Genomic DNA, 288,358 nt, shown 5'->3' with positions numbered 1-288,358 from the left:
TGTATAGTATATATATTGGAACTTCCATATGTGATGTGTGCTTTTGTGTCATATAATATACCGAAAGGAAATTCCATAGGGGTAAGTCATCACTCCCTTATGCTATTCTGTGCAGTGGCAGTTTCACTGTGTACATACTACACAATTGGTAAACCAATTTGAGGGAAACATTTCCACAAAATTGCTGTTTTAATTTATGAATGGAAAAGGACATTTTATAACTTCACATTTTAATAGGGAATAACTTGTTTTGAGTTTATGTAACGCACTATATAGGGTAAAGTGGTACAAGTTGGACAGTGGTACAAGTTGGACAATGGTATAATTTGGACAGGGCTTTTCGTCTTGATAAATTTACTACTTCATTTTTATTTGTATATTTTTAATGCTTTAGTTTTATAATTTGGTTTCTTGTGCTTAGAAACAAATTTTGTACTGTATTTATCAAGAAAAAAGCCATGTCCAACTTGTACCGGCGAATTGTCCAACTTATATCACTAATTCCAAATTATACATTTTACCCTAGTGGATTTCATATTTATCTATTACTATAGTTGTCTTTTGAACTTGAGAGAAAATTTTTAACATCAACTGATTTTTCGGATCACTGACTCCTTGATTGGTGATATAGTGCTCCAGAGATCAAAAGCATTTATTAAAAATTGAAAGAATATTTCACATTGAGACGAATGAATGGGAAAAGCATACCGAGAATATTTTAGTACATTGAGAAACTGGCTATATCTTGAGAATGAATTTTGAATGTTCTCCAGAGATACTTTTTGTTCTTTTCCTTTTGTTTCATATGTGTGATTGGAAAATTTGAGATGAAGTTGAGTGGGCACATTGATATTTTCAAGTGTTCATCTTCACATTTTCCCTCCTATATTTTCGCCCTAAATTCACTGCCCTTCTATATATATTTTCCCATTAGGGGAAGAAAGCAATTTGCTTCGGAGATATCCATGCACGAATATTGAATTGATATTGCATTTTTATATATCATCAAACATTAATGGCGTTGGGAGTATAGTTATAAAAAAAAAGTAGAATAACTGGAGATGAAAAAATGTTTGAGGAGATTTTTCAATCAAGATTAAAAATAAATGACTATGTCATCCAATGTCAATAAAAATATTATTAATAACAGCATGTATTTGAAAGGATATTTTTTCATAGTATAAAAATCAATTTCAACAAATTGATGAATAATATCATAAAAAATCTATAAAAACTTTTTATTTAAACCACAAAAGAATTTTTTAGAATATATTGTGATTAATATAGAAATTTTATCAATAACGTAATATGCAAGCACATGAGATACATAATTTCTGCATTGAGTTGTGTACTAACACAAACTAGCAATAAAGCAACAAAGAGTTTGATAAGTAAATTTATCCACAAGTTTCCCTCTCAAATATTGTATAGTATTAATTTCTTGTTTCAAGTTTTGAGAGTACTTAGTAAGAAAATGAATGGATTGCAAATGTCTATCTCCATGACGATCTAATTCATACAGATCTCTATTCCCCTCTGTTTGTTGGTACGAATAGAAATAGCTAGATATCATCCCTAGTGCCCTTGCTTTATCACCTTACACTCTCTTGGATAGCAAAGTAAATGTTGATAGAGGCACCACAATAATACACAATTCATATATCTTTTGAGAGCCTCCAGATGATAGACACAACATAAAATTCGCACACGTTCATCATCCATATAAATCCACCCTATGTTTCGGATTGCAATTGTATTTGCCAAAAAAATTACGAAAAAGGTAATATTGTTATAAAATATTGTTGATAGAGATATATAGGGGTACTTCTGGAATAAAGAGTGAACCGAAAATTTTCATATTCGATATCTTCCAGGATTATAGAGATTGCAATTTGAAATTTTTACCATAGATAGAATAGAACAAATTAGAATAGAATTTATTAATTCAGTATATATTAATTTTAGTTAAAATTGAATTCATAAATCGTAAATTACTAGTAATAAATAAACATTTTAGGCAAGGGGAAAATAAAGAAATTATGAACTATCTTATTCATTCATTCATTTTCAACCGCTTATCCCTATTGGGGTCGCGAGCCCATGACATCCAATCTAGCAGCCCACGCCTGTCGGTCCTCCGCCACTTCAGGAAGATGTTCGGGTTCGATCCCGAGGCGTTCCAAGGCAAGATTCTGAACTATCTTAGAGCTTTCTAATTAATTTGAATAAATTAATGATAAAATTAATTTTATTGATCAAAAACTGACTTACTTCAAGTATATTGACTGATCAATTGACTGTTTGAGTTTTTTCTTGATCAATTTCTTAATTTACAGATCATTTTTATTTTTGCTGATAGTTTATCAATTTATAGTAAATATAATTTATGTTTCTTATTAAATGTTTAAAGTTTTAAAGATATTCGAACAAGGAATATTTCAAATATGTATTATTTTTTTTATTCACTGCATATCACTCTACAAATTTCAGAGAAGATATGTCTTTTTTTTTTAATCCCAACTATTCTCTAATGATAATGCAGGTCTAGAGATCCCCTTGTGGGAAGGCCTTGTTCCTTCATGGAATATTGTGCCAGCATTATTATTACACTAAAGAAAAACCTAAAAAGTTAAAACATCTCTATGGCAGAGTTGAATTAACTCTACGAATATCGATGTAATTGTTACTCCTTTTCGTTGTAAATTTTAGTAAATAGAGTTGCAACAACTCTTCGTGCGAGTTGAATTAATTTGTCGGATATCGATGTAATTATTACTCTTTTTCGATGTAAAATTTCATCTCGACTGAAGTATATGCTTAAGTGTTTTCGTTTTAAAAATATACTTCAGTCAAGAAGATTTTCATGTGACAAAGTTTATATGGAACATCAAATAGAAATATGTCTAACAGACAGTGTTTCATGAAGAAATGTGCGGGCATCATACGTGATATTTCGCTCGGAATATAGGGAACTTGAGATCAAGACAATATTTTTAAAAAAATGATAAAATAAAAAAACATAACATTGCGAAACATAAAACTAGTTCTTTTCAGTCTTAAAAAGAGTTAGGGGAAAGTACTCACCCTTCGAACGTTCATGCCTTCGAATAATGTAAATTTCTTTTGGTTTTCGTAAAAGATTTACACTAAATTATCACGGAGTCATCAACAATTGATGATAAGCCAACTAATATTTAATAGAAATGTGTAAGTTTCTTAAGGAAAACTAAAAGAAAATTCACATTATTCGAAGGCATGAACGTTCGAAGGGAGAGTACTTTCCCCTACACTCTTTTGTCATGTAAATTTTAGGAAAAAAAAGTTTAAACAACTCTTCCGAATATTACACCTAAATAGAAGTAAAATCAACTCTAAAATATAGTTATTCGAAAATCATAACGAAAAAGAGTCAATTCAACATCGATTTGAGTAAGTTTTACTCGATTATTTTTCTGAGTGTATTATTATTATTCTCTAAGGAAAACGGATCAAATTTTTGTCTAATTTTCTTTTATTCCTTTTTGCTTTAACTGTGCTCTCTATCTCTTTGAAATAAAGAATGGCAGTGACAAATTTTAAAGGTGTCCCACAAAGAGTACACAGTGTCTAAAAGTTAGTTTTCTGTAATTTCCAAAAAGGCGTTATAAACTTTCAATGTCAGTAAATCCTCCGTTGTATAAATAATGCGATTTCTCTTCCCAGAGTACTTTTTGGATTGAAGTTCATGTCCCAAGTAGTCTTCGTTTCCGAAAATAACTTTAAATAAACATTCTAGGCCTAGGCCCAATTAACAAACTCTCACCAATCTCATTTAGGAAGATTGAGAATTTGGAAAGATGATAAAAAACAATTGGTTTACGAAAATGAAATATTCTTCCACACTTGAGAGAAGAATTGAATATTCATTTATCTTCCCCTGGCTAAAGAAGTCAAAACGTCTCCCTCGGATATACTTTGAGGATAATTTTCCACGGAATATTGACGTTTTTCTACCCTCGCAAAATTGAAATGGGATTTGGTGAAGGTTTTTGCATGAGAGTGGTGTGTACTATTTTAGTTTATTTACATACAAATTCTGTACCACATCATTTTTTATCGTCAAAATAAAATTTTCCCTGTAGCATATGTCTGACATTTACTGAAGTGAACATTCAATTAAGTATACCAGGAGCAAATCAATCCCATTCAAATTTGAACTGCAAAATAAAATTTTGTGGGATATTTAAAATAAATTAATGATTTTTTTCCCTCTGATCACACATTTATAATGATATATACTAACTGTTATGTGTATAAATACGTTCCTGATTAAAATTCGTGTCTATTTACATTGGATGTATTACATGTATTTACACGAAAAAAAAACAGAAATGAGTGATATGGTGAGTTTTATTATTGTATACATGCTAAGGGTATCACATTTTTTTTTTGCAAAATTTGGGAATGTTTTATTAAAAATCTGTGTTTTTGGCAAACATTCATTTTTCCTACAGCCATAGGCGTACACGTAAAAACATGCATCAAAGTAAAGTAAACATAGTACATTGTAACACTGAGAAAAATAGGATTGTATTCATTCTCCTTTAAATTTCCAATAATGAGTTTTAGATCATCATGTCAGAAATGTAATAAAATACATATTATACTTACTCGAAATGTGACTTGTAAAACTATAAGGGAAAATGCCCATGCTTTACACGGTCCCAAGCTTTACAATGACTAAATTTTTGGTATGTTTTTCAATAAATGTAACTCATCTCATCTATATCCTGATTTAGAGTATTCAAAAAATTGATTTTTTTGGTTTATTGGTAATAATCTCTTTAACCCCTTTAACCCTTTAAGGACAATTGCCCCTACCCCACCCTTTCCCCTCCAGGACCATGTTTTTAATGGATTGCTCGAAAACGCATCATGCGTTTTTTTTTCATTTTTGGATTATGTTTCAGTGATTATCCAGGCAGATATTTCGTCCATATACGAAAATACAGTTGTATAATTCTTAATAACTGTTTTTCAAGTTCAAAGGTTAAAAAGGCCCTAATGAGCGTATTTCTCAACTGAATGGTATTACAGTACAGCCTCGCTATAGGCCATATTTGTTTCCAGATTTGACACTTGGGTCGCACTATAGTCCTTGTCATTTTTTAAAATTATCAACGACTTTTAGTATTGAAATTGCTCGACGGCTTCGACTTTCTTTGCGATTGTGGTACTTGTTCTCGCTCTCTTCATTATGGATCACAATTATCACAACTACTCAATTAAGTTTGCCAAAAATATTAAAATAATTATGACAACATTGCATGTCGGCGTACTAAAAAAAAACATAACCTAACTTAAAATCAGTGTTTTGAAATCAACGGTCGATAAATTGTGGATTATAGAGCGATGGCCTATAGCGGGGTTCTACTGTACACCGAGAAAAATTTGGCTGGTATTTTCTACAAATCGTGTCTTTAAATTCTACTATCTCAAAAGATAGTAGAAAATACCATCCTCCATAGAAACTTTCCTTTAGAATCTACCATCTTGACATTTTAAAATTTACTATCCTATGGAAAGTAAATTCTAACAGCCCGATGGTAAAATCTACTATCCTCATTTAGATTTTACCTTGACCTCTCTTAGATTCTAATATCCGGGAAGTAAATTTTACTGGCCGCATATTAGATGTTAAAATTTAACTGGAAGACAGTAAATTTTAACGGAGGATAGTAATTTCGATTGAAATTACTATCCAAGCCAGTAAAATTTGCCATTCTGCTGTTAGAATGTCATTTTGGAATATCGTGGGTGCCGATGCAACGGTTCCCGATATGCTTTGAATACATTATAGGAGTTCGTGGCGCAGCTGGAAGATGCTGGACTGTCATCACAAAGGTCGCGTGTTCAAATCTCGGCGCAGTCGTCAATTTTCACGCACCAAAATGGCTTGAAATACAGAGAATATCATCCAAGAAAAGGGCCCCAAGCCCTCAAACAATGGCCAAAAAGCAATGAAAATAAGAAAAAATAAATTTTTCCGACATTTTTCATTCTAATATCCGGCTAGTAAAATTTACTATCCTGCCAGTAAAATTTACCATCCGGCTAGTAAAATCTAACATCCGGGGATATTAGAATTTACCATCCGGCTATTAGAATTTACTATCCATGCAATAGATTCTACAATTTTTGACAGTCCAATTTAATATCGCGTTTGCTGGGTGACTTTTTTACTATCCGGCCATTAGAATTTTGTATGGAGGATGGTAAATTTTACCATCCACATTTTTCTCGGTGTATGTCTGGGCTCGATGGGAAAGGTTTTGGAATTTCGGACAAGTCAAACTGCACCGAAAACTATTTACATTTTTACTTTAGGTATAAGAAAAAATCATTGAAAACATGTTTTTTTAGCTTTTATAACAAGGCTCAGGAATTTGATTTTTCTAAAGCACTTTCATGTCCTTTAATAGGTATCAATATTTCGTTTTTCGTGATACGCGAATGTTTTTTTCAGTGGACTGGAAATAAACAGAGAACCTTTGTTGTGACACACGAGAATCGTACAATTGCGCTAAGAAATTATATAACGCATAGATCTAATTGGAAAGACCCAAGATTTAAGGGCTATTCAAACAGGGGTTTAATCCAGTTCCCGAAGGTATCAAAAGCCCAAATAATAGGCAGTATTTTTATTCTTTTTACATTTCTATTGATCATTTTCCCTAGATATCTAAAAAAAAATTCCAGAGAATCTTGACTAGTAAAAATTTAGAGAAGTTTAACCATATGGTTTAGCTTTGAATTTCGTATTCCGGAAGGAAAATTTTAAAAACCGGTTTTATAATCAAGTTATTTGTAATGTTAAATTCACACGATTTTTATTTGAAAATTATATTTTGATCCAATAAAATTGTAAAACACTCGAATTGAAAAAAAAAACATCCATATTTTTCTCAGTCAAACATTTCATGTTGTGTAGTGTATTTATTGTGTGTAGTAAGAACAAGAAAATTTGCCAAAAGGTATAAACTTCCTTCTTTTCGAGACTGAGCCTGATAAATACTTTAAGAAGTCGTAAGATCATGTTGAGCCATGGATTTAAGACAAAAAAAAAATGTTAGAGAAAAAATGTATATATAGATTTTTATTACCATGTGTTTCTTCATGCGATCAAATATCTTGAACACTGTTTACTTTATTTTCGCAATTTAACATGGTTTAATGCCCTATACAATGGTAAACACATATTATGCTAAATCTTATATAGTGCTATTTGCTGGTTAGCCCAGAATTGTAAGTAAAATTACCACAATTTCACACCCATTTGCATAAATTTCCTGTAATGTGCAACTTGACATCCAATTGGTAATTCCATATTAAAGTTTATATTACGGACTGTTAATGGTATTAAGCGGTACTATTTAGCATAATTAATAAAGGAGCAGGAGCATGTTTTTGATGAACAATAAGAACGTGTGTAGTGCAATTACTTAAACAAAGTAACTACTTTAACAATAATAATCTTGCAAACTTCTAATGAAAATGCATTTTCTGCGGCATTATTCTGCAGCTGTATATTTTGTATGAATTTAACTGCAATTTTATTTTCACACAATTGAATTTTGTATAAGATTTTCTTTGTATAATTTTATGTTTTTATTTTACTGTTATGCAAATTCATGGATTTGTTAAAGTGTGTTCCTAAATCGACAACAAAATGATGTGTGGTATTATTGGGAATTATGTGAAGTTTGAAAAGCTTCATTCTCTATAATGGTCTTGTTCTTCGTTATATTGTGTAGTAACCCTTTAGCCTAGAGGTTGAAGGTGAAATGAAAGAAAAATCCAAAATGTAAATTGAGGCTTTTACTATTGATTTTGCCCACATCGAGAAATACTGTATTGAAGTTCAATGGAGTGTGATTGTGAGATCGTTGAGACTTGGAGACTATGCTGATGGTTCATTGTATATAGTAGAGAACACATATATATATAAGAAGATTTGTTGAATGGGAAAATTACTGTCATTGAGTGAGATAAAGTTTGAAAATCTGGATCGTGACTAGGTGTGAGGAAATTTTGCAAAATCATTTTATTATTTAATAGTAAGAAGAGAAGGGCTTAAAGAAAATGAGATGAAGTGGAAAATTTCCTATACACAATGGTTTATATATTTTGACACTTGATTCATTTATTATTGAGGATTTGAAAAGTTCAATATACAAATTTGCTATGGTGTTCCATGATGTTAAAATTCTGTTAAGTCTCAAGTCATTTGGGAGTGTGACAGAGAAATATTGAGTATATAGTGTATCAGCATAGGATAAACTCTTTAGTAATAATTAATTTAAATTTGAGATAATCTCTTGTGATTCTACAATCACGCTTCAATGGATTTATCAACATTTCTAGAGTGGTCTATCACTAATTGAGAAAGTTAGCAATGTTGCACCATTTTCTACAAATCCACTCCATCCATATAACCTTTATTAATTGTTTGGAATCACGTTCCACACAAAACTTTGTTATAATCTCTTATATAGATTCCAATTCTCTCTCTATGCACCATACCAATTGGGATTTTTGGAAGAGAAAATGTATACAAAAGGCACTTCCAAAACAGATGGATTATACTCAAATAACCCTTTAATTCAAAACCAATCAATCTCATTTTGTAAAATTAGTTGAGAACTCATGCGTTTATTGTGAGTTGTTCATATATAGCTTTTCCATAGAAATTGATTTATTAAATGGAAATTTTGTTATATCCTAATATAATAATACTATGGCTTTGTTCAATTCTCTCTCACTAATCTTCTCCATTGAGTGATGAAGATTTGCATTGCTTATTGAGTACAATTTTGTGAACAACAATTCAATTAGAATTCAATATTGTATCGATTGTTATTCACTTAAATTAAGGGGTTACATGGGTCTTGCAATTAAACATAATCAATAAAAAAAAATATTTTGGATTGAATTTGGTTTTTTTGGAAAAATCTTGATATTTCAAATCCGCCTGTATACACACTTCTCAGCTAATTTTCTAGTTCATAATTGTTTTTCGATTAATGAATGAATCAAATCTTTAATAAACCGATATACATCCAAAAAATATCCAAAAAGATTATTCAGGAATATATCTAATTCGTAATTTCTAGCATTCCGAAATAAGGCTCTCCCAAAAATCCTAATAAATATTTTTTTTCTTCTAAAATCTTCGTCTAAATACGGGCGTTACTCCCTACGAAAAGAGAAAAATTGATTTCTTTTTATTTTAAGACGAATCTATATATTAGTAGGGGAGGAGAGCTCATAATTTTGAACAGTTTCTAAATTTGGACACTTTGATGGTAAAATTGGACACTAAAAATAAAATGATTAAAATTAAGGATTTTTATTCGAATATTTAATGAATAATGAACTATATCTAAATATTTGTAATTTTTGGAAGATTCTAACACTAAATTCGTCAAATTTTGAATATGATTTGAGTTAAAATTGCTTTGTTGAAATTTCAGTGTGAGCAATTGCTTACGAGAAATATGACAGAACTTCGTGTTTACTTCAGTCTTATTTAGCTTTGGTGAAGTACTAACAATCGTTACTCGATATATTGAAGTGATATTATTAAATATTCATTGAATATTGTGTTGATTCACGTTAATGATAATTTGCACATTTGACCTGAAGTGAGATTTGCTCTGTGAAATACGTTTTTTGTGTGAAAAATGGGCAATTTTCTCAGAGATTCATCAGATGATATTTTGTTAGTTTGAACAGGTGTTTTTTTTGGAAATTTTATAAAGTTTTAACTTTTGTGATGACTTGGTTGTATAAATGACTGGAGAAACACAGGAGCATCATCTCTATGAACGAGATGTAGTGAGAAAAGCCTTGAAAGGCTCGCGGAAAGGTCAGGTAATGTGCGAATCCGCGCGTACTTGGAGTTCTGAAGTCCAATTTAGTGAATGATATGGAAAGTTTCCAGACTTCATGTGATATTCTACGGTTCCCTTACATAAACAGGAGGAGAACTTGGTAAGATTGGCTCTTGAAATGAAGAACAATGGGCATCCTGTTGCGGCGGATTAGCTGTCCAAAATTACAACCACAGTGTCTAAATTTACAAACAAGGTGTCCAAAATTAAAGTCAAATTAACTTCTACATATCAATTCATTTTTAAACGTATGAAGAAGACTAAATTGAGAAAAAATAAAGACGATATATATAGCTTTCCAAGTTTCTAAACAACCCTTCTGAAAAGAGTGTAGTAAAAAATCAAGTAGTACTGAAAGTATCGCACTTCAAACTTATAACACTTAAACACAAACTTATAAGCACTCTGTCCAAAATTTTGAGCCATTCCCCTAATTGTTTCCATCCCAAGGATAGTTTTTTCAAAAGGTTTTTTGAATGTCAGGTACTAACGGCTTAATTTTTAATATTTTTTCAGAAAATGTTTTTCAATTGTTATATTTTTACATGCTTAAGCGTATGCATTAAAAAAATTATATTGTGTTAAAAAAAATAGAAAATATATTTTCTTTTTAGTATCCGTAATCCACATACCCCCTTAATACATTTATCTATCTTTTGTCGTCTTAACAATTGTTAATATTCTACAACTGTCGAACGTGATGAAGAAACTTTCGGCGATATTGTGAAAAGTATTTTCACACCACGTACATATACCAGAACTTTTCATTATGCATGCAAACACTTTGTGTTTTGTAACATGTCAGAAAACACCTGATGATAACTATTGGAAATCAACCCTCCACTTGAAATGCTGAAATCCTCTTGAAGTGTACTCTGTGCAGTCAATTAAACAAAATTTGCATAAATAACACAACGGAAGACCTAAACACAATTCACCCTTCGCAATTTACACACTCGATTGGAGGCTTTCGTCCTCGTTGTCATTACTCGTGTTTCTGTCTTTCAATACCAAGGGGTGAGTGTCGGTAAAGGTGATGTAATAGGGTGAAGTTATGGAAATGAAGAGGGATGAGAATATAAAATGTATAAGGGTAAAATGCAATAAAAACGAGGGAAGTCTCTATTATGTCGTGAATTACAAATTGTCTATATATTTTTCAATGTCAAATACTTTCATTTAATCTCTTGAGGAATTTCATTTATTATTACAATTAAACGGGGGATTTAGAAAGTTTATTGGGGAGGCGTGTTTCTTTTAGAGAATTTTGTTATATGGTAAGGGGGAAGGCATTTGCATTTATTTATGTATATAACATAGGTTTTGGTATTAGGTTTTCAAATGTGTGTGTTATGATAATGTTTTTGGAAAGTTAGTTTGACTTGAGGGTAAGTTTTCTTCTCAATTTGGAATTGGAATTAGGAAAATCCAGTTAAGAATACATTTACATAGTTTATGCCTTCGAGCTAATAGTTCGATATACCTATTCATATTCTAAATTTGCTTTACACATCAAACAGATTCTAATTTCCTTTCGGTGCTTGAACTCTCTGAAACAATGATCATGACATAAAACAAACTGCATAAATAATATTACAGAAAGAAAGGAAAAGAAACAATTATGCAAAGAGCTGACAGGCGTAATCACTTTGAATTGCATTTGTAGTCCTCTAGTTCCTAAGATTTCTAAAATGACAAAAAATCTGTCTAAATCTTTAGCTGAGGATAGAAAGAATTTAACTGACATTTTAATCTTCTGGAATTGAAACGTCTTTGATATCCTCTTTAAATGCATACTGAGGAAATAACAAGAATAATCTGAAAAAATCCGTTGAGATGAAGAGTTTCTGCCGAGATGAAAAATAACATTTGTAAATATACTAAGGAATGTGGTGATGAAGGTTTTGGTTGTTTGCGATCTGAGGAAAGAGTATAAAACAGACAGAAAAAAATGTTTTATTTATTTATACCATTTCCACATACCTATATAAATTTTTCTCTGGAATATCACCAAAAAAAAAAGATGTTTTGGCAATATTCTATCATTTTTATTGCAAAATTGGTATTTGACATATACTTGTTATTGCACAATGTATAGAGCTATATGCCTGAAATATTGCAGCAAATGGATAAAGTTCTAGTCAAGCTCATAAATTCTTTTTTTTTCTGCAAACAAGTTATCGCTTCTAAATACGTATAAATTGGTGGAGCGTTATATTTACAACTAATGTATATTTTACCCAGCTAAAAGGAATGGTTACAACTCGCATTTAATATACGATATCCACATAGTAAGAGAATCTTTTGTACATTTTACTGCTCGAATACAATGGAGACAGCAATACAATAATCTCTTTATTTTGGGATATCGCAATATCTCATATACTCACCTTTCTACAGACCTTATTTTTGCCTATTTTTCATAGCTCAAAATTTCAAATAAAATCCTTTTTATACAAGTCAATTCAGTTCAATAAAGGTGTTATGGATTGCCTTTTGTCTCTTAGAACATTAATGCCCAAATAACATGAAATATTGGCTTGAGGTCTTACAATATGTGCTATTTTTAGTCAGCAATATCATAAGCAATAATCACGACGCCCATAATTTTGAAAAATAAATATATGCATATTATTTTATTCCTTTTATTCATTCATTCAATCATTTTCAATCGCTTATCCCTATTGGGGTTGCGGGCCCATGACATCCAAATTAGCAGCCCACGCTTGTCGATCCTCCGCCACTTCAGGAAGATGTTCGGGTTCGATCACAAGGCGTTCCAAGGCAAGATTCTGAATTTGATTCAGCCACCTTGTCCTAGGTCTGCATCGAGGACGACGCCTTCTCACAATGGCTTGCAAGGCTTTTCTGGGGAATCTATTTTATTTACTATTTTATTTATTTTTTATTTTTTTTTTAATTTCTTTATAATTTGTTCATTTATTTTTCTACTTATTTTATTAATTTATGCATTTGATTAGATGGTCTGATACTTCGTTGTGGAAACGCAATCGAAAAGCACTTGTACCTATGGGGAATTGAATACATATTCTATATGAATTTTTCAGACTAAAAACATCTTCACTGAAGTATATCCTTAAATCGAAAACATTTAAGCATATACTTTAGCCGAGATTAAATTTTTCATTGAGATCGATAAATAGTGAAGTGTTGCACGGGGACTTGCTTCCGTGAAGTGTTCAGGGATCGACTCCTTAGTCGTTGGCCGTTTCGAATCGTTGATGTTTATGGAATGCTCGAGGAACACTTATTTGAAAGTTGGCGTTAGTCTTATCATCCAATGTACCATTCAATGTACCAATGTTCATATCGATTTGTTAGAATATAAGTCGATTTTTTTGTAAAATTCGTTTTTTTTTCACTTTTCGGTTACTTCTTCACTATAATCACTGAGTGAGAGAAATCCGAAAAAGTCAAAATAACATGCCGAAAATGTTAATTTTACCCTGCAGTATTGATCCGAAATCGGTGTAAATATTACCCTTTTTAGGTATATTATTGGTTAAAGTTACCCTTATTTCATGTTAATTTTACCCTCAAAAGGTGTAAAATTAACATTAAAAAATGTTGATATATTTTTACACCTAAAAAGTGTTAAAGTTATGACGAGAAAAGGTTAATCGTAGCCTCTTTTTTTCTCAGTGTTGATACCTTCTACCTTCCCTGTGAATATTACACCGGAAAGTCAATTATTCTCAAAGTTATAGCGGTTTTAAATCTTAAAAATCCTACTAAGCATGTAAAATTTCAGCATGAAATCGCTCTCCTGTAAAGCTAACTATTCGCGAGTTATTCATTTTATATTCTGAGCTGTCGATATACATCCAACACGATGGAAGTTTAGTCAAGCCTTAGTATGACTTGTCACAACATTTATTTAAAAAAAATGAACTTTGATTCAACGCTAAATATAGGAATTGAGTGTATTATCAAGTCTCATTCTGAGCGGAGTTGTTTCAACACTCATTTCCGTACTCATTTTTTAAGGACCTGGTCTCAGTGTAGATTTAGATTTCTTTCACTCTTAGTGAAATATCAAAAATTTGTTTATAAAACAAAAAATATTGTGCGTTATGTCTTTTAAGCCCAGCGCACAATAACTTTTGTTTGTAAAATATTTTCAAATTTTCCTATATGAGTGAAAGAAATGTAGACCTAGTCATCTCGCTCATTCTCATTGGAAATTTTAAAAACATGTTTACAAACAAAACTTATAGTGCGTTGGGTATTATGCCCAACGCACAATAACTTTTGTTTTTAAATATGTTTTCAAAATTTCTAATGACAGTGAGCGAGATGACCAGATCTAGGTCTCATTCACTCTCATTGAAAATTGAAAAACATATTTACAAAGCAAAAGTTATTGTGCGTTGGGCATTAAATTCGATGATCCATCTTTTTGTTTATGTCAAATCATAAATGCATCATCGTTGAATTATTTTCGGCTATACATTTTTTTAAGTATAAAATTCAGGTTACGAATTCGCGCATATAGCAGAATCTCTCACTTTGCAACCCCTTTTCAATACATGACTTACACATTTAATACCCTTTAATGGGGAAATGTGATATATACTTTTAGTAAATTTACTTTCAGTCCGTAGTATTACGCTGTGGAGGGCCTCGAGTGGGTCAGTGGATAGAGTAGTAGCTCTATGACTGCGAGGTCTGGGGTTCAAAGCTGAGCAGCAGCAGAAAAAGATTTCTCATGCCATATCGGCTTTGAATTCGTCCAGTGAATGAATGAATAGTAATGTCAATGGTGCATATTGGCAAAAAAAGTGAACCGCCTAAACAATAGAGGCTGGTACGAAAACGAGTTTCGACATGAAAGCGGTACTTCAGTCGATACAAATATTCGCTGTCACTGATCCCAAACACACACCGAGAAGGGATGCTGTGACATAGTAACGGCACTGACTGCTCACAGAGCTGTGATATTGAGCGGCTACCCGTATCGGGGGATAAGATAGAATAGGAGTGGGGAAGCATAAGGGGCCCAATTGGTGGCCTGGATGCATCGGAATATCCGAAATGGAGAACTGACCCCTGGCAAAATCTTATCTTATTACGCTGTGGAAGTTAAAAAAAACTTTTGGAGAGAAGTGGATGGAAACTGAGATGAGTGGCAGTTTTAAATTTTGAAAAAAAAAAAACGAAAAGTTTGTTATACTGTCAGGAGCAGTATATAAACCACGGAAATTAAATATTGGTTACGCATATTTTTCACTTGATTGACATTACAATTTTCCACTTGTTTAAAGTTTCACTACCCCATGAAATGTCGAAGAATAACAACATGAAAAGTTTCTCTATGTCAATGGGAAGATGTGCATACTCACTGTTTATGTAAGCGTAAGCACTGAAGATCATGATTATTATTATAAGTCGATTGTACATAATTATTATTTATTATATAAGAAGCAAGTGTACTTTGACCTATTTTAATAATTGTATTACTCATTCACCTGCTATATTAGTTGATTGTAAATTTTATTATAATGAGGAGAGTCCTTATCAAAGATTTACATTTTCTCTATAATTTGTTGAATTTTGACGAAATTTATTCAAATAAACTTTATGCTAAGATATGTAAATAAATTTAATTAGTTTGAGGTGGTAAATTCATTTAGCATGTCTTCCTAAACAACATACACTTAAATATGGAGAGTTGAAAGGAATAATATTGCATGATGATTCTTGACTTGTATTACATATATATTTTCAGGAGTACAATACGAGTTTGTTATAAATGAAGATATTTTCAACTCTTAGATGACAACATTTGACAAATACTTTGTGACACGCAAAGTGGCAGAGAAACAGAAGGAATATTATCTTTGCTCGTTATAATAATAATATAAATTTCATGCAAAATACTCTTCGTCTAATGTTGTTTATGTCTCACCATTCCAATAACTTTTTGAGAAATTTTTTAAGCTTCATGTCCTTTTTTTGTTAAACATTTCTTCTCTCGAAAAATATATGTATTGAAAGTATGTATATTTGAGAGCTTTTATCATATTAAAATTTAACCCGCTTATTGAGGTTCTTTGTGTTGTTTTTTTTCATGTGGCTTTGATAGAATTTTTCACTGCGAGAAGAGTAAGACTAAAATAGTAGGTATGTACCTATGTGAAGCTTTTTTTGACAACCTATCACATCCGCTAAAATCACATATACTTTTTGGGAAAAGTGTTGAAAATTTATCGCTTGGCTAGAGAGATTTGGGGGTGTAAAAAAGTGCTCTCTACGTGGTCTATTTTTTTTTCGAGGAGCTATAGATTGATTTTAGTCGAAATGTAAAAAAAAAATAAAACCAACTATTACACAAGGATATGATGGTTTTTTTTCACTAAAAATAAATGGGAATGTCCAGGATTGTTGGATACGGAATCATCTATCATATGGTGTGCATTTGATATATTTCGTGCAGATAGACGACGTACTATGCAGATCCATTGTTGTGATTTTCAATAAATGTGTTTGGAGATAATAACAATGGGCATTGCCTAACATTCCATGCAAGCAGCATTTTCGTGATTATTTTGATTAATTACATCGAATGCCACTTATGCGTTGTTAAAGAAATTATGGAATAGGTTAGAATCATCAATAGCTAACAAATAATTATGATATAAATGCCATGAATTCATTATGATAATACGAAACAAACGGCCAGTGGGGCTAGATTTGGTTTAAGTATCTCTTTAAGGGCATACTCGAGCCGTTAACTCTGGAAAGATTATACTGGGTTGCAAAACATAGGGGAATATAAGTTCGGTTCGCACACAGTGAACATTCACATGATTCGAATTTTCTCTTTATTTGCAAAGAGCTAGTTCGTCATTTATTAGCTATAATGTAGATAATTATTATCCTCATGAAACGAGATGAGAAATGGTAAACCAACTCTTTGCAAACAAAGAGAAAATTCGCATCGTTTGAAGACTCACACTGTAAAAACCATGTCTACATTCCCCTACAAACTGTAAAGGGATTTTCAATCATTTTATCAAGGAGGTTGGTTTCTACGCTAAGACGGCGATGGTTATATGGATTATGACAACTAAAACACATTGAAACATTGTGCAATGAAAACTTAACTGAAAGCTTCTTAACTTAACCCTTTAACGACGACACAGCTTTCACGGACCGAAAATCAGCAATAAAAATGAAACCAATGAACAAAAGCAGTAAAAGGTCTTATATCTTTGCTTCGAAAAGCCAACAGAATCAGTTTTGATGTATTTCTTGCCTCTACGAACGACAGGGGCAAAAATAGCCTAAAAATTTAAGTAATTTTTCTGAAAATACTAATGAATGATAATTTTTAATCTAATGAAAAATATTATGTTTGAGCATTGTAGTTTCTTTTCCCAAAACGATTTTGCTTAAAAAAATTAGAAGTATAAAAAATATTTAAAATTAATTTTCATTATGAGAATTTAAAAATTCGTAATTTTTGAGCTTAAAAATTTACTATATAGCAAATAGCTGGAGACTTTCAAAAAATATTTTTGATTCCTTCAACTTTCTACTTTGCAATTATGTACAAACATAAGGAAAAAATAACTTTAGGTGGTCAGGAAAAATTATTTTCTTTATGGGACACCGGTGTTCCAATCGTCCTTAAAGGGTTAACTACAAAGCTTGCCTGCTTACTCATGACCAGGTGAAAAGCGGTAAAACTTAAAATTTGCTGCTCGAACTTCACAGAGAGAGCACTATATATCATCCTTTCATTTTGACTTATATAATACTCCTATATTTTACCGATAACTTTTTTTTAAAAGAAAGTTTTTGAGTAATTTATAAATCGGTTGAAATCGGTTATGAACCAGTAATAATAATAATGGTGGCACAACGTTCCATAGAGGAACTAGGCCTTCTCACAAAGGGATTTCTAGACATCCATTATTATTATTTTTTTATACAGGGATGGGGTTGTCAGTCCTATTCCCTGTGGTATCAAGTGCAGTGAAGTTCATTGGATGCAATTCGAACCCCTTTAACTCGAGAAAAATTCCTGGGATTCCTGGTGACCTAAAGGGGATTCTAAGCCGGGACACTTGCATCATAGAGCGAGTGTTCTACCACTTGACCCACTGAGTGCCCCAAGACCACTAAGCATTGACTTATTGAACCAGTAAGGAACCGGTTATAAACCAGTATAAATCAATTCTATTACTCTATTAACTATTTTGTGGGATCTTTTCTTTTGCATGATTTATGTATCGGTTCAAATCGATTGAGAACCGGTAAAAGGTAAATGATGCGAGAGTACTTTAGAGGTACAACTTCTAAGTCGCGAGTTCTAGCGCTTTGCGAAGCCTGGAAGGCTTTGCTTATTCTTTTCTACCCAGAAGTCTTAAATTGTACTCAGAACCTTAAATGCTAAATTTTGACACTAAATATTTTACTTTAATCTTTGATCTTTCCTTAATCTCAGAATTGAGGTTTATATATTATTTTATCGATATACAAATTCCATGAAAGAACTTTTCTACCGTTTTGCTTTGGAGGTTGTTCACTAGCACCAATAAAGCGGCAGACGCTGATATAATACTTCTTATTTAATAACTCTAATGTGCGTGCTTTCGAGAAAAGTCTGAGTCTAAATTAGTTACGAAATGTTAATACTTTCTTGAAGAGTCGGACGGTAGTCGTGGGCTGCTCACCTAAATATCCTAAATCCGCAACCCCAAATAGGGGTAAGCAGTTGAAAATGATGATGATGATAATATTAAACAATTTGTGCTTGTTCAACAGTCAACTTATATGCACTTTGATGTAGAAAAAATTAAAATTCAATTCTACAATCTAAAACTGAATAATGAAGTTTACCAAATTGAAATTCTCTTAATCTAAAAAGTTTACCAATAGCATAAAAAAATTGTTTTCTGCTGTGCACATAAAAAAATAAATATTAAAAAGTTTAATCGAAATTCAAATATAATTTTATTAGTTCAAGCAAAACGCTTTTTGTTCGACATGATATTTAATCTCATATCTCGCATTTCCCATAAAGTTTGGCTTTAGAAAAAAAATGTTCATTAGTAATATCTATTGAATCTGGTCGTATAGTGCTTCTATACTGTTTCATTTTCCGCCCTCACAGTATGATTTAAGTATGCACATAATTTTGTTGTAATTTATTGTGCTTGCGGTATAATTTGTGTTTATCATAAATGTTCAGTGTGTTGGTTTGCAATGTGGAAAATTTTGCTTTCATAAATTTGTATATTATTTGTAAATATGCAATATGCAAATTATCTAAAAAGTTAAAATGTATAGAATTCTCAACTTTGTCTCTTTTTATCCATTATTTGCAGGCTATAAGTGCTCTCTTTAATTTTTTTTAAGGTTTGTTTTATTAGTTTTCCTGTTTTCAAATTCGGATTTATGTATTTGTATATATTTATTATTTCAAAAATGTTTTGTGTTATTTAATTTTTGATTCTTATGTGAAGAAGTATTATCGGTTCAAGAAGGCTGGAGTGGTATATACATTGAGAACAAATTAAAATTATTTCACATATCTAAAGAGTAAAGCAAATATTCTTGATATAAAATGAATTTCTCGGAAAACTACCAGTTTAAATTGTTTAATGGCTAGATAATTGAATGCTTATCAATATTTAAATCAATATTAAAGTAGATATTATATTGACCTAATGTCTCTGTAGGAATGATTTTACTACACAGAAAAAAATCATAAAACTGTTCGTATATGTTTGTGAATTCCTACTGGGGACTTACGAAATGCTCGTGAATCTTATAACCCACTAAAAAGTTCGTAAAAGTTTGTACTTTTTCGTAAACCTTGTTCGTAATATGATTACTTGACAACAATTTTTTGTTCTTTTACAAACATTTGTCCATATAGGGTAAGTGCTCATAATTTTGGACAGTTTCTAAATTTGGACACTTTGAGGGTAAAATTGGACACTAAAAATAAATTGATTAAAATGATGGATTTTTATTCCAATATTTGATGAAAAATGAATTCTATCTAAATATTTGTTCTTTTTGGAAGATTTTGACACTAAATACGTTAAATTTTGAATATGATTTGAGTTGAAATTGCTTTGTTGAAAATTCAGTGTGAGCAATTGCTTACGAGAAATATGACAGAACTTCGTGGCTTACTTCAGTCTTATTTAGTTTTGGTGAAGTACTAACAAAGTTTGTTCGCTGTTTTTGAGTGATATTATTGAATATTCATTGAATATTGTGTTGATTCACGTTACTGATGATTTGTACATTTGACCTGAAGTGAGATTTGCCTTGTGAATTATATTTTTCGTGTGAAAAATGGGAAATTTTTTAAGACATTCACCAGTGAGGTGATGATTCTTATTTTGGACAGGTGTTTTTCTCACGAAATTTCGTGAAGTTTTAGCTTTTGTGATGACTAGGTTGGACAAATGCCTGGAGAAACAAAGGAGCATCATCTCTACGAAAGAGATGTAGCGAGAAATGCCTTGAAAGGCTCCCGGAAAGGTCAGGGAATGAGCGAATCTGCACGTACTTGGAGTATCGAAGTCAACTCACTTTAATGAATGATATGGAAAGTTTCTGGACTTCTGTGACATTCTACGTTTCCCTTACATGAACAGGAAGAGGACTTGGTAAGATTGGTTCATCAAATGAAGAACAATGGGCATCCTGTTGAGGCGGATTAGCTGTCCAAATTTACAGACAAGTTGTAAAAATTAATAACCAAGTTGTCCAAAATAAGAGTCAAATTCACCTCTACATATCAATTCATTTTTAAACGTATTAAAACTAATTTTAATAAAAATAAGACGATAAATAGCTTGCTAAGTTTCTAAACAACCCTTCTGAAAAGAGAGTAACAAGAAATGTCAATTAGTATAGAAAATATCGCACTTAAAACTTGGAACTTCGATGCTTATAAGCAGACTGTCCAAAATTATAAGCACTTCCCCTATGTGTGGCAAATCTTTACAAACATGTAACAAAATATTACAAACATTTTTCTCTGTGTTTTCGAACATTTGCGAACAAGTGTTAGTATAAAAGAAAAAAGAAAAGAACAGTTTGTGAATATAGTACAAACTGTTACGAACTTTTTAATGGGTTATATGATTTACGAACATTTCACTTAACGATTTTTTCCTGTGTAGGTTTTTTTTAGGTTTCATTATAAAATGTGTTGAATTTCAAATAAAATAATTTTGGCTTATAAGATCAAAGAGATGGTAAAGCGTCCTAGCTTTGCGGAATGTTCGAACTCACGAGATAGACTATGGGGACACTTCCGGTAATCGCCAGTGGAAATTTATATCACCTCAAGAAGAAAAACAAATTTTCTGTCTTGCCCAGAGCTTTCGGTCCAGATGTGGACCTTCTTCAGTGGTCGACTAGACTATGTTTTTTGATTTCCTGAAGTTCGTTATTTTTGGAAAAATAGAGGATCATCACCAGCAGTAATCACTTGGGAAGGTTTTTACTAATAGATAATTAGTTTTCTTGCTACTTTTCTAAATTTTCTTTTTGCAATTGTAGCTTTGATGTGATTTGATTAGGCGCTTTTTCTGACTCCATTATCATTATCCAATCACGAGATAGAGCTCACCGTGAATTAGTTTTCCGTACGATCTTTTGGTCCTTACAGGTTTTCTAGAGATCAAATTGATAAATAAATCACAAAAGCATTTGCAAATCAAAAAAATCGGTACTTAACCGATTCATTACCGATGAACACCGATGCCGTCGAGTTCGAAATTACATTACTTTTTGAAAGAAAAACAAATTTAACCAAATCGGTTGAAAAATGGGCCTTCCAAAGTGGTTGACTTTTGTCCTCCAATAATTCAAAATGGCGAATTTTCCGGTCATAGGTATGTTTGGACGAAATGTTCGCCTGTACTACCTCTAAAACATATCCGAAAATCATTGAAGAAGCTTGGGCCAATTTTGCGAAAAACCAAAAAAACATGGTTTTTGTTGGGGTTAGAGCGGGGGGGGGTGTGGGGATGGAAAACGTCTTGAAATATTGTTTTTTTATTAGGGGTCATCGAAGACTAGAAGTCGATATCTTTTACCGTTTAAGCTCTAAAACAATGACAAATTGAAAAGAAATATAACTGCTCTCGATTTGAGTTCGAGCAGTAAAATGATGTTTTAGAGAGAATTTACTTTATCACGATAGAAAAATTAGTACCATTGATGAAAATAAGAACAATAACTTCATATTAGATTAAATTTTCTTTCAAGTACATTTGCATACCAATTTCAATAAAGAACAAATGCAAACAAAATATAATGAAGCATTTTCGTTTGCATTTGAAAAGGAGATTTTGTTTAAATTGATTTTTTTTTCTCTTGTGGAAATGAGAGTTTTTCTCATTTCTTAGTTTTCTATTTTGTGTGTTAGCCACTGTAGAATAATTCTGATCTCTGGCAAAATGAATTTATGCAAATTAAGTCGTGATTGTTATTAGAGAAGCATGGTATCTTGGTGTCTCTGACTTTTCATCTCTTGTACATTCACACTCGAAACTATGTACACGAAAAGATGCTGATATAAAAAAAAAGATGGTAAAATTAGCATAAATAAAGGGCATGGAAATGGGTTTCTGTGTTTCATGCCAGTAGTACTCAATTACTATTTGTTTATTTAGCACAAATTCAGAGAAAGGTTAATGAAATCTCTCCAATTCTTTTTTTTCTCATATATATTCCTCTCTTTCAAAAGTTCCTAACTTGTTATTTAATTACGACAATTTTCTCTTAATGAATTAAAATGATAAAGGTCCACGGATGCTTGTCCAGTGGAAGAATATGTAAATTTCTGTTGAATTTTAAAATGTGGAAAAAGGTATCCTCGAGTTAACAAGTTTACCGACAGGTTGTCTTGAAAAAGAGAAAAACCACTTTTAATTTTGAGGTGATGAAGGGCGTGAAATTTGAAATTGTCTGTTTTCTCTGCACCTTTTTTGTTGTGTACTGTAGATGGAGAAGGGTGAATGAATAAAAAAAATCAATTTGGTACCGTGTTAAAGTTTACGAAGGAGAAAATGTTTGAAAACACGATGAGCTGTAGCACTCCTCATCACTAGGGTGACGTTGTCGTCAGGGAAAAAAAGTGGATAAGAATAGAGAAGTTGAATAAGTGCTGAAATAAACCAGACTAAACTATCAAAGAAAAACTTTTTCTACAATTTATATACAACAATTGCATCACAAACGCGAAGAATCATCTCATAAAATATTCCTTGATGAGCTCCATGAAACATGGAATTTCTTCTATTTTTTTTTCATACAATTCTCTTAACTTTTTTTTTTATTTATTTTCAAAATCTACGCGAACAAATTCACAAAATATTCATATGAGATGAATATTTTATTTTTCCTCTGCTATGGTATTCCATCGAAAGGGGGATGTATAATTTTTGTATGGAAAGAAATAAAGGGGAGGAAGGAATCAGTGAAGAAAAACTTTGTGTGTAATAAACATTATCATAAGTAAATGCAGCCACAAAATTCTTTATGATACCCCAAAAGCGCGTATATAAATAAGCTCTATTTGTCTTTGTTCTTTCATCTGTAAGTCAAAATTTTGTGGGCAAGGGTTGAGATTTTTATGAAAATATCAAACAAGGAAAAAAAGGGGAGTTGAAATGTGGTTCAAGGGTTGTGTAACTCGCAAAAATTTGCAAAGAGCTCACTTTTCTTGTGTACAAAAAAGTAATAACACGAAATATATAATTAATGACTGGTTCTTTTCTTGTATATTTTCAGATATTTAATGACCACTATCACTTTCACCACAACACGATACAAAAACGGTCAATAAGTCCGTCGTATCATCATCAGGGTCGTCTCGACGGTGACCACAGGGTCCGATGGGCTGTGCAGCAACGAGCGAAATCACGACAAAAACGGGATCTAATTAGGATACGACCGAGCAGGACTTTTAGTGTTCAACTTAATGATCCAAAGTGGCCTCATATGTGGTATTTGGTAAGTTGATTAATGCTCGAAATGGCAGCATTCAGCTAATTTGCATATCATACATCATAGTCTGATGCCGTCTTTATTTCTTTCATAAAGCTCAACTCCCTACTAATAAATTACACATTTTAGTTTATTTAGATTAATTTTCGTCGGCGTTTTATGCTAACATATCATTTATGCTTGAAAATGAAAATTTCCGTGGTTGCGCCACATCATAAAATTTAGGGGCTATTAAACAGTCTTCAAGTATGCCAAAATTTCAATAGCAAATTTCCGAAGATGAGATCTAAAAACTCATTACCGCTGTAGTGAGATAATATACTCTATTTTCATCTCAATTTTGTTTTACGACACTTTTATGTTACATTAAAAATACTTCTTTTCGAAGGTAGTGGACGTTGGAGTTTAACTAAATTAGAAAAGTAAAATAGGATCTTTTAATTTGTTATTTTAAACGTTATGTGCAATTTCTTCATGTTTTACTGGGTAATTACAAAAAAGCAATTTGGTGTTAGAATATTTTGGTCATCACTGAGAGAAATCCGAAAAAGTTAAAACAACATTCCGGAAATGTTTATTTTACCCTGCAGTATTGATCTGAAATCGGTGTAAATATTATGATTTTTAGGTGTATTAGGGGTTAAAGTTACCCTTTGTCATGTTAATTTTACTCTTAAAAAGGTGTAAAATTAAAATGTGTTAAATTTATGAGGAAAAAAAGTTAATCGCACCGCCGTGTTTTTCTCTGTGATGTTAAAGCATAGAAAATCTGTCTTATGCAATTTTTTAGAAGATTTTCATGGTCTCTGAATTTTCAAGTTAGCGCAACCGTGAATTCTTAGACAAGAAATAAATCTGAGCATATAATTTAATTTGTTAGAGGGCGCCAGGACCGTCGCCACTAGGAACCCTCTAAACGGAGACATGACATTTCCTATGTTTCCTATATGTTTCTAGCGCGCCGAAAAAGCTTTTGGGTTTCTTAGCTGTTTTCTGTCAGCATAGAATGAATTAGCAAATAATAGTAATACAAAATAAAAGCCAATTTAATATAGAATAGGCAACCGAAAACCCCAAATTGGCAACCTACGTAGTTTTGGAGATATTTCGTGAAATGTGTACGAAAACAGGGAAAAAATTACACTAAAATCGGTTGCATTTTTCAGTACCGTGAAGAAGCACCATGCCAGTGGCCGCTATATTCATTCTATCTCACATTTGTCATTATACAGTTGAAGTTCTTCATTAAATAATTCTGTAAAATATAGTATAGTGTTTGGTTTGGATATGGCCACCCCATATACACCCTTCGGCGACAACGTGGGATTAGTAAAATACTAATATTCCTCTTCTCCCGAAGGTACCAAGCCACAACATAATTTTATTAAAATGTTATATTAAAATCAATTTTAAATCTCCGTTCTGAATTATAGTGATTATATTATGTAAATTATTTTACCAATGATACCCTTAACATTTCAAAAGCTTAAAATTTAGAAATTAAAATGCTGTATTTACAAAATTTTCATTAATTTCAATAAAATATTGATGACCAGTAAAATATGAAATTGGGTCAATATATTAATTTACATGTGATTAAATATTTAATTCCATAACACATTTTAGACCAATCATATAATCTGATCGGCTACAGCTTTAAAGTTCTAGCCAATAGGAAAACGCGGTTTTATTGAAATAGATAATATTTTATAATCCAAAAATTAAATGCGATCAGACCAAAAAAAGAAATTAGTTTAGTATTGAAAATGAACAATTTCAATTTTGTTAAATAGAATTTTCAATAATTAATTTGATGTTCCATTCATTTAGATCACTATATAGGCGTAAATTTTATTTAAATGAATTTAGTCTACTTACTAATGATTACAGATTGTTGAATTCGCGTAACTGTTTTACTTATTAGGTCTCTTCTTCACCTAAACCAAGTTTGAGGCGATCATTAACCATGTGAGAAAAATTATGTCAGATCTTTGATGATTTTTTAAAGTTTCTCGCCCAACAGATTCACAAAATAAATTTACCTTTTCTGTTTACAATTTGTTTAAACTTTAAACATTCACCACCTTAATGTTTTCTTGTTGTTTTTTTTTTCGTGTTATGCATGCTAAACGAAAATTCAGAATTCGGGTTGCTATACAATATTTGCGGGTTTTGGCGTTTTCCCGTTAATTGAAATTGTTGCAATCTAACTTTACATACCAATTTTGAATTAGATTTTGTTTTACAGTGACAATTATTAAACCGTCTATAGTCTAAAAATGTTAAAAAAAAAACATATCTGGAATTATAGTCAAACAAATTAAATCAATAGAAATTGTTTGTTTTCAACACTAAAATCAAGTTTGATCAGGAAAAATTTGGAAAAACTTAAATTTGATCTGAAATGCCTCCGGCACACCTTTTAGATCAGGAAAACTTCATGAAAACAAAATTCTCGTCTCTTATACAAACGATTAGCATATGTCTATCCCACTCTTTCGGATTCTTCTTCTTCTTCTGTTTGAACATCACACAAAATTCAATTTAGTTTAATCGAATTTTGAGTATGAAAGAATAAGATGAACATTGGGCATATGCAAAACATTTGTGAAAGAAAAGGATATTAATTTTGATTTCACGAAATTTTCCCGATCCAAAACGTGTGGTGATGGATTTAGATGTTAAATTTGATAAATGAAATAGGGTAAAGTGGTACAAGTTGGACAGTGGTACAAGTTAGACAATGGTGCAATTTGGACAGGGCTTTTTGTCTTGATAAATTTAGTACTTCATTTTTATTTATATATTTTTAATGCTTTAGTTATATAATTTGGTTCCTTGTGCTTAAAAACAAATTTTGTACTGTATTTATCGAGAAAAAAGCCATGTCCAACTTGTACCGGCGAAATGTCCAACTTGTAACACTATGTCCAAATTATATCACTTTACCCTATGTAATTTTGATCAGTAAAATATCTGAGTACTTACAAAGATTGATATACTTTATATAAATTAACATCAAAGACTGTTGCAGTAAAAAAACTCTTTATTTAAATTTAAAGCTCTTCAGTGTTTCAGGTACATTTTTAGATTAGAAAAATTTGGCAAAGTAAATTTGAACTGAAGTATATTAAATTTGTCGTGATGTTCAAAAAAGAAGAGGAGTATGAAAGAGTAGAATAGACATGTGTAGAACGTTTGAAGAAGAAATAAAAGTGAATTTAGATTTATGAAATTTTTTTGATCTAAAGACTGTATATTCATAAAATTCTAAATTGGATAGTGGTCAATTTTGATTTTTTGCTAAACAAATTTAATTTTTTATGGCTCCGGCACATATTTTATATCATAAAAATTTCATAAAATCAAAATTCGTAAAGAAAATTTGAATTGAAGTATATTAAATTTGTTGTGACGTTTAAAAGAAAAAGAAGACTACGAAAGATTATAATAGACGTGCAAATGGTTTAAATAAGGAGTAAAAGTGAATTTTGATTTCATGAAATTATCGCGATCTGAAAAGTGTCCTGTAGTTATAACATTCTAAATTGGGTCGTTGTCAATTTTGTTGTTTTTTTTTGCTGAACAAATTTAATATTTTTTGTGGCTCAGAAAAATAGATCAGAAAAAATTTATAAAACCAACATTCATATCCTGTTTTTCTTAAACGTTTTGTATAGTATACTACATTCTATAGTACTCTTATTCGTCTTTTGAATGTCAGAACAAATTTAATTTTTGAATTTAAATTTGAGTGTGGGCAGGCGATAAGGATTACCTACGCATTTTAATTTTATGAAAGTATCCTGATCTAATTGATGCGCCGGAGACTTTTCTGCTCATTTCTACAGGGTCATAATAAAATTTGATTTGTGATACATTTAAATGCTGGCGGATATTAATATTTTTTACAACTATATATTACCAAAATTTCTTTGCCAAAATTTTCATAATGATTTTGCTTTTTGTGTACTTAATATTCAGTAAAAGCTTTTAAATTTTATGTATAAATTTTATAAACATGAATTTACCTAATCTCAAGTGTATGCCACTATGATAATTAGATGAAATGAAACTATTTAAAGAATTTAACAGAGAAATGAATAGTTTTGGGTTGCGATTTGACAGAGTTATTTGCCTCTACGGCCTCTACAGAGGCGTTCACTACCAGAAGAATGTTACTTCAAGTGTGAGAAATTCAGCAAATTTGTTTTGTTATATTACAGTGTGAGAGAGATTTTGTGTAAAATGTTTTACCATAATCAGGCGGGTATAAAACAATTTGGACTTATATTTAAATTAATCATCACAAAAGATGAATGCAGATGATCTTTAATCATTGTACATTAAAGTAAAATTGACTGGACGTAGCAATTTATAACATCACACAGAAATTTTCATTGGTGAATCTCCAGTGATGATTGATACTGTCAAGGAGTATAATGATTATAAATCTCACATAATAAATTTTCAAAATGTCTCAATGTAGGACATAGCATTGTGATGTGATTTATATGAATATTCTTTGATTAGAATCATCTTAAGTCATGTAATTTTTATTACTCCATATAAAGGAGTATAAATGACTGTTATGGATCACTGGCATGAATTCCATTATGATGGGAAGGTTATTATGGGAATTTTCCTCAAGTTCACCCACACATTATATCAGTAAAATTTTTATAACACTTTTAACTTTTTAATGAGTTCAATTTATGATTATTTCCTGTATTATTATAACTCACATTAAATGGCAAAAGTGTTTAACAAAAAAAAAAAAACAAAATCTAATGGGAAATTTCTTGGTGGTTTTACTGCAGAATCGAGGTAATGGACTGGATATGAATGTGATACCAGCTTGGAAGGAAGGTATTACGGGAAAAGGAGTTGTTGTCACAATTCTCGATGATGGACTGGAATCGGATCATCCTGATTTAGAGCATAATTACGTGAGTTTGTTTAATCACTTTTCATTTATTTACCATATGCAATATTCATGAGGGTATAATAGGTACAACGTGTTAATATCTTTAGCTTGAAATAAACTGTACCACAAAGATGTTGAGAGAAAGGTTTTTCATCCAGAAATGTTTGTATACAGTAAAGTGTGAAAATTCAACAAAACTCTCAAAATATATCACGTGAAAACGATATCGTATATATATGTGCATTTTGAGCCCGAGGAGGAATATATTGTTGAGAAAACTCGCATTGAAAATGAGTGTGAAAAAGAGAGTTTGAAATTCCAATAATAGCCTTTGAAAATAGGATACCATGATTGGTATATAGATAGTTCATATGAAGGTGTTTCTTCTTTGGTACAGTGAGAGAAGAAGAAAGAAAAATCACGAAGAAAAATATGTGCAAAAGAAGACTGATGAAAGCGAAAAAGAGGAAAATTCTCTGGCAAAAAGAAGCATATAGATAATATATGTTTCTTTTGTCCATTTCAACTTCCTTTTCTCGTTTTTCTTAACATTCATCATTGCGGTGTCGAGGTTTATCTGATATTGAGTGTTACGGGGTCAGTCAATCAATATTATGACTTATGAACTTGTGGTTATCCTGGTGGATGAACAAGAAGCAAAAAATCTAATGGTAGAAAAAACTGCCAAAAATGATATATGAGAGTGTTATGCTATTATCTCAAAGAATGGTTTTTACGGAATTTTTATTGATCCCTAATTTGAGAGGAATGAAATTGAAATTTGCATTATTTGTAATTTATTTTGATGGGATATTCATACAACTACTACTAGACATGCATTTTCTTCTTTGGACATGTGTTAACCTCTTCACATCAAGCACATGTTGCCCATGGCAATTTGGCATTTGAAAGCTATAAACACCAAAATTTCACATAACAATTAATTGTTCAGTGTTTGAAGGAAGCAAAAGCCTTCTCTTAATTGGTTCCAAATTACATTTTAATGACTCTGAAGAATTGTATATCAGTATCATTTCACTGTTATGGGATTACTAGAACTTGTGTTCTTTATTTTTTCCCATTCTCATTTTGGTTTTTCCATTGCCTTCACTTTTATTATTTCTCCCCAGAATGTCCATTTATCCATAGTGATTTTCCTTTTTAATGGATGTCTGTTTATACACCAAGTGAAAGAAAATTTATTAGCTACTCCCAGGAAAAATAATCTTTTCCTATTATTTTAGGTTTGAAAATGTATTTACTATCTCTACATTTTCTCTTTTTTTTATTGCTCAAACTATAGGGAGCTTAATTTCTTGGATTTTTCTGTCTCCTAAAACTGCAGGCGTTTTTTTGGGTTTTATTGTACTTAAAAAAAGAACTCAATTAATTTTTAAGAAAATCTAGGCAACTAATTTTTGTTTTATGAGAAATGTTCTTCAAAATCTTATTTTTTGCGTGTGCAGTTACTTAGGAATTAAAGGATATAGAAGTAATTTGCGTTTGCAAATTTTGCAAAATATGGGCACACATTCGGTCTTTTTGTCGGTCTCTTCTGGAGAGTGATAGGGTAAGTCGGTTCTAATTTTACCAAATAACATGATATCAAATAATCTCAATACAAATGCGATTTGGACCTCTGTTTAGAATTACAAGGGCATAATTATGTTCTTTTGCAAAACAACCTATTTAAAAACTTTTAAAATGTAAATCTGCGAAATTTTCAATAAAAAAGGAATTTCGTATTTTTGTGTAATTTTAAATAAAAATTCAGTTTATATGAAAAACGAAAAAGAGTGAAATAATATCAGGAACTTTTAGCTAGCAACACATTTCTTTTTATTTAAAATCTTTTACAGAATGAATCAGAAAAAACTTAGTCTTTTTTTAAATTTTGTTGAGTCATTCTGTAATGTGTCATGTGTTTCCAATTTATTTTATCTATTTTTTAATTTAAATAAATCGAAAAGCTAAACGAAAGGCTAAAATTTGCCGGAAGTATTTGATTACCATCAAGCGAATAGATCTGTGTTCAAAAACGTTGCGTTCAAAAATGTAAGCGTTTCTTAGGCTCGTAATGATTTAAAATGAGTTGAAGTGCACATGGCAATTGGTTGAGATTAGTGCCAAAGACAATAAGAGCCAGTGCCCCCATAGCTCAGTTGGTAGAGCATTCGACTAAACAGCGAAAGGACCCCAGTTCAAGTCTGGGTGGAAGTAGGAATTTTTACCTATCTCTATTTTCTTTGGGATAAATTTGTGGAATTGGGAATCACTAGTTCTGATTGTCTCCTCTCTTAGAGAGTTGGGATTACGTACCAAGCTAACAGAAGTCTGTTCAAAAACTCTCACAGAAAGTATTTGACTTATAAACTTATTATCGAAAAGGTGTGGCACACAGGGGTGGCAAAGCATTCCAGCTTTACGAAATACTCGGACTCGTGACTTTGACGTTATTCCTCAAAAGTATTGTCGCATAATTTACCGTTTACTAGTATTTATTCAACCAATTGAGTCACTCAAAAGATTGCCCAAAATAGCTTAGGAGTACTGCGATTGGTTTTCTGATAAAAATTACTTATCGGTTATGAATCAGTTCTTTATCGGTTCAGAACCGATTGGAAACAGTTCAAGATCAGATTTGACAGAAATTCTATGACTTATCCAAGAAGCCTAAACAAAACTCCTTTCGGTGACTTTTTAACTTTCGATTTTGAAAACCCGTTATTAGAAATGATATAACGATATATCAAAAAACGAAAAAAATGCACAACTCATTTTCGAACAATCGGAAAAAATGGTTTTTGGGGCAAGGGGAGGTGTTGGGGGAAATGAAGGAGATATTAATGGTCCCAGGGTCGATTTATAGGAACAGGGGGGTTCCACGAAGGTTCCACGTCTCTATCTCTAATTATAACCGTGTGGGCTCTAGGCGTGGTAACGACCGCATAGACAGACAAACAGCGTAATGTCAAGAAACTTGAAACTTCAGATTTCCAAAATTCTCCCACTTATGGTCTGAAAGCCGTATTTTTTCAAGTTATGTGCTAGAAAGGGAAAATATTTTTGTTCAGTAAATTAGCGTTTTGATCAATAAAAGTTAACCGGTACAAAATGGTCAGTAAAAATTTTTGAGCAGTAAAAAAAATGTAAATGCAAGGATAGTTTGGATATCAGGGAGCAAAAAGAGTGGCATATCCTGAATTCGTGTGGCCGGTTCCACTTATTACCTTACATTACTTACTGTATTAGGATCATTTTTATATTTTATTTTATTATATACTCAAATTTAATACATTTCAGGGTAATTATTATAAAGAGGACAATACGTCTTATGTTTCTAATTAAGTAGATTGAGTCGAATTGAATTTTCCCTTTGTCAAAAATATTTAAGATATTGATCATTTACAATCTACGATTTTCGTTTAATTTGTATACTAGCCACATTTTGACCATTTTTATTAAAATTTTACCTAATCTTCTACAGCCTTTTAGAAATTATCCAACAGACATCTAACGCTATTGGTCTTATTTCAATGAGTTTACTTAATCGAATACTGCATTTGCCTGGGCTGGGAAGTGTATTTTTCTAATTTGATTTTCAAATTTGTATTCAAATTTGAGGTATTCACATAAAAATTTCTTAAATTCCACCAGGTCTGAACCGATTATGAAACTATAATTAATTTTTCCCTGAAATTCAATTGAACCATTCTAAAGCTATTTTCAGCAATCGATTAGAATCGTTAATTCTATTATTTCGAGAGTATACTGAAATTATTCCATGCATAGTTTGGGCAGATTTATGAGAAGTGTGTTGTGGTGTGCAATGTTGGTTCTAAAATTGAAAATGTCCGCTTAGAAACAACATGATTGTGTATAACTTGATGAGAAAGGAGTGTTGTATTTAATTCATTAATTGCACAACTTTCTGAATGCTTTGAATCTATTAGGGTGAAAAAAAACAAAAGAACTTAATTTGTGTTACGAAAAGTTAATCTTGGGGATTTTATATGTTGCTATAACGCACTATATAATTGGTTTCGGAATGAGGTAGTGAAGATTATCCGACAATTAACCCTGGTCAATAACTAAGTTTCTCATAGAAATCGTCAGAAGAATAGTTTCTTTTTGGAAAAATTAAAGAATAAAGGAAAGGAAAATTCAGGCAGCTCTCAAATTCAAGAGTTTGCTTTGCACACTTCATTAACGAAATTTTTATTGGTTTGTAACAGTGTTAGAATGAATTCTTACGATTGGACTACAAAATTGCTTTTATTTTTGTGAGTTGTTTAAAAACTTTTTCTCAATACAGCCACATTTTTAGATAAACACGACGTAATCTTAATTATATAAACCAAAATGTAAATAAGGTAAAAATAGGTCCCACTCTCATTTGTTTTCATGTTCTATGTTTTGAGAACTGCCTCTTTACCTACTTGCCTTTTATGCTTCTTTTTTAAGTGTTTGAGAATAAATATAATATTTTCTATACATAAATGTTTGTATATACTTCGATCCACCTTTCATGATACAGCTGAAGAAATTTAACATTAGATATCTTCTAATTAAATTTTGCATGTTAACTATCAAAGATTGCGGTTCTACTGACTCTGTTTAGTGGAAAATAAATACGATGGTAGAAGCAGCTGTGCAAATTAGGTGCTACTGACATACGAGTGCTATTAAACCATATGATGACTCTTCTGTATGCTGTGCACAAGTTCCTCTTAGGCTCTTTTCTACTGTGATTCTTTCATATCACAGCTTATGTATTCATTAAATTTAGTAAACTTTCCCTTAATTAAATAAAATTTACAAAATAAATATTTTAGATAGACATTTTAGAGCCTCCCTAATGCCTAAAGTAACACGTGAAACATTATAAATATCCATTTAATTTTATGAAAATAAACCAATTTTACCGTGTTTTGAATTTTATGTGTCATCTCATTTTCTCTTTATCATAACTTTAATACGTTCAATAGAACCACAGAATTGATTAGTTTAGTAGCAAAAAGCTGCGTAAATGTTTTTAATAGATTACACATTACAGATTTAAATGAGAAGGGAAACGAATTGAATTCTTTTGAAATGAAATGACCTTTAAAACTGAGTGTATCTTAACCTTTTAAGGATGATTGGAACACCGGTGTCCCATACAGAAAATAATTTTTCCTAACAACCTAATGTTATTTTTTTCTCATGTTTGTACGTAATTGGAAAGTAGAAGGTTGAAGGAATATAAGATATTTTTGCAAATCTACAGCTATTTGCTATATAGTTCATTTTTAAGATACAAATTTTTAAATTCTCATATTGAAAATTGATTTTAATTATTTTTTATACTTGCAATTTTTTTTTAGGCAAAACCGATTTGGAATAAGAAACTACAATACTCATACATAATATTTTTCATTAAATTGAAAATTATCTGTCATTGGTATTGTTAGAAAAGTTATTTACATTTTTGGGCTATTTTTGTCCCTATCGTTCATAGAGACAACAAATATACCAAATCAGACTCTGTTTGCTCTTCGAAGGTTAGATGTAAGGCGTTTCACAAGTTTTGTTTATCGGTTTCATTTTTATTGCTGATTTTCGGTCAGCGAAGATTGTCTCGTCGATAAAGGTTAAGAGACGAAGTAATAAGTAAGAGTTGAGGTGGTTTGTTGATCTAAATTATATCATAATAAGGTCCAGTTCCATTTAAAAATATGAGAAAAATGCTCAATTTTAAAACAGCCAGCTAGCTATCCAGATAATTATATCTATTGTCTCTATTGTAATCGTTCTTGCTTTAAATTAGAATCATAGCCGAAGACCCAAATCTCATTTATATTTACAAGATAGCGCATAAAATCGGTTTTAATCCATACGTTTTTACATAGAGGCACTGAAGACTATTGGCAAGTTTTTTCCTAAAGAGAATTGACTTATCAGTCTGATATATTTCGAAATTATGTATTAAAAGCTATCTAAAAATACACATTTCATAATCTTTGCCGAAAAAAGTGAAAAATAGCTTCACTTTTTATTAGGTTTGATGGGCCCCTGGTTTTAATCTTCCTTAATGATCTATATATGTATGTATGACTCAAGTAAGTTTCAGATGTATTGTTCATATGCGCGCTACCGTTTTGTAAGATTATCATAATTATTATTGATTGAAGATGTCCAAGTCCATAGTATAAATTATTTAGTACATTACTCTTGGATCTGTATAAATATAAAGAATAACATAAATTTTTCCAATGATTCTGATGTTGTGCGTTTTAGATTTCTTCAGCATGGATCACTTTAAAAGCTTGCAGATTACCTTGAAATTCAAGTGACCAACAGCAAACACTTGATTTTGAAGGAGCAGATGCCCCTCTGTAGTGCTTTTACGATCTTGGAATGAATTTACATTGCCTTTAAAGAGCACGGACACAATCACTGCACGAAAGTCCAATTTTTCTATTTTGAAAAATGCACTCACGTGTCAACTTCAATTGACACAAAAAAATATCAAAAAATTGACAGATAGGAATGAAACTTATCATAGATTCATATTAATAGTGCAATTTATATTTTTATCGGCTATATTTTTATGCCGGTCTTCAAAAGTTTCACCAGACTTCTATATTTAGAATATATATATCTTTTGTATTATGTAGATCAAGTGTTTAACAAATAACATTGATTGGTTAATTAAGATCTACTAAATCCAATTTCTTTCTAAATATTTCGAAAAAAAAAACTGAAATACGCTATTCGCATAAAAAGAATCATACCTCATATAAGCTAAAACACGCTTGTTCCTAGTTTTTTTTTTTATTCTTCATCAGCTAGCCTCCAAAGAGGATTGAGGCACATGAAAAAAAACGTTGAGTGATATTTTATCTCACGGCGATTTTCCATGAGATTGCGACTAAATTAAAATTTACAGAGTATTTTGGGATGGAGGAAAAGCACTACTGAGGGATAATCTGAGTTTTTGCCTTCGGGGGCAATCGTAGTTGATGCTTAAAAGCCAACGGCAAAGTCATCAAGAAACCAATAATTATACACAAATAATTTGATCATTTATTAGATTTTATTACAACTTTGGAAGATTTTAAAATATTGACCTATCTTTTTTGCTTTCTGAGAGTGATTCGTTCTGTCAGAAAATACACTAAAATAATAAATTGATGTTAATTGTGTCATAAATGATGTAACTTTATAATTGGGAAACCAGAAAATTTTCATTAATTTTAAGCCACATTTGTGCAAATAAAATTTCTTAGCAAGGTGATATGTAAAAAAAAAATTATCAGAATTAATTGCTAAATTTTTGCCGTAAAACCTTGTTTATAAATGTTAGTGGGTTAAATATTTCCAGTTTTTAATTGTATACACTTCAAACTAATAGAAAAACAAAAAACCAAAAAGCAACATTTGGAATTTTTGATAAGCAATTAAATAAAAACTTTTTATGTTTTAATTTAGCTTTGGTCTGAATTCCCGTGATATTATAATATTAAGCTATAGAACAATACAATGAAGCAATCTGACCTTTCTCAAAATCGTATATAATTTTAAGTTTTATTCCATATAATTTTGCAATCTCCCAAATTCAATAACAAAAAGGAATCAGTGATTCAGAGTGAATGAGGAATTTGCAGATTTTAATTGAAGTGTTTCCTGGTATGTAGCCACCAAATAAACTTAAATTTCCTTGTGAAATACAGATGGGAGCAATTTCACACAGCTCCATAATAGTTTTCACTTCTATGATGTCGAAAACTTTTGCTTCACTTTTCATTAACCTCTTGAACAACTTGTACTATTTGCTCGCCCAGAAGTGTTTGATAAAAAGTCAAATATTCTGAACCAAGGTATCGAATTTTGTATGTTAAAGACTGTTTCAGGCATTAAGAAAACGGAAAATATGGTCAGTATATTTAAATATTTCTGAAAAGTCTGGAGTTGCAAAAAGTTCAAAAGATTCTTACTTTGAATATTTTATCTCTCTGCTCTCTCTGTACTGATTTATGGGTTATTTAAATATCTCCATTAATCATTTGATATCGGTTTGAGTTTGGAATCGGTTTTACTTTTGTAGACTTTTTATTTTTAGTCGATATTCAATACTTTTTTGTAAATTCTTAAATGCAATTATCTTGTCAATTTAATAAATAATAATAATAGGAGAAGGTTTTTAAGCTTCGCACTCTGGCTTCCAACACTTCATATTTTTCCCATATTCCTTTGTTGAATCTAACCTAATGGCAATATATTTTAATGGTTAGTCTTAAGTCACTTGCTGATAAAAAAATTGGTTAAATTCGTTAAAGAAATATGGTGAATGTTCGAAGCCAGAGTCTGTGCGGAGCCTGAAAGCTTTCCGTTATAACCTAAAGATATATAATCCATTATAACCTATATCAAAATCGTACATGTCAATATCTATTTTCCCTTTAGAAGAGAAAACAGTATGAGATATCGAAATATGGTTTTTAGTTAATTGTTGTCTAAAGGGATAGCCGACGGTGGTGTAACTGAGCTAGGTTTTTCAGGACAATCTGTTCTGATACAACCTGTCCAATAACCACTTAGGAAGACACGATAAGTGTCGAAAGCTCTGGTAAAATTATGTGTTTGATTTATAGCATTTGATCAACAAATTCCGACGCTCACCGGAAAAAAACCTAGAAACCTAAAAACCTAGCTCGGTTTTTAGTTAAGGTCATATATCGTCAGCTTATTGAAGATATGGGTAATTCAGATTTATCACCTACTCTTTCCACGATTTTAAAATACTTTACACCTCTAATAACCTAAACCTAAACATTCAAAAATTAAAAATTTTATTTTTTTTTAATAAAAATTGTTTAAATGTATGGTAATGGAGTATATTCTACATAGAAAAAAAATATCTCGTAAAATTTTTCGTAAATGTTCGTGAATTCTTACTACTCCGGGCTGGGGACTTACGAAACTTTTGCCAGACAAACAAAAAATTACGAACAAATGACAAAATCTTACCAACAGTTTTAGTGTGTTTACAAAATATTTACGAACAAATAACCCTATTCAAAAATACAAGTTATAATTTTTCCATAAGTTTTTCACAAAATCTATCTTTAAGTTGTCGACATAGGGTACTTTACCTTACCGGGTTCTTATTACCATTTTGTACATTGTTAAAGTTTACATTTTTTTTCTTGTACGATATGTATGAGAAATATGTCCCTTCAGACTTCAGATACTTCAATTGTTCCCACCGGGCGTGACTCGAGCTCTCAACTGTCATAGTCGTATCGGCCGGGGGTCACACCGCTCAAGATCCGAACGCTCTTACCAATTGAACCACGGATCCTTCCAAAAAATATTTTTGAAACTTTATTTCACTGTAGATTATTTTAGACACACTGTTTATTTTTGTTCAAGTTTTTGATTAGCAAAATTTCGCACCTTCTTTGATTCCTCCCATTAAGGCTTTTACAAAATCACCACGGTATTTGACCATTTTTATGATTGCACTTTTTATTGAAGTATCGATATTCTGGACAGGTTTTATCTTCTTCTTCGGATCCTTTTTTGATAAAATAGGCCAATATCTCTATGGTGTTTGGTAAGTTCAACTTCTTGGTTACGTAAGGGATATTATTCTCCTTGTACCATCCTTTGGTTGCCTTTGAGTAATAACATGACGCTAAATTTGGCCAGAAGATCGGGGGTATGTTATGGCTTCTGTACAGAGGCAATAGGTGATTTTGGAGGCACTCTGTGATGTAAATGGACAACTTCCTGATGCCCTGCAAGAACGCCTTTCTCTGACGCCCACATGTGCAAATTGCCATCCGAACCATGATTTTTTTTAAACTTGTCATAGTTTTTGAATCTCTACTTTTTGTCACATCCAGTGCGGAACTTTCCAATGTAATATTGCTATCCTGGTAATTGTTTGAAGGGCTTCAAGAATAAGTGTCACGGTGATGATATTGTGAAAGCCGTGATGAAAGGAATCAAACAGAATCTGCGAGATTTTGTTAAGCAAAAACTAAAAAAAAAACTTTAGGAGAAAACGCGCTACCTTCGGATGACTGAACTTTTATACAACTCGTTTTTTTCTATGTTGACCCATAACTCTTTTCTGAAAATTTGTAGTATTATTGGATTAGCTATTAAAATATTATAATATTATAATGAATCAAATTCATTTCAAACATATTGAAAAAAATAAATAAATTGTTCGGTTTGGAAGGTAGCGGTCGGCCATAGATGTGGGTGATTTTGCCCTCCGGGGATGCCTTATGCCGGCTTCAGCCCTAAGGTTTAGCTCTGTTCCCGAGGGTTTCAAAATTCGAAATAGCAACCAATTTTATTGATTTTTCAAAACTTAATGGAACACTTGATCATAATATCCAATTTTAAGAGATAATTTTCCATAAAATCTTGATTGATAAGAAATTAGAAAAGGAAAGCCATGGCTAAGGGCTTCGACAGATCTGAGGATTAGCCGAAAGACGGCTTAGGATAATTATATTTGAAATAACGGTTAAACTTCATTTCCATAATTTTCCATAAAGTCGTCTCTCGGCTTTGGTTGTAAGTGTGTCTAGGGCATAAGCCTTAGGTCTAAAGCCCGTATTAATCACCCTTCTGTTCGTAAGCTTTTCTTTAATTTTAGCATAAGGCTTGTCTTTACCGATCAGACATGGTAGATAGAATCGGCGAAGATCGTCCTTAAGTGTTAGAATTAGAGAAAAGCTAACGAACAGAAGGGTGATTAATACGGGCTTCAGATCCAAGGCTAACCATATGGCTTATCTTTTCTATTCTGAAAAAAAAAAAAAAAATGTTTTGTCAAATTAGCAAGTTAAGTTTGTAAAAAGGATGTTCTTCCATACAGAATATGGAAAAGTTTTATCAAATCGGCGGCCAACTGGATCTTGTTAAAAATGTGTTAAAAGGGTGTTTTTCTATATAAAATGCAAGAAAAAGTTTTGTCAAATTGGTAAATAATATCCTTTTGACAAAATTTTAACAAAATCTATTTGTTCGTTTAACAAGATATTTTTTTTAAGAGTAATTTCTTATCAATCAAGATTTTATGGAAAATTATCACTTAAAATTGGATATTATGATCAAGTGATCCATTAAGTTTTGAAAAATCAATAAAATTGGTTGCTATTTAGAATTTTGAAACCCTTTTTGAAGATGTCGAATACGTTTTATTTTGTTCCTAATTGTAAAATTTTCTTACTAACCCCAAGATAATTTATTATGATTACGGAATCTGTTTTTACTACTCGAATTCTACGGAGAGAGCAGTATATACCCTCGATTTTTTCACCCCCTCAAAATTTCCACCCTCCACCCCCCGGAAACCAATTTTATCAACAAATCTTCACGTTTCAGACGATTTCTGGGAAATGTCACGCTGTTTGTCCGTCTGTCCGTCCGGCTGTCGCCAGCTCTAGACGCCAAACAGTTAGAGATAGAGACTTGGGACCTTCGGGAGACCTCCCCATAAGTTGATCCAAGGATCGTTAACATGTCCCTCATTTCCCCCTTCCCCTCCAAAACTACGTTTTTCTGCGATTGCTCGAAAACGCGTCGTGCGATTTTTTTTTTCGTTTTTGGATGTTTTTAAGAATACCCAGACGGATAATTGACCATGTGTGAAAATATCGTTGAATTATTCCTAATAACGGGTGTTCAAGGTCAAAGGTTAAAAAAGACACTAGAGCAGACCTGTGCTCGTTAAAGTCGTGTAATATCGGAAATTTTGTGTTGATAATTTGAATGGAAATTACAGATAGCCATACTGGTGACATTAATCCCGCTCATTCACGGTGCCATGATAAATATTTTTGCGCCAAAAAGACATAACAGACATAAAAACTCATATAGAAAAATTGTCTTCTTGATATCTTTGTCAGAAGACGGATAGCTGTTTACTACACACCCTTTTACTTGAATCTTACAGAAATACAAAGAAATTAAATACAAATATCACTTCAAATGAAAAGTTCCTAAATCGCGCGTAATTCAACTGTGAGAGAGAGATAGAGACACAAATAACTCACTTGACAAACGCCTGGCAAATCTCTGAAATGCAACAAAATATTTTCTTCTCTATTTTATCCTTATTAGCAGGTCGTGTCGCCTTTTGTAATATGTACTTTTGTATTCCTTATTAACCAAAATAGTGTTGAACAAAAGGGTTTTTCTCAAACCTATCCTGAATTTTGGGACAGCTCAAAAGAATATGAGTCTTCCAGCTCAAAATTTCATCCCAATGTTTTTGTTGTAATATCGACAATTATTCACAATTAACCCAAATAACTGTATTCAAGTGAATTATTAAAAGGATTTTCTTGTAAAAATGACTTAACACTAAGGAATTAAATAATTTTCACATTAAAAAACCTCTCATTTTCTCTACGTGAATTTTCGCGGCATTTCGAAGAATCCCAATTGGCACCACCAAATTCACTTCGGCTTTTATTTTAGCGAAGGCCTGCTCTAGAGAGCGCATTTATCAAGCAATTGGGTTCATGTTTGGGGTCGCTGGAAAGGTCTTGGAATTTCTTATAAAACTGAACCGGTTCCAATCGGTTTTGAATCAGTAATGAACTGATTCATAACCGATAAAAATTTTTATCTGAAAATCAATTCTATTACTTTTAAAATTATTTTGGAGGATCTTTTGAGAGATTTATGAATCAGTTCAAATCGTTTGAGAACCGGTAAACTGTAAATGATGCGAAAGTGCTATTGCGGTATAGTATCTAAGTCACGAGTTCGAGCATTTCGCAAAACCTGGAACGCTTTGCCACTTCTTTTTGTTTATAAATCTTATACAAGGAGTAGTTTATTTATAGCAAATAAGATTATCGTAGAAATGAACTATGTAAAAGAATAATAATGATAAAATATTGAAGATTGAGATTTGTATTCAGCAAATGGTATATAGAAAAGTTCATTCAAGGTTTTGTATGGTGTGAATTGTTGGATGCTTTTTCATCGCAATTGCGTGTAAAGCTGATGAAATGATTGGGGAGTTGAGGGAAACATGAAGGAATGAAGGAAAATGAAATAAGAAAATTGCATTTTTCCAGTTGCGCTTTTCTTTTCACAATCCATACCGAAAAGGAGAAAATGGAATACTCTTTGGAATTCCGTCATTTCAATGCATAACAATTGAGAGTGAGATATTCAAAGGATTCATTTCCCACCTTTTCTGTTTCCCTTTTCAGGATCCCCAGGCATCATATGATGTCAACAGTCACGATGATGATCCTATGCCTCACTATGATATCTCTGATTCAAATAGGCATGGTACAAGGTGTGCCGGTGAAGTGGCTGCCACGGCAAATAATTCACTCTGTGCGGTTGGTATTGCCTTTGGGGCAAGTGTTGGTGGTGTCCGGATGCTGGATGGTGATGTGACAGATGCGGTGGAGGCTCGGTCGCTGAGCCTCAATCCGCAACACATTGACATCTACAGTGCCTCTTGGGGGCCGGATGATGATGGGAAGACTGTAGATGGGCCGGGTGAATTGGCCACGAGGGCCTTCATCGAGGGTGTCAAGTATGGTCGCGGTGGTAAGGGTAGTATATTCATTTGGGCATCGGGTAATGGTGGTCGTGAACACGATAATTGCAACTGCGATGGATACACCAATAGTATCTGGACACTGTCCATCTCCAGTGCTACTGAGGAGGGTGCTGTACCATGGTATTCAGAGATGTGCAGCTCAACACTTGCAACAACGTACAGCAGCGGTGGGCAGGGTGAGAAGCAAATTGTCACGACAGACTTACATCACAGTTGTACGACTTCGCACACGGGCACATCAGCATCAGCACCACTAGCCGCGGGAATTGTGGCTCTGGTTCTGGAAGCAAATAGAAATCTAACGTGGAGAGATTTACAGCATATAGGTAATAAAACATTATATTGAATTCTTACTTTATATCTGGGGTAAATTTGTGCAGCTTCTCTGCACAGCAATCTATCGTGACGTGACCATTGAAAGTAAATTGGAAGGATGTTGTGTAATTGTGGGTGAAAAGTGGCATGGACTTATTGGGAAGTTTGAAAGAAATATTGAAATATCTTGGAATTTTACATAGTGATACTTTAAAAATCTCTAAATTTGTTTTACAGTCATATAAATCTTTGATTTATTGAATTTTATTTTAGATCAACTTTGTTGAAAAAAAGAAATTAACAATCTTTTATATTTAAATTTATATTTTATTTGTATATTTTTGTTTTTTTTTCTACAAAATCTACTTAAAATGAAACATGAATCATCAAAATTTTATATACTTTAGCTAGTCCTGTAATTTGAAGTGAAACGAAATTTTTCGATAGGATCCAATTTTCCTGGGAGCAATTTTCTCAATGAATTTGGTAATGAATAGGGTGAATTGTGGAAATGGAAACACTTAAGAAAAAGTTCAATTTCAAATGCGTTTTTAAGCCAAATAAATATTTATTATTTTCATTTTCTTTCCATCATAAGATTCCTTGTAAAAACTTTTAACAGAATCTTAACAGTTTTTATTAGAATTTTCAATAAATTAATTAAAATATTCAATCAAATTGGAAAACAACACATTTTGAAAAGATGGACAAAATTTTGGAAAGTGAGACAAAAACTTTTGGAAAGTTGGGCATAGTGATATTAATGACAAAATATCAGACGAAATATGTAGAAAATCAAATGTTGAGGGTTTTCTCTGTATACTTGCACATTTAATAGTTATGCTAATCCCTCCTTTATGTCCGGGTAACAGTTGAGGAACGCTAATTACCAAGAACTTTCTGAACGTATGTACAACTAAAAAGAGGTTCTGTAAATTTCACAGACGCCTCGCGCTGTCCAGCAGTTATAGCTTTAACCCTTTAAGGACGATTGGGTCACCGGTGACCCAAAAATGAAATTTTTCCTACTGCCATATAAAGTTGCATTTTGCACTAAAAACTCAGAAAAAGTGATTTTTTCGGACTCCCGATTTTTGACCCTTCCGTCCTTAAAGGGTTAATGCGGATGCAAGTTTTTAGCACACTTCAATACCCAATCCGCCCAGGTTCTTTGCCACTTGCTTTGGAAGTTCTGTAGAGGCTCCTCTTTGTTTTTCTCTGCGAAGCTAGAATGTTTTGCCATTTCTTTTTAAATATAGTGACTTTGTTTATAAACACGATTTACACATTATTCATTTTTCCAAGATTTTTTCAAAGTTAAATTATAATTGATTTGGTTTGGATTAGCTTAAAATGTCTTTAAATTTCTAAGACGTTGCAAACGGTTTTCAAAAACCAATGATCCACTACTGGTTTTTTTTGCAAAAAGAAACGAGCAGTAAAAAAATTAAAAATGGGCAGTAAAATATCTAATTAGGGTCAGTAAAAAACTTAAATCTTTACAAAAATGGGTCTAACGGTGCTATCACACGAGGGTTTTTCACGTTTTAATTTTAAATTCAATTGAGCCAATTGAGCATTAAAATTTCTAGAATTTACTTGAAAATTCTCACAGTCAGGACACATTTTGTAAGAAATTTGCTCAATTTTAAATAGTTCCACGAGATTTTTGTTTGTGAATGACTCCGGAAAATGTGTAATAATACTTAAAATGAAGAAGAAATTAAGATTTCTTAACACAACAATTTCCTTCGAATAGCTTTGGAGGAACTCAATGAATTACTCCCGATGCTCAAGCTTCACTTGATGCAAGTTTATCACTAAAACACTGTACTTATCTTATATTCTGACCACAAATAATATTAATTACGAGTAAATAAATTTAATAAGAACAATTTTCTTTAAAAGACTACTTGTTCAACTGCAATAAAATTGAAATTAATGAGCAATTTTAACATTTTAATTTGCTGAATTAAAATTTATTTGAGCAACCACATTTATGCTATTTTAACATATTTAAACAGGTTTTTCTGGGGCAAGTATTAGTTTTTATTAATAAATAAGTGCAGATCTATCAATTCAATTGGTTTTTAGTGCAAAATAACGCATAGGAACAATTCATCTGAAAATAAAATTGAATTGACAAATTGAAAAAATCCTAGTATTATAGCACGGTAATTTGTATATTTAACATTTAAAATTGTTGCAGATATAATAATTTATTTTCCCTTTGCAAAATTTTGGACAATAATATCACTGTTTCAAATCTTTTTTGTTATTGCACAATTTTAACTTTTTACTGCTCATTACAATGCCGTTTTTTGCGAAAAATTAATTTATAATAATTTTGACTAAAATTGGACTATTTGGGATCATTTCTAATTGAGAATTTTGCAACTTCCTCACTGTTTTGGGTACGCAAAAGTGAAATAAACCATTAAAAAGTACACTTGAATTTAGGACCTACTTCTTCGTAGTCTCCTTTTTGCTCATCTGAAAAATGAGAAAATCTCTAAATTCTGAATTAAAAACTGATTTTAAATTCTCAATTTTATTCTATATGCATTTTATGCTGAGTTCTAGATGATTCATGAACCGGTTAAAGTCAGATTAAAAGGATTACACACTAAAAACAATAACAGAAAAATTTCACGGGGTAGCTCGATTTCACAATGGTTTAAAAATTTAAGCACAGATGCATATTTTTCTTTATCATTTGGTATTACTACACTGACTAACGGAAGGCTCTATATATAGTATTTTCAATTGTGTTCTAAAATTGAAAATATACATTAGCTTTTGCAGTGAACACATTCATGAATATACATATAAGTTCTATAGAATTCCTGAATTTATCCATCAATATTTAGTGTAAACTATAAAATTTGAATATACCTTCCAAAAAGGATATAGAAATACTTTAGAGAGAGAAAATATTTACATGCACATACCACATCAATTCGCTGCAAAAGAGAGCAATTTTGCATCGTATATAGTTGAAATTCATGAAATTTTTCAAGCCACAGAGATTGGATTGTGAATTGATGAATTTCTTTTGTATTTATACTCCTCGTGCAACCTTTGCAACCACCACCACCAATTTGGTAATATAGTGGTGAGAACGGCAAAACCTGGCAATCTCAATGATCCAACATGGGGGCGGAATGGTGTTGGCAGACGAGTGAGTCACTCCTTTGGCTATGGCCTAATGGATGCTGCTGGAATGGTGAAGGTGGCGCGTACTTGGAAGACGGTACCAGAACAACAATTGTGCGAAATCAATGCTCCACCACTCGACAGGTAATGAATATGTCATTAACATAGACTTGCTAGAATGATTATACTTTGATAGTGTTAGAGGGCACCACCGCTGACACCACTGGCACCCCTAAATGAAATATCATGCCAGTGGCCGCCATTCATTCTTCTTTTGTTCATCATTCAGTTAAGACGCTTTCAATATCATTCTCACATTATAGTCATAAAAGTTGAAGTTCCATTCTAATAAAATTTATTAAAATTAAATCAAGTGTTTGGTTTGGACTGGCCACCTCTCATAACCCTTCGGCGACAACGTGGGATAATTAAATATTATATTCCTCTTCTTTCCGAAGGTACCAAGCCACAACATTCTGGCGACAACGTGGGATAATTAAATATTATATTCCTCTTCTTTCCGAAGGTACCAAGCCACAACATTCTGGCCCCGAGGACGTGGAATTCTGATCCCTAGGACAAGGAATTCTAGCCTGAGGACGTGGAGCGAATTTCTGAGGTGATTCTCACGCGCTAGGTCTACAGAATCTCAGCGAAAGCAGAAATTGCAATTTCACGCGATCCGCCATCTTGGCTTTCGAAGCAAATTGCGCACATCTCGAAAAATTTTTTTTTTTCCGGAAAGCTCGCTACCTAACCTCACTTCGCAATGGCAGATGCTACTATCAATAAAGAGCTTCTTCAGGCAATTTTGACGATGACTACTGAACTCAAGGCACTCAAAGTAGAGAGACAAGGGCATCAGGGCTCCAACGAAATCACCATCGATAGCTTGGCAAGGTCAATTACCTCATTTACCCACAATCCGGACAGCGGATTGACTTTCGAGTCATGGTACAATCGCTATCGGGACACATTTCTGGAAGATGGAAAGGGATTGAGCGAGTCAGCTAGAGTCCGTTTGTTGCTCAGGCGTCTCGACGCTTCAGCATATGAGAAATATGCCAGCAATGTCTTGCCCAAAAACCCAGCTGAAATTTCTTTTGACGATACTGTGAAGTATTTGACAAAATTCTTCGGCCGTGGTGAGTCACTCTTTTGCCAGCGAAGGAAATGTCTTCAACTTGTGAAAAATGACCTGGACGATTACACTACACATGCTGGAATTGTCAACCGACACTGTGAGAATTTTCTGTTGAGCTCCTGCTCTCCAGATCATTTCAAAGCCTTAATCTTCGTGCTCAGCCTACAGAGCGAGAAAGATGTTTACATTCGTGAGCAGCTTCTGAGCAAACTCGAGACAGAACCCTCTGAGAAGATCAATCTCGAATTTCTCACTGATGAGGCGCGACGCCTGGCCAATGTGAAGGTAGACTCACGCCAAGGAGTTACACAGGAGGTGAAATTCGTCAAGAAGGAGCCCCCCAAATCCAAAGGAAAGACGTCTGCTAACTCTGGTCAAAAAGGAAAGCCGCCTCGCCCGTGTTTTCTATGTGGAGAAATGCATTATTCACGTGACTGCCCCCACAAAAACACAGTTTGTTCTGAGTGTAATGAAGTCGGACATAAGACCTCTTATTGTCCACCAAAAAGGCCCACAGAGACGTCCAAGAAGAACAATCCGAGCTATAAGACCCAGAAAAAGAAGACTGGAAACGCAAACGCCATCTTCTCTGTCAATTCTGTTTCTGACCAGATCATGAGCAGGAAATTTGTCACCCCTCGTGTCAATGGAATCCCAATTGAGCTTCAGTACGACACTGCTGCTGACGTCACGATCATCACCATTGATACCTGGAAGAAACTGGGCAAGCCACATTTAAAAACACCCGACATTGGTTTGAAAGATGCACAAACTAACCCGATGAGAATCTCAGGCGAGATTTCCTGCAAGGTGTTTTTCCGAGGCGAAGAGAAGCAATGTCGTGCATTTGTTTCTGAAACCGCCCACTCAGATTTATTTGGAATCGAATGGATCAACACATTTGAGTTGTGGAATGTAGCTCCATCAGCATTTTGCAATTCAGTGAAGCAGAAATTCGATCCGGAAGCAGCTGTGAAGGAACTTCAAAGCTCTTTTCCCACTGTCTTCAACGAAGAGCTTGGCATGTGCACCAAGTTTACCGCAAATATTCATCTGAAGGTAGGTGCTACTCCAATTTTTCGCCCGAAACGAGAAGTTGCTTTTCATGCACGTGAGCTTGTCGATGAGGAGCTTCAGAGACTCCAGGCTACCGGTGTCATTTCTCCAGTGGAATTTTCCCCCTGGGCTGCCCCTGTTTTAGCCGCTCGCAAGCCCAATGGTCGAGTACGCATTTGTGGAGACTACTCCACAGGTCTCAATGAGGTAGTTGAACCCCATAATTACCCTATTCCCGGCCCAGATGAACTATTTGCCAAATTTGCCAACACCCGTGTTTTCTCACACATCGATCTGTCAGACGCGTATTTACAAATACCAGTAGATGAGGAGTCAAGCCAAATTCTGACAATCCACACCACTCGCGGTTTGTTCAAATTTCACAGACTCCCCCCAGGTATTCGATGTGCTCCTGGTATTTTCCAAGAGTTGGTAGAAAAGATGTTGGCCGGAATTGATAATGTTATTGTTTACTTCGATGACATTTGTGTGGCGACCAATTCCGAAAAAGAAAACCTTTCAACAGTCAAAAAGGTTCTCCAGAGACTGCAAGAATTCGGATTTCACGTGAGGATGGAAAAATGCAAATTTTTCTCTCCAACCATCAAATTCTTGGGAGTCATCGTTGATGAGACTGGATTACGCCCCGATCCAGAGAAGATCTCCGCTATTCGTGACATGCCTGCACCAAAGAATCTTCCAGAACTTCGAAGCTTTTTGGGAGCTATTCAATTTTGGGGAAAGTTTATCAAGTCGATGAGCGATCTTCGTGCCCCAATGGATGCACTGCAAAAGAAAGGAGTAAGTTTTCAGTGGACTGCTGAATGCCAAAAATCTTTTGACAAATTCAAGGAGATTCTCTCATCACCACTGCTCCTCACTCACTACGATCCGAAGTTACCAATTCTCGTGGCTGCTGACGCATCTCAAAATGCAATTGGTGGTGTGGCTTATCACCAATACCCAGATGGATCGCTGAAAGCTTTTTACCACACCTCGAGAAAACTCACGGACACTGAGAAGCGATATTCTCAAATAGAGAAAGAAGGACTTGCTCTCATTCATGCTGTGAAAAAGTTTCATAGATTTATCTATGGGAGAAAATTCACACTGTACACGGATCACAAGCCCTTGCTGAGTATTTTCGGATCTCAAAAAGGCATTCCCGTGCATACAGCCAACAGACTTCAACGTTGGGCATTAGTTCTTCTCGGGTACCACTTTGACATAAAGTATACCTCAACGCAGAACTTTGGGCATGCTGATGTCTTATCACGCTTGATTGCTGATCACCAGAAACCAGACGATGAGTACATCATTGCTGAAATCAACCTCGATGAACAGTTGGACTCCACAATCATCAATTCAGTCGTTTCTCACTTGCCAGTGAGTCACAAGATGATTCGTTCAGCTACCGAGAAATGCCCAAATCTACAGCAAGTTATCAAGTACATTGTTGGAGGATGGCCCAACTCTCCCAAAGCTATCTCCTCCACTGAAGTGTCACGCTACTATCAGATTCGAGATTCATTGTCCGTGGTTGACAACTGTGTACTTTATCGCGAGAGAATTGTCATTCCTGACCAGTACCGCAAGAAAATCCTCAATCAGCTTCACTCTGCTCATCCAGGAATCAACAAAATGAAATCGCTTGCCAGAAGCTACGTCTATTGGCCTGGATTGGATGCTGACATCCAGCATCTTGTGAGTCATTGTCATGATTGTGCGGCTGCTGCCAAATCTCCCGTGAAGTCTCAGCTGTTCTCATGGCCTCTTGCGACACGCCCATGGCAACGTGTCCATGTAGACTATGCAGGACCTGTCAATGGAAGTTACTATCTTCTGGTTATTGACGCACTGACAAAATGGCCAGAGATATTCCGCACGAAGTCCACAACGTCTCAAGACACAATCAAAATTCTTCAAGAAATTTTCTCAAGATTTGGTTTGCCCGAAGTACTTGTCTCCGACAACGGAACACAGTTCACAAGCACCCAGTTCAGCGAATTTTGCAAATCTGGTGGCATCAACCATATCAGGACGTGTGTGTACTCACCCAGTAGCAACGGCCAAGCTGAGAGATTCGTTGACACTCTCAAGCGTGCGCTGCGGAAAATGGACAATGAAGACTCCGTGGATGTTGCTCTCCAAAAGTTTCTCTCGACATACCGAAACACTCCAAATGACAACGTTCCCCATGGAAAATCTCCTGCCGAAATTATGTTTGGTAGACGACCAAGGACAATTTTCGACCTTCTCGCAGCACCTGAATCTGTTTCTACTAGTCGAAATGTCAAAATGGAGGAGCAGTTTAACCTTAAACACGGTGCAAAGAGACGTGTTTTTGGGAGGAAGGAGGGAGTGTACGTAAAAAAATATTTTCCTGGAGGGAAATTCAAATGGATCACAGGAGAGATCATCGAGCCCAAAGGACATGTAATCTACACTGTCCGTTTGCCAAATGGAAGCATCATCCGTGCTCACATTAATCAAATGAGACCTCGCCATGAGAATTCCCAAAACAGTTCTCACGACCAGTCTCATCCCGACCAGAGTTCTCAGAGCACTCTTCCAGACAGTTCTGAGACCGACGATGAATTGCCATTGTGGACCCTCTATCAGAACTCATCACCAGATCAACCGGAATCAAGTTCTGATGAGCAAACCTGCGACCAGCGCTCGCCTACGGACCGTAGGCGCCGTCGTTCTGGACTTCGAGACCGAGCGAGTATCCGCCCTCCGGTCCGATACTCTCCTTAGGGAGGGGGAGGTGTTAGAGGGCACCACCGCTGACACCACTGGCACCCCTAAATGAAATATCATGCCAGTGGCCGCCATTCATTCTTCTTTTGTTCATCATTCAGTTAAGACGCTTTCAATATCATTCTCACATTATAGTCATAAAAGTTGAAGTTCCATTCTAATAAAATTTATTAAAATTAAATCAAGTGTTTGGTTTGGACTGGCCACCTCTCATAACCCTTCGGCGACAACGTGGGATAATTAAATATTATATTCCTCTTCTTTCCGAAGGTACCAAGCCACAACAGATAGTTTCTAACATGTAATTTTAATGAGGAAGTAAAAGTTAAATCAATTAAGTAAATTCCAATTTACTCCTCTCTTTTGTGGTAAATTTTCTCTTGGTTGAATTGTTAATTGAGAGGTTCTTTAGCAACTTTTGTGGTCCGAAATGAAGCTCGACCTCGTTTGATCACAAACCATCACAAACCCAAATGTTCTATGCAGAAGATATGACATTTATAGATTTTGAATTTGATTTATCCTAAAATCAATTTTCATAGCCATCTAACGTTTTTAAAGACTTCCCGAGAGAGGACAATAAAAGATATCGACATGCGGTTTTTGGCAAAGATATTAAAATTTTCATAAAACATTCATCGTTAGCGTCAAAAGCCCTTGTAATTGATGTCAAAGAGGTTTTTAATGATACAGTAGACTCTCTCAAATTCGGGCATTTGAGACCAAAATGTCACCCGAATTTGAGAGAAATCCTGGTGTCAAAGTGTTTGAAATGCAACGATTTTTTGTTCATCTGCATGCACATAAGGTAAAGTACCCTTTATTCGACCGGTTCCTCTATTCGACCGGTAGATTTATTTATTCAATTTAATTATATTTGCTATAATATTTTGTGTATGATCTAACATTAATAGGTCAATTATTCTTTAAAGAATACGAATCAGTGACAAATTCATAGAAATTGATGAAATTCACCATCAAATATTCAAAAATTGACCCACCGGTCGAATAGAGGAACCCGGTCGAGTAAGGGTACTTTACCTTATTAAGTTTACATACTTATATTTATGGTAAATTTCATGAAAATCCGTTAATAATGCAAATTCACATCGTAATTAAGACAAACCATGGCAAATTTAAGGATATTTGCTTCGTTCAATAAAAATAATTAAACTTGAAGAATATCTACAAACATTTTTCGAATTTAACTGCCGCCCGAATTAAAAAGTAGTCCGATCTTAAAAGAGCCGAATTAGCGAGAGTCTATTGTAATCGCATTGCATCCTTCGACCCTTTTTGACTTATGATATGTACCACCAAAAAATGGTATATTTGAGAATTTACAACTAAAAAAAAGACATATTCAAATTGACTGAATTTTGATCATTAGTAGCTTAAATGAAAGGTCTTAGAAATTATAACAAATTTTCTAAACCTTAAAATTTCACAAGACTATTACTAGGTTGCTAAAATTGAAAAAACAATTCTAGAAAGCCATTAGAATAACTGACGAAGAATAAGTATTACTTAATAGGGAGATGACCTCCTTCCGGGTGCGTCAGGGATGCTGATCCTTTCAGAGACCAAACAACAATGTTTTTTCACCAAAGCTTTCGATGCTACAGTGCGCCTTTTTCAGTGATTAAAAGGTGGGACGTTTTTTTATTAAAGAGACTTCCATACAATTTCTTTGTTATAATTTGACTCACTCAAAATCGTGATTCTTTGTGTCTAAAATTTGTCTTTCTACACTCACCTAAAGACAAATTTTAGAGACAAAGAATCACGGTTTTGAGTGAGTCAAATTATAACAAAGAAATTGTATGGAAGTCTCTTTAAATTAAAAATGTTCCCACCTTTTAACCACTGAAGAAGAAGGCGCACTGTAGCGTCGAAAGCATTGGCGAAAAATCATTATTGTTTGGTCTCTAAAAGGATCAGCATCTCTGACGCACCCGGAAGGAGATCATCCCCCTATTAAGTAATACAGTTCTAGAAATTTCGATATTGAATATTTCGAAATTTGCATTTCCGATCTTGTTGAGGTTCCAAGAGGTATAACTAATTCGAAGGAACTCGACTCGACCCAAAAATTGCATCGCGAAACCCGAGAAACCCAAAAATTGCATCGCGAAACCCGAGAAACCCAAGAATTGCATCGCGAAACCCGAGAAACCCAAGAATTGCATCGTGAAACCCGAGAAACCCAAGAATTGCATCGCGAAACCCGAGAAATCCAAAAATTGCATCGCGAAACCCGAGAAACCCAAAAATTGCATCGCGAAACCCGAGAAACCCAAAAATTGCATCGCGAAACCCGAGAAACCTAAGAATTGCATCGCGAAACCCGAGAAACCCAAGAATTGCATCGCGAAACCCGATAAACCCAAGAATTGCATCGCGAAACCCGAGAAACCCAAAAATTGCATCGCGAAACCCGAGAAACCCAAAAATTGCATCGCGAAACCCGAGAAACCTAAGAATTTCATTGCGAAACCCGAGAAACCCAAGAATTGCATCGCGAAACCTGAGAAACCCAAAAATTTCATTGCAAAACCCGAGAAACCCAAGAATTGCATCGCGAAACCTGAGAAACCCAAAAATTTCATTGCGAAACCCGAGAAACCCAAGAATTGCATCGCGAAACCTGATAAACCCAAAAATTTCATTGCGAAACCCGAGAAACCCAAGAATTGCATCGCGAAACCCGAGAAACCCAATTTCTGCATCGCGAAACCCGAGAAACCAGAAACCCTTGTCAGAAAAAATGGGAAAGGGTGGTTACCCCTTGTTTTCAAGGAACCCGAGGAACTCACATTATTTTCAAAGAATCTGGGGAAAACCTATATATTTTTCAGAGTTTCTGAGCAACCCATATATTTTTCCAGGGAACTCGAGGAACCTATACATGGTTTTCGAGGAACCTTAACATTTTTTTAGGGAACACATGGAATCCATATTTTTTTTTAGGGATCCCGGAGAATCTATATTTTTCAGGGATCCCGGGGAACTCATATTTTTTCAACGAATCCGAAGAACATAAATAATTTTTCAGGGATCCCGTGAAACCCATACATTTTGTCAGGGAACTGGGTAACTGCGAATTCAAACCACTCTAATTGTTTATGAGTTACAATTTGTGAAATTTAAAGGTTCACTTCCGGTTGTCGATCGTATTACGGTCTTCAGACTAGACGTTAAGCCTAGTTCCCGAAGGTTTCAAAATATTAAATAGCGAGCAATTTTATTGGTTTTTGAGAACTTAATAAGTCATTTATCTTTGATAATCCAATCCTAAGTTAATTTTTTCCAAGCAGTTAAGCCATATGGCTAAACCTTAAGTCTGAAGCCCGTATATAGATATTTAAGGCAAGTGAAGGTGAGAGTTCGGTCTATTTGTCTGTTCTTCAATTTATTTTCTTCAGCCAACGGTTCGATCCTGGATGCGATCTTCTTCAGGGTATCAAAAATTTGGGAAAACAATTATCAAACAATTATTGGGAGCATTACTTTTCACCAATTCCTCTTGAGTGTAAATATGAATTGGTGAAAAGTAGTGCGCCCAATAATTGTTTGATAAATGTTCTCCCAGATTTTTGATGCCCTGAAGAAGATCCCATTCAGGATCGAAACGTTGGTTGAAGAAAATTAATTGAAGAACAGAAAAATAGACCGAACTTCCACCTTGACTTCAAGGTGTATCTAAAAGGTTCTATAAAGTCAAGGTCAATAAATCACATTGCACTCTGTGACTCCGTTGATCTGAGATATGAATCCTCAAAAAATTGAATATCTAATGTCCATAACTCTCATCTTAATTTAATTTTCGTTCTTTTTTCTCAATTCTTATAAGTGCAAAAAATTGGGCTTCGTAACATATACACTTTTTCGGGGCCCAAAAATTGCTTAATTTTGAAACAGATTTCGATAATCGATATGGATAAAATTATCTCAATGCAATTCTTTTCCTTCAAAATTTAACTTAGAATCGAATTACAGATTTATAGAATTGCAATAATTTTTAAGTTACTCCTAAAGAATCGCAGCTATTGTATACTTTCTCAGCTTATCACTACTGATTTATTTTTCCATGATGAATTAAGTTGAATATAGCACAAATTTATTTTCACAGTGTTAGAACAAAAGAGTGGAGATGACATAAAGAAAAAACAACCTTTGTGATAATGAAAAAAAAACTATTTGAATTTGAATTTTTCAGAGTTATTCCACCCAAGGGCCAAATAACACTCACCCTCACGGTGGAGCATTGTATGGGTGTTAACTATTTGGAACACGTCCAAGCTAAGATAACATTAACATCCCAGCGGCGGGGAGACATACAAATCTACTTGACATCTCCGGCTGGAACCAGAGTTACCCTTCTAACGTCGAGGTATGCGACAATATTATAATGGTGTCTGGGAATTTCTAAACTATTGTCTTATTCAACTGAACATAATCATAGATTAATTGGCCTCTTAATATTAATAATGTTTGAATATATCTCATATACATGCCATATAGGATTCCGTTCTGATATTTTACGTCTAATCCTATACAATAATCCATAAATACTGCATAGCATGTTGTTTTATTGGAATAGTTTTGGGATGAGGGATTATTAGTTTAAGTTTTATTGCAGCACTACTCGAAAAAGACATTACCGCACGTGAAACCTTCTTTGGGGAAATTACAATTCCCCACCTTGGTGGTTAAGAAATGATAGTAGTGAAAAGTTTATAATGTGTCGGGACCGAGACTTGTTCAGTGGGAAACTTTTAGCATTACTAAGTCAAGTTATTCGTCGTGCTTTTTTTTTTGGTGTGTACAATATACTCTTTAAATTTTGTTAGAAAACTTTTCCATTGCTATTTATTCAATGATACATCTTGAAGCTAAACTTTTCTGACTAAAGATTTTTCCGTTGGTGTGGGTGGTTTGTTGGAAGGGATTAAAGACTGTGTCGGAAATTATTAAACATGTAATATCCGTATAATTGGTAAAAGTCAATCTTTCTAGGAATTTTTTTTGTGGAACAAAGAATAAATCAAATGAAATACTTGTTCATGTAATAAAGCAAATTTTACGATGTTATAACTTTAATTCCGTCAAAATGCATCATTTTGACGAAACTTTTTCACAATTTGCAGATACTTTAAGGTAAGAAAGACGGTTTTTCACGTTAGTAAAATTTATGTTTTTCTCACTGTAATTTTTCGTTTGTTAAATAATGTTTTTCTAACTGTAATATTAACATTCAGAATTATCTTAGTGGATATACGAAGATTTTCATTAATGGCTTATGGCCTCTATACACTAGAAAAATGTATGTTCGTATTTTATTAGCTGAGATTCTTTACAATCTCAGCTAATAAAAGGAGAAGTCCAACCTCGTCAGATCGTACTCAAATCGTACGAATCGATTTTTCGTAACCGTTCCGTCCGTCCGTCATATAAGCACTTCTGGAGAGAGAACGGAGAGATATCGACAAGCGGTTTTCGGCAAAGGTTAAATGTTGATAGGTGACTAGAAATTGATGATGTCAGTTCAATCTCCCTACAGCGCCATTTTGGGACATTACCAAATTTTCTTTTCTCAATAACTCAGCCCCTATGGCATCGATCGATCTCAAGTTTTAGTATGTTACGGCTGGACCTGAAACCTTTCGATTAAAAGAAACCTAAGTACCTCCAACCACCTTGACCCGATCTTTGAAGGGGTCAAAAATTTAATTTTAAAATGGACAAATCTCTGGTTATCAGAATTTGAAGCGTTTTGGTGTTTTGTAAAGCTCTCGTGGAGTACTACAATCCTTGTGACACTCCAACTTAATCCGATTTAATCAAAAGTCCAATTAATCAAAAAATCGATTTTCGAAATTTCGATCTCGAATACTTCGAAGGTTTGTGAATTCCTACTAAGGACTTACCAAATTCTCGTAATTTGTAAATCTCACAAAAAAGTTCGTAAAAGTTTGTATTTCACAAACTTTATTTGTAGCAATAATACTTAACAAGCATTTTTCTATCTTTTACAAACATTTGTTCGTACAAAAATATTTCATAAAATTTTACGGTCCAATAATAAAATTTTAGAAATATTTTTTGTGTGTTTACGAACTTTTACGAACAAAGATTTGTAGAAAAAGAAGAAATGCTCGTTAAATAATCATCTTACGAATAATATCTTTGAAAAAATTACAAACGATTACAAACTTTTTAGTGGATTAAACGATTTACGAGCTTTTTGTAAATAGGGGAGTACGAAGAGGTTTGGGACAGGGGTAGTGCGGGACGAGGTTATTTTTCATTAATTATTGAAATAAATGGGATTTAACCATTACACAATCGTAGGAAACATTAAGTTGTATCTTGACTAATAGAATGGACATCCTCAGTTTTATTGTTTAGATTCTATGAGCAATTTTTCAAAAATTGATTAAAAAATAGTATAGGGGAGACTGGGGCAAAAAGTCACAAAAAGGATATTTTAATTTTTTACAAGCTACTCGAGCGCTTCAAAAATTTATAATTAGCGCAGTTTTATAGGAAATTTACCGCTCTGCAACTTTGTGAAAGTAATTTTCCTCTATTTTGTATGGAAATACGTTTATCGAGCCAATTTCTAAAAGGTAATTTTGTGACTATTCTCAAAAATGCTGGGGCAAATAGTACCAGACATTGCGTATTATCATATTTTGATTCGCTTCATTACGGGCTTCCGTAAATTTGAAAAAATACCTAGAGGACATATTTTCATAGCAAATTTGTTCATCTACACCTTTGTAAAACACCGTTTTCTCTACGAGAAAAGTGAGAAAACGAGAAAAGCGCTTTTCAAGTTATTTTAGAAAAAAAACACACAAAAGACTGCAAATCGTTTGACCAATGCAAACAACAAGCGGTGAAATATGATAATTACGTTTCTTTTCGCCGTGAGACATCAGAAATTGCTTCGCTTTTTTGTTACTTTTTGCTCTATACCCTTTGTTACTTTTTACCCCAAGTGGCCATTTTTAATAAAAAGATTTCTGAAGAAAAGAACTTTTGTGAAATTCTAAAATGCGGATTTGTATTCAAAAAATCCAAATTATTTAGAAAATATTCACCAGTGCATCAATTTTCGAAAATAAGTAGGTAATAATTGTTATTTTCTGCAAGTAAAATATTTCAAAAATAGGGCTAAAAATTTCGATATTTTCTTATTTTCTAAATTCCTTGTTCGAATTCTAAGAAACTTACGACATTGAAGAAGGTCTATGGAGGCTATCTATAGAAAAAATTTGAGCCGCTATCTCTTTTTACCTTGGAAGATATTGAATTTTGAATTTTTCGATTTGTGACTTTTTGCCCCAGTCTCTCCTATTTTTGATGTCTAGATGATATGTTTGGATTAATGGGACATTGATTTTCGACAAGATTGTAGGTGGCGCGCAAATCGTTACAGTCAAAATGGAAAGTACTTCCCAATTTATTTTTTTTTTTTAAATTTTATTGTCATCTCTATTTTCTTCCCCCGCCCCCCATGCGGCCATCGCCGTCTTAGTGTCGATTCCAACCTCCGGGATGAAAACGATGGAAAATCCCTTCATTGGTTATATATTTCAGGACTGTACATATGCACGTTGGTCACTTATATGTAGGTCACTTCCCAATTTCTACTAGAAATCTCCCTCTTGTGCAAACTTTACCAGTTGAGCAGTTGTCTACAGAAAGAATTAAACCATCTATGTCTTGGGAATCATTAATTTTTTCTCCTGTGGATATTCGATTTTTGTCCAATCCCGTTAAAAAACTAATCTTCGAGAAATATCCTCTAAAATAAGGACAAACAGGTACCATGCAGTTGTCATAAAATCAAACAGGAATCTGCCCATAAGTTCAAAACTAAAAGTGTCAAGAGAATCTACTGTCTGGGGAATTTGATGATGATGATCCCATTATTTAGAATTGAAAAGCAACAAAAGCTAAGATAAAAAAAAGAAGAAAATACTTTAATAACTGATTGACAATGAATGACTCTACTGTACAAATAAGATTGATATTAATTTCTAAGTATGAAATATATGATTAAAAATTTTTATTTTTCTGTTAGAATTTTTTTAAATGTGATATTTGAAATTAATTATCATGCTTCAATAATGCAAATTATGCGAGGATAAACGCGTCCCAAACATCGCCTTTTGCGTCCCATACTGCCCCAAATCGGGGAGCTTTGAGACAAAGCGTCGAGTTAAATGTTTTATCTTCTCCAAGAAAATTCAGTTGTTTTCACACTAGAACTGTAGAAACTAAAAATTCATAGAAATTTGGGGAACAAAAGAAATGGACGAAATTACAAGCTGGCCAAAATTTGCTACCTTTTCTATATAACTCTTCTAAAAAAATATAAATTCAACTATAATTGAACTTTGAATTTATCGAATAATAAACAGCATAATCTACCTACAATGTTTCCAAATTTCAGCCAAATCTCAAGAACGGTTTATGTTAATAAAATAAATAGAATAATAATTTATTGAGACTATTTTAGATGATCTGAACAATTAATCACGTAGTGTTATTAATTGTCTTTCCTGTTTTAGTGATTTCCGATACAGTCTCTATCAGTTGTGTATCTAGGGATTGGGGAATATGAATGGCAAGAATGTCTTCTCTCTTGAAGAATTTTCGCTATACAAAATATTTTGTCCATATGTTTTGCATTGGAAGTGAATTTCTAACAATATGCTTTTCTACCTTTTGTCAGAGTTCACGATGTCTCTCGGGCAGGATTTACATTATGGCCATTTATGTCAGTTCATACATGGGGTGAGGCTCCACATGGAAATTGGCAGCTCGAAATACGAAATGAAGGAAGATTTATGGGTAAGTTTTGATGTTGCAAATTCAATGTGATGTTCAATTTATATGTCCTTCTTATACCAAATACGGGAATATTTTTACATCATATCATCAATGTATCAAAAAATACTATCATGAATTATTTCAGATACAAAAATCAAAACATATTAATTTTCTTTTGTAATAAATATGTTAAGAAAAGGGAAATTATGTGAAAATGAAATGTGTTCTAATCTTTTATTTTTTTCTTGGTTACTATTCCTTAATAATAATGTGTGAAAAGCAATAAGAGTTAATTAATTCATATGGTGTGTGTAGATATTGGATTGGAAGCAATTAACCCAATTAATATATTTCTCTGTATATCACATGCTAATCAAAAAAAAAAAACTCAGGTCATGCTGCTCTCAAAGGATGGTCACTAATATTTTACGGCACGAAAACCCCAATAGATAAAAATGACCCAATATCAGTACGACCTTCACAGCAATCCCCAATATCTCTCAATAATTATCCGCCCATTAATGGTGTATCGAGACAAAGTGGTGGCAATAAAAATAACAACCGGAAGCAACCAGGTGGTGGTGGTGGGAACGTGGCCAGCGCGGGTACGCGAAAGAATGGCAAAGGATCAAAAAATGCCGGAAAGGGTGGCGGTGGCAAAAATAATCGTACAACAACGCCACGACCCAATTTTACCGCGCTCTTTGGTCGACGCAAAGAGACAAAGAAGCCAGATTTTGGGGGATATACTCTAAGTGGTCGCCAACAGACAACACAGAGACCCAAATTGCATCAACAAATCCAAATGCAACCGGGCAATGTGTTGGCCAAAAAGGGTGAAAAGATGCATGGTCAATTGTCGACGATTCAAGAGAAAGTGGCTGTTAAGGCACCTAAACAAGTCAAAGAGAATTTGTTTGGCAATTCATCATTGATTGAACTGATACCCACGGTACATCCAAGGATACCCAATGTCTTTCAAAAGTACCAGAAAGTACAGAAAATTTATCCGGAACTCCATCCATATACCGGCCCCAATGTTACACCCAAGTATACTCCATACCAATCTGGCATCTCAAACGGATACAACAGTGGTGGTGGTGGTAGTGGAAAACCATCACGGGAAAATTCGAAAATTATATTTTTCCCAGATCCAGACTTTGTAGCAGCTGGATCACAACAGCGTCAACCACCACAGAGCTCTTCCGGAGGCGCTCCTTCGTCTTCCGCGATGCGACCACATTATATGGATGCATCATCATCCGTGCAACGAAATGGAAAGGGTACACACTAACACATATTGTAATACATCACAGATTTATGAAGAAGCTATAGTGTTCGTTTTGCGTTTTTCCCTATTATTGCATTCCACCCAATGCTACCCCAAATATTTTCTTTTTTTTATTATTTTTTTTATGTTGCACTCCTCACGTCCCCCTTTGAGTTTTACCTCCCAAAATCTTCCACATCTTCTTTTATATTCGACGTCAAGTTTAAGAATATTTTTGTGTGCATTTCCGTTTTTTTTTCTTTTCGCGTAGTTCTTTTCTCAAAATCCATCTCATGAATTGCACACCAGACACTATTCCTGGTGAAAAAAAAGCTTATCCCAGTTTTATTCAAACACCGTGAGAAGGAAAAGATCCCTTATGCAAGAATGCACACCAAAATATTGCTTTTTCAATTTTATTTTCTAATCCTGAATGAAAAATATTCTTATGTTGGTTTGCAGTTTGCACCATGTAAGAATACTAGTTAGATGTCTTTAGAGTGTTATATTAGAAGGAGCATATGGCGCCAAAATGTGACAAAATCTCAGGGACTTGTATCAACAAAGTCTTGAAGATAATTTAACTGTTCTAATAAAATTGTATCAAGGAACTGAGCAGATCTGTCTCTAAAGATTTACTTTGGCTATCGATCAGGAGATTAGAGAATCTAATCGTTGATTAGAGCGAATAATCGACGTTGATCAGCTGAACACAGCGATTGATCGACACCGATTAAAGCGATTGATCGTCGTCAATTAGAGTGACTCATCGGAACCGAGCAGTTGATCAGAGCGACTGTTTGGCATCGATTAGTCGAATATAGCGATTGGTTGACGCTAGTCTGCAAGTAGAGCGATTTCGGCGCTGAGCAGTCAATCAGAGCGATTGATCGCGGCCGAAAAGTCGATTATGGCGATTGATCGGTACGATCGGTACCGATTAGTCAAATAGAGCGATTGGTTGACGCTGGTCAACCGGGTAGAACGATTGATCGACACCGATTAAAGCGATTGATCTTCGACGATTAGAGTGACTCATCGGCGCCGAGCAGTTGATCAGAGCGATTGATCGGCACCGATTAGTCGAATAGAGCGATTGATTGACGCTGGTCTGCGAGTAGAGCGATTGATCGATGCTGAGCAGTCAATCAGATTGATTGCTCAGAGCCGAGCAGTTGATCAGAGCGATTGATCGGCACCGATTAGTCGAATAGAGCGATTATTTGACGCTAGTCTACAAGTAGAGCGATTTCGACGCTGAGCAATCAATCAGAGCGATTGATCGCGGCCGAAAAGTCGAATATGGCGATTAATCGGCACGATCGGTACCGATTAGTCGAATAGAGCGATTGATTAACGCCGATCAGTCGATTAGAGCGATTCATCAACGCCGAACAGTCAATCAGAGCGATTGATCGAGGCCGAACAGTTAATTATGACGATTGATCGGCGCTGATCAGCCGATCTGCCTAACATTTAAGGTTCACTCGCTTACTACTTCACACGCTGATTGAATCTCATCAAATCAAAACAGGTTTTATAAAAGCTGTCTCAAACGCGCTTTTTCCAAAATCCAGTTTTCAGCAATTCTGTCAAAAATTGGAGTTGAGAAGAAATTCGTGAAAATGCCTTTAAGATTGTTTTTACCAAATTTGTTTTAAACGATTTTCCGTTTTTGACACAAAAATTACATTTCGTAATTTGTAGAAACTCCATTGGATTTCCAAGAAGACCATTTAAGTGTCTTCAAGAACAATGTGCTTTTCGAACCATTTTTAAAAGTAATTTTCTGTAGATTGTCAAAAGTTATGATGCTAACATTGACAGGCATAGAGTAATTTGTAACCGTTTAATTTGTTTTCTTTCGGACTTTCGCAAATCAAAGAAATAACCATTGAAGTGAACTTTTCATGCTATTTTCCAAAAAGTTTTCTTTTTGTCGAAAAAAAAACCTGTTCGCTGATTTAGAACAAGTAGAAAAGGCGAACTGGAGACGAATCGGGTAGAAATGTCACTTTTATGGTGCTATTCAAATGGAAAAGGATCATGTTCTTTTTAGCACTTTATTGTTCTCAAGTGTCTATGTAGGATGTTTTCCTGAAGTCTTCGCCGTGTTTTAAAATCATTAAACGGTCATGACGGGAATAAATATAAACACTTGAGAACAGTAAAGTTCTGAAAAAGCATGTTCAGTTTTAGAATAGCACCATTAATTAGTGCAGATTCTTGCCACTTTGTCCTCCATAATGCAGAGATGAATTCAAACTAAGCAAATTCAAATTCTTGTGGAAATACAGAAAACACGTTTTCCACAATTGTTATCTCTTCTAAAAGAAAAGAAAATGAGATTTTATTTAAATTTCTTTCCTTCAAATTTTTCCATATTTCTTGCTCGATTTTCTCAAATCATTTGGACTTTAGGAATATTCATGATGGCTATTTAAGTGGTAAAAAGTTTAAGTCTTGGCCCGTTTTATCACGGAAAATATTGCATTTTTAACTTTTCAACTTGTCACATTTTGACCCAAATTCTCCTACATATTACTTTTAATTTTTTTTTCTCATTTTATTTTCCAGCCATTTTGCAGCCATTTTAATAGTCTCATTTGTTTGACAGTTGTATACATTACGTTTTTTTTTCAGCCAAAAATTTGGTTTTAATTTGATAGGTGATTAAAAATGCATGTAGCTTGGTGAGAGTAACAGTGACACATTCAAATTTGTTTTTCTCTGAATACTGTGCAAATAATCAAAGGTGATAAATGGAAAAAGTTTTTTTTAGCAAATTAAAATTTCAACATTAGTTCAGAAATACATTGATCGTCAGATTGTTATCGCACACTGCGAACGCTTTATTATTTTTCCTCAAAATTATACGGACTTTGAATGTAAGACTCATCCATATGACTTAACTCTTTCGCGTCTTTAGGGTCATATATGACCCGGGGAAAAAAGTTTCTTTTTGGCTATTTACATTAATTGAAATCTAACTGGAGTCTTGAGAAAATGAGCCAAGAATCTTACATCCTTCTATTATGATGTCGTGCACGAACAGATAGATTTCAATTAATGTAAATACACAAAAAAAACTTTTTTCCCCGAGTCATGACATTACCCTAAAGACGCGAAAGAGTTAACTTCTATAAATTTCAACCAAGAATTGGATATTAAGGGTAAATGATCCATTAGATTCTGAAAAAATAGTTGAATTTTTTTTATTTAGGATTTTGAGACCTTCGGAAATTGGGCTAAACCTTTAGTCTGAAGGCTGTTTATGATTCTCGAACAAATTCCCAATAATTATGTTTCTTAATTAAGAAAAAAACCAATAAGAAAATAGAAGTGAACACGTATGAATTGTACAGTTTAGTCGTCACACATTTTTAACCTTTATCAAAATTTTATTGCAACTCTTGAATGATAGTGTCTGAATCTTGAATGACGTCAATGATAGGATTGTAAGCGTTATAGCAACTGTGTGTACTATCACTCTAAAATTGGATTTGTTGGCTCAATAAAAATTTATAGAAAATTAAGTAAAATCTAGAAAACTAAGTAAAAAGCCAAAAGAAATAACAAAAATTTCAGTAATATAATTTTCGAAGTACGATATTTTGAAAACGGTTATACAAATTTTTGAATATAGCACAATTTTAAAGGATATTAAAGTAGCACTAAAAATATCAATTAATTACAATTCGTGAAGTCTATCAAAACTATCAAAATTGCAAGCTACGGCCGACCAATCGGACCCCACTTTAGAGGCTGGTTATATACGGAAGCAGGAATGTTCAAAAAATTATCATATGAATATGATTTGAATCATACACAGAGAAATCCGAAAAAGTTAAAATAACATTCCGGAAATGTTAATTTTACCCTGCATTGTTGATCCGAAATCGGTGTAAATATTATGCTTTTTAGGTGTATTAGGTGATAAAGTTACCCTTTTTCATGTTAATTTTACACTTAAAAAGGTGTAAAATTTACATTAAAAAATTTTGATATATTTTTACACCTAAAAAGTGTTAAAGTTACAAGGAAAAAAAAGTTAATCGCAAAAGTAGCACAAATCTGTTATTATGAAAAAATGCAGCTAAAAAAAAAACGGTTGGAATTTTACGGTGAAAGTGAAAATTTGACAATCAGTGTTTTCTGCCCTGATTACTGTACATATAACTTTGTGACTAACTTTTATGTTAGATATTGTTATTTTTTTATCGTGTTTACTAAAAACCAGTCGTTGAACTAATCCCAAATAGCTGTTGTTGAAGAAATGGAAACGGACTTCAGAAAAAGTATGTCTGTAACTGCGCTCGTAGAACCGGTTTTCAACAATTTTCCGGTTTTAATAGAAAAATTACATTAAGCAAGTTGAAAAAAGCTCTTTTAGCTCTCTATTTCAACTTCAAACCTTTTAAATTTAAAAATTTCGAACAGTTCAAATGATGGTTTTATAAGGAGCTTTGAGGTATTTGATGTCGATTTCTTTCGACGATTTTTTTTTAACTAGAGCTCTCTTCAGACTAAGGGTTTAGCTCAGTTCCCGAAGGTCTGGATTTTCTGAAAAAGAAGCAGTTGAAGTGATTTTACCCAATAAATATACAATAAGTAAAAATTTTGTCAAAAGCTATAAGGCTAACCGCTAGGTTTGAAGTCCGTTTGACATTCATGGAGTCAATTTCACAATTTTTGATATCTTAGTTTTCAAACTCCAGTAAGAGTTATCATACCTTTGGATATCCTTATTATTTTGTAATCATCCATAAAAATCGGATTTTTAACGATTTTAAGTATAGTTAAAAAATGTTTTTCCCAGAATATCTATCATTTTCTTTGGGTACTGTTAGTGTCCTGGGAGATTCAAAAGAGTTAAGCGAGCAAAAAAAAATGTGCCACTGTTGTCTTAAATATGCGGTACGGCAACATGATACTTCTTGCGCTATATAGAATGGGAAATTGAATTAATTGGATATTCTTGTAAATATAATTAATGTTATATACGCACGAATTCTGCGGGAAAATTGTAATTAAAATTCACAATCGACGACCATCTGCCATTGATGAGATTACATTGTGCATGGATATATTTTATAAATACAAAACTAGCATAGAAGGGACTACTGATTGGAGATTCTAAAGCTAATTAACTTTACTGGGGATCAGAAATGAAGTGGGCTTGCGTTTATTTGGACACTTTTGCACCAAACACTGCCTATTCATCCGTTAAAATGCAATAAATAAATTTATTGCATTCTAATTCAATTATATTCGGTTATTGAATCCAATGAAAGGTTAATAAAGCACGTTTGTAGTTTGCGTACACGTGTATTGAATATTACAAAATTATTCTATTGCATCTGCAGTTGAAATGTCAAAGAATAAAAAAATATAATATATGGCATTTACAATTTGACATGGAAATTAACCACGAAAATTGCTTAATTGTTTGTGAAAAGAAAATAGCTGGATTTGCAGAAAATGTTAATGAATGCACGTATGAAAGAAGTATCATGGAAAAAAAACAGGTCCGTACCGAATGAGGCTCAATGTAGACTTTAATGATTTCGTTTTAATGATTTAGAGCCTAATTTTTATAAATCTTATGGTATATAGATGTCTCCCCAAAAAAAAAACCCATCAGTATTGCATATCAATATTGTATTCTCTTCAACATTGCAGCACAAATTACGGATTGGCGTTTATTGTTCTACGGTACAGCAATTCCACCCCAACCAAATGATCCACCCCGTTTTGGGAAGCCCGGACAGATGGGGCCAGATTTAGACCACAATTCACTGGAATTCGAGGGTGAACGCGCCAGTGGACAGTGGAGGGAAACTCATCAGGTAAATTATTTATTTGAACCCCATCCATTAGCACTGTATATTGCAAAATTACAGATTCTTTTCGATTTAGCAAGTGTTAGTGTTTGTTGAAAAATTTAAGTGGAAAAAAGTATTTGAAAACTTTTCACAGCAGAACTTCTTTTCTCTTTTTTTCAATTTATGCCATTTTGAAGTTTGAATGAGACGCTGCAATCAAATTTCAATTGTTCAACCTATTATTATTATTTTATTAGTTAAGAATTTATAATTGCAGGAATTGAATATTTTTAAAGACTTAAAAAACACGTCAATCAATATATTTTAGTTAATCATTCTTTCACATGAATTTTAGAAAGAAAATTTGAAGCAAAAGATTTTTTTGTTTAACTTTAGAAGAAGAAGACTTTGATAAAGCTCAATTAAATTATGCACGAAATTCTTAGATAATATCCTTTTAGTGGAATAACTTTCTAAATGAGTCAATTCATTTTGAAAGTTTTCACTGACTTTATTTTCGTAAGTGATTGTGCTTGAAATATCCTCTTTATCAAACTGTAAAAGCATCACATCACCTCGGATCGACAAAGCTTTTCAAAACTTGTTTAAGCAGAAATAATTGAGAATATCCAAAATAGTAAAATGGATCTTCAAGTTCGGATACGTTTTTAAATATTATCGAAAAAGTTTTGGATTTCTTAAAATAATTTAGGTAAAGTGAAAAACACAGGTTCAAAACATTATTTTGTTCAAAATAATCTCTTAAACCCTGAAATGGTTAACCGTATTAGATTTCCGATTATAGATAAAACAAGTTCAATTACTTTCTGAAAAAAATATGTTGTACTGCTTTTTCGTCTGGTCGTAAATAGAACCAAACGGTTAATAATAATAATAGAGCTAAACGGCCAAAATTCCGAACGCCTAAATCCTGAATGGCCAAAATTCTGACAAGGTCAAAATCCCGAAAGCCAAAATCCCGAATGGGTCACAATGCCGAAAGCTAAAATCACGAGAAGCCAAAATCCCGGATGGACCAAAATCCCGAAAACTCAGTCAAAATCCCAAAAAGCCTAAATACCGAACGCCAAAATCCCGAAAAGCCTAAATACCGAACGCCAAAATCCCGGAAAGGTCAAAATCCCGAACGCCAAAATCCCGGAAAGGTCAAAATCCCGAAAAGGTCATAATCCCGAACACCAAAATCCCGAAAATCCAAATCCCGGAAAGCCAAAATCACGAAAGTCAAAATCTCGAATTCTTAAAAGTGTCATAGTTACTCTCACGATTGCTTTCGTTCTTGCTGGAGGCAAAGGTAAATTTTCTGTGTCTTCTTCTGGAAATTATTCGACACATTATCCTCAATATGATTTAATCCCTTTCAGGATTTTGAACATTGGGGGTTTAGGCTTTCGGGATTTTGTCCATTATGGGATTTTGGCATTTGGTATTTTGGCTTTTGAGATTTTAGCTTTCGGGATTTTGGCTTTTTGAGATTTTGGCTTTCGGGATTTTGGCTTTTCGGAATTTTGGCTTTTCGGGATTTTGACCCATTCGGGATTTTGGCTCTTTCGGGATTTTGGCTTTTCGGGATTTTGGTGTTCGGGATCTTGGCTTGCGATTTTTTGTCGTTCGGAATTTTTTCCGGCGCCGATACGAAACTACCCTAAATCATTTCTAATAACGGTTTTTCAAGGTCTAACACCGTTATTATGACATATATTCGCTGAATGCCTTCGTGTGCTGCTTAAGTTTTATGGTACTATTCCAATTGAAAGTGAAAAGGGGAAATCTTTGTCCTAAACAATTTTTAATTATACGACTGTTCTCATGTGATTTTGTATAGTTGACTTTTCTTTGTGTTGATTTCTGTCAAAACTATTTGGTGGTTTCGGAACATGACGAGGACTTTCCGAAGTCTATATCTCTAACCGTTTAGCCGGTTTGACGTCTAGATGTAACGATCAGACTGATAGGCGGACAAATGGACAAACAGCACGGCGTCATTTCTCATAAATCGTCTGAAACTTAAGGATATATTCAGAAAAGTGGTCCCCAGAGAGTGGAAAGTCGAGAATCTGAAGAAGTGGGAGTGACAAAATCACTGCTCAATAAAAAAATTTTTTGATAACGTATCTAAGGCTTCAAAAAATCGTATAAGTTTGCCTTTAATTGAAGAGCTTCCTAATAAAATATTTTTGGCTACCGAGAGAACACTAGGGGAAAGTAGGCATGGTTCGCACAGAGTGAACCTTCAAACGATGCGAATTTTCTTTTTGTTTGCAAAGAGCTGACCAACCATTTCTTATCTCGTTTCATGAGCTTAATAATGATCTATCTTATGGCTAAGAAATGACGAACTTCGAACTAGATCTTTGCAATAAAGAGAAAATTTGCATTGTTTGAAGGTTCAATCTGTGCGAACCACGCCAACATTCTCCTAATCCGTATAATTTCTCGATTTTAAGCAACTCATTACCCCTTAAAGGAACATACATTTGTACAATTTTGGAAATGTTGATATTTCGAGTTTTTTGACGTCACGTGACACGAGTGTTTGTCTGTCCGAGTGTTTAACTTAGGTTACCTAGCGGACATATCGTTCATATACGATAATACATTGAATTATTTCTAAAAAGAGTTTTTCAAGATTAAAGATTTAAAAGTATCTAGAGCTAGAGAGCTGTTCCTCAGCCGAATGGTATCATGTTTGAGTACATTGAAAAAGTCTTGGAATTTCCGACAATCTTGAACCGATTGCAAAAGGTCATGAATCGGTAATGAACCGTGATTGAACAAGTGATTCATAAATCAGTTCAAACCGCTCATAAACCAGGAATATTAAAAAAAAAGAATCTCAGCTATAACTGTGTTCCCGGTGTTCCCCAAGTCCCCAGGACTTCTAGAAAACTTTACTTATAGGTAAATTATGTGAATCTACTTTTAGGGTATAGCATTTAAATCAAGAGGTCAGCATATCAAAGAGCTAAAAAACGTGCCAACTGCTTTGTTATGAAAACTGTATGTAATTTTTCAGAAGACAAAAAGGTTTTTAAATTATTCTGAATCCCGCAAATTGGAATATTTACAGGTTAATGCAATTATTATGTATGTGCCATACATAATTATTTTTTATCTATTTTTAATGATGGTGTATAGTTGGATTTATTGATTTGTATAGAGAGTATAGAGGATGTAAGGGAGATACAATTTTGCGCTTAAATGTGAAGAGAGGAAGTAAATTATGTGCATTTTATATGGACAGGTTTTGTTGTTTGCCAATAGATTTTAAACCATGAGAATGCATATTATATAGCGGAGGAGCATTAATTTATCTGTCTATCGGTTATTTGTTTGCAGGTCGGTGAAAGTCATGTAGATGTCCAGCGGACTGCATCTGGTGATGTTGTTGATCATGCCTGCCTCAGTTACACGCCAGATAAGAAATGCCTAGGTTTGTGTCTCTTCTTAATCATTTCAAGCTATTTTATCCACATGCTATCGATAGATTCTACGAATAATTGCGCCAAAAGTGATAATACATTTAATACGGAGGTAATACGCGACGTTACAGCACAGACCGAGCGAATAGATAGGAAAATTGTGAGTAGAGCATTATGCTATAATCACAATATTACCAACTGTGAATGTAATATTAAAGATAATACCATTAGTAGACCAAATAGTCAAATATTAAGTGATACAAAATCGAATGCATTTATTCATGCAAATTCGATAAGGCTTTAACTTCTATTGATTGTATTATAATTTATTTTACCTATTGGGCAAATTTTTTCTTCTTGTATATGCGGGTTATTTTTTAATTATGTACATAGTTGGACATAGCAATGTGTATAGAAAAAAAAATGGGGAAGGAGAATTTACATGTTAATAGATTTAAAAAAATATATATAAAATGATAAAAAAAAACGAAAATGAGGTTGAGAACACGTATTGCGCGAATACTTGCGGAAATACTTAAATCAAATGTTTCTTTTGTAAACAGAAACGAGTATGATTGTAAATAGTTTTATTTGGGATGCACATATTTGCGGCGAGAGAGAATTTATTAGGGGTAAAAAAAAATGCATTTCATATTATATTTGTTTCAACAATGGTTCTGGAATTTGAAATAATTTCATTACTCTTTTCTATGAAATAGCATTATACCGAAAAACCGAAAGTTAAAATAACATTATTATAATATATAGGTGAAAAACAAACAATGCAGTCAAAATTTAACCGAATTTAAATTCCAACAGATAGAAAAAGAATCACAGAAAAATTGAATAATACCACTTTCAAAGCTATATTTAATACAAGAGAGTTAGAATAAATTTACATGGTTTTTTGGGTTTCAAATTAAACTGAAACTCGAGATATAGCAACACGGTATTATTCTTTCGTGTTTAGCAGGTTTAACCCTCGTATGACGCAATCGTAAAAAAAACTTTTCCTGCTATTGAGAAATATTACAGATTTTGGATAAATATATAACATTTTTGACGTTTTTTCCCTACACATAAAAAAATCGGAATATTGTCTGTAATTGTTTGTGAATTCCTATTGGGGACTTACGAAATGCTCATAAATCGTATAATCCCCAAAATAGTTCATAAATATTTGTACTTTTTTCACAAACATTGCTCGTAAGATGATCACTCGACGAACATTTTTTGTACTTTTACAAACATTTGTTTGCTAATGTTCGTAAATGCACAAAAAATATTCGTAAATTTTTGACATTTTGTTTGTACACTTTTGTGAGATAAAAATTTACGAACACGTGATTATAAAAGTACAACAAATGTTCGTCAAGTGATCATCTTACGAATAATGTTTGTAAAAAAGCACAGACTTTTACGAATTTTTTAATGGATCATACGCCTTACCAGCATTTCGTAAGTCCCCAGTAAGAATTCACAAACATTTACGAACAGTTTTACGAAATATTTTTTTCTGCGTGAAAAATCAAAATGGTAAACTGTCAAACAATTTTTTTTTATCTTCTGTGAAACAAATAATTAAAGAAATAGATATTTATTAGAGTTTCTTGAGCGGTCTAACAATTAGTTGGTGTTTTTTTTTATTAGACTGCCCATACTTAAATCAGTGAATATTGGTAAAAGTAATATTAAAGCACAACTTTACTTGGAAATAGTACTTTTGTTTTCCTATAGTACATATTCGAATATAACAGTCACGCCTTCAGGTTTATGATCTTTTAATTTACAGTAGAGTCTCATTTATCCATTTACTCTTCGACCGTATGAAATAAAAAAAATCTAGATGTCAGTTAAATTTTTAAAAGTTTCTTGACATTTTTTGTTTGACTCGATATTTTCTCTTTAACGATAGTGTATTTACCCTGGTAAATTAAAACTCACCGAAAAAAATAGTTCCATTTCAAACAGATTGACGTCTGTCCATCCTATAATCCAGTTACATGTTGGTCCCAAATGCACAGATAAGTGAGAGTATACTGTATTACTTTTCGTTCCTTTTTACAGTCAACAGAAAAATATAATTTGCAACTTCTTTATCAACAGTTATTTTTTGTAGGAAGTTTCTTGACACAAGACTATTGAAAAATAAACCACGCCCTTTTAATATTAGGGCCCAAATAGACACAGGCTGATCCTCAGTAATATTTGGCAGTAAAGTGTCATACACTGAGGGATTAGAATCATCCATTAAATGTACTTTAAATAAATTTCCCTTTCCCAACCGTTTACTATTAAATTTTATCGGCTAAATGTTCTTGAGGATCAGTCTGAGCCTATTTAGGCTTTTAGGCCACAAACAGGTCAATCATTTTACTTGTACGAGGTTTCTCTTGACTCTTTCGACAAATTTGTTAGGTAAGTGGATATGTTGTTGAAATTATTTACAAGCAACTGGTGAGGTTTCGTATCTCGAGTTGCTTGCAACTCGGAATATCAAAAATTCGATTGTTAGTTGAATTTTCGTAAGTGGATAATATCGATTCGGTAATCGAAAATGAGAATTTAGAGATATTCGACATTGAAATTTCGAAAATCAATATTTAGATTCCAGCGTCCCTAGCAGAGGTATTATGAAGTTACAATCTTCGAAAGAATTGCAACATTTCACGAAACCTTTCATTTGCGCTTTCGATAATTCAAGGCAATTCGGACAAGTAGTTCGATTTCGAATCTTCCTTATAAGGTTCAAGGTTTTTTTTTTATTTAAAAATTCATAAAGTTCAGCTATAACATGCACTAAAATTGGAATTCAAAGGGGATAAATCCGACAGCACCAGCTTATATATTTCGCCCCTTTCGCCCACAAATTAATCTTTCTTGAAAACCATTTATCCATATCTCTTGCTTTTTTATTACATCTCAGACTTTTTACAATTCTCTCAGTTTTCATACCCCAATACATCGTCCTCCAACTTTTCCAATGCCAGATACGCATTTGCTCTCTTGAATTCGTAATTGGTAAAGGACGCATCGTGAACTTGCTTCATCAGCGTCATCTGCCATCGACTCGCTTATCAGTTTTTTTCTTTATGTCGGTCATGTGCTAATTTCTCTAGTCCTGTAGGAGAATTCTGGAACAGTATGACAATGTCATATGACACATTTAGATTTTCTTTATGTGGTAAAATAGGCAAAACTATTCAAAAATATGCCTCCATATCAATCATTAAAAGGTCCATACAGCTGCTTGTAATGGTCATTTGCTTCCGAATTTAACCATAAAGATTTGTCATATAACATTTTCATATAGTTACAGAATGCCCCTACTGGTACTTGTTTATCAGCCTCAAAACCTTCCTTTGTTCTTTCAAAGTCAGTTATTCTTTCAAAAACAAAGTCGGTTTTCTCCTTCACTGAGAGAAATCCGAAGAAGTTAAAATAATATTCCGGAAATGTTAATTTTACCCTGCAGTATTGATCCAAAATCGGTGTAAATATTACCCTTTTTAGGTGTATTAGGGTTTAAAGCTACCCTTTTTCATGTTCATTTTACCCTCAATAAGGTGTAAAATTAACATTAAAAAATGTTGATTTATTTTTACACCTAAAAAGTGTTAAATTTATGAGGAAAAAATGTTAATCGCACCCTCTTTTCTTTCTCAGTGTTTGAACCACAAACGCAGCAAGAAAAAAATGGTTTCAGGTGGTTAGGTAAATACAATAAAAGAGCGTAACTTTTAGGGGCGGGTCGGGCGTGTCATTACCTTTTCTTTGTCCAGAATTTATGTCTCAAGAAACTTTTATACCTGATTTCTACCTGCTATCTTTAGCCTTATTTTATGTTTATCTAAGGTATTTAACAATCTCACAGGAAAATATTGATTTTTTTTAAATGTTTTTTATGTTTTTTTCATTTTGAGTGCATACGAAGAGGGCGTAACCAATTGCTAGTACGCTGGATATATAAAGACTTATTATTTGATCAATAAATTATCAGTAATCAGAGAAGCATAGTATTTGGTTATGGTAAAAATATTTTTGATCAAGAAATTTTCATTTTAATCAGTAAACAAATAAATTGATCAGAAAATAATTCAAAATGGTCAGTTAAAACAGTACAAAAACTGATCATAAACCCCTTTAAATCAAACTGAAAATTCCAAAATCGTTCATAACTTTTTCATTTTTCCTTTGTCATAAGTAAAACCTTATTTTTGGCTATTAGTTTCCAAGTTTACTGTAGCTGGCTGTAGCCTTAATAAGGTCGAAAAATCCATCTAATTTTCAAATAAAAGCAAAATTAGTATTTCCAAGTAGAGAAGTTCACGATCAATTTAAATCAGCTCATTCATAAAACAATCGTCGAAAAGTGTTTAACTATAGAAAATAACTCTTTTTTAAGTAACTGTCAATATTACCAAAATCGGAAAAATATCAAAAGTCAAAAAAAAAACGAACAATAGAAAAAAGCAATCAAATTTTTATTTTTTCTTCCGTAGAATGTGCCAAAAGAACAAAAAAAAAAAGAAATTCCTCTTTACCGAAATTCCATTCACATTTCTCAAAATGTGAATGTGTGACTTAAACTGATAATTGATAATAAATGTGTGTATATAGGATAAATCGTGGGTAAAAACGGAGAGAAAATTCCTTCAATTGATGATACATTTAGGGAGGTGGGTGAGGATGTAAGGATGAGTAGCGCAAAGGGTATTATATGGTGAAACAGACAGAGATACAACAAATGAAAACAGACGATAAGAAGAATCCAATTAATGAGAGACATAAGCGAGAAAATGGATAAATTATGTGCGAATATATGTGGGGAAGAGGGTAGGGAGAGAAGGATGGATATGAGAAAAGTTGAAATGGACATGTTAGGGAAGGAAAATTGAATTCCCATCAAGTGCAATTACAAGTGTCTGATGTTGCCAAAATTTATGATAAATTTATAAATAAATAACATGTAGAAGGGAAAGAGAGACATTAAGTGGAAAAAAAAATGGAATATTTATAAAAATGAACTTATGGCGGTTGGTGCCTGTATCGCAATTAATATTGAATTTATCTTTTCTCCCTAAATTAACAATCCTTCCTCTTCTCTAAATAATATATATATATATATATATATATATTATACTCAATTTTGCGCACTAATATGATCTGTCTCTCTATTCGTCAAGAGACTCATTTAAGGCATTAACAATACAAATATTAATTACGACAGAGAGATTCGGTGTATAGGCACATTTCAAATTAAAGGGATGTTTTAATAGCCATCTCCTCATCAACAGTATTATTGTATATATATAATTGTGTATATTATGTATTATACAATTTATCTTAAATACAAATAAAATATTTAAGGGAATTCATAGAAAGTTCACGGCTTCACAAGTTGTTTATATGAATTATTTGGGAAGTCAATTTTTAAAGCTATATCAACATGTTACGTTAATTTCTATAAACCACCAACTCCATGAAAAAAAAAGAAAATATCACTTTAACAATTTTTTTTCTATTTCCTATCAATTTGTTTATCTAACATATGCCGTTGATACAAGTGATGCAATAAAAATTGTGCGCAAAGAGAAAGAATTGTAGAGGAACCCGATAAAAAAAATCAATAGACACATATGGGGGATGTTAACTTATAGTGAATGACTTCAGTAATCACAAGGACATTGTTGATTATCTCTTTTTATCTGCTGGTATTTTTGTGGGTGAAAAATATTTTTTTTCTATGTAGTGGGAGTAATAGAGCATTTATTGCTTGCGTTCACTTTCTCTTCCAATATTCTTATATTATATATACTCATATTATGTCCTCCCTTTTGGCCAAGAAAATGATGAAATTGGGATATTTGAGGAGGAAGAGATACAGAGAGAGAGAGAGATATTGGTGAAAATGTAAAAGTTACTTTCAATATTTCCGGTCAACATTTGAACAAATATTTACCATTGCTTAGATGACAAAGTCTTCTCTGAGAACATTTTCATTTTACAAGTTGACAAAGTTAGAGGATGCCTCAAGCAGGAAAATTTCGAATGTTTCCAGTTTTCTGGGGGTTGCAATTTTCTGTACTAGTAAAAGATATATATATATAGCTATATGTAAATCTTTTTGATAGAACTTCAGAATCAACTTTATATATAATTTCATCGTCCAATATAAAAATCCTAGCACAAAGAAATTGTTTTTAAAACGATTTTGTCATTTGAACTATCAATAAAATCGATTATAAAATTATTTTAAAGACTTAAGCGTATTTATGGTCTTTAGGTCTTATTAAAAAAGTTTTTGTTTTCCAATATTTTTTTGAACTCATAAAATAAAAGACATCAGAAATTTAATATACGTCAGTGAAGATACGGTGGAATTGTTGCTTTTCAAATAATTACACAAAGAAAGTTTAGTTTCACCATTTGTCTTCCTTTGAGATTCTTTGAGATTAAGCTGCAATCTGGTGATCTTTGTACAAAAAACGTGCAATCTTGCGATGTTTGACGAAAAAAATACATAGGGAAGACCGAGGCAGGATTAGACATCAAACGAAATTTTGCTTCACAAAAAATTTGATTCAGGCTGATAATTATCATTTTATGGATCGATTCACCAGGAAAGTGAATGGATTCACCAAGTTGGTAAGATTAGTATGATGTATTAAAAAAAACTCTGTACACAGAATAAAATATTTTGTAAAATTGTTCGTAAATGTTTGTGAAAACTATGGCAGATTTACGAAATGCTCGTGAATCGTATAACCCACAAACAAGTTCGTAAAATTTCGTACTTTTTTCACAAACATTGTTCATAAAATGATCATTTGACGAACATTTTTTGTACTTTTACAAACATTTGTTCGTAAACACCCAAAAAATGTTCGTAAAATCTTGTCATTTGTTCGTATTTGTTCGTAAATTTTTGCCAAACAAACAATAATTTACGAACAAATACGAAGAAATGACAAGATTATACGAACATTTTTTGGGTGTTTACGAACATATGTTTGTAAAAGTACAAAAAATGTTCGTCAATTGATCATTTTACGAACAATGTTTGTGGAAAAAGTAGAAAATTTTACGAACTTGTTTGTGGGTTATACGATTCACGAGCATTTCGTAAGTCTGCAATAGGATTTCACAAACATTTACGAACAATTTTACAAAATATTTTATTCTGTGTAAGAATAGATCTGAAAATGTGTTAAAAATCAATATTTTTTATTTGTTTTTAACAAAATATCACAATTAAATAATTCAAAACACAAGTGAACTGATCACATCACTTACAGAATTCCTAGGGTAATTCTGACCCAATTTCCCCAATTCTGAAAAAAAAAGTTTCGTTACCTTAACAGGAAGGATTTGTCAAAAAGATGTTCTACCGTATAAAATTACAGAAAATGTTTTGTCAAATTAAGAAATAACATCTTTTTGAGAAAGTTTTAACAAAATTATTAACTTTTAACGTGATTTTTCATTGTAACTATACATTAATGTGTAATGTCTATACATAATATTTAAATTTTGTGTAATTCAAAATGAATTCATTAAAATATCAAGATGTCACTTCCATGAGCCAGTATAATAATATAATCATTTTGTCAGGTTGTTTTTTTTTATTATTTCAGTGATATGTTTTAAAAGTTTTTAATGCAAAATTTTGGTGATGTTTCTTCTTCCAAGTGACCATAAAACTTCCAAAGCTCAATACTTACCATTTAAAATAATAAAAAAACAAATTCTAAATAAAATTAGGTTATATTTGCCTCGGAGAATAAGATAAAAAGGTTATTTAAAATGAATTTTTACTATCGTTTGCCCGGATTAAACAATAAAAAACCTCATATTCTATATCATTTATACCTTCTGAAAAGTTTGATATGGATTCTCGAAAATATCATGTTTTCTCTATATATCTTTGTTTAAAAAAAGTCAAAGAAAAATTCAATTTTAAATATCCTGTGTTATGAGCATTTGTTACTTATTTAGGTAGTGAAAGATATAAAAAGTTTCAAAGTAATGCATAAAAGTTTTTATATTCTTATTTACGAAACTTGGAAAAGGAATCATAGTAACTCCAGTAACTTTTAACTTTACTCCTTTTAGTTTCAGAAGAAATTTAAAAGTCAATTGAGATTCAAAAAAGTTAATTAAAGTTTTTTTTAATGCTGATATGTTGGAACTTCTGAAATTTCATGAAGTTTTCATAAAGTTTTCATTGAATATTGTATTAATACAGCATTATTGTGTCAAGTATGGGGAGTAAAGATAAGAAGTATGTCGAAATGTATCCATTCGCTATATGATATGTATACAACAACCTATGAAGGATATATTCCATTGTCTTGCTTTGTTCATTACCAAATCTTAAGATGGCGGTGGACGCTACCTTTATGTACTATAAGATTATATCACGCTTAAAAAAAATTCAATATATAAAAGTGATTGAAATAAATGGAAATTTGAAATAGATTACTACACTGAGAGAAATCCGAAAAAGTTAAAATAACATTCCGGAAATGTTAATTTTACCCTGCATTATTGATCCGAAATTGGTGTAAATATTATGCTTTTTAGGTGTATTATGTGTTAAAGTTACCCCTTTTTCATGTTAATTTTACACTTAAAAGGTTGTAGAAATAACATTAAGAAATGTTGATATATTTTTACACCTAAAAAGTGTTAAAGTTACGAGGAAAAAAAAAGTTAATAGAACCCCCTTTTTTCTCAGTGTACCCCTTATACCCTAGACACACTTTCGACTTAAGCCGAGAGACGGCTTTACATAATTATAATCAAAATATTGATTTGTCTCAATTCCTATCAGTATCCCACAAACTAAGCTGTTTCTCGGCTTAAGCCGAGAGACGGATTAGTCAGAAACTTATGGATATGTAATATGATCATTATTTTGATTATAACTACGTTAAGCCGTCTCTCGACTTAAATCGTAAGTGTGTCTAGAAGAGCATTACAAAGCTGAATTCATTTTATAAGAAATTGATCACATTCGAAGAAATCGTTTACTGAGAGAAATCCGAAAAAGTCAAAATAACATTCCGGAAATGTTAATTTACCTGCAGTATTGATCTGAAAACGGTGTAAATGTAAATATTAACCTTTTTAGGTGTAATATGGGTTAAAGTTACCCTTTTTCATGTTAATTTTACCCTCAAAAGGTGTAAAATTAACATTAAAAAATGTTGATGTATTTTTACACCCAAAAAGTGTTAAAGTTATGACGAAAAAAAGTTAATCGCACCCTCTTTTTTTCTCAGTGTAGTGTGATTTATTTCTTTTGAACGTCCTGATCATGCCCGGAATCCTTTAGATTTCTTTTACTCTGTATTTCACCAAGATTGCAGTTTTATGAACTAATTATGTAGAAAAACAATTCTGTGATTTTAAAATATCTTCAGTGCAATTTAGTGCAAAATATTTGTAATTGCCTGTGATATTCTTTTTTTTCAAAGCTCAAAACTTTTAATTACTAGACAAATGAAGAGTATATGAAATTTATAAATTAATCTTTTGTAAGAATTCTCGACTTTTGCAATACATGCCAATTTTAATGGGGTGAGAAAGCAAGTGGAAGATAGATGTTCTTTTGAATGAAATAGAATGGACTTTAGGGATTTCATATGGATGGCTAAATCTATTTGTTTGGATTAATATTGTGGTGGTACTTAATTTCATATCTTGTACCCACTTTTGTGTAAAAAGTTTAACTAAGATGATTGATCCTTAAGACTTTTCTGTTTTTGTGTAAAGAGTTTCTCTAATAACAATTTTGGGATAACTGAAAGTTCTTCTATGTATCACACTGTTGTACTTATTCACTTTTGAGTGGGTGAAGAAATTTAATTTTTAAGGGGGCGGGGGAGACGAAAGGTGACAGATTAAATTTAGTGCAAGTGATGCAGAATACGCCGGTGTAGAATTATATTCCTGTTAGTCTTTGTCACATAAAATTTCAACAGAGAGTAGTCTTTTAGTTGCACTGAGCAAATATATATCTCTGCAATTTATATTGCGTATATATTGCAGTGAAATGGCAAATAAGTTTGGTTTTGATACACCCGACACTCTAACAAGTTATAAAATGAATAACTTTACAAAATGACCAATGAAAATTTTAGTAGAAACTCTATAAAGGCTTCAGTTTAAACAGTTTTACCCGTGTGTATGTGTATCCTTTTTGGCAAAAAAGGATTGGGTGCGCATTGCATAAATTTTGTTGTACCACACGTTGGACGATTTTGAGAGAAAAGTTTACATTTTGAATATATAATTAGTCCCATTCATTTGAGTAAAATTAATTTAGGGTTTTTCCTATTTTACTTCCATTATAACACCTCTGACTTTTCCACATGTCTCTTGCTATTTTGCACCTTTCACTATATATGCACTACAGAAAGTGAATAGTTTTTATTGCTCTAACTCCACAGAGGGAGCAATGTCATATGATTCCTATATTTTTCCATACCTATATTTCATCTTTCTTCCCCTAGGGAGTCATATTTTGCCATTGAAAAGTCCCATCACGATATTTGTCGGTTATGTTCGTCCATGCATTACTCTACCCTACTCTAGGGGACAAATGGAAAGATATACCGATTTGAAGTCTTCTGAGAAACCCTTCTATAAGTTGACTCTTGGATGATAAACATGATTTCTATTTTCCCATACTACTTTCCTTTTTAAAAACTATTTTTTTTAAGATTGGAAAAGCCCCAAGGATTACTTCTATTTACCCGGTATATGTATGCATTTGAAATCAGAAGTTTTGTGTAGGAAATATACGTTTATTAATAGAAAATGATCTGAACAATCCCTACAATATTTTATTACCTTATTTTGTTAGATAACACCTTGGATCCCATATTTTTCATGACGATATTCCTCCTTTTGAATTTTTTAAACACTATTATAAACATATAACGGGCTTCAGACTTGAGATTTATCTACGTAACTTCTATAATTTAAAAACAGGAGAGTTTTATTTAGAATTTTTTAGTTAATTTGAAAAATACAAGTAAACTTTTGGATTATTTAAATTTTTGTTTTTGCTAGCAGTAAGTTTAAACCTGTATAGTCTAAAGACCGTCTTATATTCCGTAGCAATTTTCTTCTAATAATCAAGACTGTCAAAGAATCGTAAACTTTAATTTATAAAATTGAATCTTGTATTGCTGGTAATTGCAAATGCTGACAATTAGGATTTCCAAAATCCCAGTATTTTCTGAATTTCAGGATTCTAAGTTCACACAAATATGATACTTCGGCGTTCCTAAACCTGTTGAAATCCCTTGATTTTGGAATCCGAAAATTTTATATTAGAAACTCCATCGTCAGTGACAAAGTTCATAAAAATGGAGAGAAAATCTCAAAAGTTATAATCTCTTACAGGGTCTGCAAAAAGCCCTAAAATACATAATTTCCAGAACCCCGAAAATCTCGGGACTTCGAATATTGCAGGACCGAGAATATCCCTCGGCTTCTAGGACCTGGTATTCAGAATTGCTATGTCATTAAGTTTCAACTAGTAACGGACTATATTTCTGAATGAACCAGAAGTATTTCGGGCCTTCTGGATCCTGTTTCAGCTCTGAATTATCAGACCATCCCTCAGAATATTCCAGGATTCCGAGAATCCTGGCAGTTATACAGAGATTTCCGGACACCATATCCGAACTTCGGGGACTCCATTTTATTCAATTCTTCCATCCAAGGATTGATTCTGATCTTAAAATAGTCAAAATTCCAGGATTTTGGGATTCCGGGATTTCGGAATATTCTATTCAATAGTATCGTACTGGACTGGACACATTTATGACACAGGCCAGAGACGACAAAGTTCGTTTATACCTAAATTAGTTCCTTACAAACTTTAAACGGAACTTAGCAATCACTGTAACTCATAAAACATATCTTTTTAGGGTCTTTTATGTAGATATTTTTATTGCAATACATCTACGTGTTACTCTATTTAAAATAAAACTATTTTCAGATCATGTGCAATAATTATTGATAATTATAATTATTTGTAAAAGGTGAAAGCCATCTCGCGATTTAAGTCACTTTCCGCGATTCTTGTGAATAACTCGTGTTAATAATAATAATTACACGTAAGAAGTGAGTTGTGGAGTAAATTTACAAGTAGTTTCATTATTATACATGCGCAGTTCAGTGGAAATATCTTCATGAAAACTCTAAAAAATAATGTTTTGTGAGTAACAGTACTAAGTCATGTTTGTATCGTATTTGGTACTGACTTGACTAGGTACAAGCTTAGTCATCCAGCATAAAACTAAAATTACAGGGAAAATTTTGCTTTTGAATGCATTTACCGAGTATAGAGGTTATACCTTTCTACTGTTTTGTCTATAATCGTTTAAAACCGATATCCATTTTGTTTTACGATTTTTCAAGATTCACAATTTAATCGGTTGTGTGGAATATATTTCTTAATCGATTGAGTCAACTTTGAATTTATCTGAAAGGTCTTTGGATCCTGAATATATTCTAAATGTTTCTAAATGATTATAAACCGAACATAGACTATAAAATTGATTTTCAATCCAAAATTTAATTGGAAATTACTTTTACATAGCAAAAGAAGGGTGCCTTACGAATCCGACGACATTTGTAAAGTAAAAAAAGAAATTCCAAACAGGATGAGATTGTACTTGTAATGTGGAAATGATCGAACTTGTGACCACGATTGTCTGGCCAATCATCAGGACATAGCATCGATTTCACGAATTTCTAGCTTTCTGCAAAGTTTTGTTGACTTGTCTACTTATTTTTTTTTTTTGGACAAATTGCTTCATTAAATTTTCATGCAAATGCATTTGAAAAGTGTCAGTCAAATTAAATAAAAATTTCTCCACCTTTTGAAGCATCTAACTTTTGCAATAAAATATGTATCTCAAGTGTGTAGAATTTTACGAGGAAAGTCCTCCATGTGAAGTCATAAAGATTTTTTTTCACCCACTTTTTTATGCATTACAATTATGCTTATGCAGTACTTATATTCACGAAACACCGTAATTTTCCTGCTTGACGATGAACACGACATGGTATTGGCAATGAGAATAATTTCCTGTAATTTATCGATCGTCTAATGAGAATTTCCAGATGATTAAATCTCATTTTAAGCTTTTAATCATATTTTTTCTTCATTGCGATTGTCTCGGGAGTGTGTGGAGATATAAACGATAATTGGTATAATTTTATTTTCATCATTAAACTTATCTATCTCTCTTCTTCAATTTGCTTCTATACAACAAATTGTATTCACTGTATAAGACTGGTATATAGTGTGGTGGGTATCACAGAGAATCAAAGTAGTTGAAACATATTTAGAGATTTTGCTATTGTTAGCAAAAGAGAATACCAAAAGTTATAGATATTCACGTAATGTTGAAAAGAGAATTATAAATTTGTAGATAAAACTCGTGCAAGAATAATAGAAAGCGAAATTTTGGGCCGCCCGTTGTGCGATTTTGCGTTTTTGATCAAACGAAAATTGTACATTTTCCAGTAAGTTACTTAAACTATCAAATATAGAGAATTACCAGATTAGGCACGTCATAATAAAAATGTAAAATGTCCATGAAGAAAACCGAAGCGAAATAACATAATAATATTAGTAGACTTTTATAGATGTGGTGATTTTGGATGTTGTGTGTGTACGCAAAATGTACTTTATGATACTGCAAAAGAGATATCCTAATATGAAATTGTACATAAAATTTAAATAAATGATTCAAGGAATTCAATCTAATATAACGATACAATACTGTGGCATTAAAATTTATGCATTTTCGCATGAAATGTGAGGGAATCATATCGTCATCATTAATACCATTTTCCATTTTTCTTTTTTAATAAATAAATTGTACTTTTATATACGACTTTATTCGTTCAACAATCATTTATTAAAAAGACACAACGTAATAATAATTTTAAATTCCATAGTGATAAATGAGAAACGATCAAAAAATTATGAAATAGTATAAAAACTATAAAAAATGTTATCGTATTTCAATAGTTCCTCAATTTTTTTTTTTGAAAAGTGCAAAAAAATATACACGGATTGTAGCATAACCAAAGCACATAGTTTTAACATTTCCAAATTATGAAAAAAAAATTATGCAGGAAAGCAGTATTAGATCTATGTATATGATCTGTACATAATATGAATAGTGGCAATATTTTCTGAATAGGGGGAAGTGGGGCACCTTTGAAATTGAGATTTTTCTCCTATGTTTAAGTGAAATTGAGCCATATCAAAAAGTAATTTAGCTTCTCAGTTTGATTGTGCAGCTAAATTATATCACGATAGGGCTCAATTTTATTTAAAAATAGGTAAAAAATCCCAATTTCTAAGGTGCCCCACTTTCAAAGGTGCCCCACTTCCCCCTACTTTTTTTTATATTTTAACACATATTTAGTAATTGACCTCTTAGATGAAGCGATCACAGCAAAAGAAGTCTACAGCTAAGGTAAATAGGGAAGCTGTACTAAATTTCGGACAGATTTCAATTCCATACACTTCTTTTGTTCCTCAAGTTTCCAAGTATTTTTAGTTTTTGCATACTCAAGAGAATATACAATGCAAAAAAAGAAAGGCAAAAAATGTCACTTCGACGAACCAGATGATGTGAAAAAGGCTTTAAAATACTTCGGGAAGGGCAGGGAGCTATGACAGTTAAGGTGGCCGAAATATTACTCAAAGCTACGTCTATTTTCTTTGTAATATTTAATAAAAATCATTTTAGAAAAAACAAAGACGATAAACTATCTACAAGGTTCCAAGTAACACTCCTTAAAAAGAAGTAACAAAAAATTCAATTTGTATTAAAAATATCACATCTCAAATTTAAGACGCGCTTGCATTCAACTACGCCGCAATTTGGTACACTAACCCTAATATTGAATAAATTTTTTTTGCTAAAATCTCAATTAGAACTCAATATTTATTGTCAATCACGTTTATTTTAGTAGATATGCTCAACTAAAGTTTATTAAATAAATTCATAACACCCTTCAAGCAAAGTAACGTTACTACTATTGTCTGCCTAGATTTTTGTACAAGAAACAATTGGCCACGCCCTTTATAAAACTTTTTTTAAGTGAAAAGTATGAACGTAAAATTGATTATTTTTCAGCAATGTTTACTTTCGCAAAATAATTTAATTAATCTTTCTGACCTTTGTGAACTATAGAAGGAAAACTGGATTAGGGATTAGGACAATGAATTAGTATAAAGGCGTGGTTTCAAGTGGGCGTGGCATAATTTTTATATGCATTTTCAATGCATTTTTCTCATGATTGTGATTAAAAATCAAGGCTTAAAAACAGCACTATAGATAAGTAGATGTGGTTATTGAGAGAAAATTAAATTACCTAATTTTTCCTACGTTGTGTTTTATTGGACAATTTTCTATTTGCTCAATACTTTTGACAATCGTATTTTAACAATTTGAAATTTTTATAAAAAGCCTTATAGGGGTGGGGCATAGCGCTGTTTAGACCTGAGGATTATCCAAGCAGTGACTTAGCGTAATTATAATCGAAGTAATAATGAAATTACATTTCCACAAATTTTACATTAAGCCGTCTCTCGTTTTATACGGACTTCAGACCTAAGGCTTAGTCATATGGCTTAACTACTCTAATTTCTTATCAATCACGATTTTTTGAAAAAATTTAACTTAGGATTAGATTATTAAAGATAAATGACCTATAAAGTTCTAAAAAACAGTAATATAATTGTTCGCTATTTACGATTTTGACACCTTCGGAAACTGGGCTAAACCTTTAGCCTGAAGACTGTTTTAGGCCGCAGGTCTAAGGGTTACTTTTCATTGGCATTGAATTTCTAGTCTGACTAATTCACAATGACTTGTTTTATATATCCAAATATTTATAAAACATCTAAAAATTTCTGTTTCTTTGAAAATAGTACAGTCTGTGTTTAGTAAATTAACCATTTAGTCAGTAAAAATTTCAAATGGGTCAGTCAAATATTCCATTTTGATCAGTAAAATATCCTGATTTTGCCAAAAAATAAGTCTTAGGGCAGAATCAAATTGACAGTAAAATGCTCGCCGTAGCCTCACCGTATTTAATTTATTTACGTATTTTCATTGCAATTCCTACGCAAATTTTCCATTACCGTATTACCTTATCTCATACTCGGTGGCACTAAGGTGAAAATAATAAAAGAAAATTGAAGAAATAAAACGAAAATGCGATAAACGGTGAACAAAAAAAACTGTACGCTTAATTTCTCTTACAGTTTTCTTTTTTGCTCAGCGTTTACCGCATTTTCGTTTTATTTGTTCAATTTTCTTATATTATTTTCACTTAGTGCCGCCGAGTATGAGATAAGGTAATACGGTAATTGAGAATTTGCGTAAGAATTGCAATTAAAATGCATAAATTAACGAAACACGGTGAGCATTTCACTGTCAATGTGATTCTGCCCTTAATCGTATTTAAGAGGTCAAATACTATTTTCACAAAATAGAATATTAATTAAAATGTTAAAGCAAAAAAGGTCCAAAAAATACGTCAGACCTCTTTTCGTAATTACGCGCAATGAAAACTTGATGCTCTTTTTCATTCTAAAAGATTTGCTGTGAAAATTTTATGACGTGATTCAAGCTTATTGATACATTCTGTATAATTTTAATCGATTATAACGTAAAATTAAACATCTTTTCCAAAGAACTAAAATTGTAGAGGTAATTTTAAGCCACGCCCACGTAGGCGTGGTTTGTCTTAGACTGGATTTCTACAGCAGATCATTATCTACAAAAAATACGACATTTTAATTGATTTATCTAATGCTACCTTCCTGCATATGTATTAAAAGCTGAAAATGCTCAAATCGAAATATTTCTTATAAATTTAAATTGAAAAAAATTAAACAGAAAATACAACGCATTGATTTAAATCGGTGGACAAGACAATTTTACGGGCTGAATTATAACAAATGCATATCGAATGGAATAATTTGTTGAATTTGTTCTCTGAAGATTTTATTTTAAAAGCAAAAGTTGGGTTTGAAAGCAAAGTATAGATGCACAATTTTTTTTTTTGCATATTACATATTAATATTGATGAAATCAAGTACTTTTGCAGCCTGGTAATAAATTTTTAAAGTGCTCACACAATAGATGCTCAATAAAATTATAAATTAATTGAGTTTTCTTTGATCATATTTTATCATATCATCAAGATCATGTAATTAAATTTCTGTGGTAATTGTTGAAGCGCTATACCAAATAGCAACATCATTAAAATTCACGGATTAACGTTTTTCCACTAATTATAATCTGTTTTGGTTTTGAATGTTTTATGTAAAATTAATTTTTATGCTAACATATCGCTCACACATACTCAAAAGTACACTGGATTTATTCATGATCACACTCTCTTTATTTTCACGTACGTTAATAAAGTTTATTTTTTAAAAGAGAAAAAAACAAGAGCAGAAATACGAAAAATATTGTGACTATACTCTACTTAAAGAAATTGTTTCTGCATATGGCAATGTGAATGTTTAAAAATGATGTTCTTGTATTATATAAACGATTACAATAATAAAAAATAGAAAAATAATTTATGAAAACACACCCACGAATTCTGAAAAATTCCATGTTATTTTATTACAGAAAGAAATAGAAATCGATAAAATAATTCGAATTAGAAATTCGTGCATGAATTTGCCACTGAGGAGTGCAAATTGGCAAAGAAAATATATAAATAAAAAACAATAAAATCGTTCGATACCTTATAAAAAGAATGGTGTATATTCTGTAGACGATAAAAACAAAAACTGAATTGATATTAAATTAATAAAAAAAAATTTGTAATTGATATTTATATGAAGAAAAAAAAGTAACTATAATAGAAAAGGTAAAACAAGTACATATTGATATCTTTTAGATAGGAATTTATGATTATGATAAAAGTAAAAATTACTTAGTAGTATAAGTGCATCACATAAAAATATATTTATATGGCTATTTGAGAATGAAAGGAAAATGAAAGTATAAAAAAATGAGCGAAAGAAAAAAGAACTATTAAAAAAAATAAAAATTCGGTAAAATTGAAACAAAAAACAAAACATTTTGCACTTTTACAGCATGTAAAACCAATTGGAGTATTTTCTTGTCAATCTGTTTCATCATTTTGTACGAGAGTTGCACCGACCAACATCTGGGGAAAAAAAAAGTAGTTGCAACAAATCGTTTATGGTTAATTTCATTTGTACCCAAATGGATATGGCAAACATAATTATTTTTCCCTCTGGTCCAAAATTGAAATTCCATGAAGTGCAGAAGAGAGTGCGTTCTATGAGGGAAATTACGCCATTTTTTGTTGTGTTACTCATCCCCAATTTTGTAACAAAAAGCTATTTATCGTGTCATTTTAAAAGCATTCATGCAAAATCAATACAATTGCAATAATATGGACTATTGATACCACACTATGGCCTTAATATTGATCCAATTGCAAATCACGATGCATTTTTGCATTGGGAATAATTGTTAAGCCATTGAGTACAGCTCTTCTTCCCCAGCTAATTAAAACGTCCGTCTCTTTTTTTATCAAATCGGATAGAGGTTAATTTTCACCTCTGGAGAGTACTTAACTCAACTTTTCTTTTTTTTTCTACCTTTACTGCAATACTTCCTCTTTTCCATCTTCTGCTTCTTCTGTGAGTCTGACACTGTAGACTCACAATGATAATATTACTCCATGTGGCTGTAAGTGGTGATAAAGGGTGCTTGATAATAAGAATAATTCCATCCTACGGCCAGCTCAACCACCTAATCCACTAACGGAGGTAAAAGGTGTTTAATTTGTAGAAATTATAAAATTACTCCAATTATCGCTTAAATTTTTATTTTTCCAAATATAAACACTTACCAAGTTGGTGGATACTTGGAAAATTTATGATAACAGTTTCAACACTTTTCCCAGCCAAGTGTGAATAATAATTGAGAAAAAGAGGAAAATCATGCAAATAGCGCTCATCTGCAGTCAATGATAAATTATGCAAATGGCTCTGTGCTAAGTTACTCGGCCGTGGATTGTGTTGTTTAGTCATTAGTTTCGTTGAATATTTAAATATTAAAACTCAAAAATAACTATGGTAAAAGTTTTTTTTTGATAAAAATGGCACTGTGATTTACGTTTTAGTTAATTAGATTTGTGTGCTTTTACATTGCTAAATGGTGCTAAATACTACTATTTATCTAGAAAATTAAGTTTGGAAGATGAATTTACGTTTTGAATCACACCAATAGTGAGAAAAATAGGTTGTTCACGAACGAAACCGGTTAAAATTGGTAATTTTGATTCTAATTTAATCAATACTGCAGTTGTCTGGTTTTGGTCTGAAATCCAATTGACAATTCTAGTTAACTTGTACATTGCAGCATTTCTCGTTTATTCACGACAGAGTCAACACTGTTTTAGATGGGCAAAGAGAAAAAGAAGACCACGAAATAGAAGATAAAAGCAAGGAAAAACAGCTCTTCTTTGTTTTTTTTTGGCATTTAACGGTGCTATCACAATAGGATTTTTCAAAATTTAATTTTAAATTGAACTCAGCAAATTGAGCATTATGCCCAGCGCACAATAACTTTTGTTTTGTAAACATGTTTTTGAGATTTCAATGAGAGCGAGTGAGATCTAGATCTAGTCATCTTGTTCCCTCTCATGAGAAATTTTGAAAACATGTTTACAAACAAAATTTATTGTGCACTGGTCATTAAAATTCCGAGAACCACTTGAAATTTTTCATAGCCAGGACACATTTTTGCGAGAAATTTGCTAAATTCAAAAAAGCCGCGCTGAATGCCAGTTGTTTTATTTTGTCATTTGTGATTTTGTTACATTATTAGAAAAATGATTGAGTCCAGTGTGGGCCAGAAAATGGATCCAAGAGAGATATGCCCACGGATTCATTGAAAAAATGTATGATGATATCGCAACTGGTGATTTTTTTAGACACAACAATTTTCTTCGTATGGCTTACCGAAGAATTTGAGGAACTACTTTACATACTCTGAAAAAAATATTTTGTCATATTAACAAGATAAGTTCGTAAAAAGGATGTTCTTTCATACAGAATATGGAAAAGTTTTGTCTAATCGGCGGCCAACTGGATCTTGATAAAAGTTTGCCAAAAGGGTTTTTTTCCATATAAAATGCAAGAAAAAGTTTCGTCAAATTGGTAAATAACATTCTTTTGACAAAATTTCAACAAAATCCATTTGTTCTTTTAACAATTAAATTTTTTCAGAGTAGTTGGACCTCATTTTCAAAAAGAAACAGCGAAAATGAGGGTGCCTATATCGCCTAAAATTGGAATTGTTGAGCAATTTTAACATTTTAATTTGCTGAATTGAAATTAATTTGAGCAACCACATTTATGCTATTTTAGCATATTTAAACATGTTTTTCTGGGACAAGTATTAGTTTATATCAATAAATAAACGAAGATCTATTATTTCAAATGATTTTTAATGCAAAATAATGCGTAGGAACAATTTATCTGAAAATTAAATTGAATTTACAAATAGAAAAAAATCCTAGTGTGATAGCAGGGTAAAACAGTGAGGAAATATCAAAATTCCATATTACAATAGACTTTCTCTCAATTGGGCATTTGGGGCAAAATGTCATCCGAATCCGAATTATCGAGAGATTTGGGCGTAAAAGTCATTGTAAATCCCATAGAAAGCACTCAATTATAAAGAATCATGATAAAATAAGAAGAACTACAACGAATTTCAGCAAATTTTGGAAGCAAATTTGCGTGAAAATTGTCAACAAATTTTTTTCGCCCAATTGAGAAACAGTCCAATTGAGTGAGAGTCTACTGTAGAAATTATTCCAAATAAAATAACCTCACTTTACCCTTGTTAAAATTTTGTCTAGCCTAATGAGACAGAATTGGTAACCAATTTCTCTTTATTGAAGAAGAATTAGATTAGACTTGAGTAACATTAATTATGTTGTCCAACACACAATTTTCTTTTAATCGGAGAATTATCCGGTGTGTTCACAGCTGGAGTCCGATTGTCCATAAGTGTCTTGACTTGAAAAGTAAATTAGCCGTTTGCACAAAATGTTGCTGATTTTCGAAAAATTGATAATAATTTCGAATTCTTATACCTCCTGTACACCTTTTCGATCGGTAAAATTTCAATAAATCAAATTCACATCTCTTTCTTTCTCAAGAGATTTGCGTAAGTCTATCATATTCTTTCGGACACAAAATTCAGCTGAGCTAACTTTAATTTATGGTGATGTTTGAAAGAAGAAGAAGAGTGATAAAGAGTGGGACAGACACATGAAAAAACGTTTGAGAAAGAAAAGAATGTGAATTTTGACTTTAAGGAATTTTCCTGATCTAAAAGGTGTGCTGGAGCCATTATTCTAAAAATTCGAGTATTTTTTTAAACATGAAATACTGCAATTTGAAGCTATCAAAGGAGTTACTTGGTCACTTTTTTGGCTCTAGCACACTTTAGATCAGGAAAATTTCATGAAGTCGAAATTCGAATCCCTTTCTTTTGCAAAAGATTTGCGTAGGGGGAACTGGGGCAGTAGTAATCTGGGGTAGTTGTAAACACTGTGATTTTTTTCATTAATTTTAAGACTCCAGAGGATAAAACCCATAAGCATTCATAGATACCATGGGGATGTATGCCCACAGATGAATTGGTCAATAAAATCCTAATATACTTTAAAAATAAAAATCATTTTCCTGAAAATGTTGATATTTCGATTATTTTGATCATTTGGATTTCCACCTGGAAATTAAAAATTGTGTAAAATAATCGAAATGTAGCAATACCAGTTCTTTCCTACATCTTTTAGGATTATATTAATGCATTTACTAGAGAAATTGAGATTCTCATTATTTCAAAAGAATTAATAATTGGTCAGAAAACAGCATTTGGGGTAGATGTAATCAGGCAATTTCAATTTCACAAAATGAGTAGGTAAAAGAGCGGGAAATTGACGTTCATGCGAAATATCTATAATTCATAGATTACGAAAAAAATTGGTGACGCTGTGTTCAATAAAAAGTCACATGATGTCAAAATATGGGGAAAATCTATTGAAAAATGTCTTTGATATGTATGCTTTTAGTTTTTTTGCTATTTTAATTATCCTTTGTAAAAAGTGTCGTGATTTTTTGAAAAATATACAGTCTTTGTATATCTCTTAAGTAATTAAAATAATCGAGAGTGGTGCAAAGTTAATTTCAAGGGTGGGAAAAAAGGTGTTTACATCCTCCCCAGAAAGTGGTTACTTCTACCCCAGGTATTTTGTGAAAAGAGAAAAATGCACAGTGACACAAATTTTATTTTTATGGAAAACTCAATTGTTTTCCAGCATCCGCATTACCCTCGACGAATTGCCTATACCCAAGGGTAAAACATGAGCTAAGAAATATTTTCCAAAAAATCACGGTGTCCTTGGAAAATCACCTCAAATTCGCATGTATCGAAAATGGTTACATGTGCCCCAGTCTCCCCTAAGTCTGCCTCATTCCTTCGCACTCTTCTTCTTCTTTTAAACATCGAAGTGTAAGTTAGATTTACTTAAACTTGTGCACAAATTAAAGAAATCTAATTCTACTTCTTTATAATTCATTGAGCTGAGAATTATAAATTCTTAATTCTAAGACTTTGGTGATAAAAGTATTTTTTTGTTTTTTTTTATCTTAATTTTTGTTAAAAGAAAAATAAAACAAATTTATAAAATAGTTCAATTTAAACTATAAATATTTTTGGAATGTTATCTACAAAAAAATATTTTGCAGTAGACCAATGAATGAAATATAAAAATATTGAATTCAGTATTTCTTATGGAATTAGTTTTTTTTTAAATGTTTTCCCTAATTTATTTGCGAAATATTTCAATAAATCATTGGTGTGCATTAACAAAAATAAATAGAGGATAGTTTTCGGACTTTGCTCATACACTCTGGCTTCAAACATTTCATATTTTTCCCATATTCCTTTTATCAATCTGACCTATCTATGATAATATATTTTAAAGCTAGGTTCAAGGCACACATTTCCTTTAACCCTTTAAGGACAAGAGGGCCAAAAATCGAGAGTCAGAAATAAACACTTTTTCTGGCTTGTTAAAGCAAAACGCAACTTGAGAAGACCGTAGGAAAAATTTCATTTTTGGGTCACCGGTGACCCAATCGTCCTTAAAGGGTTAAAAGAAAAATAGGTTAGATTCATTAAAGAAATATGGGAAAACAAAAAGTGTTCGAAGCCAGAGTATGTGCGAAGCCTGAAAGCCATCCCCTATTTACTTTTATTTATTCACATCAATAGATCGAACTCAAGAAGTATTTCACATGGCTAAAGCAGAACACAAATTTGTGTAATTATCAAGGTATTATTTTTATAAATAATGACACAGCGAATATTTTATGGATAGTGCGAACGTTTTGCTAATAATGTGAATACTTCCAAAATACTGCAAATATTTATCTAAAACTGTACAGAAACGAACACTGAAAGAGAAGAACATTTTGCCCTAGTAATATAGGGGAATGTGCCCATGCTTTGTACGACTCCAAGCTTCTTAACAACTAAATTTTTCCTATGTCTCTCAGCAAATGTGAGTCATCTCAGCTATATTTTAAAAACTAGAGAGAAATGCCCAGTTTTTAAAATATATTGCGGAGTCACATTTATTCTATTTAGCATAGGAAAATTTTAGTCATTACGAAGCTTGGGATCATACGAAGCATGAGCACTTTTCCCTGCACTTTCTTGAGTGAAATTCAACGCAATTTTAAATAAAAATACGACTTTAATAGGGAAAAATGAGCTTGAAATATAGCTATTAATTTGCTTAAAATTCCATAAATATTTGCGTTCATTCATTTATAATCTATACACCATATGCACAATAAATTTGTTTGAAAAATTGTGTTGTAAAATTCAGTATAAATTTTAGGGAAACAAAATAAAATGGAAATCATATTCTAAATGTTCAATTGACAAATATTTCATGTACTTGTTAAGTTTTTGCTAAACTATTTACAACCAGATAAAAGTTGCACGTAAAAACGGCGCCAAGTAATTTAGCACTTTAGCCTTCCGTTGCAAAACTCTTCAAGTGAGTTGACCCACAATAAAGAAAAAATAAAAAGAAACGTGACTGAATGAGCGTCCGAAGCATCTCTTCCACTCCAAACCATTTATTGATATATTCTCTTGACATTCGCAGAGAAGCGAGTCAAAACATGGGAAATGATATTTTTAACTAAGCTGAAAAAAAGTATTATTATTCTTTAATTCTCTGTTTAGTGTGATATTAAAATCAGTTTTGTGATTCTGCTCGTCCACCTCATCTAACTACCTATTCTCGGGTGAGTTTGAGTTATCTCTGTCTTCTCAAAATATTATGCTTTTTTGAGTATGGGGTGTATGCTCGCATATTTTTGTTTTTGCTTGTTTCTTGTTTTTTTTTTCATATGGCACTTGTGGAAAAGTTATATAGTGTTTGTGTTTCTTGATCCAATTTACTGCTCACTCCCACTTCCTGTGACTTTCACACTTCTTATTTTTGAGTAATTAAAAGGAGATGGTATATTTCTGGATGATATAGAGGAAATTTTGCTGCATGCTGAAAGAATCACACAGATTGTAGGAAAACTCCTCTAGAGTACTGTTTTTTTTGGGTATTGTGTCTTAATTTTCCATTTGATTTAACATGACTAATTAATTTTAATTAATACACTATGCAACAATTTTTGATATGTACTTGTGTTCAGGTTTATGTGATATTTTTCTTATTTTTCTGGATCTAATCATATGAAAATTTGGTACTGTGTTGCCAAAAAACCGGTTATTTACCCTTAATTTAGGCAAAACTGATTTCGTCACTTTTGGTGTTTAAGTGTTCTTAACTCTGGCTCTACTGATTCGATTTTAATGTTTATGAAGAAAATATTAAAGGTCTCGAAATCATCGATTATTTTTTAGAATTTATATTATTTGCGGAAATACACTAAAGGCGCTTTGATTGCGTCTGGGTCAAACTATGGGAAAGTGCGCTACCTTCAAACGACTTCAAACGATTCATTTTTTCAATGTGTTTTAAATTAATTTGGGCCATCTTAGTAGGGGAAAGTACTCTCCCTTGGAACGTTCATGCCTTCGAATAATGTGAATTTTCTTTTAGTTTTCCTAAGAAACTTACACATTTCTATTAAATATTAGTTGGCTTATCATCCATTGCTTATAAATCCGTGATAATTTAATGTAAATCTATTATATGAAAAACAAAAGAAATTCACATTATTCGAAGGCATGAACGTTCGAAGGGAGAGCACTTTCCCCTATTATATTTTAATAACTGGTTCAATGCTTCAAATTTCCAGAAAATGGGTGAAATCCATTAAAAACATAGAAGAAAATTGAATTGTTCGAAGCTTGAGTCGTCCGAAGTTTCCCCTACATTGTAAATTTGATTTTTTTTACAAAAAAAAAACTTTAACAGATTTAATTAAAGTATCAGAAGAGATTTTAATAATGTTTTTTCAATGTCTAATGGCCTCTCCGGGAAAGTGCCCATACTTCGTACGATCCCAAGGGAAAAAGAAGAAAGTTTCCAGTTTTTAAAATATATTGCGGAGTCCCATTTATTCAGAAACATAGGAAAATTGAGTCATTACGAAACTTGGGATCGTACAAAGCATGGGCATTTTCCCTACATTATAACAATAAATTTTGTTCAAAATAAAACATGTTCAGCCATTTACTTCAAAATGCTCTATTTTGACGGAAAATTATCACGAGAGGCCTTTTTATATAAAATAGTTTTATTTGGATTCTGTTTCTTTTAATATTTAAATTACTGCTATTGTCACACATATTTTGTTATCAAATTAGAAACTTATGCTTTTGTAAATCTTTTAGTTTGGTATGATTTCATGAAATCAAAATTCGCATCCCATTCTGTCTCATAAGATTTGCATAAGTTTATCCCACCCTTTGGGACTCAAAATTGGACTAAACTAAATTTAATTTGTCGTGATGTTTAAATGAAGAAGAAGAATATGAAAGAATAGGACAGACACATGTAAAATTTTTCAGAAAGAAAGGGTTGTGAATTTTGACTTTATGCAATTTTCCTGATCGAAAACGTGTGCCGGAGCCACAGAAAAATGTATTTTTGAGAAATAAATGTGGGAAATAATTAAAAGGGTGCTTGTTCATAAGAAATAATTAATTTAATAACTTAGGCTCCTCGGGCACACCATTTATATCAGAAAAATTTATGAAATCAAAATTCAGATGCTTTTCTTTCTCAAACATGTCGCATATGTCTATCTGACACTTTGGCTCTCAAAATTCGACTAAACTAAATTTGTTGTTACGTTCAAAAGAAGAGGAAGAAGAAAAGTGCGAAAGACAGGGATAAACATTATGCAAAACGCTTGAGAAAGAAAGAGATGTGAATTTTGATTTCATGAAATGTTTCTAAACTAAATGGTGTGCCGGAGCCCTTAAGATAAAGTTGGACATTTTTTAACAATTTTTTTTTTGAATACAAGTAATATAACTGTTTTGAAGTTAATTGTTTGTAGTTAATTAAATTTATCAAGCTTTTTATTAAAATATTAATCAGATAAAATAATTTCCAAAAATTATGTGGCCATATTAAAATATTATTGATTGTCTGCTAAATTCTAAATAATAAAATGAAAATATGGAAAATTAAAAATATTTTCTCTATTTGGGTTATAACGGTTATAACATTACTTTATTTTTAATTTCCATTCCATAAATTAAAAAATAAATAAATTTCTGAAAAAGCTACATTAAATTGAAAAACATGAATAAAATTATTTATAAAGAACAAAAGAGGGCACGTTAAAAAAACAGCTTCAATTTTCTAGACATTTAGCACATTTTCTGTAATTTATTTTCAACATAATAAATTTTTATTATAATTTAAGTTCATAAGCATGTGTAAGTACAACATTTAAATGATATTTTCTAAAATATTCATTTAAATATTTTAAAAATTGAGCCTCTGGGACTTGATTTTTAGAGGCCTTTTTGATAAAAACATATTTTGCGGTGGACAAGATTTGACGAAACTGGTTCATATAAAATCCAAAAACCCGATATTTCATGTTGGCTGATGAGTTATGGTGTTATTCCAATGAAAAAGCGACCATGTTTTTTAGCACATTACTGTTCTCAAGTACTAAAAAAGACCATGTCGGTTCCCATACGTCATTTCAAGGAAAATAACTACAGTGGTGTCTCTCTATATGCACACTCTCTATATGCACAGCTTTTGTGTCGGTTGCATTCAAAATCAATTTGTTTACATTTTGACAAAGTAATAAAGAAAATTATTTTCTTCGTAACTAATTTTTCTTGTTTTTAATTTTCTTAATTTTATTTTTTCTGTTTCATATTATATTTAAAATAACACGGGAAATTCTAGAACAATAAAAAAATGATAATTTATTAAAAGAAAGAAAAAACCGTTGGGAATTTCAAAAAATTTGTGCATATTCAGAGAGAGAACTGTCAAAAAAAAAGTACCCAAACTGTGCATATAGCGAGACAGCACTGTAGTAGAGAATATTAATGCTGCTCGCTGACTTTTCACCACTGAGAACTCACGGGAAAATCATGGAAAACCTGGGAAAATCCGACGTTACTCCCACACTGACTGAATGTCAAGATGGCATTGCGATCGGGTGAAAGATTGTTCGGAGGGAATATTCGAATTCGGATTTTCGTTAAACTTTTCTTATATGTCGGTTCCTGTCATAACTATTTGATGATTTTGAAACTGGGGAAAATATGAAGTTTTTGTGTAGAGAGAAGAACCTTATATCTTGTCAATCATGATAAAGAAAATGTAGAAAATACTATGAAAGTGAAAACATTAAATTAATCTTGTCGATTTCCCAACCGATATTAATTGAAATAACACGTGGGAACAGTCATGGTCCTTTTAGTACTTGAGAACAGTAATATGCTAAAAAACATGCTGATTTTTTCATTGGAATAGCACCATTAAACTAGTGCTAGAACGAAGGATTTTTGAAAAAAAAAGATATATTATTTTCTTTTTGAGAATGTCATACAAAAAAATATTTTTCGTCTTATTCTACACCACGTTTCGTCTTGTAAAATTAGTTCTAATTAGGGTAAATAAAAAACTCACCGTTCAAGTACGAGTTTAATTCATCAATTAACAGGAAATATTTAGTTTTGTAACATCAGATGAAGATACTGTGAGAAATCTTGTCCACCGAAAGGTAAGTTTTTTTTCAAAAATCGTCTACAAAAATTAAGTCCCAACGACTAATTTTTTTAAATTTAGAAGTGAAAATTGCAGAAAATATTAAAAATATAGTTAAAAAAAATGTACTTTTATTTTCTTAAGAGCTCAAACCATTTTTTTATTATGTTGAAAAAAGATTAAAGAAAATATACTGTTTTTTTTTATCTGTGTGGCCCATGTAACCCCTTAAGAAAGCCAATTTCCGTAAGTGCGGATGACTTTGACCCCTTCCTGTTCGTAAGCTTTTCTTTAATCCTAATGTTTAAGAACGGTTCTCACCGATATGACATCTTGGATCGGTAAAGACCATTCCTAAGTTCTAGAATCAAATAAAAACTTACGAACAGGAGAGTGTCAGTTATCCGCACTTACGGTAATTACCACTGTACCTCTGGTGTCAATTTTGCGAACCATGCAAGTTCTAGAGAATTATCAACCATTCAAAGACCTTTCATATTTTCCTTATGAACATAAAAATCCAATCAGTAGAATGAGAGTAAAGAGCAAAAAATCACCAAAAAGTCGGAAAATTTCTTTTGCCTACATTACAGGGGCTTAAACAATTTTTTTTGGAAAAATAATATGCATTTTCCTAATTATTTGGACTTATAAAAGAAGAAAAATATCTTCAGAACTTGAACTAAAATTCATCATTACTAGTGGTATCATTTGAATGATTTAGTTTTTTTTTTAATTCAATTTTATCCAACCCAAACTCAATCATATTGGATTAAATGGAATTTCTGACAATTTCTTCCTGTTTCTGCTTTTCTTGCAGAATGTGAGCAAGGGACATTCCTTTACGATGGATTATGCTACAAATCCTGTCCAGATGGGACTTATGTGACGTCCGATAATGTGCCCAAGAGTCGTCATCGGGAGGGACATGTGTCTCTGAGATCTTCAACCCAGGGCTTTCTAGAGCCAGAAGATGCTGGAGATTATGTAACTCTGGAGCCAGATAAGAGAGAAATTAGTGGTTTGGGTAAAATATTGGATCCCAAAGCGTGTTTTCCGTGCCATTCCTCATGCCTGCGATGCAGAGGACCATCAGAGGCTGAATGTACAGCTTGCACTGAGAAATATGATCTCATCACGCTCAAAATAGACAATTTCTGTCTCAAGAAGCCCGAAAGGAGGGTCTTAGGGTTCTCCAAAGGTGTCTTCATAATCACTCTGATTATCTTCATGCTGTTGCTCTGCTGTATTCCAAGCCTAGTGGCTTGGTATGTCAGGAAGAGCAAGATAAGTTTGTCCTGCAAAAAAACTCATTACGAATACAATCCTGTTGCAATGGAAACTGATGGCGGCCTTCACAATTTTCCCAGTGGCTTTAAACTCTCATCCTCCATCAAGAGTCCCACTCTGAATCTGTCCAGTGATTCAGAGGAGGAGAACTAAATGGGAGTATGAGAGAATTCTGTGATGCTCAATAGAGGCCGATTATTTTTCTAACAAATGTAGTTTTTTTTATTTCTTGAAATTTATAGTAAATTTTTAACAGTTTACAGACTGATTTGGTATACAAATGTAGGAAATACATTAAGCTGCTTTGAGAATCTTTTACTTTTCACCAGTCATTCCCGTCATTCCCGGAACTCTGTAGAGAAACTCCCCGTCATCGTCGTAGAAACAATCATCAACTTTGTATGTTCCTCCTCTTTTCCACAGCCTCCGTGGGATGTATATCCTCTCGCGAATGTCTTCTTTTGTTCCGGAAATTCCTTTCTGCTTAGCATCTGGAGCGGAATTGAACTGCTTCACGTTGAAAATCTGCATTTCATCTACCGAAATCGGAACAGGTGAGTCTTCGGAAGTTGTTCCACGGGAAGAATCTTCAGATTTTTTGAGCTCATCCAGGGTGATGTGAGTATGTTTAGAAGCTGGCTTTCCGGAAGCTTCTAAATACTTTGTTTCTTGTGGTTTTTCCTCAACTTGCTTGGGAGATTCGTACGCCTTGCAGCTCGTGATGATCTTGGCAAATTCTCCCGATGGAAGCTTTAGGGCATTCTCCCTGGTATTCTCCAGATGAATCTTTGGAGTGGCAGCTGAATTGAATTTCCTGTGGGCAAATTTCTGCAAATGCTCTCTCAGTTCTTTGGACAAATTCTCACATTTCCCTCTGCGAAATGCCTCCCAGTTCCTCTGCACTTGATTGTCATGCTTGAGAATCCTCTGTTCATTCCCAGGAAGCCAATTGGATTTCAGGACTTTCTTGATGGTCAGCAGGTCCGCTGGGAAACTATCTGCCAGCTTCTCGGCTGTCCACTCTGACGGTGAGTCACGATTTAGAAAGCGGATTTGCTCCTTCTCCGACCATGTCAGGAAATTCTGTTGCTTGACTTTGAAATATTTATCCCTGGTTATCCAGTAGGCTACCTTCTCCCTGTGCCAGCGTTCCTCTTCCTTGTACTTTTTATGCATTTCTCCCACATTCATAAAATCACTCTCGAAATCTTCTTCTACATCTTCAGGCTCTATCACTGCAGTTTTCTCTTCTTTCAGCATCTCAATTCGTCCATCAATCCCTGGATTTTCCCATCGTGGCTTTCTGGGCAGGTGACGAAGCTGATTTAGCGTAGGAGGGTGGAAAATTCGGAGTAGTGTTCTTCTGAACATTTTTCGCGTGTATTTGTTTACCTTTTCTCCCTGACAGTTGAGGGGTTTGCTATAAAATTCTATGTTTTTTGTACTTATTCTTCTTCCTTATTTGAATTTGTACGACTGTCGGATTCAAAAAATCCATATAGCCGAACGGTTACATTTGCATTGTGATATTAATTTGTTTACATTTTTCTTGTTTTAATTTGCTTCAAAAAATTATGCTTTTTTTAAAAATGTTTTTATGGTTTCATTGTAATGCATATTTTTAATATTGCACGATCTGCATCTCTCAAATCACAGACCTTTTAATTAAAAGTCGTAAGATGATTTTAATAAATTTTTTAATGTTTGATAAAGTTAATTTTCTAAGTATTCATTAATTTTTCATGAGTTTAGTCGTGTAGTGTTTTTTTTTGGTTTTGATCAGTTTTTTTTAATTGAAGGATACAAATTACAGATATATATTTGTAATACTGTCAACTGAATTTCTTTTAAATTTTTTAAGGAACGCAGTTTTTTTCTTTAAATTTTAGAAATCTGTTATCTTTTTGTAAGCTAATGGAAAAAGTATAATATTCATGAAGTGATTTGCTCATATTTCTAAAAACATTACTAAATTATAATTTTTTATATTTTACTTTTAATTCATATAGTTTTTCTTTTAATTCATTATCTGTTTTGATAACAAAAAATATATTTATTATTGTTATTGTTTTCATTTTTGTTATAATTTAACTTTATTTATTATTGTTTTATTCTGTGTTTATGTTTCACTTACATTGTTCATATCGTCGTTAGTTCAAAATATCCTTATTGTCAAGAATAGTCTAATCATCATTAATCCCAAATATGTTGATTTTCGTCAAGAATTTGTGCTATTTTTGGGCTATTTTTGTGCCAATCGTTCATAGAAGCACAATATACACAATCAGACTCTATTGAACTTTCCAAGGTTAGATGTCAGACTTATCATTGATTTATGTTTCTCAGTTTAATTTTTATTGTTGATTTTCAGTCCGTAAAAAGTGTCTTGTCGTTAAAGGGTTGAAGGTCGATGCGTATTCTCTGATAAAATCTTAAATTTTAAAGTGTCAAATTTATTTAAACCTTTAAGACTGTAAATTTCGAATTCTACGCTAAAGTTTTACAGACTTAAAGATGTCAAACGTCTATAAATCGCCTTTAATTTGAAAGCTGCTCGATAGGACCTTTTAAACCTTTAAGTCCAGTTCAATTTGAGATTGTCAATTGTTCAAGAGGTGTGTTTAATCAGAAAGGTGAGTTTAATTTATCACAAAGATGTGTATCTGGAGTGTGACGTAGTTGATCATTTACATAATGTTTTTGCCGTGTTCCTCTCAGTGGCCTCATAGAATTCAATTTTTCCGTGACATTTGACCAAAGGGGATCATATCTGTCACTTAATGCGTCCAGAGTATCTCTGTGTTCCAGGACAAAATTGACGAAGCACTCCTTTTGGTTGAGAAGTGTGTTGGTTCCCTTTTTTCTTTTCTTCGGCCCAGATGAAGCTTCTGGAACCATAAATTGACATCGTCACATATCTACAGCCACTTCTTGTTTGAATTACCACTCAAAATTAATTGACCTGAATTGCTCATTTTTTGCCAGAAAAAAAAATCTGAAACTGGGAAATCTGTATGAGTATCTTCCTGTGCCTTCTGCTGAATGGGTTTGGTGTTTGGTGGAGCAACTGCAGATATTTCGGCGATAACTGAACTCTGCTTGATTTACTGCAGCGAAATTGCGACATTGAGGAGAGGAGGAACTGTGGAGATTGTTTCTTTTTGTTGACAATAAATCGGAACTATGCATCATTAAAACTGGAACGTCTTGTTTTGACATCTTGGATAATCAAATTTCTTTAGGGGCGCTAAAGGCTATAAGGTAAAGTATCCTCGAGTCGACCGCCTCTCGACTCGACCACCCTGAGTTCCTTTAAGTCGGCCGGTGGAAATATTTATTCAATTTATTTATTTTTTCAATAATATTTAGCGAATGGTTTAACACCATTGAGTCAGTTATTTCATAAATAATACGAATCAGTTGGAAATTTGTAAAAATTGACTATTAAAGACAGAAAAAATAATAAAAATGCGAAGTGTTAAAGTAATTTCTTAAATAAAAATTCGTAATTTTCCAGCAAATTATGGCATGCTTCTTGACATTCTTGACTTTTCTCTTAAGGAATTATTTCAATTATTACTCTTAAAAACTACTAGAAAATTTAAATTTTTAGTCTAATCGCAAGTCAAAGACATTATGTATATTACTTTGCATCCATTTAAGTTCTATGATTAAGATAAATATTAATTTTGAGTCCTAAAATTGAAGGTTTATTTTAAATATGATGTTCCACAATTCGACCGGTCGACAAATCATAGTAAGTGAAGCTTTTTTCATTGAAATATTGTTTTATTTTGCAATAATTCCTAAAAGTTTGTTTTCCTATTTTATTTTAATGAATTTGAAGTGTTATCCGTGAAGTATACAAAAAGCCTATGTTAAATTAATTACTTTATAGTTTTATGTTTATTGAATTTTAAGAAAAAATGGGTGGTCGTGTAGAGGAACCCCAGGCGGTCGAGTAGAGGGAATCTGATATCAAAGTGGTCGAATAGAGGAACACTTCGCATTTTTAAAACATTTTATTTTTTTTCTGATTTTAAATTATATTATGGCTAAATGAAGTTCACAATTAGGTAGATAAAGATCTATTCTATAGTTTTAGGTAAAACCCCTATCAAAAAATACGAATTATAACTCTTTTTTTCGTAAGTTTTTCACAAAATCTATGCTTAAGTGGTCGACATAGGGTACTTTACCTTATTATCCAAAATTCCTATAACTCGGAATTCGAAATCTTTAATGTCAAAGTTAAAGCTTTAACTTAAAATCTTAAATAATCTTAGCAATAAATAAAATAAATAATCTTAAAATCTTAAATAATAAATCTTAGCAGAATTGGGGGGTATGTTGTCAAAATCTTTAAATTGTCAATTTATTTCACCGAATATATCAAATCTCGAAATATTTTATTGATCCCTCGATTTAAACACTTTTGTGCTTTTGTATGCTATTTTTCACTGAATTAACGTTTGTTTCACTGTATTAATTTTTTTCTCACCTGAAATTTTAGGCGTCTGTTCTCTTTCAAGTTTTTAATCGAGTAAAGCAAGCACTTTTCAAGACATTTTTCCGAGGATTTTCTATGAACAATTCAAAAAATAAATAATCACAATGCTTCCAAAACTCAGCAATTTTCCATTCCAATTTACAAATCACCGATATTCTGCATATTTTTCATAATATTCCATGAATTATGAAATGTTGCAAAAGTCGCTGGGCGATCCTTAGCCAATTTTTCCTATCAAATCACGCCTTTTCACCAATTCTATGTCACTAAACTAATTCTAAAAACTATTTTCTTTATGTTAGCATCAATTTTCATTGGAATTTCATTAATTGAACTTTACAAATTGGCTTTAAAAAGCAATCTCGGCGACGTTTTTTTTTTTAATGCTGGCGACTACTACACAAAAGCAGAAAAATGACTTTTTCCTTTGGTTCCTCAGTTCCTCTCTGTGTTTTTTTTTTCTACTAGAAAACGTAGAAGAGGCGATTCTATGTTTGTGCTATAAAGTTGCAGTTGTCAAATCGGGCTGGCATCTCGGAACCCTTCCAGTGGGAAAAAAAAGGTGCAAAACAAGATTTGTGTGTGCTGGAAAGAAAATTAAGTGTAAATTTTTCCCAATTGCAAAAACAATGACTCCGCAAAGAGACGACAATTGACACGGGAAATAGTACGAAAAGCAATGTGTAAAGTGTATTTGTTAAAGTGTTCTTGTTTTTATTGAAAATTTCATACAAAAATAAGGAAAAAGAAGATGGCGGATCCGAATTTGTCAAGTAAGAGAGAGGGACGAGTTTTTCGGGGGGAAAAGCCCCATTTTTCCAGTGTTTTTTTGGGGATTAGATGGGACTGATGGTTTTGTTTGTGGGTTTTTTGGTTGAATCTGCAGATCGGTCGAGATTTCAGAAGATGGACTTCAGTCCAAATGCCAATCCCGTCGAGAGTGAGAGAAGGCGCCAAATGCTGAAGAAATTGAGTTTCCAGCAGGATAATACCCTGAAATCCGTGAAGCCCACACCATTGCCGGACAGAACGAGGTCAGTGGGGGGGCAATAGTAGGCGGGGTGTGGTGTGTTGTTTCCTGACAAAAGGGGATTTTGTTTGTCGGTTTTAGAGATAGGATAAAACTTCAGGCAACGGGAAAGCTACAATTGACGCCTGGAGAGGAATATGATTTCACGTCTGAGGACCTTCAGGATTTGGGTGAAATTGGACGGGGTGCCTTCGGAGCAGTTAATCAGATGATTTTCAAGCGTACCAACACTGTGATGGCTGTGAAGCGAATACGGTCCACTGTGGATGAACGTGAGCAAAAGCAGCTCTTGATGGATCTCGAAGTGGTGATGAAGTCCAATGAATGCAACTACATTGTACAGTTCTATGGGGCACTGTTCAAGGAGGTGAGTCCTGCAGAAGCTTTCCCGTGCTCCTCTGGTCATCACCGAAACAAAGCCTGCTTGAACTTTTTTTGCAGGGTGACTGTTGGATTTGCATGGAATTGATGGATACATCCTTGGATAAATTCTACAAATTCATCTGTGAGCGACAGAATCAGCGGATTCCTGAATCCATTCTGGCTAAAATCACCGTGGCCACTGTTCAGGCGCTCAACTACCTAAAGGAAAAGTTAAAAATCATCCATCGTGACGTGAAACCGAGCAATATTCTGCTTCATTCACGTGGGGACATTAAACTTTGTGATTTTGGCATTTCCGGACAGCTAGTCGACTCCATTGCGAGAACTAAAGATGCCGGATGCCGGCCATATATGGCTGTAAGTACTTCGCAATGTCCCTACTGACCTTCCTCCTACATTGAGAAAAATCCGAAAAAGTTAAAATAACATTCCGGAAATGTTAATTTTACCTTCCAGTATTGATCCGAAATCGGTGTAAATATTACCCTTTTTAGGTATATTAGGGGTAAAAGGTACCCTTTTTCATGTTAATTTTACCCTTTGAAAGGTGTAAAATTAACATTAAAAAATTTTGATATATTTTTACACCTAAAAAGTGTTAAATTTCTGAGGAAAAAATGTTAATCGCATCCTCTTTTTTTTCTCAGTGTAATAATCTTTTTCCCTCTCCCTTTTTTTTAGCCTGAACGGATAGATCCACAGCGAGCGAAGGGCTACGATGTTCGCAGCGATGTTTGGTCATTAGGAATAACTCTCATGGAAGTGGCCACGGGAAAATTTCCCTATCCAAAATGGGGATCAGTCTTTGAGCAACTCTACCAGGTAAATTAACAAAAAAAATCTCCCCAAAATCCCTTCAAATTTTTAGTTTTTTCCACATTGAAATCTCCCTCCAGGTCGTCCAAGGAGAGCCACCCAGTTTGACTACCTCCTACAATGGGATGGAATTCTCAGAGGAATTTGTAGCTTTTGTAAATACATGGTAAGTCTTATTTAATTACACTATAAATATTATCAGAGAAAAAAAAAGTGTAACAAGAGATTTGTACGCAATTTACTCTTCCACAAGAAACTCAAATGAGGCAGGAGGGAAAAAGTGTGATAAGCTTTTGAGTATAGTGATTCACACATTTATAATTGATGACTGTTTGCTTAATTTAGTTCTTTTTTGTTGTCCCCACTTCATTAGTTTCGAATGAAGAAAAACAATGGAAGCAATGGTAGAATTCGATTTTGGCTCAGAGAGAATTTTACTGACATAAATGATCTGAAAATTTTATTGAAAATTTCAGGGGCCCATTGAGCCTAATAAAAAGTGAAGACATTTTTCACTTTTCCTTGTAAAAATTTTTCAGATATTGCACCGCGACTTAAACAAATTTCCTCGTAGTTCTTGTATTATTTCAGCGAGCATTATGAAATATATTTATTTAGCTTTTAATGCACAATTTCGAAATATATCAGAATGATAAGTAAATCCTCTTTAGTAAAAAACTTGCCAATAGTCTTCAGTGCCTCTATGCAAAAACGTATGGAAAAATGAAATGTCGAGAGGCCCCTGGAAAATTTACATAATCAAAAGAGGATAGTAAGGAAAAGAATTTGAAGGCTATGAAAAGGACTTTTAAGAACCCATTCCAAATTCAGAATTATTCAGAAAGCTCAATAAAATATAAATTTTTCAGATTTAATCACCCTTTAAGATTTTTTTCTGATAGGGGAGACAGGGGCCAGTCAGCAAATGATTTTTTTGCCTATAAATTATGAAAGAAGAAAAAATATCTTTGACTCAGACTGATAAATATTTCAATGAATAATTAATTAATTACTCTGAATAAATAATAGTTTGCTCGATATTCTTTCCAAGGAAATTTAAACCAGTGATAAGCCCAGATAAGCTTATGGTAGCTGAGATTCTTTACATGTGACCTCGGAATGCGTGCAACTCGGGGTGCTTGCAACTCGGAATGCGTGAAAATTCGATTGTGAGGTGAATTTTGAGGGTAAAGAATCGCGTCGACCCAATTTTATCCATTTCTGCCTCTGAGAACAGTTTACTCGACGCGATTGTATAGGGTAAATGTCCTAATTCAAAACCACTTCAGACGCTTTAACTTTGACAGAAGATTCAACACATTAAGTTCAATTTTTTTCTGAAGAGAATTACATAAATTTGCTCCTTGACTCTTATAGAATGATACTGTTTAGTGAAAATTCTTTAGATATAATTTGAAAACTTCTTAGATACAAGAAAAATCCGCGAGCGTAAAATGCTTCTATTGGAAACATATTAATCCAAATGGAGACAAGGGAATGTTTCTAATTGGAGACAAACAGTGTAAGTGAAACCGCTTCTAAAATCTTGTTGAATTGCTCCTGAGTGCAGGATTTGTTCCTATTCCTGGTCTTTTCTCCTTTCCCATCTAAAACAATAAGAAAATCTCTCCAAAAAATCATATTTCCGTGGTTTCCTATTGAAGCATTTGCAGACACTTCAGAAAAACCCTTTTTGCTCACGAAATAGGTAATTATTTCATTTGAAAACTTCACGTACCGTTAATAATAAAGATTAGGACTTAATTTAACTAAAATTAGCCAGAAATATATGACATAAATGTTAAACAAAACGAATAAACAACAGTCACCTTATTGTGTTTTTCATTGGAAAACATGGTCGATTTATGAAAAATTCAATAGTGAAAAGGTACACTTTTATTTTTTCTGAGAAATTAACAAATTAAAATTTGTGAATATGAATAGATTTTCGCTTTATTTGGAGCAAAATTAACTAAATAATGAAACTGTGGTATAGAAAACATATAAATATAATAATTTCGTATTGTATTTATCATGAAAATAATGACGTTTCCATTTGGAGTAGAGAAAAATTTCCATTTGGAGCAGGTTTTGAATTAGCTTAATTTACCCTACTCCCAAAATTCAACTCACAATCGAATTTTCACGTTTTCCGAGTTGCAAGCACCCCGAGTTGCACACATTCCGAGGTCACCTGTAAAGAATCTCTGCTACCATAAGCCTATCTGGACTTATCACTGGTCATTTTCTATTTTAAATAGTTTGAGTACAGAAGGCCAACAAAAGAAAAAGAAAGTTTATGAAAATCGATTCATAAAAACATTCGAAATAGAGTCCGATCCATATGAATATAGTAAGGGTCGAGGTACAGTGGGTTGGTGTAGAGACGGATGGGACCTCATCGTCAGAAATTTTATCGAAATCGCTTCAGAAACACCAAACATGCAGTTCGGTCAAGACATTTTTGGTTATAGCTCGGGTCAGGGAACATCGAGGGAGGAGTGCGCCCCTCCGTTGGAAAGGTCTCGACCTCAGTTACAACATACTAAAATTTAAAGAAAAAGCATCGTCTGGTTTTCGAAATATTCACATTTTCTTTAATTATTTTTTTTTTGTTTTTGCTGTTTTGTCTCATAATTATCAATTATTCCTCCGGATCTAGTGTACAGAACTTAATAAATGGGCATCCGTTGGAAAGGTAAGTAGTTGTTCTTCAACTTGAAAATTATGTGATATTTTTTCAAAAAATCCTTGGGGGGTGAAAAAACAAAATCAAACTAAAATGTCTCAAAAATGACCTAAGAATGCAACTTTTCAAAAATCATATAAACTAAACTAAACTAAATATTAATGTACTCTCTTCAGCATATAATAGATTTCACTTAGGAATACATTTTTGCCATAGAACACATCCTGCTCCGATACCTCTAAATGCCTTATTTTTTTTTTTTGATTTTTGTCAGAAAATTTTCCAGAAGAAATGCTCTTTTTTTGACCAGATTGTTACCATGTGGGGGAAGGAGAGGTGGGACGTCTTTGGAATGTATGGATGAAATGTCCGCTAGGATGGTCTCTAAAACATATTCAAAAATGAAAAGCATCGATGGTCTGGTTCTTTAGATATTCCTAAAAGAGTGGTTTCTGGAGTAGAAGGATAGACGTTGGGATGAAATTGAAGCGAAATTTGGATTCTTTGGATCAACTTATGGGGGGTACTCAGAACATTCCAAGTCGATATTATCATCAGTTTGTTGAGAAAATAAGTTTTTTGGCAAAAAATTGCTAGATTTCGTGTTGTTTGAAAATGACTAAAATAAAAAAAATAAGGCATTTAGAGGTATCGTTGCAGGATGTCTTCTATGACAAAAATGTAGTATTAAGTGGAGTCTATTGTGTGCTGAAAAGAGTGCATTAATATTTAGTTTAGTTTAGTTTATATGATAAGTTGCTTTCTTAGGTCATTTTTGAGAAATTTTAGTTAGATTTTGTTTTTCCGCCCACAATGATGTTTTGAAAAAATTTCACATAATTTTCAAGTTGAAGCACAACTACTTACCTTTCCAACGGATACCCATTTGTTAAGTTCTGTACACTAGAACCGGAGTAATAATTGATAATATGAGACAAAACAGCAAAAACAAAAAAATAATTAAAAGAAAATTGTAACGTATAGGAGAAAAACCAAGAACAGATTCTTGATCAGGAGACTCGACTCTACCAAACGTACCATGTGAGATCCGTGTGCCAAAAAAAAGTTGTCAATTTGTTGCATAGTGTTATTCCCAACGCACAATAACTTTTGTTTTGTAAATATATTTTCGGAACTGCCTATAAGAGTGAGCGAGATGACTAGATTTAGATCTCACTCACTCTCACTAAAATGTCAAAAATATGTTCACAAAACAAAAATTATTGTGCGTTGGTCATTATGACAAACTTTTGTTTATAACTTTTGTTTATAAACATGGTTTCAAAATTTTCCGCGAAAGTGAGTGAGAAGACTAGATTTAGATCTCTTTCACTCTCACTGAAATGTCAAAAACGTGTTTACAAAACAAAAATTATTGTGCGCTGAGCATAATGCCCTACGCACAATAACTATTGTTTTGTAAACATGTTTTTGACATTTCAATGAGAGTAAGTGAGATCTAGATCTAGTCATCTCGCTCGCTCTTGTAGAAAATTTTGAAAACATGTTTACAAACAAAAGTAATTGTGCGCTGGGCATAATGCTTATGCCAAATGTTTTGTTTGGGAACTTCTTTGAAAAAGAAAATTTATCTCAATAATGACAATATTTGGTCTTATGTTTCTTTTATCTTATCATATTGCCAAAAAAAGAACAATGCAAAGTAAAAAATGAGTCAATAAATGAATGTGGAAATGAGATTGCAGGTGATAAGAGAAATTTACCTTTTTGTGTGCAAAACTACTTCAAATCTAATTTCTTGTAGTAGTTGGTTGTTTTTGTGTAAATTTCCCATTTGCATAATGTTATCTCTTGCAGTTTAATTAAGGACGAAAGCAATCGCCCCAAGTACAGCAAATTACTTCAGCATCCGTTCATACAGCGTGGCGAACGGAGTCACACGGATGTAGCTGCCTATGTAAGCGATGTCCTGGAGTCGATGGCTAACAATGGCATTACGCCATTCACCACTAATCAACCGGCCGAGTGCTGGAATATTGAATGACTGGGAGAGGCTCTTTCGCCAGTTCGATAGATGAGAGGAGATGGAACAGGTGGTTTAGAGGGGGCACGCAATCCTTTCTCTCTGTCCATGGACGTGGGCGTCTATTAAATTAAAAAAAAAACAAATTCTATTATCTAGATGAGAAAAGCAAAAGGAAGAAGAGAAACAGCAACGGTAATGTACACAAATTTAAAACACGGTTTTCTCCCATTTTCAAATGAAAAAAAAAGAAAATAAGAAAAAATAAGCCATCAGCAGCATGCAAAATGAGAGTGATTTCATTAATAGTGAGAACAATTAAAAACACCCCTACACATTTTTAGAGATACATTATGAAAATAGCTATTGTAATCTTTTCAAAGATAAAGAAAAAAAAAGTAAATAAAATAAAGTAAAAGAATTGAAAACATAAATACACACACATTAAGTAGATGAAGAACTAGGAGTTTAAAAAAAAAACAAGTTTAAAAGTGAAAGAAAATCAAGATGCAAAAAAAATGTTGCTAGATAATTATATTTTTTCAGTGAATTGGTTTCATAGACAACTTACCTTTCTCCAATTCTAATCTTTTCTTCAAAAAAAGAAAAACATCCCAAATATTTTGCAAAATAATTTTTCTTTGCAACTTCAAAATCTTTTTTCTTCCTTGGATTTCACTTAAAGAATTCCCTAAAGCCCCCCAAAAGTTTTGTTTTTCAATACAACAAATAATAATAAATATACTTAATAGACAAAGAACTGAGTTGATAATAAAATAAATTTGAACAATTAAAAAGCAGATAAAATGAAATTGACGAAAAAAAATATAAACGATATAGCATCTCAGGATTATTTCTCATTCTTATTAATTTGATTTTGATTTTCCTTGATAATAAAAAAAACCGCGAAAATTCGTAGTCGTCGAATAATATTTGACCCAGACAATAATTTTTGAAAAAAGAAATATTAAAATATTATGTTGAACTTAGAGAAGCAAAAAAAACCTTTGATCTGAATGAATCTTGACGGTGATGCAGAAAAAAAAAAGAAACTCAAATCTATTCCAAAAAAAAGTAGAGATTGTCTGGAAATTCTACAATTGATTTATTTTTTAATATATTATTTTTTCATTTACATAAGTCATTTGTTTTTTCCCCTTCAAATTATATGGCAAAATTATAAAAATAACAAATAGTACCCTAAATAAGAAGAGATGAATATTGAATAAGATTGTGTAGGAAGTAAAAGTTTTAATAATGGAGCTTATTAAACAAAAAAAATGAAGAAAAAATTGAAAGTTATTTTTACACACCAATAGAAATTGTGTTAAAGTTTATGTATTTTTAATTGGCATTCCTAAAAATAACTATGTAAAAAAAGTAATAAATTAAAAATGACTTAGAAATATAACAAAAGAGAAATAAATAAATATAGCACCATGATTTAAGAGAAAGGATGACAGAATTTTTTTATTTCACTGTTCTGCGAATGATTCCATCGATAATCTTCCGTGTGATAATTGGATAGGGTAAATTAGCCTAATTCAGAACCAAGTGGATTTTTTTTAATAAATGGGGTGGCAATGCATCCCAGGTTTTGCGAAGTGCTCGAACTCGTGACTTAGACGCTACACCTCAAAAGTACTTTTGCGTCATCTAGGGGAGACTGGGGCAAAAAGTAACAAATCGAAAATTTTAAAATTCAATATCTTCCAAGATAAATAAGATAGCGGCTTAAAATTTTTTCCATAGATAGTCGCCATGAGTCTTCTAGTGTCGTAAGTTTGTTAGAATTTGAACAAGGAATTTAGAAAATAAAAAATATCGAAATTTTTAGCCCTATTTTTGAAATGTTTTCCGTACAGAAAATATCAATTATTAGCTACTTATATTAAATTTGATGCACTGGTGAATATTTCCCAAATTATCTGGATATTCTTTGAATACGAAACCGCTATCTATTTTAGAATTTTACAAAGATTCTTTTCTCCAGAAATCCTTTTATTAAAATCGACCACTTGGGGTAAAAAGTAACAAAAGCTATAGAGCAAAAAGTAACAAAAACCGAAACAATTTCTGATGTTCCACGGTGAAAAGAAACGTCAATGCTATGTGTCGCCGCTTGTTGTTTGCATTAGTCAGACGATTTGCAGTCTTTGGTGTTTTTTTTTTGTAAAATAGCCTAAAATGCGCTTTTCTTGCTCAAATAGAAATAAAACGGTGTTTTACAAAGGTGTAGAAGAAAAAAATTTAAAAAAAAAACGTGAAGTGATTGAATTTGTTAATAGAATTATTTCATATGAAAACTCACAGATTTTTTATTCGAACGTCTTCTCTGTAGTATTACTTTGAGATTTTAACCGATCCATAAATCACTTAAAAGATGCCTCAAAATAGTTTTAAGAATAATAAAATTGATTTTCGGTTTTTGAACAAAAAACACTTCGGCTCATAACCGGTTTACAACCGATTTATAAATGACTCAAAACATAAAAAATATAACCTTAGGAATAATATAACTTATTGAAAGTTTTTCGTAGGAGAGGATGAATTAGAACTGTTTATTTGTGGTATTTCCTCATTATTGTTGTATTATATTAATTTATTTTTCTTAATATAGAGAAAGTGAATTTTACATAAAATCCGGTATGTTTTGAAAATATTGTTTAAATTTGAGGTGTGTGAAGTCTTCTATACCCCCCAAAAGTTCATATTTGAGGAACTTTACTGTAATTGAATTTTACTTGTAATCGAATCGGTTCAGAACCGATTGGGATCAGTTCAGTTTTATCGAAAATCCCAAGGCCTTTTCAACGAGCCCAAACATGGTACTATTCGGATGAGAAATATGCTCTGTAGAGTCTTTTAAACCTTTGAAATTGAAAAACTATTGTCAGGAATAATTCAACGGGACTTTCGTATAAGGACGAAGTGTCCGCCTGAATAATGTCCTACACACACTTACGACTTAAGCCGAGAGACGACTTAGTGAAAAATGATGGATATAGTTTGAACATTATTTCTAATATAATTACACTAAGCCGTCTCTCGGCTAATCCTCATGTCTGTCAAGGGTCTTAACCTTTAAAACATAATCCAAAAATGAAAAAAAACATGGTTTTTCATATCAAATTTTGAACGCAAAATCTAGAGGATAAGCCTGAACCTATATGGGACTAAACACTGAACCTGCCAAGATTCGGTCAAATTAACCGGTTTAAAATTAACACATATTTAAACGGTACAATGTCACTATCAAACTTTATGATGTGGGGGCAATGCGGATTAATACTTTATTTAAATGGGGAATAGACCGGCTTGCGAACAATTAACTGGGGTGGGCCCCCGACTGTACGCGAGGAGCTAATCCTAAACACGTCTGCACTGCACGACGGTCCGCCAAGAAGAGAGAGAGTTCTCCCTTTCTCTACTTGCATGCATATTCATTACTAATAGTCCTATAAGATACTCGCTTGACAGTCTTCTTCACCACCCTCAGAGGTTCTGGTCCTGGGAAGGAGACTATTGTCTCGAAAAGAGTGGGAATTTTACCAAAGCAGAGCCTTTGTTGCTTATGGCGGGTTTTATTGCTTCTACAATGAATTTCTTAAAATATGCATCTAATATATTTTTCAGTGTTTAAATTTTAATTTTTTGCTCTTTTCCAAGACAAATTTCTTGAGTATATCCTACCCTACCTCGGTTTGTTATTTGATCGAATAACGTCCAAAAACGGTCGGTAGGTTTAGTGTTAATTTTGTGAGATAGCCGAATGAGTGAGAGTCTACTGTAATTAGTTTTGTGGAGCTAAATTATATTATGTTAAGGTCCAGCTCTTGGAAAAAAAATAGGAGAAAAAGTCTTTTAAAGGTACCCTAGTCAAAGGTGCCCTACTTCCCCAAATTAAAATTAATCTCTAATCTCCACTTGTAGATAAATCGTTATTTTCATTAAATTTATACTTTATTTATACTCAAGTCTTTGCCAGTTGCCTGAAAGTAAGTACAACTTCTTCATCACAACTTTAAATTAAGTAAGTTAGAATTAAATTGTAGGGGAAAGTAGGGGAAAGTACTCTCCTTTCGAACGTTCATGCCTTCGAATAATGTGAATTTCTTTTACTTTTCCTAACAGATTTGCACATGATCGTCGCATAATTATCAATAATTCATAATAAGCTAACTAATATTTAATAGAAATGTGTAAGTTTCTTAGGAAAACTTAAAGAAAATTCACATTATTCGATGGCATGAACGTTCGAAGCGAGAGTAACTTTCCCCTACTCCCTTTTTGATGTGCTATAAAAACTCATTACGAAGTGTAATGTGTATAGTAATCACCAGTTCATCCCTGCTTTTTAGGTTATGTGTTCTTGTTTTTCCTTCATTCCACGTGCAGTAAAAAATATACAATTCTATCAATAGTGTAATTTTAAGCTTAAATATGGATATAGTGAATGAAATTCTCGAGAGAGAACAACAGGAACAGGCCAAGTACAAGCCAATCACAGTGGAAAAGTTGCTGGAAGTACAAAATGATCTTGGATTGCTTCTCTGCACGGACGTCAATGATTTGGAGGAGGAGAAGCTGAAGTGAGTTCTTTTTGGGCATATTTTCTACTTCAGGGTCAATTTATAACATCTCATCTTTGCTTGTCAGGTCAGACTGTGATGATTACCTGCTGAATTTGACTAGAGACAATGTCCAGCTCCTGCTCAATGATCTGTGGCAGCAACCTACGGAAACAGTTGAGGAATCTGTTCTGGCACAATTACCAGCCCCAAATCACAAACTCCCACGCGAGAGGAAGATTCCTGAACCAAAACCCCTGACCAAATGGCAAAAGTTTGCCCAGGAGAAGGGAATAAAGAAACAGCCACGCATGAAGAAAGTCTACGATCAGGAGCAAGAGGTGAGAATCATTGGGCAAAGCTATGATTCGTGCTAATTGGTATTTTCTTGCAGAAATGGGTTCCTACTTACGGCTACAAACGTGCAGCAGCTGAGAAAGATCGCGATTGGGTTCTAGAAGTACCTGGAAATGCGGATCCAATGGAGGATCAGTTTCAGAAGAAGCAGGAACTCCGGAAGGAGAGAGTTGCTAAAAATGAGATTCAGCGGATGAGAAATATTGCAAGGGCGCAGAAAGTTAAAATACCTCGAATTGGGATTCCAAGTTCAGATGCAGCTTCTTCAAAAGAGGTAAGAATTTGACATTATTAACTTTTTCCTGACCCCATCTCCAGCAAGCCGAGAAACACACTAAGTTTACTAAGGAAAAATCGAGTCAACCTCATTAAAATAATGCACCTCGATTTTCGTACTCACGTGAGAAACTTCCGAATAGCGGAATAAGCCTCCTGATCCAAGAACTTAGCTATTATGCCCTAGACAGATTTACGACTTAAGCCGAGAGACGACTTAGTTAGAAAATACTGGAATTGTAGTCTCTCGGCTTAAGGTGTAAGGGTGTCTACCACATTATTAGTATTCCAAAATTTTGCCTGGTTCGGTAGTATCACAAAAAAGTATATCAAAAACTAAATTCTCGTCTTAAAGAGTTTTAGAATTTAAATGTATAGTACTTAGTTCTAAAAATCTAATGAACAATCATTGAGAGTAATCTGTAAAAGTTAAAATAACATGCGGAAATGTTAATTTTATCCTGCAGTATTGATCCAAAATCGGTCTAAATATTACTCTTTTTAAGTGTATTAGGGGTAAAAGTCACCCTTTTTTATGTTAATTTTACCCTTAAAAGGGTGTAAAATTAACATTAAAAAATGTTGATATATTTTTTCACCTAAAAAGTGTTAAAGTTACAAGGAAAAAAAGTTAATCGCATCCTCTTTTTTTCTCAGTGATGTAGATTTAAAGCCCCTAAAATATTTTATGAATTAGGACGGACTGAAAGTATTACAAAGGTTTAACTAAATGCGTGTAAAGATTTATCTTAGATTTGAAGAGATTTTATTTTACAATAATTGCCTAAAAGAACCATAAGTAAGTTAGCTCAAAAAAAAAGTTTTCTTCTGGGATGCTTAGTGTCATAAACTGTGTTATTATACTTGCACATTAAAATTTTAATATGATTCACATTAATTGTCGCTGGTGAGAGTCCAAATTCGTAATTTGTGTGTTTGAATCATATTATATTCAAAATTTGAGCTATTTGTTGATAAAAAGGTAGACTTGGCCCGCAAAATTTGATATAAATTGATTTATAGCATTAATGCGAAAAATTAATGCGATTTTCTCTTTAATTTTTTAATGTGAAAAATATTTATGCTTTAGGTAAATTTAAACCTATTTTTGCAGGCCAAGTCCACTTCTTTATCAATAAATGAAAAAACCCTAAATATTAAGTGACTCAAAGACACAAATAACATATTTGGGCGCTCACAAGCGACAATTAATGTGAATCACATTAAAATTTTAATGTGCAAGTGTGATAACGCCGTAAAAGAGACAAAAGGAATAAAGGGGTAATGATTATAGACACATAATTCCTAAATTATTCAAATTTATTTTATTTGTCACTAAAATTTTTAAGTTAACCTTTTATAACTGAGTTCAATTTTTGCTAGTCTTCACAAATCTCTGATCAAAATAAAAATGGGGTCATAGCGTTTTCACCCTTTTCACCGTTTATGTCCCTGACATGGTAAAAGTATCTGTGATCCTTGAACGCATTTCTGCTCTTCTCCAAACTTTTCTATCTATCTACGATGCGTTTTCACAAGTTTAAAGAAATATTTATTAATTTGATGTACAAAAGAGATGGCAAAGCGACCCGATTTTGCAGAATCTTCGAACAAACGAGATAGTTTTATCCATGAATTATCTTTTTGGATGTTTTTTTTGGGTGTAGTAACGATTAAATTTATTCACAAATCGGAAAACAATTCTAAATTAGAAAATTCACTGACTGAGAAGTCTGCATTTTCGAATTTGCCATTACCAACATATTTACATTTGGGATTGATATAACCGGAAACCGGATACGAAATGATAAGACATTTCAAAAAATCAAATTCAACCAAATCGGTTGAAGAATTTTGCCCTTCAAAGTTATTGCCCTTTTTGACCTTCAATAATTCAAAATGGCGAACTTTCCGGTCATAGGTATGTTTGTACTAAATGTTCACCTGGTACTTGCAAAGTATAACCGAAAATCATTGAAAAGATTGGGTCAGTTTTGAGAAAAATCTAAAAAACATTTTTTAGTTGGGATGGAGGGGAGGTAGGTGAAAAAGAAAAAAAGACCGTCCGAGATCATGTCTACTTATGGGGTGTCGTCGAAGACCGGAAGTCGATATCCCTCACCGTTTGATCTCTATCTTGGGAACAAACTCAAGGTCAAGTAAAAAAAATGACATGACAGAAGATATTTAGCAGAATTTGAGATATTTGTGAACTAATTTTCATTTCAGAATTTCAAACCTCTTAGAGCTAAATGAAGGATATTCCATTAAACTTACCAAATTAAATTAAATTTCACTAATTTACAATTTTAAAAAATTACTTTATAACCCTTGATAATATTTCTAAGTTATGCTTTTCTGACGTAACAGAATAATTTAATCTAATGAGGAACTAACGTGTCTATCGCATTATATGTTCCATTTTCCACTTTATATCGCTAGATGTTCAGTATTTTCGACCAAAAAATGCCTTAATTAAGGACTTTATAAATCTTTATAAGGACTTTGATTAATAATTTATTATACTATATAGTCACTAATATTAGGGCCTTGACAGACTTGAGGATTAGTCGAGAGACGGCTTAGCGTAATTATATTAGAAATCGTGGTTAAACTACATTTCCATCATTTTCTACTAAGGCGTCTTTCGACTTAAGTCATAAGTGTGTCTAGGGCATTGATCACTTTTTAGTAAAACTTGAGGCCTTAAGCGATATTTTGCAGTAGTTAGGACAGTTGCTGATGCAAGTGATGATTGTACTTCTACAAATTCTAGCTTTAAGTTTACGCAGTTTATGAATTGGCTCATGTTGAGAATCTCATCTACCTGAAACTGATATATTTTTTTTTAATGACTCCCTCATTTTTATTACAATCTGTATTATATACAATAAGTAATTTTTTTGACAATATTAGAATGAAATGACATGAAAAGCACATACCCATTGGTATGCCTTCAATAAAAAACGCGACTTTACAAAAAAAAATCTCACATGCTGGCAAAATCCAGTAATCTTTCCCTTTTAAGGTGTCTCCTCTGAAACTGATCTGATAGGTTTTTCATTGAAATTTCTAGCTTTTAACAGCAGCTTCAGTAGCTAAGGCATCGACAGCTTCTGTTGGGAAGTTCCAGGGCAAATTGGCCAAGGATAAGCAGGCACGAGGTTTGGGTGTTAAAGAATTGATTCCGGGCGTTAAACGCAAACCATCGCATTTGGAGCCGGAGAAGGCGCAGAATTTGAATGCGGTGGAGAGTGTACTGAATAAGAGGCCCAAATTGGACATTGAAAAGGCCATTTCACTCCAGAAACGTGATGATCGAGAGAAGTGAGTGAAAGGGGATGTGCTTATCTGATTTTGTATTTTTAATGTCTTTATCTTTTCCTTTGCTAGGCGAGAAGGTGAAGAGGCTGAAGCTACGCCGAGGAAGAGTAAGAAGGGTAAATCAAAATTCAAATCGAAGGGAATGAAGAAGCCCAAAGGCGGAAAAGGTCAGAGAAATCCAAATAAGCGAACACTGGGAAGAAAGAGGCGCTGAAGATGGCCAAAAGTAAGTTGTCTCTATTATCACGTGCTCTGTATCTTACAATATGAAAATATATATTTTTCACCACGATTGTTACTCTGCAAAATGCCTCAATTGACAATGGCAAAATTTATTTATCCATTTATTTTCCTCCGAGTCACGTTGACTGGAAGATTAAATTGTTCCACCATTTGATTGCGGTGAGTACGAATATTGTTCGCGTGCCAATTTGCGAAAGAACTTACCAAAAGAGAGACACTACAATGTGGCTGCCAAAAAAAAAAATGAGAAATGAATTGTCCTGCACTTCCTGACCCAATACACATTCCCAAATCTCTCAATTCTTTCACGTGTTGCGAATCAACTGAGTTGAGTCTATGGTGAAAATGTATGCTAATGTTACACAATTAATGGCAAAGGAGGAGGTCTGTGACTTTTCTGCTCTTTTCTATTGCTTGGCAACTTAAGTGTCTCTCTTGCTCAACTTTCCACCCATCTCTCCGGCGGGTCTTGAGAGGTGTATTTTAGTGGGTATCTTCTTTCACAAAATTGTATCTCACAATTGCGAAGCATTTAATTTCAATTAAACCGCGCATGAGATTTACAATTATCCCAACGCAAATGGCTCTTAATTTAGTGATGGGCAAATTTTGTGCTTTTTTCACATGGCTTTGCGGTTTAGGTTTTTTTTTCTTGGGACAGGTTCATTCCATTATTTGTGGACTTCAAAATATAATACTACTATTTGTTTTCCTTTAAATTGCATTTAGCTCTGATCGCTTTAAGATACAATTGTCAACCGAAAAAGGAATGAAATGAATGAATGAGGAATAAGGATAAAAATTATTTTTTTAGATTCCCAAATCAGGTCGGAAAATGATCTTTCAGAAAGTCATGAGAAGCATTTGAAATTAATTATCAAAAAAATCACAGAATATCAGTGATAGTGCAGGGCAGCTTATTGCAGGTGAGATTCTTAACGTGAGCCAACTTGGAATGCGTACAAATTCGATTTGGACCTGAAGTTGGAAGACGTTGTTCAGTAATTTTTAGTCAAAATCATGAAAAAGCAACTGAGAAAAAAATGATATACGGCTTAAAGGTAGATCAGAAGGTCTTCTATAACTTTGCCCAAGAGTTTGACCAAATCGAATATTTAGTTTAGAAGATAATTAAGATTAGGGTAAGTGTGCCAAATTTTGGCATAGCTGCATGCAAGTGCCAAAATCTTAAGTTTTAAATGCAATATTTTTAATATAAATTGAAATTTTTTGTTATGGGAGGGTTGGGCAGTTTAACGACGGGGCAGTTTAAATTTTTGCGTATTCTTCTTATCCCTTTGAAAGGAATGGGCGATAAACCTTTATGTTATTGAAGAGATAACTGAGACCCAAGTTCATAAAAATAATTAATTTCGTGACGCCTCTCGTTTGAATTTTGTAATTGATTTTATAAAACTGCATCAAAATGAAACTTTTTGTAATGTTTTATTTTCAACAATTTGTGAACTATTGCACTTATCTATTGAAGTAACATAATTGTATTAAGTTACTAGTGGTTTTATGATTATTATAAGGCATTTAGCGTTAAATGAATTCTAAGACGGTTCTGACAATTTTTGATTTGAGTTCCGAAAGTGCGTGAGGGGCAGTTTCATGCAAGTACACGGAGAAGTTTTCAGTGTCTAACAATTTTCTTTTTCAATCAAAATTAACTTAAAATGATCATTGAAAACGTTTTGTAGCCGTTTTTGCCCATAAAGTTCGAAATTATGGGAAGTAATATTTCCTAAAAGTTCATAAAAAAAATAATAAAAAAAAATCTTTCAGTGTTTTTTAAGTGCTTAAAAATGATGAATTTAATTGTTATAATATTTTTTCAGAATGTTTTCAGCAAGATATTGTAAATTTTTTTAGTATTGTAAAAATTCAAGACTTTAAAGTACTATTATAAAACTATTATACTAAAATGGACATGTTCTAAGGTGATATAATCATCCAACAATGTACAGAATTAGCTTAGTACTACAAAATACATTTCTTTCGTATAAAAATTTAAAGAAATTGCGCAATTAATGAGAATTAGGCTTGGAAATCTTTGGCGATATTTTATTTTCTCTGTATGACTAATTAGTGTTAAAATTCTGTTATAAAGTTCTTGTTCGATTTTTCGATTATATTTTTATGTTTTAGAGTCTTAGAAGACTTCAAAATAGTAATTTTAATCAATTCTGGAATCGCAAGTTTCCTATAAACACGTTTTATCTTTCTCAAAAATTGTCTCATATTTATCTTGAAATTGCCCCGGAATGGGGGACTACACATTCTACCTTTCAAGCGAAATGAATTTCTCCACAATAGACTAATGAAATTAAAAGATTATTGTTACTATTTTTATTAATCCTCAACCCAACTCTAATTCACAGAATATATAAAGTTTTACTTCTGTTTATCATCTTTTTGCAAAATGGTCTCAAAATCCATTTTGCAATTTAGGCGGGAAACTGCTCCACCCTCCCCTACTTCTTTTTAAGTTACTTTGAACCTTGTAGATAGTTTATCGTCTTTGTTAATTCTAAAATAATTCTTAATGCATTTTAAAATGAATAAAAATATAGATGTAGCTTTGAGTAATATTTCGGCCACTTTGACTCTCATACTACCTTGCCCTTCCGGAATTATTTCACATCATCTCGTTCAGCGAACGTACATGTTTTAGTTTTTTTTGCATTGTATAATCTTTAGAGTATGCAAAAACTAAAAATTCATGGAAATTTAAGGAGCAAAAGAAGTGGCCGAAATTACAAGCTGGCCGAAATTTGGAACAATTCCCCTATTTGTTTTTAAACTCATCATTTCGTTTTCACCAGAGCGCTCCTACTGTCCAAGTGAGAAACTCTAAAATAAATTACTGTTAAAAAAGATTGTGCTACTTTAATAAGCCTCGCCAGAGATGGGAGGCCCATTTTGTAGGTATTGGAGTGTGACTTAAAAATTACCGAGATCAACGTCAAAAGGACTGTCAATCCTTGGGAAATTAACGATATCCTTCTGAAAATTCTCAACTTTGACAATTTCTTCATCGAAAACGACTTAACCGATCTTAATGAAATTCGGCTCAAATGCGATGTATGGTTTTTAAGCTTTAAATAAATATTTTTAGATTTGTTCTCTAACTGCTTCATCCGGCAGTTCCTATACAAACTTGTCCTGATTTAAAGCCATCGCGCATTACAGGGCAACAAAATGAAAACTTTTTTCGTTTAATGGGAAACTACCGATATTTTCGGAGTCCTTGGTGTATATTTAACAAATCTCCTGAAGAAACTTATAGTACATCACGTCAAGTTTTTAATATATCTTAAAGTAGAAGTTCAAAAGAAATGGGTAGAATTATTTTTATGAAACTTGTTTTTTTTCTCGACAACGGTATTATCTCTTAATTTTCTTTGTAATTATCCACATTTTCCTGAAATATCTTGGAATGTCCTATAATACCATTGAAAGTATTGCGTTCTTTTGTCTCCTTTACAGAAATGTTCTCCTTAAAGACTTGGTGAAGATCATAGAGTTGAAAAGTACCATTATACCAACGGAATTTTAAGAAAAGGTTGAGAACGTTCGGAGTATAATGGTTTTATTATAAAACATTTTTACTCTAAAGTTATTATTTTTAAATTTTGCATATCAATAACTTTTAGAGGAAATTGCGATCTTTAAAAGCTTTAACCCTTTTTCAAGCTTGAGAGGGAGCTTGGCGGAAGCGTGGTGAGGAAGGCTAAGTTAAGTCGTTCTGTTAAATTTATCTGTTTTCAAGACTATGTTCATTCATGTTCCTAAGTAAATGAATGAATAGTGAATTGGGGAGAGATGGTACACTATGAGAGAGATGGATCATTTTGTCCCCTGCGTCTCCTGTCATACCCTACGAACGATCTCCACCTCGTTTGATATATTTATTCGTTACAACATTTTAATGAAAACCTGTACAAATTATAGCTTTCTGCCTTTAAAATTGTGCGAGAATATAGAAATTAAAATTTTGAGTGTCCAAAAAATGGCCAAATTTTTATTTTCTGATAAGAATAAGGTAAGTGAAGCATATATCGACCATTAAGGATGAATGACGAGTTTTTGAAAATTATTTATCGCTTTTAATGAATTGTCCTTTTCAACATGTCTTAGAGGGAAGTGGGGCACTTTTGAAATTGGGATTATTCTCCTATGTTTAAGTGAATCTGAGCCATATCATAATGTAATTGAGCTTCTCAATCTGTTTGTGCAGCTAAATTATATCACGATAAGGCTCAATTTTATTTAAAAATAGGTAAAAAATCCCAATTTCAAAGGTGCCCCACTTTAAAAGGTGCCCCACTTCCCCCTATATTAGTCACACAAAATATTTTGCCAAAAGAAAGAATTTGTCAAAACTAACGAATAATTTTCAAAAAAATCATTTTATTTTGGAATGACAATCCAATCTTCATGGTTTATATATGTACGTGCTTAACTTACCCTATGTGTATTATTTGGAAGTTGCTCTTTCATATTGACGTCAAACAAAGTGTTAAAGAAAAAGAGATGCTAAGCGATATTTGTTTATTCTATAAAACTAATTTTTTAGGAGAATTTATTGCGAGCTTTAAATTCTTTATTAAAGTGCTAATGCAAAATAAATTGTTAAACAGAATTCATCAATTAGAATCATCTGTCTTCTATTTTTCAATATTTTCTGGTTATGACACTTTAAAATTTAATTATTGAGCAGATGGTAATTTTGTGATGATAATTTTACTATTCGTTTTTCTTTTTCAACTTAATTTTGTCTGCATTTATGCGTAGACATGGTAACTTGTGCAAAATACGCATTGTTTACACAGACGAGCATCAGTGATTTAAATGAATTGAGAAAAAGAGGAAAAAAGTTATTATTTAACAAATTCATCTGCAATACATCATTTCATGTGCTCCAGTACCGTAAATGAATTTTGCAATACACGGTGTAAGAAGAAAAAAGATGAATTTGCAAAGAGGCTCTAATGTGAATTAATTGCTTACAAATTCCCATGAATAATCTCTTCTAATTTCATGTTGTGTCATTTGTGTGAATCAACATGGGATTTTTTTGGGCGGATTTTATTGATACACGATTAAAGAATGTTTTTTCTTCTGCAAAACCCCTCTCAAACGTCGCGTCGTGATCGTGCTAATTTTTCTGCAATGTTCGAGGCATCAGAAATAATTTTCATTAAGAATCCACGAGGCAATTAGTGATGTTTTTGCTTATAGAAAAATTTCCGTCTCTGAGAGTGCGACCGACGACGATAGGACGTGAATTGTTAAAATATCGTGATGGCGACAAATGCAGGAAACGTGATAGAGCTGAGAAGAATTTTGTTAGGTTTTTCCGTCATGTTTCTTCTGCAGAATTTGTGGGTGGATGCATTATTATATGCATATTTCTCTCACCGAATGTTCCAAGAAGGGAAATTTGCATGATCCAAAAGAACTTTTCTGTAGCGTGTCGGCGGCTATTCTGTGGGTAGTAGAAACATTAACTTTAATCTCTTCCTGGTTAATTTATCAGTGATTCAGTATCACACTGTATTTATGATAGAAATAAATTTTTGCACATCGTGGAGGATTGTTATGGGCACAAAAAAAGTCAACATAAGGTCTATACACAATTCTCTCTAAACAAAGATTATACTTGAAGAGATGCGCTTGAAGCTTTTTCAATAATGTGAATTTCATCACGTAATTATGTCGATTATCTGAAATTGCAAATTTGGTCAGTCAATTAGCAGTATAAACGACAAATTAAGTAATTATTGAATAGTTTTTTTTTTACATAATACACAACACTTTGAATTTACATTTGTAAAAAAACTGAATCATGACCTCAGGTAATTTTGGCCATTAAAGTTTGAAACAGTAAACCCTCAATTTAAAATCTATTAAACTATTAGAATTTTAATAAATAATGTGTGTTATAATAATCTTGGAAACTTATTTTCACTTCACTGAGAAAAAAGGGGTGCGATTAACTTTTTTTCCTCGTACTTTTTAGGTGTAAAAATATATCAACATTTTCTAATGTTAGTTTTACATCTTTTTAAATGTAAAATTAACATGAAAAAGGGTAACTTTAACCCACAACACACCTAAAAAGTATAATATTTACACCGATTTCGGATCAATAATGCAGGGTAAAATTAACATTTCCGGAATGTTATTTTAACTTTTTCGGATTTTCTCTCAGTGTTATAACTTGTAGAAAAAACATTGCCTGGAGTGTGTTGTATTTTAGTAAATTTAATTTACTCATTAAAAATCAACTTTTTAAAACAAGTTAATAAAAAAAATAATTTGCCAATTTTGAATTATAAAGAATTGTAAGAAGGGTGGCAAAGCGGCGAATGTTTTACGAAATACTCGCACCCGTGATTAGGAGATCAATAATACAATTCAATAATTAGGAAGATCAATAATTAATAATAATTAATACTGGAATCTCATAGTTCAATTATGGGGAATAAGGATCAATTTTCAAATTTGAAAACGAGCTTTAAAATAGAATTAATCTAAAATTGAATACTCAGTCTTTATTTGAAACTTGGAAACACAAAAAAAGTGGAAGACTCCACACCACCAGTGGAAGACTCTGGTGATGGATGAGGAAGTGTTGAAAGAAGAATTAGTTGAAAAGCAGTGATAATTGCCTGATAATTGTTCTCCCAGATTTTTGATGCCCTGAAGAAGATCCTATACAGGATCCAAACGTTGGCTAAGGAAATAAATTGAAGAACAAAAAAAAATAGACCGAACTCCCACCTTGTTTTGTCCTTACACGAAAATACCGTCGAAACCGTCGAAACCGTCGAAACACTTTTAATAACGATTTTTGAAGTTCAAAGGTTAAAAGGGTTCTATGGAACATAAAGTAGACTCTCTCTCAATTGGGCATTTGGGGCAAAATATCATCCGGTTCATCGATAGATATAGTCGTCAAAGCCTTTGTAAATTCCACAAAAAGCGCTCAATTATAAACAATCACGATAAAATAGGAAGAACCACAGCAAATTTGAGCAAATTAGCTTCATAATTAAACGTGAAAATTGTCAACAAAATTTTTCGCCCGATTGAAAAAGAGCCGATTGTGCGAGAGTCTACTATATTTTTTAACTAAATGGGATCATATTCGCAACGAACAGACTGGGCTTTTTTACATGGTCATTGCTTTTTTACGCCCTTATTGCTTTTTTACACGTGGAAAAAATAATCAAAAAATTGCGGCACCAAACCAATTTTAGGACTAATTTGATATTTATTACGCCTTATGAGACAATATTCTTTAAAAAGAAAATGATATATTATAGGGGGCAAGCAATATCTACTCTTAAATCTAATATACTTAGGAGGTGACCTGCTTATGCAATCGACTGGTGTGGGCTCCAGACTGTCGCGAGCTGTCCGCACTATGTCCTATCACTTGTACGACTCAAGACGAACTCACGACCGTACTCACTGAGATCGTACGATCGACTAAACTAATACAGTCGTCTCCACTATCACCAGAGGCGCTGACCTGGAAAGGAGACATTCTTTCCGTACAGAAGTAGATCTTGAAAAATTCGAAAATCTATTTGAAGATCCAAAAAAGAGACTTTCTTACTTCTTAATAATTCCGCAAGGTGGATGAGGTACATCCTGTTCGAATTTCGAAGTGCTCAAGTGTCAAAATGTGACGGTCTTCACATTGTTGTGGGGAATAAAACAGGACAACGACGTTTACTGTTCTTGCCCCAGTATTTAATCACTCCATAATCACTGAGTAACTCTTTTGCCAGCTTTTTAGTGTGATTTTTGATAAATTTTCCCCACCTTGTTCGAAAATTTAGTATGAAAATTCGAAATTGAATTTGAATTCTTCGAACATCAACGACTTTTTGTGCAAATAGAGTTCTATTTACCTTTCATCCAAGACACTATTGGAGAATCAAAATCTACTTGTGATTAGGCTCATTCTTTCCGTACAGAAGTAGATCTTGAAAAATTCGAAAATCTATTTGAAGATCCAAAAAGAGACTTTCTCACTTCTTGATAATTCCGCAAGGCGGCTGAGGTACATCCTGTTCGAATTTCGAAGTGCTCAAGTGTCAAAATGTGTTGGTCTTCACATTGTTGTGAGGAAAAAAACAGAACAACGACGTTTACTGTTCTTGCCCCAGTATTTAATCACTCCATAATCACTGAGTAACTCTTTTGCCAGCTTTTTAATGTGATATTTGATAAATTTTCCTCACCTTGTTCGAAAATTTAGTATGAAAATTGGAAATTAAAATTGAATTCTTCGAACTTCAACGATTTTTTGTGCAAATAGAGTTCCATTTACCTTTCATCCAAGACACTATTGGAGAATCAAAATCTACTTCTGTTTGAGCCCATTGCGTCTCGAATATTTAGGGTTGCCTCAGCAGATCATTTATTGCTATAATGCGGGAAATTTAAGCTCTACAATATTAGTCAAATTTTCCGATTATAAGTACTTTGAAAAAAGAGCAAAGAGCAATTGACCGGTCAATTGCTTCTTGCTCTTAATTCGAAGTTTTTAGATTTGGCAAATTTTACTAATAAATCATTTTCTTTTTAAAGAATATTGTCTCAAATATCGGAAAAAATATCAAATTGGTGCAAAAATTGGTTTGGTGTCGCAATTTTTTGAATAATTTTTCCACGTGTAAAAAAGCAATGAAGGCGTAAAAAAGCAATGACCATGTAGAAAAGCCCAGTCTGTTCGCTGTGATTAGGGCTCGTTGGAAAGATTTTGAAATTTCTGATAAAACTGAACCGGCCCTAATAGGTTATGGACCGATTTTATTAATTATTGATCTCCTGTTTATTGATGTTCTTCCTGTTTACTGATTATATTGTTACTCTTAAGCCCTTTCAATCTTAATTGCAACTTCCAGGATATATCTTTTAATTTTTTTTATTCGTCTCTCAGTAAAATTATTTAAAAAATAATAAATTCTAATAATGAGGAACCGGTGAGCGTTGGGGGATGGGGTAGTTTAGATAAAGACAATTTTTACCAAAGCTTTCGACTTGGACTTTTCGGCTTGGATTTCTCTGTGACACTGGTTCACAAAACCAGATCAAAGAGAAAGCAAGTGTAGAGCTCCCCAAATCTCATGCCGGTATGTATGGAGGTCTGACCACTGAGGGTGCCTTATATGGGCTTCAGATCTAATGCGATCTTCAGACTAGAGGTTTAGCCCAGTTCCCGAAGGTCTCAGAATCCTAAATAGAGAGTAACTTAATTGCTTTTTGGGAACCTAGTAGATCATTTATCTTTAATAATCTAATCCAAAGTTAAATCTTTCCAAAAAATCGTGATTAATACGAAATTATAGCAGTTAAGCTATATGGCTAAGCCTTAGGTCTAAAGCCCGTATAAGGCTTAGCTGTCTGGCTTAACTCCTCTAATTCCTCATCAAGCATGATTATTAGGAAATTGTTGTTTAGGATTGAAAATATTAAGGGCAAATGATTAATTTATATTTTCAAAAATCAATAAAATTGCTTGTTATTAAGATTTTTGAGACCCTCGGGAACTGGGCTAAACCTCCAGCCTGAAGCCGGCATAAGAGTCTGAGTTAAAAGCTTTGAGAAAAATTGTTGTTTCCTAAGCTACCCCATCCCCCGACGCTCACCGGTTCCCTCTTATTGAAATTGCTTGTCCGAAAATACTCAAAATAAATTCTAACGTCACGCATGAAATCCCCCCATCCTCCCTTACTCAATAATTTTATTTAATTTATTATATAATAATTTAAAAAATATGAGTTAAATGTATTTCTATATGTGTATTTCTGTATCCTTTCAATGTCTAGATCAATTTTGCTAGAATCCTAAGTTAAAATGTTTCCCAAAAAATTTCTTAGCTTAGTTCTAAAAAACATTTTTGTAAAAATAAATCTTCCTACACGCTGTTTTTTACAACGTTTTTAAATCATTCCTCTTTTAAGATTTATATACATCTTGCTAATAAATCAACCAAATCAACAGTTTCATATCAATTTTGAGTACCAAAACCGACAAATGATACACAAGGGTATTAAATTGTCGATCTTTTGATTTGAAATCTCGTTGAAATATGCAAATCATAACACTTTGAGTCAGTATTTTCTCCAAATAAACCGGACATCTCAAGATTTTTATCTCAATCTATACAATATTAGCATAATTGTATATAACTTTTATGGTTTTGCTTGAGAAGTTTGAAGGAGATTCTGATTGATTTAACTTTCACTCTCATCTGGAGTCACATAATTTCTCGTTGATGCTCCATCGTGGTCGTGACTCCCCTCAATTTTTGCGCGTTATCCATCATCTCGATGTGTTTTGAGAGGAAATAGTTTGGGAAATGTGCGAAGTTGTTCTTTTTTTATTACTGAGTATTTAGTATTTCATGTGACGTTTTCAGTGCTGTGAAGCGTGAATAGAAATGATAAATGCTTCAATTGCTGCATTACACAATTTTTGTGATAAAAAGTAAATGAACTGCAAAGTTTGTGGGATGGGAAGTGATGTCCAATCTTCTTTTTGCGGTGGCATCTCGTCATAAATTGCGATTAGTATGTATTGTTAGAGGCTGCGCAATTGAACCTATTTTGAGAGCGTTTTTGCACAACACAGCATCTTTTTGTCGGTGATGCGAGGAATGCAGGAAATAGAATATCATCCGGAGATTGTTGATGATGAGACACAATGATGAACATTGAGAAACATGAATGCCTAGCCTTGATTTCCAAAGTGTCAGGAGGTGACACAGAGGAGAACCAGGTGTTGATATTTCCCTCAGTTCTTTCATGATGAATAAATCATTCACACTATATCGCTAAGAATCAATCCCATAATTCAATCACTGGGGGACTCTTTAGGTGACATTTTATTGGCTATTGTGTGCCGCAAAGGATGAACTGAGATTTACTACTTAGATGAGGTATTTAGATGGACGATTCATATATATTAACCAGGCACCTCCATCTGCATAACCAGGCGTCTCCACTGTGCACAATATTCGATGTGCGGTGAGATAAGAAAATCGTGAAAGATTTTGTCCAGCACAAAAAAAGCGCGCACAAATTGCTAAACCTCTGAAATGAATCTCAATTGTGGGTGTGAGAAAAATGCAAAAAAAAGGTGTAGGCAAAAATTAATTGCATATTACCTCGATTGTTTCTCCACAGAAAATTGAAAGACAGATAGAGACTTAAGTTGTTGGACATTTTCACATGAGCTTCTTCCTTTCATTGAAAGTGTAATGAAGAGCAAAGAGACGCGGTTATATCACACAAAATTACAACAAAATTGTTTAATTCTTTTTTTTCATGATGTCGGCTTCAATTTGAGCTGAGGATTGACCTTGTTTCTGCTTTATTTTTTCCTCTCTCCATGGGATAAAAATGATTTTGTGACAGTGAAGCAGCAATTTGAGTATTTTTTTGGGGAGGGAAAAGAGCAATTTGTCTGTTCTTGAGACACTGGAATTCCTTTGTAAGACAACCCAAAAGCTGTTTTATCGAATGGGAGGGGAGAAGGAGGGAGTACATTAGGTAAATTGAAGCAGTTATTGCATAGCGCAAAAGAATATTAAAAGTCAAGATCAGGTAGATCATCAGTTAAAAATTGAGCATTTATTGTCTTTCTCCCATGCGGGTGAAAAATTGAATTGAGATTATTATGCGTAACCAGCTGTGAAGAAGTAATTTGTACCCTTGACGAATTCTGTCATCATTAATTACAACTTGTCCCTTGTGCTCCATGACCATCAACCTCATCGGCGTCTCCAAACATTAACACCAAAAAGATATCTTGTAAGCAAATTTGGTGATCAGTCAAAGTTGCGCACCTTTTGTATTGCATGTCTTGTAGTCACACTCTTTTCTATGATGCCTCAAATGTGATTGCTGCAGAAAATATTGAGTAATAAGCCACATCATCTAAGAAGTTGCGTTTATACAGAAACTTAGGGTTTGGCTTGGTAGATGAGGAAAAAAAAACAGAGTCTGTTCTGTTTTTCACCTCGACCAATTGCCCAAAAAAAGGTATATTCATATAAGAAAAATCAACAAAGTTAGAGAAAAATTTCTCTGTACACTAAGAAATCATCAACAAGTATGATTTTATTATGAAAATGATACCAAGAGGTGGGATATTTGTGCACAAAGACGAAATTTTGACGCCACTCCTTGGAAGTCTTCTTCACGAATGCCAGCATCTGTTTTTCCTTGTCGTGATTTTCTCGAGAGCTTCACCAAATGACACAATACCTTATAAAGTGCGATTTATACTTATACTCATATGCAGATATTGGATGAGGTTTCGTGAATCAAGAATCAACTGTAAAAGATCACTGAAGAGTTTTCAAATAAGACTATGTACAGGCAACTGTTGAAAGATATTAGTAGAGCTTAACATTCTAAATGACTTAACTTTTCGATAAACTTAACAAAAAGAGTAAAAATCACTTGAGGTAATTTTGATGAGTCCCAAGGGATACACAGAGGTCTGCCACTTAGGGTTACCTTTGATAGTCAGTCAGTCGGTCATGGAGATTGATCGGTGTTGATTCATCATGGGCGTTGATGAGGATCTCGTAAAGTAATTGGTAGGAGCGTTGGCTCTTAGGCGGATAGATCGTTGGTTTAACTCACAGTTGTTCAAGTCTACCCGGCGGTGCTGAGTTCTAAATTTCTAATTTAGGCAATTTTCACATGTACCTAAAGCGTAATATAATGCATCATCATCGCTCAAAAAACACCGAGAGCAGGAAGAAATCATCCACCCTATGATAAGTTGCTGATGGGCGCTCTAATATGGACTTGGCAGATTATTTCATTACGAGATGTGGCATTTAAGGCGCTCAGAGCGAAAAAACTCTACGTTACGTTGTATGTATTTCCCTGTTAAAAGAGGAATTTTTTGCTCCGAGCTCCCCATTTTTAGAGCGTACGGCCTATTCGACACATGTCAACCCAGTCTACAGTCGTATACCACCAATCCTAATCCTTTATTCCCTTGATTCGTCCAACTCTTACCATCCTTATGGGTGCTGAAAGGCAACTTTAGGGCTGTTATTGTTGGTTAAATGTCCTCAGTCATCAGTGAGTATCACTCGCCGTGGACGGTTTACTCTCACGAAGTGAAAAATTAGTGGCACCTTTAGTACTTCAATTTCTCTCAATAAGTTCTTAATATTATTTAGGTGAGCTGGATTAGGGCTTAGGCATTGTAAAAATGATTACCTTGTAATACAAATATCTCGTTACGATTGTTAATTATATAGATCGAATAGCCTATCATGAAGACTGATCGGCGGCGATCAGTCTCTGTGACAGCGGTGAAAATTTGCTCATGTGAAAAATTCAGGACGGTGACAAAGATGTCTGAAATATAATTGGTACCGTCAAAGATATCGCTAATATTAATTGCTTCAAATTTTGACACGGGTTACAGAGATTAAGAGAAATCTAACTTGCGATATCCACCGGCGTCTTTTTTATTATTTTGAAGCTTTTGAAGCGTTGAGTAAGAATAACACGGGCTTCAGACCTAAGCCTTAGTCAAATGGCTTAACTTTTTTTTTTACAGATTATTGGTCGAGGTTTTTGGAAAATTTTTGAATTTGGATTACATATTGAGAGCGAATGATCCATAAGATTTTCAAAAACCAAAAAATGCTATTTTGGATTTTGAGACCTTCGGAAACTGGGCTAAATCTCTAGTCTGAAGACCACTTAGCGCGCAAAACCGAGAATTTTAAGTAACTTGTATTATGTTTCGGGGGTTGGAAAATACAATACGTCTCCGACAGAGTCAATGCATTCGATTCTTATATATCTGCAATATTCTTAGGTTATTAATTGTTATAGTTATTATTTCTTTCGTTAAAAATTGACTCAGGTTTTTATTAAAGAAAAGGAGTTTCAAATTTTGGCAATAAACCTGAAATTTTACATATATTCTACGGTGTTTAGAATTTTTAGGGGGTGACTCTATTGGCTGACCATTACTATTTTAGCATACTAAGCGGGTGTTTTGAGAGTTTTTTGATTGCCGAGAGTTCCGAGAGTTATATTAGAGTTTTCCGAGAGTTATTATTTATTGAGTCATTATTTTGTATCGATTTCCTCCGCGTTCAAGTTTTCTTGTCTGTTCTGATTCTGATTATTTTCTTCTTTTGTAAATTGTTGTATATAGTCCCTTAAATGTAAAATTGTTTGCTTGGGGCATTAATAAATGTTTTATTAATTATTATTATTTTATTATTATATTAGATGCCTTAGGAGATTCCAATCAGCTTCCCTTTTTTCTTGAGAAATTACGTACTGTAAAATTCAAGGTCTCCTTAGGAATTTGAAATGCCGCTTTTGTGCATAGGTAAAACCCGACCTGTTGAAGAATAAAGCGGTTAAGATTGCGTATAAAACCTGCACAAGTTTTAGCATAAAATAGTTTTAATTGCTTATAAAATTCGCATTGCGTTAACAAAAAAGGGTTAAGATTACGCATAAGACACGTACTGCTACAACGTAAAACGGTTTTAATTGTGAATCAAACTCGTGTTATTTAAGCATAAAATAATCTTAATCGTTTGTACACAATTCGGTCTTATTTGTTGGAACATTTTCAGCATAACATTGTTAAGATTGTACATAAAACACGTACTACTTAAACAATAAAGGAGGTAGTAGATCCACTAATAATTCTCCGATTTTTTAGAGATTCTAGTGCCCTAGACAGATTTACGGCTTAAGTCGAGAGACGGCTTAGTTGGAAATGTAATGTAGGGGAAACTGGGGCACCACCAAACACGGGGTACCACCAAACACTGCAATTTTTTAATCGAATATTGGATATCAGAGGATAAGACCGATAGGAATTTATAGGCACTATAGGGATGCTTGTCCACTAAAGAAATGGTGAAGATAGTAGAAGTAGTTTAGGAATAAAAATTAGTGTTTGGTGGTACCCCGTGTTTGGTGGTGCCCCAGTTTGCCCTAATCATTATTTTGATTATAACTACGTTAAGCTCTCTCTCACCTTGAGCCGTTGGTATGTCCAGCTCATTAGGGAGAACTCTCGTTTTCTACGAGGGTCCCCCCTTAGAAGAAAATGTCCATTGTCTGCAAAGATCCCTCTTTCTTGTCTATTTTATTTGATGATTGTGGATTAAAAAAAAGAGTCGGACAATTTTTATTCTTTATCACTTATTGATTAAATAAAAAGAGATATAAAAGATGGTCTGAAATATTTCCGATCAAGAAAGATACAAAAAAATTTCCTTATATTTATTTATATTCCTATTGTGAGCGTCCTCCCTTTCTCTAATCTCGTTTATCTGGCCAAACTTGGCATCTTTCTCTTCGAAATTAGTTTCTTTATTTTTGAGATGTTTGATATCAATTCTTGTGAATTTTTTGATTACGGAACAAAATGGTCGTTTGGTGGTAAATCTGGTGAGCAATAGGATGGCTAAGCAGTTCAAACTTTCTTATCGTTTGGTCTCTAGCCCGGCTACTAGCATACTGACAGAAAGATTTCTAATCAACTACGACTGTCCTTATTTTTAGCACACGTTGCAAAACTCATTTGTAAGAAATTTAACATAAATTTCTGAAATTGTGAAAGCCTTGTTTAGTCTTCAGTAAACTTCCAAGTGGTTTGGTGTTGCTGAGAGATCAACTGAAAAACTGCACCTTTACTCTTTACCATTGCTAATTCAACCCATAATGTCTGAATCTTCGCGTGAATCTGTCGATTGAATATTGTGAGCGTAATTGGGTAAAAAATATCAAATTTAATTAGTTATTCGATTGAAGGGAAAAAACCATCATCAATTACATGCTCACAATAGAAGCATCTTCTTAATTCCATCCACTTGAGCTTCAAGACCACATCACGGGAAATCCAATTTATCAATCTCAAGCTACAGTTTGTTGTCTTTCGATATGCTTGTCTTGGGGAATCGTGAGAGGGCAGAATGGACAGACAATTTCTGCCATTTAATGTCAATTTCGGGTGAATCACTAGCCACGATGTGAACAAGTGCAGTTGGAATTGATCGGAAGTGGAATAGAACGACCTAAACTAAACACTCCCTAATAAATGCCATTTGACACCATCAAGGACAGACTTAATGTGAACTCATGATTGACTTGTCGATCACGTGAATTATACTTTTTTTCCTCATCTCTAAGCATTTCTCTATAACAAACAAACATCCATTGAATTGCCATTCTGCGGTAAACACAATATCACCACCAGCGCAAGAAATCTTGAGCATGACAGTAAAATTTAGTGTTTGGGGAATTACCATCTTGGTATAGAGAAGATTGTTGTGTGTCAATGTATATGAATTTATTGTCCAGCCAGTGGCTTTTTTTTAGCGATTATTTGCTCAGATGAAATGAATTATGAGGAATGATTATGCAAAACGTGAACAAGAAGTTCATCACTGTGTGATTCGAGTAAGAGAGTTTATAAAAATGTCATCTTGACCACTTGTAAATGCACTAAGTAGCTGTAAAAGAATCCACAGAAGCCCCAGTGGACATTTTCACAATTGTCTGGGGATTGCAGTGGAAATTTGCTGTTTTGCAATTTCTGCACGAGACTCACAAAACGAGAGGAGGTCACAATGATGAAGAGACTCTGGTGAAAACAGTGCGAAAGGTGTTTGAGAATTGAATGCATCTTAAGTAACTATCGAGAGGATGACTCTTCTTGCACTAATCTACCCAGACAATACCGCAACTAACTTCCATTGACGTTGTACAGAATGTGACGAAAGAGCGAATAAAGTGATTATGCTCAATAAAATTAATTGCTTAATAGTCCTGTTTAAAAGAGCACTATCGATGATATTCACCGCTTTAGAGAGAGAGCATAACATAAAAATTCACGTAGTGCACAATGCGGATAGACAAAACGAAAGACATCAATTTATGGTAGAGCGACGAACCTGGGGAAATACATGAAATTCAGACGATCTTGTAATATAAAATACTGATAATGTTTCTCTTGTTGCAAGAATGTGTGATTGAAGTGCACTATTCCATAAATGGGCTGATGACCAACGGGTCAGTGGTCTTTAAAAGAATGATTCAATAAGAAACTGACATTCTTTTTGGAGGAGACATTATATTAATTTATCCAAAAAGTTTACGTCCTTGGCTTTCTTAAGACATTTTTAGAAAAGAAATTTTGCAACTTTTCTCTTATATTTTGACATTCTTGTAAAATTTTTTATTCCCCCTGACTCAAATGAATAAGTTTTTTTTTTCTAAAAAAAAACGCAAAGAAGGATGGGCAAATAGGTATCGGCACTGGTCTCACTTTTCTCTATGCACGGGACTAAGTGCATTGTAGGCATTTGTACGATTAAACGATTGTCGATTAAAAGATTAAAGGGAACTCTGAATTATTAGGTCAAAAAATAACTGTTTTTCGTGGTTGTTTTTGGAGAAGAAGTAAATGATCAAACTTCATGAAGTTTATGGTACATATTTCGACCACTCAGAATATAAGTCAAACAACTCGATTTTTTACAAAAATCGTGTTATTCGCTTTTTGATACTTTCTTATACATTCTACCTTCCCTGTGAATATTACACTTAAAAGATAATTATTTTCAAAATTATAGAGATTTTTCTGCAACGGCTTATACAACCTATGAAGGAGGATTTCCACCGTTTGCCTCTGGAGGTTGGTCACCAACGCTAAGACGGCGGTGGACGCAACAGAAAGAAAAGTAATCACTTTCTCTGTAAGCATTTATCGATGAATGAAATATTACTTTTTATTTATCTATAATATTAATGGCTGTACATCCTGTACATTGTAAATATGTTGAAGAGCGAATAAAATAATAATAATAATAATAATTTTAAATCTAAAAAATCCTATAACTCTGCATGTAAAATCTCAGCTTCAAATCTGTCTCCTTTAAGACAATAAAGTTATATTGGGGGTCGTTGAAAAGCGGAAGTTGATATCTCTTACCGTTTAGCCTCTAGCCATGTAACTGGTTGAAAAAAAGTGGATTATATAACTGCTCTCTCTTTGAGTTCGAGCAATAACATTTAATATTCATTTACAAATAGCAGAATATATGAATTTTGAATCCTTTTTTTATGTATGAATGTTCTGTGGTGACTATAACAAAAATTATAAATTTCAGGGAAAATCTTTCAGAATTTTTTATTATTAAGATGGGTAATTTGAAATCATGTCTATTATCTTGAGATTTTCTCACTGTTTCAGTTGGACAGAGAAAAAGAAAATCACGAAGAAGAACAAGACTTTACATTCGAGACTACTTCTTTGTTGTTCTTTTCTTTTGCCTTCTAAAACTGCTAGGAATTCTTGAAGTTCCAAATTAGACATGATTCCAAATTACACCATCTTACCCTATAAGAGACATTCTAATCACCAAAAATTTTGTGGTTATCGTGCTCGAAGAGAGTTTTCCCGACAGTCGCGTCGCGGGATTTAGTCTCGAGCTTGATCTTTTAGCGGCGATGAGGTTCCCGGCGGACGAGAAATTTGTCTCTGACGGTGCACTCGTGAGAGGAATTGAAAAGATTTCCCTAGCAATTTTTTGCAATATCGGGAATCTTCTCCTCTTTTCCTTCCACCACATCAGCACATCTTCAATTTCTGTATCTTTTTTTTTGTACAATGCATTAATCATATACAAGTTCAGTAAAGGAGTTAGATTGTCTATTAACATTGCTCCTCCCTTCTCCGCAAGTCTTTTAATTAAGCTCATTCTGATTAATCCAGAGCAAGGGGTGCGGCGCGTAGTATCGTCAGGGGTGACGAAATGTTGGAATCGAATCTGAATTTGTCTATCACGTTTTTGAAATATCGTATGATGTAAAATTCTTCAGAAATTGGTAGAACTTTTTTTTCTCGATAAGGCAAGGGAGATTTTTCTAGAACAAATCATATTTTTTCTTTTCATTTTACTTATTTTTTCAAATGTTTTAGTTCAACTGCACTAAAAAGACTGGGCGTGGGCGTGACGACTTTCTTCCCTAATTTAATTTAATAAGTCATTTATCTTTAATAATCCAATCCTAAAGTAAATTTTTCCAAAAAATCGTGATGGATTCGTACAGTTAAGCCAAATTTTTAAGCCTTAGGTCTGATGCCCGTATTAGGTACCCTGTAATACCATTTAAACGCACTTTTATGTTATGGGAGAGGAAGGAATTCAAGAGATTATCCCGCTTAACAAAGCACCTTCGTGTGAATTAAAGTAAATTAACCCTAAGAAGAATTCCCTAAATCATGTTAAAGGTCCCAGGGATTCCAGGCATTACAGAATAATGTCAAATATCTGTGGAAATACTGGAAATATTGAACTAAATATTCGATTTTTTTTTCAAACAAAAAGAAATATTGAATCTAAGGACATTTTGTATCATTCAGTTATTTTGTTCCTTGGATAGTTAAAATCGTTAAAATATATTTGTAGGTAAGCATTGAATTAGTGTAGAAAATGTGCCATCCAAATATCATTGAAATGTGAAGAATTAACATGTTTTTCCTTTCCATGCCCTCTGTGCAATTTTATTTCCACTCAAGCGAGCAGATTGCTAAATTTATTATACTTTGTCATCCTTTTTACATGCTTTATTTCGGTAAGATGAGGAGTGTTTCTCATATTAAAATTTCCAGAAAATAAATGATCCCAATTCTGTGTAGGAGGTAGAAGTGTTTAAATTTTTAATTACTCTGGCACTCATTTGGAATTGAATGATTCAGATTGAGTGACCGGTCAAGAAAAAGTTGAATTGGTTTATTTTATGGTTAAAAAAAAAACTTGAAAGTCATTACCACCTTGATTGCTTCATTGGGACGTTTGAGACCATGCTCATCAAGTCTCCAGTGTGACTTACTCTGCGGTATGCAGTTGGTCAGTGATGGCAAATGCCCTATGATATAACTTCTTTTGCTCTTTTAATCGAGGAACTGAGATTCAAAGTAGAAATTAATGGACTCAGAAGATATCTGATATGGCACACGTACAAAAGACATTGTGCAATCGATGACATGGAAATTATGCAAATAATTGGAGGGTATTTTGCAAAATTGAGGGCGGAAACAAAGGCGATCTCTTCTTTTGCGCAATTACAGATCATGCTCTTTTTTTATAACGTCCGACATTCCATCATCTTCCTTGCTGTTGAATCGTGGGTTTCTTCTTTGATTTTATCACTTTTTTAATTCTGAGCAATATTATAAAAAAAATCAGTGTCATTAAATTTACAGATTTGGGGAGCGATTTTAATGGGATGTCAGTAAAAAAGGAACTGTAGCATTTTGCTGAATTTGCAATTTTAATGGGTCCACCTTGAAGGTGAAAAAAAATCTTTAAACACCTAATTTATTAAGTGGACTAAAACGCCTACCAAAAGCAATATTCGGGTCAAAATCATTTTGTCAGAACAATATGGTATTCAATTAAGGTGACCGGAACAATTACTCATTCTTCTTCATCTCTAATGGGCTCCATATTGAATGATGGTTAGAAAAGTCTCTTGAGAGAAACACGTGTATGCACATCAATTTACTACGGATATTCGATTAACCTTCGATTAATCAAGGGGTTCCGAAGAAGCTGTTTTGTACTAATCCGATAAATTCTCGCATGTACCACAACGAAATTGTGCAGAAGTGAAGGCAAGATCCTGAGATTAATGTAATTAACATGTAAAGTGTTGGGAGATTCAGAAGCGCAATTTATAGACAAGACGCATCTCATTTGGCTGGCGCCGGTGACCTCAAAGTTAAGCAAATTCCAATTATATAATTGCCGGTCCATACCCAGACAATTGCGGTCAGCTGATGATGCGGGAGAATTGGTATTAATTTGGTGGGCGGACTATTACAATCCTCCCATCCCAAAGCCACAATGGCAGTGAATTAATTCTGAAACACTGAAAGATGTTTTTTCTCTGATTTAAAATACACACGAAACATTTATCTCTATGCCACCATTCATATTTATAATTATAAAGAAAACATTTAATTTAATTGGTGCTCATTTATAAATTTAACATTTTAAGATGCTAAAGGGAACTTTCACTGTTTTTTTCTCTTCTTTTTAATTTCTTAAAGTTAAGATTTATCTATGTCTTAGGTTTTCTACTAATTCAGTATTTTTATAAACAACCTCGGTAATGATAGTAATTATTTGTGGATGTTTTTAAAATTTGCGCTCTATAATTTTATTACATTTCTAAGAAGAATTTACGTAAGGCAAGATGATTTAGCTTTGGATAATTAAATTTTCTCGTGACTTTTTTTCCCAAGAGGCTTCTATAAAATTATTTAAAAGAAATACAACAATGATATATTTCATAGTAAAAAAAAAAAGAAATAAAAGTTTTATAAGGGTTTTGAATTTTTATTACTTTTATCCCGACTTAAATATATTGATGTATTATAAATTTTCTATTGTTGATGCAAAATTATTAAGTATACAATACACATTTATGCAGGTGAATCCTATTCTCTGATAAAGTTTTTATTTTTTTGATATGTTTTATGGCCTCTACACACTAAAGAAAAATAATCCATATTGAAGAGTTTTTCCTACACAAGCATCGGAAATTTCCTTCAATGTGGACATTTCTGTAGTGTGTTAGAGGACATTAGAGATTACTAAATATGTCCGCACTAATGTCCATATACGAAAATACTGTTAAATTTTTTTCAAGGTCAAAGGTTAAAAAAGACCCTAGAAAAGCGTATTTTTCAACCGAATAATATCACCTTTGGGCTCGTTGGAAGGGTCTTGGAATTCTTGATAAGCCTGAACCGATTCTAAAAGGTTATGAACCGATTTTTATTACCGATAACGTATTTTAAATCGAAAATCAATTGTATTATTCTTAAGCTTTTTTGTGCTATTTTAAAAAGGACGAGATATTTACTATTAATGTGTTTTTGTTTCATTAAAGACAGAAAAAATAGATAATAAATTTTGTGCGTCTAAAGGTGTCTACACATTGGGAGCAATTTTCGTCAAAAATTGCGTTTTTGACAGAAATTTGACGTTTTTCCCTACAACGCTGCAGGGAATTTCCTTCAAAAAAGCAATTTTTGACAAAAATTGCTCCCAATGTGTAGAGGCCATAATACCCTAAAATATATTGTATGGATGACTTTTAAGATCTCTACAAGAAGTGTGCATAAAAAAATTTTGCCTACACATTGGTATGAATTTTTGATGAAAAAAATTTGAAGAAAATTTGTCTAATGTGTAGGCAATTTCTTACAAAAATCGTATCCAATTCAAGGTAATTTCCATCAAAAATTTTTGATAGAAATTACCCGCTACACATTAGAAAAAAATTCATCAAAATCATTTTTGACAGAATTCCTGAAGGAAATCATCACGATTCAAGATTGTTTTGCATGAAAATTTGTTGTTTTCTGTTGGAAAAGTGAGAAAAGTGAGAAAAGCGTTTGGTGAAGATCCTTGGGATAGTATTTAGTGAATTTTTCTGGTAGATTTTCCAAAAATGCAAAAGAAGAGTGTTTTTCTTGGAGATGATGTTACTGGTGGAATCCGATCTAGCTTTGAAGTAACATTTCCTCTGATTTTTTCTCTAGATATTGACGGAAATCATTGCTACAATTACAAATTCACTTCTCCAGATAGTTTCTGGGATTCTTCTGCTGAAAATGTTTTTGAGATTATCGCGAAAAAACAACTTTTTTCATAACAAACTGTGAATATCACACAATAATTTGTAGATGAAAATTTGAGGTTATGTTCGCACATCTGAAAAATCAATAGAGATGCCAAAGGGTCTATTAATTTCCTTCTCTCCAACACTGTTGCAATTCATGAAGTACGAAGCCACTGTAGGAAGAACCACCTTAGGAATACACTGATGCATTATCTTCCGGCAATTTCTAGAGAAAAATCAGAGTAAATGTTCCTTCAAAGGGTGGATTGGATTCCACCACGAACGACATCTCCAGAAAAACACTCTTCCTTATCATTTTTGGAAAATTTTCCACATAAATTCACTAAATACTATCCCAAGAAACTTCCAGAAACACTTTTTTGTTTTTTTTTAGCCGAAAAATAACCGATTTTCATGAAAAACAATTACAAGAGCAACAGACTTGGGAATTATAGGAATTTGTCAAAAATTTTTGACGGAAAACAAACCCAATATGGAGGCATTTTTCTTCAAAAATTCCTTCAAAAATAGGAATTTTTCTTTCAAGAATTTTTGAAATAATTCTTGATGAAATCAGCTCCAATGTGTAGACAGCTTTAGTGAATATATTATTACTATTAGTTTATGTTTAAATGTTCCAGTAATATTTTTGTTTTGGTAATTATATTGCGGAATATTTAGGTATGTCATTTATTTCTTGTAATAAAATTTCAACCATATAATTAGTACTCATTCAAAAAGTTTATGGATAGTTAAATCGTTTTAAAAAATTATAATAAATTATACTATTATACACCCATTAAACTCAACTAACCATTGAAAATGTGATTTATTGAATTACTTAATTTCTATGGTATTGCTTATCACACATTCTTAAATAAATGACCATTTTGAATTTTGAAATGGTTATGATATTGGTAATAGTGAACATTTGACTATTGAAAACATTGTTGTAGTAATCATTTAATCCCACCTTGGGGGCCCTCATTTGTCGTTCCATTTCTGTCCACAGCCATTTTCCGTCTTTTAAACTTCTGACACAGAAAAGTCCCCTTTCATTTTCGCCTGTTGGATATTGTGAATCAGATCGCAAAGCTCACAATTAATTATTCAAAGTACATTGAGTACACTGATCATGAAACTTTTGTCAAGCTCTCTCGTTGCAAACAAATGTTGGACAATTTTATTGTCCAAGTCAGAAATTATCATCCATCAAATCTCTCTAGTTTGCTTGTTAATGTTGGGGGGCAATGTTTTGCAAAAATATACAAATGACTTAGGTGATATCCATGGCTAAAGAACAGCTTATTTGCTTGGCGTGCAGTCCAGAATGGATGATGTGTTGAGAGTCATGTGGTGAAATATCTTCTGTCTATTAATCATGCTTGGGTTAAAGGAGATAGAGGGAAGGTGTATTGACTTGTACATCACAGATTTTCCTCAAGACACAAGATGCTCATTACTCGATCAGGGAGTCATCTCTCAATTTCCCACATTTGATCGAGATCTATTGATTTTCGTAATTTCCATCGAGTAACTGTGCAAGAGTGAAATATCAACGAGAGATGGTATACTATTTCTGATGATCCACGGAGGAATTAAACATGCTGACATTTCAGCACGATGCGACGACGACTGCCCAAACTGGCCTCCCCGGTATTCATGAATTTATCTTACAAGCATTTCTTCACGTGATCTTTCATATGTACCATCTCGCGCCACAATGTGCTATCGGGAGGGATTCTCCATTTGGCGCCCAAGACGCAAAATTCATCTAATAAAACAATTGAAAGATACTGTCCCGTCTCTCTGCCTCATCTTCCTGTGGTCTCTATTCCACCTCCTCATCTAACATTCACTTAATCTCGAGGCGATGATCAACAGAAATTCCGCGATCGCGAGAAATTCCGCGAATGGTGTACACAAGACTTTTTCCACCATATGGGTGAACATGTTTAGTGTGGTGCATATTAGTTGATCATATAGATGCAATTTAGTGACAATTTGTGCGATCTCGGCGGCAGACGAGAGAAGAGTTTCCCACCAACGCTCGATCAACCAGCAGCGCCTTTTCTGTTCATGGCTTTTCCACGTCGACTGGCTGACTGTCTGCACTTTTCGAGCTTTTTGATTCATACCACCTCGGTTCCCCAAGACTCTGGCCACTCGAAGACGATCAGTGCACGTTGGTGCTTTGGTCTGATCACTCGCGATCGTGTCTCTCTTACAATAAATTTTACTCGATTCACATTACAAGCTACAAAAATTCAACGTAACAGTGGCATTTATTTTTTTTCGGTTTAGTGTTAAGTGTTTTCTTGTAAGAAAATTTAGAGAATAAGCATAAAGTTCCGGGATTGTAGGCTTAGAACTTCTTCGAGAAAAAAATAGATAAATTGGCAAATCTCATTAAAATTAGCAAGTGTGAGCAGATGCTTCTCCCATACTGAAATGTCTAAATTATTGCGGTTTTGGAAGCTTCTTTTTACAATTCTCTATTCCCCAATTACTCCGTATAACCCATGATTATTTAATTAAGAAATCTGAGATTTTGACATTTTCAATCATCTGAAATATCTTCTTCAATGATCATGGCGTTTGATCTCTTAGCTTCTTATGCCCACCCACAAAAAAAAAAATTAACAAGCCCGATCAAATTATATCCATGATGATATATTACCTCTTTTTTCATCTTATTCAATTCTCTTCCAGGTTACATCGCCATGCATTTTGGCGTTGGGACGTAAAAATGATTTGTGCTTAAGCTCATTTGTGTGTTGAGTCATTATAAGAGAGTGGAGAAACTTGGAGTTGCAAAAGAACTTCCTAAAGAAAGTGATACTTTGGAAGCAAATATTAATCTTCTCGGTGGACTGTGTTGTGCTAAAAATGAAGCTAATCAATTTCTTAGCCATTTGTGCCTTTCTGTGTATTTTCCCCGCAACAATATTTGGACAAACTTTCAAAGGCACACCAATTGTAAGTATCCAGTTACAATTACTTCACAACATATTGCTCTATTGGTTATTATTTAATTTATTATCGCATTGGATATGCACGATATTTTTCTCTGTGCAAATTTCTCTGGCTAACATTAAATGTGTCTGATTATAAAATCATCGTAAATTCAATTGAACACCACGCAGGCAAATTCTAACACTAATAATTTTTTATAGCGAAAGTGGATTTAAAAGGAAAAAAATGCAATTTGCCTCATTAGCGATTTTTTTTATTATTAATCATGTTGTCCCTCTTTTTGTAAAGGTCACAAACTTTTGCAAAAATTTTTTTCTATTCAAATTAATGGTTCGTCGCTATGGCAAGAGGTGATCAGAATTTTGTTGGATGTTTTTACCATGTTGGGGAAATAATTTACGAGAATGATCTTGACATCAGCAGTTAGAAGTTAATGCGGTGGAATCAATAACGTAAACGATATTTCTATTTCCTCCGCCTATGTACAAATTTATTGTTCAATTGTATTGTAATTTATCAATACAATTCTGGCATAGATGGGGAGACAATTAAATTATGAGATGCTGGACATTTTAGGATCAAAGAGAGGGAAATAATTTACATGATTTTGAACATTGTTCTTTAGCATTAAATCACTATAGAATAATTCTTTATTTGCAATAAATATGTCTAAGCCAATAAATGATTAAAGTCTGAATCTTCTATGGATTAATAAATAATAATAAAAAAAGGTTTCACATAATTTTGTAGAATTATCTAATCTAATGTTGCTCTCACCTAATTTAGTTTTTTGTAATTATTTAGAGCTATACTTATAGTTGTCTTTTGAACTCAATCATGCCGCTATTTAAAATTATAATAAGGAAAATCGTAAAATTTTATGATAGAAATGAAACTGAAAGTGTTACAATATTTGCAAATATTACAGCATTTTACGGCCATAAGGTTGTTCACATATATCTCTTTATAGGCTAGTAGACATTTACATGATTTTCTCAGTTTTGTATGATTGAAAATTACTCAAATTGATTTAATATATTCGTGAAACGTATAAATTTTATATTCCACATAGAATTTCATTACTTCAGATATTAGGTAAAAATGAAAATAGTAGAAAAAAGCGAAGTAATTTGAGAGATGAAAATTATCGATATACTAATCATTATACCTTCCCAGAAAATGTTGATATTTGGAAATTCAACTTAGTCTTTAAATCGACATTTAAAATGATTTTATATTCTTTTTGACATAATGAAATAAGACCTCATCTTTCTGTCCTTTACGAAAACATAAGAAGATTGATATTGAAACACCTAAAGGAATCATAAATTAATCAACTGAATTTTAATCAATTGAAATTACTAGGCCTAATGCCCTAGACACACTTACGACTTAATCCGGGAGACGGCTTAACGTATATACTCAAAATAATGATTTGACTAAATTCTCAGCAGTTTCCCACAGACTAAGCCGCTTCTCGGCTTAAGTCGAGAGACAGACTAGTCAGACACTGATGGAAATGTAATCTGATCATTATTTTGATTATAATTGCGTTAAGCCATCTCTCGGCTTAAGTCGTAGGTGCAAGACATAATGTAAGGCGGAATCTAGGCAGAACAGTGATGTAGCAAACATCGTTTTCTCTTTTTATTGAGTACAAATTCTTATAAGTATTCTATGTGATCTTTCAAAAGCTTTAAATCGTTTGACAGAACTAAAGAAGTTAATGGGGCAATTTTATACAGCAAAAGTTTTTTTTTATGACTCTTTATTGAAGAGTCTAAATTTAGGACTAAATTTGAGCTCACTTAATCCAACTAAGTTTCAATTAGGTATTTATTATCCCAAAGTTTCATATTTATTCAAGTCAGCTGGAGCATTAGGAATTTAACTTAATGCTAGGAAGAATCTTAAATTGTTCTTGGATGATATAGAATAATCGTAAAATGGGTAGAATGTACTACTGTGTCTCACATAAATTTACCATTTTCACCAGGAAATGCGTTTAAAAAATCAAAACATTTATCTGTCACCCAAATAATCTTTTTATTCTCAACAAAGGAAAGTTAATATTTCACTTAAATTTTTAAAAGAATTAAACGGAATTGAATTGAGCAGAAATAGACTTTTTTTACGACTTCTGCTCTTCGGCCACTAGTAGGGGGAAGGGGCCACTTTTGAAAGTGGGGCACCTTTGAAATAGGGATTTTCTCCTATATTTAAGTGGAACTGAGCCATATCGTTTTGTAATTTAGTTTCTCAACCTGTTTGTGCAGCTAAATTATATCACGACTAGGATAATTAACTAACGGATAGAGCATTTTAATTTAGAAATTTTATATTTTTCTTAAATTCTTTATAATCTTAAAGTCTTAGATCCCACAAAAATAAATATAATACGAAATGGTAGGCACATGTACAGAGAATATATTTTTATTGAATTTAAAATATTACTGGTGTTACAAGTAGAAAATTTGTCAGAAAGATTAAAGCGAATTTTACGTCTTTTTCATATAGGTTTTAAGAACTGTTATTCTCGTGCAATCATTATAAATTTTGAGCCAATAACATAATATTAGATACTCTTTCATTTGGTAAATTTTTAAAATGATTGCATTTGGTTTTATACTAAAACTAAAAAATCACTTAAGAAAAAATATACCATACTTTTGTACGGAAAATGTATGAGAATGCTTCGACCTGTATCACGATAAGGCTCAATTTTATTTAAAAATAGGCGAAAAATCCCAATTTCAAAGGTGCCCCAATCCCCCCTATTTATACACTTATAAAAAAGACAGTTTTAACTTCCTTAGACATAACGTTTACACATTTAAAAGATAATTTTTTTTTCGTAAAAGCAACTTTAACTCTTTTTAGGGATTTAACCCTTTAGCAACTTTAACTTCCCCTGCCTCCCTTTAATCCTTTATTTTTTCGAGAAATGTGCTTCAATAAGATTAATGAGTACTGTGATATGTTCTGTAAGAAAAATATTCTAAAAAAAGGGCTCAAAATTTCAACACTTTTTATTTTCTATATTCCTTATTCGAATCCTTTGAAACTTTGTACGTTTTTAGCAAGTTCTAAGCCTATCTCGTCTACCTATTTGGAAAATATTGAATTTAGAAATTTTTAATTACACAAATTTTACCCCAGTCTTCCCTATTTGATTGACTTTAAATGATAGGGGGAAGTGAGGTACCTTTGAATTGGGGCTGCTTTGAACTGAAACATCTTTCTTCTATTTTTAAAAGGAATTGAGGTATACCATAATGTAATTTAGCTTTACAATTTGTTTTTTGAGTTAAATTACATTATGGTAAGGACCAATTCCAATTAAATATACGAGAAAAAGCTCAATTTCAAGGCTGTCCTAATTCAAAGGTGACCTACTTCCCCTTACGTAAGGTTTTAGTTGTCACAAGTACTTTTGATTTGATATAATTAGAATAAGTGAATTTTTATGAGGTAGTAGAAAGTGTTCGAAAAAGTACATTCGAGTTTATTGAAATACACCGTTTATTGTAAGAGTCCCTAATCAAAATTTTATTATCATTTAAAAAAGGAATACTGAATTTTAGGAAAATTATTGTTATTGCACTATTTACTATTAAGTTCTAACAATTTTTAAAATCTATGATTGATATTTATAAGTATTACACAGTATATTTCATTTCTCAGATTCTTTATTTTGCAAAATTATGTAACCATAGTAAATGCTTCGCTATTTCAAAACATTTATTCCCAAATTCACTATAAATGTCTTCATATTTTATTTTGTAAAACTTTATTCCGAATTTCTGAGACCATTGGTCTCTTCAAATGAAATTCAGTGAATCATAAAACATGTTTTCTTGAAGGTGTGAAACAAGAAACAGTTTTATAATGGATTAATTTCCAAAAACTCCCAATGTTCTGGTCAAAATTCACGAGAAGAATCATTGGTTAGGAACCCACGTGACCTTATATGGATGGGTCTAAAAGTGGAGAGTGATTTACCACCTGCGTGAGGATACAAATTGTAAATTAATGGCACAATCATTATTAGTAGTGGTGTTGCAGCAATTATATTCTTAATCGGTTTTGACTCAAGAAATGCACGAAATGAGAATCTTAAGCGTCCATTGGGCGAGATTTCTGGATTGTCTGTTAATTTTACCACGGTGAGCATGCGTTACCGCAATAGAATTGTTAAATTGAATTTAGAGGATAAAAATTGTGTGTATGAGAATATTTTATGTAAATGCCTGTGGCAAACACCCACACAGTTGGAATGATGATTAAAAAGCGCAATTGAATGACCTTGTTGGCAGCGTCCTTTGCCATCAAAGAGTCTTCTCTAGCTCTAGCGCCCAGATAGTGATTTTATACAAAATTCAAAATGCCAATCGATTGTGCCTGTAATTTTCGTTATATAGTCTCTCAATTGGTGGTGAAAGTGACTCTTGAGGAATTTCATTCTAGAAATCACATGATTCTCTCGCGGCACAACCATAAACAAGCAATAAATTTTTGTGCTTCAAATAAACACTCTCCTGGGTTGGGAATATTTTCTTGCCACTTATCATTGCAGAAGAAGTGGTTATTTTATCACTCATGATTAATTAAAATAATTATTGGCAAAGTCAATATTGAAAGTCGAAGCAATTGGGAAATATTGGCAAATACAACACTTATTATTCTCACACTTGAACTCTCATCACAGAATTTATTTAAGAGTTTTAACTTTTGTGATCAATAATTTGATTTCTTAATCACATCTCTTTTGCGCTTACTTAGTGCCGCGTAAAATATCATGTGTGGCAAATTGAAATGCTATCTTAAAGCAGTGGGAATTTTTTGGATGTGAATTTACACTGAAAGGCAATAGAAAAGATTTATACGGATTTCTTTTCGTCCACTATTATTAAAGAGAGTATGTTGCAAAAGATGCTGCAGTAGATTGATCAGTGTTCGGTAAAAATACCCATTTAAAAAACAATAAAATATAATCAGTAAATAAAATCTCGTAGTTAAAAAGAGATTTTTAGGAGAAAAACATTATAATAATCAGTTATTTATTCAAAATGAACACAGATAGAGCAGTATTTATATAATCCCTCTGTCAGGTTGTTTTTCCATCCGTCTCTTGTCAGCTCTAGAGGCCAAACGGTAAAAGATAGCGACTTGGGAACTTCGGGGACCCACTTTTTTCAGTTTAGTGATAAAAATAGTAATCATAAAAAAATATAAAATTAAATCAAATTTCAGTTAGCTTTGAGAAAAGAGAAAGACAAGTTCATTAAAATATTTAAATTCAAATTAAATAAGATTGTTAACCTGAGGAATGGTAAATCACTACCAAAAATAAATTATTTATACTATACACAAGTATAGGCTTTTGAACTAATCATCGGATGCTCCGAACCGGAGTGCACTACCATTGATTAATACCATTGATACTAATCTTGCATTTGTCTACAGGTAATCCATTTAAACACCCCCCGATCCAAGGATTGTTAACATTACCCCCTTCAACCCATCCCTCAACAAAACTAAATCTTTTTGGGGTATCTCGAAAATGCATCGCGCATTTATTTTCATTTTTGGAAATGTTTTATAGATTATCCAGGCGGATATTTCGTCCATATATGAAAATACTGTTGAATCATTCCTAATAACGGTTTTTCAAGGTCAAAGCTTTAAGAGACTTTGGAGTGCGTATTTCTCAACCAAATGCTAAAATGTATCGGCTCGTTGGACAGGTGTTGGAATTCCTGACAAGCCTGAATCGATTCCAATCAGTTATGAACTTGTAATGAACCGGTAATATAAGATAATTCAATTATATTACTCCTGAGGTGTATTCCGGCAATCTTTTGAGTCATTTATAAAACGGATCAATTTGGTTAAAACCCGGTAAATGGTAAATGATATAAAAGTATTTTTGAGGTATAGCATCTAACTCACTAGTTCGAGCACTTCGCAAAACCTTAACCGCTTTGCCATTCTTTTTACAAAACAAAATATTTTTAAGGCGTAAGGTCCTCTTCAGTAATTTTAAGAAAAAGGCTGTTCAGGCTAAAAATAGCCTTATTTTGGCCAAGAAGGCCAACACTACGGCAATTTCCAATTTTAATAAAAGACTTTGGAAAGTTAAGAAAGTTTGTGAGCAGATAAGGCGCGGTGGACTAACTTGTGAAGATCAAACCGAGATACTTAATATTTTTGGAGAACTGGAGCAGTGAGGTGAAGATGTGGATTAAGTTCAAAACTTCAAATTTCTTTTGAACTGTGAATTAAAAACTAAAAGAAATCGAACTGTATGGATTAAAAAATAAAAGAAAAAACATTATGCGAAACAAGAAGATTGAGTAACACAGCTCCTATGGCATTGATCGATCTCAAATTTTAGTATGTTATAGCTGGACCTAAGAGGTTTCAATTACAAAAAATAAGCCCTCCTGAGCTATAAGGAGTCAAAAATTAAATTTTCAAATAACAATAGCTCCCCAAACAAGCACAGTTAGCTAAAAAATGGCATCGTTTTCAGCAAAAATATGCTTAAAGAACTAAAAATATAGAATAAAATAGACTAGAATAGAATTTATTTCGCTTTTCAGAACAAAGTTGTCCTTCCGGTGAGCGTTGGTGAAGTGGTTTAATCCAAAATTAAAATACTCAAGATTCCAGAGCTTTCGATATTGTATCGAGTTTTCTTTAGTGGCTGTTTTAAGGAATTTTATTACAAATTTAACGAATTTTTCATTTTAAAATTTATCTTCTACAAATAAAATTCGTTAGTGTCAAAAGCTCTGGAACCTTGTACGTTTTAATTTTGGATTATACCACCTCAACGACGCTCACCGGAAGGACAATTTTGTCCTGAAATACTCAGTGTCGGTTGAGCAACCAGAAATTAGGATTTATTTCATCTCTTTCTTCTAAACCACCAATCCTTCTCCCGTGCGATCATCTCCGTCTTAGCGTCGAGACCAACCTCCAAGACAAAATAATGGAAAAGTCTCTTCTCAGATTGTATGTTTTGTAACCCAATATCAGCTTCATAGTCTGATATATCTTCCATTTGACTATTGTCTGACAGAATCTATTGCCTGAAGATTTAATATAGCTAAAGAATATATATAAGATTATCAAAAGCAATTCAGTAAATTTTTTTTATTACAATGATGTATCTTCACTAAAGTGTTAGAACATAACACTTTGAAAAAGTAATACTCTATAAATGTTAAGCTTCCGTGTAATTTTATCAATTCTGCAAATCTTTTTAAAAAGTCTTTAAGCATATTTTAGAGACAATCTTAATCGTTTCCTAATGTTTTTGTCCATCACTGTAGTAAATTTCTTTGACATGGGAATTTTTCCAATTGATTGAGAGACACACAAAATACGTGAAAATGTCAAATGGACCCCCTGGCGAAGTTTATGGGATTAAATTAGACTTTTTGCCGTTTGTTCCCAGCCAAGACTGTATTGAGAAGGATTATAGAGCATAAATATGTTCAATGTGAAATAAATGGAGCGAGTTCTTGCCATTTCTGACAAATTTATGCGGTTAAAGAAGGAGAAAAAAAAACACTCCAATAAAATTTTCCTCTTTTTATGGAAATTGTACAAGTTTATCATCACACTCGCATTTTGACCAATTTTGATCTATATTTGAAGAGTTTTTCCACCACAAACACAATATTGACTGAGCTTTTGCAAAAATAACACGGTAAATGTTCATTAATGTTGATTTTATGTGTGCAAACAAGTTTTGCTAAAAAGTTTCAGTTTAATTGAATGGCACAGAGGGAGATGATTCTTGTTGTCGCGCTGGTCTTCCAACTATGTTGATATTACATAAAAAAATACTGGTGAAAAACCAGTGACATTCTAGTGAAGCAAAATAGAAAAGATCATGTGAGAAGCTTTCTGGTTTTCTGATGGAGGAATCTACAAAAAAAAGTCACATGAGATATAGTGACTCCTAATGTACCATTTGTTAAGCACTAAATTACTCCATTGACCCAGTAAAAGAAGAGGTGGTTTCCTCAGAGATTCCTAAATTGTGCATTTTTCGCGAGATTGCCTCAATTCCATTGGCAAGTATTTCAATTTTTTTTCAATTCAAGACGTTCGATCATGCGTGTGATCTTCTAAAGTGCTTCTACAAATTGAAAGAGCTCAAAAGTGCGAATAATCGTAAATTATTTAGATGGAAGTGGGCAGTATGACGCCATCGTGTCCAAGTTTCATCAGACACAAATCTCTCTTTATATCAAAGCTCAATCTAGCTAAATTTTTCCCACAACTTCACTTTCATGCATTGCATACGCAAGTTCTTTTTGAGGTACTTGCGGCACAATAATTTCTTTTTGCATCATGAAGGTGAAAATTTGAGTATTTTGATGTGGAACATATTGCCTTTTTCAAATTTTCACAGACATCACGGCTCGTGCTAAATTAATCCTGTGAACTAGCTTAAAGAAAATTGGACATTCAATGGAACACACCGTGCAATTCGTATTAAATTACGGCTCAATTAATCAAGCACTAAACGCGGGTGGAGGCTGTTGAACTTTTCAAATGTTGTGATGGAGCTACAGAAAAAAAAAGAATCGCGAACTAGTTTCCTTACGCTCAAAGCTCACGTTGGAATTAAATTGCTGAAGAAAAGAAATATACAAAATTAACAATGAGGCCAAAAGACTATAAAAGTGTTACATTGAATTGCTGCCACCCTCGCATGTTGAAGAATTCTGCATAGAAAACTCACGACACCCAACAATAGTGTCTATAAGAGCTCATTAACAATCTACTTGACGCTCAAAACAGTAAAACACGTGAAGAGAAAAAAAAACAGAGAATTGAATTTTTTCTCTTCTACACTCTTCGGGCAATTATTGCTCAATTTATGTAATGTACATATACGCGAGTTTAAAAAAAAGACTTGCACTTTCGTCAGAAGTTATACCATCAATGAGTTTGACTGATGAGAGTGAAAAATACCTCCGTGGGTCATTATCAATTGGATCGCGTGCTTTATATTAATTTATACAAGTCGACTTTTTTTTCGAGATGATCACCTTCATTTCACATGGGAAAGATCAGGATCATTGCCATTGACTTTTCGTTGAATTTGGACCATTTTGCTACATAAAGTGCTTTTTTTGGTAAATATTGAACTTCCTGGATTTCTGGTACAAACGACTTGTTATTCTCACATGATCAAGTCGAGACTGGAAAACATCTCGATCTTTGTTTCTTTTTTTTATCTATAAATATTTTTGATGATGACCTTCTGCATTATTTCCCATCCATTTCTATATACTCCTAGACAACCTAGAAAATCCTCAGAAAACTGGAAAGAGAGCCGCCTTTGCAATAAATTTCCACACTTGATCATTTGCTTGATCATTTGCATTTTACAACATTTGGACACCATCTGTTAGTTTGGGTTTTTTATGGGTCTATCAACTTTTTCACCTTAACACCACATCGGTAGAAATTCACTGTGCAGCCCATAGAAAATACTCTTGTCACTTGTTAAACCACTTGCTTTACCAGGTGCTTCCCCTGCCTCAGTACAAGATATGAAATATTCAAATGGATACCGAGTGTCATTTAAATAGAAAACTTGACTTTATTTCCATATTTCCAACCCACTTCTTACACGATTTATTGTACAGTTCCGCAGCATTCACCGAGAAGCATCTTCATTTATGAAAATTAGAGGAAGTTATGAAAAGTTTTGAAAAATTCTTCAAATATATTCAAAAATGCATTATAGAGCTATTATATAGAAAAAAAACTTCAAAATATGCATACATTGTAAAGATTTTTAGTACATGACTTGTAGAAGAAATTTAGAGTTTCATGGAAAATATTGAAATAAAAAGCATGTTAGATTTAAAAGTTTATAAGTAAATAATAATGAATTAATGAAATATAATATACGCGCATTATTACATTGAAATAAAATATTCTAATAATGTTAGTACGTGTCTGTACTAAATTTATTTATAACGAAATTTGCAATTTAACTTAAAATTAGCATGGAAAATCAATGGGAAAGCTTTAAATCAGAGGTGTGCAAAAACCGTTAAAACCGAATAAATGTCAAAATAAGTTTGTTCTAGTAGCGTTTTGACAATTGACGTACATGTTTCATTTGACGTTTATTCGGTTTCAACGGTATTGAAGAGTATTGAAAACTCATTATGTTTAATTAGGGAGGGATATGGCCTTGAATTTAGGGCGGAATGGGGTTTTTTTTTGTGATAGTCATCTGTTTTTCACAATCGTTTTTTTAATTCATATAAACTGTACTAAAGTATCATTTGGGTATTGGTTGCTGCTATGCGTAAGCTTCTCTTTAATTTTAGAATTTAAGGATGATCTTTGCTGATTTGATATAGTACATGAGATCGAAGTGTTAGAATTAAAGAAAAACTTACGAACAGCAGGGGGCAAAGTCACTCCTGTAGGGCAGTCACGCGTATCTACGGTAATCTCATAATTGTAGGACGATTATAATATGCCTTAGTAATATCATACCTTCTAAATATAAAGTGTTTAATCAATAAAGAGACCTTCTTCTTCTTTTGTCCTGTAGGGAAATTCTGCAACGATATGACAATGTCATATGACAAATTTTCGTAGTAAATTCAGAAACAGGATAACGTAAAAGACTTGTGAGCATCGAATGGCCATTGAAATGAGCTCTATGAAGTTCTGAATAACGGATGTAAGTTTGATTTTCAATTGAATTATCCGAATTTGCCACCCAAAAGTTTTAAAATTTGTCATATGACATTGTCATACTGTTATAGAATTGCCATGCTGGAGGCTCATATTGTCACAAGACGGAAATGGCCACAGATGTTAAAGTAAATGGAAAATTAAATCATTATCAATAAATAAATTGCTTATATTTACCATCAAGATACACCATATCGATAAAAAAAAGAAGAACCACAATATCTAATGTTAATTTTATTTTGTAAATATAGTTAAACCATTAAACAGTCAAAATGTTGATAACATTTTCATTATTTTTTAACTAAAATTTATTTCACATTCAACTTCTGATATTGTCTAGCATAGGCACACTGTTTCAAATTTCGGACAGCTTGCAATACAATAGGTTCGTTATTCCCTAAAATTCCTATTTTTTTTTTTACCTTTTTCATTTACTAAAATTCCAAAGAAACAAAAAAGCGTATAGTATCTATAAACGAGATGTTGTGAAAAAGTCTTTGAAGAACTCCGCAAGGACAAGAAGCAAAATTTTGTCCGATATTGCACACAAAGTCTACACATTGTCTGCATTTATATTCATATTTAAATTATTAAAAGAATTAACATAAAATCAAATTTTAATTATCTTTTTATTATTTGCTTATATGCAATGCTGCTGTCCGAAATTACGAAGTACTCGTAGTTTTTCATTAAAACAGTTTCATTAAGCTCCTATACATTAAATAAGTTAATTAATGTTATGGTAATTTTATGCAAATGCACTTTAACAATTTTTTAATTATTTATAATAACATTTTATTTACTTCAAAATCGAATTTTTCATCAAGCAATAGTTTAGAAGAAACTTTTGTGTCCAATATTTCTTCGATATATTTTTTTTTATAATTTTTAAATATCTTATAATGTGAGGAAAAATATGGGAAAATTTAAGTAATCAAATTTTTATTCACGAAATTTTTCCTGTTAAAATAAAATAAGCTAGATTTTGAATGATTTCCTATTAGGTTCTTTTGAATAATTGTTTTAACCATTTGAAAAGCTACAGCACAATTTCTTTAATTAACTACTGACAAAAAAAATCATATTATATGTTAGGATTCTTTATAATAAACTTTATTTTACTGGTCTAAATTAAATTTGTAATTTATTATAAGTTTTTCAGTTTAATATTTTCTTTTGCATATTTTAAAGAGAGTCATCTTTTGAACATTTCATATTCTTCATGGAAAATTTTCACTCTAATCTTCATTTGCATTATGAATTAATCATTTGCCTGGAAAACGGGAATGTTATATCAGATTTTTAAATGATAAACTGTGCTTCTGGGCAAGGAAATTCACAGACGACCGAAAAACCTTGAAATACCGTGAAATAATTTCTAAACATTTTTGCTATATATTTATTATAACAAGACAAAACAGCGGAGAAGACATGAGGCTTCCGCCTTCTGTATCAAATTGTGTGGCGCCTTAATTATGCAAATTGCCTCTTTGGGGCAATTTACAAACCATCAACAGTGTCATACTGAGGGGCCCAAGAGAGAAACTCGTTTTCATTCGTGATCATCTGCAACGAAAGTAAAAGTCCCATCGAAATTCAATTGACTTGAATGAAATATATAAAAAAAGGTGGTGATCGTTAACCTAGAAAGCACGAAAAAGAAGGAGTGTTTTCTTCAACTTTCAACGAGAAGCTATTGAACTTGATCCACATTCCCACACTGAACATCGTGAAAATAGTGATATTCTGAGGTGTTTGGTATATCTGAATTTAATTTAAATGATGGTAAAAAGAAGGCGAAATGTTTATTGATATTTTATTAACATGGTGTGTAGTGAAGAAAAATAAAAGCACATTGATGGTGATGATGGTGGAATAAATTGACCTTTGTTGGGATGCTGTGGAAAGAATTTCATAAAATGTATCGCCAATTGACTCACTCTTCTGCATTACAACATCACTGGAATTTTCTTGCTATGCATTATATTGTAATTTTGTCGTGATCATGTTAAACCAAGATTCAAATAATACGAAGATCATCTCTCCGCAACGTGTGTTACGTTGACTTTAGAATTCGATCAAGGAAAACATAGGGGATGGTGGGTCAATTCAAGCATGAATTATTAATTAGTTTTTAAACTCTTAGAAACAGAAAAAAGAATCAAAACTTACTGTTGTAAGCAGGGTCCCATCAAGCCTAATAAAAAGTGAAGCTATTTTTTACTTTTCCTTGTAAAAATTTTGCAGATATTGCACTATACGACTTAAACAAATTTGCTCGTAGTTCTTGTATTATTTCAGGGAACATTAGGTATGAATTATGTATTTTTATATAGCTTTTAATGCACAATTTTGAAATATATCAGACTGATAAGTCAATTCTCTTTAGGAAATAATTTGCCATTAGGTTTCAGTGCCTCTATGTAAAAACGTATGGAAAAATGAATGTTGAGATTAAACTATAGTCATAAGCCTAGATGAACTTATTGTAAGTGAAACTGTAACCTGAGCCAACCCGGAATCGGAATGCATGCAAATTCGATTTTTAGCCGAAGTTGGGAGATGTTATGCAGAATTTCGAGTCAAATTAGAGAAATAAAAATATATATTGTCTGTTGGATCAAGCTATGAGGAACTTTGACAATGCATTAATTTTGATAAAATTTTCTTTCACTTGCTTTTTTTATTTGAATTCTGGGTGATAAATTCTCTTCTTAAATACTCACACTATACAAATAAATGGATTTTGGTATATTTTAATGTAAGGTCCTTGATACACCTACGACTTAAGCCGAAAGACGGCTTAGTGAGTGGAAAATGATCGAAATGTATTTTAACCATTATTTCGAATATAATGACGATAAACCATCTCCCGGATAATCCTTGTCTGTCAAGGCCGGAATTTAAATTCAAAGACCGTTGTAATCCGTAGTCTATAGCGTCTCCTCGTGCTCCATTTTATAAGACTTTTTTTTATCATGTTAATAATCTATTAATCTCTAAGAAACTAATTCCAAAATATGAACATTCGATCCCCAGTATTTGCAGTACATTGACTGAATAAGTTGAACATAATACAAAAAAATATAGAAGTATTTATTTAATGCAGTATAAGCTGGAACAATAAACAACCAATAGAGTAAAGTGATATAATTTGGAATTAGTGTTACAAGTTGGACAATTCGCCGGTACAAGTTAGACAGAACTTTTTTCTTGATAAATACAGTTCAAAATTTGTTTTTAAGCACAAGGAACCAAATTATAAAATTAAAGCATTAAAAATATACAAATAAAAATGAAATACTAAATTTATCAAGACAAAAAGCCCTGACCAAATTGTACCATTGTCCAACTTGTACCACTTTACCCTATATTATCCAATTATTATAGAGCATGATCTTAAAAAAATCATTAGAAAAAGGGCAAGTAATTTTAGCCCCTAAGCGAATTACATTTTCACCATCTTCACAAGCGGGGTTGATTTCTCGCTTTGGTAGGATTTCCAAATCAACATTGATTTTCTGTGTAAAATTTATGGTTTATAAATACATCAATTTTAAAAGAAAGTTAATAGAAACACATAAATATAAAAAGTTCATATCATCAGGCTAATAAATATGTAGACAAATTATTACAGAAGAAAAACACTGTAATTGATTTTAATATTTTTTGATGCAAAGATAACGTAAGTTATAACGTAACGAAATGAATATTTTTGTTTTTCGTGTTATTCCAGAAAATCTAAGAATTTATAATCAAAACAAGAAATTTAACGCTTCACAAATTTATTAAACACCACTTTTCTCAATGTTTACTGTTATGCCTTGACTGCCCATATTTATGTTTTTTTTTAATAACTCGACTAGAAGTCTCTCTCAGATCTTCTGAGAAAATGTTAAAAAAAAATATCCATTTCATCACATTTTGATCAAGGATCCTCTCGATATTTTCAAACTTAAGGGTAGGGGCCTTCGTCATTCGTCAGCCACGAAAATCTAAAAAACAACATATCTCTATTTTTTTCTATCCAATAAGAAAAATTATTCAATTCAAGCTCTTAAGATTATAAAATTACAACATTTGAATTAGTATTTCCTAATATTTATTTATCACAAAGAAATAGGGCTCGACCCTCTTACAATGTTTGGAAAAGAATAGAAAATTGTGGAAGAACTAAGAAAATTTGAGAAACAGTAGCAAATATATTGAATGAAAATGTCTAATTAGACAGAGACTGGAAGTATGCCGCTACTTCATCAATAGAATTAATTATATTTTCTAAAATGTTCATTGAGACATCGAGCCCATTGAGACCGGATTTGTGTAAACCTTTCCAAAAAAACTTATTTTTCGATGAACAAGATAATATAATGTAAATACATCTGTAGTTAAAAGATCCAAAATTTCCTATTACCATATGAGTTAAACGTGTATTTGGACGAATGTTTTTTTTTTAAATTGAAACTTCTAAAATAAGTTGAAAACAAATCAAAAAAGTCTCTGAAAGTTAAGTCCAAACTGAAGAATTTTTAAAATTTTTGAATTTAGAAAATACATTTTAAATATTATACTTTTACATGCTTAAGTACTTGAATTAAATATTTTTTATTAAGACAAAAAGAAAATTGGTCTTAATTGGATCTCGTTATCCACGTAACCATCAGAAATAATTTTGAAAAACAATTTTAAATTATACAATTCTTTCAAGAATTGATTCTTCCTAAAACTGCCTCTCTTTCCCTATTGATGTAATTTCCAAATAAGTCAATATTGTAGGCATATTTTTTGCTCTCCTTTTTTTGTTTTTCATGTTATCGTTTCGCCTTTAACATTTCTTGTGATCTTACCTCAAATGCGATGAAAATCTTGTGAAATGGTAAATGAAACTCTTCATGCGATAAAGAGAGTCTATTTACATTTTGTGAGTGACAGACACCTCAGTGCGATGGAACAAGCGCACGCCGACAATATTGCAACAAAAAGATTGTTAGATATTGTTGAGGTACGCAATTACCATCAAATTGTATTTGTAGAGATCACTTACCCGCTCATTATATCACATCCGTGTAGGTACATAATCGCTACAATATTAAATATATGACTCTTCTTTTTATGTCTCTCGATCTTGTATTTGAAGATCGCACTGAGTCAAGCAAACGATCAATCAGCATCACCTTTGACGCACTTTTTGCCAAAGTAACAATGCAAAAGAATTGCGATTTTTTCTCCTGGAATTCCACTTGGTAATTGTTATTTTTTTTTGCATCATACTCCATCTCGAGTTATTTATCCATCAGAAGAGGAACAACATGTTAGGTTGGATGAAGTGTCTCTGCCAAAGATCACCACTGAGACGAATAAAAGATCATCTCAATGTCAAAATAATAATAGCATTTTAGCCACGAAATATTTCGAAAGATTTTTAACAATCTCAGTAGTGTCCATGCGTGAAAGCTTCTTGAATCTCTCTGCATGATGATCAGCCTTTTTTCTTCCAATTTAGATGATGAGATCACGTTTAGTTTACTAAATGATCATTAGGCAAATCTCATTACAAGATTGCGTTACTTCTCTGACCAACTTGAGGATCACCTTGATCACCCCAAAAATGGGATCATACTTTATTCTCACACCTCCCTCAATGGTTCAGAGGAGGTGAATTTCTTGTCAAGATCGAAAGTCATAACCGTAAATTGCATCTGTGAAAAAAATTGCGGTGTTGGTGTTCCTCTCCAATACAATAAATATGAATTAAAAAAAAACAGTTGTCAAAGAAATGCTTACAAATCTCCAAAAGCGGGCACTCACTGGCTGTGAATATCGTGACTGATCTTACGCCCTCGAACTACTCTCTCAGATCGCGATCACTCCCACACAACCGATCGCGAAAATCCAACAAAACGATCTCTCATTCATTTGGTCCATTGAACAGGGATTATCGCTGCTTTAATTGATTACTTAGTCTGGTTGAATTTATAACTATTCCGCCTCCCAGTCGTGCAAGACAAATAATTTTTGGCGGGTGAACACTTAGTTTGTCTGTGCTCATCACAATCCGATCACATCCTCCGCAAAAACATTAAAATTTATTAGGCATCACGTGAGAAGTTGACAAAAACCACGTATTATTCTACGAAGTTGAGAGATGTGTGAATTCTCTAAATATTCCGTCATTTTGTGCAAATTCTGAATAATATTTTAGAAGAGCATTTGCATTTTATGGTTCAGCTATTTGTCTATTTTGATGAAATATTATGTTAGGTTTAATTCTGTCGATCTAATAAATATTCAGTTTGTTGAATATTATGGAAGCTTTAAATATATTGACAGGTGAAATATTTGTTTGACTTTGAACAAAGTCAGTAATTAATCTTTTTATGAATATCGAGCTCGAAATAAATGATAAATTCATCTTCTTCCTATTGGAAAGTAACTGACAGAAATTAGTAAATGTCAATAACGAAATCAGAAACACTGCACGAAAAAAATTATAAATAATAATTTAAATAAAGAGCATCAAAACAACATCCGCTTTGCGGTTAAAAATTTAATACATGTAAGGGCCAAACTGATGGCAGATATTTCTATTTTTACGTGTGAATTGTTTGAATTGAATATGTCGTATAAAATTGTGAGAAGCTATTAAATGAAAAATAAGATTGTTTATATTTTTTTTTAAAAATTTGCTAAAAAGATATTTTCATTTGCGACAAATGATAGAATCATAAAATTTTACAAAAGTGTAGGACTTTTGTGCTCGTTTTGTCCACCGCCGCCTTAGTGCCAATTGTCAACTTCTAGAGAAAAACAGTCAGAAAAATCATTCGAAGGCGAAAAATATTCAGTAGATTATCTACAAACCTCGTATATCAGACCTTAAAGCATGTCCCGGATTTAAATTCCCCAAGTTTTCGACATGAAGTTAGTCACAATAGGAATTGAGTTTTGTTTTGATTTTTTTCTGTTTCAAGAGAATTTCGTCAGCTTTTCATTTCTGAAAAAAAAATATTGAAAAGGTTGTGTTTTGGCTGAGAAAAGTGATAAAAATAGAGAACCTGCGCAAATTGATCGTGGACACGACACGTCCCTAAAGAATTCAAAAGCGAGCTATTCTGAAATCGGAAGAATCACCGGAAAGTGTCCATCCAGGGTGACCTCGAAATGTCTGCAACTCGGGGTGCTTGCAATTCGGATTGCGTGAAAATTCGATTTGAGCCCATCGATGCCATAGGGGCTGAGTTATTGAGAAAACAAAATTTGGGGGTGTTCCAAAATGGTGGAACGGGGGTGGAGCAGAGTTCATCTGGCATCATCCAACTTCTAGCCACTTATCGACATTTAATCTTTGCCGAAAACCGTTTGTCGCTATCTTTTTCCGTTCTCTTTCCAGAAGTATTTGCACTCCGGAAAGAACGGACGGGACCGACCGTCCACGAAAATCGATTTTTAGCGCATATGATATTCGTGATCTATGAGTGTCAAAACGTGTAAATCTAAAATTTGGGCCCGATCTGACGAGGTTGGGTTTCAACTGGGATCACAAAAGTTGAGGTTCTAAAGAAATTCTAAAGAAAGAGAAGTAGAAATTTTGCCAAAAATCCATTAACTCTTTCGCGTCACACTTTTATTCAGCAAGTGAATTCATGTAAAACTGAGTTTTTCCTAATGCTTTATGATCAAATATAATAGTTCAGAGGAATAAAATTTTCCAATGCGTGAAAACTCGGAAAAACTCCGGGTCATATATGACCCTATTGTCGGCAAGGGAAGTATACATACCATTTTCAAAATCTATACCACGGACTTTCTACGAGTTTTTTTGCTTGAAGTTATTAATTTGGCCAAAACCATGGCAAACTGGATTGTTTTGATGAACACTGTACTCCTGGTTTTCAAGGAATCTTTCTGAGTAATCCCTTGAACAGTCTCTGTCACACTATTTTGAGTGGTATTTGGCAAAAATAAACTTATCCACATATTTTTCACATACAATACAATTGCACAATATGGGACGCTTGCAGAATACTCTAAAATATTGCAAAATATGTTATAATTCATCAGATATAAGATGAAATGTCCAGGAGCAAGATACTTTCCTTCTGGATTTCACAAAGAAAAACAATGTCCCAACTGTCCCAACTACATTGTTGGCACGAAAACACTTACATAAACTTTTCCCTTGCCGACAATAGGGTCATATATGACCCGGAAAATTCTACGCGCTTTTCTGGAAAATTAAGTGTAGTTTATTGTATCAAAATATGCAATATAGGGGAATGTAGGCAGGCTTCGCACGTGTGTGCTTTCAAACGATGTGAATTTTCTCTTTATTTCCAAAGAGTTGGTTCCGAATTTCTTAGCCATAAGTTAAGTAATTATGAACCTTATCTTCATTGTAAAAATAGGCAGCCAAGCCCTTCTTTCCTAGGTGCTAGGATCACAAATAGAAAATTGGCCCAAAATGGGTAATTTTAATGGCACATATTTCATTTGATTTCTCATATTTAAACTCATTTCTAAAAAAATCACTTACACAGTGGATGAAGAGAATACTAGAGATGATATTTACGTAATAACTTTTTGCATCGGAGGGAAATTATTTTCACGGTGGTGGAAAATTCGCAAGTACTACACTGTGTGTGGTTTCAAACACTGAATGTGTGAGCATTCGCATATGCATCCGGCAACTTCAGATTGAAAACCATAACTTCACTAAAGCCTCATAAGCCACAGGGAGACAATCCTGGACATTTCCTCTTCGACAGGCGTGTAGTTTCCTGCCCATCTCCATGAGACGACGTTTATTCACAGTGTGAACCGTGTGAACATGCTCACCATTAGCCTGGGACTCAATGTCACTAACTAAACTGCTACCATGCTAAAGGATATCGAAAAAATTATGAGCCACTTTAAACATTTGCAATAAGAATTAGGAAAACCAAACATTTTACTCACAAAGCGAGTGTTACTCGAACACTCTGAAAAACACAGAAGCTTATCACCTTTCTTAATATAATTTATGCAACCTTTAGGAAAACAAACAATATTAACATAACCTCTTCAATGTTCCGGCGATTCCAGCTGACCAGACAATTAATTTTGACAGTTTAGTCGATTTTCGATATTTATTTGGAAGAAAAAACAGTGCTCCAGAAAATGTGGAAAAAAGTGTTTTAAAGATTTTCTTTTAGTGCAGTGATAGTTTCCGCGGGTTCACGGGGGTACAGTATAACCGTAGGAAAATAATTCTTAATTGTGGATAAAATTTATTTCGAGAAAAAAAGCAATGACGAACCCAAAACCCCCATCGTGTGAACGCTGGCCCTGGGGGCAAGAATCGCACAAATCGTCATATTTTTTTCATTTTCCTGTCCAGGAAAAACCAACAATTCTGTGATAGTGGACTAGGCATGCATAGAAACCTAAAGGATCACAGATTTTTTTGGTGTAGTGCAATTTATTGCCCACTTTACAGTTTAGTCAGAAAAAAATCCTGAATATGAAGAACGAAAAAACGTGCGAAGGCTGCCTACATTCCCCTACAATCTTTGGATATTCTATTTTGTGTTTCTATAGAACTTTTTGTTGAAAAAAATAAATGAATATAAAAAAATTTGAAAAAGAAAAGTCATTTCACAAATATCGAAATTCGTGATTTTTGATCTGAATATTTTCTTTTCCTGAATATCTGGAGTCTTGAGAAAATTAGCCAAGAATCTTATATCCTTCTATTATGATGTCGTGCACAAACAGATAGATTTCAATTAATGTAAATAGTCAAAAATAAACTTTTTTCCCTGAGTCATATATGACCCTAATGACGTGAAAGAGTTAAGGCTAACATTTTTTCCTCCGCGTGAGGGCACTATTTCCCCCCAGGAGTGGCGCTATCAACTGTTCTCAATTTTTAATTTTCAAACTTTTAGTCGAATTTAGTCAACAACATTATTAGAGATACTGAATAACAGAATCAACTAACTATAGTTCATATTCTGTCATTAAAAGATGATCTGCAGTGCGGTAATCCTACCTCACCGTAAATTCGATATTAACAAAGATAAATGTCAGTAAATTAATTTTCAATTTTCAATTAGGCAAATTGAGAAAAAAAGTTTTTCTTTAGGGTATGCAATTAAGAACTATTAAAAAACACTTTATATTTGCCTATTATCCATCATTTATGAAACGGCAATTCATTTGGAAATATTGATTTACCATAAAATAGTGTAATGAGATAAATTTGAATACTTGAACTTGGATTTGGTGTGCAATCGGCTGATGTTTTCGTGACAACATGTTGATGAATCTCCTCATGAGATGCCGTGTTGAAACCACACCATAAATATGAACTTGCAATTGAGTGTGCAAAACATTGAGTGTGTTTGGTGCAATTGTGCAATTGCACTTTGAGGAGAAAATTAACGAGTTACTTGTCTTCTATCAATCAATCGTGGCTGGGGTGATGAGAATTTGCCAATTTGGTCTTCACGAATGATGATTGGCACTGGGAGCTGGTCGTGCTTCATCTCTCGTGTTCAACACAGAATCACTTTGGTCATAGAGTGCAAATACGCTTGAGAATGGGGACAATGTGGGCGTGCTGGTGCTATAGGAAAAATTCTTATAGAAAAGAAACTTTTGAAAAATAGACATTGAAATTTGGCGGAAAGTTTTGTGCAGATTTTCTTTTTTTTTAATTTTGAAATTCAACAATTGCATGCGTGGCTTTTTTGGGCGCGCAGACAAAACGCCACGGGAACAATTGATCATGTGTGTAAATTGGTATTGTTGGGAATTATTGCAGAATCAGCGGCCTGTGGGGTCCCATAGGGTGTTTCCGAGGACAGATTTCTCCTGCCGGGGCAGACCCGCCGGCTATTATGCCGACATCGAGACCGGCTGTGAGATCTACCACATGTGTGACGGTCTAGGTCGCCAATTCAGCTATGCCTGTCCCAACACAACTCTCTTCCAGCAACGTATGCTGATCTGCGATCATTGGTACATGGTGAACTGCTCGCGCGCCGAGAGCAACTATGCCGCCAACTTGCTGATCGGTAATTAGTGGTGCCTTTTCTGCACGTGTTCACTTGAGAAATTTTTGCGGAAAAACACCTCATGCTCTTGATTTATTGCAGGTCAGCGTGATAAGCCATTTGTGGGTGAGGAAGAACATGAACTACGGACACCACGGCCAGATCTTCTCGATCGCCCCTATTCACCAGACTATTCCGGCGAATCCTTCCGCAGGCATTTCAAGGTAAACATAAAATGCTCCTATTTGTCCATTTTTAAAGCCATTGAATGGGTAATTGAGTGTATCAAGTTGCAAAATCGTGGCTAATTCACTGCTAAAATCAATTTAAATTTATCTACAAATTAATTTGAATGCAATACAGTTCAATTGCATAAGTTTTTCATATAAATAATTGGACTGCAATCAATACACGAATTGCTACTTTGTCTTTTATTAAAGTTAAGGAGAGCACGAAGGTTTCGCATTTCATCAAAATTATTCACTTATTTAGTAAACTAATAATAAGCTTGAATCAGCTTATGATATGTGTGATTCTCATTGTAAGCCAATAACTGTTAGTTATTCAATGGGAACTCAATGTATTTATTATTATTTTTTAGTCATATTTCTAAACACATCTAAAAGTGGAAGTCAATTGGAAAAACATCTTTGCCTTTCAATTATCAAATTTGATAAGTAACAAAAAATTAAATAAATAGGGAACTGTACGGAATTTTGAGCATATTTGCATCTAAAGCACCAAAGTAAAATGATTTTTTGGTACTTTTTCAGAAATATTGTTTTTAACCTTGTAGATAGTTTATCATTAGTATTTTCTCTAAAAAATTATTCTTATTAATAATGTTAAAAAATGCTTTAAATAATATTTTGGCCGTGCCCATTCTCGTAGGTCCTTGCTCTACCAGAACTCTTCTAAGTTCTTTCTTACAACATCTTGTTCGTGGAGACATTTGGTCGTATTCTTTTGCGTTGTACAATCTCTAGAGAATGAAAAAAAATTCTAATATTTTGAGGAGCAAAGAAAGTTGAAGAAATTGTAAGCTGGCCGAAATTTGAAGCAGCTTCCTCAAATTTAAAATTTCCAGTAATAAAATCACTCCATTTATCACTCCATAATTTTCTATTAGCTTATAGTAATTTTCATTTTTAATGATAATTTTTACTGAAATACTCCCCAATCTGCTACAGGTTTCAATTTTCACTCATTTTTTTTGGATTTAGAAGTACAATTAAAACATAATTTTCTTGCTAGTGGATTATCTAATCGGCTTCAAAAGAATTACCGGGGTTATGAAAAGAAATTAAATTTGTTTACTAAATGGTCAAAAAAATCCCAAAGTTCCAAGTCAATTCGAATAAAATTCTAAATAAATAGAGTCAGAAAGACATTAAAAAATAGAATGGCATGATAACTTCTTTTCGATAGTATCGATTGTTGATTCTAAAAAAAAAATGAACAGATAGCTGCACTTTTTGCAGCTAATATAAATAAATATTAATCAACACTATTATTTTTTTAAGAATAGGTATATCCATAATAATCCGATTCCTTTTTTAATTAGAGCCCCATCTATAAGATAATGGCCCCGTAATCCAATTTTCGTGGATGATTAACCCAAGGAGCAATATTTCCTTAATATATTCTTGTAAAAGTATCTCAAGTAAGGCATTATAGAACAAAAATTCTTTAATTCGCGTATAACGCTCTTGTTTCCGTTACTGAGACTACTAAAAGTACAATAGCACACACTTAAGAGGCTTAAGGGCTTTTACAACCTATTAAAAATCTTGTCAAAGTCTTGTTTATATAAGGCAACAATTTTACTTCTTGGGAACAAACTATAAAGCCATCCAAAGCTAGAATCGCTAGAATATTGTTTTAAGGGGCCCGATTAAGTCCTGAGCTAGGATATTTATTTATCAAACGTATATTTACACGTCGGCCCTGAAAGAGTTAATATTATAGTAGATCCTTGCCATATTTAAAAGATTTATAAATCATAGAATAAGGCGTGTTCTTAGGCTTGAGATATTTAAAATTGGTTTATTAGAACCGGAGATATAAATTTTTGAATTTTGGAAAGTAGACATGACTTTTATCAAATACATTGGTAATTTTTTTTGCACAGCATTTAAAAAAATCTAAAAATTCGATACAAAGTAAGATTTTTAAAATAATTTTATGGTTTTATCTCAAATTCGTCAAAAAATGATAATTTGGAAAACTAAAGCCCAGGAAATGGTCTGATTGCTTTCTACAATTTTACCAAAAGGAACCTCAAAATTGACTCATCAGCAACCGCAGTATTAGGTGAGATTTTTAATAATCTCATCTACTATTTGAGGTTGTGTTATTAAAAAATTTCTATCAGAAACTTTCCATTTAAGCTTGTGATAATCATAAATTTTCAGATAAAACTAAAAATATGATGTTTTATACCGTTTTTGTGCTCAGCCACAATGTCAATAATTATTAAATTCTATTATCACATTTTTAGGATCCAAAATTTAGCTTTAATTTTAGAAAGTAATTCTCCCGACTTTAGTGATACTAGATGTTAGGAAATTATGTAAAGGATAAATTTATTTGCGGAAGTCTAACCAGTGTGGCCAGACACTTAGAAACTTGGGAAATCCATATGGGAAATTTACGAGAAATTTACAAGAAAAACCTTGACCTGAATTGTCCAATTAATCTCAATGTAAGTGAAAGTCAACAGAACGATCCATGTTTTTTTTAGGTTATTGAAAATTTCAAAAAAAAATAATTTGTTTAATTTGTAGACCTGAAGAAGGGGACAACAATCCCCGAAACGTCGTAAAGAAAAAAAAGGAATAAATCCTAACCAGGTCAAAACCCGTGTTTTATTTCTTATTTAGGAGAAATGTGAAAGCCCATAAGAAGTTCACAAAGAATCAGGGGAATAACGTTTAACTTGTGGAATCTGGAATTTGATCTTTTTGATTAAACATGACTTAGGGGGAATTGGAGCAGCTTTAAAATCGGTCTTTCTTTAAAATAAGAGAAAAATGTACAATTTCAAAGGAAGGGGAGACCGGGGTACCTATAGCCAGGGGTAGAAGTAGACAGTGGATTTTTTTCGTTTCCCTTAAAATGTATATTGAGCAAAGTATTTTTTAATGAAAGTAGGAACACATCCCCATATTCCCAGAAATATTTATAATTCTGATCCTGTTATTCTACAATTTAGAAGCATTTTTATAAAATGGGTATAAAATTGTAGTTTTAATATTACAGTTGTTGGCGCAGCATTTGGTTTTCTAAGTTATTAGTCCAAATCTTATACTTTTACTTTATTTCTGGTTTAATAAAGATAATTAAGAGATATTTTTCACTTGGACAGTAATTATCTACTTTTTTTATATAAGATGATAAACACTGAAACAGCCCTCGGGGAAGATGTAGCCACTCTTCCGTGGCGGGATAAAACTATTGATGATTTTTCACTAATACATGGATAATTGTTAGATGAAAAAGTACTATTGATATTCCAAACAATATTACAATTCGGATGAACAATTTGTTAAATAGACTTTTTCAGTATGTTTGCATCAATTTTGCGGCAATTACAAAAATGTCATAAAAAAAGCCGGCTAAAACCTTTTTCTTTAGGTTTAACTCTTTCGTCTTTTGGGACTGTAGTACCCAAAGAAGCATATGCATTTTCTATGAAAAACAATGGTTTTTAATTATTCAGAACTGATAAAAATCCGATTCTTGTGGATGATTACAAACTATAAGGATGTCCAAATGTAAGATATTTTTTGTAGGACCTCAATTAATTCTTGAGCTTAGATATTTTTGATTAAAAATTGTGAAATTGGCTTGCAGCATATGCTGCGGTCCGGAATGAGTTAAATGACATATTTAGCATTAGTGGGTTCCAGTGTATCAAGCGAAACAATATTTGGTATCTCCAGTTTAAAATTCCATCTGGGAAACTAGTGGCAATTAGTACCCCAAAAATGGCTATATCTACCCAGGCCGGGGCAAGTGTAGCCAATGTGTCATACTTTTTTCATTATCCTCTCTAGAAAAAGTCAAGGATTTTAGAGCTTTGAACTACACTGTTTCATATAGCCAATATTCTAATGCTACTTATGAAACATAAAAATATTAGACAAACCTTATCATTTTTTTTTTACAAATCATGCGCGAAAAAACAGCCTCATTCGCTGGCTAAAAGTACCCCGGTCTCCACTACCCCAATTCAAAAGTGACCTAGTTCCCCCTATTGCTTGATGTTGAGGCCATTCATGAGACATTATTGTGAGTCATTGTTGATAAAATTTCGGAATGATAACAAAACTTACGATCAATGTAGAACAAAGTTGTTCTAAAGGGTGCGTACGAGGGTTCGTACGAATTTCACAAACGGTTATTTTTTTTAATTTTCCAAAAATAGGGGAAAGCGGTCTACCTTCGGACGACACAAGCTTCGGAAAATTCAATTTTTTCTCAATGATCCTTATCGATTTCACCCATAGCTCCTTTCTGAAAATTTGAGGCCTTGGACTAACTATTAAAATATAATATTATAATGGGCCAAATTTATTTATAACACATTGAAAAAAAAATGAATTGTACGAAGCATAAATCGTCCGAAGGTAGCGCGCTTCTCCCTTTCTGCTCGCTTTCCCCTGGGCAGATAGTACATTTTTATCACTCGCTTTTTTCGTTACTAGAGTAACACAAATCGTGCTCTGTTCTTTTTCCGAGATCTCTTCCATGACTTTGATATTCTGTGTCGATTACAATAGGTGCGAAATATAAGAATCTCACTTAATTAATTCAAATTTTACTCTTCTTGCCATTAAATATTTCAAAGATCAACTTTAAGTGATAAATTTCCCAATTTCTTGCAGACCACTCCAGCGGTTCAGAATACGATTTTGGGACGAAATAGCCAGCCAAAGGCCTCGTCAGGCAAGACAATTGAGGGTGAGGGTTCTCTGGAGACAGCCCATTCAAATTACCAAGGACCTCAGCTCTTCTTACCGATTCACTGGAGCACAAAAAATGGTAATGGAGGTGATGCAACGGCTTCTGTGCGGCGTGATGTGAAAAATGATGAATTCGTGCCGGGCAATCGTCGAATGGATGACGCTGTGGCTGAAACATCTGATAAAGATGGCAAGGCTGAGATCATTGTATTGCCGTCGCCATCGGGATTTACTGTACCATCGAAACCCGTGCCTACAGCACCACCCGTGAAAAATGGATCAGTGAAAAAGCCCTCATTGCTGTATGAACCTCCATTCCTCCTTCCAGACTACAATAGAAATTTCCGGCCACCAGCAACAACTCCTCCACCTTCGCCCAATACACCACAGATTCAGAGCACGGGAAAACCATTTACAGCGTCAGGTGTGAAGGATACGGTCGATGAGAAGGTGTCAAAGACACGAAATGCACCCCGAACGGAACCACCAGTAACTGCTACACCGAGAATTCTTTCTCAGAATCCCTTCATTGCCAATTCCCTGCAGAAGACAAAACCCACAGTTGCAACGCAACAATTGAATAATAGGCCTAATCCGAGTGTTCCTGAACCAGCCCGGGATCTCTTGCCTCCACGAATAGATGTTAGGAAGCATGATGATGCCACAACAGAAGGTCCTCCAATCTACTATGAATGGAAATGGGCAGTTCCTGCTTTTGTGCTGGAGCCGCCTAAGCCGGCAAATAACTCCACGGGATCGGCAACTAAACGAGAGCAAGGAGTTCCTCCTGCAGTACCCACAAAATTTGCCCACAATCCTTTCCTTCAGCGGGCTTTTTCGAATGGAAAAGCCACAACGGGCAATACGTCGTCTGAGCGAAGTCCCACAGCACGAGCATTTTCTGGATCTGTGCCGAAAAATTCAGGCACATCTACAGAGAAACCCAAACGCCTTGAACCCACTCATGACTATCAAGAGTTGAAGAAGACATTTTTGATTCCGGACTTTCAATTTCCACTGGAAAAGGATGCAAGAACAGGTTTTGATCAGAAGGAAGCCAAAAATTCCTTCCAACTCATAATTCCGTCAAAGAGTGACAAACCCTGGTATGGAGAAAATCCTAAATGTCCAGATTGCCATCCAGCATACGTTCAACCAGGCACCTGTGAGCCCTGCATTCGGATTAGATAATCCCTCTGGGAGGAGATGGTACAAGAAGTAATAATTTAGAGATGTCTCAAGTAGCCAGTCAAACAAGTCTATTACGCTAAGTTCTGTGTAAAACACAAAATACTCTTGAATATTTGCAATACTGGGAGTAAATTGGTCATAACTCAGTGACAAAACCATGTCTATAAAATTAAAAACGTGTAATTTTAGTAATAAAAGACTTACAAATTGATAATTTTTCGCTTTCTGCTCACAATTTACTGTCGCATTGTGCTTCAGATGGAGACGCCTGGTGACTTCCTGTCGTTTTGCCTGCATTTCGGCGTTTACACCAGAATAATTGATGCATGCAAAGAGCCAGAGAAACTCAACGAGGTGGAAAATACAGGAAATTCAATTAAAACACCTCTCTTGCAACAATTTGCACCGTGAAACTGTCTCTCCACCCTCTTCCTTTGCCATAAATAAAAAAAAAACAACTTGTTGCAACATTGGAAGCTCACAACTTGATTATATTTGTTCAAAATAATATAATTATAAAAAAAACATGCCAGTATTCGGTGTTCTGTTTATCTACAGGCGACAAAAAAATCTCTTAAAACATAACGTGTGTTCATCTACTTGTAAATTGTATATAATTATCAATTAAAATTGTACTTGGGGATATAAAAAACTACGCAATGAATCTTAGACGAATAAAAGTGATTGCATTACTAAGTATATCGCTATAGAGACAAAAAAAAAATCCTATCAATGTAACAAGTAATTGCAAAACTTTTTGTATTTATATGTTTTGTGATTTTTTTTTCATTAAACTTCATTTTTGTGTATTTTCTTTGTATTACAATAGTCGATATATTTACTGAATAATTTTATTTTGTTTTTTTGGACTAGAAAAAGGCACAGCAGAAACCTTTGAGTTTCTTCTTCTAACATTATCTTGCTCCTTTGCAAAATCTCATTTCAATGCAAAAGTCTTTGATGCAATCTTCAACAATTATTATTCACTCTTATCGGGACGATTGTGACGTACCACGGTAGGTAAATTTGGCGGGAATCCATCGAGAATCACCTGGTATGAGGGGTACAGCGTTTACAGTCACTAGATGTTCATCTGTCGGATCAACATCTGGGAGAAGCGCCACTTTTTGAGTTGGAGAATTAACTCTTTTAACTAGGACACCATCAACGGAAATCTACAACAAAAAAACCGTCAGACAAAAATACTCTTTGATAAAATTATTTATGCTAAAAAGAAAAATATTCAGCCCAGAATCAGAAGCAGATAGAAAGCAACGAAAGCAATGTGAATTTATGCAGAATGTTCAATTTTATTTTGAAGCTCTTTATTAACCTTCAAGGAAGCAAGTTGGTGAAATCTGCTGAACAACAATTTCAAAAGCTATTACTAAAACTTTTTGTAAAGGCTGTATCAAGCCCAAAGTCTTAGTAAAGGGTATTATAATTAACTCATAGAAGTGGTAATGTAGAGAAAACTAAAGAAATATTGAGTTGAGATAAACTCCTTCCGGTTGTCTTTAACCCATTCAGTCAATGTACCAGAAATACTTGAGATAGAATGTTCATATTTTGGGATTAGTTTCCTACAGATTAATAGATGAATTTTTTGAAAAGAAATTTTTTTAATCTATTATGGGGGCGCGGGTAGCCCCTGTCAAACACACGTCTTAACGGTCGCTGAATTTAAATTCTGTGCCTTAATTCATTACAAACTCTATTGCTTTAGATAGAGTAACTATCCAATAAAACAAATTGGCGACTAGAATTCAAATCAGGAAAGAGGATGAAGGCCAATTTTAACAAAATCGATGGGACGTCGAATTTTCCGTCCGGCATTTTGAGCAAAATTTGTGCATGACTTCACGCGAAGCAAGAAAAGAATAGCAAAATGTATTCTAATCTCTGTCGGGCTATTTTTTCCAAGTATTTGATGGACTAAAGTAACTAAAAATGCATTTCCGACAAAAATTCGAATATCAATTGCCCAGAAATAAATCATCTAAAATCACTCAATTTGCGTATGATGTATAATACCATGGTAAGGAATCGGTTAAGATGTTTATCCTTTCATAAAATAAGAAAGCACGATATTTTTCTTTCAAATGCTCAAAGCCATCGAAAGGAAAGTAATGGATATTCGAGAAAAACAATTTTTGTACTGTTTAGAATCAATAAAAATCTGATTCTAGTGGATGATTATAAAATATAAGGATATCTAAATCTAGAACATTTTTTGCAGGACTCCGATTAATCGTGAAATTGAATCGCTATTGAAATTGAAACGGCTCAGAAAGAGTTAAGGCCAGAAGAAAAAGGGTTGACATCTAAACATAATTTTTCAAGAGTATCCGTATCAACACATTTTTGGCAGGGAACAACACTACTTGTTGGCACTTTTATCAAAACAATGAATTTTATTTAATTTATTCTGATAAAATGCAAGTAATATAACGTTTTTATTTTAATTTACCTTTTTCTAGAAAGATTGATATTCAAATCTCATAAATCCAAATGATGCAAAAATAGGGTGCCAATGGATGTTACCTTGACCCAAATACAGTTGCTAAGGAAAAAATTCAGAGACCAAAATAACTGATTTTTAGGATTGAGGAAAGCACTTGTACACTGGTAAAAATAAAAGGATCAAATTGATACAAATTTAATCCTTTTGCTTTTTACCAGTGTATCGTCAGAATCCTTGGCAAAAAAAAAAATCCATATTGTTCTCTGAATGGACAAATAAATTTTAAGCATCCTTTCACTGAACTTTCTTAATTGAAATACCCATTAGTCTTAGCCCAATCGGCCAAATCAATGAAGTCTTAGGGGAGTGTTGGCATGGTTCGCATAGAGTGAACCTTCAAACGATGCGAATTTTCTCTTTGTAAAGAGCTAGGTCGTCGCGTCTTAGCCATACATCAAAGAGAAAATTCGCATCGTTTGAAGGTTCACTCTGTGCGAACCATGCCCACATTCCCCTATTGAATTCTTTAAGGCAAATGTTTATGGGACTTGATCTACGAAAATTTTGAATTTAAGATCTTTAGGGGGTTCTTTTGCAAATAAAACATTTTAAAATTTAAAAGCTTGGTACTTCCAATATTAGATGGGATTCTCTGATAATAGTACTTCTCAAATAAAAAGACAGAAAACAGATAAGCAGAAAATATAACCAGATTTTGTTTAGAGTCAACATAAGAACCATTCATGCTTTTTTCTCAAAGTTTGCTTTGAGTAAGTTAAAAATTTATAATTTTTAAATGAGCGATATCAAGTAAGGATGAACAATTAATCTCATTAAGTTTACTCGCTGAACTTTATTTTTGTAGAATGATACCTCAATTCTGAGATAAATCTTTAAGTCGATTCTTAAACCAGTTTTTAGATTAAAAATTTAGCTCAGGATCGGAAAGATAATTTTTCGATACTATCGAATCGATAGTATCGATAAATCTGCATTTGTTTAATTTAGTGAATGACTGATTTTTAAACATTATCAGACCACTTATTGTACTATTCTTAAAAGAATATGATTGTTTATAAATATTTACATTAGTTACTAAAAATGCAGCTATCATTCAAAATTTTCAGAATCGACAGTCGACACAATCGAAAAGAAGTTATTATGCCATCCCAGTTCTTGAAAACCTCAAAATCATAAATAGCAATCAATTTCATTGGTTTACCAAAATTATTGGATCAGTTGCCCTTAATATCTTAAAAATTAGTTTATAAAAAAATAGAGAAGCTAAACCATAGGGGAAGTTTGGCATGCTTCGCACGCGCGAGCCTTCGAACAATCCGAATTTTTTTCTTTGTTGGGAAAGAGATGAATCCTAATTTCTTAACCAGGTAATTATAAAACACATCTTTAGAACAAAAATAGGCAGTCTAACCCTTCTTTCCTAGCGTCTAGGATCATAAATAGAAAATTGGCTCTAAATTTGTAATTTTGATGGCGCACATTTCATGTGATTTCTTACAGCTAGGGCCATTTTCAGAAAAAAACACTTACACCAATGGATGAAGGGTTAATGTGGGTTGATATTTACGTAATAATGCTTTGTATCGGAGGAAGTTTTTCCCTACTGGCGAAAAACTCGCAAATACTACACTGCGTAATGGTTCAACCGCTGAAAGTGATATGGTTCGGCAACCCAATAGGCAACTCCAGCAGCTTGAAAATCAGGACCTAACCTCAATGAGGAAAACAAAGGGAGGAAGAGATGAAGAAAGGGTTCAGCAGAGAGACCAAGAAAATTGAGCTGATAATTTTGTTATGTTGTCGCATTCGAAATCCTCACATTTTAGTCGATATGTCGACATTCAAATGCAAGAAAAATAGTGCTTCAGATAAATGGAAAAAAATTGTTTTAGGGACATTCTTTTAGTGAAATGATGGTTTTCACAGATTCATGACTCTTTAATCTAGCAATCGGTAAAAAATATTTAATTGTGAGGAAGAGCTATTCCTGGAAAAAATCCAATGACGAACCTATAGGTTGAACCTTGGCTCCACAGGCACGGTTCGCACAAATCGTCATACCTTTTTCATTTTCCTGTCCAGGAAAAATCAGAGATTTTGTGGCAATGAATCAGGCACATATTGAAACCCAAAAGACCAGAGATTATTTGGTGAAGCGTAATCTACTGTTCATTTCACAGTTTAGTCAGAAAAAAATATTAAAAATGTACTTCGAGAAAACGTGCGAACCATGCCTAACTTCCCCTATGGATAAGCCTCTGGTCTGAATCCCGTATAAATCTTTGATAAAGATGAACCCTCGGTGACTCATAGAAAAAATAATTTTTTCCGACTGTCTAAAGTCATTTTTTATTCTAATCAGAAAAAAAAGATTTTTGGGTTAGCGGCAATCCATTGGTCCTCTCAAAAGGTTAAAAGCTTATTCGATTTCTACGATAAAAATCAGAAAAACCTTTGATTTAAAGTTGTCGAAATTTCTTTGTACCCCTGTAATACCAAATAATGAACAAATCCTTTTGGAATAAGAGTAACAGATGCGCAACTTATATGAGTTAGGCCCCTTTTCACAAGAATGCCTCTATTTCAAACGAATAGCCCAATTAAGCAAAATAGAAAAAAAATAACAAATCTATATAGAATATTAATTGCTTAGGATTATTTGAAAATTTATTAATTTCTTACTATAAATTTATTAAAAACTAAAGATTGTAAAAAATAAAGTTTATTTCCTGTAATTTTAAATTAGCGTTACGGAAAATATTTTTTTTTTAAATTACAAATCCTGTATTCTGCAATTCAATGAGCCCTTCTACCCGCTTGAAAGTGATAAACTTAATATAATTTGATAATTTTGATCATTTAGACACTTTTTTTTCTAAATCTTGCCTAAAATATTAATCCGTACAATAATTAAGCGGTATCACAGATAAAAAGTAGCAGGTAATTTTTGAGTGACTAAAATCAATGTTTTTTGAGTGGTTTGGGGAACCCAGAGTAAATCAGGAGCATGTTCTAGTTTTTGTTGTCGATCTCTATATTAACTGGAAAAATTCTTTTCGAAGAATTTTATACTATTTTTATGCAAAGAAAAATTTCATTTGCTAGTCACTTGGTCCCGGGTTCCCCTAAAGTGTGATTTTCAGGCTGTAGAGATACCCAGAGGCCCCAGAGGCTCTACTTGAGTCCCTTGTATCCACTTATTAAAAAATCTTATAGCAGAATGGGGGATTTATGAGAAAAAATGTGTACACTACTTTTGACGCTTCCTCCTGAATTTTTCTTGGCATTTCCGCAATTTATAGATTGGTAAAAATAAAAGGACCAAAATTGATCCAAATTTGATCCTTTTAAGGATGGCTCAAATTTCGAACCCTGAATGCACATTTATCATAATAGAACATGTTAATTTTATCCATCTTTTGCAAAAGGATCAATTTGATCTTTTCATTTTTTTACCAGTGTATGAAAAATCTTCAAAATCTCTATACCACTTGCAACCTAATGTCTGCCTCCTGCCAACAAGTTTATTACAAACTTGGCTAAACTCCAGAACGTCTTGGAATTTCATTCTTTTATATTCATTAGTTGTATAATTATAAAAAAATATATATAACATAATACCATGGGTTAAAATAATTGGTTAAAGTTAAGAAATGCAATTGAACATTTTGCATTAAATTCCTTACATTAGGATTAATAATTAAGAATAAATGAAATGATAGTGTATGAAGTTAGTATAAAGCTGCCTTATCAGTCTCATTATATACCTCAAATCCACGTATCTTGGTGTTCGGGAAAATTCTCCAACCAAGCAAAAGCGCCTTCCCAGACATTGCATAGCATGCACTTACAGTAACTGGCGAATATTTGTATTCTGTTCGAGATGTTATTAATGAAGCGGGTGAATTTGTTAGTTTGTTAATGTTCTCATCATCATTCTCGTCAAACTGTAACTATATTTATAGTGGAATGTCATATCCATCGCCACTCTGTTATGCAAAAAAGATTGCCAGAGAAAAATTTATTATCATGAGAAACTCCATTCGCAACAATTGGCAGTATTTTTTTTTTAATTAGCAATAAAAAAAACCGTTTCAATGCAAAATAGAACTTACCCAAAAATTTGGGAGGGAAGCTTCAATTTGTCGCCAGTTGGGAGATGACTGCACTTCCCGGTATAGATTGAGGGCCTCTGCAAAAGAAGGAGGTGGAAGGAGTTTCCGGAGAACAAGGAATATGGACTCAATAGTTGGATGGATATTTGAATTGATGCCACTGGGATCTGACGACAATCTTGGATCTCCATTGTTGACAAGTTGAATCTTCATTTTCGTATTCGTTCGCACTAAATTATCCTCAAACTCAGCCATTGCCATCGTGAGAGAATGAGCCGCTTCGTGAAGATTCTTGAGCTTGTCTTTCTGCTCCAAAAGAATTTTTTTTCCTTAGATTTAGATAAATTGATAACTTCTTAGAACTCTAATAACTCACAATTTCCTTCTCTTTCCCCCCGCTGCATTTTGATTCTTGATTTTCTTCTTGGATTTTATGGAATTTTTCCTCATTTTCTACACAGTTGTCACGAATCGACCGTAAAACTGCTGAAGAGAAGATCACTTTTAGTCCCATGAAAATGCAAAAGAAATTATTAATCTCACGGGATGCGAGATCCCAGAGGAAAGGACAATCATCCTGTCCACACTTATTTGGACACTCAGAAGGACACATTGGATTTTAGGATACCCCCGGAAATTACGGAATTTCACTGAAAATTCTCAATTACAAAACAATTCCCCCTAAGTTTGCTGCAAAAAGCCAACTGAAAATATTCCGGTCAAGTGAAAGCAAGGATTTTGGAAGGGTTTGATATTTTTCGCTTAGGCCAGAGAATTATTCTCTTAGAGAAAGTCTTTTTTATCCCATTTTAAATTTAAATACAAAATAAATAAAATTTATTTTACAATTTGTGGTCCTCTTTCAAATTCGATTTCAAATCCTCAAAACATCCGGGTTTGGACTTAAATCAGCAGACTCATTCATAATTCTGAGAGATTCTAATGCAGAGGAAATATTCCGATAAGTCACCCTGAAGTTATTCCTTGAACAATTATCGAGGGAGTCGTAGAAGTAATTGATGTAACTTCTGGCGGATTCTAGCATCCCCACAATGGATCTATCATCACCAGAACTTCGGTATGAGCAGATATTCTTATTAGACCTATTTGAAAGTTTATTTCCTCTCCGCAACGTTGGAGATTTCTTCGCACCATCATCAGGCTTCTTCTTATTAGCTTCGGACCTGTAAGTCTTATTTAAGTTCATAATTGACGATACAGTCCTCATGCCTGATTGCTTTTGTTCTTTCGAATTCAGTTGATCTATAAAATTTGCTAGCTCCTTGAGATTGTCCTCAAGTGCAGAAACACATCCACTTTGCTGCTCGATCTCCCCTGGAGATATATTGTCCATCTGGGATATTTCTGTCACAGTCTCCCAGAGACTATTGAGCCCAGTAGAATTTATTGTCTGATAACTTGCTGCTGTAACTATAGTTTTCGTCTCAACTTCCTGGCAATCATCACTTTCACTCCTTTCACTCTTTGTTTCTATTGTAATCACCTGTGTCTTCGAAACTTCAACATCAATCAAATCAGGATCAATTTCCTTCTTCCATCCATTCACAAAAATCCTAATAACTTTGGTCAATTCCCTAATTTTCGATCCACAGAAATCCTTGCACTTGTCATCCCTGATAAGACAACCAAGGGTTCTGGTTATCTCAAACATCATTGATGTTTCGGGGATCTTTTCTTGAATCTCAAATAAATCTCTCTTGATATTTAGAATATCAGTAAATGTGGACAATTGTTCATCATCAGAGATACTCTGACAAGTTTCAGTTCCATTTTTCGATGAGATTTGCATTAATTGCTTTCTGACCTTTTCAGAATCATTTCCTGAAATATAATTGTATATGCGGAATATTAGACAAATTAGAAAGATTTTTTAATCAACTTGCAATATTTTCTTTTTACCTGAAGGGCAAATACTTAAGCATTCAATTACGGAAGATATAATTTCCTCAGTCATATTCTTAATTTCTCCTTGATCATTCTCTTGATCATTGGACTTTTTCCTCGTGAACATGTCATAATTAAATTTGGCCTTTTCACCAAAGAACCATTCCTTAGAACTGTCTGATATTTCGTCCTTCATTTGACCTCTGTTTGATTTTGCTTGATTATCCGGAATCTTGATCAGATTATTGAACTGATGATCTTTCTGGATGTCCATTTGAAATGATTTTGGCGTGAAGGCTTCTCTTGCGGTGAACATTATATCACTTTTACTTGGATTTGATGAAAGAGTGTGAATTGTTACCGGTTGCTCTTCGGCATTTGTATATTCTGTTCTATCTGTACCGATAAGGGAGATTTTTTCATCAAAAATTGACTCTTCAGGAAGTTGAGAAATAATACTCTCCTTCATCGCTTCAAAAAACTCATCAGGAATAATATCATTTTCCACAGGGATTATCTTGTCTGCAATTTTAGATTCGTCCTTCCTGACAGTGATAACCGAATCTCTTGAAATTGTTGCATGATCAGAAACAAGATCTTCAATGGATTTTTCCAAATTTTCAGTAATTTTGGGTACATCTTCAATTACTTCAATAACTCGGTCATCTTCGGGATTAATTAACGTTTTACAGCTTTCAATTTGAGAAACTTCTTCACTAACTGATGTACTTATCTCTTCTAATTTTCTTCCATCATCAGTTTCAATATTTTCAATTGTTTCATCCAAAATATCAGTAATTTTGGGTGTTTCCTCAATTGAATCAATTACATCGTTAGACTTATCATCATTCAACTGAAATATTTCCCCTACAGATTCAACTTGTTCACCCAATTCGCTACAATTTGTGGAATTTCTCGATGAGATCTCTCTTAAAACGAAAGTACTACAATCTTTTTCAGTAGTATCATTAATCAAATCATTAATATTTTCTGGTTCTTTGCTCACACTTTCTTCATTATCATGGAATGATTGTAAAATTTTCTGGCTTGATGAGCACTGTTGTTGTTCAACATCACGTAAATCTGCCATCGTTTTTGAACTTCCGACTTTAGGAGTTTCCCTCAATTCGTCATGTATTTTCTTTTGACCACTTCCGACAACACATGATCTTGCCTGGCCAAAACCCAGGGGTTTTGTTGTTGGAAAAAGAGCACTAAAATATGATACATCACTGACAGATGATGTACTTTTCCTCTTGAGATCCATCAATTTACTCAAAACACCTGTAATGTGTGACGCTTCTGATCTTCCTGAACTCTTATGACTAGAAGCAATTAAGCTCTCACTGTCCACCTCTTTGTTATCCCCTTCACTTTCACCCACGACCCCAGACATTTCACCTTCATGTGAGGTATTTTCCCTGCCCCCTTCTTCTTTTATAATCCCCCCAAGAATATTCTCAACAGTGGATGCTCTTGAATTTCTCTCTGAGAAAAAGCCATAAATATATTGAGAGATTTTCTGCCATTTAATCATTTAACTACCCAGAAAATTACCTTGAATCCGATGGGAAGATTTGCTACTACTGCTAAAGTAGAGGATTTCAGTGGATGGGGAATTTTTTGAAGTTACCAAGGCTTGAAGGATAAGGCTAGGGGCTTGAGTGTACTTATCCTTTGACCTTAGACCCTTTTGCAATATCTCGACATTTCCACTCACCTCTTCAGTCTTTGACGGGGATTTTCCTCGTTCAGCATCATCCAGCAGAGAGTCAGCTAAACGCTTAACACCTTTGCACATATCAACAACTTGAGGATTGGCACTCATACAATTCTTGCAGCCCTGAAATAAAAAAAAAATGAAAATTCAATTAGCAATTGCAAAAAGTCAAGGTCTTTTTCCACAATTTACACAACTACTCACCTCGAAATTCTTAATGGAGTTCTGCAACTCAAAAGTTGCTTTCTTCAGAGGTTTTGGATCACCCAGGCATATCCTCTTGCTGGTACCCAATTCCTGGGCCAAGGTGGGTGGACTACCATGTTTGATCATCTGCTGCAAATTATTCAGTTGAATCTGTTTGGCTCGCAATTCCTGCGATAGACTCTTAATTGTCTCATCGTCCGCAGCTTTGACTTTCCTCATTTCCCTGAGTCTCGTCTCCAGGGTCGACACTTCTTCGTACAATTCATGGTTGGTCACCTTAACATGTTCCAATTCTTTATTGGCCTTCGTCACCTGTGCCTTCAAGCTCGAGGAATCATTCTTATGCATCGCTTCGAGAGATTTCAAAATTTCCTGGGAGTGATTGAGATCATCTTCGAGAATCTTAACTTTGCTTCTTTCCTTCTCAAGAACTGCTGCTGCAGGACCCTCGAGATAGCTCTTGAGATTCTGACAGTCCTCCTTGAGGGTATTGTACTCATCAACAAGACTCGTATACTTCTTCAGGAGCTCCTTGTTCTCTCGATTGAGTTTGCAAATTTGGCTTTTCAAAGTATATTCACTATCTTCCATCTGACCTATCCTCTCCTGAGCATACTGTGAATCCTTAATAATACGTTCCTCCAGTTGCCCAATTTTCACCTTCATATTCTGCTCAGTGAGTTCCATTTGCTGCAGCCGATCCTTGTAATCCTTCTCCATCTGTGCCCAGAGATTATCGGCATTTTCTAAAGTCTCATTGTAGGCTAATTTTAGCTCATCAATCCCCTTCTCGAGTTCCTTCACTCGATTTGTCAGCTCAGAAACTTTCTGTCTCAGCTCTTTCTCAGTGGAATTCTCACTGGATCCACTGCTCATTGAAATGCCATCATTGGTTATCTTTGGGGTGAGTATTTCTCCACTGGACAGGCCCTGCCTCAGTTGGAATTCATGGTAGAGCATCAGGACGGGCATGGCATTTTTGATTTTCTCCATGGTACAACTGAGATCATTTTTACTGTTCTCCACTTCTTCAATCTTCATCTGATACTCTTCAATTTGGTCCTCCATGGACACAACTTGCCTCTTTGTGTCCTTCAGCTTCGACTGAAGTGCCTCTCGGGACATTTCTAGCTCAATATTGCGCTGATTGAGGATTTCAAATTCAACCTCGAGCCTCTGAAGCCGGAGCCGTGTGTCGTTTTCTGCCTCCTCAAATTCACACCGTTCCTCGTCAAGAGTTCTATTCTCCTTCTCGAGCTCCTCAAGCTTCCCAGAGAGCTGTTTTACCAGAGATTCCAAATGAATCTCTCGCTGTAGCCTCTCAGCCAAACGCCTCACTTGAAGATCTCCACTGCTCTCGTACACGAGGATCTTGTTTTCCAGCAATTCCAATCGATCTTTGTAGTACTGCAATCGACTTTGTTCTGGCGAGAGAAGGTTGACAACACTAGATTTCTTTGCAGTAACAACCTCCTCAATGCGTTCCCTGAATTTATTAAGTTTCTGAATTTCAGCTGTAAGATCACCACTTCGGGGTTCAAAGACAGGGAAATCTTCAGGACAGGTCTGAGTAGCTTGGTTGGTGCAATCTGCGGAATCTGTGTCAAAGACACCACTCTCCTGGAGATTACTGGTTGAGAGATGTTTTCGCTTGAGGCAGGTCTCTTGAGTGTTTGGTAGAGCAGTATAACGAGGCTTAATAGGTTCTTCACAGTCCAAGCCACTACTATAGGGTTGTACTGTTGCAACAATGCGCGCCTGATTTTTCAGCCGATTTGGTGTCTCCTCGGCCAAAACACTGTAATTTTCCGTTGATCCACTTCGCCGGGACTGCAATATATATTCACAATTGATTAGCAATCATTCGGGAATTTTTTCATTACTGAACAATTTTTCTCATGACAATAGCATTTGATCACTCACTTGATTGATTTCCAGGCTCAGAAATTCTCCAGTGATTTCCTGATCCTGCGACAGGGCTTCGAGATTATTGAGCAGGGAGAGTATTTGCAGAAGGCAGAGTTTGTCATCATCATCATAGCAGGGCCTCTTTGTCATTGCAATAATCCTCTTTCTGACATCATCATTGGGAATGCTGTCGATCATCTAGATTTGATCAAAGAAAAAAGAGATTGAAAATCCCCCAGGTGTCATATTCGTGGAATATAAATTAGGATTAAGAGAGGTACAATAGATATTGATTTTTTTTTGGGGGGACCGGAAGGCTTACAGATAAATCACATGGTGATGGTAAACTAGTTCGATCGTCAAGTTGATGATGACTATGCGGTGAGGTGACTCCTGAATCCGATCGTTCAGACATCATGAGAAGATCGTCGTGCTCTTTCTCCGTATCTGTCCACACATCCCGAGTGTCTGGAGTTGAATTGCTTCTGAGTGACCACTGAAAAGAGAGCAAATACCATCTTGGTCAATGTCTGATGAAAAGAGGTGTGTGAGAGATCATTGCTTTAAAGCCGGGGACCACCACAAAAACACCTTCAACAATGAACCTCATTTGAAAATGCAATTTACTCCTTTCACTCTCGGCATGAAGTTTATTTAACATAAACACCGTGAGATATATAAAAAAATTGACCAACAATTGCCTCTGGTGTCTCTTGAAAGAACATTAAAAAAATTTTACAATCTTTTAATTTACACAGAGAAATTTAATAAACACCATTTCTATGGCAATAATAATCATGCACTCTTCGAGAGTGAAAATTCTTTTTTTTTCTCCTCATATGTTACACATTATGACAGCCAAATCACGAACTTTACAAGATGATACACTAACTATTGTGTTTTATTATTATTCAGAAAATTTCCAAACGTGTTTTCTTTTATACTTTTTCAACCATTTCACTCCAGCAATTGAACAACCGCGCGCGGTCTGATATTAAAGATCATTTATTTGAAGTACAAAATGGAATAGGTGCAAAATCTATATCTCTATTGGATAAAATGTATGGGAACAAAAGCTCTTGTTTGATCTCTTTCTTTCTCTATTTATGTGTACAAAAACTGAGGGGTGTACAAGTGGCTTCTGTAGAGGTCTTTGAACTGCAGATCGGCAGATCGACGCCGATGTAGTGCCGAAAATCAACAAATCGGCGCGATTTTAGTAGAGATCAACTGATGAATTTATGGCAATACGGTTGCAGCTCTTCCGGTGTTTTTTTTCGTATCCCCCCTTCCCTAACCCCCTTTACCCAGGTCTTAGGTCATGAGACCTATTTTGACCAGTTCCCGATATACAGTGGTCAAAAACAAAACTTAAGACATTTAACAAAAAAACATCTAAAATCATATCTTCATAACATTCAACACATTTGATACCTTTTCACAAAACAAAATTGAAGAGACACCACTGGCACAAAAACCTAGCATATTATTTGCTGTACTGTCTCTTCCGGTGTTCGATAAAGAATTTCTTTTTTTCAAATTAAAGGACATCAAATTTTTGCCAATTGGCACAATTGGCAATTTGCAATTGCCAATTGCCAAAAATTCGAAATCTTTTAATTTGAAAAGAAAGGAATTATCTGGCGAACGCCGGAAAATCTGTAACTACATCACCATAAATTATCGATCACTTGGTCTCTACTAAAATTGTGCCACCTTATTGATTTTGGCACTAAATCGGCGTCGGTTTGCCGATTTCGCTTTCTGGTGTTCGCCACTGAATTTGTTTCTTTCAAATTCTAAGTTTCTAATTTTAAAAAAAGGAATTCTCTGGCGAATACCGGAAGCGATGTAACTACATCTCCATGAATTTATCGATCAGTTGGGCTCTACTGAAATTGTGCCAATTTGTTGATTTTTGGCGCTAAATCGGCGTCGGTATGCCGATACCGGTTTCCGATGTTCGTCAGTAAATTTGTTCTTTTTCAAATTAAAAGACTTCGATTTTTTTGTCTTTTTCAAAATTGTCAATTGGCAAAAATTCGTGGCCTTTTAATTCGAAGAGGAATGAATTCTCTGATGAACACCAGTAGAGCAGCAACTACATAGAACTTTGTGGATTGGTGCAATTTTTGGAGAAATCGGCAGTTCAGTTCAATTTTGGCTGAGATCGATAGATCGGTACAATCAACATAAAACGCATGATTACAAATCAGTTATAAGACTTTCGAATGATCTACACATCACAACGATTTTATAGATCGGTAAATCTTTACAAATGGTCAGTAAATCGACACGATTTTTCGACACGAGCACCACATTTATCTGCCCCTTGACAAAAACTTCAATTCACAATACCTTTAAGCCACTTTTAATGAGAGATATAGAGAGCACCTGGATAAAAGTACATCTTTGTCAACATAGATCTATCCGCCCTCTTCAAGTTTCCCTAGCATAAAATTTTATTGTTTTGGATAAATCACAGAAGAGAATCTCTTCCTCCTGTTACCAACCATCAAATGGTGATTTACAGAGAAAAGAAATTCTCAACTGTTCTACCTGGCTTCATAAACATAATGGCACAAAATAGACGAGATTCTGCTGAATTGTTTTGTCTTCTTCTTAAAGAATAAAACCCATCTCAATGGGATTTCTTTCACCGTAACTGTAAAAGTTGCATCAATTAATGCAACAGAATTGCACTAAAATTTCCACTATTAGAATAATTACGTTATTAATTCGGTGAATCCCATTGATAAAAGATTGCGCAATTTACTTAATGAGCATTGAAGTTTTTTGATTAATTTTTGAAGTGTGTAGAAGAAACCAAACTATCTCTTTAATGTTATTTCCCAACGGTATTTTGGTGAAAAATTCAATAAACATTGCTCTCACACTGAGTACATTAACATAGAGTCTAATTAAAACCGTATTAATATTTTTCTCAATTAATTTTTTCAACACTTTTCCCACATCCAATTTCTTCGACGTAGTTGACCCGAGGGGAGATATAACATCATCATTAGGAGGAGAAATGAAAAATTCATTGATGAATTAATTAAGTCTGGGCAGGGTTTCAGCTTACGTCCTCCTGATTTTCATTGGAATTTTTCCACATGACTGCAAATGACCAATCCAACTGGTAAATTGAACTTTTCTTCAACTCTCTTCCTACATCGTACACACGCTCTTCCGGAAAAACTTTTTCACAACGCTCAATAATCGATAATGGGGCACAAGTAGACACTTCCCTTCCCACTGCTAAGGACAGGAAGGCACCTTTTTTTAATCACAACTTCATAGAATATGAGAAAATCAAATAGTCTGTTCAGCAATTCTATTGATCACGAAATGTCTAATTCCTTTTTGAGTGTTTTCCCTCCAAAATTGGCCTGAGCACATTGATCACCGATTTCTGCCTCTATCACGTTCCAAAGTCACTTGAAGACTAATGTGGTGATCGCGACTCCCGCATTGAATCCAAAAGCATGGAGTCTTGTTGCTTGCCATTTCTTTCTTTCTTAGACTTTACTCACTAAGTTTACAAAACAATTCACATACATATTCGGTGTGCTTTCTTGTAGAGTGAAAAACCAATACAAACTCCTCCATCCCCAACTGCACGTAAAAAAAACAGTGTAAGAAAATAATCGCATAAATCACGAGCCTTGGTGTTCACAATGTTCCATGAGATTGAATGGTTGTGTAATGGAGAATTAACGTTGAAGTCGTAAACAGCAATAATAAGAGCTAGTAAAGTTTTCTAAATGTTTGTCCATTGAGCTTGAGACACACACTCCTGTAAATGTTTCACTATTCTTGTCCATTTATTCAAATTTGCTTCTATTCTTGGGTGCATTTTCCACAAAGATTTTGCCCCAAGAGGATGACTCTTTTCACTGTATGCAATTGAAAAATTTATGCTAAGAGTCATTCCGCCAATTTGCTCTAGGATGAAAAGTCCATATGGAAGAAGAAAGCCTCAAAACCTGACAAAGAGACTCCATCGTCATGAGCCCATCGTTAGTTTGATGCCACGACAAAAGTCTCTTCTTGCAATATAAAAGCCCAAGAGTAAAATTGGATATGTAGGACATTTTGGTACTGAACAGATAATAATAAACACTATATCCATTCATTCTAGCTTGCGTCTCTTATGGCTCAAACAAACTGACAAAGGAACGACAGGCGTTCCAAAGACGATGTTTTATCTCGTTCTTGCTCGTATTATTTATATAACACTATCTCTTTCACACGGCCGCCGGCTTTCGAAGGCTCACACACACAAACCTACGAAGGAAACGTTCCGGACAGTTTCTTTCGAAAGAGTGGTGAATTCCACAACATTTCACCACTCTTATTTCCAGGAAATTTCCATTCAATTTGGCGCCTTTCCAATCAAATTCCAATAGTTTTAGCGCGTTTCCAGTAAACTTCCAGTAAATTTGGCGGGTTTCTAGCATATTTCCAGGAATTTTAAATGGAATTCCAATATTTTTCTGGCGCCAAATAATTTGATAAATTGATAATTTTTGATAATAACTTATTAATTTATTAATTGTATTTAAACCCATGGAAAATAAAATATTCGAATTTCAAATTATTTCCAAGTGCAGAAAATTCAGAAGTTGTAGTTTCGTTTTTCTAAGTAATTGCAAAATTTTACTGTGATGCAGCATTTAATGTTCTCTGGTTCAAATTTAAATATTTTTCAACCTAACCGAAAACATCATTTGATATATTTTTGTGTGCCAATTGGAAAATTAGTGACCCATCTAAGTATTTCTGTAAATTCGAGTTTCCACTATTTACAGAAATTAATTTAAAAATAGGTGTCACTTGCACACATGAACACTATTCCTATAGATTAAATACAATATAAACCAACGCAATACATCCAATACATCTTTCAAAATTTAATTAGTAAAAAAATTAATATTTTGTTTTAAAATCGTAATACGAGAGAAAATATGGCGGTCCAGAGTTACACTTGCTTTTTTGGTACCCTTTCCTTGTTAATTTTTTTTTGTTTTTAAATTTTGTAAAAATTTTTGTTCTCAAAACGAAAATTTTAAATTAGGGGACAAAACAAGTTTCATGGTTATGGATCTAAATAGGTCAAACAATTGGATTGGATCTAAAAAGGTCAAAGTGGTCAAACAATTTAAATTTTAATTCGTAAGTTTTGCATGTACAGTGCCCGCTCTCTAATCCGGATCACCGTAATCCGGACAATTTATCGACGGTTATATTTAAAATCATTTTGAGGTCATGTATGCAGGTGTGTTCAGCTATGAAAATGAATTATCCTGTGATGTTTTGTTTAATAAATTATGTATAATAGCATAGAATTCTCTAATTGTGTCTCTTTAAGCTTTTTTAAAACCTTTATTCTAATTCTAGAAAAAAAATCTTGCATTATATTTACGAGACGTTGAACAAATTCAAAAAATCCATCCGGATTACGAAGCGGACATCTGTCATATTGTCTCCCAATCATCCGGATAACGAAGCGGGCACTGTACTTAATTCGTGGATTGTCTATGATTTACGTAGATGTGTAATGTCTTTCAATATAATAATATAATTTATTTCTATATTTATTCTCGATTTATTTCATTTAAAAAAAATACTTACAACTATTTACTCAAACGATTGTGAAACAAAAGTTATTGGTCTGTCTATACTATGAATTACTATGAAATCTATGAATTACTCTTGAGTATCAAGGAAACCAAAAATTGCAAAATAGTAATGCATTTTCATTCATGAGAATCACAGAAGCATAAGTGAATTCAGTCTTATTCGACAAAGAACTCACAACTACACACACAAAAGTATGTCTGAATATTGTAATTGGTAATTCACCACTGCCTTCCATTGGAATTTTCCAGTTGGGAAATGACATTTTGAAGGAAAAGCAGTGACAATTTTTATTTTTCGTAAAATAAATATTCAGAAAGTGAGTCAAAAGTGTTCTTGCTATTCCAAAAAGTGTTGTGACTTAAAAAAAAATTAGATACTCGGGAAAAAACAAGAATAAACTAGAATTTTTGAAGTGAGATTGATGCAAATGTGTATGTGTGTCGCTCGAACGCCGTCGTTGGAAGGGCAGTCGTTCGATTGCCTGTCTGTTTGGGCCATTATAGTTCTCTCTTGTCCACATAACTATATTTATTTGCCTCGCAACCGCAATTGTCTAACTCGCGCCCCAAACAGTCACAGACGCCAAATAAATAGGTTGACCATTGTTCAATGAACCAAAAGAACTTACTCATATATGAGAAGTCCATGGGAAAATTCCTTTTAACACTGCAGCCCAGACTAACAAAGTTGGTGAGAGATGTCTGTGCTGAAGTGAATATTTTGCGATGCATATCAATGTCCCGCATGAAAGAAACATATAATCTTCACAATGAGGACAATGAAACACTCTTGGCGCCACATTCTGTTAGATCTTTTTTTTTTCTCCTTCCCACAATTTTTCTGATAGCGTCCAAAGAAGTATTCTCACAAAAAAAAATGAAATGTATCATAGACCTTTAAATTAAGCTGAAAGTGGCATTTTCTCACTTCAAATTTCACATTGGATTTACTAAAATTGACCTCTAAACCTAAAATTATCACGTGAGAGAAAAGACTATATTACTCTTATTGGTGAAGATATTTGGAAAATTTCGCATGTTATTCTTTTCATTTTGGTTATTATATTCTTTTTTAACCCTTTAGCGACGAGAAAAATCTCATCTTATTAAATTCCATATATTTTCTGTAATATTAATTACGAGCCGTAGGTTTGACTCAATCACAGTCCTATTAAAAGATATAACAAATTGAAATTTTTACTACAACAGCCCATGTTGCAATAATTCCTTTTTTATATTTCTGGGAGGAGTCTAAATACCTAACCTACCGAAAATTAACCACGCCCTTTTCGCATTGTAAAAGTTTAATTCTTTCCGTAAGATATTCAGGAAGCCAATTTCATTCTATTTTCTTTTTTTTTTAATTTAAAGCTTCAATAAGAAATTTATAGCGAAAAATAATTTTAATAAATAATTTTTTTATATTTCCGGTAGAATCTAGAAAAAAATCAAATTTGGATTGCAGAGAATGAAAGAAAAATATAGATGTAACTTGGTTTCAGAGAACTAATAAAAAGTATAGTAAATCATAAAATAGAATAATAAAATAAAAACAATAAAATAGAATAGCAATAAAATAGAATGGTCTCTTTAGTCTTTAGGCGTGGTCTGTTTTTTTTTGTATACGCTATTTAGGATATACCCACTACTAAAGCTAAATTTCACGATATAGTTATTTAAACTTATTAAGTAATTTACTTTTAAATGAAAACGAATTGTAGGCATTGAGCAGACTGTTATTGATTTGATTCCAAATGAAGTCATCTACTTAAATGGTATCGTCAGAAAAATCAGCATCTGTCGTAACTTCATTTTCGCGCTATTAGGAATATGCGCAATATTGTTTAATAAACTCATTCGAAAAAAATTACAATCCTAATAAAAAATATGATAATTGTTAATTATCGTAACTGTTCTTAATTATTAAAAATTAATCAGTATTTTGTCGTAATTTTCATTTTTGGCAAAGTTACGACAAGTTTTTATACAATATTTTCTCTAATCAGCATTTTTCGTAAATTCTTTTGGTAAATTCTTTAAAGGATCACCAGGGATTCTTCTGCAAGCCCAGATGGGGCTCATCTAAATAAAATTACAAACTTATAGAGGGAAAATTGGGAACTGAGGTTGCCATCCTTATTTCAACTTCCTGAGAGTGAACTGTCCACGGCGACTGATGCTCACTCACCGAAGTACTGATGTTAATTGCCATAAGAAACAAGAGAACCATATAACAGCCTTCAGCACCCGCCTTGGGATGGTAGGGTTTAGGCGTGTGAAAGGAATAAAGGATTTGGGATTGGTGGGGTACAGCCGTCGACAGGGTTGACATGCGTCGAATAGGCCGCCGTACGCTCTACACTTTGAAATGATTTTTTTTTTTAGTTTTCGCTCAGATGAAAGAAATATGTTGTGAAATTAAATTTATGACAAAACATGTTCATTTTCAAAAATTTAAAATAGACTCGCAACAATGCTTTAATTAAGCATACAGAATTTCAAAAGAGAAGAGATACTGATGATGAAACTTTGAAAGAATTAAATATGATCCATTCTTCTGAAAAGGATGGAATTATTTTTACAAGTGATTTTGAGATATATTTTTTACCTTTTGAGTTTTTTTTTTATAAAAGTTTAATTGAATAAAATAGTGAGTATTTTGTGATGTAAACAAAGTCTACAAAACCACGTAGGAGCAGGTAGGCTACATTAATAACACTATGCTTTTTCGCGTATTTCTGAAGAAAGTAGGATATAGCTATATTGATTTTGAAATAGGATAAGTGTGCCAAATTTCGGCATAGTTGCATGCAAGCGCCAAAGTCTAAAGTTTGAAATGTAATATCTTTAATAGAAATTTACTTTTTTATTCCTTCTACTTAAGGAGTGCTGCTTAGAACCTTGTAGACAGTTTATTGTCTTTATTTACTCTAAAATTATTCTTAATACATTTTAAAATGAATAAAAATGTAGACATAGCTTTGGTGCCCTTTTTCGGCCACCTTCATTCTCATAGTTCTTTCCTTTCCGGAATTCTTCCAATGCCTTTTTCACGTCATCTCGTTTGTCGAAGCTACATTTTTTGTTATTCTTTTGCATTGTATAGTCTCTCTAGAGTATGTAAAAACTAAAAATTCATGGAAATTCGAGAAACAAAAAAGGTGGCCGAAATTGCAAGCTGGCCGGAATTTGGTACACTTACCCTATGTTTGTGATTTATGAATTATTTTGATCTCTGATAGACCAGTAAGCACCTGAAGATCATGCAAAAAACTAATTTACGGAGAGCTCTATCTCGTGAGTTCGAGTATTCCACAAAGCTGGGACACTTTTTTTAAATTTATATCCTTAATTGTTCTGTCATCTAAATTACATTACGTTAAATTTCCTTTAGAAATACACGAAAAAATAGCGTTTTCAATGTAGCTCAAAATCAATACAGCCCCAGCTCTCCTCAGATATCTAAATTTCCGTATCGAAACTGCGACAATCCAAGCGCCAATAAGGGTTAACTTCTTTTTTATAATTTAAATTCCCCGGAACAAATTTACATTTATGGGCATTATTATTTATTAGAAATTCATAAAACAGACGAAAATTAGATATGAGCTACGCGCAATTGATTTTGTGAATAACGTTAAATCATCAAGTGTTACGAAATAAGAATAATCCATATCAAATTAAATTTATTCAAGAGCACATTGTCTTTACAATGATTATCTTTTTAACCTAGCATTTCTTGCAACAACATTTTGCAGTCATTTTAAGTTAAAATGAGTTGCGTTGATTTTATTCATAACGAGACATGAAATCTTGCGTCAAAACGGTAAGTGACCGTTTGCTAATTTTTGCAAAATTATGTCTCCACAACATTAAATTAATTGTATACAAAATTATATTTTTTTTTGCACAAGTGTTTACAAGATTGCACATGGGAAAAGAGCAACGAGCATTTTAGAAATGCCGTTGAGTCTCAATGGACGTCTTTTGAAACACTGACCTTCACCAATTGCCATGAATTGAAGAAAAATTATAGAAATTAGCAGCAATAAATCACTCAGGGTGTGTCGCCAATTAAGCATGTTTTCTTTATTTCTAAAAAAAAATATGTCTAATTAATTTTCAATCCAATAAAACTGACATTTTAAAGAGGAATATTGAGATCATACCGTGGAATCTCATGGATTTCTTGGCTTCTTGAAAATTGAACATAGTAGTGTATAAATTATAGTGTTAATAGAGTTGTTCTTGTTTGGATTCAAAAATGTCCAAGAGAATATTTCAGTTCATGCACTAAATAAAACAAAGTGTTAGAGTATTTTTGTCATGGAATTTTTCACTCTCTTACATCCCATTAAGATTGCAAATATAATTTTTTTCTGAATTGTTCTTTCGTATGTCTGGGATGAAAATTATGATTCACTTAAATTGCCATACTTTGCTAATTGACTCAACCCATTCATAATTGTGCGAAGGTTGATCTTGCACACCTCATTCTCAAGTTTCTTCGTAGCCACTAAAATTGTTGGCGGTGTTTTAGTATTTTCTGAGAGATGGGATCTGTACAATGGTTAGGTCAATCACGATTTTTATGAAACTGACACATATCCCAATGACGAAAAGAACAAATTTATCATATTGTTGGCCACTTTCTATATACATTTAATAGCTCGGCTGCCAATAGTGTACAACCTCTTTGGCATCTCATGAGCTTGAACCACACTGGTGAGGATCGTATTAATCAAATCTCACACGTGCATGGGCAATTTTTGAGTTCACCCGATGTTGTATGTTCGAAAGTGGATTTTCAATTATGAATTTTGCCATCTTTCACATTAACTCTTTATAATAATTATGAGATGAAATGAAAATGATAAAGATCAACCTAGAGAAAATGTCAACAGAAGCAACTTTTCAATTTTTCTTGGTGTATGAATGGACTTTACAAACGTACTTAATTGCAGATGCCACACAGATTATCTCAAATTCATACGGAATGCTAAAAAGCAGAAATAGAAAATCTCTCTGGAATGTCCAATACGATTGCTTTCTGTGTGGATTCTGGGGAGATCTATTCAACATTTTGCACATTCTTCTGATGATTAACCCATTAACCCTTTAGGGACAGCAAGGAATCTGGTACATCAATTGACAAGAAAAACTTTCAGGTCGGCAAAGACTTCAATTTAGTAAACAAAAACTTAAATCTTAATAAAGATATCTAAATTTAAGAAAGAATAAACTTAGCAAATAAAAAGAATACTCTTTATTTTTCGTTTGTCGATATTTACAATGGGCACTGATTAGATTTGACTTTTGAATAACCAAGTCTAATTCTTTACTGACTAAAAGAGGCAGCAATTACCAAAAATGTTTTGATGTTTTTTGCTTATCTAAAGTCTTAAATCATGATGTAATTCAAATGATAGTTCATAACGTTTCTCTTTAGGAAACCGATAAATTTCCACTTTTCTATCTTCGATAGAACTCTCACAATAACTGATTTTCAATATCTGAGAATTTACGTTAAATAATTAGGAAAAGAATTATTCCTAAAAATAATTAGACTTCAAACAATTGATAGTTTGTCAAACCGGGTTGAAGGTAGGGTTCAACGAGAAGAACTGGATTAGTTCTTTCAATATGCGTTCTGTTTAATTTAAAAAGCATTAGGCTAAAATTTAAACATATAAAGAGTTATTCGTGGGAAAATTTAATTAGAATAAAAAGTTACGACATCGCTACGTAGTGATTTTTAAATTAATTTAAAATTAATTGAAAAAAATGTCGTTAAATGATATACAATTAAAATTATACAAGATGAATTATTAATAGCCATTGTATTGCAGTTTTCAGCAGGAAAGCATTGTGATAAAAAATTAAGAATTTATCGGAGAGAGATAGAACACCCTCACCATTGAATCATATAGCATCCAATTAAATTATTTCATTCATTAAACAAAGAGTTTATAACAAAATGCATTTTATTGTGTAAAGAAGTTAACCCATTTCTTAATTATAACAATCGTGGAAGACAAGTTCATAAATTATTAATTAAAAGAATATAATATTAGTAAATAGGAATAAAATGATTTAAGAAGACCTTTTATTAGTCCTATCACTTCAATTCTTGCAAAAAATGAGCTGTACAAAAATTTAAAAAAGCGCAAAATTGCCGTTTTTAGGTATCAAAGAATAGCTAAGAATTTAGAATTTAAATGATATTATAAACTGACAAACCTCTTAACAATGCGGCGCTTCATATATAAGACTAACTACGACTGTGTAAAAATATGAAATGCTTCAATAATATTCGTAGAACCATATGGAAGGATTTTTTCCTAGTATTTTTTCATAATCTGCAAGATATATATTTTAAATTCTGAGACAGAGGAAGCTTAATAATTCAGTTTCCATATTTAGTGTCACAATATATTTAGTCTGAATTTAAGCCCATTCAAAAATTAAAAAATTTAAATTTTTAAGAACTCCCCGTGATCATCTTTAAAATTTTCATTTTCAATTCTGTATCTATCCTGTATTTTAGCTTAAAAACCTTACGAAATTTAGCATTTTCAAATGCTGTTTTCAAGTTTAAAACTTTACTAAAGATTTATATTAGAATTTAGGTGTCTGATTCTACAATGTCTTACTTAAGGGGTCACGTGGGTCACAAAGATTAAGACACAGCATGATTTTGCCTAATTTTTTTTTCGAAATGACAAAAAATTTGTTTAATTCAAGCTCTTTGACCTATAAAAGTACAACACTTATTAGTCCTTGCACGAAGATGTTTTTTAAATTGAATTCTTGGAATATTTTATACAAAAATCACCATTTTCGACGTATTTTACATTATTTTTCGTCTAGCAAAATGAATTGTGAACAGGGAAATATTAATTTCATTCAAGGAAGACCCTTCATTCAAGGAATAGTTTAACTCATCAGCCAACAGAAAATATTTAGTTTTTTTGACGTCACATGAATATTATTTATAAGAAATTTTGTCCACAGCTGAAGCAAGTTATTTTCAAAAACCGTCTCCTAAAATCAGGTTCCAGCGGTTACTTTTCAAAATTTTTATATGAAAATTTAACAAAATATAGTTTATTTAAATGGAATATTTTATACAAAAATGACCATTTTCTACGTATTTTACATTATTTTTCGTCTAGCAAAATGAATTGTGATTAGGAAAATATGAAACCCTTCACTCAAAGAATAGTTTAACTCATCAGTCAATAGAAAATATATTTAGTTTTTTGACGTCAGATGAATATTATTTATAAGAAATTTTGTCCAAAGCTGAAGTAAGTTTTTTTTCAAAACCGGTCTCTAACAATCAGATTCTAGCGGTTACTTTTCAAAATTTCCATATGAAAATTTGACAAAATATAGTTTAAATGGTACACTTTTTGTGTAAGAGTTGAAATATTTTTTTATTGTGTTAAAAAGAACTTTTACATAGAAAAAATATTTTGTAAAATTGTTCGTAAATGTTTGTGAAATCCTATGGAGGACTTACGAAAAGCTCGTGAATCGTATAACCCATAAGTTCGTAAAATTTTGTACATTTTTCACAAACATTGTTCGTAAAATGATCATTTGACAAACATTTTTTGTACTTTTACAAACATTTGTTCGTAAATGTTCGTAAACACACAAAAAATGTTCGTACAATTTTGTCATTTGTTCGTATTTGTTCGTAATTTTTTGTGAGACAAACAAAATTTTACGAACAAATGACAAAATTTTACGAATATTTTTTTTGGGTGTTTACGAACATTTACGAACAAAAGTACAAAAAACGTTCGTCAAATGATCATTTTACGAACAATTTTTGTGAAAAATGTACAAAATTTTACGAACTTATGGGTTATACGATTCACGAGCATTTCGTAAGTCCTCCATAGGATTTCACAAACATTTACGAACAATTTTTCGAAATATTTTTTTCTTTGTAGAGAAAACATGCTGTTTCTTTTAGTCTTTTTGACTCACACCTAACCTCTTAAAGATAAATAAATAAAATAAGAGATGGAAAATAAAATGCTTCTAGTCTCATTGTTTTGAACTGGGTTCTATTGACAAAACCAATGATTATTAAATTTATGACAATAAATTAAATATTGGGAGAATTTAAGCCTCCACACTTGATAAGAAAAGGAAATTTGATCAAAAATAAGATAATAAAAATCTGTTTCACCATTTCATATGCTTTATGAGGTTTATTCTTCTTAGATTATATTTCTCGCTACATATATTTTATTATATTTATTTAAAATAAATCTTGGGTCTGTTTTTTTTATTAACATTCAAAAAGAAAATTGTGATATTCGTTATAAATAAATAAAAGATAAATAAAATGTTCTACTATTTATTTTTCATTAAATTCGCATGGTAGTGAAAGCAATGAATGAAGATCTTGAATAAAATCAGAAATAATTTAAATACAAAAAATTTTTAATTAGGAATCAAGAATAAAGAATGTATATATTAGGTGTGATTCCTTCATAATCACACCTATTTTAATATGCTAAAAAGACGAATCATGGGTTATAATGGGTTAAATTAAGTAACAAACGTTGCCGCATGAATTACAAAACGATCCCTAATCCCAGTCGAAATAAGACACATTATCAGCCGATTTTTTTCACAAAACCGCAAGCTTATGGAGCGGGTGGAAATTCAAATGATCACACATTGAGAATATTATTAAAAATTGCCACCATCGTCGATTTTGTGAGTCATTTTCCACTATGCCACTCAGCTAATTGCATTCAGACACGAATAAATAAAATTTATTAATCATAACGATCGCCTTCAATTGACCATTTTGAAAGAAAAACACTCAAAGCACACCTGTATAGCGTCAAAAGTGCGGCGGCAGTGCTGGTGAGAACAAAAACCCGCACCACACGAATTTTATACGTAAAATGATCACTTTGAAAAGGAACTCCCCAGAGTGGATTGTCAGTGAATGAAGTAACAAATTTTTGAGATAAAATTACGAAATGTGGTCAGTTGATCTTAAAAGAAAAAGGTACTTGGTTGATTGAGAGAACAACAGAGCTTTAACCTCAGGGACCAAATGTTCCAGAACTTTGCCTATTGTTTTGACTATCATTTCCAAGAAAATGTACTATGATTGAGTGCTTAAAATGCTGAACTATGGCCTGCCAGAGTCAATTTGGTGCTCGATCAAGGATATTGTATTATCGATCAGCTGTCACTTTCGAAATATACTTTTCATTCATAAAATATTTCCTTGAATTTTGAACCGGACAATAAAATGCGATCATATGATCAGTTCTTTTGCACCACTCCCACTCTAGTGTGTCTCGACTGGTGGCTAGCCGAGACACATTTAAGTGTTGTGGAACGTGTGGAAAACAAGATCACCAGAGGTCATCGTGAATGAAAGTTCCAGAAATAAGAGGTAGGAAAAAGATACAGAAAAAAATAATACTAATTTCTCTTTTACCTTGTCGTGACTTTCCTCCAATTCAACAATCCTAAACTCCAGCAGTTCATTTTGCTCTTTCAGCTCATATGCCTCTTTGCTCAGTTCTGACTCCTTCTGCTCCAGAAGTCTTATCTTCTCAATCAAATGCTGTGTACGATCGCCGTTTTGTGTCTGGTGAAAAAAGAATTAAAGGAAAATTTTACCATTGGTAGCACATAAAGAGAAATTGTGGTATCAACAAGAAAGGTATTTTTATTTGAGAAAAATTACCACCAATAGCGCTTTTTCCAGCTCCCGAATCTTTTCACGTGCTGCACACAGTTGTACATTCAGGGCATCATTCTCTCGCTGCAGGAAGTTAATTTCTTTCTGCAAACTGCCATGGCACACGACTTCTTTTGTATTGTACTGCAATGATAGGATGGAGTATAATAAAAAAAAACGGCGAAGTAATCTCTCTTGCGTTTTTGCTTTAATCCGTATAAATGACTATCCAATTACAGTAATTGCGATTTTGTATGGAGAATCAACAACTCCTTCGACAAACATCGTCAACTGGTGGTTTTGCTGACTTGCTTCACAAGAGGCACAATTGAAAGTAAAGGACGGTATTTTAAAGACTGTATCGTAAAATATAACTACAGGCAAAATGCTTACGTTGGCTTATTTTAATTGATTTCTACTATTTTGCGATATTTTATAGCATATTTTATATTTTCAGTCTCTACAGAGCTTATTAGAAATTACAGGAGCATGACAATAGTCACAAGTTTATCTTTGGGCACAAGGAGTTTCGCTATTGTCGCTATTGTTCCCTCTCTTTTTTCCGCAAATTTTCTTAAACACAGTAAAGAAAATCAAAGAGAAATTTTGCCAAAAGAAAACTATTAGCTGGATTTATGATCTTTTAATATTCAATGAATAATTAATTAATTTAGTCAGAGTATCAACTATATTAAAATGTAATAACATTCTTAATATAAAGGAAACCGTAGAAAGGTATAAAACAGATTCACAGTGCATAAATTTAGAAAATATATGTTCCAAGATAGTTAATTGGAAATTGAACTTATGTACTTTGGTATTATAAAATAATTGAGATAAAAATAGGATATAAGTAGGGGAAAGTACTCTCCCTTCGAACGTTCATGCCTTCGAATAATGTGAATTTTCTATTTTCCTAAAAGATTTACACCTTATTTTTCAGCTTATTATCAATTATTGATATATAATATTTATGTGTAAATCTCTTAGGAAATATAAAAGAAATTCACATTATTCGAAGGCATGAACGTTCGAAGGGAGTGTCCTTTCCCTTACTCTGAAAAAATGTTTTGTTAGGGCAGAATCACATTGACAATAAAATGCTCGCCGTAGCCTCACCGTATTTTGTTAATTTACGCATTTTTATTGCAATTCTTACGCAAATTTTCATTACCGTATTGCCTTATCTCATACTCGGTGGCACTAGGTGAAAATAATATAAGAAAACTGAAGAAATAAAACGAAAATTTGATAAACGGTGAGCAAAAAAACTGTAAGAGAAATTAATCGTATAGTTATTTTTTTGCTCACCGTTTATTGAATTTTCGTTTTATTTCTTCTATTTTCTTATATTATTTTTACTTAGTACCACCGAATATGAGATAAGGTAATACGGTAATCGAGAATTTGCGTAAAAATTGCAATGAAAATGCGTAAATTAACGAAATACGGTGAGCATTTTATTGTCAATGTGATTCTACCCTTAAACGGACAAATGGGTCTTGTTTACATTTTATCACAAGGATGTTGTTTACCAGGTTGAATAAATTGTTTCACAAATTTTCTATGGAAAAACAGCCTTTTGAAAAACTTTAACAAGATCCAGTTTGTCGCTGATTTGACAAATCTTTACCATATTCTGTCTGGAAGATTCTCCTTTTATTTATTTTTTGTTAAATTGACAAGATTTGTTTTTCAGAGTAGTTTAAAAAGATAATATGAATTAAGTAAAAGGATTTAAAAAAAACTGATTTCTTTCAAACTGTCCTGTTCGATCCTGTTCTAATTATTGTTATATTATTTATTTTTCTACCTTAAAGACCAAATACTCTAAAAATTAAAAAAAAAATGTATTAGATGAGAACTATTAATGAATATAAAAATATTTATAATAATAACAGTTGTAACTTTGTTATATTTGGTTCTTGGTTATAAAAGATAAGCGAACTGTTTTAAATAAATTTATCTTTCTAATGTGATTAAATAATTTTTTCTTTATTCTATTTTATTTGAACACATTGTACAATTAAATATTGTTCAATTATTAAAATTTTATATACCGTAAGTGCGGATGACTTTGTCTCCTACGGGTGACTTTGACTCCCTCCTGTTCGTAAGCTTTTCTTTAATTTTAATGTTTAAGAACGATTCTCACCGATCAAACATGGTAGATCGGACCGGTAAAGACCATCCTTAAGTTCTAGAAATAAAGAAAATCTTACGAATAGGAGGAGGGTGTCAAAGTCATTCAATTCATTCAATTAATTTTTCATTCAATTTACTTCAGCTGATCTTTGGCTTTTATAGAGAAACTAGGGAAGTAGTAAATAGGGTAGTTGTAAACACTAATTTTTATGCCTACAATGCTTGAACTTATGCCAGCTGTTTTTCAGCAACAAGGATCCATATAATATTTATGAATACTGAAGTCTAATGCCTAAATAAAAATATTGCAATGCAACTACCCTATGTTTACTATTGTACCAATTAACCCTTAGATCTTAAGATTTATTAGCAGACGGTTCAGAATATGCTGTAATGCCCTATCTATCTATTGGCTTATCTTTACGTGCATTCATGCTTTTCACATGATTAACTTAATCATTAGCAATAATATTGACTACACTAGATTGAGCAGATTGAAGTAACAATGGTCAAAAAATATAGTTTTTTTTATGTTAAAAAACACATTTTGATTGCAAGAAAATGTGAAATAATGGCAAAGTGATAATTTAATAAAAAGTTGTAAGCCATCTCTATTTCTAAAATATGATTTAAAAACATTTCTATTATTTTTTCATTTTTTTACTGATAAAAATTGAATATTTTACTGATTAAAAATATTTTCGCTATCTCATCTCACTATAATTTACAACATTTTTGCAGTAACCGTATCGCAGTTTATTATCAAGCCCTTAAAGGCAAAAAGGGTCATAACTCGTTTTATTAAACTCTGTACAAATGAGCAGTAGAAAGTTAAATTTGATCAGTAGTTAAAAAATTTTTAAAAAAAAGTAAAATTATTACGGAAGTTTTGGCTGAGGAAAAAATGGTACTAAGTTTCCCTTTTCTACGTATTAATTACTATAAATTTGAACAATTTTTGTAAAGAATAACATATTTAATTTAAAAATTTTGATATTTTACAGCTCATTTGTTTTCTTTTACCTTACCTTGATAGTGTTAATTCTTAATTCTCTGAGCTTTTTCAAATATACCTTATTTAAATTTTAAGAAACTCAAATAAATGCGAACTGATTGTAAATTTATTCTTATTCCCTTTTTATTAATTAAAAGCTAAACCGCACGAAGAAAACCTGTACTCCTTTATATTCTCAGATAGGGTTAAATGATATAATTTGGAATTAGTGTTACAAATTGGACAATTCGCCGGTACAAGTTGAACATGGCTTTTTTTCTTGATAAATACAGTACAAAATTTAATTTTAAGCACAAGGAACCAAATTATAAAACTAAAGCATTAAAAATATACAAATAAAAATGAAGTACTAAATTTATCAAGACAAAAAGCCCTGTCCAAATTGTACCATTGATTGTCCAACTTGTATCACTGTCCAATTTGTACCACTTTACCCTAGCTATAAAAATTTAAAATCGGATAGTTTTTTTCTTCATTCATAGTTCTTCTAAAATAGAGTTTTAGTAGATAAAGCAATCTGTCCTATAAAATACAAAAAAAAAATTGTTAGGTATGCAAAGAAAAGATTGTCAACTTGAGGTACTTAAAGTAACACAAATTCCAACTTGTATTCATACTCAACGATACAGCCTTTAAGTAGTAAAATATTTGAATTTTGTAGTGATCTTCTTGAAAGCTCAAAGTAGCAACAAAAAAAAAGATTGCTTGACAAATTTTCTCTTTTATTGAGTGGAGAAGTATGCGCAATTGCTTGAAATTTGCACAGACTCTCCTCAATGAAAGTATGCAGCATAAATCCCTATGAGAGAAAGATATTGTTGCCTTTGAAGAGAATATAGTTTCAAGAGGGCAATCATCTCTTTCGAAAGATCAAATGACGAATTTTCACAAAACACAAATCATTCTCAGTGCGAGACTCGTGAATTGAGGATTAGAGCATAAAGATCATGTGGTGGTACACCATTGACTCCGATAAATCATAATCAATCTTACCGTTTGCCACACATCCGGAGGTGAGTTGGGCTGTGGACTTAGAGACGGTGGCGCCGAAGAGAGTGCTGAATCATTGTCTGATCCCGCGGGGTCCTGGAAAAGAAAATAGAGGCCCAATAAGTAACACTATTGTAGCATACAAAAGCAGTATCAATGCTTAAACAATCAATCACACTTGATGAATTTCAATGCAAATTGCATGCCATATTTCGATATTGAGGCATTTATTTAAAATTTCAGACATCACAGAGCGATTAATTGATTAATTTTGACTACGTTCTCACCTTATTCCTATACATATGAAGTTCATTGTGAGCTTCCAAAATTCGTGTTGGCATTTCGTGTGGCTGCGGGGATGAAGGGAGAAAATACAAAGTAATAAGAGAAGAAAAATATTAATTTGAATATGGCTTGACCTTATTTTCTTTTATTCAATCATGCAAAACAATTCATTTTAGTTATGCGAATAACTGAGTAACTAACCATTGAAACGAATTCATTTCCACCACACGTCGTCATTTTACTTGAATTCGTACTGCTACCGCTGCTTCGCTCAGGTTCCTTCAGTTTTCGCATCTGCAATTGAAAAAAAGGCAGAAATGTTGATGGTTATTTTGTGGGAATTGTCCACTTGATCTCACATTCAGCTGTTACACAACATCTGGTTAATCATATTTGATTTTTTTTCGCACGTAAATTGCTTTTTAACCATCCTCGATATGTATGCACTCGGACTCATGAGAGTATTGAACTTTTCCAGGTGCTTCGGTGAAATGTTTCGCGAAACTTTTTCTTAGAAAGAGTATTGAACGGATTTTAGCTCTGCAAAAGATAGTTATCTCTATAATGTTGGAGGTGGTTTGTGTGATCAATCGAGAGAATTAAAATGGATTAAGGAAGCAATCTACGCGCAAAAGCTTTTCTTTAATTAAAATTCATAATGAAATGAATTGATAAAATCTGTATATTTCTTTGTTGGTGCTTATTTCTAGACCAGCAACTTCAAATTAGATTTTTCCATTAGGAGAGTCACCGAACAAGAATATTTTTTAAATGTCGCGGAATATTTAATTACATACAGCCAACGTTTTTTTTTCTTTACTTTGCACCATTTTCTTACAAGCTTATAGTTTGGTACCAAAGCTTCCGAAACGAATTGTAATTAGGCTAAGTATATATCAAAGCATGTCGGAACTAATTGTGAGCGGATTTTAGTAATTATGTGTTAGCAGTTTGTGTACTTATAAATTATTTATTTTATGATTTGTTGAAAATAATACAATATTGATAGGGCTCAAAATAAGACTGATCTATTTAGTTAGGGGAAAGTGCCCATGCTTGATACCATTGAAAGCTTCGTAATGACTAAATTTTCTATATTTCACAATATATATGTCGAGTTTATTGAGAAACATAGGAAAAATATAGTCATTACAATGCTTCCAATGGTATCAAGCATGGGCACTTCCCCTATAATGCTTCTAACCAGAAAAATAAAGCATGGATTCTCAGTAGTATTCTCAGAAGATTTGGGACTAATTTTAGTAATCAGAACAGGAAATTTTCTCATGAATTAGTTTAGTACAGTACATGTATGAATTATAATTCTACAACACGTATGAATTATAATTCTACAACACGTATGAATTTTAATAAGTAAGGAAGGGTGGGGTAGTTTCAAGCATCTGAACTTTTTTCAGGAATCATGTTAAACGAATATGAACCATATTAAAACTAACTAGTTCGTGTTAGTTTCTCTTGAGTATTAAATATCTGAAAATACAGGAGAATTTCTAAATAGGGTAGAGTAGGGTAAGTGTGCCAAATTTCGGCATAGTTGCATGCAAGCGCCAAAGTCTCGTGTTTGAAATGTAATATATTTAATAGAAATTAATTTTTTTCATTCCTTCTACTTAAGGAGTGTTGCTTAGAACCTTGTAGACAGTTTATCGTCTTTATTTACTTTAAAATCATTCTTAATACATTTTAAAATGAATAAAAATGTAGACATAGCTTTGGTGCCCTTTTTCGGCCACCTTCATTCTCATAGTTCCTTGCCTGTTGGGGACGTAGCAGTTTTATGGATTGGGTTTGGTTTCAGTTGGCAGAGCTTAAGAAATAAATTTGCGTTCGTTCGTCTTGAACAATTTTTATGTGAATTTATTTTACTCAATCATTACTATGATTTTTCATTTTTAACATTGTCCTTCGAGAATTCTTCAAATGTCTTTTTCACGTCATCTCGTTTGTCGAAGCTACATTTTTTGTTATTCTTTTGTATTGTATAATCTCTGGAGTATGTAAAAACTAAAAATTCATGGAAATTAGAGGAACGAAAAAGGTGGCCGGAATTGCAAGCTGGTTGGAATTTGGCACACTTACCCTAAGTACATTTCGCCACCTTAAGGTTTGATACCCTTGTAATTCTTATAATTTTTGCCGAAATAAAATGAAATTTCGTGTGCAGATGCTTTTAAGCATTATCTCTCTATTGAACCAGGAAACTTCTCGGGAGTTTTTGGGTATCTGGTTGAAAAATTACATTTTCTGCAACAATGCACGTTTCAGTACTTTTAATTAATTCTTTTAATTTCTTTTAATTACATGCAAATCATCTAATCGGTAAAGAACCTGATATAGTTTTCTTATTCATAAGACTAAAATACCAGATTTAATACTCATTTCGTAGTTCCATGAACTCCAAATTCTCTTAAAATGTGATTTTAATATATGTGGCGAAAAATGCCTTACTGACGAAAAAGTACTGACTATATACCCTATTATCTCACATAAATCTTGTTGTAAGACGCTATTAAGACATATTAATATTTTTTAAATTAATATTTAATATTGTTGATGAAATAAATTATCTATCTACCGATTTTACTTCAAATATTATGCGTGAGCAATTTTTGAATGTTGAAAACCAAGGGGAAACTCATACCGATTTTCCAGTATTTTGTACAAAGTCCCTTTAGTATACACGACACGCATATGCATAAATACAGTTAGGGGAAACTGGGGTACCTCTGAACATGGGTTCGCACTGACCTAATTTTTATTTATAAACTACTTGAATTATTTCAACCATTTCTTTAAAGTACAAGCATCCCTAGTGCCTATGAATTTCTACGTCTTGTCCTTTGTGTTCGGTGCTACCCCGTGATCGGTGGTGCCCTCGTTTCCCCTAGATACCCTTTCAATATTCTCTAATTTTAACAAATATTAGCAATTATTAACCCAATTATTTCTACCTTTTATATATTTTGTCTTTGAATACTTTTATGAACTACTAAAATTTCATAACTGTTCATTAAAAATATATTTAACAACATTACGGAAAACATAAATTCAGGATTTCTCCTTTCATCGAATAACACTTTCATAGTAGATTGGAAATAAAGATGGTAAGCGTGTAATATGACACAATCACTCATTTGGCAATATGTATGGGCTTAAGATGTTCTTGCAAAATTATTTATCAAGCAGCATTTAGTTTGTTACTTTCTCAAATTGAATATCTATTACGTCTTATTATTTGCCTTTATAATTTTAATCTCGTCCAAGCAAATATAATCTCTCGTCTTCATGTCATAGAGTCAATAATTATCCCATTACGTGACCGTTTTTAATGAAAGGGGAATTTTCTTATAGCCACGGAAGTGTCAACTCTTAATGCGGTAATTTGAGTATAAAAAAGCAGATCATATTGCTATCACACTGGGATATTTGTGATTAAGGAAAAATGATGATTCAGAGAAAGGGGAGTAATTGGATGAGATTGTTGGAGAATTTGCATTTAATTTTTTTTCTCCATATATACACAATATTGTGAATTATGCAGTACGACAGGAGGAAATATATAGTGTAAGTAACGAAGCGAATTACCATAAAACCCAATATTTACACTTCTTGTTTATATAGAGGAATGTTCATCAGACTAAACGGAAATTTCGCAAATTCCTACTAACTTCAATTTTCCCAGGCATTCTAGCACTAAATATTATTTAAAACATGTGAGAAACTGGTTGAAGTGCATTTGAAGTAGGAAATCTGTGGCACAACACAATGTGCAGTGGAAGTGAGGTACTTATTGAAAAAATAAATTAGTTGAACTTCCAGTAGAGAACCACCTTATAATAGTTATGTTTATTTTTGCACAAGACACTCAATCATTCATCGTGTACTTTCCTCTCTTGTAAAGCCTTTTGTATTAAGAGTTGTAACTCTTGCTTTCCTGATTTATAAAGCGCTTCAAATGCCGCTCAAAACATTCACTTTATGTCTCAAATATGGTGATACACGCCAAAGAAATCTCCCAAACCCATTTTCACCCAAGTCATTCATTTTCATCTTTTTCTGATAATCTCTAAAGCATCAGCCGCTTTTTATTATAATGATTTCTCAGTTATAATGCAAAAATTCCCATTTACAAAAATCATCCTCCGCGATTGATTGTAATCTTCACAGCATCGTTAAATATTTTGTATTTTTATGAATCTTTCAATAATGATCATAACCGGATAGGAAGTGATTGTGAAGCCTTTCGAAGTGCTCCAGTCTGATTGAGATTGTTTGTTGAATGTATTAGAGATATACAAGATATAGTCCCTCTCTTGATTGTTATTCCCAAATACTGCCTCTAGTATATCAACCAATCATAATTTTCCTGCAATATTTTATAGAAAATGTCTAACGCATTTTTTTGCTAACAGTGAAAGTTTAGTCTGAATCACGGAAACTTTAATTGCCTTACACGCAGAAGGATGGTGCATTAAGAACCAACTCACTTTCTGGCGAAGAATGAACGTGAGTTGAAATTGAGAAGCAAAATTAATATTTAAAATTGAGGTGGAAGAGAAGAACCTATGCAGCTGAGAAATTGCAATAAATAATGAGAAGGTGAAGGTTTAATACTTCAAAAACTTGTTGCTTAATTCTATAGCACGTGAATTAACAGTGAATCAAGTTTGAGTTCAGAAGTACAGCTGTTCCATTGAAAACACTGAACAATTAAGAAATGAATGTAACTAAACTAACTGATGACAGAAATTTGCATATTTTCGCATGAAACAGTGAAAATTAAGAGAAAAAATCATGAATGGGAATTACAAGCATATTGCACCATTATTATTACAGAGAAGTTTATGTCTTTTTTGTTGGTTGTATTTTCTGATAGTAAATTTTTATAAATATTCACTCTTTATAGTAGTCTTTCCTACTTCATAAAAAAATTTATTTGAAAGCACGGAAAAAGCAATTCTATAAAAAAAATAAACAATTATGCTTACATCAGAATACGAGTGTTGAATTTTAAATTTACAGACTAATATACGCCTCTGCTAAAATAAAATGCAATTAGCAAAGTTTGCTAAACAAGATTTAGTTTCCTCATTATCAAAATTTTGAACAAAAGGTTGAATATTTCACATAAGAATGCTCAATGTAGTAGAATGAGTCGAATAAAATACAGTAAAGTGCCTTAAATATGATTTAGAGCAAACTTAGAGCAAAATTCCAAGTTTCATGATTTTTACCGAAAGCCACGTAAACCGAATCAATTTATACCACTATTTCAAAAAGAATCTCTTATTGGGTTCGTAATTCCACCTTACAAAATTTCTGGAAATCTTTGGTTTTTCCATTACAGGAAAATGAAAATTTTCTGGAAATTTTACAAAGCTGCTCCGGTTTGCTCAGCTACGTATAAAATTTGTTCACTTATGTACGCATTATTTTCACCATAAACACTACACCCGGATAAAGAAATTTTCACATCATTATTTAGGTGGAACATTCATCTATTTGTTTTAATTTTTTCTAAGAAGTATCGTGCATTTTAAAATCTATTTTATGCAATTTTTCTAATAAATATATGACTCTTTGAAACCCATTTTTCACTGCATTCAATTAGGTGTGATATATTAGAGACACCTTTAATCTGTTTTACAGAACATGTTTTGAACATTACTGATTCCGAAAATGACCAGTGAGTAATTTAAAGCGAAATGTGGAGAATTCCACTTGCAAACAATGCAAATATGATAAGAAATGTTCAAAATTCACAGAACTGGCAGTGAAAGAATTACACCCACGATAAGAAGATTAGTCCTAATGTTTGTATTGACAGAAGTAAAACAAGAACATCTGATGAAGTCCCATTTTTCTTTAGAAGTGCGTGTTTATCTTCGAGTTTTTCGTGAATGTTTTTTAATATTATTGTGCTAAGTTTTGTGCAGTATTCTAAGGAATTCATCAATGAGTTAAATATTCCAGAGCGGCTTGAATATTGTGGCCCAAAATCCCCAAAATAGTGAGGAATTCCCAAAGTCGGTGGTCAGTAGTTTTGACTGATACTTTTCCAAAGCTGCAAAAGTTCGATTTTACCGATCTGCCAAAGTAGTAGCGTTTGTGAATTAACCACAAATATACAGAAACAGTTCCCTTCGAGCAAAAGCTTTTATGTAAATGTTTACCATGAAAAATATTCTATAACCTGTAATAGTTGTTTTTTCCGAAAAGATACTTGAAAAATGAAAAAATAAATAAAATATCATAGTAGTGCCACGGTCTGAAATCAGCTCTTAAGATCTGAGGACCTGTGGGTGGAGGAGGGAAAAAATACATAAACTATTACACATCAAAATTATAGTTTTAGGCCCATTTTTATTTTAACTTCTTGAACTTAGGGAAAAAGGCTTAGGCTCTCATACTCATATTTATAGGGTTCATATTTGATGAACTTGACCGTAATAAATATTTTCATCAACTATGAAAAATAATAAATATAATGAAATTTAGTCTCCGAAGACGATTAATTAAAAATGTGTGAAATAGATTATACATTTCTACAATAATGAATAAATAAATAATAATTTCCATTCATCTATACTCTATTCATATAATAATTCATGGCTTTGTCTTTTTTGTCAGTGAATAAAAATTGTATTTGATCAGTACTCCTAGAACCATGCATGCAGAAGTTACAGCATAGAAACTGTTTTAGATGTCGGATTATTTTACATTTACATGCTAATTGTAATTTTTTTTTTATAGATTAAAGATTTAAAATTGAAAAACAACTTAACACTTTAAGGATGAGACACTTTTCGCTGACCGAAAATCGACAATAAAATAAAACCTATAAACAAAATCAATGAAACGTCTTACATCTATTGACCAGCGCACAATAAATTTTGTTTATAAACATGTTTTGAACATTTTCTATAAGAGTGAACGAGACGACTGAATCTAAGTCTCACTTATTCTCATTGAAATGTCAGAAACATGTTTACAAACAAAAGTAATAGTGCAATAATGGGCATAACCTTCTAAAAGCCAACAGAATGTGATTCAATATGTTTTGTACCTCTATAAACGATAGGGACAAAAATAGACCAAAAATATAAGTAATTTTCTGACAATAGGTACTAATGAATTATAATTTTAACTCTAATAAAAATATTATGTATGAGGATTTTTTTTACTATTCACAAAAGGGTTTTGCTTAAAAAATATTTGAAATATAAAAAAAATCACAAACTTATGGTATCATTTTTCTTGGATATCTTATTATTGATGGAAGCCAAATCTCGAACCGAAAAAACCAAAAAAAAGACCAAAATTCCGAAAACCAAAATCCCAAATGTTGACAATCCTGAAAGGCTGGAAATTACATATACGGAGGATGATATGTGAAATAATTTTCCAGAACACAGTAAATTTTCCTTTTGCCTCCACCGAGCACGAGTGCAATTGTGGGAGTAAGGGGAAGTGGGGCAATTTTGAAAGTGGGAAAACACCTTTGAAATTGGGATTTTTCACCTATTTTTAAACAAAATTGAACCTTATCGTGATATAATTTAGCTGCACATACAGATTTAGAAGATAACTTACATTATGATATGAATCGGTTCCACTTAAAAATAGGAGAAAAATCCCAATTGCAAACGTGTCCCGCTTCCCTCTTATCTGTGACACTTTTCAGAATTCGGGATTTTGGCTATCGGAATATTGGCTTTTAGGATTTTGACCGGGATTCCTTACTAGACAATTAACAACAACCCAAAATCATTAAGAGGAATAGTAATACTATTTTGAAATTAATATTATTTAAGTAGTGACTCACCTTTGAAAACCCATAAATCAGAAAAGGAAATCATAAATAAGAACGAAAGATGCAAATTGTGTAAATACCTTATATCGTTCAATTAGTTTAGCATCAGTGTGCTTAAGTCAATTGTCAAGAATGAGCCAGACCACTTACTTTCCCATATGGCGTGAACAAGAGCGGTTGCAATGAGTGATGGATTGAAGGAAAATGAGTCATTTGTCGAGTGCAATAGCATATTTAAAAGTCAGTTAAATACAATTAATATTAATCTACGGTATTGTGGTACAAAAACAAGCAATGTACTCGCTCTTTTTTAGCGAACAAAATCATCAGCATCGCGGTGAGTTGTCAAGTTCGTTGCACGTTCATTTATAACGACTTTTTTTGCCCTACATGACCGTCTATCATCATCTTAATTTAAAGTAGCAAAACACTACAAAATAGAGAAAGTTCATCTCATAATATTTAATTAATGGATCATTCAATAAATCTATCAACCAATTCATAAAAATTGATATGTGAAAAAATTACTCGCATAATAAATATTTGTCTCACACAATGTTTTTCTGATTGCAATTCTTTAGCTCTTTTTTTTAGCTTCACACCATTTCTCTCACTTACTTGTTTTTTTTCTACTGTGCACCAAGTTACGTGAAATCAATTCACTTCTTCTTGAGTGTATCGAATGGAGAAATTGAAATTAATAATACAGTTTGTGGGAGGGCACAAAAAAACGACATCTTCAACTGTATATCAAATGTCACAATTGAATATTTTTCTTGTCCTCAACCATGGTAATTTATGGTGATTTAGAGTGAAGAAATGCCACGGGAAAAAAGGTAGCAAAATTCATATATTCATAAGGTGTACTTTCTTTTCGCGTCCAAATAAAGTCCATGAACGTGCGATTGTAGTTCAATCAACTCTCTTATCCGGTGCCCATGAGAACATTTACGCAACATTATACCTCGTGTATTTCTCTATTAACACTTTCAAACAGACAGACTTTTGGTGCCCGGCATGTGGCAAAGTTAATTGCCTTTTATGTGAGCTGTGGGAAAAAACCGCGCCAAAAGAGATATAAAAATGCATCCAAAGACATAAAAGACTAACACATTCTGTCGCAGCTCCTTTAGCCACAATTGCCATCAATAATTGTGGGTGGACAAGGTGAAATGTTGCTGGCTAAATACCACAATTATAAGATTGAAAAATATGAAAACTTTCCATCAGTTTTTCATCACAAACATTCTTCTTTAAAATAAAAGGAAAATCAATACAGAATATGCTAAATATCAGAAGGTTAACGTTCTTTGTTGCATTTTAATGCGTTTTCATTATTTTCAATGAAATTTACATAAAAACCTTCAACTGGTGCTTGACTGTAACAGCCATGTTCCAGATTACCAATTTCTCTTTACAAACCGTTCAGCATTACAATTCAAGCTATTGAACTTTATAAATTATCCCAAAGTTATTTTCCATATTAAATATTGCATTTTATAAATAAATTGAACAGCTTCTCCATCCTCTACTCAATGCCCAAATCTTGTACTTTTCTCAGCAACTATTAAGTTATCTCTTGTCTTTTGAGAATTTCTGTATTGCAAATTAATTTTCTAAGAGCTAAAATGCTCTATTTAATTTTGAGATTCATTAATTGTATAGGCATTTTCTCCAGTTTTTACTTCTTCAATTGATAAACTTGAAATGACCTTATTTCAGACATTAGGTTTGCTTTTCCCTAAACATTAATATTTCAAAAGTATTGTTATTGCTTGTTGTTTCAGAACGTTGTTTCTTTTATTAATTCACCAAATACACAGGTTATATTATTTAATGTTACACGTATTATCTATTTCGAATAAATTATAAGAAGACACACAAATACACTGTATTTGGGGCAAGTTATTTGCAATGTATGATAGACTGTACTATTGTCTGAAATTCATTTAAAATTCTCCATTTGATATTAATCCCTAATTTATGGCATTTAAATGTATAAAATGGGCCAAAGTAGTTTAATTGTTTGAAGGAAAATTTATGATCTTCTTGGACTATTATTTTTGTTTAAATCTTTCAAACTGCTTAATTTCCTATAAGAGATGTAATGCACTACTAATGAGCTCAAAATTGTGTGAAAAATTAACTGCACAACATTTTGAAAGTCCATTTAAATTTAAGAATGACTATTATATCGCAGTGCTGTCTTTTTACAATAAATCGACAGACTGAGTCGTAAAATACAAAGGAAATGCAGATAGCCTAGTTGTTGATTCAAACAAAAAATATGGTATCTAAAGCTTTGAGCAGATTTCAAGCTTCTCGAAGAATTTTCAGGTTTTTAGAAAGTCATTTCACTTTTTAATTGTGGTCAATAAATCACACCGAAAATGCAAATCGTCGATTCTTGCTTTTTTATCTTATCTCTGCATTAGAAAGCAAACTAATGAACTTCTAAATATTAGGGTGAAGTGGGGCACCTTTAAAAGTGGGGTACCTCTGATATTGGGATTTTTCACCTATTTTTAAATAAAATTGAGCCTTATCGTGATATAATTTATCTGCAAAAACAGATTGAGAAGCTAAATTACATTATGATATGGCTCAGTTCCGCTTAAATATAGGAGAAAAATTCCAATTTCAAAAGTGCCTCACTTTCAAAGGTACCCCACTTCCCCCTATATGAGTGATAAAATAATACAAAAATAGGTGTTAATTCCTTCAATCCTGAGATAATGGAATGTGAAATATTTCAGCTTTCCATTTAAGTTAAAAAATTAAAGATTTCCTGATAACTAAAGATTAATGACCCCTTATATAAAAGAAGCTTATATGAAAAATTTGAAGCTTTAAATGTCCATATAACCAGTTTCAAAGTTCAGGACAACTCAAACGAATTTAGGTATTTCGTTAAACTTTCTTTCAGAATAAGGCGCACAACAGATAAAATTGAAGAGCGCTTGATCTATATAATTCAAGTTCCTCGGGGTCGAATTTTCTTTAAGTCACCAAGTAAATAATTTCTAACTTTAAAGGTGTTATAATAGCATTAAGTCGTTGAACTTAATTCCACATGAATTAAATGCATAGTAAAAATTAGAATTAAATAATAATGTTTTAATTTTTTATTTCAAGAAAACTTAGTTTCTTTATAAGTTTTTGTTCTGAGTTTAAATTTGTTTTATACAGTTATTACAAAAATATGTAGGGGCAGGTGGGACAATTTTGAGCTATGGGGCTACATTTATATACGATTTTTTCGCATATTTCTAAAGAAAGCAAGGTCTTGTAATTATTTTATTTAGATCCACAATTGTTTTGTCTATCTAAATTTTATTACGTTAAAGCCCAGTTTCTTTAAGTATACGAAAAAACGTATATCAATGTAGCTCCACATCTCAAAGTAGCTTCACCTCCTCATACGGGCTTTTTTTAATAGTAAAATTGCAAATGATCTAGTTCCTAATCAATAAATTAACAACAATTATAATAATTCAATTTCGTTCCCTCTCATATGGCTGCCAGGCTACTTCTACGCAAAAAATATCGTTAAGCACGACAAAAGACTATGCCTAAGAAGAAGCATTTTCGCCGATTGGCTTTGGAGACTACTCATTAACGCTAAGACGGCGGTGGACGCTCGGATTAGGGGGAACTTGTAAAGATACATAATGGCAAATAAATACAATGCTGCATATTTCTACATTATTAAATTGTAATGCCTGCTTTTAGATCTGTAAAATTCCATGAAATCATAATTCGTTTCCCTTTCTTTCTCAAAAGTGTTCATCCCACTATTTCGAACTTAAAATTTGACTGAACTAAATTTAAATTGGTATAATATGCAAAAGAAGAAGAATAAGGGTGCGACATATGCAAAACTTTTAAGAAAGAGAGGGAAGTGAATTTTGGCTTTATGAAATTTTCCTGATTTTAATAGTACGCCGGAGCTATAAGGAAATTTAAATCAATTGTCTTCCATTATGGACTAAGATTTTTTTCTAATCTCTTCTAAAAGGATTATCTAAATACATGACCGCAATTTTTCATATTAGACATGAAAATTACAGACCTTAACATAAAAAGTACCATAAGTGTTATGTGAAAGCGCTCTTAAACAGAGTACACGCCTCTATTAATCTATTTCCTCTCCTCACATTGCAATATTGTAGGCGAGTATCTTCTGGGCGCGAGCCACACATTACTATGTCACCATGCGACACCATTCATCCTCAATCTACACATCGGACACCAATTCAAGTCCACTTTATCAAAATCGAATCCATAATTGCCTCCAATATATTGCCGCAGCAATGCGTTGGAGAAAGTATGAACACACATCAGAAAATCTCTATGGCAGTTTCTGCCCAGCAAGTGTTCTTCATCTTGGAGATATCGCCGCATTTGGGAGTCACGCCGGTATACAAGAGTTGTGTAGGTTGGACTCTAACTCGCACAGTTCTTGGGCCCAGCGGACAGGTGAAGATTTATGGAAATTTAGCCGATACACTAACTCCCCAAATACAGGAAGTTGACCGGAACAAATTCAATAAATTATCATATAACACCTCAGGAGAAAATTCATGTTTTTGCTCTAACCAGTATCACCGTATGCTGATGGGTAATTTAAATTTAATTTTATAAATTGATATAATTTAAAAATGATTCCTTTTGAACGTTTATTCACACATTGTTTTTTCTTCATTTCTCTCAATTTGTCGACCTAATAAAAATTACATCATTCACTTTTTAGAATATTAACCTTCGACTTGACAAAAAAATTAAGAAGTTCGAGACAACTTAATGATCTTTAATATCATTACAATTGGGATGATGTAATTCCGCAGACTCGTGGAAATATTTCGGTCATCACAGAGACTAATTCAACATGTAATTTTCATTTCAAGATGAATTAACTACCCCGAAAAATTTCAATAAAATTGCACCATTGAAAATTGTGTATTTTGACTCCAACAAAAAAAAATCCTACTGAAAATATAGCTCCTCTACTCTGAATTCCAGAAATGATGCAAAAATGTATATATGGAGAGGTATAAAATGTCTCAATTGTATTGTTCACAGGGCTTTATATTGTCTAATTATGCAATTGAATGGGGGAAAATTTGGTGGTGCAGAGCAAAATATTCATTTATTCAGCAAACAAGACCCACGAAATAAAACTAGATGATTATAAATCATTTAAAACAATTGTTCTATTGTTCCCAGCAGCATTATGTTGTACGGGACGCAAAAAACATCCAAGGCGGAAACTAAAATGGTAAAAGAGTGACGAAATTTCCTATATGGTGCTTTTGATTAATTTTCTGCACTTCATTTCAAATGCAACGGCTTATACAGATTTGTGATAAAATACATTCTCTGAAAATCTATGGAGTTTTTCAATGAATTAATTCGAGTAATAAAAAAAAGATATTAAAAAAAAATTGAAAATATATATTTTTGTTATATAAGATAAGTAACTTGAAAACAGAATAAGTAAAAGTAAAACAAAAAATAATAATTAAAAATTCTTCATAAAAAAGAAATAAAAATTAGTTGAGGATAAGCTAAGGACAGCAAGTCAATGTGAAAAGTAGAAGCACGAGATGTAATAAAATTTTATCTTTTTAATGTTAGTTAACGTTATAGGAAAGTGAATCCCCTATCAAAGACTTGTAACGAATTCATCTTTATAAACAAAATATTTACTGGTGGTATATCAGAAAGTAAATTTTGCCCCTCCGTTTAGACACAAACAAAATTGTTTTGAAGAGAAACGGGGAAGAATTAGTCAACGATATTAGAATCTTATAGTTTGCTTTAGGAATTTAAAAATATATATTCAGAGTAGGAATATACAGTAGACTCTCTCAAATTCGGGCATTTGGAACCGAAATATCTCCAGAATTAGAGAGAAATTCGGGCATCAAACTATTTGAAATACAACGATTTTTAGTTCATGTAGATACTCATACTTATTGTGAATTGCATTAGAACTTCAAAAGAATGCAAAATCACATTATAACTTAATCAAACCATGGCAAATTTTGACGTATTTGCTTCATTCGATAATCATAATCGAACTTGAAAAATGTCAACAAACTTTTTTCAAATTTAACTGCTGCTCGAATTAAAAAGTAACCCGATCTTAAAAGAGCCGAATAGCGAGAGTCTACTCATGCAAAATATTTGGAATGATAATAACTTGACAATGCTTAAAATCACTAGAATCATATTTTTAAATTTTGTTTGGCTTTTCTAACATTGATATCTTAAATCTAGAGTCTTAATGAACAAACAGTGAGATTCGTTTTTGTCTCACGTTAAAAACGTGTCCGTAATACAGGGCCCGCTCTCTAATCCAGATCGCCGTAATCCGGACGAGTTATCGACGGTTACATTTAAAATCATTTTGAGGTTATGTATGCACGAGCATTCAGAAATGAAAATGAACCCGTCAAATAATGTCTGCAGATATCTTTAAGATTTCTGTAGAGAAAATCTACACCTCTACAGAATATCTGCAGATAATATCTGTAGATATTCTTACGAATTTTATTTGGGCTTGGGACAAAATTCGTCAGAATATTTCGGCAGATTTTCTGACGAATTTCTGTAGATATTCTGCCGATTTTCTGTAGATTTTTTCTACATTCCAGACTTTCCAGACAAATGTGTCAGAAGAGATGGAAAAATTTTTCACTGAAGTTTGCAAAATTCAATAGAGTTATTTTTTGTGATATCACGGTGTTTATATAAAATAAAGAATTCTGCGACGCCGTGTTACAAGTAGAGAAAAGTGAAGTGAAAACTTTAAGCAGAGTATCGACCTAAATTTCGTGTTTTTGTATCATTCCATGGGCGATTTTTAAAAAATTAGTATTTTTGCTCGCATCTTTTTACTTATTTAAAATGTTTAATCGGTAATGCTTGTTAAGCAGAGCATACCATTTTCTTTATAACTCCTACAGTTTCTACATAAATCAACAATATTTTTGTGAAGTAATGGACACTATGCCGATTTTCTCGGCAGAAATTCTACCGAAAATCTGTAGATTTTCTGCAGAAATTCTGCCGAAAATCTACAGATTTTCTAGCAGAAATTCAGCAGAAAATCTACAGATTTTCTCTGAATACACTGGAATATACCGTTAAAATTCAAAAAACCTCAGAGTAAAATCGGCAGGTAGAATAATGATTTGACGGGAATTATCCTGTGATGTTTTTGTTTAATAAATGAAGTATAATTGCATAGAATTCTCTAATTATGTCTTTTTAGATTTCTTTAAAACTTAAAAGATTTAAAACTAAAAAGAAACCTTGTATTATATTTTCGAGACGTTGAACGAATTCAAAAAATTCATCCGGATTACGAAGCGGACATCTGTCATATTGTCTCCCAATCATCCGGATTGCGAAGAGGGCACTGTATTCAATATGATAAAGCTGATCCATCTCTCGTTGAATGACTATACTATATTTCAATGACCGTTCAAGTGGCCATTTCGTTAATACGTCCATATGCATTAATCACCATAAGATATCCTTTACACAGAGTTATACTTTAAATCTAGATAAACGTACGACTTAATGCGAGATACGACTTAACGAATTTATAATCAATAGGTGAGATTGTTAAGAATCTCACCTAATAACGATCATATTACATTTCCATCAGTTTCTGACTTAGTGGGAAAATTATGGGAATTTAGTCTAAGATTTATTTTGATTGTAATTACGTTAAGCCGTTTCTTGGCTTAAGTCGTAAGTGTGTCTAGAGCTTTACTTCAAGTTCAACACACAGAAAAATTTGTACACAAAAATTTCTGTACATAAAAATAATAACTTTTCATGCATACTATTTGTTACACCAAGAGATCACGAAAAAATGTACACAATAATTTGTTCACCGAAAGGAGCTAAGATCGTGTACATTTGGTGCTCTAGCAGTCTTTCTCTCTCAGCGAGAGAGAGATTTAGAGAGATCATAGCACAAAAAGACAGAAAGAGTAAGTCACATGGTACCAGTATGGAGAGTTTTGCGCAATATTCTCATTATCTGACAGTTATTTGCGAATCATCATGGCGGGTGTTACACATGCGGTAGTTCAATTTAATGGTGTGGACGCGTGGGTGAGCATAGATTTTCGTGAAAAAAAGAGTATTCAGAGTTGGAAAAAGCAGGTAAGTTTCCCATAAATGTGTAAAATTATTCAGAAGGCTTTTTATGATGTTTTTTTTGTCTATATCTCGAGAACAACTGGAAATAATTGGTGGAAAGCTGGAGATTTACGACGAAAGCAGCATAAGACTGACGCCGGCAACCTTCCCAACATTGGCAGGAAATAAAGTTATCCTGAAGCTTGTTTCCTTGCCAGAGCAACCAGGACCATCCCGTGCTCCCCAAGATTGCAGGGAGTTGGAAGTTCATGTAGAGGAGGCACCACCAGATCCCGTTAAGTCACCAGAACTTTTTTACAAGCTCATTGTGAAGGTAATCCGCCACATTTTCTCTTTGTTTCTTTCCATAAGATTTTATTTGCCAACTTCCTGCCTCTCAATTTACACATTTAAATGCTCTAAAATCTGTCCTATTCGAAGTTTTCAATTCAGGGTAAGATTAAAATAGGGGCTCCCCAAGACAGAAGCGCCCAAGCCTCCATTTGCGCCCCATTATGTCCAAGTTTTCAAAGAATGCATTAGACATGATAATTTCAAGCAAAATTTGAAAGTTTTGAAATATTAAATTAAAAAAAATCAAATTTTATCCAAATTTTATTTTTTTTATGTTGAAATTTTAAAATAAAATAAATTTAGTAAATTTATCAAACAATTTTCCCTCCCACTTTTCCTTAAAAATTTTAAAGTACATGTTGAAACTTAGATCGTTTTTGAAATTTTGCGAAATTTCGTATTTTTTACTTGAAAAATGAATTTAGTGTACCTAAAAATAATTTCCTATTTTTTTATTTGAAACTATCTGATGTTGAAATTTTTCGATTTTTTTGAAAATTTTTAAAAATTCCTTGCTTGCACCAATTATAAAAAAAATCAATTTTATATCCCAATTTTCCTTGAAAATTTTAAGGAACCATTTGTTGAAACTTTCAGATTGTTTTCGAAATTTTACAAAATTTCGTGCTTTTACTATTAAAATAAATTTATTAAACCTAAAATTAATGTTCTATCCCATTTATTAACTGATATTTTTTACAATCCCAGCTTTTGTTGACACACGTGAAATCTAATCTCTTCGAATCGGGCCCAAATTTTGAATTTACACGTTTTGACATTCATAAATCACGAAAAATTTTCCAAAATTTTATTTCGAATTATTTTGAGAACTTGACGATTTTAGTATGTTGTAGCTGAGGTCGAGACTCTTTCCAACGGTAGATCGCACTCCTCCCTTGATGTTCTCTGACCCGAGCTATTTATAACCAAAATCTTGACCGGTCTGCTTTTTCTGTGTTTATGAAAGGATTTCGATGAAATTTAAACATTTATTGTATCTAAAAGCAAGATCTTTCTAATAATGGATACCACCCGCCCCTACCCCAACCCACTGTACCCCGACCCATTCTATATCCATATGGACCGGACTCTATCTCTTATGTTTATTAACCGATTTCAATGAACTTTTTTAATTTTTGGCCCCCACTCAGACTATTTAAAATAGAAAATGACCAGTGATAAGCCCAGATAAGCTTATGGTAGCTGAGATTCTTTACAGGTGACCTCGAAATGCGTGTAATTCGGGGTGCTTGCAACTCGGAATGCATGAAAATTCGATTGTGAGTTGAATTTTGGGGGTGAAGAATCGCGTCGAGCCAATTATAACCATTTCGACCGAGAACAGTTTACTCGACGCGATTCTTTACTCCCAAAATTCAACTCACAATCGAATACAGTGCTGTCTCGCTATATGCACAGTTTGGGTACTTTTTTTGACAGTTCTCTCTCTGAATATGCACAACTTTTTTTTGAAATTCCCAACGGTTTTTTTCCTTCTTTTAATAAATTATTATATTTTTTATTGTTCTAGAATTTCCCGTGTTATTTTAACTATAATATGAGACAGAAAATATAAAATTAAGATAATTAAAAACGAGAAAAAATAGTTACCAAGAAAATAATTTTCTTTATTACTTTGTAAAATGTAAACAAATTGATTTTGAATGCAACCGACACAAAAGCTGTGCATATAGAGAGTGTGCATATAGAGAGACAGCACTGTATTCACGCATTCCAGGTTGAAAGCATCCCAAGTTGTACGCATTTCGAATTCACCTATAACAAATCTCAGCTACCATAAGTTTATCAGGCCTTAAATTTTTTTAAATTTTAAACTTTCTGATGTAGAAACTTTTCGATAATTTATGAAATTTTTTAAATTTCTTCCTTGAAGCGATTAAAAAAGAAAAAAAAAATTATCAAAGAATTTTCTATCTAAATTTTCCTTAAAAATTTTAAACTATTATTTCAGTCCTTCATGAAATTTTGGCTTTTTGTGTATTGCAGGAGCTGCGAGAATACTTTAAGATACAAAGGGCTGTGATCGTGAGGGGAGCAGAACTTTTAAAGAAAAAATCATTAAATAATGAGGAAAGAAAAAAGGTTATTCACATTATTACGAATCAACTTCTTCTCTTTCGTCCAAATCCAAAAAAATGAAAAATTTGACACTGAATTGCAAAGCTTTAAGGTAAAAACAAAGAAAGAAATGACTGTAAAACATGTTGATGAAATTGAAAATAAGGAGTGTTTCTCGCTTTGCATAGTTAATTCTTATTACTATATAGTTTCCAAAAAAACAATTATGTGATACATAAATTTTTATTTTTAGTTGTAGTAAAATAAATTTAATTAATTAAAAATTATTAAAAAAAATGTTTTTTTTTCTTAGGATAAGGCATACAATGGAGGCTATAATTGAAGGAACAGGGACATCATTAAAAAAATATTAACGTATAAACAGAAAAAAAATATTTTGTAAAATTGTTCGTAAATGTTTGTGAATTCTTATTGGGGATATACGAAATGTTCGTAAATTGTATAATCCGCTAAAAAGATCGTAAATGTATATACTTTTTTTCACTAACATTGTACTAACATGATCACTTAAAGAGCATCACTTATCGAAAAAAATGCTCGTTAAGTGATCTTGTTACGAACAATGTGGGTTATATGATTTACGAACTTTTCGTAAGCCCCCAATAGTAATTCACATGCATCCACGAGCAATTTTACAGAATATTTTTTTTCTGTGAAATTTTTTTTTTAAATTTGTCAAAACGTTAACCGCGGTTAAAAAAAAATAAAACAAGAAATTCACAAAATGTTAACAAACGTTAAAAACTTCTGTACCGAATGTTAAAAAACTGTTTACCAAATGTTAAAAAATTGTGTACCAATTGTTAAAAAATTGTGTACCAAACGTTAACAAATTGTGTACCAAACACTTGCTTAAAATTTTGCCAAACACTTTTTCAAATCTGGACAACCTTCGGTGTAACAATTTTGTGTACAAATTTTTCTGTGTGAAGATTTCATATCCGATTTGGATCAAGACTGGATTCATGCGAAACACTTACAAGCGTCAATTAGACAGATTTCAGAATAGAGGTTTAGCCCAGTTCCCAAAAATCTTGAAATCCTAAACAACAACCAATTTTAGTATTTTCTCCAAAACTAATGGATCACTAATTTGTCCTTCACATTCAATCCTAAGCATAAAACTTCCCAAAAATCATATTTGAAATGAAATTATAAAAATTAGTCTGTATTGGATTGAACCAGTTAAGAATCAGTAATTATACTTTGAAGTAAAGCCCGTGCCATTTACTTCACAAATTTTTATGCAGCATAAAAATTTATTATAATCTGTTTAAATTTATAAAACAAAAACACAAAATGAAAAATTAGGAACAAAATTAGCAAACACTTTTGGTTAGTGCTATAGAGGTTTTGAAACCTCAATATTTGGATATTGTGGCTGTAATAAAATTGAATACTAAAACGCCAACTAGTGTCAATCACATATAAACTTTAATGTTCTCTAAACTTTTATCACATTGGAGACTTAATTCAGTTCAATTTTGATTTAATTTCGCATAGAGATCCGGAGAACCATATTGGACAAGAAGCATTTCACATTTTATATTTACACGGAAAATTAAGTTATTTACGCAAATGGTGTAAAAATTTGAAATCTGCGGTAATTTAATATCACTTGTTATAAACCCCATTCGTATCTGAGATGAAATGTGAGTACATAAATAATTTATTGTGATTTGAAGATTAGGCATAATTCACAGGCTAAAATTTGGTGCAAATCTGCCAACATCACTGAAATTAATTCTATTGTGTGGATGGAAGTGATTGTGTCAGCATAAAAACCCACTTGAGGTGTTGATGAACCTCACCATAAAAAGACGAGAAATTTATTTGATATTCATTCGTCGTATTTTAGCTCTTTTTTTTTGCAGCACCTGCCCTTTCTCCGATAATCATTCCAATAATCTCACTAATAGCAAATAAAATAATTGTGCGGTGTTATGAGTAGAAGAAAAAGTTAAATTGCAATTTAAAATGGAAGTATTGGCGCGTCAATTAAGCAATTTGCTAGATAGCATCGGAAGAGTTGGTTAATTGGTGGAATTTTTCCTCTTGTACAGAGATCGCTTTTCACCTGAGCGAGTGCACATACACCTGGGGAAGAGATGCATGGTGGCCTGAGAAATTGGGTGAAAAGCAAAAGTTTTGTGGTCAGAGTGAAAAGGAGGAGCATCATACCCAAAAGGGATTGTGTCTGTTTTTGGACTTGGACGATACATCAGTGTTGGAAGAGATATTGTGAAGAAGTTGATGGTCGGAAATGAGAGTTTGACGGGCGCGAAAGAAGCCGCGATGGCACAGTCACATACAAGGGAGAACCTGTTGATCTCATGCTGACTGACCCACTTGCCGCCTTCTTGATCATGTTGACTGGCTCACATAACGGTTCCTCTTGCAGCGTACATATGTTTCGATGACCATTTACAAATGAAAATAAATTTTGTACCCAAACTAAAAATAATCGTACATAATAACAATTCTGACTTAGTGAACAAATGCGATCGTGCTTCGATGAAACTTCTCTCTCTCTTCCACAAATGGCGAATTGTCTTGATTGCGCAAATACGGAGTTTCTCATTTTTTTTTCTTCATCTTTATCTTCTTAAGAAGTATCGATCGTACTTAGCACAACATCGTGATCATCAATGATCTTCCTATATTGCCTCCATATTCGCAGCATTTACGCGCCAAACAATAACAACTTGCGTGATTGAGTTGATCTGCTTTTATTTCACCTCAACTCCCCCTGTGACTTTTTTTTCTCCATATCTTTCAATTGATATCATTTATTTACCTTTTCACATTTCACCGCCAGTCGTTTGTTGCATAAATGGAAAAATATATCGACAAGATCTCTCTGTCTCTCCTTCTTTTACTCCACAAAAGCAGATAAAATAAATCGTCACATTATAAGAATAATCGTCTCTTGATCTATGAATGAAATTCCACATTCACATGCGAGATACATCAAATGGTTTCATTCATCAATCATATGGACTGGTCAATTCTTCAGGGACACTGTAGATGATGCCACCCAAAAATGGGCATTTGTACCAACTCATCTTCCACTGACTTCTCTGTCATCAATCAAAAGTCATCATAGTGGATGGATTGACTCGATAAAAGTGTGATATCATCGGGCATTGGAACACGATATCACCTCATTTGGACTCCATCGAGCTTGAAGGCTTCTTTTCTTTTTTTTTGTGTCAGGCTATTTTTCTGTGCCACAAAACTTCCTACCACGAAATCCGGTAGACTTGGAAACTTAATTCTAGATTCTCACAATTTTGTATGGATTCGCATGGGAAGATGTTCTGGACGGAAGTATTATGCTTCACACCTCTTACAAACGTGTGATTGTCTTTTGCTCAAATAAGTCAGTAAAATTCGCGTAGTAATTTTAAAAAGAATTAAAAGTTCTTTTGTGCGAAATACATTCTTAAACTATATCATTAGAAAAACTATATCATTACCATTTAATGATTTTTGAATTGCTATGTGAAATAATAGGTGAGATAATTAAGGAGCTGCGTAGGTCAAGCAGACTAATCAAAAATATGTTTTCTCTAATATTTTTTTCAGTTTCATAAAAAATTTATTTTATTTAAATTTAAGCTCTTAAGCGTAAAAAAGTACATTTAAATTTTATTTTCTAAAATTTTCATTTAAAATTGTTAAAAATCCAGTCATTGAGACTTGATTTTTGGTGATTTTTTTTAAATCATACTTTTCAGTGAACAAGATTTCTCGGAATTGGTTCATCTAAATTCCAAAAACCAACAGTTTTTGTTAGCTGATGAGTATAATTAGTCCTTAAACAAAGGATTTCTTGTTTACTTCATCACAACTTATTCTACAAGACCAAATGTGGTGTAAAATACGTCAAAAATGGTATTTTTTGTATGAAATTTTCCCAAAAATTTAAATTTCATTTTTTTAATATCTCATTCAGGGGCTAGTTTAACTCATCAGTTAACAAGAAATATATGCTTTTTGGCTATCAGATGAACTAATTCCGAGACATCCTGTTCACCGAAAAGTATGTTTAATTCTTCAGAAAGCTATCAGAAAATCACGTCCCAGCAGCTGAGTTTAAATGTTGTACTTTTATATCCCTTAAGAGCTCGAATTAAATTTTTTTATTATTTTGCAAAAAAATATAGACAAAAATATGCCGTTTTTTGTCTATTTCAACCCACGTAACCCCTTAACAATCTCATTTAAGGGGTTATATCTATAGTTGAACGCCAAAAATCAATGTTTTTTTTTTGTGAATATTTTGTGAATTTTCTAATGAATCGATCAATATGAAACATTAAATATTTGCATTGTAGGGAGAGTGCTTTATGGCTCTTTGTATGCAATGCTTTGAAAATACTAAATTTTCAGAAGATTATTTAGCAAAAATTTAAATTGGGCAGTAATTAACTGACTCTAGAACCATTTTAGATGTGAATTTTATAAATTAGGTTCATTTCTGAAAGGATTCAGGTATTTTCTTGTGACCAGAACTATATATATATATTTTACTGATCAAATTTAATTTTTTGCAGACTAATTTTAATTTTTACTGACCAAACATATTTTGCCTTTTTCAATATTAATAAATAATGATGGACAGTTCTTCTTGCTAACTTCATGATAATTAGATAAAAACAACCGTCAAGATAAACTATAAAATCTCTTTACTGAACTTACAAGTTTTTTACATAAAGTGTGAACCAAAATTAAGTTAATTATTTAGTATAAAAGTCGCTAGATGCTAGTTAATTTTGAAAATAACAGAAATTCAAATGATTTTCTTCTTTATTTAATAACAATTTATTAAATACTAATGTAATTATTATTAATTTTAATTAATATATTATTGTGCGTTTGACGAAAGAGATATTACAATAAATAAATATTGAAATTGCCTGACTTTTTTAATTTTCAGGAAATTATCCGTTTCAGTGATTGTTTTAATTTATCATCAGTTACATCAATAACTGGGCTATCTACCTTACTTTATACGGGGTTTACAACAAATGCAGACACAAAAAAAAACAGATAGCGCAATTGCTGATATAACTAACGATATCGGAAGATCTTCACCGTCTGGTAAATTGTCCTTCCTTCTTATACTCAGAGCATAATTTTGCACTAAATGTCGATTAACGTTTATTATTATCCACTACAACTGTTTATGTGTTGCATGTGTCTCTAAGTACATAACAACGGTGAGATTTAAGTGTTGATCGTAAAATTCAGTAAATAAATTATGTAAATTTAAATGACTTTTTACCACACATAATAATTAAAATTGAAATTACTTCGCGCCAAACTGATTTCTGCTGTGAAAGAATTTTACTCAAAAGCATTTCTTTCATTTTCTACATCCACCTCCCCATTACAACTACTTAATTAATGATACATATAACCATAAAAATGTCAAAGTTTGGACACCCGAAAAAAGAGAAAGTCCTATAGACAGACCAAATATCATATCTTGACATGTTATGTCTCTGGCATAACAAAAATAACATCCAGATGTATTTATCATAATTCCGTGGGGAAATACATAATATATGTAACTTTTGTGTCAAAAAAGCTCAAACAAATCGAGCATCGAATTATTGAAAGAAAAGTAAAAGTGATTTATCGATTGGCTAAAATTAAATAATTGATTTGCAGAAACGAGACTTCGTAATTGATTATATCAATTTGTTGCGTTAGTTTGATGATATAAAAAGAGCACATTTGGCTTTTTTCTTCATCGCCAAAAGATGAAAATTCAATAACCTCTGGTCGAATTTGGTGAACTTTACTATCCTTTTTTGAACATCTCTTGAGCATCTTCCATGCAGAGGCATGATGTCGTGACTGGGGGATTATTTTTCAATTAAGAGATTGTAGTTTCATCATCTCTAGTGATCTCAAGCTTAACTTTCTTGATTGAGACATATAGTTTTTCCCTCCCCAAACAAACATTCACCTCTAAAAATCTTCACAAAACATTTAATTTTCTATTCATTGAAAAAAAATATATCAGCCAGCAAACTCTCCATCTCGTTACATCTCATTGTACTGCATGGTACATGGGAAATTAATTGCAAAATAATTCCAACAATAAATAAAATTTAAAATTAATATGGAGAGGTCAATAGCCAATGCCACATCTTGGAGAAATCACCTGACAGATCACACATTTTGCAATATTGTGGGAGAAAAAATATACTTTCTTTGTTAGGTTGGTTTTTTTTTCGGACTGTATTGTTCATATTGAATACTTTTATGAGGGATATAATCATCTCATACAATTGTATGGCTATATAGAAAGTCCTCCCACTGATTATAGCTAAAAAAAAACACAATTAATTTACAATTCTAATGAAATATCAAGCAAAATTGACCCAAAACACGTTTCAATATACCAATCTTGAAATGGAAATTCAGAGATTGACGGATGAAAAAAACAAGACACCGAAAACTATGCTAAATGCTTGGTTTCGATTTTTAATGTTTTGAGACAATATTCCCAAAATAGAAAGATAAGCAGAAAATTACAATTTTATAAAATTCGCTGTGAATATTAAAGAGTCTACAGTAGCTGTGATTCATAAGCAGTCTTATTGGAAATTAGGTCATTAATTTATTTGCCATGTTTTTCTGCAAACATATTAATATTGCGAATAATAAATCTTCTTCATTGAATAGTTTTCTCAAATTTTAAAAATAAAACCTCTGTGGTAGAGAAATTTGGCAAATTAATGTGCTAAAATGATAAATTACAAAAATTAGTACAGTTTTTATGGTTGAGGCGCTCTATGGGTCAAGTGGTAGAGTACTCGCTCTATGATGCAAGGGTCCCGAGTTCGAATCCCCTTTAAGTCACCAGGAATTTTTCTGGCGTTAAAGATATTCGGATTGCACCCAGTGAGCTTCACTGCACTTAATACCATGAGGCATGGGACTGACAATTTCATCCCGTATAAGAAAAAATAATAATGCGTGTCTAGAAATCCCCTTGTGGGAAGGCCTTGTTCCTTCATGGAATATTGTGCTAGCATTATTATTATTAGTGGTTTTGTCAAACAAATTCAAAAGCTTCTTTTTCTATTTTAGGAATAGATTATAAATATAAAGGAACACTTTGTGGAAGAAAAAAATTAGTACATTCATGTACTAAATGACAAATAATATAAATACGTGTTTGCTTTCTAGCATTTAAAGCATTATCAAAGGTTAAAATATTTTATTGAATAAAATGATCAATAATCAATTTTTTTCTAAAGCTTAGAATCGTTCGGAAAAATATCGCTGACGGTTTAGTAAGTTTATTCTACAATAACCCAATTACACATTAACTTTTTTTAATTAATAGAAAATTTCTCTAAAAACTCGTACACTTTGGAAGATTTATATAATCACCTTCATTGAAACTAGGCTTTTTTATCGTCATCCATCCCTCTCTATACCCAGGTCTCAGGCCCTAGGCCTATCATGACCGAAAACCTACACCGCTAAACTACTGTCACTAACTCACAATCACTTACATAAAAATAAATAAATAACATAAATCTGTAACCTACACACTTTTAAACACTCTTACGAGTGATACTGCCAGGCTTTTTGAAACTAGGCTAATCAAACAGAAAAAAAATCTCCACGGGTGTAGGGAACTTTTAGTACATGCATGTTCTAAATTTATTTATGATATAAATTTGCTGTTATATCGGTGTTTTGTTTTATTTTTCAATGGAAAATCTTTGACACGAGTGGAGAAGTTCAAGTATCTCGGGGTGTTATTCACAACTGATGTTAGGTTTTACAACGAACTATCTTCGCGGATCGGTCAAGCTTCTGCACACTGAGAAATCCGAAAAAAATTAAAATAACATTCCGAAAATGTTTATTTTACCCTGCAGTATTGATTCGAAATCGGTGTAAATATTATGCATTTTAGATGTATTAGGGGTCAAACTTACCCTTTTTCATGTTAATTTTACCCTTAAAAAGTGTAAAATTAACATTAAAAAATGTAGATATATTTTTACACCTAAAAAGTGCTAAAGTTATGAGGAAAAAAGTTAATCGCACCCTCATTTTTTTCTCAGTGCAGTAATGCGGGAGTTTGGCATAAGCGTGATGAGGAAAGTCGAGCTTAGCCATTCGGCTGAATTATCGATTTTCAAAGCGGTGTTCATTCTTATTCTCACCTATGGTCATGAGATTTGGGTAATGACCGAAAAAATTAAATCACGAGTATACTGCCGAGATGAGGTACCTACGGGCGGTTGGTGGTATGGACATGTTTAGCGCATGGATAGAAAAAGGTCCTTAAAAAAGCTATGCAACCCATTGTGAGGACACCTTAACCTCGAAGCATACCTATGGACAAGATGGCTGAATAAAATTCAGGATCTTGCCTTGCAACGCCTTGGGATCGAACAAGAACATCTTCCTGAAGTGGCGGAGGATCGACAAGCATGGGCTGCTAATTTGGATATCATGGGCCCGCAACCCCAATAGAGATAAGCGTTTGAAAATGATGATGATGATCTGTGTTTTTCTTTCGATTGTTAAAGGTTTCGTTTTATATAAAAATGAAAAATCAGGAAACTGTATTAGGACACTGAGAGAAATCCGAAAATGTTAAAATAACATTCCGGAAATGTTAATTTTACCCTGCAGTATTGATCCGAAATCGGTGTAAATATTACCCTTTTAAGTGTATTGGGGGTTAAAGTTACCCTTTTTTCATTTTAATTTTACCCTCAAAAGGTGTAAAATTAACATTAAGAAATGTTGATATATTTTTACACCTAAAAAGTGTTAAATTAATGAAGAAAAAAAGTTAATCGCACCCTCTTTTTTTCTCAGTGGAGGGTGGCATTTAACAGAAAATACATTTCAGGTCGATTTTAGTTTTAATTAAAAAGAGATATAAAATAAGAAAAATGATTTACGAGAGGAAATAAAATACGAAAATGTATTTTGTATATTTTCTAATAATTCATTGCTTTCAATCTTGTTTTTAATACAACTTAACTAAAGTGTGATTCATTTTTAAATACTGTTAATAAATTTTAAAAATAATCTCAGGAGGTGTTCGAATTGTAATGTGACTGTCCAAAAAAGGTGATTATTGTTCGTTCAATTAGCATTTTTAACCAAATCTAACAACTATTATCTTTTTGCAAGACGCAGAAATGCATGAATATATGAATAAGTTATTAACTTCCAGGTAAGCATAACTAAGCGCAAATGTATGTTTAAGGCCGGAAAATGCATGGTGATCAATATTTTTGATCCCTCAATAAGTGAAATTTGCCAGCAAAATCATTTTCACTTCATCACTCAACAAAACAATAAATCTTTGAATAATTCAGATGGAGAGTGAAAGAAGTTTGAAGTTTGATGCGTGTGGTGAAAAATAAAGTATATGGTTTTTCTTTCAATTATAATGCCATACAGGTGCTTACCAAAGTGCGGCCTGATGCACCTCCTTTTAATAAATTAAATTTGAGTGTGACGTAAATTTTGATGGTAAATCGCGATAGAGGTGCAAGATGGGTGGGTGCTTTGGGTGGTGTTATTGAAGTGTAATGAAAAAAAAAAGAAAGTGGCGGGAAGAAATCAATTAATTTCACTCACTGCAGCACGAGCAACAATTGATGGTGAGGTTTGTTACGATAAAAGTTTTTTTTTTAAGTATCAAACAAACCAAATGGATTGTGGACTTGCTTCGCGACTTTTACTATATGGAAATGATCAGTGAAGAGTGAATTATTTGGAGTCATAAAACTCTATGTCGCATCATTTCTTCACACTACTGACCATTGAAGTGAAAATGTACGGAAAATATTTTTCATCTTACCGTAAAATTTGTTCAGTGAATCGTGATGGGAAGACGAATAGTTGAGCGAATAAAATTATCTCTCATAAGTTTAAAATTCTTCTGTATAGAGCCTCATCATAATCAAGCATGTTTTCCACATAATAGTGTGACTGCTTCACTCGAGAGCATCACTAATTTCCTTCTAAACTCTCACTCTATCTCCTCTACTTCGGATCAAGAATAGAGCCTAAGAAGCGATGAACTCCAATGTTAATTATAGTAAGTATCAACCGTAGGATGACTTCACTTTGATTCTAATACATCATTGTGAAGTGTATATGAGTTTTTGAATGCATGTAGCATTACGTGACTTAATTAAGAGGGCAAGAAAATTACCTTTAAACATCATATTATATATATACACATCTCGCTGCTTGGTATAATGAAGCGTCTTCTACTCTATGGGACAGATGGAAATTTTGAGGGAAAAAGAAGGCTAAAGGCATGCAGACATCAGAAAAGAGACTAAAAGCTCCGTTCAGTCCCCCATTAAGATGATGAAAAATGTTCAAGACTCAGTTTAATTAGCGCAAAAACCGGTGAATTTTTCGCTATAGTATCGTGCAATTGACGAGAAACTGTGTTGAAATTCTACTCTTCTGATATCTTCTTCTATGAAACAACCAAGTGTGAGAAACTCACAAATCACTGTATATCCCAGCTAAAAATGTTTGCACCATCATGATCTTCTATTCTTGTAGCGACACTGACATTGTTTACCAATCTCAATCTTCATGACTCGCCATGCTATGGAATAATACAAACAGTCCAACAATACTTAGGTGGAATTCTCTATGAGATCAGTCGGCAAAAAAGTCTCCTATTTGTAGCTCACTTAATTTTAATATAATGCTCAAATCACATTACAATAATTCCCATCTCACGTCTTTTCCACTTGCATCTTAGTTCTCTTCTTGCGCACCTCCTGGGCATTCCAATGTCCAATGCCTCAATCTGATAATACTGATTTATACACATCTAGACGCTAAATAGCAATATTGATTACACGTGACGGATCAGATGATGCTCCAAAGCTCTAATCTTGTGCACTCTCAGCTCAAATTTAAAATTCTCACGCGATATTGATCACCCAGTGGCCAAAAGCCCACACAATACATTTTATTCTCACCACCCAAGAATAATAATCTTGTATCACTCACATGTTCACCATATAAAAATCATCCAAACTGTTAATCTCTTATAATGGACAACAGAGCTCTATAACTATAAACAACTTGAAATTACACCACTGAGAAAATTGATAGAATTTTATATTCGATAAAATTCTAATTCTCTTGCATTGCCTTTTATAGAAGTCTTAGTATAACGGTCAAATATAATATGCATTGCGATTTTTTTACCTTAAAACTGTCAGCTATGAAATTAACAAATGTTCATAAAAGTAGCTATGGCAATGAAATATTCGCGAACTGCTCGAACACAAAAAAAACATACAGAATAAGAAGCAATACCACTAGAGGAAGTGTGCCAAATTTCGACCAGCTTCTAATTTCGGCCACATTGAGTGTAATTTCGCCCATGCAAATTAATTAATTAAAATTATGTATGTAATCTTCGAATAGTCAATGAATTCATTTTGCTTTTAAATATTTATTCGTTTTAGGATGTATTAACACAAAGACCCTTACATTTTGTGTATAATTTGAATTTAAATTTCGTTGTAAACACTCAGTGTGGAAAGAGTCTTACAAAAAATGTGACAGATCGATTGTGTTTCTAGCAGTCTTACGATTTGTGGTGAAGTGCAAAAGGTTTTCCTTCGTGAAAATTGATTAGGTTTCATTAAAGATTGTTTCTGTTCATGTTAATAATGAATCAATCTTTAAATTTCGGGTGAAATTTCCCAGCTGGATCCTGTATTTCGCGAAAAAAAGTATATACTTTGTGAGCGTCTCTCCAGTGAGGTAGTGTTGCCTATTCCGGCAACATCTTTTGCTTTCCTAAATTTCTTATTCATTTTATGTATTTTTTTCTTTCAATTTCTGAGTTCTACAATGTCCAGAGAAAAAAACAATCGCTTCTATGAAAAATATGATGTGAAAAAGGCCTTGGAAGAGTTTAGAAAGGGAAAATTGCTACGGGAATCTGCGCGTAAATTTGAGATGCTACTCTTCATTTCTTCAGGACAAATTACACGGAAGATCTCAGGGCTTGTGGGTCATACAAACGTATTAAACTAAATGAGACGCTCAGAGCAGAAATGGACTGTTTAAATAGGGAAATGCATACAAAGGAGACCACTTCTGCTCTGAGCGTCTCAAATATTAAACTCGTTCCGTTTAACGTTTCGAAATTTTCTATCCGTTACGTTACAAAAGGTGGCCAGAAAAAAGGTGGCCGGAATTTGAATTTTTCAAATATCAATATGAATTAAAATTATTGTATTTCAAACTTAGGACTTTGGTGCTTATATGCAACTATTCCGAAATTTGGCACACTTACCCTAAGTATCTTTTTCTTCAACAATTTACTGGATCGTGTTCACCTGAACATTTCATGCACTCAGAAAGAAGATAACACTATCTATCCATATGCTCATTATTACGACAGTTCATTCAAAAATGAACAAATGCTATATTTTTTATCATTGATTTCATATTAATTCAATTCAATTTATTAAAAACCATTGGGAATAACTGTCCTCTGTACAATCCCTTACATTAAAAGTTAGGACTAGACGTTAATGGAATTCACATGCCTCAAGTTAAACCCCCTCTTTAGCTCCCTGGGCAAAGCATTCCAAAAAATAACACCCTTCACAAAAATTGATATGCTAAAATTATGATTCCTTGAACTAATATTATTTGAAAAAAAAACTTCTTGCAATATACAGGAGTTTCTCTATAAGAAAAAGTTAGAAAAAGGGTGTGGAAGATGCGTTTTTGTAAGTTGTAAAAAATTCTCGATGAGTATACCTTTTCACAATTAGCAATTGTCTAATTAAATTCACGTAAACGACTCAATTTATTGGTGTTAAATTCCCATTACGCGATTCATTGTTACATCAACTTGCCTTTTGCAGCGTGTAACTCAAATTCCAGGCATTCTTCAAGAAAAAAAGAATCACACAGAAGAAGACTCATTAGACGCACTCACGCATAGGTTTTAGGTCTTGAAAAAAAAAAGATTTTCATACAATGTGAAGATTGGTTGAATTTTCTAGTACATTGTGTTAAAAAAGAATTGCTATTGTTTCCTCCGGAGGGCATTTGATCGTGCCTAAGATGGAATTGAAGATGGTAAGAGATCTTTTCCTCTGGAATTTTCAGTTCTCACCGAAGATGTTCTCAGATGAGATGGAAGTTCAGGTGATAAATAGGAGAATTGTGGCAATTTGAGCACTCTCTGGACTAATTTTATTTGCTGGAAGGGGCAATGATTGTGATAGAAGTTTGTAACGGGTTAGAGGGCTTGATGGCTAATTGAAATCTAGCTGCCAATTGGAGGTCTTTCACTCCACTTATGGCGAATCACTTTGGTGCAATTGATTGGCACACGCGCGCATAAACTCGTAAATTTTACAGCACAAAAAAAACATCTAATTCAGGTCGCTTTCGTGAGTTCTTGTAGCAACTGCCTCAGAGCCTCCAGAGCCATTCTAAACTTCATAGACATTTTTGCAACGAGGCAAAATGGAAATTTTTGCAGATTTATCTCAATATCTCCGGTGCCCTGGGTAAACAACACAGAATATTTGCATTTTCACTTGGGAATTTCTTCTTGTATTGGAAAAGAACACTACACACAATTTTGATGTAACGTATGCCGATTGAAAAGTACAAACAACATTTACAATGTTGAATAAGAAAATAAGATGTTTTATTCCAGGGGAATTGTATAAAATTTCGGACAGCTTGTAATATCGGACACTTTGAAGAAAAAATGGTATACTCTCGAATTAATTTTAATTTAATTAATTAATAAATAGAATTAGAAAATAAATAGTGGATTAATTAAATAGTGGATCACATATCTCATGTAAATATATAGACATTTTGCCAGCGTTTCACGAGTAAAGTTATGTTTCCAAAATCGGCCACTTTTTTCATTTCTCAAAATTGCACATTTTTTGTTTTTCTTTTAATATCTAAAGATTGAACAATGTCAAAAAAAACAGAAAAGAGTATGAAACTGCTGCAAGTGTAAGAAACTTTGAGAAACTTCGAGTGCAATATATATAACACACACGATGGACTTTTTCTATAATAATGTGTCCGATATAGTATGCTAAGCAATTTTTGTATTTTTATAATTCATTTCTAAATGTTTTAGAATTTTTTTTCAGGAAAAAGGGTGGCAAACTACTTCAAAAGATTAAAAAAAACTTTATTTTAAATTGAAGAAAAGAAATATCTCAGAACACGGATGCTAATATATGCAACCTGTCCGAAATTTGGCACACCTCCCATATATCACTACAAAATTTTAAAATAAGTTAGAACATGAGATAAAGTCTAGTTATTTTGGATGAGTCAAATGATGACCAACTTCACGTGCGGAATTAATAAAAAATCCAAATGTTTTTTCTTAGGTTTTTGAAAATGATCATTATTTTTTTTGGAGAAACTCAAATAGTTTTAAGAAATACGCCGCCTTCAACACTAAAACATACCCGCCAATTAACCAACTTATTTCGTTTTTAAGAAGTAAAAGAAAGTCTTCTAAACCAATCGTCAGTTAAATCAGCATTTGTCGTAACTTCCTTTTGACAACTTTTCAGGAGACGAAATTTTCAGTTCAATATTATTTTTCTTAAAAATGAGCCCCGAATGCGATACTTTTGAGTAAAAATAATGAAAGTGGCACTAATAAACTGTAAGATAACTCGAGAAAATCTTTATAAAATTATTTAAAAGCTGCAATATTGAGAAATATATTAGAAGAAACACAATAATGTTTTATCGTAACTTCCATCATTTATAAAGCCGTAACTTCCAATGTATGAAGATTCTGGAAGTTACGACAATTTTCTAAAATGCATTATATCAATTTGAATTATTCTAGTGATAATAAGCGCCTTTATTTGAGCAAATTAGCCAATAATACTGTTATCCCTGTCCCTAAAAGGTTTTATTTCATAAGTTTTATTGAATAAATTTTGTGCGCCACGTCGCTTGTTTTGTTTTGAATTAATGACAGATGGGTAGGGATTTTTTCTCACTTTTTTTTCGCAAATATTGAATTAAAATGATTTCATGTTACACTATTCGCACTGTCTTTCGATATTTGGAAGAGTTTATAAACGTTTTATTGAGAAATATTGCAATTTTGCTACAAATTACAAGCCACGTAAGTGAGCAAAAGAAGTTACGGCAAATGCTGATTATTGAAAATTTTGTATGGAAATTTGTCGTAACTTCCCCAAAAATGGAAGTTACGACAAATTCTGATAAATTTTTCTTAATTAAGGGCACTTACGATAATTTTCATTTAAAATAATTTTTATTCGGCTTATAAAAGTTTCTTTTTCACAAGTGCGTTTAATAAACAAAATTTCGCTGATTCCAAATATGTATATATCTCAAAATCGCAAAAATGAAGTTACGATAAATGCTGATTTAACTGACGCAATAACAAAAATATTTTATATAAGAAAAAATGGATTTAATCGTTTATGATTTATTGAAATGATTTGCGAAATAATACTCAATCTATTTTTAAAAAGTAAAATGAATTTAAGTTTTGTCTAATTTCAGCCCGCATACCTTATGGCTCACGTATTATTTACACAATGCAATGGACAACAACTTGCAAAGAGTGGCGTATGGGTGATCAGCAATGAGAAAAGCTCCGCAGCATTAACCATGAGGAGTCAATATATTCTGAGTGCTTTAGTGCTCTGTTCACACAACAAAGCCACATTATTCGAGTACATTGCACCTGATTGTTGTGGTTTTGCTCTCAGGTGCGCACCACTTTATGGAGCTTGTTGCACTTGGATGTTTCTATACTATTTCTTCTATATTTATTCCAAATCACCATACACACCATACAGACCCTCAAACTTTTTTTTCTCAACATCTCGCATGACTCTTCTCCCGAAACCCATGAGATTCCTTTGGGTGAGAATTCTTCTAAGCATTGTTGCGGATGAGAATCATTTTATTCTCAAAGATTTGTGAGATGATTCTGTCTGTCTTTTTTTTATAATTGCTTCAAAACTTCGTCAAGTGAAATGGAAACTACCTCTTTACATGAAATGACTTCAAAAGAAAATTAAATTAGTTTAAGAGACTGAAAAGTCTCACTTCGCACAGCGGATATTAGAAAAACTGAGACTTAAGTCCAGTGAGAAAATCTTAAGAGTCACATGATGTGAAAGAAGAAACCATAAGTGCGTGGTAACTCTCAGTCAATTTACAATTAACCTCTATCTGCACTGAAAGGTATGAGAAATGGGATGCGGGACGCGATAAATGTAAATTTACACTGGAATTGCGAGTTTTGGAATTAGCCTCAAAGTGACGTGCATTGATGCATTTTTAGCCATCAGCAAACACTCAATATAGTCTCCCCCAGTGTGCAAATTTATGTTCAGTAATTATTATTGCTTTTGTAAAACATCAGAACAATAAATTACATTATTTATTGCTGCCACAGAAGAGGGGAGTGAAAATTTCACTTTAATTCACACCGAAAAATTCACCCACCTTCTCTCCCCCTGGTTTTTGACCACATGTGTCCAAGTACAAAAGAAAGAAACACAGCTAAAAACAAGGCTTCGAGGCGTGCAAAGAGACCACGAGAGTATAAAAGAATATCCACTTCGACCTCATTCACCTAGCGAAACAACTGCACAAGTTAATATAGAAATTGATACCTTCCTATAATTTATTGTATTGCTATTAAGTCAATATATGGAACAAAAAATGAATTTTTTTCCCTTTATTCTTTGAGCTTGAAACAGAGGTGTAAGCAAATTAAGTGAAATTTATGAAATTTATAATAAAAATTACCATTTTTGAACAGTGAAAATAAATTGGATGAAAAGTTTAATTTGGTTTTTGTTTATTCTTCTTAAGAGGTATCATTAAATTTTATTTTGCCATTTTGACCATTGAATGAAGCACGATCAGCAACACCCATTCAAAAAAATATCGAAATGTTTTTTTTTGCATGAATTCCAATTAACATAAATGAAGTTTAAATTTGTACATCGGAGATTGAAAAAACATTGACATTTTATGCCTTTCATCACCAAGTATCTTATAAGTAATTTCGAGACTTTTTAATTTGTGTATTCTCTGAACTCTTATAAATTTCCTATAAATTGTTTACTAACTAATTCACAGCGTTGAAAAATATAGTCTATTAAAAAAAATGGGATAAATAAATAAAGGAAATATAGGGCGAAGTGGGGAACCTTTGAATTAGGGCAGCTTTGAAATTGGGGTTTTATTTCTTATTTTTAAATAAAACTGAACTTTATCATGATTTACCATGACTTTATCATATTTTCAAAGATGCTTCAATTCAGAGGTACCCCACTTCCCCCTAATACTAGTCATTTGTAAAGCTGTCTTCAGATTAGAGGTTTAGCCCAGTTACCGAAAGTCTGAAAATCCTAAATAGCGAGAAATTTTATTGTTTTTTGAGAATCCTATAGGTCACTTGCCTTTAATAATCCAATCCTAAGATGAATTTTTCCAAAAAATCTTGATTGATATGAAATTAGAGCAGTTAAGCCATACGGCTAAGTCTTAGGTCTGAAGCCCGTATAACGCTAAAATGAGTTCCTATGCAATCTAAACTACTGACTCGTCTTTGTTGAGAATGAAAAAAATTTCTGTAGATACTTTTTTAATAGTATTTTTTTAGAATTTAATTCGTATACTGCTTTTATGCTAGAGCTCTTTAAACTAGCCCCCGGCGAAGTGTTTTTTTATATGGTGCTGTTTGAAGCCAACTCAAAAGTTGATCAGAAACTCCAACTTACACTTTTCAGAACAAGACCGCATTTAGGCAGATATATAGTATATTTATCCCTCTTTACCAGGCTCAAAGTCTTGTACACAAGGCTCACCTCAATTTTGACATATATCGTGTAACGGTCACGAGTGCAGAAAAATTCCCATACGCATTTGTATGTGAAAGCAAGAAATTGGCTTCAACTTTGAAGGCAACTCGTCGGCAATATTTTGACAGATAGGTGTTCAAAGAATTCAATAACTGTGTGATGACGGCCACTGCCTATTAGGTGTGATTCCTTCATAATCACACCTATCTGTTGGTAATGAACCTCCAGAGTAAAACGGTGGAAAACTCTTTCTCAGGTTGTATGAGCCATTTGCATCATAAGATGAAAATAAGATTTAGGGAAAATTGCCCATGCTTTGAACAGTCCCAAGCAAGCTTTGTAATGACTAATTTTTTCCTATGTTTTTCAATAAATATGACTCATTGTATTCATATTTTAAAAACTAAGGGACAGTGTCCTGTTTTTAAAATATATTGCGGAGTCACATTTATTCCGAAACACGGAAGAAATTAATCATTGTAAAGCTTGAGACCGTACAAAGCATGGGCACTATCCCCTACTTATAATAAAAAAAGAAAGAAAATTTAAAGCAGACTAAGACGCCGAAAAGGTTTGAATAAGACGCCGTTTCCTGTCTCTAGGAAATTTATTCCAGAGAATTACTCTCTCAATGAAGAGGGAGCAATGTAGGTAGAATACTGCTCCACGATCTCGACAAAACCAGACACAAGGACCTAGCGGACGATCTGATACAACATTTGCATATTGTATACTGTATTATAAAATTGTAAATATATTTTTATGAAAAGTTCCTGTTTGAACAACTCTATTTCACTAATTGGAATTCAGTTAGTGTAGTTCTCGTTGTTTTTAATGAAAATGTGCAAGATTTGTTGTATAATTGGAGAATTTATCGTTCTTGCATGTGGTAAAAATGCTAATGCAAAACTTACTGAAGTAACTGTCCTTGATTATCTTTAAGAAATGTGTTCTAAGTCCTTTTAGCATTTTATTGATCTATAAAAATATGAACTCATAAGAATAAATTCTATTTTCTGAACATTTAATTAAAAAGTTCCAATTTATTTAGCATAAAGATTCTCAGCTTAGAAATATCTTTAGGGATTTAGAATTTAGTCTTTGTAATTGATCATCGTGGATGAAAAGAAACATTTCGTAAAATGCAATAACTTTTCAGAACGTCGCATCTTCGTATGATAATCGCAACGAGTGCTTGAAATAATAGTAAAGAAATATTTTTCGTTAGTAAATTAGCTAATTTGGTAAATAAAATATTATTCAAGACAGAACAACTGTTGATTGCAACTTTATATTTTATTATAATTCGTTTAAAAATTTGTGTTTATTTTTAAGTTTGACATTATAAAAACATGTTTAACTTCAGTAAGTTAAAATTAAACAAAACAGTAATCAATAAACTAAATTTTTGTAAATTTCAAATTATAATATTGAACATCATTTTGTGTAATGTCCTTCTGCACATTACGTACAATAGGTAGGATGATGGCAGTTTATAGTCATACATCTAAATATTTTACAATTCAAACAAAAATACATTTTCTTTCTTGAAAAAAAAATGATAGAAATAAGTTAATGGAAATTCAATAAATTTATGGTTTAAACTAGGAGCTTGTGATACCCATAAAGATTTAATATTGAATGCAAATATAAAGTTTCAATAATATTTTACAACAAATCTCCCATTCAAATTGCAAAAATTTCAAAGTCTAACTCATCGCAAATTTTACAAACTTTACAATTGAGGTGAAACATTTGTTGTGTCTCAATGGTGCAATGGGAAGTGCATTGTGGGAGTGGGGCATTCAACCACAGAGTGAAAATTCCAAATTAATTATTTTGCCATATGTTAAAAAAAAAGAAATAATAGGTTTCAATTTTTTACACTAATATTGGAAGAGGTGAAAAAAAAACAGTGGAAAAAATTAGTCAATCGGCAAATTGCCAAACTTGAATAGTAATTAAAGATCAAGTAACACCCTTTCACCTGACACAGAATTGGCAATAATTTTCTGTTGGAACCACAAGAGTTTTTCGCATGTTCTGCGCGCACAAGTGTACTAAGTGACCGACAAAAGCTGGTATGAAATGCTGTATTGTGATATCTTCATGTGAAATGAAATCGAAAGAGCCCAGTGAGTATTACTATATATACCATCATGCAATCCAGTCCATCAACAATCAGTGCATGCTCCGGAATTTGTATATATTTTACACTTGAGCATAAAATCTCTCTAAAATACTTTTGCATGAGATATATTTATATAATTGCTCAGCATATAAAATGATATTAAATATCTCCTTGACTTGGAATTATTCATCACTGAATGATGGGCGAGATTGATGACAGACATCCTCTAAAGGGAATCGAAGATGTAATAATATATAATAAAGTATATCTCTCTGTACTTTTTTTTTGTCTTTTCTTCACTCCACCGTCCACTTTCAAAAACTTTCCAAACTGAAATTTTGATTGAAACTGCGAGAAAAACAAGCAAGACGAACAAAAATCGCGAATTGCTGATTTATGTTCGCCAAGAGCCACAAAAATTATGTTGTTGAATGAAATTAACATGATTCCACAATTTCTTCCTTCGCCTCCATGGCATTGATCTCCATCGTGGTTATTTTTTTAGGGTCACATACCCCATCTATAAAAGGTTCTAGTGATTGACGAATCTTCTGTTTGTATATAATTTTTAGTTTGTTGTTTTGCCTCTTTTTGCCTTCGTTTTCTGCATCGTTGGGAAAAAGTGAGAAATATTGAAGGAGAAACCTGAGCCCTTCCCATTTTGACTATACAGGAACTTATATTACCGTGTGTAGGAAAAAAAAATCAAATAAACATAGAGGCAAAAGATCCACAAACCAACCAAAAACATATATGGTTACCATTTGTAATATTGGTTCCACTCTCATTCCTTCGAAAAAGGTGATGCTTCTGATCCACAAAACTCGCCCACACTCATTTCACCTCATCATGTTGGACTCTAACGAGCATTTTTATTATTTGGTGGGCACATACACTGAATATACAAGCCTCATTATTTACAATCGGAAGTACGTTAACATATATAAGTGAAAATATCTATGGAAGAGGTCATAGTGAGGAAATGAGATGCCTCATGAGGACAGACAGACGGTAAACAAAGAATTTGAGGGAGTGGAGGCAAAAATTCATCACATCAACCAATTCGTGGGGAACCAAGGAATTCAAAATAGAAGACAATTCATTTACCAAATTGGACAAAATTTTTCTCAAGCACGAAATACTGACCCAAGCAGCATTTTCTTATCCAATTGTCTTATAGAATTCTATAAGTACAACACTACACATAGTTAAGTAAAATAGTGGTATTACTAATAGGGGGAAGAGAGGAACCTTTGAATTGGGGCACCTTTAAAATTGTGTCTTTGCTCCTATTTTAATATGAAACTAAACATTATCATAATGCAATTTTATTTCAAAATTTCTACCGTGTTACTCCGGAGTAGGTTGGTTATCAACGCTAAGACGGCGGTGGACGCATAATTACAAATATTACACAAAGTTATATTTGTATTGCGCTTTTAAGTCATTGATGATGAAATATCTATCTATCTATTTAATTGGTTTGTGTATCAAAATTATATCATAGTAATGTTCAGTTTCATTTAAAAGTAGGAGAAACAAGCCCAATTTCAAAAGTGCCCAAATCAAAGATGCCCCACTTCCCACTTCTGTGCAAGAATATTTTTGCGAACATATTTCTGATAATGAAAAGCGTTACGAAAATATTATAAGATCAAGCATTTTCTGAGAAAATACTTGTATATTTTCAAAAAAAGGGTTCTAGTATAATATTTTCAAATAAAACTTTTATAGAACTATAATAAAAATACTTATATTCTATAAATGTAGAACAATTTCTTATTTAGAATGTGCAGCACGTTAAAGACTACACATGATTTTATGTGTAAACATACAGCCTATAAAACCAGATTTTGTGGTTTTCTTTGACACGCGATTATTGGTAAGACGGCGGCAGTCGAAATCAAGTTAAAAATTTGGAAATAAAAATTTACCTAATTATATTAACCACTCACTAGCATTCTCGATGTTTCCTTGTCTTGTACTTACAATTACATTTTTTTTATAATATAATTATAAAATAAAAAATTAATTTTAATATCTTATAAATGCCATAGTGGTTTTTGACCAATTAAAAAATTCAGCAAAAGACTTAAGGAAATGATAAAGCCAAATGAAAATAGCTATATTCATCAACAATGCTTATAAAGTGCACTACAAAAGGTATCACAATATGAGTGAAATTATAAGCGGTCACTGCCGTCTTAGGGGGAAGTGGGGCACCTTTGCAAGTGGGGCACCTTTGAAAGCGGGGCACCTTTGAAATTGGGATTTTTCACCTATTTTTAAATAAAATTGAGCCCTATCGCGATATAATTTAACTGCACAAACAATCTGAGAAGCTAAATTACTTTTTGATATGGCTCAATTCCACTTAAACATACGAGAAAAATCTCAATTTCAAAGGTGCCCCATTTCCCCTACCATCTAGAGACAGACGGTGGAAAAACTCTTACAGGTTAATTACCATTAAATTTTGTCACATTTCGAAATTTTTCAATCCTACTTTTTTATTTCAAAAATAAATTTGGTTTTAAAGTTTTAATGGGTAAAATGGGTAAAATTTAAGCAATACATATGAATTTAAATTAAGTCCCTTAAAATATATTAGTTGTATTGTATTGTCTAATTAATTAAAATTTGAAAGCATCGAAAACATTCATCGAAGATTTCGCCAATCAGAGAAAGCGATTGGACTGAAATATTTTAGGAGCTTAAATATTTAAGTACACATGGATAAAGCATTGTAACAATTTATTTTTTGTTTGATTACATTCCTACGTTAAACTTTGAACACCCTTTTAATTAAGTGAAAATATTTTTAAATTATAAATTAAGAATTAAAGGACAAAATTTCTTGGGAAAATTTGTCTGATAAAAATGGTATCAGGACTTTATTCCCTCCGTATGTGTCTTAGTATTTCAGATAAGTATTTTGTTCAAAATTATCCTACTGTACCCTATTTTCTACGATTCTTTTCACTTTTTTATTCAATAAATAAATAAATAAATAAATAAAATAATTTAAAAATTTAATGAAGATAGTGGAAACTAGAGTAGAAATAAATACGGGGTAGTTGTAAACACTGCATTTTCTTTTTAATTAGATATTAGACTTTAGAGAACAAGAGACTTATATAAATTCGTAGATACTATAAGGATCCTTGTCCACTGAAGAAATTGGTCGACATAAGTCCAAGTAGTGTAGACATAAATATCAGTGATTCGTGCTACCCCATATTTACTACAGCCCTAGTCTCCACTAATGCCGATTTTTTGCTTCTTGAGGTATTTTTTTTAATTACTATTCGATTGAAATATCAAAATGATAGCCCATTAATCAATTAGAGAGGGATAAAAAAATTGTCTTGGTTCATTCCCTCAATGACTCTCTTTTATGTACTTTTAATTGGCTGTGGAAGTTAAGTGTGGGCCATTGGTAATCAATCCGTAATCGTTAATTTAGGCTCTATAAGAGATACGAGGGCAAGAACACTTCACCAAACAAAAAAAGGGGAACCATGTAGAAGAAGAAAATTGCTCAATGGAAGAAATTTTGTTTTTCAAACTAACCTCTGGCTTTTTGGTTCCAGGGACAATTTCCTCAAAGCTGTAGCAGCATATCTCAGGGAAAAATTATAATGTTATTAAATTCCTCACACCATGCACAAGAAGAAGTAAAAAGTTGCTGAGGCACAAAAATACCTCCTATAATTCTTCCACACTCTACCACACAAAATTAGCACTTTCTGTTCTCTCTTAGTTAGTTCTGCACGTAAGTTAATTTGAATTTTTGGGTGGGAAAAAAATTCCCTTCATGGGACGTTAAAGTGTAACCTAAAGCTACCAAAATTAATTGGTTCAAATATAGTTAAAAATCACACGTAACAGTTTTCAATGCACTTGATATGCCTGAGAGAGACGTGATCTCCACTTGGTGAAATTAAACTTCTCACTTGGGATTCCACGACTAAACTGACGCGGTCGAACACTGCTGCTGATCACGATGTTAAATCAACAACTGACGATCGTGGCAAAATTCAGAGAGCTCCAAGCACTGGAGTTTCTCCGCACATAATTCTCCCTACCATCAACACATACTTGCACATGATCACATGCTTTAGGATTCATACTAAACGGCCAAAAGCTCTCTCTCTCGGGCTTTTTCGATCAGCACACCAAATTCTTTTTTACTTTCCTCAGGTGTATTGAGCATCAAGTGGTGCAGGTCCATAGAACGTCTCTTCATGGTAATTTCTCATGTATCGACTTGGTATATAAGTGCGCATACTATTGAAGAATTGAATGGGATTATCTTTTCCTTTTTCTTATTTTGTGGTATAGGAGGGGACATCGACTCTGGGTGAAAAGATCATTACCACGCCGCGATTAGATCGTGTCAATTGAATTGGAACAATTTGTTGAAATAATTGCGGACATTTTTCACCCTAGTCACATTAAAATGTTCAATAGCAGATGAAAGTAATCCTCTTGTGTGGTAAATCCATTGGGGAAATGGTGGAAAAATTTCCGAGGGGAAAAGTATATGTATATATGGATGGAAGGCAAAATTGTTCGACTACGCGAATCACATGACACACTTTACAAAGCGCAACTCACAAGGTAAAAGTCTAAGAAGAGCTTAAACTATTCGGCGGTATGCTTGATTACTATTTAATTATACTAAAGTATTAAATAGTTTTAAAAATAAAATGCTCTAGTCTATACTGATACATTTAACCAGTTTAACGAAATGATATAGTTCATCCCCTAAAATACTAATCTATGCGCAATTATATTTAATAAATAAATAGAATAATAAGATATTAGGAAAGATTCTTAGTAATCTCATCCATTTTTCAATCTTAAATTAAAATAATTTCGAGAGAATCTTTTGAAGGTGAGACTTGCGCAAGTAACGTCTATGATTTTTAGCGCTAAATTTTCATCAGTTTTTGCATACCAAACTTTCAAGCGTCATATCTCAAGAAGAATTTATAACAATCGATCGACCAATGTGAATTGGTTCACGTAAATTGATAATTTTTGGATATCTAATTTGAAGTGATAGTTTCAAAAAATTTTAAACAAATGGAATGACAAATCGTTCGATGCTTTGAAAAATGCTAGCACTCGTGACTTCCCGTCAAATAATATCTGCAGATATCTTTAAGATTTCTGTAGAGAAAATCTACACCTCTACAGAATATCTGCAGATAATTCTGTAGATATTCTTACGAATTTTATTTGGGCTTGGGACAAAATTCGTCAGAATATTTCGGCAGATTTTCTGACGAATTTCTGTAGATATTCTGCCGATTTTCTGTAGATTTTTTCTACATTCCAGACTTTCCAGACAAGATGTGTCAGAAGAGATGGAAAAATTATTCACTGAAGTTTGCAAAATTCAATAGAGTTATTTTTTGTGATATCACGGTGTTTATATAAAATAAAGAATTCTGCGACGCCGTGTTACAAATAGAGAAAAGTGAAGTGAAAACTTTAAGCAGAGTATCGACCTAAATTTCGTGTTTTTGTATCATTCCATGGGCGATTTTAAAAAAATTAGTATTTTTGCTCGCATCTTTTTACTTATTTAAAATGTTTAATCGGTAATGCTTGTTAAGCAGAGCATACCATTTTCTTTATAACTCCTACAGTTTCTACATAAATCAACAATATTTTTGTGAAGTAATGGACACTATGCCGATTTTCTCGGCAGAAATTCTACCGAAAATCTGTAGATTTTCTGCAGAAATTCTGCCGAAAATCTACAGATTTTCTAGCAGAAATTCAGCAGAAAATCTACAGATTTTCTCTGAATACACTGGAATATACCGTTAAAATTCAAAAAACATCAGAGTAAAATCGGCAGGTAGAATAATGATTTGACGGGTTAGATGCTATACTTCAAAAGTAATTTCAGATTATTTACCGTGTACCGAGTTGAACCGATTTGATTTTCGAATAAAAAAAACTGCTCTCTCTTGAAGTTCGAGCAGTAAAATTACTTATCGGACCCGTAATTATAAGTTTTTCCGAAGAAAAATTAAGCTTTTTTGCAACCAAGATTTTGTAAATTCTTACTAGGACTTTGGAACTGTGCCAAATTTCAGCACAGTTTCATGGAACTGCCAAAGTTTTTAGTACGCTGCGCTGTCCATAAATATATAACGTCCATAAATGTAGACTCCACTCTATAGGCATAGCTTTAGATTTTAGATAATATTTCGGCCATACCTTGTTTCTCATAGTTTTTTGCCTCTCCAGAATTCTTTCAAAGTCTTTTTCACATCACATAGTTCGTCGAAGCGACATTTTCTTGTTTTTCGCTCAGTGTAATCTCTAGCGTATGAAAAAACTATAAATTCATGAAAATTTGAGGAACAAAAGAAGTGGCCGAAATTGCAAATTGGACGAAATTTGGTGCATTTACCCTAATATTTCTTTATCAAACATAATTAACTTCATCAATGTAATACGGACTTTAAACCTACAGTTTAGCATTATGACTTCACTTATCTAATTTTTCATCATGCAAGATTTTTAGGAAAATTTTTATTTAGGATTGAAACTGAATGATCGGTTTATATTTAGGATTTCGAGAATGCAAAAATATAATACTGGAAAAAACAAAAACAATTATAAAATAACTTATTAAAAGTTTAACTGTGTTATCACACTTGCACATTAAAATATTAATATGATTCACATTAATTGTCGCTGGTGAGAGTCCAAATGTGTAATTTGTGTGTTTGAATCATTTTATATTCAAAATTTGATCTATTTGTTGATAAAAAGGTAGACTTGGCCCGCAAAATTTGATATAAATTGATTTATAGCATTAATGCGAAAAATTAATGCGATTTTCTCTTTAATTTTTTAATGTGAAAAATATTTATGCTTTAGGTAAATTTAAACTTATTTTTGCAGGCCAAGTCCACTTCTTTATCAATAAATAAAAAAAACCCCAAATATTAAGTGACTCAAAGACACAAATAACATATTTTGACGCTCACAAGCGACAATTAATGTGAATCACATTAAAATTTTAATTTGCAAGTGTGATAACGCCGTAAGGATAGGAAAAATGAATTAGTAGGGCAGGGTAAAATTGTGAAAGGCAGACTTTGCATTATCCAACTTTCAGTGTGTCCGAATTTTATCGCTGTCAGAATTTTAGCCAATTACCCTATAATAGTAATTAGGAATCGGAAAAATAGGAACTTTGAGATTTCCTCAGCGTTTTAGATGGACAAACAGAAAAAGATGACCACGAAGATAAGTCCTACGTTCATTAATTATTCTTTGTAGTTATTTTCTTTTTTCCATATAAAACAGTGAGGGAATCTCAAAATTCCAATCTACGTTCGATTCCGAATTACCCCATTTACCCTAAATTATTCGAAAACTAACTCTCTTTCATAAACAATAATAAAGACCACGACAAAATCTTGCTAAGAATAATTATTATTATATTTTATAATACTAAGTTTAGGGATACTAGAAAGCTAAGTTTAATGTGTCACGTTTCATATCACTAATAGAATTGTTTCCATACAGGAAGTTATAAAATCTAACTATTTATTTACTCTATTCATCCAAATATTGAGATGAAAGTCGAGCAAGAATTGAGAGAATAATTTCTGGTGGTCATACCGCACTATCACTTATTTTTGCGGTGATCTGGCTATTTTTGCCATGAAGCCAACAACAATTCACAACAAAAGAGCTTTTAATTTCTTCTATCGCCCTATCGGTTTCGTATATGAATAGAAGTGAGAAAGCCAAAGAATTCCATTCATCAGTTCGGTTGGAGAAAAGATGTATAAATTATAATGGTGACACTTGGAAGAATTCACCCATATGAATTGTGTAAATACAAGGAAAATTACGGCCAAACAAACATGGTCACATTCCACGAAGAAAGTCCATACTAAGCTCAATATATTATATAGTACCCCTAAACTTGAGAGAGGCTGTTTTTTCTTTTAATAGATTGCCTAAGAAATCTGGTCAAAAGTGACGAATAATCACCATCATAACTGGGTTTGTGGCATCTATCGTCGTCATTAATTTCACTTCCCTACCGCTGAAGAATCCACTCAAGAGGTTCAATAAATTTATCGATTACAGATACAACCATTTATGAGCTTTCTTTATGGTCACGATGATAGCTTATAGGTGAGATTTTCCACTCGTGGATTTTTTTTTTTGGGTACAAAATGAAATAACCAATATTTCTCTCGATTATCATGTGTTGTGCCAATAAAGTGCCTTTTTATTTGTGCTAGAGATTGTGTAGCTAATTTTTATCGTGGTTGTGTAAATTTGGAGAAAACAATGGATAAGCACGATCACATAATTAGATAATGCCGCACTTTTTGCAAACATCTTGGCCTCCGTGGCAAATTATTGCCTCAATGGGGCAAAAAGATGAAGAAGCCACGATCATGATGGTATCCCCCAAATGATGGCGCGAAAATGCAATATGTGCAGCTGAAAATGACTCAGTGAGACGCACCTTGTAAGGTGTCACTCATATAATTTCTTTAATTGACGGTATGAGAACGCGCGACGGTCATTTTTCGCGTCACCGTAAAAAAAACGTTGACATTTTTGATCTCTCCGGCCTCTCCGGTGTTTCTTGAACGCGTTTTTGTAGAGTGCAATATTGTACTGAGAGAGGCAAAAAATGTATTCACCAAGTGAGAAAGTGAACGGTGATATTCAATTTTTATGATGAATATCGCTATGGTAATTAGTAGCTTTTGTACTTACATCTTGGTGATTTTTCGAATTTTTCACATTTGACTCCAGTCTTTTAACGTCTTTCCTCATTAGCTCCTTCTTCAGTTGACGTACCATTCGGTCTTTGGATTTTATTTCTTCCAACTGCATACACCATGAAAAAAAATTGTGAAAAGATCAAATGTTAGTAAAGTGATCTTGGCAGTGAAAATTTCATACAATATATTATGTATTACACCGTGCAATAATAAATTTTAATTAGGATTTTTAAACTATTTTTTTGTTAAAGTTCTTAACTTTGAAGAAAGAATTTAATGACTATAATTATTATTATCCAAAGAATCACTTTCGGTTTTATTCTTTAGAGAATTTAGCATTAAATATAGAATTTTCAAAATATCTTTCGCAAGATTATACTAACATCCCCTTTGTTAAAATCTTAGACTATTTATAAAAGCAACTTTTAAATCATCTGAACCTGAATTCTAACATATCTGTCACACTACTTAGATCAGAAAAGTTTCATTAAATCAAAATTCATATCCCTTTCTTTCTTAAATGTTTTGCATCCAACTCTTTTACACTGCTCTTCTTGTTCTTTTGAACATGAATGTCTGATAGTTTAGAACACGGCAGGGACTAAGGAAAACAGTTGAGACAGAAACCAACACAAACAAAAGTCGATAATGTAGAAGCACTTGAGAACAGTAAAGCGCTAAAACAACATGTTCATTTTTTATTGGAATAGTACGAATAGTACCATGAAGCATAAATCATGTTTTTATTATGTCCAATTTTTAAAATTTTTCCCATACGTACAATCTGATCTTTTATTAGTGGATGATCTAAGGAAAAATTAATTTTAAAATTACAATTAGTGAAATTAAATTTAAAGAGGTGAAAATGGAAGTATTTCAAACGCGTTAAGTTTTAACAACACTCAATGGATAAACCCTTGAAAACTGTAGACAAATAGGCAATTAAATCCAGTTTTCTCTTAGTTTATTGGTTTATTGCAAAATTCCTTTGTTTTCAAGGGTATCAAGCATTTTTTTTTTAATTCAGACATCCTTTCCTCGAACTTACTTTTTTGCCTTCGCTCTTACGCATCCATATGGCTATGTATGTTTTGCAATTAGGGACAGAATTGTACTAAATCAGCCAATATTTAGTACAAGTATTCAGATTTTCAAAGTCTTCTTCGTCTTCTTATATCCGAAAAAATACAAGACCTCTCTTATTGAGTTCCCAACATTTCCTAGTTTTAGAGAATTGTCGCGAACTTTTAATGAAGATTTAAATTAAATCTGTAGAATTCAAGCATTCATTGATAAAACGTTTATATTGGGAAAAAATTTAATTTTTAAACTTTTTTGAGTAAATTTATTTAATTAATGTCATAAAGATATATTTCTGGCTTAGCATCTACCGCCATCTTAATCAATCTCCAAGAGGAAACATTTTCTTTGGTTTACAACTATCCCAAATGCATCATACAAAAAAAATCTATAATCTATGATCTTGAATGCAAAAACAAATTTTAAGCAAAAAAATAAGGATTTATCTGAATAATAATTAGGTTCAAACAAATAAAAATGATATAATAACTTAAATAGAAAAAAATTTGTTGCATAGTCTTATTGAATTACATGAGTTAAGAAGTTCACAGGCAAGTGAGAGATAAAAGAATAAGGGTCTTTGTACTGCTATGATCATTCCAGACACTATTCAAATTAATAGCTAATTTTCCTAACATGCAATTTAAATTCCTGCACGTCTAAAAGATCCCCAGGTTGAAATGGCTATTGAGAGCCAATGAGGATCGCAATGGATATGAATGCAGAAAAAATGGTCTCAAGCGAACTCTGCGGGACCAATTTTACGGTCAACAAAACAGTATCGTTTCCTATGTAGAATCCTCAATATAAAAAATTTCCTCTACTAAATTCCACCATCAACTAGTCATTAGGAATACGCAAAAATGGTAGTCTTTTTGCATCTTTTGCCAATTCATATGTTGTCTTCTTCTTTTTGCCCATCTTCACATTAGGGCGTTTTGTGGTGTAGTGGAAAAAAATATTAAGAATGATCCTGAATTCACTCCATCTTTCGCACTCACTTCATCTCCTCGGCAACTGATGCAGAACATTCTTGGAGCAGTGAATAGCAGCCCTGAGGCTGTAGTTCCCACGCCATCGCAGCCATACATTGGGTATTGGGCAACACTGTTGATTCAGTCGTCTTAGCTGCTCCAGGAGCAAGAACGATAGATACTATTAATTTCCACACGCTTCATTGTGAGACACACCACCATAGGCAGAATTATGGATCTCAATGGGTGTTTATAATCCAAAGTCAAATGTTGATACCATGACAGTGTTGGTCAGTCGCAGATTTGACATGGTGAATGCTGAACAACAAACGGGAAACACTCCAGACACCTTTAAGACGACAATATCGCTCTGCGTCTCGTCATTGTGCAAAATTGCAAACTTTGCAAATTTATGAGTCACTTACTAGAGTGGATGGGTTGTCCGGTACATTGTGCTTTATGGACATGCCACTCATGCAAAAGAGTGGTGATATTGTGATAAAAATCATCCTCTCCCGGTGTCTCTCACCTCGCCATATTAAGCATTTTGCATAATTTGAGAAATGTATGCCAATGGGACCATAAATGACATACAAGAGGGAGTGCTGAGAGGTATTCTTGAGCAAACAACAATGTGGCATATTTGATTCTTTGATACATTGTTCCCTATCCCACGACACTATCATCCATGAGACGCAGACATATGAATGATGATGGAGGGAGTTGGAGCAAAGAAGATCATGCAAAAATGAGCTATCTCTCTGACACTACACCGTTAAAAATTAAGTACAATTGGACTTCTTCTAAATTATTTTCCAAAAAAAGAATTGAAAAAAAAATCAGCGAATGAAATTTCTGATATCTCTAAATATGTTTTTTCTAAAACCTTAACATTGCATATATGGTTAAAGTGGTAGAGGACTTGCTTTATGATGTAAGAGTCCTGGAGGGGAATTCTGTAACGATATTACAATGTCATAGGACACATTTAAAATTTTTTATGTGGTAAATTTGGAAAAAATTTTCGAAAATCAAATTCATATCAGTTACTAAGAGCCTCATAGAGCTCCATGCAACAGCCATTCAATGCTGACTAGGCTTTAATGTTGTCCTGTTCTTTAATTTACCAGGAAAAATATGACATTGTCATATCATTACAGAATTCCCCTACTGGAGTGACATGATACTTTCTTTTCGATAGTATCGACTATCGATTCTGAAAAATTAAAAGATAGCTACATCTTTTGTAGCTAATCTAAATATTAACAACAAATTACATTCTTTTAAAAACAGTACAATAAACGGTCAAATAATGTTTAAAAATCCGTCATTCAATAAATCTACGAGATACAGATTTATCGATACTGTCGATACTGGTACCGAAACTTATATTTTCATCACTGGGGTTCAAATCGCATCCAGCTTCAGTAAATCTTAATCCACAATACCTGGAATTTGTGATTTAAAAACCGAGTTTGCGAAAAGACCAAGTTTCTCTTTCTATATTGCTGCATTGGTTATTCTTATGGTTGTTTTACATTAAAATCACAAAGGCTTAAAAAACTAATTTTAGAATTCCGAAATATTATCCATATTTTAAGTCCTATTACGACTTTAGGATTCTTTAATTGAAGACAATTAGACATAGTGACTTTCAAATTAATTACTTTTTTACTAGTCAAGTAAACAAAATACTTATTGATTTTCCGCATTTTTTTAATATATATGTCCTATTAAAATATTAAAACGAATGTATTTTTCTCAAAAAGACATATTCCAATTTCCAAATACATAAATGCATTCCATAGAAAATTCAGAGAACATTTATCCAAGAAAACAAGAAATTTGTCAAATATTCAAGGTTTTTTTGAAACTTTAAATAAAAAAATTACATTAATACTAACTCACATTAACCTACTATTTAAAAAATCTGCATCTATTTCATCTTACATTGTTATAAATTATGTCACATTTGATTATTTCTTATTGAGCCTTGACTGATAGAATTCTCAAGAAATTAGTCTTCATTTAATCCTTGATAAAAAATTTTGAGATTGACATTAATTTCCAGATACTTTAGTTTGCGTTTCGACTTAGAATGCTATTGCTTACCGACCGGACAAATAATTGAGACGTTCAGAGCAAAATATGAGCCACAAACCTAAAGCTTCACTTTTACGCACGAACGGAATACCAGTGTTCCAAAAATAAAAAAAGTAATTTTTCGGACTATTTAGAGGACAAAATAATATTCTATAGTCAAAAAGGAATGTTTTTGTTATTGGCACACCGATGTTTCACTCGTCCTTAAAAGGATAACCGCTCTCATTTCTTAAAAGAGGAAATTTTCGGGAAAATTTTCAAATAGGATTGTAGGTATATAAAGGGGGTTCCGTTCAAATCCCGAAAGCTAAAATCTCGAAAGCCAAAATCCCGAAAGCCAAAATCCCGAAAGCCAAAATTCCGAACGCCAAAAACCCAAAAGCCAAAAACCCGAATGAGCCAAAATCCCGAAAACCAAAATCTCGAATTCTTAAAAGTGTCACAGCTACTCCCAGGATTGCACTCGCGCTTTCTGGAGGCAAAGGGAAACTTTCTGTGTCTTGAGAAATTATTCTACACATTATCCTCCATATAATTTCATCCCTTTCAGGATTTTGAACATTCGGGATTTTGGCTTTCGTGATTTTGGCGTTCGGGATTTTGGTTTCCAGAATTTTAGCTGCCTCTGAGTGATATAAAGGGCCAATAATTCATCAGATTTTTAAAAATAGCTACATTTGCTTATTATTTCAGAAATTGAAAATGTCCGGAAACTCGGCTAATACTCTGTAGTTTGAAGACCATAAAAGAGGCCTAACTTATAAGAATTTACCTATTAAAATAGCCCACTTTTGCTCTCAGCAACTCTATTCTTAACTCAATCTATTCCATTACAATTTTGGGCATCACAATAAAACTAATTAATTTTCCTACATTTTATACTCTGCATGTTTACATTTCCTCATTTTTCAGTCATCAATTTGTCTCCGGTGTATCAAAAATTTTTTGAGTAATTGTCAATACAACCCATTTCGATTCGTGTACATAGAACGACAGAATGAAAATTGTGGCATGCATAAAGTGGTAATTTGAGGAGTTCTTCATCCACCACGCACCCAAAAGACTATGTAATTGAAACGGAAACTTAATAGTCTTCCCATCAACTCCGGACATGCCACCCATTCACGATGGTGAAGGTGCACTCGCGAAGAGTCAGACGCGATCACTTGCACAGCACAGATTGCCAGGAGGCTCTCTCTCTCTCTGGTCAGCGATCGTCTGCTCACCAAGTAAAAGGCGTAATTTTGATTTATTCTCAACACTGACTCGTGCCCCAGGCATTTATCCCCCACTGGGGATTATTATTTCACTTTGTGGAGGAGCTCACTTTTGCATTCTTTTTCGTGAATGATATCGTTCTTAATTTTTTTCTTTCTTTTGGCATCTTCTGCACTTATCCACCCATCGCATCTCACAATTGCATTCAACCTCTTATTCCCTTCATATTCATCCATCCCGTTCTCATCACACTTATCTGGAGTATGAGAAAATCTTTCGTGTGTGTTGATAATTCTTTGCTTTCTGGTGGATCATTAAGTACAAATGCCCTCCCCGAAAGTGGTACCTCTCCAGAGTATAAGCAATATTCGGTTCATTCATGAAAATTGATCATGCAGGAATTTTTCGTGGGTCATGCCACAGTGGATCATTACTCAATGAAATTGTAGCCTTGTGAGAGTGGGAATAATGCGAAATGACTTACCAAACGATGAATTTCAGTTTTAGCAGATTTCGTTATTTGAGTCAATCGAAGCTCGTAAGAATCCTTAAGTTCTCTCATATCGGCAGATTTCCGTTTCTCGGCCTCAGAAGTGATCTGCAAACCCAAGAAGCAAAATGGCTTATTATATTTAGAATTAAAAATTTTACGTAATTTTTGATAATTGTCTTTAAAACAACTGATAAAGAAAATTATAGTTGTGAAAGCGTTATGAAAAGTTTAAAAAAAATTAAAAATTGGCACAGGAAAGGAAATAGGAAGACAGACACAAAAGAAACAGATTTGAAAAAGCAACTAGCTCTTGAAGAGCACGTATTATTGCCAAATTATTAATCAATTATTATTAATAGCTAATTTTAAGTCACACATTTCCTGAGAAAAAACTAAAGAAATACTGGAAAAAAATGTAAAGTGTTCGAAGCCAGAGTTTGTGCGACGCCTGAAAGCATTCCCCTAATTGTTCAGTGAATATTTAAAACAGAATTTTCAGTAAATAATTCATATTTGGTCAGTAGTAAAAACTAAAAACTGGTGATCTTTAACTCTTTTTGGATCGTAATATAATATATCCTGCGACAAAATTAAATTAAATTAAATTAAATTGCTGTATGCAAATGTTGTGCAGGAAGTTGAAAATTCCAAACAATTTTGTGGTGTATTAAATTATTTTGATTGTTCCCTTAAAGAACAATTAGACTTAGAAACTTAGAAATTAAAGCTAAGTATTTGAATTATCTTCTTTTTTATTTTATCGGAAAATATAAAATACATATTCACATTCCCTGATGGTACGTGTAAAACCTATTTTTTTCCTTGATCGATATTACAAGCATCGACTGATCTATAATACCATCAGCTGATCGATATTACATGCAAATGCACTTCGAAAAGTTTTTCGTGTTTGAAAACACTCCGAAATAAATATATCAAGAATGTGACTGGTCGATCTTGTAGAGGACATCTGCAAGATTGACTATAACAAGTTTTTACTCCAAAAATACGAATATATATATGGTTTTTTGTCTGTTAAAGTTGATCATTTCCTTAACTGATCGATAATACCCCCGTCAACCCTATCTTGGGAACTAATCAAGCAACAAATAAATCTCTCAAATTTGAAATTTTTATTCTTTATAATCATCCATAGAAATCGGATCTTTATCGATTATATTTCAAAAAGATTTTTTTTGGCTAAGATTCTTTACAATCTCTTTCAGAGTATTCTTATTGGGTATCCAGAGATTTAAAGGATGCGAAAAAATTGAACCAATAATCAACAATTTATTTCAGTTATTTTTTCTCAGCTTCTAAGGCTTGATATAGGGTGAAAGGAACACCTATTAACACTTTAAGAACTCGTGTCAGAACCTATTGTCACCCTACTCTGTAGGGTAGAGTCAGCCCTTTTGACCATGTAAGTACTTTTGGTCACCTAAAGTAAAATCACATTGTAAGGCAATTATTAGTTTATTTACAACAGGAAAATGGGTCTTATTTCGTGACCTCTAATCTAATGAATGTGAAAACCATATTTGATTTTTTATCGACTTGATTAATTTTAAGTTATTGAAAGAAATTCTCGACAAGGTAAACAATCACTAAAAAAAACTTGGGATTCTTAAAAAACTTGTTAATGTTAAGAGAAATTGTTTTGCATTATTTCAAATTTTTTAGGAAAGTATTTGATGTTATTCAATGAAAGTCCATTTCTTAATTAACTAAATTTTATTGTGATATCATCATTAATAAGATTTTCTAACAAATTAAGTGAAAATCGGATGTGACTAAAAGAGCTTACTTTTTTGGGCTGTGTAAGTACTTTTGGCCATTCATTTTCCCATACATTTTACACGTGGCGCACCTCGCAGATTTCAGTAAACACAATCGTGGCTTTTGACTGATTTTTACATCAAATAGATAATGTGCAAAAAGTCGTTTAAAATATTCTAATAATCACATAAAATTGATGTTAAATAAGAATAGGACTTGTGCTGTGTATTTGTGAAAGTTTTCGAAAGCTATTTCTTCTGTTATTTTATTAATATTCTTTTGGAAATAAGTGGCCAAAAGTGCTTACATATAATGGCCAAAAGTCCTTACAAAGTGGCTAAAGGCACTGAAACATGCATAGTTGCATAAAATGAATTTCTCACTAAAATATCCAAAAAAAATTTTGGAAATTCTCTTGGATTATTAGGAAGAAACGGCTTTAAGGTATCTTTGTACAAAATTTCATTTTATTTAAATAAAGATTATAAAAATTACAAGCACATTGTTAGGGTTTACCTATGAGAATGGATTGAAAAGCATGAGATCCTGAACCTCAATGACTTCCTTGACAATTGTAGTATGAGATACCTATGAGAATGGATTGAAAAGCATGAGATCCTGAACCTCAATGACTTCCTTGACAATTGTAGTATGAGATACCTGTGAAATATATAAGACTTGAAGATCCGGCGAGAAGAGAACAATTTTTGATGCTTTCTCCTTCCAATATATTTCACACTTCACTCAGATACAACTAATTAACTAAACTAACTCAGATATGATGCGTTCTGACGAACGATGTAGATGATAAATTGAGATAAATTTAGGACGATGATGAAAAACGATGTTGCGCGTGTCGCGATAGCAGGCAGAGAGTGATTTTATGCTTGACAGCATACGATGTGAAGGTAGCTACAAGTCGGAAATTCCCGTTGGTGTCGCTGCCTTCAATGAGGAGGCAGTGGCGCGAACATCCTCCCGGAGAAATTGCACCCTTGGTAGGAGTGCAAGCCTGGTGATAGGACGTCGATAAGTTCCGGTAGCTGTGCGAATGTCCACTACCCTCACAAGTCGGTCAGGGCCTGGGTGGACATGAGTGACTTCTCCTAATGGCCAGCGGATGCTGGGCTCGTTGTCCTTGGATAGCAATGCGAGATCTCCCACACGCACATTTGGCTCAGACTTCTTCCACTTCTTTCGTTCTTGTAGTTGGTGAATATAATCCCTCTTCCATCTGGTCGCAAAATCCTGGTACAAACGTTGGCACAATTGCCATCGAGACAGATGATTCATTGAAAGTGTTTGTAGACTCGGATCGGGTAGAGATGTGAGAGGGCCACCAGTGAGGAAGTGGACTGGAGTCAGAACTGCAGGATCAGATGCATCTGTAGAGATGGGTGTGAGGGGTCGACTGTTTAAGACGGCCTCCACTTGAGTGAGGATTGTTTGTAGTTCCTCATAGCTCAGAGGGCACGATCCCACAACTCTGTGCAAATAGGTCTTGACCGATTTCACTGCAGCTTCAACAAGTCCATTGTGGTGGGGCCCATCAGGTGGTTGAAAATGAAACTGGATTCCTAGACTCACAAGTTTGTTCTGGACAGAGTTTTGATGAACTTGCTGATGGAAAAGCTTGTCCAATTCAGTCTTGCTGCCAGTGAAATTGGTTGCATTGTCCATGAAAAGATGCGATGGTGTGGATCGTCTAGCGACAAATCTGCGGAATGAGGCTACAAAAGCCTCAGTGGACAAGTTACTGACTAATTCAATGTGAATCGCTTTAGTGGAATGGCACACAAAGATAGCCACCCACACTTTGATGATAGCACTTCCACGTCTTGCTGGGCGTAGCTGAAGGGGTCCAGCAAAATCAACTGATGTTGAAGAGAAGGGTCTATCCAGTGTTGTGCGATGCTCAGGAAGTTGTCCCATGAGTTGTCGTTGTAGATGAGGGAATACCCTGAAGCAGTGTATGCAAGCTCTGGTAACTCCCCTTGTGAGATTACGACCTTTAATCGGCCAGAATCTTTGACGCAGATAGGCCAGAAGACTTTCTGATCCACAGTGCATTTGACGTACATGCTCTCGTTGAGCCAAGAGTTTCGTCAATCGACTATATGGCAACAAAATGGGATGTTTTGTGTCGTAGCCGAATTGAGAACGCTCTAGGCGACCTCCAACTCTCACAAGACCTTTGGCATCCAGGAAAGGTTGAAGATTGGCAAAGTTTTTGACATGTTTGTTGTTGAGAGACTCGTTTTTCAGCGACTCAATCAATTCAGGAAAATGAGCTTGCTGATCCAGCCGGATCAAGATCATGAGAGCATTGTCCATCTCTTGAGGAGAGAGTGGACCCTTTGAGCGTCTTGTAGATGGAGTTGTGGCCCGAATGCACTGGGCAACAATTCCTTGAAGTCGAGAAACTCGAGAGCATCGATCGAGAAGTCTCGAAAGTAGTGTGTCTTCTTGATGAGCGCTGAAATTAACTGAAATGGTTTGTTCATTCTCAGAGGGAAGGGGAAGGGAGGCGGACAGAGTATTAGGATAATTGCTCGGATCAAGGGAAAGCCAAGATGGCCCGTGGAACCACAAAGTTGAATTGATGAGTGCTTCCGGTGAACATCCTCGGGAGATGAGATCCGCTGGATTGTCCGAAGTACCCACATGTTTCCACTGTGAAGCATCTGATAGCTTTAAAATACTCTGAACTCGCATCCTGACAAAGAGGTTAGGCTTCTCTCTGGTAGAACAAATCCATGAGAGAGCAACTGTAGAGTCACTCCACAAATGAGCCTTTGAAATGTTGAGATCCCTCTGTACTCGAGCGACCAGCTTAGCACAGAGTTCAGCAGCGCATAATTCCAGTTTTGGAATTGTAAGAGGGTCCATGGGAGCAATGCGTGACTTGGATATGAGAAGGTGGGATGAGATTGATGAATCTTTGCCCCTTGTCACAACATAAACAGCTGCACCATATGCTACTTGGCTGCTGTCTGCAAACCCATGAAGTTCTGTGAGATCTGGATCGTGAATCTCTGACACCCATCTTGGTATCTGAATGTCGTTGATTCGATGAAGACCTTGTACGTACTTCGTCCATCTGTCCTGGATTTGAGGGGGAAGTTCGGTGTCCCATCCAGCTGCTAGTTCCTTTTGCCATGACATTTGTATGAGAATTTTGTCTTCGGTAATGACAGGGCCTATGAGCCCAAGAGGATCATAGAGACGGGCAATTGTTGAAGCTATTGTTCGTCTGGTGGCAATTGAAGAGGCAAAGTCTGGGGGCACTGAGTAGTGAAAGACATCCTTCTGTGGATCCCATTTAATACCCAATACTTCCACTGAATTGTCATCGTCAGGTGAATGGAGAAGTTTAGGATCCTGTGATGACTTGGTGACATTTTCTAGCAATTCCGGATGTGTTGCACACCATTTTGCCAAAGTGAATCCACCATGAGCCATCAATTGACCCAATTGAGATTGTGTTTGAAGTGCAGTGTCTAGAGAAGCGCAGGAAATCAGGCCATCGTCTACGTAGAAATTGCTTGTCACCGCCTGAGATCCTAGAGGAAATTCTTGTTTCTCCATTTCTGCCAGTTGATTGAGTACTTTTGTCGCGAGGTAGGGGCTGGAAGCAACGCCAAAACACACACGATTTATTTTGTACTCCCGGATGGGCTCTGTGTCGGAATTTCTCCACAGAATCCTTTGAAAGTCTGCGTGTGGCTCATGGAGTTTGACTTGAAGATACATCTGAGAGACGTCACACTTCATGGCATAGGGATTAAGCCTAAAACGCATGAGAACAGTGACAAGATCTGGTTGGACCGTGGGCCCAACTTTTAGAACATCATTCAAACTCAAGCCACTAGATGTTTTTGCGCTGGCTTTAAAAACCACGCGTAATTTGGTAGATGATGAGGAAGGCTTCCATACTCCATGATGTGGTAGATAGAAGTGGTTTGAATCATCATCTTTTCTTGGAATTTCTGTCATGTATCCTTTGGTTAGGTAGTTGTCCATCGACTCATTGTAAAGAGCTCTCATGTCTGGGAGTTTCTTGAGCCGATCTTCCAAAGACCTCAGTTGTCGAATGGCTCTCTTCTTAGAATTGCCCAATTCTGTGTGATTTGGACGGAGTGGGAGTTGAACGATAAATCGTCCGGAATCTTCCCTGGAAAATGTGGCTGCAAAGTGTTCTTCAACTTCCACATTCTCGACAGAAGTAGATTTGGCACATTCGACTTCCTCAATTTCCCAAAAGCGCTTCACTGTCTTTTCTAGAGAAGCAAGAGTGACCATATTGCATTGAGAATGTGGCGGTGGAGCAGTGGAGGCATCCTTGAGCGCTCCTGAGAGTATCCATCCAAAGACTGTTTGCCTCAGGACTGGCTGGTCAGACCCCTGACGAATGACTCCGTCAAGAACGACATCATTGTAATGATCCATGCCGATTAGCAAATCGACAGGAGATTCCACGCACCAATTGGGATCGGAAAGAGTGATTTGGGAAGGAATTTGAACTGAGAGGGGATTGACTAGGAAATTAGGCAACTTCCCTGTAACTTGTGGAACAACCAAACAGTTAAATTCATAAGAGTCATCCAGATTGGATGACAAAACGAGCAATTGTGATCTACCTTTGACTTTGGAGTAGCTGTTGTTACATCCGATGATCAAAGTATTGTCCGGAGAACGTCTCAGCTGCAGTCTCTCCCGGAGATTCTCTGTCATCATGCTCTGCTGAGCACCACTGTCCAAGACTGCACGGCACTTGTGAACGACTCTGTGAGAATCCAAAACATTCACCATGCACGTCGACAAGAGAACTTTTGGTGAAGAATTCGCAGATGAGTGATTGATTGAAGAAGGAATCCCTACACTGGTGTGCTGACTGTCTGTCCTTGGGATTTCTGTTTGCTTCGGGATGGTTCCAGAAGGTTGAGAATTATTGCTCCCGGAATGCTGAGATTCTGGGTGGTTTGAGGTTATGTCATTTGTTTTGACATTTTGCTTTGCTGCATATGCTGCATATGCATCATGCAGCAATGTATTGTGACGGCTGCGGCATCGCTGACAAAGAGACCTGTCACAATTATTCGTCAAATGTCGGGAATTTAGACAATTCCTGCACAATTTGGAATTCCTGACCACGTCGAAGCGCTCCTGAGGATTCTTTTCCAAGAATACTGGGCACCGGAAAAGGGGGTGAGTGTCTTTCCCACAGCACACACAATTATTGTTGTTATTGTCGGATTGTGTGGCCAACAACGTAGTCGACTTCTTCTTGGAATTCTCAGGCTGAGAATTCTTCTTGGAGGGATTGGATGTGGACAATGAGGTGTCATTGCAGGCCTCAAGAACATCGCAGCGATCATTCAGGAACTCGAGATAATCTTCCCATGTTGGAGATTGTATGTTGAGATTTTTCCTTTTGACTTCCCAAAGACTGCGAGTCTGGCTGTCCACTCGTTGGTTCAAGAACTGTATTAGCCATGGATCACGGCTATTTTCATTGATCGCATCAAGAGCATTTGTCACTTCTTCGGCGATCGAATGAATTTGTCGCAAATTCTTCTTGTCGGCTGATTTGATGAATGGTAGTGCCAAGAAGGTTTGTACGTGATCTGCGACAATGTTGTAGTGTTTCTCGTATTTCTTTTGCAGAATAGACCACACTCTGGTGTAGTTTGCATCAGAAATTGGAATGTGTTTAACCTTAGAAGCTGCTTCCGGTGTCAACAATCCCATGAGAAGTTGATGTTTTTGAGCGTCAGAAATGTCAGTATTATTGTGAACTGAAGCTACAAACAAATCCCGGAATGAAATCCACGACTTGTAGGTGCCATCAAATTTAGGAATTTCTAGATCAGGCAATTGTAGAGGTTTCGGAGACTGTCCAGAGCGCCCAGAGAGAACGGCTTTGATGAGCTCATTGATTTGAGTTTGCTGATTGACAAAAGCCATGAGAATGCTGGAATTTGTTGAGTCGTGAAGCTGAGATGTCCCTTCGGCTTTTGCTCCCGGATGGGAAGCCTCAGAGTCGTGGTTTGGAGATTGGCTGGATGCGCGCAATAGCTCCAAAATCCTGCTTTCGAGAAGACTGAAGAACTGAGCGTGTTCTGTCAGCCAAGTTTCCTCTTCTTCACATGATTCTTTGTCAGTGGCCATGTCAATAATTTCCCTCTGAAGGTGGATAATCTTCGAATTGACATTTCTGGCAGACTCAAGCTTGTGTAGTAGCTCCTCTTGTGAACATTTGTCGCTCACAGAGTTATGGATCTTGGAAAGGGCAGATCTGTGACCCGCACGTTGATTCTTCAAAGTCATCCTGATTGTGTCTCAGTTCCTTTGAAGCGTATAGAATGAGGATTGCGCTGTTGCAACAATCAGTGTGATGAAGGTGGCAGCTGGTGCTGGCTCCTTGTAGGCTCGATGACCAATTAATGGTTCCTTTCAAGCGTATAGAATGTGGCAGCTGGTGCTGGCTCCTTGTAGGCTCGATGACCAATTAATGTTAGGGTTTACCTATGAGAATGGATTGAAAAGCATGAGATCCTGAACCTCAATGACTTCCTTGACAATTGTAGTATGAGATACCTATGAGAATGGATTGAAAAGCATGAGATCCTGAACCTCAATGACTTCCTTGACAATTGTAGTATGAGATACCTGTGAAATATATAAGACTTGAAGATCCGGCGAGAAGAGAACAATTAATGTTAGGGTTTACCTATGAGAATGGATTGAAAAGCATGAGATCCTGAACCTCAATGACTTCCTTGACAATTGTAGTATGAGATACCTATGAGAATGGATTGAAAAGCATGAGATCCTGAACCTCAATGACTTCCTTGACAATTGTAGTATGAGATACCTGTGAAATATATAAGACTTGAAGATCCGGCGAGAAGAGAACAATTTTTGATGCTTTCTCCTTCCAATATATTTCACACTTCACTCAGATACAACTAATTAACTAAACTAACTCAGATATGATGCGTTCTGACGAACGATGTAGATGATAAATTGAGATAAATTTAGGACGATGATGAAAAACGATGTTGCGCGTGTCGCGATAGCAGGCAGAGAGTGATTTTATGCTTGACAGCATACGATGTGAAGGTAGCTACAAGTCGGAAATTCCCGTTGGTGTCGCTGCCTTCAATGAGGAGGCAGTGGCGCGAACACACATGAAACCTTAAAGTGGCCAAAAGTACTTACTCCACCCTACCATTTGGAATACGAAATTTGAACACTTATCTTTATCGAGAAACGTAGATTAATGAAAAAACGCCATATTACATGCATTTTATTAGATACGTTAAATAAATTTCAACATTTTGACAAAAGTGTGAAAAGGGGTTCCTTGTCAAAGAGGTGTTCAGTTCATTCGACCCTAGTTTACAATTGCTGTGCCATTAAGCTTTAATGGTTCAACTATATCAATGGACTAGATTCGTGAATGAACCAGAAGTATTTCAAACCTTCTATGTTTTATTTCAGCGCTAAAGTATCAGATCACCCTTATTAATTACGAATAATACAGACAATGACGATTCATAACCTTTTAATTATTCCTTTGCCAAAAATATTTCACCAGTTTTATGCATTTAAAATTTATGATATCCATTTTATTTATATTCTGTCCAATCTGATGCAGCTAATAACATATGGTTCTATAAAGTTGTTTAATGATTTCAACAAGATTTATACATAAGTAAAAGCTTCTTGGGATAGAATTGAAAAGTGAATGGGATTAATCACTCGGCAAAAGTCGAATTTTCTCTAAACGCTAATCAAATAGAGTGGTTCGTCTCAATGGGTAAATTCAACATTTGTCACCTATTAAAAAATCCACAGGCAATTAAGCAAATTAAATGCTCTTGAAAAGCTATTGAATTGCTTGTAACCGTGAAGTCTGTCAATTGTGGTTATATTGTCGATAGATATTGAATGCGAAACTGGCATCCAAAAAGAAGAAAAAAAGCTCCAACGATGCCTTCCTTTATTTTTCATGGTGTTCCTTCTCAATTCTAACTGCCATCGATTGAGTGCTTCTCTTCGAGGATTTTACTTCAATGTCACAATATAATTGCGATTTATGAATTTGTGGTTATTGTTGTGCAAAAAAATCATTGTTCTGCACAAGCGCTGAAAAGCATCCAAGTTATTCTTTTAACTATTCAAACGATTCAAACCTTTCACTCTTATTCTCTACTTCTTGTGATTGTTCCTGACGAACAGTGAGAAAAAAAGAGCAGTAAAGTGTGGATAAGGAATTTTAAAAAAAAATAGCAAACAAAGATTTTTGCAAATTTTTGAAGATCAAACAAGAAAACCGCTCCCAGCCAAAGTGATCGCGTCAGTTATGGTGAAGTGTTCACTTATGACTTTCTCTTTCGCAATAATTTTTCTCTTCTCAAATCCAACGTTCCTGGACATGGACACCAGTGCCTTAAGTAGGATCGTTGAAGAGCATTTGGATAATTACCATGATATCGTCACGCACTTGACTGAGATCATGAGGGGACTTCACGCCCGCAACATCTATGTCTACTTTCACGGCAACCAACAACATTCGCAACTTCTGCGCCAGACAATCACTCTGGTGAATCACTGTGAAACATCTCCAGTGATCGTTGCACAGTATGATCATTTGAAATTTGCCATTTTGTCTAAATTATGGCGTTGCCAAAGGTGATTAATTTTAAATAAAAACCGATGATTTCCATTGCAGATCGGAAACTTCGAAGATCAGTGTTGAGGAAGGAATAAAATCACTAGTGATCACATTGATCCCAGACACAAATATCAATCCAAATGAAGCCTTAAGGCACGTGGAGAAGAAAATGCACAGCAAAAGCAAATATTACTTCCTCATCATCATTGAAAGCCCCGTGGATAAGCAAGACAGGGACATTAGCGCATGGATTCGTGATCTCTTCCAGGTGTTTTGGCTCAAGAGGCACTTGAATGCTGTACTAATGTACTGGGAGTTAGGATTGAGGATCATCTCCTATTCCCCATTCAATGAAGACTTTCTTCTGCCACTCACTAATGACACCGTCTCGATTGATTATCTCTTCCCTGACAAGGTGATCAATATGAATTTCCATCAGTTGCACGTGAGCCTCTTTGCGGACGGTGTGAGAGCAATTATTAGCCCCGAGGGCGACCTGTCTGGAGCAGATGGATACATGGCAACACTGATGGTGGAACGAATGAATGCCACACTTGATCTTCAAGTCTACCGGGGCGATGATCCTTATGGAAGCTTGACGAATGGCTCAACTAATGGCACCCTGTGGGAAGTTGCGACAGGACACAGCAATGTCGCCTTCAATATGCGCTTCTTGATTTATAGCGACTTCAGTGATATCGTCGAGAACACAATTATTTATGGACGAGATGATTTGTGTATTCTCGTGCCGAGCTCCGGAATCAAGCCTAAAATCACCAACATCTTTCGTTCTTTCGACAGTCACGTGTGGCTCATGGTCATCACCATCTTCTTGGCAATGCTCTTGTCAATCAAGTGCATCAAATGGACAGAGATGAGGTAGAAACGTCTAGCAAAGATATTCATGAATAAGAACCAAAAAAATCCTCTTTCCTTCCAGAAACGACCTCTCAAGAGACAACAATTTGTCTATTCTGACATTACTCAGGATCCAATTGAATCAAACCATCCCACGGATTTCCCAAACATTGCGAGGACGCGTTATTGTGGGATGCTGGATCTTCTATTGCTTCGTCATAAGCAATGCCTATTTAGCACATTTAATATCAAATCTCCTTCTAAGACTCACACAACCCCAAATTAACACTCTGGCTGATCTCGAAAAGTCCAATTATACCGTCTTGACCATCCCTAAGTATGGAAAGCTAATTGAGAGCAATCTCAATTACAAGAATGACAAATATGAAAGTTTAGTGAAGAGATTGCGGAAAGTGACTTTCAAGAAATTCCATGAGGAATTGGGTATGAATAATGTCAATGTCGCTTATGCTCACAAACAATCCTTCCTCAAACTCATCATGGAAGATACAAAACGCACTTACCGCGATAGACCAATTTATCATATCATGGAAGAGTGTCCAGTACCTTTCCTAACCGTCTACATTGTAGAATACGGATCGCCTTTCCTCAGCAGGATAAACACCATCATGAGGAGAGTTGAGGAAATGGGATTGACATATCACTGGCACCACTATTTGTATATGGAACGGAAAGTCAAGGACAAGACCTTTGAGAGAGACACCCATGACGGACCCATTCCTCTGAGACTTGATCACATGCAAACTGCCTTCTACATTCTGGCATTTGGACTAGTCCTGGGATTACTCACATTCATCTACGAATTGTGTCACAAAAAGCCCCTATATGGCCCTGTGAAACGCACGACACCAATTTCAATTAATTAAATACTCTCCAAATAACGGGCACGGAATTGTACGAGGAATTGCGTGTTTAATGCCTCACCCTTAGAATAGTTGACGGTGGTTAGTGGCACATGACATCTCATCATTTTTTTTTCTAATGATTTCGTGGACAAATTGAGTATTTAGTGTTATTGTCCGAAAAAGGGGAAAGTCATCTGATTGAAAAAAAACCTCGTTGATAAAATTAATCTATGTCACTGTTGAAACTTTATCACGAAACTTCAGGAATACATTAACCTTTTAAAAAATAAATGTTCATTTATAGTTTCATAATGGCTACAGCAGATTGAAGAGTAGTTTGCTAAAAATGATCATTAAGATCATTTTAAGAAAATTAAGAAGTTATAAACAATCTTGATAGCACGTAGTTAAAAAAAAAACTTCTGAACAATTTTATGTTTTTTCGGGGCAATCATCTTCCAGATGGACCCCTAATAAAAAAAAAATGTTTTTTGCTGTTCATATTTAGAATATATTTATAGCTGCAATGTTTACTAATATTTCAATAGCATTTTAAAGCAATTTTTATTTCATTTCTGTTGAATATTCTTTAAAAAAATAAGAAATGATGAACCATCTCAAGACCTAGAGTCTAGTTAATCAAAGTGAATCTTGACCAGTTCACATCTTATGTATCAATCAATAGAACTTACTGTAAAAATTAAAAAAGAATATTGATTATTTTAATTTCTTACTGGCTAAAAGAATTTATTCCTGGAATTCTAAATATTCTTACAATATGGTCGGATTCATTTTGCATTCTTTACTACTAATTAATTTAATTTTAGAATCAAAACTACACAATGGGTACCGTAAAAGCGGGTGGCTTTGACACCATCCTGTTCGTGAGTTTTTTTTTTTTAATTCTAATGTTTAAGAACGATTCTCACCGATTAGACATGGTTGATCGGATTAGTAAAGACCATCCTTAACTCTTTCGTCTCTTTTGGGACTGTAGTACCCAAAGAAGCATATGCATATTCTATGAAAAACAATGTTTTTTAATTATTCAGAACTGATAAAAATCCGATTATTGTGGATGATTACAAACTATAAGGATGTCCAAATGTAAGATATTTTTTGTAGGACCTCAATTAATTCCAGAGCTTAGATATTTTTGATTAAAAATTGTGAAATTGACTTGCAGCATATGCTGCGGTCCGGAAAGAGTTAAGTTCTAGAAGCAAAGAAAAGCTTACGAACAGGAGGGTGTCAAAGTCACCTGCAAGTAGTTATACCAAATAACCGGGTTTTTAGGATAGACGGTTAACCGGTTTAAACCGGTTTCAAATTTAGGATTAGATTGTGAAATTTTGAGCAATTTTTCATAACTTGAACTTTGATGTAATATTTAACCCATAAATAATATATCGTTTTTCTCAATTAGTTTAGAATTTATTTATTTTATTGCTTCATTTTCTAATTTAAAATAGTTCAGAAAATTTTAGAGTGCACGAAAATTATTAGGAGTTTTCCCTGCATCGTGGAAAAGCTAGTGCAATGTTGCTTCCGTAAAAATAACTCTTTTTCATACATTTTTTTAATAAATTCTTTAAAAATGTTGTTATTTTTAACAATCTTTAATGAGGAAATACTTAAAAATTTTATTCTAGATTTCGTAAAATGAAAAACAAAAAGAATTTTATATATAGAATGTTTTAACGAACAAACCGAAAGTTTTCCTTTTTATTTTTAAAATCCTATGACTAGTTAAATCTTGTTAAACTTAATAAATTTGGAAGATTTGAATCGTGGAAGAAGAAGAATATTCCCAAAAATATTAAATAAAAAAAGATTATTAGAAGGATATTACCAAGATTTTTCGCTACCTTATATTCGTTATAAAATTTTTTTTTGAAAAATCTTGTTAAAGTATTGTCAAATTATTTGAGAATGGTTTCTAAAGTCAATTTTTTAGATTATTCTCTACAGAAAACATACCGATGCATAATTTTTGTTATTATATATCATGAAAATCATGATTATAATATTGTAACGAAATTGGCTCTCTCAAGGCGGTAAAAATGAGCACATTTCACAGACTGGAGGAAATTTAAAATCACGCGCCAAAATTACGCGCCAAAAACAATGTATGTGTTCACCGCACGGTGGTGCTGCGCAAAATACCAGTCTTCCCGTCTCGAAGTTGTGGCGCAACAAGCGCACCAAGTGCAGAGTGGGGACGTGTGCAAAAGGATCCCGTTAGAATCGGGCTATATAAGCAGCACTCCAGAGCTCCAGAAGGCAGTCGTCGCCGGCCAGCAGGCCGAGGGGGATCTCCAGGAGGAACCAGCAGCAGAAACAGCCAGCATCAGCACTCAGGACTAGGAGCAGCCACCAGCCAGCAGCCAAGAAGACCAACTCCAGCAGCAGCAATCATCGTGGGAAATAGCTGTTGCTACGCCGGGAGGCTGCTCGACTGACTCAAGAAGGAATGCTGCCGAAAGGGACCTGCAAAGTGCAGCAGTGCGAGAGGGAAAGAACAGTTCCTCGCACCATCTTCGCCACAGGAGGAAGCAGGACAACCGCATTAGTGCGAGAGGGACCATTCCTCGCACTAACTTGTGCCCCAGGAGAGACAAAGACAACAGCCGAGCTTGGGGACGTCACGTACCAAGGGAGAGGATGGTGGCCAAGATCGACGCTCACAGCCTGTGTCAACGCTCGAGGGTGATGTCCGCGCTGGGACATGTATACAGCCCGTTGCCCGAAGACAGCCGAAGACATCCGAGGGCCCGCACAGCGTCGGAAGCCGCCACAAGATGTCATGCAGCGTAAACCTTAGTGAGAGGGAGATTCCGGACAGAGCCATAATGCCATCCGAAGGTGCCCGAAGACCACCGAGGTTAACCGAAGGTGAATCAAACGTCGAGACCAGCCGCTACAAGCGTTCCACGAGTTTTACAGCGAAGAGGGGAATTCCGGACTGTAGTCAAACTCCAGCCGATGGACCCCGATGACCGCCGAACTCACGCGAGGATCTCCAGACGTTTGGACGCAATGTCAATGCATGCTGATGCGGAGGAAGCGAGAGGGAGAAGCCAGTACCGAAGTAGAAATCATCAACGCATGGCCCCCGAAGACCGCCGAATCCACACGAAGACTTTCCAGACGCCCTAGGCTGGCAGACGCCTCTCCATCTGCCCCCCCCCCCCCATGGAACGATCTCAATACGGGCTTAAGCCCCCCCCAGAGTAAAGGAAATGGGTGGAGCCACCGAGACAGGCTAGAGGATGAAAGCTGCCGAATGAAAGAGAAAGCTGCTGCCGAGAAGAAGTTGAAAGAGTAACGAGAATGAAGCTGCTATGGTTCGAAAAGAGATGTCTGTACTTGGTAAAGAAATAAATGGATCCCCTCTAGAGAACAAGTTGGGTGTTTTAGTCACACAGAGGACTTCGTCGCTCCCTTCCACTTAGCCCCCATTGACTGTTTCGATTAGGAGAATCTATGGTCAGGGTGTTTTCTTATGAAGAAGGGGTACCCACTCCCCTTCGTTCGTAACAATATACACAAAATTCACAAATAATTTCATAGAAAAAATTCCATAGGCATTTTGAAAAAAAAATAAATAAAAGGAAACCTTTATTGTTTTTTACTCCATTGGTTGAGAAACTAATAAATACCAAATTTTGGTAAAAATTTTAGAAGCATTTTGTGTAACAATCTTGATGAATTTGGGTCTAATAAAATATGTAGTCAAAAGATAGCAAAATTTATTAAAAATCTATATGTTGACAGGGAGAGGTAAATATCTTGTTCTTTTCCACATAAAACAATATTTTACAAGATTGTACTAAATCGTTTACAATTTTTTTCTCAGTATACAATTGTTTTTTCTAGTCCAGTAAATATTTAACTAAGATTTAATATGAAATATTTTCAAGTGAAGAAGTCTTGAAATAATTTCCGATAACCTTTAAGCAAATAATTCTTTTTAAGAGTGGAAGAAACGCACAGGACACCCATTACTACTTCTTCGTATATTATTAACATACTACCATACTACAGATTACACTGAGAATCATATTGCACTTCAGGTTCCCTTCTACAGTCAAGAAAATATTTTGCAGTGTATCTTGATTTTCAAGAAATAAGCTTTAAGCTTAAGAGAAATACTAAAATTTTTATAAATACACGATTTTAAACCTGTTTCATCTCTAAAAACCGGTTTTGAAACCGTCTCCAAAATAGGGCGGTCAACCGGTTTTACGAAACCGGTTAACCGTTGTTGGAAGCACTACCTGCAAAGGACAAAGTCACCCACTTTTACGGTAAGTTAAAAGAGCCTAATACAGTTCCTGATGTAATTGGGAATTTTTCACAACTCCAAATGGGAATAGGGGAGACCGGAGTAGAATTTTAGGGGTACAATAAGACAGACAGTTGTTATAGTATTCCTTAAAAAGAATATTGATCAAATTTATATTTATTCAGTATAATTAACTCCCTTCCTATTCATTGAAGTATTTATAAGCCTGATTCCGACTTGTTTTTCACAATTTATAGACAAAGAAAAAATCTTTAATAGTTAAAATATATTGCAGAGTCACATTTATTCAGAAACAGAAAAAAAATAGTCATTACAAAGTTTGGGATGGTACGAAGCATGGGAACTTTCTTCTATATCAAAAACCCATTCATATTGATATTTTTAATAAAAGAAACCATTATCATTATCTTAACGAAATGAAGTTCACTAGATAGATCATTTTGTGAAATCTCTTTCACTTTGCCAACTCTTTCCATTTTTACGGAAATAAAAATGTAAAAATATTGTAAATATTTGTGAATGCCACCGTGTATTTCTGAAATTAATTGTGCACAATATAACCAACTAACGAATTATTAGAAAATTGTCCTTTTATAAGAAATATTGTTCGTAATGATTCGTAAGATGATTAATTGATGAACATTTTTGTATTGTAAAAAGCATTTGTAAATGTTTGTATACTAATTGGAAATATTTTCGTAGGTTTTGCAATTTATTTGAACGACTTTGTAAAATTTTCTGTTTTGTATACAAATTTTTACAAAGTGTTTGCAAATCAGCATAACTGTTTATCAACGAATTATGTCTAACGCACAATAACTTTTGTTTAGTAAACATGTTTTTGACATTTCAATGAGAGTGAGTGAGATCTAGATCTAGTCATCTCGCTCATTCTCATGGGAAATTTTGAAAACATGTTTAGAAACAAAATTTATTGTGCGCTGGTTATTAAGTATATTACGAATAATGTTTATGAGACAGTATATTACGTTTTATGGGTTATACGATTAACGACCATTCCGTAAATTCTCAAGCATTGATTGGAGGAAAGTGGGGCACCTTTGAAATTGGGATTTTTTACTTATTTTTAAATAAAATTCAGCCTATGCCTAACACACAATAATGTTTGTTTAGTAAATATATTTTTGACATTTCAATGAGAGTGAATGAGATCTTGATCTAGTCATTTCACTCATTCTCATGGGAAATTTTGAAAACATGTTTACTAATAAAAGTTATTATGCGTCAATCATTATCATGATATAATTTAGCTTCTCAATCTGTTTCTGCAGTTAATTATATCACGATAAGGCTCAATTTTATTTAAAAATAGATGAAAATCCCAATTTCAAAGGTGCCCCACTTTCAAAAGTGCCCCTGCCCAATTTCCCCCTACCAAAAGTATTGACTAATTTTTTCTGTTCATTTCTTCTGTTTGGAACTGATACATTCAATTTATCTTTATAATTATAACAATTATGTTTATATTAAGAAAATCGTACAAATGTTTAAAAAGTTACACAAAATGAAATGTTAATCTTTGATTGAAAATAAAATTAAGACATCATTGCCGGTTTTTATTTCATGTCTTAGATTTAAAGTGATGTGGGATTAGAAACCTTTTGAAATAAATCCAATTGAATTGAAAAACGATCACTAGAGCTAATTAACATTTAATATTGAAAAAGCTAAAGAAGAACGAGGTCATTGGCGTAATATGGACAAAATAAATGTCTGGGAAACTTCTAAAAAAAAACAACATTGTCATTATTATTTTATGAATTGTGCAAGGAGACACTTGCCAAACTTTATATTTTCGTTTTTTTTTTTTTGCTTTTTGGTTGTTCTATTGTCTAATTTACTTTTCATACTTAAATTTCCCGGTCGTTTACATTTTTGTTCTTTTCATCTTATATTTTGTAGACCTAAAATACTTTTGTTTTATTAGAATACAGGGGGAAATGGTGTAATTTGGAATTATGTCTCATTCGGAACTTTGAGATTTCCTAACAGTTTTAGATGGCAAAAGGAAAAAACAACGAAGAAATATTCTAGAATGTAAAGTCTTGTACTTCTTTGTGGCTTTCTTTTTCTCCTTGACCATCTAAAACAGAGAGAAAATCTCAAAATTCCAAAATAAACATGATTCTGAATTACCCTATCTACTCTAGCTGCTATTTGGCTGTACAGTAGGCTCTCTCTCAATTGGTCATTTGGGGCAAAATGTCATCCGGTTTATCGATAGATTTGGGCGTCAAGGCCTTTGTAAATTCCACAAAAAGTGCTCAATTATAGAGAATCACGATAAAATAGGAAGAACTGCAGCGAATTTGAGTAAATTAGCTTTAAAATTAAACGTCAAAATTGTCAGTAAAATTTTTCGCCCGATTGAAAAAGAGCCGATTGAGAGAGAGTCTACTGTATATTTAAATTGGAGCACATTTGAGATTTGTCCCTTTTCTCTTATTTTTATACAAAAGTAAGCCATATCGTAATATAATTTAGCTTTACTATTGGTTTATGGAGCTAAACTATATCATGGTGAGGTTCAGTTTCATTTAAAAAAATAATAGAACAAAAACATATTTTTCAAAGGTACTTCAACTTAAATATGCCCTCTAATCATTTACTTGCCTCTAATCATTTCTTTACGAAACGTTTCTCAATGGATGCAGTTCGGTCAAGAATCAAACCGAAGGCCTCTATACGTTACAAAAGTCAATGCTTTGATCTTTCCACTACTGAAATGTAGCTACTAAAAGTAAAATTTGTGTTCCACTTCATCGGACAGGGTTGTAGGACTTGTAGTAATGAGACTTGTAAAAAGGTTTTCATAAACTCATTCTTCAAATAATTGTTTTCAATTTTATGAAGTTTCTTTAGTTTTTAATTCATTTTTTAAATTTCTATTGTTTAACATTTGACTTAAATTTTCAAACTTTCTTTATTTTGTAAATGTTTGTGAATTGCCACTGCTGGGGATTTACATGAAATGCTCGTAAATCGTATTGCCCACAAAAAAGTTTGTACTTTTTCGCAAACATTGTTCGTAAATGTTCGTAAACACACAAAAAATGTACATTAAATTTTGCCATTTGTTAGTAAACTTTCGTTAGATAAACAAAAATGTAGGAACAAATGTTTGTAAAAGAACACTAAAATTATTCCTCACCTGAACTTTTTCTTCCAGACACTTATTCGTATCCCGCAAAATGGAAATTTCCTGATTGAGTTTTCCCGTGTCCAGCAGGAGTGAGCACTCAATTCCAATTGAAGCTGTTCCTACGGGTTCATCCTTCTTTTGGCCGTTAATTTTCTTCGAAGAAGTTGATGCTTGAGGTACTGATACTTTCTTCAGCAAAGCTTCTTGATGCTTCTTCGTTTCGACTTTGGCTCTTCTAGTGTTTGCCTCAATTTGTGCTCTATCAATTTGCAAAAAATACAAAAATAGTAAACTTTAGTTAATATTTCTTTTTCTCGCAAACTCACCTTAAAGCTCTGACGGCGGATCTTTCGGTGATGAGGGAGGCTTTGAGATCAGCCACTTCGAGACGCAACTGTTCAGCATAAGCATTGAGTTTAGCTACAAGAGTTGCTCTATTTTCTTCAGCCTTCCTCTTCACCTTGTCTGTCTTTGGTGCAATTTTTGCTGAGGTCAGTTTATCTGGCTTTGGAGGCAGTGGTGGTTTTGATGTCACCACCTTATCATCTACTTTGAGTCTCTTATTCATTGTGACTGTGTTCCTGGCGCTTAGACTCTCAGCATCAACTTCCACAGAACTTTTCTCAGTCACTGGGACATTCTTTTTGCGCTTAATTGGAACTGGTGGCTTCTTATCCACTAAAACCTTATGCACTTGGCACTCTTCACTAACTTTTTTACACTGTTCATCTGAGCACTTTAGTCGTTCGTTTGCTGCCACTGCTGAACCAGAAATATCAACACTGGCGGATTCATTGAATTTGTTGCTGGAGATTTTCTGCTTGATTTCTGCCATTTTTTTCAGCACTTCGTTTTTTATTCCCTCTCCCAGAAAATCTCCACGAGCTCTTCGTGTCCAACCAGAGTACAATGACAGAGATGTTGAGTCACTTCTCTGTCTCCTTTGGGCTGAATTGAATCAATCACACTCCGAGTGCTCAATTTGCTGATTTCCCGCGCAATAATCAATTTATCCAACTGAAACGAAATATTTCAGAGAAAACATTTACTATATTTACACAATTATGGTGTGGTTGCCTCTCCCTTTCCTTGAGGAAGACTTTTTGGGAGACCATTGCTCATAAATCAAATAAGCAAACAATGACAATTTGCCTCTGTACTAAGCCCATATTAAAAATCAATTTAAATTTGATTTATTGAGATGGATATTGCAATAAGCAAGTCTATGATCAAGTATTGAACTTGGCCATGTGATCAGCCAAACACTCGCCCACACCCTCTTTCGTCACATCTATTCATGAAGATCGGGCGCGCTTAAACCCAAAGAATAATCTGGCCAAATTCGTCACCATCGATCGTGGGAATTTCATTAGGCATGAATCGTAAGACAAGGAAATTGAACCTTCCACCTACTTTGCAATACTCAGCAATAACTGCCTCTTGAATCTCTGTGGCTTTTCATGTGCAAACAAAACTGGAATTATCGAAGATAATGTGCTGGGAAACAAATATTGGTACTCTACTGTTTAATCACGAAATCAAATAATTTATTCGGCATTTCAGATAATAAAATTTTCCAAATATTATAACTTCAAAAGCTTCTAAAAATTAATAGGAATGTTACGGCTTTAAATACGATAATTATTTTCGAAAAGTAAACATCTTTTGTGATACCTATTTTTGTACTTGCAACTATCCAAATAATTGAATTGTTAATTGTTTAACTGAATAAGAAATATTCGTATGGTAATTAAACTTAAGCACGAGTTACTAAAAAAAAAAGAAATAGTGAATATGTCTACTAATTTTACTTTAAAGTCCTTGAAGACGAAAAATACCACCGCATTTGTCTTGCCCTTTAAAAGAAATTAAATATTTAAGTAATAAAACTTATAGCCATAATTCATAAGTGTCTACATGCGTATTCTATTCAAAAGTAAATATTCCTAAACTCTTTAAAATGTTAATGATTTTGTATATAAAAAACATTTTTTTTAATAACTGAAGCAAGAAAGGCGCGTACAACAAAGTATCCCAGAGAGGAGATCGTTGTGATATCCCAAAGAGCTCAGAGAGCATAAGGACTCCAAAAACAAGAAAAAAAATAAGATAAATAAGAATTAACTAAGAAAAGGGATAGGGCTATAATACTGTTGAATAAAGTCCTTGACTCCTAAAATCAGTACCCTGTAGGTAGATAAACGGAAGTTGGATGACTTCTCGGAGGAGTCCTCCTCGCAGAAGTGCTCCTGGAAATTCGGTCAACAATTTTTTCAAAAGCGTTTTTGCCTTAAAATTTTGTATAATAAAAAAATACTAGAAGTTTTAGATACCTTAAGGATATCCCATTCGTGAAATTTGATCACTAATAAATTCTATTTTTCTATAAAAGCAAATTAATAAAAGAAAACTCAAAATCAAGAAAAATAAATCTTTCTATTTAATCCCCCTATTGATAATTTTAAAAATTTTAATCCATTAGAATTACGTATCATACTTAGAATTATAAGTTTCCTTTTAGGTAGGGGAAAGTGGCCTGCCTTTGAATGCGGCAGCCTTTGAATATTTCAATTTTTTCTCTTATTTTCCAAAGCAAGAACCCTATTCTCTAAACTATAGTCAATATAACTAACTATTTTCTATTAACTTCGATTAACAAAATAGAATTTTTGCTTTGGGAAATAAGAGAAAAAAATAAATGTTCAAAGGCTGCCGCATTCAAAGTCAGACCACTTTCCCCTATAATTAAGTAATTCATTATGCTTTAAAAACTGATACATATTCCTTGAAATTTAATTTTAATTTTTAAAGGTTCAATTTCTTTACGCCTTTAAGCTGAAGCCAGCATCATTACAACTTAAATTGTCTTCAATTTTAAAGCAGCTCACGACGAAGTTTTATACTAAACCTTGAGCATATTGTAATGAGCTTGTAAAAAGCGAAATGTCAGCTTTTAATAGCTAGACTTTTAATAGTTTTAATAGACTCTAAATAATTCCTTTAACTTTAAGCTATAATATTTTAATCTTAGAATAGAAGTATTAATCCGACGAACTTTATATTTTTTTTTTAGGAAAAAATGTCTTTTTATGGGGTTCAACGTTAAAACTGTTTTCATCCCTAATGAAACAAAAACTCTTTTCATTTTAAATATTATGAGTAACTTTAATTTATTAGATACGATCAGGGAATCTGGGCATCAGACCTGAACCATAATGTGGCTTAATTTTTCTATTTTTATTTTCTCGCAAATTTTTTATGAGAAATTTTCATTGAGGTTTGGATAATAAGGGCAAAAGATCCATTATGATCTTGAAAAAACAGTTAAATTGTGTGTTATTTAGGATTTTAGGATCTTCGAGAACCGGGCAAAGCCTTCAGACTTCAGACCCATATAAGGGTGGAAACCCTTAAGATAATCGAGCGTCTCGGTCACTAGAAGTTTCTCATCCAGAAATTTTTTCCTAATAATCTAGCCCCTATCGTCATCCAACATAAAGTAATGTCAAAAATTGAGAGTCAGAAAAAAAAACATTTTATCTGCCTTTTTGGAGCAAAATATTATTTTAGATGGCCGTAGGAAAAATTTCATTTTTGGCTCACCGGTGACATAATAGTCCTTCAAGAATTTACGTAATTAATAAAAATAATGATGAAATTACATTTTCATCAGTTTCTAACTAATCTGTCTCTCAGATTAAGCTAAAAAAAACGGATTAGTTAGTGGGAAACTGATGGGAAATGTCAATTAAAATACCAAAGGGTGTTTTAACTATTGAGAAGCAGTTACAGTTACTAACAAACTCATTACACGTCATGCAATATTTTTTTTATTTATGAGACAAGAAAGTTTTTCTTTGACGACCATATGATCAGACGCTATTTAGAGGTGGCTAAACGACCCTCTCTGTAGAACATTTTTCTGATTTTACACTACAGAGAGGATCGTTCAGCCACCTCTAAACGGCGTCTGAACCTAGCCCCTGGCAAGTTGCCTGAAATTTGAAGCCACTTTCTCATACTTCGATTTTAATTTATATATGGTAATTTTTTTGCACTTGCGACCGTTACGCTAAATATCTAAAAAGTGAGAAGTTTTTCCGTATTATAAGATACCTTTCCGTATGGAGGGATAAATATACTAAATTTTTGTTTAAATAAATTTATTCCTCGGAGAACTGAGAGCTGAGTCCGAGATCAATTTTGGAATTTGCTTCAAATAGCTCCATATAAAAAGGCCGGGTCCCGGTCAAAATCCCGAACGCCAAAATCCCGAAAGCCAAAATCCCGAATGGGCCAAAATCCCGAAAGCCAAAATCTCGAATTCTTAAAAGTGTCACAGCTACTCCCACGATTGTATCCGTGCTTGCTGGAGGCAAAGGGAAATCTTCTGAGTCTTAGGAAATTATTATAAACATTTTCCTCCATATAAGTTCATCAATTTCAGGATTTTTAAAATTCGGGGTTTTGGCTTTCGGGATTTTGGCTGCCACCGAAAAAGGCCAACTTGCCAGGCGCTTGGTCTGAACATATGGTCGTCGAAGAAAATCTTTCTAGTCTCATCAAATACAGCACCGTGAGAATAGTGCCAAAATTGTTTTTCCTTGTTGAAACACAATTATAATAATTATAATTAGTTATAAAAGTAATTCTTTTGCATAGTGTAACTATGTAAGAAAAGAATTTGTCACCCAGAATTAAAATCTGGAAAGACAATGAAGGAAAATATTATCAAAATCTGAGCAATGTTAAACTTTCCGTTCATAAATTCGTGCACAAAATTTCCATAAGAATCCGCGAAAATACATATTACCTCTGTTGGGCTATTTTTCATGCATCAATCAAGGAATAAAGTAAACAAAATCCTTTGCCGCCGAAATTCGGATGTCAATTGTGTTGAAATAAATCATCCAATATATTCTAGATTGCGTATGATACAGTCATACTGCAGTCATTAGTAGGTTAATTAACCACTTTGTGGTTGTTTTTATTTACCCGGATTTAAATATCTATGTGGAATGGTCGTATGTGCAATTTAATTAAACACATTACATTTTCCCTCAGCAAAAATAATAGTAAAAAAATTAAACTGCGAAATAGTCCCATTGTCCCTCTTTTCTTTAATTTTCTGTTTTTAGGTCAAAAATTCAAAGTTTCGTTATCTATTTTAATTTCGGTTAGGAGACAATTTTGTTACCTTCGAGCCTGATACCTTGTCGTTAAAATTTTAATTTAAGTTGTATTTTTAATTAGGTAAAGAGGCAGAATATTTTCCAAAACTTATTTCTAGAAATTGAGCAAAGAAGAAAGATATTCGTATAGTCCACAATAGAATTTTATATTGGGTGCTACTGCATAAAATGAAATTTATGGAATACATGTCTGTTATTAAATTATACCAAGACACGAAAATTAGATTGAGGAGCATGTTTAACGTAATTGAATTAAGAAAATATGTCAGTAACATGCCTTTGCTCTTTCCTACGTGCGGATTCATGCTCCATGGCCACAGAGACATCTTCTACATTGAAAAACAATATTCTGTGATCAATCACCAAGAAGTTTCCATAAACAATTTTTCTATATTCACAAAAAAAAGTGCCAAACAAAACATTTTCAACTCTGTAATATGTAAATGATCATGACTGTGTAGTATTCGATTGACACACCAGAAAAAAAAGTTTGTAACTCTTTTGGTGGGACATCTCTGAAACTTCTCATGATTCATTTGTGCGGTGCGAGAAATTTATGCAAAGTTACTATCAGCAGGGAAACACCCATCAAAACTGTTGATAGTCTCAATTGTTGAGATGAATTTGACCTCGTTGGTTTTTGCTCCTTGCACTTTATGACCATTTCAATCACATTTCGACGGGAATTATTGCACACGCTCTCTTTTGCTGGCCCGCAAAGATATTTTTGGTGGTATTTTTGGAAGCACAACTTTTGCTTGCATTTTCCACTGAATCACACGGAAATAAATACCAAAGAGCCTTGGACGGGAAAGTTTTGCGATTGTTGGCAGGAAATTTGTCAACAGGCATTATCTCATCTTTTAAAAATAAATAAATACATGGCTCATAGGGACGTTGAGTTGTGAATGGAGGCGCCTAGTGCGTTATTACATAGAACTTTTCTTTTTAACTCACCGCAGATTACAGATTTTATCCTTCAGACGAGCAGCTGTATTGTCGCACTTTCAGCACTTTCTCTCGTCATATATTTTAAGCTGTTACAATTGTGCTACGACATTTATGACTTAATCCTTTCAGCACAAACGTTGGATGTAAAATCGATGTTTATGTGAAAAATGTTCACCACCCACAGTAAGATAACTTTTGGGTAAGAAAATTTTTAAAAAAAAAAGCTCGTTCGAAATGTGTTTTTGCGAGCAATAGCAGCAAGAAATCGTTATAAATAGTTCTTCAATTTGCGCAAAAATCAATGCAAAAAAAAAGTTCAATTGTGCACAAAATATATTTATTAGATAACAAATCACATAAAAAGCCACAAGGAGTCGTTTAGCAATTGTTCGATTTAAGTCCTAATAAAAAACAAAATTTTTCTTATCACTAAAAGTTCGTTTGTTGGATTTTTCGTGTGATCTTTTTCGCAAAGTGCGTGAACAACTTAATCTACTCCGATGGTCGGACACCGATTGACTGACGACACGATTTCCACCACGGCCAGAAATTGCGCGTCCCACGAGAACATTTTCGCTCGTGCTCCTCCAACCCAAAACACCCATTCGACTTCTTCGTGTGTCTATTTTAATTTAATTACACTCCCATACAACTAGCTGAGACGGTGATCCCCATAATTCCCTGCGTTTGTGAATAATAATTAACCGACGACATCGTGAAGAAGACTTCACTCTCACTATGCAATTTTAAGAGCATTTCCTGAAGAACCAACTCAATTTTATGTACTTTTTCTTTTCCTCCAATAACCCTCTGGTAGAGAAAACTTCCTTGAGCGAATTCTTTGTGTCAGTAGTGTATGTTACTGTTTGTTTTTCTTTTCAGTTTAGAAATTTGTAATTAAAAATTGCAATTATTTGTAGTTCATAACAGAATACGCAACTTTTCTGTTAAAGAATTTCTGTTGTTCATAATTTCCAAAATGAAATGATTTACTATTTACTTTACCAAAAAAAAAACTGATAGATTTTAATTTTCATGAAGAATAAAAATTAGAATCGCGATCAGTATCTGGCATCAGAAAATGAAATATAATATGATCCAGCAGAGAAAATTAATTATTTATCGCTTTCCAAAGATGGATCTATGGTGGAAGAATTTAGCGGTATGCTTCTCCCCCACACACTTAAATAAAATTATACAAAAATCTTCTTTTGGTTCATTATATCTTGATAATGATATGAATTAATTAGAATCAACTCGCGACAATGAATGTGTGAAATATCGTGAATATTATGGAAAAATAAAGATATTGGAGAGATTAACGATTGAGCTCAAGATTGAGCTAGAATTTCTATATTTTTGATTGATTGTCTTCTAAGCCTAGGTTCTATTCTAGTCATTGAAAATTTTATCATATATTTCAATTAAAAAATATCAATTAAGAATTATAGGGGAAAGCGCGCTACCTTCGGACGATTTACGCTTCGCACAAATCATTTTTTTTTTTCAAAGAGTTATAAATAAATTTGACCCATTATAATATTATATTTTTATAGCTAGTCTATCATGCCTCAAATTTTCAGAAAAGAGCTATTGGTGAAATTCATAAGAACAATAGAGAAAAAATTAAATAGTGCGAAACTTGAGTCGAGTCATCCTACTCTCATAATTGTGCATTTATATAAATTCAAAGAATTCATTTTTGATTAAAAGTATAAAGAAACATATAGATTTTTTAAAGTTTTTAGAATACAATTTTAAGGTTAACGCAAGTCAAGTTCGGTTTCGTCCTGGATAGGATCTTTCTCAAAGTCTAATTGCAATTTACAAATTCGTTTTTCACTTTATAGATTGTTTTTTTTTAACTTTAGGGACTCTTTTTATACTCACATCCCTCTCATCAAAAATCTTCTTCAAAGTGCTTTTAGAGTGGTTCAACTTGATGGATCAAAAATCAAATAATCAAACGTTAACAATTCTGAAAAGTAAAAAATAATAAATTGAAGAATAGGAATAGACCAAACTTCCGTCTTTATTAGCATTGAATTCATTTTTTTTTTAACTTTTTCTGTATAAAAATAAGGACAAGAACATTTTCTCAAACCTTCATATCATTTAAATTAAAACTCTAAGTAGAAGAAAGCCTTTAGAATGCTAAGCCAGATGAAAGCATCATCTTTAATCGCTCCTTTCTCAAAATTCAATACAAAACTAGTACACCACTTTAATCAAAATTTTGCATAGTTCTTTTAGAGAAGATGGTTTAATTTGAACAATGGCACTTAATTTTCACTTGATAGGCTCACAGGACATGACCAAGTATCTTAAATATTCGCAAATACGGTATTTGCGTTTGTAAGCCCTAATGAGGCACATCTATACTGAACTGGGAACTGAAGGTGTCACCCATCTTTCAACACTCGGAGTGAACTATTCACGGCAACTGATGCTCACTCACTGAAGTACAGGAACAGCTGACTCGAACAAAAGCCCCATCAACCTTCAGCACCCGCCTAGGGATGATGGGTTGGGTGTGTCATAGGAATAAAGGATTGGGATTGGTGGGTTTAGCCGTCGACTGGGTTAACAATTGTCGAATGGGCCATACGTTCTACACGTTATACAGGATTCAGACCAAAAGTTTAGCCATATTGCCATATAGTTTAACTTATCTATTTTCTTATCAAACAAGATTTTGGCTTAAGAGTAAATAGGGAAAATAATCCATACAATTTTGAAAAACTATTAAATATTTAAATCACTTGTTATTTAAGATTACGAGACCTTATGGAACCGGGCTAAATTTCCAGATTGAGACCTATATTAGGCTTTAATGATTTTTGCACTTCAACGGGGTTAGTTGTAATCTTCACGATCATTTCTTGCTCACGGAGCCTCATGATACTAACAAAGCCTCTACCAGAAAAAAATTACATATTTCTTTGCTTTTACTTTTTTGAAAACACAGATTGAGCTTTAATTTATCAGTCATAAAAATTAAGCACTGATTTACCTTCAAATTTTGAGTTTCCGTATTAAAAATTCTAAATTTTTATCAAAATTTCCACTGTTCCTATTTAAATTGCGCGTGAGTCCTAGAAATATGTTGTGAAAAATATACGTATATAAAAAATAAAAATGTTGAAAGAACAACTCTTGAATTCAAATAATTTGAATCATTTTTTAAAATGTAATCCCCCTGTAATGCCTATAAAACATCTAGTGTAAATTGCAATTGATAAGAAAGACTTTTAACACTTGAATGGCTTTTGAATTTTAATTAAAATATTAAAAAAGAATAAATTGAAGAAAAATCACTGCAATGAAATATATCGAGACATTAATTAGGGGAGACTGGGGCACATGTAACCATTTTCGATAGATGCGAATTTGAGGTGATTTTCCAAGGACACCGTGATTTTTTGGAAAATATTTCTTAGCTCATGTTTTACCCTTGGGTATAGGCAATACATCGAG

General features: G+C 33.2%; 7 protein-coding genes, 1 long non-coding RNA gene and 1 other non-coding gene across 14 annotated transcripts in view; 6 read left to right on the top strand and 3 right to left on the bottom strand.

The window, feature by feature from the left end:
- The window catches only part of LOC129803876 (furin-like protease 1), a 155,228-nt gene extending 54,986 nt beyond the window's left edge, over nt 1-100,242 (top strand). Inside the window, exons 3-11 of the mRNA XM_055850707.1 lie at nt 23,727-23,948; nt 28,763-28,891; nt 42,105-42,792; nt 45,895-46,081; nt 55,120-55,293; nt 59,650-59,768; nt 66,700-66,866; nt 70,203-70,296; nt 99,462-100,242. Of these exons, the coding sequence (XP_055706682.1) occupies nt 23,727-23,948; nt 28,763-28,891; nt 42,105-42,792; nt 45,895-46,081; nt 55,120-55,293; nt 59,650-59,768; nt 66,700-66,866; nt 70,203-70,296; nt 99,462-100,084 (2,403 nt within the window). The 3' untranslated portion in view covers nt 100,085-100,242. The remainder of the gene's footprint in view (nt 1-23,726; nt 23,949-28,762; nt 28,892-42,104; nt 42,793-45,894; nt 46,082-55,119; nt 55,294-59,649; nt 59,769-66,699; nt 66,867-70,202; nt 70,297-99,461) is intronic.
- Nucleotides 31,017-31,089, top strand: Trnaf-aaa (transfer RNA phenylalanine (anticodon AAA)). The gene has a single exon. It is a non-coding gene; the product is annotated as a tRNA-Phe (tRNA).
- Nucleotides 100,130-101,336, bottom strand: LOC129803877 (neugrin). Its single transcript, XM_055850723.1, has one exon. The coding sequence runs from the start codon at nt 101,300-101,302 to the stop codon at nt 100,247-100,249; it is 1,056 nt and encodes a 351-aa protein (XP_055706698.1). The 5' UTR covers nt 101,303-101,336; the 3' UTR covers nt 100,130-100,246.
- A 3,601-nt stretch (nt 101,337-104,937) lies between these two features.
- On the top strand, nt 104,938-112,801 carry LOC129803869 (dual specificity mitogen-activated protein kinase kinase 4-like). Its single transcript, XM_055850694.1, has 7 exons — nt 104,938-105,214; nt 105,328-105,475; nt 105,553-105,838; nt 105,913-106,212; nt 106,537-106,677; nt 106,752-106,837; nt 111,179-112,801. The coding sequence occupies exons 1-7, from the start codon at nt 105,193-105,195 to the stop codon at nt 111,363-111,365; spliced, it is 1,170 nt and encodes a 389-aa protein (XP_055706669.1). The 5' UTR covers nt 104,938-105,192; the 3' UTR covers nt 111,366-112,801.
- Nucleotides 112,802-115,690: 2,889 nt separating this feature from the next.
- LOC129803861 (ribosome biogenesis regulatory protein homolog) lies at nt 115,691-120,164 on the top strand. Its single transcript, XM_055850681.1, has 5 exons — nt 115,691-115,936; nt 116,004-116,256; nt 116,310-116,546; nt 119,625-119,875; nt 119,942-120,164. The coding sequence occupies exons 1-5, from the start codon at nt 115,788-115,790 to the stop codon at nt 120,084-120,086; spliced, it is 1,035 nt and encodes a 344-aa protein (XP_055706656.1). The 5' UTR covers nt 115,691-115,787; the 3' UTR covers nt 120,087-120,164.
- Nucleotides 120,165-144,808: 24,644 nt separating this feature from the next.
- Nucleotides 144,809-173,984, top strand: LOC129803380 (proteoglycan 4). Of its 4 annotated transcripts, none has more exons than XM_055849870.1 (5): nt 144,809-145,171; nt 145,564-145,830; nt 167,381-167,633; nt 167,715-167,836; nt 172,502-173,984. In XM_055849870.1, the coding sequence occupies exons 2-5, from the start codon at nt 145,741-145,743 to the stop codon at nt 173,768-173,770; spliced, it is 1,734 nt and encodes a 577-aa protein (XP_055705845.1). In that variant the 5' UTR covers nt 144,809-145,171; nt 145,564-145,740; the 3' UTR covers nt 173,771-173,984. The 4 variants fall into 4 exon arrangements, with proteins under 4 accessions (XP_055705845.1, XP_055705870.1, XP_055705862.1 ...); XM_055849895.1 differs by having other exon boundaries at nt 144,847-144,958; XM_055849887.1 differs by having other exon boundaries at nt 144,847-145,275.
- A 248-nt stretch (nt 173,985-174,232) lies between these two features.
- LOC129803193 (GRIP and coiled-coil domain-containing protein 2-like) lies at nt 174,233-285,418 on the bottom strand. 3 transcript variants are annotated; one of them, XM_055849616.1, is made up of 17 exons: nt 284,888-285,418; nt 279,065-279,755; nt 278,748-278,997; nt 259,072-259,185; nt 253,205-253,318; nt 206,122-206,214; nt 205,923-205,985; nt 205,639-205,731; nt 201,492-201,629; nt 201,240-201,392; nt 186,433-186,606; nt 186,126-186,308; nt 184,200-186,032; nt 183,996-184,118; nt 180,747-180,871; nt 180,371-180,676; nt 174,233-174,945 (listed from the first exon to the last, which is right to left on the bottom strand). In XM_055849616.1, exons 2-15 carry the CDS (start codon nt 279,571-279,573, stop codon nt 180,869-180,871), a joined length of 3,843 nt encoding a protein of 1,280 aa, XP_055705591.1. In that variant the 5' UTR covers nt 279,574-279,755; nt 284,888-285,418; the 3' UTR covers nt 174,233-174,945; nt 180,371-180,676; nt 180,747-180,868. The 3 variants fall into 3 exon arrangements, with proteins under 3 accessions (XP_055705591.1, XP_055705573.1, XP_055705583.1); XM_055849598.1 differs by having other exon boundaries at nt 180,747-180,856; XM_055849608.1 differs by having other exon boundaries at nt 180,747-180,853; nt 284,888-285,417.
- On the bottom strand, nt 181,154-183,984 carry LOC129803302 (uncharacterized). Its single transcript, XM_055849756.1, has 2 exons — nt 182,291-183,984; nt 181,154-182,212 (listed from the first exon to the last, which is right to left on the bottom strand). The coding sequence occupies exons 1-2, from the start codon at nt 183,810-183,812 to the stop codon at nt 181,245-181,247; spliced, it is 2,490 nt and encodes an 829-aa protein (XP_055705731.1). The 5' UTR covers nt 183,813-183,984; the 3' UTR covers nt 181,154-181,244.
- On the top strand, nt 221,840-224,623 carry LOC129803851 (uncharacterized). Its single transcript, XR_008751911.1, has 3 exons — nt 221,840-221,938; nt 222,010-222,248; nt 224,276-224,623. It is a non-coding gene; the product is annotated as an uncharacterized LOC129803851 (long non-coding RNA).
- Nucleotides 285,419-288,358: the final 2,940 nt, after the last annotated feature.

This window comes from Phlebotomus papatasi, chromosome 1 (genome assembly GCF_024763615.1).
Source record: "Phlebotomus papatasi isolate M1 chromosome 1, Ppap_2.1, whole genome shotgun sequence".
NCBI lineage: Eukaryota > Metazoa > Arthropoda > Insecta > Diptera > Psychodidae > Phlebotomus > Phlebotomus papatasi.
This window is presented reverse-complemented; position numbering and strand designations above follow the sequence as displayed.

Excerpts from the sequence above, each read along its gene's own strand:
- LOC129803877 (XM_055850723.1), bottom strand. The coding sequence starts at position 101,302 with ATGTTCAGAAGAACACTACTCCGAATTTTCCACCCTCCTACGCTAAAT.
- LOC129803869 (XM_055850694.1), top strand. The coding sequence starts at position 105,193 with ATGGCGGATCCGAATTTGTCAA. Across the intron at positions 106,213-106,536 it reads GATGCCGGCCATATATGGCT|CCTGAACGGATAGATCCACA; the intron begins GTAAGTACTTCG and ends CCTTTTTTTTAG. Across the intron at positions 106,838-111,178 it reads GTAGCTTTTGTAAATACATG|TTTAATTAAGGACGAAAGCA; the intron begins GTAAGTCTTATT and ends TATCTCTTGCAG.
- LOC129803861 (XM_055850681.1), top strand. The coding sequence starts at position 115,788 with ATGGATATAGTGAATGAAATTCTCGAGAGAGAACAACAGGAACAGGCC. Across the intron at positions 116,257-116,309 it reads TCTACGATCAGGAGCAAGAG|AAATGGGTTCCTACTTACGG; the intron begins GTGAGAATCATT and ends ATTTTCTTGCAG. Across the intron at positions 119,876-119,941 it reads AAACGTGATGATCGAGAGAA|GCGAGAAGGTGAAGAGGCTG; the intron begins GTGAGTGAAAGG and ends TTCCTTTGCTAG.
- LOC129803380 (XM_055849870.1), top strand. The coding sequence starts at position 145,741 with ATGAAGCTAATCAATTTCTTAGCCATTTGTGCCTTTCTGTGTATTTTC. Across the intron at positions 145,831-167,380 it reads CTTTCAAAGGCACACCAATT|AATCAGCGGCCTGTGGGGTC; the intron begins GTAAGTATCCAG and ends GAATTATTGCAG. Across the intron at positions 167,837-172,501 it reads CCTTCCGCAGGCATTTCAAG|ACCACTCCAGCGGTTCAGAA; the intron begins GTAAACATAAAA and ends AATTTCTTGCAG.
- LOC129803302 (XM_055849756.1), bottom strand. The coding sequence starts at position 183,812 with ATGATTAAATGGCAGAAAATCTCTCAATATATTTATGGCTTTTTCTCA. Across the intron at positions 182,213-182,290 it reads CTTAAGTATTTGCCCTTCAG|GAAATGATTCTGAAAAGGTC; the intron begins GTAAAAAGAAAA and ends ATTATATTTCAG.
- LOC129803193 (XM_055849598.1), bottom strand. The coding sequence starts at position 279,573 with ATGGCAGAAATCAAGCAGAAAATCTCCAGCAACAAATTCAATGAATCC. Across the intron at positions 186,607-201,239 it reads TGGAGGAAAGTCACGACAAG|TGGTCACTCAGAAGCAATTC; the intron begins GTAAAAGAGAAA and ends CTCTCTTTTCAG. Across the intron at positions 180,857-183,995 it reads CCCCGTCAAAGACTGAAGAG|CAGTTTTACGGTCGATTCGT; the intron begins GTGAGTGGAAAT and ends TCTTCTCTTCAG.